The sequence below is a fragment of the Oncorhynchus kisutch genome, linkage group LG7 (assembly GCF_002021735.2).
Source record: "Oncorhynchus kisutch isolate 150728-3 linkage group LG7, Okis_V2, whole genome shotgun sequence".
Lineage (NCBI taxonomy): Eukaryota > Metazoa > Chordata > Actinopteri > Salmoniformes > Salmonidae > Oncorhynchus > Oncorhynchus kisutch.
In genome coordinates this window covers 51,949,950-52,209,949 of record NC_034180.2, presented here as the reverse complement: position 1 = coordinate 52,209,949, position 260,000 = coordinate 51,949,950, and the positions used below count along the sequence as shown (strand labels likewise).

The window sequence follows — 260,000 nt, the reverse complement described above, 5'->3', positions numbered from 1 at the left end:
CGCCTGTTTTAGCACGGGCAGCGCCATTGAAGACTTTCACCCGTTTGAAGTAATCAACTGAGTGGGACTTCCTATGAATCGCATCAGGAGGGATCAGCCAATAACTCCTACGCAAACATTCAGGGGGCAGTATGCACCTTTTCAGTTTGTTTACCGACTCATACATGTAGTAGAAGAAGAAATTCACTACTTTAAAATTGAGAATTCCCCTAATGGCGCTGCCCATCCTGTCACAGAAGCCATTATCACACAGATACAAAACAAATGCCCTCTATCTACCTCTATGAACCAGACTGAATGCTGGGAAACAGAATTATGAGCTTACGCAATAAGGCTGGTTTAACACGGCTAATTGGGGCGGCAGGTAGACGAGTGGTTAGAGCGTTGGGCCAGTAACCGAAAGGCTGCTAGATCGAATCCCTGAGCCGACAAGGTAAAAAACCTGTTGTTCTGCCCCTGAACAAGGCAGCTAACCCACTGTTCCCAGGCTGTCATTCTTAACTGACTTAACTGACTACTTAAACAAAAACAAATTATTAAAAAAATAATTCAGTTTACCAGAGCAGGAACTATTTACAGAGCCTTCAGAATGTATTCATACCCCTTTGACTTATTCCACATTTTGTTGTGTTGCAGCCTGAATTCAAAATAGATTAAAACAATTTTTTTTCTTCTTCTCAGGATAGTGACACAATCTCAATTTAATCTTTTAAAAATATATTTTTAAGTCAAGGGGTGTGAACACATTCTGAAGGAACTGTACATCCTCTCTACTTTGGTAGTGTAACAGTATAACTTTAGACTGTCCCCTCGCCCATACTCGGGCGCGAACCAGGGACCCTCTGCACATATCAACAACAGTCACCCCTCGAAGCATCGTTACCCATCGCTCCACAAAAGTCGCAGCCCTTGCAGAGCAATGGGGAACCGCTACTTCAAGGTCTCAGAGCGAGTGACGTCACCGCTAACTAAGCTAGCAGTTTCACCTCCGTTACAGTAGCATCTTGCTGTCACAAACTTGCCTTGTTTATTTTGATACACTTTACTCTATGTTAGTCAGCGCACCTCTACATACATTTTTTGAGGTACTGTACATCAGCTTATGCTGTTTACTTCCTACTGCGTGGTAACTTAGTGAACCTGTGTGTCGTTTCAGTCCATGATATTCCTCGTCCGGGATTGGAGTTTCCCTTACGAGTTTGGCTATGGACAGGAAGGAGGCATGAAGTTCCTGGAGAAGAGGCTCAAGGTCAGAGGTCACAGATGATTTTTCGTGGTTCATCTAAAGAGAAAAACAACAACAAAAACAACAGTTATATTAACAGTTTGTCATTCATTGAAACTGAAAGGGATGCTATTTTATTCTACATAATTATGTAATCTGTAATAATAATAATAATAATAACAATAATAATAATAATAATAATATAAGCAGATGTTTTCATCCGAAGAAACATACAGATCCCTGTGATCCCCTGCAGGAATGGATCTCACAGCCTCGGTATCAGTAGTAACAACACTGTTACCAACTGTGGTTGTGTCTGTGTCTGTGGTTGTGTCTGTGTCTGTGGTTGTGTCTGTGTCTGCGGTTGTGTCTCTGTCTGTGGTTGTGTCTGTGTCTGTGGTTGTGTCTGTGTCTGCGGTTGTGTCTACGTCTGTGGTTGTGTCTGTGTCTGTGGTTGTGTCTGTGTCTGTGGTTGTGTCTGTGTCTGTGGTTGTGTCTCTGTCTGTGGTTGTGTCTCTGTCTGTGGTTGTATCTGTGTCTTTCTGTGGTTGTGTCTCTGTCTGTGTTTGTCTGTGTCTGCCTGTGTCTGTGGTTGTATCTGTGTCTTTCTGGGGTTGGTCTGTGGTTGATGTGTCTGTGCATGTCTGTGGTCACACGTGTCTATGGTTGTACGCGTCTGTGGTTGTCTATGTGCCCATGGGTGTCTGTCTGTGGTTGGTCGGTGGTTGTACGTGTCTGTGGTCGTCTGCGCGTGTCTGTGGTTGTTTGTCTGTGGTTGGTCTGTGGCCGTACGTGTCTGTGGTTGTCTGTCTGTGGTTGGTCTGTCTGTGTCTGTGGTCGTCTGCGCGTGTCTGTGGTTGTCTGTCTGTGTTTGGTCTGTCTGTGGCCGTACGTGTCTGTGGTTGTGTGTGTCTGTGTTCTAGATCTCAGAGAACCAACATGAGGAGCTGCAGAACGTTCGTAAACACATCCACTCCTGCTTCACCAACATCTCCTGCTTCCTGATGCCCCACCCCGGACTCAAAGTGGCCACCAACCCCAACTTCGACGGCAGACTCAAAGGTCAACTATGTCACGATCACCCGGTCTTAATACACACACAGCAGTTTGTTTCCTACAAAATATACAGTAACATGTCTGATCAAAATCCATATAATAGAGAAGGTTCAAGGAATTAGGAAATTGTCACACCATGACAAGAAGGACACTAGTAGTTTTTTTTCTTCTATAGGCCGACTATTCCTCTCCCTAACCTGTGTGCAGAGGGTCGTTGGTTATCGCCCAGCTCAGGGTCATCAGCACTACTGTTATACATAACGACCCTTTCCAATCTTTTCCCTAACCCGTGTGCAGAGATCGACCGTGAGTTCATCAACAACCTGCAGGTGCTGGTCCCGTGGCTGCTGAGTCCCAGGAACCTGGATGTCAAGGAGATCAACGGCAGCAACATCACCTGCAGAGGCCTGCTGGAGTACTTCAAGGTTAGAGACAGAGATTTTGATTGAAGAGATGATACTGTATGTATCTATATGATACCGTATGTATCTATATGATACTGTATGTATCTATATGTACTACATGATTCCATATGTGTTATTTCGTAGTTTTGATGTCTTCACTATTACTCTACAATGTAGAAAATAGTAGAAATATAGAAAAACCCTGGAATGAGTAGGCGTGTCCAAACTTTTAACTGGTACTCTAGGTGTTTGGTGACATTATCTTTTTTCTTTCAGGCATACATCAAAATATACCAGGGTGAGGAGCTGCCACACCCTAAGTCCATGCTGCAGGTACACAATTACCTCCTTGTCTTATAGCTTATAGTGTTATGCCAATCAGTGGCCTTGTGGCTAGAATGTCTGCCCTGAGTTTGGAAAGTTCGGAGTACAGTTCCCGGCCGAGTCATACTAAATACTGAGTCATATTAAAGACAAAAAATGGGGCACAATGCGTCTCTGCTTGGCACTCGTAGTTGTGCAGTTATGGTCAGTAGTTTTGACCAGTAGTGGTGGTCGGTAGTTGTGTGGTTGTGGTCAGTAGTTGTGTGGTTGTGGTCAGAAGTTGTGTGGTTGTGGTCAGTAGTTGTATGGTTGTGGTCAGTAGTTGTGTGGTTGTGATCAGTAGTTGTGGTCAGTAGTTGTGTAGTTGTGGTCAGTAGGTGTGTGGTTGTGGTCAGTAGTTGTGTGGTTGTGGTCAGTAGTTGTGTGGTTGTGGTCAGTAATTGTGGTCAGTAGTTGTATGGTTGTGGTCAGTAGTTGTGTGGTTGTGGTCAGTAGTTGTATGGTTGTGGCAAGTAGTTATGGTCAGCGGTTGTGTGGTTGTGGTCAGTATTTTATTTGATTGTGGTCAGTAATTGTGGTCACTAGTTGTGTGGTTGTGGTCAGTATTTGTGGTTGTGGTCAGTAGCTGTGGTAGTTGTAGTTGTGTGATTGTGGTCAGTAGTTGTGGACAGTAGTTGTGTGGTTATGGTCAGTAGTGTGTGGTTGTGGTCAGTAGCTGTGGTCAGAAGTTGTGTGGTTGTGGTCAGTAGTTGTATGGTTGTGGTCAGTAGTTGTGTGGTTGTGGTCAGTAGTTGTATGGTTGTGCCCAGTAGTTGTGGTCAGGATTTGTGTGGTTGTGGTCAGTAGTCGTGTGGTTGTGGGCAGAAGTTGTGGTCAGACGTTGTGTGGTTGTGGTCAGTAGTTGTGGTCAGTAGTTGTGTGGTTGTGGTCAGTAGTTGTATGGTTGTGGTCTTGTTGTGGTCAGTAGTTATGTGGTTGTGGTCAGTAGTTGTGTGGTTGTGGCCAGTAGTTGTGGTCAGTAGTTGTGTGGTTGTGGTCAGTAGTTGTGTGGTTGTGGTCAGTAGTTGTGGTCAGTAGTTGGGTCAGTAGTTGTGTGGTTGTGGTCAGTAGTTGTGTGTTTGTGGTCAGTAGTTGTGTGGTTGTGGTCGGTAGTTGTGTGGTTGTGGTCAGTAGTTGTGTGTTTGTGGTCAGTAGTTGTGTGGTTGTGGTCAGTAGTTGTGTGTTTGTGGTCAGTAGTTGTGTGGTTGTGGTCAGTAATTGTGTGTTTGTGGTCAGTAGTTGTGTGTTTGTGGTCAGTAGTTATGTGGTTCAGTAGTTATGTGTTTGTGGTCAGTAGTTGTGTGGTTGTGGTCAGTAGTTGTGTGTTTGTGGTCAGTAGTTGTGTGGTTGTGGTCAGTAGTTGTGTGGTTGTGGTCAGTAGTTGTGTGTTTGTGGTCAGTAGTTGTGTGGTTGTGGTCAGTAGTTGTGTGTTTGTGGTCAGTAGTTGTGTGGTTGTGGTCAGTAATTGTGTGTTTGTGGTCAGTAGTTGTGTGTTTGTGGTCAGTAGTTATGTGGTTCAGTAGTTGTGTGTTTGTGGTCAGTAGTTGTGTGGTTGTGGTCAGTAGTTGTGTGGTTGTGGTCAGTAGTTGTGTGGTTGTGGTCAGTAGTTGTGTGGTTGTGGTCAGTAGTTGTGTGGTTGTGGTCAGTAGTTGTGTGGTTGTGGTCAGTAGTTGTGTGTTTGTGGTCAGTAGTTGTGTGTTTGTGGTCAGTAGTTGTGTGGTTGTGGTCAGTAATTGTGTGTTTGTGGTCAGTAGTTGTGTGGTTGTGGTCAGTAATTGTGTGGTTGTGGTCAGTAATTGTGTGGTTTTTTATTTATTTATTTATTTTACCTTTATTTAACCAGGTAGGCAAGTTGAGAACAAGTTCTCATTTACAATTGCGACCTGGCCAAGATAAAGCAAAGCAGTTCGACAGATAAAACGACACAGAGTTACACATGGAGTAAAAACAAACATACAGTCTATAATGCAGTATAAACAAGTCTATATACAATGTGAGCAAATGAGGTGAGAAGGGAGGTAAAGGCAAAAAAGGCCATGATGGCAAAGTAAATACAATATAGCAAGTAAAATACTGGAATGGTAGTTTTGCAATGGAAGAATGTGCAAAGTAGAAATAAAAAATAATGGGGTGCAAAGGAGCAAAATAAATAAATAAATAAAAATTAAATACAGTTGGGAAAGAGGTAGTTGTTTGGGCTAAATTATAGGTGGGCTATGTACAGGTGCAGTAATCTGTGAGCTGCTCTGACAGTTGGTGCTTAAAGCTAGTGAGGGAGATAAGTGTTTCCAGTTTCAGAGATTTTTGTAGTTCGTTCCAGTCATTGGCAGCAGAGAACTGGAAGGAGAGGCGGCCAAAGAAAGAATTGGTTTTGGGGGTGACTAGAGAGATATACCTGCTGGAGCGTGTGCTACAGGTGGGAGATGCTATGGTGACCAGCGAGCAGAGATAAGGGGGGACTTTACCTAGCAGGGTCTTGTAGATGACATGGAGCCAGTGGGTTTGGCGACGAGTATGAAGCGAGGGCCAGCCAACGAGAGCGTACAGGTCGCAATGGTGGGTAGTATATGGGGCTTTGGTGATAAAACGGATTGCACTGTGATAGACTGCATCCAATTTGTTGAGTAGGGTATTGGAGGCTATTTTGTAAATGACATCGCCAAAGTCGAGGATTGGTAGGATGGTCAGTTTTACAAGGGTATGTTTGGCAGCATGAGTGAAGGATGCTTTGTTGCGAAATAGGAAGCCAATTCTAGATTTAACTTTGGATTGGAGATGTTTGATATGGGTCTGGAAGGAGAGTTTACAGTCTAACCAGACACCTAAGTATTTGTAGTTGTCCACGTATTCTAAGTCAGAGCCGTCCAGAGTAGTGATGTTGGACAGGCGGGTAGGTGCAGGTAGCGATCGGTTGAAGAGCATGCATTTAGTTTTACTTGTATTTAAGAGCAATTGGAGGCCACGGAAGGAGAGTTGTATGGCATTGAAGCTTGCCTGGAGGGTTGTTAACACAGTGTCCAAAGAAGGGCCGGAAGTATACAGAATGGTGTCGTCTGCGTAGAGGTGGATCAGAGACTCACCAGCAGGTTGTGGTCAGTAGTTGTGTGTTTGTGGTCAGTAGTTATGTGGTTCAGTAGTTGTGTGTTTGTGGTCAGTAGTTGTGTGTTTGTGGTCAGTAGTTGTGTGGTTGTGGTCAGTAGTTGTGTGGTTGTGGTCAGTAGTTGTGTGTTTGTGGTCAGTAGTTGTGTGGTTGTGGTCAGTAGTTGTGTGTTTGTGGTCAGTAGTTGTGTGGTTGTGGTCAGTAATTGTGTGTTTGTGGTCAGTAGTTGTGTGTTTGTGGTCAGTAGTTATGTGGTTCAGTAGTTGTGTGTTTGTGGTCAGTAGTTGTGTGGTTGTGGTCAGTAGTTGTGTGGTTGTGGTCAGTAGTTGTGTGGTTGTGGTCAGTAGTTGTGTGGTTGTGGTCAGTAGTTGTGTGGTTGTGGTCAGTAGTTGTGTGGTTGTGGTCAGTAGTTGTGTGGTTGTGGTCAGTAGTTGTGTGTTTGTGGTCAGTAGTTGTGTGTTTGTGGTCAGTAGTTGTGTGGTTGTGGTCAGTAATTGTGTGGTTGTGGTCAGTAATTGTGTGGTTTTTTATTTATTTATTTATTTTACCTTTATTTAACCAGGTAGGCAAGTTGAGAACAAGTTCTCATTTACAATTGCGACCTGGCCAAGATAAAGCAAAGCAGTTCGACAGATAAAACGACACAGAGTTACACATGGAGTAAAAACAAACATACAGTCAATAATGCAGTATAAACAAGTCTATATACAATGTGAGCAAATGAGGTGAGAAGGGAGGTAAAGGCAAAAAAGGCCATGATGGCAAAGTAAATACAATATAGCAAGTAAAATACTGGAATGGTAGTTTTGCAATGGAAGAATGTGCAAAGTAGAAATAAAAAATAATGGGGTGCAAAGGAGCAAAATAAATAAATAAATAAAAATTAAATACAGTTGGGAAAGAGGTAGTTGTTTGGGCTAAATTATAGGTGGGCTATGTACAGGTGCAGTAATCTGTGAGCTGCTCTGACAGTTGGTGCTTAAAGCTAGTGAGGGAGATAAGTGTTTCCAGTTTCAGAGATTTTTGTAGTTCGTTCCAGTCATTGGCAGCAGAGAACTGGAAGGAGAGGCGGCCAAAGAAAGAATTGGTTTTGGGGGTGACTAGAGAGATATACCTGCTGGAGCGTGTGCTACAGGTGGGAGATGCTATGGTGACCAGCGAGCAGAGATAAGGGGGGACTTTACCTAGCAGGGTCTTGTAGATGACATGGAGCCAGTGGGTTTGGCGACGAGTATGAAGCGAGGGCCAGCCAACGAGAGCGTACAGGTCGCAATGGTGGGTAGTATATGGGGCTTTGGGGATAAAACGGATTGCACTGTGATAGACTGCATCCAATTTGTTGAGTAGGGTATTGGAGGCTATTTTGTAAATGACATCGCCAAAGTCGAGGATTGGTAGGATGGTCAGTTTTACAAGGGTATGTTTGGCAGCATGAGTGAAGGATGCTTTGTTGCGAAATAGGAAGCCAATTCTAGATTTAACTTTGGATTGGAGATGTTTGATATGGGTCTGGAAGGAGAGTTTACAGTCTAACCAGACACCTAAGTATTTGTAGTTGTCCACGTATTCTAAGTCAGAGCCGTCCAGAGTAGTGATGTTGGACAGGCGGGTAGGTGCAGGTAGCGATCGGTTGAAGAGCATGCATTTAGTTTTACTTGTATTTAAGAGCAATTGGAGGCCACGGAAGGAGAGTTGTATGGCATTGAAGCTTGCCTGGAGGGTTGTTAACACAGTGTCCAAAGAAGGGCCGGAAGTATACAGAATGGTGTCGTCTGCGTAGAGGTGGATCAGGGACTCACCAGCAGGTTGTGGTCAGTAGTTGTGTGTTTGTGGTCAGTAGTTATGTGGTTCAGTAGTTGTGTGTTTGTGGTCAGTAGTTGTGTGGTTGTGGTCAGTAGTTGTGTGGTTGTGGTCAGTAGTTGTGTGGTTGTGGTCAGTAGTTGTGTGTTTGTGGTCAGTAGTTGTGTGTTTGTGGTCAGTAGTTGTGTGGTTGTGGTCAGTAATTGTGTGGTTGTGGTCAGTAGTTGTGTGTTTGTGGTCAGTAGTTATGTGGTTCAGTAGTTGTGTGGTTGTGGTCAGTAGTTGTGTGGTTGTGGTCAGTAGTTGTGTGTTTGTGGTCAGTAGTTGTGTGGTTGTGGTCAGTAGTTGTGTGGTTGTGGTCAGTAGTTGTGGTCAGTGGTTTGTTCAATAGTTATGGATAGTAGTTGTGTGGTTCAGTAGTTGTGTGGTTGTGGTCAGTAGTTGTATGGTTGTGGCCAGTAGTTGTGTGGTTCAGTAGTTGTGGTCAGGGATTGTGGTCAGTGGTTTGTTCAATAGTTATGGATAGTAGTTGTGTGGTTCAGTAGTTGTGTGGTTGTGGTCAGTAGTTGTAGTTGTGGTTTAGTAGTGGTCAGTAGTTGTGTGGTTGTGGTCAGTAGTTGTATGGTTGTTGCCAGTAGTTGTGTGGTTCAGTAGTTGTGGTCAGGGATTGTGGTCAGTGGTTTGTTCAATAGTTATGGATAGTAGTTGTGTGGTTCAGTAGTTGTGTGGTTGTGGTCAGTAGTTGTAGTTGTGGTTTAGTAGTGGTCAGTAGTTGTGTGGTTGTGGTCAGTAGTTGTAGTTGTGGTTTAGTAGTGGTCAGTAGTTGTGTAGTAGTGGTCAGTAGTTGTGTGGACACAAGGCAAAATATACACTGGAGTTGCTTACCAAGACGACATTGAATGTTCATGAGTGTCCTAGTTATAGTTGACTTAAATCGGCTTGAAACTTTATGGCATGTCTTGAAAATGGCTGTCTAGCAATGATCAACAACCAACTTGACAGAGCTTGATGAATTACAATAATTATAATGTGCAAATATTGTACAATCCAGGTCTGCAAAACTCTTAGAGACTCACCCAGAAAGACTCACAGCTGTAATCACTCTTAGTGACTTACCCAGAAAGACTCCCAGCTGTAATCACTCTTAGTGACTCACCCAGAAAGACTCACAGCTGTAATCACTCTTAGAGACTCACCCAGAAAGACTCACAGCTGTAATCACTCTTAGAGACTCACCCAGAAAGACTCACAGCTCTTAGAGACTCACCCAGAAAGACTCCCAGCTGTAATCACTCTTAGAGACTCACCCAGAAAGACTCACAGCTGGCTTGTAGCAAATCCAAATCAAATCAAATTCTATTGGTCACACACATATTTAGCAGATGTTATTGCGGGTGTAGCGAAATGCTTGTGTTCCTAGCTCCAACAGTGCAGTAATATCTAACTAAATGCTTGTGTTCCTAGCTCCAACAGTGCAGTAATATCTAACTAAATGCTTGTGTTCCTAGCTCCAACAGTGCAGTAATATCTAACTAAATGCTTGTGTTCCTAGCTCCAACAGTGCAGTAGTATCTAACTAAATGCTTGTGTTCCTAGCTCCAACAGTGCAGTAATATCTAACTAAATGCTTGTGTTCCTAGCTCCAACAGTGCAGTAATATCTAACTAAATGCTTGTGTTCCTAGCTCCAACAGTGCAGTAATATCTAACTAAATGCTTGTGTTCCTAGCTCCAACAGTGCAGTAATATCTAACTAAATGCTTGTGTTCCTAGCTCCAACAGTACAGTAATATCTAACTAAATGCTTGTGTTCCTAGCTCCAACAGTGCAGTAATATCTAACTAAATGCTTGTGTTCCTAGCTCCAACAGTGCAGTAATATCTAACTAAATGCTTGTGTTCCTAGCTCCAACAGTGCAGTAGTATCAAACAATTAACAACAATACACACAATTCTAAAAGTAAAATAATTGGAATTAAGAAATATATAAATATTAGATTGAGCAATGTCGGAGTGGCATTGACTAAAATAGAATAGACTAGAATACAGTTATTAATGTGACGAGTGTTCCATTATTAATGTGACGAGTGTTCCATTATTAAAGTGACCAGTGTTCCATTATTAAAGTGACTAGTGTTCCATTATTAAAGTGACTAGTGTTCCATTATTAAAGTGACTAGTGTTCCATTATTAAAGTGACTAGTGTTCCATTATTAAAGTGACTAGTGTTCCATTATTAAAGTGACTAGTGTTCCATTATTAAAGTGACCAGTGTTCCATTAATAAAGTGACTAGTGTTCCATTATTAAAGTGACTAGTGTTCCATTATTAAAGTGACCAGTGTTCCATTAATAAAGTGACTAGTGTTCCATTATTAAAGTGACTAGTGTTCCATTAATAAAGTGACTAGTGTCCCATTATTAGTGACTAGTGTTCCATTATTAAAGTGACCAGTGTTCCATTAATAAAGTGACTAGTGTTCCATTATTAAAGTGACCAGTATTCCATTATTAAAGTGACCAGTGTTCCATTAATAAAGTGACTAGTGTTCCATTATTAAAGTGACTAGTGTTCCATTATTAAAGTGACCAGTGTTCCATTAATAAAGTGACTAGTGTTCCATTATTAAAGTGACTAGTGTTCCATTAATAAAGTGACTAGTGTCCCATTATTAGTGACTAGTGTTCCATTATTAAAGTGACCAGTGTTCCATTAATAAAGTGACTAGTGTTCCATTATTAAAGTGACTAGTGTTCCATTAATAAAGTGACTAGTGTCCCATTATTAGTGACTAGTGTTCCATTATTAAAGTGACCAGTGTTCCATTAATAAAGTGACTAGTGTTCCATTATTAAAGTGACCAGTGTTCCATTATTAAAGTGACCAGTGTTCCATTATTAAAGTGACTAGTGTTCCATTATTAAAGTGACTAGTGTTCCATTATTAAAGTGACTAGTGTTCCATTATTAAAGGAACTGGAACTGACCAGGACCAACCCTGCTTAGCTTCAGAGGCAAACCAACAGTGGGATGCAGGGTGGTATGCTGCTGGTACTTGAACATCAAGCTGCCTCACTACAGAAACAGGAGATAGACCCCTGCTCCTATGAGCCCTTCTCATCAAGCTGCCTCACACTACAGAAACAGGAGATAGACCCCTGCCTCACACTACAGAAACAGGAGATAGACCCCTGCCTCACACTACAGAAACAGGAGATAGACCCCTGCTCCTATGAGCCGTTCCGTCTCAGACAAGCCAAGGCTTACCGCATTACAATGCATTATGCCACATATATACTGTATATTCCCGACGAAGATATAACATGTGTTTTGTTGTCTTTCCTCAGGCCACAGCGGAGGCCAACAACCTGGCAGCAGTGGCAGCAGCCAGGGACCTGTACAACAAGAAGATGGAGCAGGTACTGTAAGAAGGTTGTTTCTATACTTACCTCCAATTCTAATGCTGTTGCCTTCCTGAGACCTATTGAGAGCTTCTGTTGTCCCTCCCGGATCCAGAAACGTTGTTTCCCCCCGGCCGATAGTCATTACCCACCCCGGCCAATAGTCATCCCCCCCAGCCAATAGTCATTCCCCCCCCGGCCAATAGTCATCCACCCTCGGCCAATAGTCACCCCCCCCCGGCCAATAGTCATTCCCCCCCGGCCAATAGTCATCCCCCCGGCCAATAGTCATCCCCCCCGGCCAATAGTCATCCCCCCCGGCCAATAGTCATCCCCCCCGGCCAATAGTCATCCCCCCCGGCCAATAGTCATCCCCCCCGGCCAAGTCATACCCCCCCCGGCCAATAGTCATCCCCCCCGGCCAAGTCACCCCCCCCCCCCCCCCCCCCGGCCAATAGTCATCCCCCCCGGCCAATAATAGTCATCCCCCGGCCAATAGTCATCCCCCCCCGGCCAAGTCATCCCCCCCGGCCAATAGTCATCCCCCCCCTGCCAATAGTCATCCCCCCCGGCCAATAGTCATCCCCCCCGGCCAATAGTCATCCCCCCCGGCCAATAGTCATCCCCCCGGCCAATAGTCGTTCTCCTGGAGAGTTAATACTCTTTTTCAGGCGTTTTTCAAACCTCTCCTCGGGGGACACCCAGCCGTTCCATGTATTTGATCTATTCCAGAGCTAGCACACCTGATTCAACTGGTCAACTAATCATTAAGCCCTTGACCAGGTTAACCAGGTGAGCTAGTTCAGGGCTACAACAATGTTGTGAAACGTCTGGGTGTCCCCCAAGGAGATGTTTCAGAACCACTGCTCTATTATCACACTATGGTGAAGGTATCTAATAACCCTCCCTCCCTCCCTCTCCAGGTGTGTGGTGGGGACCGGCCCTTCCTGGCCCCGGCAGAGCTCCAGGCCAGACAGAGTGACATCAGAGAGGAAGCCCTGCAGGTGTTTCGGGGGGTGAAGAAGATGGGAGGGGAGGAGTTCAGCCGGCGGTACCTGCTACAGCTGGAGGGAGAAGTACGTCACCGCGGTCTCCCCACTCGGGAAACCAATATCTTTCATAACCGTTAGCCCGATTACGGAAATTCCCTCTTGGGTCGAGGGTCAGGCGACACCGATTTTAAGTCTCAAAGAAGTAAGGCTACCTCACTTACTGACTTTATTGTCCCCATGGGGACATTTTGTTGCAGTGTAATTTAAAAGTGGTGGTTAAATACAAAACAACATGGACAATACAACTTTCATAATAGTTACGCACCAATAATAATAATAATAGTAAGAAAAAATAAGAAAAGACTAGCCTGCCGGCCTTACGGAGTCAATGGGAGCATTCGCACCTCATCACGAGAGTGGATGTCTTGTGTCACCTCTGCTTCATTCGCCATTTCAAACAATCAACCTGAATACATAAACATTGAGGGGCGGTTTCCCGGACACAGATTAGACTAAGGACTTAATCTGTGCCCTGAACCCGTCCGTTAAATACATATTTGGCAAGTGGCAACCCAGCTAGCACATAACGTTCTGAGAACCATATTTTTTTTTTTTGAGTTTGGTGAAAGCCTATGGATATTTGTTGCAAGATACCCAGTTATATTCTGTTCTCAGCAGCAACAAAACTCTCTCTATCCTCTATCTTTTTTTAAAGCGTGTTCAAGTGCGTTGGCCACACCTCATCTTAAGGAGTGCTTGATTTCCTTTGAAATGGGGTCTGTTTGAATAGACTCAAATTTGTATGAATAAAAAAAACATTGCAAGCTAGCTTCATCCTGGCGGCACAGATGACTCATTCCACGGATAGAGAACAGAAGATCATAGTCTTGAATCTCACTGATGCCATGCCACAATAAAAAAGAAATGCGTTTTAATGTTTTATCTGTGCTTGGAGTTTAAATCAGATAACCTACGCTAGCAGTGTTATTAAAAGTTCTCCGAACATTATTTACCTATCTTCTCAGAACGTTAATAAGACCTCCCAGGAAAACGTTCAGGGAACCATAGTAAAACGTTCTCGGAACCTCCCTGGAACCATAGTAAAACGTTCTCAGAACCTCCCTGGAACCATAGTAAAACGTTCTCAGAACCTCCCTGGAACCATAGTAAAACGTTCTCAGAACCTCCCTGGAACCATAGTAAAACGTTCTCAGAACCTCCCTGGAACCATAGTAAAACATTCTCAGAACCTCCCTGGAACCATAGTTAAACATTCTCAGAACCTCCCTGGAACCATAGTAAAACGTTCTCAGAACCTCCCTGGAACCATAGTAAAACATTCTCAGAACCTCCCTGGAACCATAGTTAAACATTCTCAGAACCTCCCAGCAACCTAAAAATGTATGTTCCCAGAACAGGCGAAGTTTTCACTACCGTTCTCAGAATATATTAAAAAAAGTTCAGTTTTACCCGTCAGGCAATGTCTTTCGTTCTCAGAACCAATGAGAAACCAAAAACATACATTCCCACAACTTCCAAGGAACCAAATGTGCTAGTTGGGAAGTGGAACCAATCACCTTAACTAGTGTTGCTTTGCTAGAATTCCGGTTTTCCAGAAATCCTGGTTGAAGGATTGCAGATTTTCCCTCCTGATTCCTGGATTTCTGAAAAAACCCGGACATTTACTCGACTTTTACAAACCTAAACATAACCAACCTTGTTTCAGGTGGATGAGGTGTTTGTTCAATACATCAAACACAACGACTCCAAGAACATCTTCCACGCCGCCCGCACCCCGGCCACGCTGTTCGTGGTCATCTTCAGCATGTACGTGGTGGCGGGCATCACAGGCTTCGTGGGGGTGGACATCATCGCCAGCGTGTGTAATATGATTCTGGGCCTGGCGTTGATCACCCTGTGTACCTGGGCTTACATACGCTACTCTGGGGAGTACCGAGAGCTGGGTCAGGTCATTGACCAGGTGGCTGGAGCCCTCTGGGACCAGGTAAGTCCCAGAACTTGCTTTATATATGGCCTTATATATGGCCAGGAGGAGTAGCGTGAAGTTGCGCCTAGACCCTGATCTTGGTTCAAATCAAATCACATTTATTTATATAGCCCTTCGTACATCAGCTGATATCTCAAAGTGCTGTACAGAAACCCAGCCTAAAACACCAAACAGCAAGCAATGCAGGTGTAGAAGCACGGTGGCTAGGAAAAACTCCCTAGAAAGGCCAAAACCTAGGAAGAAACCTAGAGAGGAACCAGGCTATGTGGGGTGGCCAGTCCTCTTCTGGTTGTGCTGGGTTCAGTTTATAGTTTCCCCCACTAATGGATAAAGTTAGAATTGGGAGAAAGGAAGCTGATTGTAGAACTCTACCAAGAGGAAAGTTCAGTGTGTCAAAATGGATAAGGTGTCCATTTTAGGACATTGTCACCTTACTCCACCTCTAATTGAGTCGATCCGGTATTTTATTTCTGACCATGTACTTGTAACAGTGTAGCTTCCGTCCCTCTCCTCGCACCTACCTGGGCTCGAACCAGGGACCCTCTGCACACAACAACAGCCACCCTTGAAGCATCGTTACCCATCGCGCCACAAAAGGGGAGGCCCTTGCAGGGCAAGGGGAACAACTACTTCAAGGTCTCAGAGTGAGTGACGTCACCGATTGAAACGCTATTAGCGCGCACCACCGCTAACTAGCTAGCCATTTCACATCGGTTACATACTCTACGGTGTTATCTTTTAAATGTGTACCTTAACCCAATGAGTCTCACCATAACGGCGGGCACATGTTGGACTCCTAACCAATTTTTAAACATTGTGTGATTGGTTTATACCGTTGGGTTTGTCTATTTCTTCTGCATCCGTAGATACCAACAATTAGTCTGTGTGATTAATGGTGGCTGAGCAAGAGAGGGTTGTGTGACAAGGGCGTAGCCGGAAAGGGCTCGGGGGGGGGGGGGGGGGGGGGTGCGGGTCTTTTTGCAGGAAAGTCCGATTGGTTAGAGCTACAAATTATTATAACATTTCTATGATACTCACAAGCTACACAAGAGTGATTAGGGGCGGCAGGGTAGCCTAGTGGATAGAGCGGAAGGTTGCGGAAGGGTAGCCTAGTAACCGGAAGATTGCAAGTTCAAACCCCCAAGCTGACAAAGTACAACTCTGTAGTTCTGCCCCTGAACAAGGCAGTTAACCCACTGTTCCTAGGTCGTCATTGAAAATAAGAATTTGTTCTTAACTGACTTGCCTAGTTAAATAAAAAAATAAAAAATTTTGAAGGTAAGGGCTTCTTCTACATAGAAGACCATAGTAAATCCCAGGACATAGTGTCTATAATACTGTAAGGGCTTCTTATACCTAGAAGACCATAGTAAATCCCAGGACATAGTGTCTATAATACTGTAAGGGCTTCTTCTACATAGAAGACCATAGTAAATCCCAGGACATAGTGTCTATAATACTGTAAGGGCTTCTTCTACATAGTAGACCATAGTAAATCCCAGGTCATAGTGTCTATAATACTGTAAGGGCTTCTTCTACATAGTAGACCATAGTAAATCCCAGGACATAGTGTCTATAATACTGTAAGGGGTTATTCTACATAGACCATAGTAAATCCCAGGACATAGTGTCTATAATACTGTAAGGGCTTCTTCTACATAGAAGTTCATAGGAAATCCCAGGTCATAGTGTCTATAATACTGTAAGGGCTTCTTCTACATAGAAGTTCATAGGAAATCCCAGGTCATAGTGTCTATAATACTGTAAGGGGTTCTTCTACATAGAAGTTTATAGGAAATCCCAGGTCATAGTGTCTATAATACTGTAAGGGCTTCTTCTACATAGAAGTTCATAGGAAATCCCAGGTCATAGTGTCTATAATACTGTAAGGGCTTCTTCTACATAGTAGACCATAGTAAATCCCAGGTCATAGTGTCTATAATACTGTAAGGGCTTCTTCTACATAGAAGTTCATAGGAAATCCCAGGTCATAGTGTCTATAATACTGTAAGGGCTTCTTCTACATAGTAGACCATAGTAAATCACAGGACATAGTGTCTATAATACTGTAAGGGGTTATTCTACATAGACCATAGGAAATCCCAGGTCATAGTGTCTATAATACTGTAAGGGCTTCTTCTACATAGTAGACCATAGGAAATCCCAGGTCATAGTGTCTATAATACTGTAAGGGTTCTACCTAGAAGACCATAGTAAATCCCAGGACATAGTGTCTATAATACTGTAAGGGGTTATTCTACATAGACCATAGGAAATCCCAGGTCATAGTGTCTATAATACTGTAAGGGGTTCTTCTACATAGATCATAGTAAATCCCAGGACATAGTGTCTATAATACTGTAAGGGGTGCTTCTACATAGAAGATCATAGGACACCCCAGGACATAGTGTCTATAATACTGTAATAAGCTCACATTGTTGCTGTCACAAACTCCGAACTCCACACAGTTGTCACTGACTAGTTGGATATTAATTTCTCACTGAGCAAATCATTTCTGTACTTACAGCGTTCATGTAAATTCATTTTTATCAGGTTGTTGCTTTGGCAGACCTTATGTTATTGACATTTGTCAGTAAAACTCATGAAATTAACGGTTTATGTCACTTCATTGTGAGGGTAAATATAAGGGCTGGACTTGCAGATAAATGAAAGGCAGATAAATGAAAAGACGATTTTTGCTGGGGTATCGGGACAGATACAGGTAAAGTGGTTCAAGATTTGGAGAGTCCTAGACCACAGGGTAACCCAGAAATGTCTCAGGGCAATGGAATACCCCAGTTTTACCTAGACCAGGGGTCTCCAACAGGTTGATTGCTACCAGTAGCACGCAGACTACCTATGAGTAACTCGCCAAACAGTTCTGTGTCACGATCGTCGTCCTCCTCGTCTGAGGAGGAGTAGTTGGAAGGATCGGAGGACCAAAATGCAGCGTGGTATGTGTTGATGACGATATTTTAATTAAAGAAAGCACTGAATACTGAATATAAAACAATAAACTAATAACGACCGTGACGATTTAATAAGAACTGTGCTGACACAAGCAACTAACATAGACAATCACCCACGACCCAATGACAAAACAGGCTACCTAAATATGGTTCCCAATCAGAGACAACGACATATTGAGAACCATATCAGGCCAAACACAGAAACAGACAAACTAGACATCCAACATAGAATGCCCACTCAGATCATTCTGAAAGTACATTAGATTTTCACTTGTTCCACCTATGAGTAGCTCGCTGCCCACCTATGAGTAGCTCGCTGCCCACCTATGAGTAGCTCGCTGCCCACCTATGAGTAGCTCGCTGCCCACCTATGAGTAGCTCGCTGCCCACCTATGAGTAGCTCGCTGCCCACCTATGAGTAGCTCGCTGCCCACCTATGAGTAGCTCGCTGCCCACCTATGAGTAGCACGCTGCCCACCTATGAGTAGCTCGCTGCCCACCTATGAGTAGCACGCTGCCCACCTATGAGTAGCTCGCTGCCCACCTATGAGTAGCTCGCTGCCCACCTATGAGTAGCTCGCTGCCCACCTATGAGTAGCTCGCTGCCCACCTATGAGTAGCTCGCTGCCCACCTATGAGTAGCTCGCTGCCCACCTATGAGTAGCTCGCTGCCCACCTATGAGTAGCTCGCTGCCCACCTATGAGTAGCTCGCTGCCCACCTATGAGTAGCTCGCTGCCCACCTATGAGTAGCCAAACAGTTCTGAAAGTACATTAGATTTTCACTTGTTCCAATGCAAACTGTCAACAACAAGTTTAAGACTCTGCGAGCTCCCAGCTATTATCTAATCAACATTATCCCACCCCTGGTTAAAAGGGGTGGGATAATTAATTGGCAAAATCATTTCCAGGAATATTGCCTGTCTGTCTGTGTGGTGTGTGCGTTTGTCGATCTCTCCGTGTGTAGTCAGTTGATGTGATAACTGTCTTGTGGGTTGACAGAAATACTTTTCCCCCCAACACTTTCTCTAGTCAATGTTAACTATAAAGTAGGCTTACCTTACCTGTTTGCAAGCTTTGCCACGGAATGAGCAGCAGCATTACAGAACCATTGTTAGACTGGCACATTAGACAGAACATTCCTCACCTGCTAGATGTGCAATTAAGGGGCTAGATGCACAATTAAGGGGAATTATACATTTTGTTCCAGACCAAAATGGTATTCTGTTGTGATTTAAACATTGACATGGACTCAGAACATCCAATTTAGTTGTTTCTCTATGAATTATGGTAATTTTAAATCTGAGAAAATATAATTTGGGAAAATATAAAACATAATTTGGCGTTTTTTTTTTTTAATAGAGCCCCCCCCCCTTAGAGTTGTTTATGAACCATTATTTGACCAGGTACAGTGCCTTGCGAAAGTATTTGGCCCCCTTGAACTTTGCGAACTTTTGCCACATTTCAGGCTTCAAACATAAAGATATAAAACTGTCTTTTTTTGTGAAGAATCAACAACAAGTGTGACACAATCATGAAGTGGAACGACATTTATTGGATATTTCAAACTTTTTGAACAAATCAAAAAATTATTCAGCCCCTTAAGTTAATACTTTGTAGCGCCACCTTTTGCTGCGATTACAGCTGTAAGTCGCTTGGGGTATGTCTCTATCAGTTTTGCACATCGAGAGACTGAAATTTTTTCCCATTCCTCCTTGCAAAACAGCTCGAGCTCAATGAGGTTGGATGGAGAGCATTTGTGAACAGCAGTTTTCAGTTCTTTCCACAGATTCTCGATTGGATTCAGGTCTTGGCCATTCTAACACCTGGATATGTTTATTTTTGAACCATTCCATTGTAGATTTTGCTTTATGTTTTGGATCATTGTCTTGTTGGAAGACAAATCTCCGTCCCAGTCTCAGGTCTTTTGCAGACTCCATCAGGTTTTCTTCCAGAATGGTCCTGTATTTGGCTCCATCCATCTTCCCATCAATTTTAACCATCTTCCCTGTCCCTGCTGAAGAAAAGCAGGCCCAAACCATGATGCTGCCACCACCATGTTTGACAGTGGGGATGGTGTGTTCAGGGTGATGAGCTGTGTTGCTTTTACGCCAAACATAACGTTTTGCATTGTTGCCAAAAAGTTCAATTTTGGTTTCATCTGACCAGAGCACCTTCTTCCACATGTTTGGTGTGTCTCCCAGGTGGCTTGTGGCAAACTTTAAACGACACTTTTTATGGATATCTTTAAGAAATGGCTTTCTTCTTGCCACTCTTCCATAAAGGCCAGATTTGTGCAATATACGACTGATTGTTGTCCTATGGACAGAGTCTCCCACCTCAGCTGTAGATCTCTGCAGTTCATCCAGAGTGATCATGGGCCTCTTGGCTGCATCTCTGATCAGTCTTCTCCTTGTATGAGCTGAAAGTTTAGAGGGACGGCCAGGTCTTGGTAGATTTGCAGTGGTCTGATACTCCTTCCATTTCAATATTATCGCTTGCACAGTGCTCCTTGGGATGTTTAAAGCCTGGGAAATCTTTTTGTATCCAAATCCGGCTTTAAACTTCTTCACAACAGTATCTCGGACCTGCCTAGTGTGTTCCTTGTTCTTCATGATGCTCTCTGCGCTTTTAACGGACCTCTGAGACTATCACAGTGCAGGTGCATTTATACGGAGACTTGATTACACACAGGTGGATTGTATTTATCATCATTAGTCATTTAGGTCAACATTGGGTCATTCAGAGATCCTCACTGAACTTCTGGAGAGAGTTTGCTGCACTGAAAGTAAAGGGGCTGAATAATTTTAATTTTTTTCAGTTTTTGATTTGTTCAAAAAGTTTGAAATATCCAATAAATGTCGTTCCACTTCATGATTGTGTCCCACTTGTTGTTGATTCTTCACAAAAAAAATACAGTTTTATATCTTTATGTTTGAAGCCTGAAATGTGGCATAAGGTCGCAAAGTTCAAGGGGGCCGAATACTTTCGCAAGGCACTGTATATTGACAGAAAACATAGTGAACTACTTCCTCTTGTACACTAAGGACCAGGGGAAGAGTTGCAGGGAGAAGAGAATGTTCCTATTTGAAAGCTATAAAAAAAATATCAGCAGTTCATTTCTTTAAAGTAGCTCTCATGGTAGAAAAGACCCCTGACCAAGAGACATGTATTTATAGGGCCTCCAAACCACTAGGTGGCGACATACACCCAGATGACCGCGTTGAACAATAAAACATCTGGAAATGATCAACGCCTTTTTTATTTAGAGTTTAAGTTTCTGAAGAGTTTCTGAAGGAAACAAATATTGATTAACACATTCATATTTATTTTACACTTGATATTTTTATTATTTGTCTAAGACTGTGTTTTTGTTGTTGTTGTTGTTGTTGTTGTTGTTGTTGTTGTTGTTGTTGTTTTGCAACAGGGAAGCACAAATGAGGTAAGTACACTGGGGGAGGAGTTGGGTCAGTGTAGGACTATTGTATGTTTTCCTATCTATCTTTAGCATTCCAATAATGGTTAAAGTCCCAAATGCAACCTCTTGCTCTGCTGTTGTTCAGGCTCTGTATAAGTCTATATTTGACCTAGGATGTACCCTTTCTGTATTTCGCCATATTGCACATTTGAAACAAATTATCTTTAGCATTCTGACAGTGGTTAATATGTAGAATTCCACCCCTCTTTTTTTTTGCAAGATAGTGACGACCTCTCTCTCTCTCTCCTCTTTGCCTTTCCAGGCTCTATATAAGCTGTATACTGCTGCAGCCAGTCACAGGCACCTGTACCACCATGCGTTCCCTGGCCCCCAGGCCCCTGGAGAGACGAGCGATACCCACCAGGAACCCACCAGGAAGAGGAACTGACCTGGTGACCTGATTGGCCAGAGCACAGCAGGGACTGCTGGGTATCTTTTCAGTAGCATGATGGATAGAGGAGGGGGAGGAGAAGCAGGAAGGAGGAGGGAGGCATCCTCACCCATTGGACACTCTTTTACTACGGTATTGGCTGGAACAGTCCAGCGACGCGTTCACTATTTTAAATCTAAACGTGGACAAATGTAATGTCCCAGAGGTAGTGGCATAATCTCCCTTTGAACTGGGTTGCTTGGCCTGTTGCCTTCAAATAATGGGTATTTCACATATCATTGTCTTTCACAAACCTCATTCAACCTTTTCTATCTGTTTGTAAGAAAAGACATCTGTAAATACACGCAGAACAGCAGGAAAGGAGGAGTACAGATCACACTCCACATGCAAATTCCTATCAGCAGTTTGTCTGGACAGCGGTGCAGTAAGTTACAGTTAACCGCTGATTTCATTGTGTTACGTGAGAGAGCATGACGGCCGTCAGCACCGACAGGTCATCATCATCACCATCGATTTAGAATGTCATCTGTCCAGAAGACAATGCTTCGGATTTCACGAATGGAAGATTTCCTGAGTATGCCATTGAGGAGAAGTTTAAATCAAATTGACCTCTGACCTATAAACAGAATGGCGGTCCATGTATATTGATTATCAGGTTAAGTGCTGCTTCTCTAAAGGAAATTATTCCATGTTTGAAAGCCAATGTTTTTGCCCCAAACGGCTCCCTCTTCCTTATATAGTTCACTACTGTTTATTTTACCAGGGCCCATAGTGCTCTGGTTAAAAGTCATTGTATTTTACTAGGCAAGTCAGTTAAGAACAAATTATTTTCAACAATGACGGTCTACCCCCCCGGCCAAACCCTAACGACACTGGGCCAATTGTGCGCCGCCCCCATGGGACTCACGGCCGGTTGTGATACAGTCTGGAATCGAACCAGGGACTGTAGTGACGCCTCTAGCACTGAGATGCAGTGCCTTAGACCACTGTGCTACTCAGGAGCCCAATGTGCTCTATAGGGAATAGGATGTCATTGGGGACACGTGCAAAGTCTTTGTTTAAATATACCTATTTTTGTCAGCATGGAGAATCATGTGTCTACCATTTTAGATCCTCCAAGCTTATCTTCAGTGCACTATATTTCTTGACATTTCACATGTTTAGGGCTTGACCTTTGACCTGGCACTTTGCTTGTTTTTTTTGTAATATAGGTACTGCGTGCCCATGTCATGTGACTACAGTTTCATATAGCTACGACAGCACTCACACGTCTTGCTGCATAATGATGCCACGTGTTGAGCAGAACGCAATCATCCACTGTCTATGGTCTATAAAACATACCCCCTCATTCATGTTTTGGTTTGGGGAGGTGGGGGTCAGCGGTCTGTGCTCCCTTAGTCTGCGTCCATGATGTCAGAGTGTCATACACACAGATTCAATTAGGACCCTATATTCAGACTTGAGATAAGTTGACTTTTTTTAAAAACACACACAAAAAAAAATCTGATTTAAGTCCATGTTCTCTGAATCGGGCCGATATAGCCTATGGTGTCTCTATGGTCACACATTTAGCCTGGAACAGAATTTACTACCGGGGATGAGATTAAGAGTAAGTCACTGGATAGTTTAGTAGACATGGACCAGTGAGTAGGTTGTGACGGGCTTTGCTAGGTGAGTAGGTTGTGACGGGCTTTGCTAGGTGAGTAGGTTGTGACGGGCTTTGCTAGGTGAGTAGGTTGTGACGGGCTTTGCTAGGTGAGTAGGTTGTGACGGGCTTTGCTAGGTGAGTAGGTTGTGACGGGCTTTGCTAGGTGAGTAGGTTGTGACGGGCTTTGCTAGGTGAGTAGGTTGTGACGGGCTGGCTAGGTGAGTAGGGTGTGACGGGCTGGCTAGGTGAGTAGGGTGTGACGGGCTGGCTAGGTGAGTAGGGTGTGACGGGCTGGCTAGGTGAGTAGGGTGTGACGGGCTGGCTTAGAGGTAGACAGAGAAATGTAAAACAAACAGTTTCACTGCAGTTGACTATATTATAATGTCTCTATCACTTCATACTAGTCTGCTTCTTGAACAGTTTGGTAAATAAATGATATTTTAAACTGGATAATGAGGGCTGGGGGAATAGATGTTAGTAGATAGTGAGGTAATTGATGTTAGCAGATAGTGAGGTTATAGATGTTAGTAGATAATGAGGGCTGCGGGAATAGATGTTAGTAGATAGTGAGGGCTGTGGGGAATAGATGTTAGTAGATAGTGAGGTAATAGATGTTAGTAGATAGTGAGGTAATAGATGTTAGTAGATAGTGAGGTTATAGATGTTAGTAGATAGTGAGGGAATAGATGTTAGTAGATAGTGAGGGAATAGATGTTAGTAGATAGTGAGGGAATAGATGTTAGTAGATAGTGAGGGAATAGATGTTAGTAGATAGTGAGGGCTGGGGGAATAGATGTTAGTCCATTGTACAGAAAGAAGAGTGAGACCATTCCCAGCTAGCACATAACGGTCTGAGAACCATATGTTTCTTAGATCTTGGTGAGAGTGTTGTCTTGTCCTAGGTATTTCGCATAAAACCTTCCCACAGTGTTCTGGGAATGGTGCAGGCTATCCAGCTAGCACATAACCAGAACCTTATTTTCCTATGTGGGAATGTCATTAAATCAGCATAACATTATTTTTGATACCCCTTTTTCGTGGTATCCAAATTGTTAGTCTTGTCCCATCGCTGCAACTCCTGTACGGACTCAGGAGAGGCGAAGGTCGAGAGCCGTGTGTCCTCCGAAACACAACCCAGCCAAGCCTCACTGCTTCTTGACACACTGCTTGCTTAACCCGGAAAGCCAGCCGCACCAATGCGTCGGAGGAAACATCGTATACCTGGCGACCGTGTCAGCGTGCATTGCGCATCTGCCCGCCACAGGAATCGCTAGTGCGCGATGGGACAAGAACATCCCTGCCGGCCAAACCTCCCCTAACCCGGACGACAATTGTGCGCCGCCAGAGCCTGGACTCGAACCACTGAGCCAGTTAGGAGGCCCAACATAACATTTTTTTCTACGGGGTTCCTCGTGGTTCTATTTAAAGTTGTTCTCAATACATTCAGAGAACGTTAAGAAACAACGTTCTTCTGTGGGAATTTCAGTACTTCATTATTACTTCCCATTACTTCCCATTACTTCCCATTACTTCCCATTACTTCATTATTACTTCCCATTACTTCCCATTACTTCCCATTACTTCATTATTACTTCCCATTACTTCCCATTACTTCATTATTACTTCCCATTACTTCCCATTACTTCCCATTACTTCATTATTACTTCCCATTACTTCCCATTACTTCCCATTACTTCATTATTACTTCCCATTACTTCCCATTACTTCCCATTTAAAATGATGTTCTCAGAACGTTTCCATAAAAAAACCACAATAAAACATTAAAAACGAATGTTATTTAAAAACCTATACATTCTGTTCTCTGCGTCAACAAAACTCTCTCTATCCTCTATCTTGTTAAGTATGTTCAGGTGTGTTGGCCGCGCCCACTAATTGGCCACACCTGATCTTAACGAGTGCTTGTTTGTTTTGAAATGGGGTCTGTTTGAATAGACAAAACGGAACAGATTTGTAGGAGTTAAAAAAAAACATGGCATTCTAGCGCCATCCTTGTGGCGCAGTGGACTAATTCCATGGATAGACAATAGAAAATCATAGGTTAAAATCTCACTGATGCCGTGCCACAACAAAAACAGTTAACCTAAGCTAGCAGTATTATTAAAAGGCTTCTAGAAACATGTTTTCAGAACGTTATTTAATTACCTTCAAATAACCAATCATTTCCGTTCTCATAAGGTTAATAAAACCTCCCAGGAAAACTTTCAGGGAACCATGGTAAAACATTCTCAGAACCTCCCTGGAACCATGGTAAAACATTCTCAGAACCTCCCTGGAACCATGGTAAAACATTCTCAGAACCTCCTTGGAACCATGGTAAAACATTCTCAGAACCTCCCCGCCCAATAAAAATGTACGTTCCCAGAACAGGCAAAAATGTCACTTCCGTTCTCAGAACGTTTAAAAAAAACCTTCAGTTTTACAGGTCATGAAACTTACGGACACGTTCCCAGAACCAATGGGAAATCAAAAACGTAGGTTCCCACAACTTCCAAGGAACCAAATGTGCTAGCTGGGATGTTGTTGGTTCACATTGAATGGTATAGCAGTGGAACATTCATGGTATAGCAGTGGAACACACATCAGATTGAGTTCTAGAAGTACTGTACTGGTCATTAATCTAGGAAACCTGGTTGAGAAATATCTCCCCCCCCCCCCCTTCTTACTAGGCTGGTCCCAGATCCATTTGTACTGTCTTACTAACTCCCATGGTCAATGTCATGCCACTGTGACAACGACCATAGGCGTCTATCTGTACTACTGCATGGTAAAGAACCAGAGGGGTGTACTATAACACAGGATCAATGAGTTAGCCAGGGACTTCGATTAACAAAACAGAAATAACTGTGGATTTTCTGATTCAAAAGAAAAGCTAATACAGTATGTGTTTTTTGGTCGTTGAGTCAGTTAGACTATAACCATTTCAAGGTTATCTTCCTAAGACAGAAGTATATTTTAGAGTATTCAGGCAAGTTATCTGGTTAACTCCTTGATTCTGCTGTGCGGTATACCCTTCTGAAAAGCCACAGTTTCCCAAACAGCTTGTTAACCAGTAGAGGTTGTGTGATTGTTGGGAACGCTTTTTTTCGTGTTCGCAAACAATATATCAGTGGGCTTGGTGGACTGTTAAAATGTGTAGATTGTGTTAAATTTGATGAGAAAAACAACGATCCATGTGTAATATTACTACATTTGAATGATAATCTATCAAAGTTATTGTATACGCAAAAATATAAATATTTTTCCGGCGGGGTAATTTTAGTTGTTTCCATGTTTTAGGTAACCTGTAAGGTCGTTGTTATGGTTACGTGTCAAGCAGGATGTCTATAAAAGGTCTGACCAAAAGAGGTTTGTCCTGTAACAATCTCCCAGAGAGCCATGAACACGCTAGCCCAGGTCTGAGTCCAAAATGGCCCCCTATTCCCTTTACAGTGCACTACTTTTGACCAGGGTCCATAGGGAGTAGGGATGCCATTTGGGACGGACACAGACACAAAACACACAGCAGCATCAAAGTGGTTTCTTCCTCGTGGTCTTCCACACTACAGTATAATGTAACGTCACCATTCACAACAAGTCATAGTCATCATTTTCTATAAAAAAAAAAAAATGGGAGAAAAAAAACCCAGTCTCTGTTGTCTGAGCTTCAATATACACAGTGAATAATGAAAGGAGAACGTCAAAATGTTCCTGCTGTACATCTGGGCCGTGCCTGAAACAGGAAGGGGCGGAACTGCAACCTGCAGGCTGCAATTGTCTAATAAGAAAATGTTCATTGTTGTTTTCCATTACGGAGCACGACCCAGGTATTGACTTGCGAAGAAAATAAAAATGAATAGATATTGGTCTGTTTTAGTACATGTATATCTGCCAGTATGGGTGTTACAAACAACTATGAAACCAGGATCATCTCCAAACTAGGATTAAATTATTTATTGATAGTTGCTTTTCCAAAAGCCAATGATTACAAGAACAGAATAGTAAATGACAACAGCCAATAAGTGGTTTGTGTGAATCGTTTGAGGAGTAGCTACATAGCTGTGGGTTTGAAACGTATATTATAATTTTTTCACAGCAGATTTTGTGTTTGTCCTGGATCTGCACTCCACAAAAGGGTTAAATACCAGCCGTATGGTGACGTCATTGGTTGGAGCTAGCCCTACGGTAACATCATTCTGAACCGATGGGTTGGAGCTAGCCCTACGGTAACATTCAGAACTGATGGGTTGGTGCTAGCCCTACGGTAACATTCAGAACCGATGGGTTGGAGCTAGCCCTACGGTAACATTCTGAACCGATGGGTTGGAACTAGCCCTACGGTGACATCTTTCTGAACCGATGGGTTGGAGCTAGCCCTACGGTGACATCATTCGGAACCGATGGGTTGGAGCTAGCCCTACGGTGACGTCATTCTGAACCGATGGGTTGGTGCTAGCCCTACGGTGACGTCATTCTGAACCGATGGGTTGGTGCTAGCCCTACGGTAACATTCAGAACCGATGGGTTGGTGCTATCCCTACGGTGACATCATTCTGAACCGATGGGTTGGTGCTAGCCCTACGGTGACGTCATTCTGAACCGAATGGTTGGCGCTAGCCCTACGGTGACATCATTCTGAACCAATGGGTTGGAGCTAGCCCTACGGTGACATCTTTCTGATCCGATGGGTTGGAGCTAGCCCTACGGTGACATCTTTCTGATCCGATGGGTTGGAGCTAGCCCTACGGTGACATCTTTCGGAACCGATGGGTTGGAGCTAGCCCTACGGTGACGTCATTCTGAACCGATGGGTTGGTGCTAGCCCTACGGTGACGTCATTCTGAACCGATGGGTTGGAGCTAGCCGTACGGTAACATTCTGAACCGATGGGTTGGTGCTAGCCCTACGGTAACATCATTCAGAACCGATGGGTTGGTGCTAGCCCTACGGTAACATCATTCAGAACCGATGGGTTGGTGCTAGCCCTACGGTAACATCATTCAGAACCGATGGGTTGGAGCTAGCCCTACGGTGACGTCATTCTGAACCGATGGGTTGGAACTAGCCGTACGGTAACATTCAGAACCGATGGGTTGGAGCTAGCCGTACGGTAATATTCAGAACCGATGGCTTGGTGCTAGCCCTACGGTGACATCATTCAGAACCGATGGCTTGGAGCTAGCCCTACGGTGACATCATTCTGAACCGATGGCTTGGAGCTAGCCGTTCTTACGTCGCCTAGTAGCGACGGTCACACCAGGAACAGAGCGGAGACAATATCAATATCAGTCCATTAAACATAAGGCATTACAAAATCCACAACAAGAAAATAACCAGTTATCGGAGGGTTCATCCCAAAAGGCACCCTATTCCCTACATAGTGCACTACTTTATACTAACTCTATGGGACTAGTGCACTATGGGATAGGGTGTCATGTGGGACGTAGCCAGAGTACATCTACATCCAGAGGAAAATGCACTTCAGTTGTTTGGAAAAGATAGGGCATCTGAATCATTAGTGATGTACAGTGCATTCAGAGTCCTGGACTTTTTCCACATTTGGTTAAGTTACAGCCTTATTCTAAAATGGATTAAATACATTCGTTTCCTCAACCTACAAACAATACCACATATTGACAAACCCAAAAACATCATTATTTGCAAGTTTTAAAAAAAGAACTTATTTACATAAGTATTCAGACCCTTCGCTTTGACACTCGAGATCTTGAGCTCAGGTGCATCCTTTTTCTATTGATCATCCTTGAGATGTTTCTACAACTTGGAGTCCACCTGTGGTAAATTCAATTGATTGGACATGATTTGGAAAGGCACACACACTCGTCTATGTAAGGTCCCACAACACAGGAGGGGCTTCGGGACAAGTCTCTGAATGTACTTGAGCGTCCAACAAAGTCCTGGAGTAAAAGGGTCTGAATACTTACGTAAATATGATATTTCAGTTAAATAAATAAAAACTGTTTTTGCCTTGTCATTATTTGATAGTGTGTAGATTGAGGGGAAAAAAAACCCATCCATTTTAGAATAAGGCTGTAACGTCACAAAATGTGGAGAAAGTCAATGGGTCTGAATACTTTCCACTGTATATAAACTATGCCAAATGACACCCTATTCTCTTTATAGTGCACTTCTTTGGACCAGGGTCCTATTCCCTATATAGTGCACTACTTTAGACCAGGGCCCTATATAGTGCACTTCTTTGGACCTGGGCCCAGAGTGTCTTTTAAAATAAACAAATCCTATTATAATAAGGATATTCCTGATGTATAGTGATGCAGACAACCATGAGTCACACCAATGACTGCATCAAATGTGATGATTTTTCCTACAGTTTCAAGTCTTCAAAATAAAAGAAAGTACACATCAAAAATGTACATTTCTTGTACAGGAAGTACACATTTTAGAGGATTGTCTTATTAAAAATAATAATGAAGTTGGGAAAAAAAACAATGGATCACATTTTTATTGTTAAAGAAATCTTCAGTTTTAGGGGCTACAAATGCTTACAAAGAAATACAAATTACGTACAATGATAAATTCTGCTCCATAAATGTTTTTATCTAGAAACATTAATTTATTTAAAAAAAAAGGTGAAGCTGCCAGTCCTTCTCTCCCCAAAAAAGTGACATTATAGCAATCATTTTACAAAGCGCAGTATAAAACAGGTGCTGTTTCTGTGAGGGAAAAGACAGTCTGTAAATCTTATAGTCACTTATGGACATTCAAACAATAAACAGGTCTTTAAGACCCTGTGATCGTCTTCAGTCTTTATAAAAATAAAAAAAAGAACAGATTCCATACAACAACCCAGGGATGTGTTCAGTGGGGCACACTGTAGCAAAACCTTTTGGAAAAACGAGTCCCGGTAGTCCCTCCCCATGTTGCAGTCTGTTCTTCCATTTGTTGCCTAATGAACACGACCCAGTTCTCAGATGACATTTTCTGTAAGCAACTTTAGTGTAAACATCTCTCTCTCTCCAGCTGGAGAATCATTTTCTTTCTTCATTGGAGCGTTCACATAGTCGCTCGTCCTTGGTCCCGAATCATCACGAAGGGAGGGGGACCTGCGTAACCACATGATGTGAGCAGCATCTGGAAATTTGGCTGATATAAAACGGGAAGACGACCGCATACGTTTGGGTGAGAGGAGGAGACGGCAATAAGGAGGTCAATCATAAAAATAAATGAACCCTGACCTACTGGGGCAGGGCGGAAACCTCTAAAGGGGCGGACTTCCTTGTTGTAGAAACCTCAGACGGGTGGAGCTCTGTACTGTAGCAGCTTCAGGGGGAGAACTTCATAGGAGCAATGTAGAAAGAGAACGGTTGAAGTCTCAGGTCCAGCTATCCACAGGCTCCATTCCTCTGTCCGGCTGCTCCTGGGCCAGAGTGGGCCCCCCCCCCACCACCACCATCATTTTGTCTTGTTTGCTTCCAAGTGAATAGGGCCTACTTCCCTGTGAAGTTCTTGTCCCGTTGCTCCTGGGCCCCCCCAGAGTGCTCCTGGGACCCCTGAGTGTACCACTGTTACCTCGGTTTCCTTTGGTCCACCTCAGACAGCAGGGCCTGACGGTAGGCCTCGTAGGACTTGACGATGCGCTCCAGTTCCTTCATGAAGAGCAGCTTCAACATGCCCTGGTACGTGTCCAGATCCACCAGCTGGAACAGCTCCCACTTCAGGATGTGGTCATACCTGGAGCAGAAAGGGAAGACAGATTTTTTATTTATTTGACAACAAAACATGGCTGCGTGTCACAATGTTAAAATATAAAAAACAAAAACTCCAAAACCACAGTGTCTCCAATACCGTTCATTTAAAAAAAAAGATTACAATATTTTTCAAATCAATCCAACCTCTGAAGTTATTTTTTTTTAAATTATTTTTTTTATTTCACCTTTATTTAACCAGGTAGGCTAGTTGAGAACACCTTTATTTAACCAGGTAGGCTAGTTGAGAACACCTTTATTTAACCAGGTAGGCTAGTTGAGAACACCTTTATTTAACCAGGTAGGCTAGTTGAGAACACCTTTATTTAACCAGGTAGGCTAGTTGAGAACACCTTTATTTAACCAGGTAGGCTAGTTGAGAACACCTTTATTTAACCAGGTAGGCTAGTTGAGAACACCTTTATTTAACCAGGTAGGCAAGTTGAGAACAAGTTCTCATTTACAATTGCGACCTGGCCAAGATAAAGCAAAGCAGTTCGACACATTCAACAACAGAGTTACACATGGAGTAAAACAAACATACAGTCAATAATGCAGTATAAACAAGTCTATATACGATGTGAGCAAATGAGGTGAGAAGGGAGGTAAAGGCAAAAAAGGCCATGGTGGCAAAGTAAATACAATATAGCAAGTAAAACACTGGAATGGTAGTTTGCAATGGAAGAATTTGCAAAGTAGAAATAAAAATAATGGGGTGCAAAGGAGCAAAATAAATAAATAAATAAAAATTAAATACAGTTGGGAAAGAGGTAGTTGTTTGGGCTAAATTATAGGTGGGCTATGTACAGGTGCAGTAATCTGTGAGCTGCTCTGACAGTTGGTGCTTAAAGCTAGTGAGGGAGATAAGTGTTTCCAGTTTCAGAGATTTTTGTATGAGCCAGTATATGTGAGAAATGCCAGGTACGGTCTACTCACTTGAGTGGGGCTCGGGCATACACCTGTAGCCAGTCAGGGATCTCTGCCGTGTGGTACGGATTGGCTGGTACCAGTACCGGATGGTTCCGCTCGGCTGGGCGAGGCCGGTATACAACGGGAGGAGGCTGGTCATATTGGAGCACACTGGAAATGGAAAAATACAAAATAATAGAAATATATATATATATATTTTAAAATGAGACTCTTTAAAACAAAAAAAAGGGAATACAAATTCCTGGTCATAGTGAGGAACACTGGAATAGAAGGAGGGTTACAATGAAGAAAAATAATGGGGGAAAAAAATAACACAACGTGCAGTTGTTGAGATACAGTACATATAATGACAGTCAATTTAAATAAATGAGGCCCTAATCTAAGGATTAAACACGACTGGGAACACAGATATGCATCTGATTAAACCTTTTTAAAGGTAAAGTAGGGGAGTTGATCAGAAAACTAGTCAGTATCTGGTGTGACCACCATTTGCCTCATGCAGCGTGACATCTCCTTCACATAGAGTTGATCAGGCTGTTGGTTGTGGCCTGTGGAATGTTGTCTCACTCTTAAATGGCTGTGCGAAGTTGCTGGAACACGCTGTCGTACACGTTGATCCAGAGCATCCCAAACATGCTCAGTGGGTGACATGTCTGGTGAGTATGCAGGTCATGGAAGAACTTGGACATTTTCAGCTTCCAGAAATTGTGAAACATGAGGTGATGGCGGCGGATGAATGGCACGACAATGGGCCTCAGGATCTCGTCATGGAATCTGTGAATTCAAATTGCCATCGATAAAATGCAATGGAGTTTGTGATCTGTAGTTTATGCCTGCCACATACCATAACCTCACCATGGGGCACTCTGTTCACAATGTTATCAGCAAACCGCTCACCCACACAACACCATACACTCTGTCTGCCATCTGCCCGGTGCTGTTGAAACGTGGATTCATCCATAAAGAGAACACTTCTCCAGCGTGCCAATGGCCATCAAATGTGAGCATTTTCTCACTGAACTCAGTTACAATGCAGGACTACAGTCGGGTCAAGACCCTGGTGAGGACGAGCACTCAGAGGAGCTTCCCTGAGACGGTTTCTGACAGTTTGTGCAGAAATTATTCGGTTGTGCAAAACCCACAGTTTAATTAGCTGTCCGGGTGGCTGGTCTCAGACGACCCCGCAGATGAAGAAGCCGGATGTAGAGGTCCTGGGTTGGCGTGGTTACACGTGGTCTGCGGATGTGAAGCCAGTTGGACGTACTGCAAAATGCTCTAATGGGGCTTAACAGCTCTGGTGGACATTCCTGCAGTCAGGATGCTAATTGCGCTCTCCCTCAAAACTTCAGACATCTTTGGCATGGTGTTGTGTGACAAAACAGCACATTTTAGAGTGGCCTTTTGTCCCCTTTTGTAAATGATCATACTGTTTAATCAGCTTCTTGATATGCCACACCTGTCAAGTATAGATGGATTATCTTGGCAAAGGAGAAATGCTCACTAACAGGGATGTAAACAAATTTGTTTGTTTATGTTTGTTTTGTGCTTATTGAACATTTCTGGAATGTTTTATTCCATCTCATGAAACCAAAATGTTCCGTTTATATTTTGGTTCAGCGTAGTATTGGCAGAGGCTAGGAGTCAAGTTACTATATCAGAATAAAGTTATTTGACTGAACAAAATTCTCACTTTTTAAAAAGACTGAATACCAAAATGTGTGTGAGTTTCCCTTAGGTACAGATCTAGGATAGGTGTCCCCTGCTCCAATCCTAACCATTAGTGACTAACTGACCCAAGATCAGAGTTAAAGGGCAACTTCATCTTACACCGTGTGTGTGTGTGTGTGTGTGTGTGTGTGTGTGTGTGTGTGTGTGTGTGTGTGTGTCTCTACAGTTTACCTAGGAGCACAGGGGTGGAGTATCTCTGTCTCTACAGTTTACCTAGGAGCACAGGGGTGTCTATACTGAGCCCTCTTGTTGACGTGGTCCACGTAGTAGGGTCCAAACTCAGCAGACTCCACCTTCTCCCAGCCAGGGGGCAGACCCTCTCTCTCCAGGGGGTGGGACCAGTGGGTGGTGTTGGTGTTGTGGTCGATGTAGTACTTCCTGCCTCGGATGGTCCAGTCTACCGTCCAACCACGGGGCAGGGAGAGGTCCTCATAGCTCAGACTGGACAGGTTCCCCAGAGACTTGGACTGCATTCGACCGATACCTGAGGGGAGGAGTTAGATACCTTAAACCTTCAGAGGATGGCTGGCTGGTCAAACAAATGGTTGAGTCCCAAATTACACCCTATTCCCTATGTAGTGCACTACTTTTGACAAGAGCCCTATGGGGAAATAGGGTGCCACTTGGGACATACCCTTAAAAACCCTAAACCTGGCATCCCGGGTGGCACAGTGGTCTAGGGCACTGCATCGCAGCACTAGCTTTGCCACCAGAGACTCTGGGTTTACGCCCAGGCTCTGTCGCAGCCGGCCGCGACCAGGAGGTCCGTGGGACAACACACAATTGGCCTAGCATCGTCCGGGTTAGGGAGGGTTTGGCCGGTAGGCATATCCTTGTCTCATCGCGCACCAGTGACTCCTGTGGCGGGCCGGGCGCAGTGCGCGCTAACCAAGGTTGCCAGGTGCACGGTGTTTCCTCCGACACATTGGTGCGGCTGGCTTCCGGGTTGGATGCGCGCTGTGGGGAGAAAAGGGGGTAACATGTATTTTAAAAAATCTAAACCTTCAAGTACCCTGCTGCCGGTCCCCGGTACCGTCCTGTAGTAAAACCCTGCTCCCGGTCCCCGGTACCGTCCTGTAGTAAAACCCTGCTCCCGGTCCCCGGTACCGTCCTGTAGTAAAACCCTGCTGCCGGGCCCCGGTACCGTCCTGTAGTAAAACCCTGCTGCCGGGCCCCGGTACCGTCCTGTAGTAAAACCCTGCTGCCGGGCCCTGGTACGGCTATAGCCAACTCTCATTGCCTGACCCATACCTGACCCTGTGCTGCTGTCAGCCTCATCTAGGGTGTCTGCATGTCTGTTCTAGCCTATTCTTTGCTATTATATACACTATGCCTCTATGAGGAAAGAGTAGGGGACAGCGTCCATTTACAGAGGAGGAATCACGTCCTCTGGGGACAGCGTCCATTTACAGAGGAGGAATCACGTCCTCTGGGGACAGCGTCCATTTACAGAGGAGGAATCACGTCCTCTGGGGACAGCGTCCATTTACAGAGGAGGAATCACGTCCTCTGGGGACAGCGTCCATTTATAGAGGAGGAATCACGTCCTCTGGGGACAGCGTCCATTTATAGAGGAGGAATCATGTCCACTGGGGACAGCGTCCATTTCCAGAGGAGGAATCATGTCCTCTGGGGACAGCGTCCATTTATAGAGGAGGAATCATGTCCTCTGGGGACAGCGTCCATTTACAGAGGAAACGTGTCTCTTTTTAAATAGGAGTGGACATTCTGACACACCAACTGTACAAACACTGAAACACAGCATTGCTGCCGATCCCTTTTTAACAACACTGTTTCTAGATATACTACTCCCCCTCTGACACACAGTGATTTGTGACCCACCTCTCTTGATGAATGGCAGGAAATGGGAGAGTAAATGTATTGAAAATGGACAGGAAAGCGGGGGCAGAAATCTGAGCTCAAATTCAAACAGAGCACATGTCCCTTCTCCTGAAGTGTGCACGCCTTCCCACACAATAAAAACACATTGGATGGTTGGAAGCATTGGCCCACCATAGTACTTATACATTACCAAAAGTATGTGGACACTTGGCTTGCAGTCGGCGTTCCAATTCATCCCAAAAGGTGCTCGATAGAGGTTGAGGTCAGGGCTCTGTGCAGGCCAGTCAAGTTTTTCCCACACCGATCTCGACAAACCATTTCTGTACGGACCTCGCTTTGTGCATGGGAGGTCTTGTCATGTTGAAACAGGAAAGGGCCTTTCCCAAACGGTTGCCACAAAGTTGTAAGCACAAAATAGTCTAGAATGTCATTTTATGCTGTAGTGTTAAGATTTCACTTCTCTGGAACTAAGGGGCCTGAACCATGAAAAACAGCCCCAGACAATTATTCCTCCTCCACCAAACGTTACAGTTGGCACTATTCATTGGGGCAAGCAGCATTCTCCTGGCATCCGCCAAACCCAGATTCATCCGTCGGACTGCCAGATGGTGAAGTGGGATTCATCACTCTAGAGAACGTGTTTCCACTGCTCCAGAGTCCAATGGGGACGAGCTTTACACCCCTCCAGCCGACGCTTGGCATTGGTGATCTGAGGCTTGTGTGAGGCTGCTCGGCCATGGAAACCCATTTCATGAAGCTCCTGACGAACAGTTATTGTGCTGAAGTTGCTTCCAGAGGCAGTTTGGAACTCGGTAGTGAGTGTTGCAACCGAGGACAGATGATTTTCACACTCTTTAGCGCTCAGCAGTCTCGTTCTGTGAGCATGTGTTACCTACCACTTTGAGGCCGAGTCATTAATCCTAGATGTTTCCACTTCACAATAACAGCACTTACAGTTGACCAGAGCAGCTTTAACAGGACCACTAGCAGGACAGCTCTAGCTAGGGCCAGGGCAGCTCTAGCTAGGACCAGGGCAGCTCTAGCTAGGACCAGGGCAGCTCTAGCTAGGGCCAGGGCAGCTCTAGCTAGGGCCAGGGCAGCTCTAGCTAGGGCCAGGGCAGCTCTAGCAGGGCCAGGGCAGCTCTAGCTAGGGCCAGGGCAGCTCTAGCTAGGGCCAGGGCAGCTCTAGCTAGGGCCAGGGCAGCTCTAGCTAGGGCCAGGGCAGCTCTAGCTAGGACCAGGGCAGCTCTAGCTAGGACCAGGGCAGCTCTAGCTAGGACCAGGGCAGCTCTACCTAGGACCAGGGCAGCTCTACCTAGGACCAGGGCAGCTCTAGCAGGACCAGGGCAGCTCTAGCAGGACCAGGGCAGCTCTAGCTAGGACCAGGGCAGCTCTAGCAGGGCAGCTCTAGCTAGGACCAGGGCAGCTCTAGCTAGGACCAGGGCAGCTCTAGCTAGGACCAGGGCAGCTCTAGCTAGGACCAGGGCAGCTCTAGCTAGGGCCAGGGCAGCTCTAGCAGGGCCAGGGCAGCTCTAGCTAGGACCAGGGCAGCTCCAGCAGGGCCAGGGCAGCTCTAGCTAGGACAAGGGCAGCTCTAGCAGGGCAGCTCTAGCTAGGGCCAGGGCAGCTCTAGCTAGGACCAGGGCAGCTCCAGCAGGAATGTGTCCATTTTCTCAACACTGAAAACACCACCAACATCCCTCCTGATGCACCAGTGGGAATTCACATCAAGACTCACATTCTAGAGTCCATTGAAGTAGCGTGCGTTTAATGTCATGTGTTTAACACAGACGACAGGTAAAAGGCAACAGATGACATGCACCAGTCTGGGGATTTAGTCATGTGACTTGAGGCAGTCCCCACTCCCATCTGCCAATAACTAATTTGTAGCGAGACTGTTTTTGAAGATACAAACAGTGAGGTGGATTGAACCGGCACCACCCCTTTTCCTTAAGGCTCTATCCAAACTAAAAACAAGGATCTGTTAGTCGAGCAGCCGGAAACACAGTAGCAACAAACACCTTTTAACTCCGGTTCCGAAGAGGAGCTCAACTGGTTAAACTATGGCCAACGCATTTCATACTCATACCGAGGATCCACATCCAATAATAAGCAAGGGTACCTCCCTATTGGCACCATGTTTTACCTATAAAAGCCCCAACTCTACCTATATGTACATATTACCTCAACTAACCAGTGTCCCTCCACACTGACTCTGTACCGGTACCCCCTGTATATAGCCTCCACATAGACTCTGTACCGGTACCCCCTGTATATAGCCTCCACATAGACTCTGTACCGGTACCCCCTGTATATAGCCTCCACATTGACTCTGTACCGGTACCCCCTGTATATAGCCTCCACATTGACTCTGTACCGGTACCCCCTGTATATAGCCTCCACACTGACTCTGTACCGGTACCCCCTGTATATAGCCTCCACACTGACTCTGTACCGGTACCCCCTGTATATAGCCTCCACACTGACTCTGTACCGGTACCCCCTGTATATAGCCTCCACACTGACTCTGTACCGGTACCCCCTGTATATAGCCTCCACATTGACTCTGTACCGGTACCCCCTGTATATAGCCTCCACATTGACTCTGTACCGGTACCCCCTGTATATAGCCTCCACATTGACTCTGTACCGGTACCCCCTGTATATAGCCTCCACACTGACTCTGTACCGGTACCCCCTGGTATAAAATCTCACTCTTATTATGTTACTGCTGCTCTTTAATAACTTGTTACTTCTAATTTTCTATTCGTACTGCATTGTTGTTTAGGGGCTCATAAGCATTTCACATTCGGTGCATGTGACTAATAAAATTTAGTATTTTGATCTTTTGACTAAGGCTCATAGTGCACAAGTGTAGAGCTCTACCAGCACCACCTTCATGGCATTAACAACTCACATTCTAAAGACAATTCCAAGCCTTTTGCCATTATTTTGTTTTTGTTCACTAAACTTCCATGCTATCTAATTAACGAGTCCTTATAAGACACTTAGTCAATATTAAAAATGGTTCCACTGATTTGACTATTATGACTACGGATATTGACTTGAGTAAGACTGGTTTATGTTTTACCTGTTGCCAGTCCGTTGGGGGCCGGGGGAGTGTGTTGTCGTGGTGGTAGGCTTTGATGTTCACTCTGTTCATAGTATCTATAGTCCTCATGTAAGTGGTCAGGAGCTCTGGGGTGCTGATGTGGCTGAGGCCGTCTCTGCTGCTGCTGGCTGTCGGAGTAAGGCTCCGGAGTCAGAGGGTGGTAGTAGAGCCCAACATCCTCCTTCTCAGCCATGGCGCTCACGTCTGTGAGGAAGGACTGTGAGGAGCCTCCGTACTCGTGGGTTATATCGCCCAGGCTTCCAGGTAGGTACGGAGGGGCTGACATCCGGTGGCGTTCCCGCAGAGCCGCCTCGTGGGGTGACCTCTGCACAGGGGGGAAGCGTAGGAAGCTCTTGTTGCCGGCCAACACAGGCCCCACGGGATAGGCTGAGCCAGGCTCCGGCAGAGGGACCTCGGGGCGTCTGGGGATAGTGGGTCCATGTCGGATGAACGAGGGCATGAGATCTGAAACAGGACCAACAGGTGTAGGTCAAGACAAAAGGATGCTACTAACTATCGTCCAAAAGATGACTGACTATTCTACAATATATTGTAATTACTTCGCCACCATGGCCCATTTATTATGTCACCTCATTTGCACTCACTGTATATAGATTTTTCTCTACTGTATTATTGACTGCATGTTTTGTTTACTCCATGTGTAACTCTGTTGTTGTATGTGTTGAACTGCTTTGCTTTATCTTGGCCAGGTCGCAATAGTAAATGGGAACTTGTTCTCAACTTGCCTACCTGGTTAAATAAAAGGTTAAATTAAAAAAATAATAACTGACCAATACACCAAATCAGATTATTGATTTAAAAAATATTGCAATATTGTAACCTTCTAGAAATATGTCCATGTTCTCTACACTGACTCAGAATACATCTATTCTACAGGTAACTTAGCATGTAGCACAACAAACCATATTTTGACGTTTAGACGGCTAGCTAACTACCTGTTCTCCATGAGTATGCTATGAACATTTAGCACATAGAGAAACAACAAGGTTAGTCAACACTCCAGCAACATCTTTACATTGGTGGGTAACGAAAGTACATTGAAACCTGTCACATAACAAAGTCAGGGGGGAATCCACAATGGATGGATGTAGAGCTACAGGGGGGGATCCACAATGGATGGATGTAGAGCTACAGGGGGGGATCCACAATGGATGGATGTAGAGCTACAGGGGGGGATCCACAATGGATGGATGTAGAGCTACAGGGGGGGATCCACAATGGATGGATGTAGAGCTACAGGGGGGGATCCACCATGGATGGATGTAGAGCTACGGGGGGGGGGGGGGGGGGAGAATCCACAATGGATGGATGTAGAGCTACAGGGGGGGATCCACAATGGATGGATGTAGAGCTACAGGGGGGAATCCACAATGGATGGATGTAGAGCTACAGGGGGGAATCCACAATGGATGGATGTAGAGCTACAGGGGGGAATCCACAATGGATGGATGTAGAGCTACAGGGGGGAATCCACAAAATGGATGGATGTAGAGCTACAGGGGGGGATCCACAATGGATGGATGTAGAGCTACAGGGGGGGATCCACAATGGATGGATGTAGAGCTACAGGGGGGGATCCACAATGGATGGATGTAGAGCTACAGGGGGGAATCCACAATGGATGGATGTAGAGCTACAGGGGGGGATCCACAATGGATGGATGTAGAGCTACAGGGGGGGATCCACAATGGATGGATGTAGAGCTACAGGGGGGGATCCACAATGGATGGATGTAGAGCTACAGGGGGGGATCCACAATGGATGGATGTAGAGCTACAGGGGGGAATCCACAATGGATGGATGTAGAGCTACAGGGGGGAATCCACAATGGATGGATGTAGAGCTACAGGGGGGGATCCACAATGGATGGATGTAGAGCTACAGGGGGGGATCCACAATGGATGGATGTAGAGCTACAGGGGGGGATCCACAATGGATGGATGTAGAGCTACAGGGGGGATCCACAAAATGGATGGATGTAGAGCTACGGGGGGGGGGGAATCCACAATGGATGGATGTAGAGCTACAGGGGGGATCCACAATGGATGGATGTAGAGCTACAGGGGGGGATCCACAAAATGGATGGATGAATGTAGAGCTACAGGGGGGAATCCACAATGGATGAATGTAGAGCTACAGGGGGGGATCCACAAAATGGATGGATGTAGAGCTACAGGGGGGAATCCACAATGGATGGATGAATGTAGAGCTACAGGGGGGATCCACAATGGATGGATGAATGTAGAGCTACAGGGGGGAATCCACAATGGATGGATGTAGAGCTACAGGGGGGGATCCACAAAATGGATGGATGAATGTAGAGCTACAGGGGGGAATCCACAATGGATGAATGTAGAGCTACAGGGGGGATCCACAAAATGGATGGATGAATGTAGAGCTACAGGGGGGAATCCACAATGGATGGATGTAGAGCTACAGGGGGGGATCCACAATGGATGGATGTAGAGCTACAGGGGGGGATACACAATGGATGGATGTAGAGCTACAGGGGGGGATCCACAATGGATGGATGTAGAGCTACAGGGGGGGGATCCACAATGGATGGATGTAGAGCTACAGGGGGGGATCCACAATGGATGGATGTAGAGCTACAGGGGGGGATCCACAATGGATGGATGTAGAGCTACAGGGGGGGATCCACAATGGATGGATGTAGAGCTACAGGGGGGGATCCACAATGGATGGATGTAGAGCTACAGGGGGGGATCCACAATGGATGGATGTAGAGCTACAGGGGGGGATCCACAATGGATGGATGTAGAGCTACAGGGGGGGATCCACAAAATGGATGGATGTAGAGCTACGGGGGGGGGGGGAATCCACAATGGATGGATGTAGAGCTACAGGGGGGGATCCACAATGGATGGATGTAGAGCTACAGGGGGGGATCCACAAAATGGATGGATGAATGTAGAGCTACAGGGGGGAATCCACAATGGATGAATGTAGAGCTACAGGGGGGGATCCACAAAATGGATGGATGTAGAGCTACAGGGGGGAATCCACAATGGATGGATGAATGTAGAGCTACAGGGGGGGATCCACAATGGATGGATGAATGTAGAGCTACAGGGGGGAATCCACAATGGATGGATGTAGAGCTACAGGGGGGGATCCACAAAATGGATGGATGAATGTAGAGCTACAGGGGGGAATCCACAATGGATGAATGTAGAGCTACAGGGGGGGATCCACAAAATGGATGGATGAATGTAGAGCTACAGGGGGGAATCCACAATGGATGGATGTAGAGCTACAGGGGGGAATCCACAATGGATGGATGTAGAGCTACAGGGGGGGATCCACAAAATGGATGGATGAATGTAGAGCTACAGGGGGGAATCCACAATGGATGAATGTAGAGCTACAGGGGGGGATCCACAAAATGGATGGATGTAGAGCTACAGGGGGGAATCCACAATGGATGGATGAATGTAGAGCTACAGGGGGGGGATCCACAATGGATGGATGAATGTAGAGCTACAGGGGGGAATCCACAATGGATGGATGTAGAGCTACAGGGGGGGATCCACAAAATGGATGGATGAATGTAGAGCTACAGGGGGGAATCCACAATGGATGAATGTAGAGCTACAGGGGGGGATCCACAAAATGGATGGATGAATGTAGAGCTACAGGGGGGAATCCACAATGGATGGATGTAGAGCTACAGGGGGGGATCCACAAAATGGATGGATGAATGTAGAGCTACAGGGGGGAATCCACAATGGATGGATGTAGAGCTACGGGGGGGGGGGGAATCCACAATGGATGGATGGATGAATGTAGCTACAGGGGGAGAATCCACAATGGATGGATGGATGAATGTAGAGCTACAGGGGGGAATCCACAATGGATGGATGTAGAGCTAATGGGGGGGGGGGGGGGAATCCACAATGGATGGATGGATGAATGTAGCTACAGGGGGAGAATCCACAATGGATGGATGGATGAATGTAGAGCTACAGGGGGAGAATCCACAATGTATGGATGGATGAATGTAGAGCTACAGGGGAAGAATCCACAATGTATGGATGGATGAATGTAGAGCTACAGGGGGAGAATCCACAATGGATGGATGTAGAGCTACAGGGGGAGAATCCACAATGGATGGATGTAGAGCTACAGGGGGAGAATCCACAATGGATGGATGGATGAATGTAGAGCTACAGGGGGAGAATCCACAATGGATGGATGGATGAATGTAGAGCTACAGGGGGAGAATCCACAATGGATGGATGTAGAGCTACAGGGGAAGAATCCACAATGGATGGATGGATGTAGAGCTACAGGGGGAGAATCCACAATGGATGGATGGATGTAGAGCTACAGGGGGAGAATCCACAATGGATGGATGTAGAGCTACAGGGGAAGAATCCACAATGGATGGATGGATGGATGGATGAATGTAGAGCTACAGGGGGAGAATCCACAATGGATGGATGAATGTAGAGCTACAGGGGAAGAATCCACAATGGATGGATGAATGTAGAGCTACAGGGGGAAGAATCCACAATGGATGGATGAATGTAGAGCTACAGGGGAGAATCCACAATGGATGGATGAATGTAGAGCTACAGGGGGAGAATCCACAATGGATGGATGAATGTAGAGCTACAGGGGGGAGAATCCACAATGGATGGATGAATGTAGAGCTACAGGGGGGAGAATCCACAATGGATGGATGGATGAATGTAGAGCTACAGGGGAAGAATCCACAATGGATGGATGAATGTAGAGCTACAGGGGAAGAATCCACAATGGATGGATGTAGAGCTACAGGGGGAGAATCCACAATGGATGGATGAATGTAGAGCTACAGGGGGAGAATCCACAATGGATGGATGAATGTAGAGCTACAGGGGGGAGAATCCACAATGGATGGATGAATGTAGAGCTACAGGGGGGAGAATCCACAATGGATGGATGGATGAATGTAGAGCTACAGGGGGAGAATCCACAATGGATGGATGAATGTAGAGCTACAGGGGAAGAATCCACAATGGATGGATGAATGTAGAGCTACAGGGGAAGAATCCACAATGGATGGATGAATGTAGAGCTACAGGGGGAGAATCTACAATGGATGGATGAATGTAGAGCTACAGGGGGAGAATCCACAATGGATGGATGAATGTAGAGCTACAGGGGGGAGAATCCACAATGGATGGATGAATGTAGAGCTACAGGGGGGAGAATCCACAATGGATGGATGAATGTAGAGCTACAGGGGGGAGAATCCACAATGGATGGATGAATATAGAGCTACAGGGGGGAGAATCCACAATGGATGGATGGATGAATGTAGAGCTACAGGGGGAGAATCCACAATGGATGGATGAATGTAGAGCTACGGGGGGAGAATCCACAATGGATGAATGTAGAGCTACAGGGGGGGGGGAATCCACAATGGATGGATGGATGAATGTAGAGCTACAGGGCTTTGGGAAGGCTCAATAGACACATGTAACAGTCCGGACCAGAACTAGCTACATCTCAACTTTGGCTAACGCTAGCAAGCTAGATACTAGTCAGTCATAATAACTATTAGATAGTAGAATACAGTTTACCAAACATGTTATGCTTGGGTATCATCATAGGACCTAAAACGTGTGAATTGTATAAAGTGTTTTTATGAAGAGACATTGCTAGCAGCAGCCGGCTACTCAACCCTGCACCTTAGAGGCTGCTGCCCTATACTATCTACATAGACATGGAATCACTGTCACATTAATAATGTTTACATAGTGCTTTACACATTTCATATGTATAACGTTAGTGTATTTTAGTCTATGCCATTCCGACATTGCTCATCCTAATATTTATACATTTATATATTTAATATTTCTGCACTGCTGAGAATAGGAACACAGTCATTTCGCTGGTGGGTATAATGTGTGTTACTTTCCAACAGGAATCAGTTCCAACAAAGAACTTGGTCAATAACAAGGTTTCCAACAAATAACGCATATAGAAAATTGTATAGCGGCAGAATAAGATACCGGGTAATGAACTACGTTTCTCACTCGCCATGTTTACTCTGGTAGCCTATGGAAAAACATTAAGAATTAACTACGTGATGAGTTGATGTCGTTATTTAGCTCATGTTAGGTGAATTAATCATGACACTTTTCTATGCGTTGTTTGTTGGCAACCTTGTACTTTACGAACGTTTTTGGAACGGATTCCTGTTGAAATGTTCCACAAATTATACCCACCCGCAATGGCATCTGCTAAATATGTGTATGTGACCAATACAATTTCAATTTGGCTAGATAACCAACTATCTAGCGAATTTAGCTAGTTAACCAACGTACTTTTCAGGAGTGGTGATGTCTCCTTCACAGATCTTCTATGTGCCTCGGCTGGTGTCGACGCTTCGTTGTTACTTTTCTTTCTTGGAAGCATAGCTCAAACAAAAAGGAGAGAGACATCAATGCAAAATGTGAGAAACTCGTACAAAGTACCCCCAAAACTACCAGAGTCCCTTCCAATCTGCAGCCTGTACATTTTAGCTGGTTAGGGACTTGATTAGTTAATTTCACACTTGTTATTTTTCCTGGTAATTTAGACAAAAAGCCCGAAACAGAACGATTGCTTGTATATCAAGTAACGTTAGCCAGTTACTCTGAAGTAAACTGTTTTCGCCCAGTTAAAAAAAAAAAAAAAAAAAAAATCACAAATTGTCTCCAAGGCACTTGAAGTCAGCTGTTTTTCCTTTTCAGTGCGTTTATTCAGCACCCAGTCTATGTCATCACATCACAAACTGCTCAACGCCTCTACGAGTCATTCTAAACAAGCCCGCCGAGGGTTGTGGGATGGGAATGGTGAAGGGTAGAGTTTCACATTTTGAACAAACATTTCTATAAACATATAAAACTACTTACTAACTTCGTCCCCTTCTTCTGTGATTTGAAGCATTTCCAAATTAACCAGTGGTCCAAAGCAAGCCCAACAACCCCTTCTCAAAGTTAGTTTTAAAGATATTTCCCCTTCTGAAAACAAACCTAAAAATATCCAACCGTATGGGACTGGGCTGTCATTCAAAACTGGGACAAACAGTCACAAGGTCAAGACCCATTGGATTAGCATGGGAAGGTTGTGTTGTTTTATTTCTGCTTCCTATCATTGCTGAGGGATGTGTCAACTGATACCCTACTCCTTTTATACTACACAACATTTGACCAGGATTTATAGGGTGCCATTTTGGACACACACTGAGATGCATTGAACATAAGAAAGTGCACAATTAATCCATACAGCTTTGATTCTTAGTGTGTAACCTGAGTGAGAAGTGTGCTCTTGGTAACTAGAGGTTATAATATAAATGCAGTGTGATTCCAAAATGGCACCCTATTCCCTATATAGTGCACTACTGACACCCTATTCCCTATATAGTGCTCTACTGGCACCCTATTCCCTATATAGTGCTCTACTGGCACCCTATTCCCTATATAGTGCACTACTGGCACCCTATTCCCTATATAGTGCACTACTGGCACCCTATTCCCTATATAGTGCACTACTGGCACCCTATTCCCTATATAGTGCACTACTGGCACCCTATTCCCTATATAGTGCTCTACTGGAACCCTATTCCCTATTGTGACGCCCCTCCCACTCTGTCTGCCGTATTCTTTCTCTTTGCTCTTGTTTTCCTTATTAGGATGTCGGTGGGCGGAGCTGTGAGGGTCGTCAGCGACAGGGGACACACCTGGGCCCGGGTGTGTCACAGGATAAATACACCACTTCCCCATTCATTGAGGAGATTCTCGTCATACAGACACACTGATAGATTTTGGTTGTGGCATTTCTTCTTTTTTTTTGTGGCCGTTTGTTTGCGTTGGCACCGTTCAACACCCCTCATTATCACATTTCATTTATGCACGCAAACACTCACTTACACTACTGATTACTGACTACACACACCATTGTTAATTGCATTTAGTTTACTTCAGTAAATAAATATATTTTGTTTTTCCTTATCTCCACGTTGTCTCCCTTTATGTTACAAACTTCGAGCTGGTTTGTGATACTGTACACCACTGGCACCCTATTCCCTATATAGTGCTCTACTGGCACCCTATTCCCTATATAGTGCACTATTGGCACCCTATTCCTTATATAGTGCATTATTGGCACCCTATTCCCTATATAGTGCACTACTGGCACCCTATTCCATATATTTTTATTTTTATTTTATTTCACCTTTATTTAACCAGGTAGGCTAGTTGAGAACAAGTTCTCATTTGCAACTGCGACCTGGCCAAGATAAAGCATAGCAGTGTGAACAGACAACACAGAGTTACACATGGAGTAAACAATTAACAAGTCAATAACACAGTAGAAAAAAAGAGAGTCTATATACATTGTGTGCAAAAGGCATGAGGAGGTAGGCGAATAATTACAATTTTGCAGATTAATACTGGAGTGTTAAATGATCAGATGGTCATGTACAGGTAGAGATATTGGTGTGCAAAAGAGCAGAAAAGTAAATAAATAAAAACAGTATGGGGATGAGGTAGGTAAAAATGGGTGGGCTATTTACCGATAGACTATGTACAGCTGCAGCGATCGGTTAGCTGCTCAGATAGCAGATGTTTGAAGTTGGTGAGGGAGATGAAAGTCTCCAACTTCAGCGATTTTTGCAATTCGTTCCCGCCACAGGCAGCAGAGAACTGGAACGAAAGGCGGCCAAATGAGGTGTTGGCTTTAGGGATGATCAGTGAGATACACCTGCTGGAGCGCGTGCTACGGGTGGGTGTTGCCATCGTGACCAGTGAACTGAGATAAGGCGGAGCTTTACCTAGCATGGACTTGTAGATGACCTGGAGCCAGTGGGTCTGGCGACGAATATGTAGCGAGGGCCAGCCGACTAGAGCATACAGGTCGCAGTGATGGGTGGTATAAGGTGCTTTAGTGACAAAACGGATGGCACTGTGATAAACTGCATCCAGTTTGCTGAGTAGAGTGTTGGAGGCTATTTTATAGATGACATCACCGAAGTCGAGGATCGGTAGGATGGTCAGTTTTACGAGGGTATGTTTGGCAGCATGAGTGAAGGATGCTTTGTTGCGATATAGGAAGCCGATTCTAGATTTAATTTTGAATTGGAGATGCTTAATGTTTAGTCAAGAAGGAGAGTTTACAGTCTAACCAGACGCCCAGGTATTTGTAATTGTCCACGTATTCTAAGTCAGAGCCGTCCAGTGTAGTGATGCTGGAAAGGCGAGCAGGTGCGGTTTTACTTGCGTTTAAGAGCAGTTGGAGGCCACGGAAGGAGAGTTGTATGGCATTGAAGCTCGTCTGGAGGGTTGTTAACGCAGTGTGCAAAGAAGGGCCAGAAGTATACAGAATAGTGTCGTCTGCGTAGAGGTGGATCAGAGACTCACCAGCAACAAGAGCGACATCATTGGTGTATACAGAGAAGAGAGTCGGTCCAAGAATTGAACCCTGTGGCACCCCCATAGAGACTGCCAGAGGCCCGGACAACAGGCCCTCCGATTTGACACACTGAACTCTATCAGAGAAATAGTTGGTGAACCAGGCGAGGCAATCATTTGAGAAACCAAGTCTGTTGAGTCTGCTGATGAGGATGTGGTGATTGACAGAGTCGAAAGCCTTGGCCAGATCAATGAATACGGCTGCACACTACCGATGGCGGTTAAGATATCGTTTAGGACCTTGAGCGTGGCTGAGGTGCACCCATGACCAGCTCTGAAACCAAATTGCATAGCGGAGAAGTTACGGTAGGATTCGAAATGGTCGGTGATCTGTTTGTTAACTTGGCTTTCGAAGACCTTAGAAAGACAGGGTAGGATAGATATAGATCTGTAGCAGTTTTGAGTTTGTGTTGCAGGAAGCAAATTTCAGCTTGAAAAAGCTAGCCTTGGCTTTTCTAACTGCCTGTGTATGGTTTCTAACTTCCCTGAAAAGTTGCATATGACGGGGGCTGTTCGATGCTAATGCAGAATGCCACAGGATGTTTTTGTGTTGGTTAAGGGCCTCCAGGTCTGGAGAGAACCAAGGGCTATATCTGTTCCTGGTTCTACATTTCTTGAATGGGGCTTTAAGATGGTGAGGAAGGCATTTAAAAAAACATAACCAGGCATCCTCTACTGACGGGATGAGATCAATATCCTTCCAGGATACCTCGGCCAGGTCGATTAGAAAGGCCTGCTCGCTGAAGTGTTTCAGGGAGTGTTTGATAGTGATGAGTGGAGGTAGTTTGACCGCTGACCCATTACGGATGCAGGCAATGAGGCAGTGATCGCTGAGATCTTGGTTGAAAACAGCAGAGGTGTATTTAGAGGGCAGGTTGGTTAGGATGATATCTATGAGGGTGCCCGTGTTTACGGCTTTGGGGTTTTTGTACCTGGTAGGCTCGTTGATCATTTGTGTGAGATTGAGGGCATCAAGCTTTGATTGTAGGATGGCCGGGGTGTTAAGCATGTCACAGTTTAGGTCGCCTAGCAGCATGAGCTCTGAAGATAGATGGGGGGCAATCAGTTCACATATGGTGTCCAGAGCACAGCTGGGGGCAGAGGGTGGTCTATAGCAGGTGGCAATGGTGAGAGACTTGTTTTTAGAGAGGTGGATTTTTAAAAGTAGAAGTTCAAATTGTTTGGGTACTGACCTGGATAGTAGGACAGAACTCTGCAGGCTATCTCTGCAGTAGATTGCAACACCGCCCCCTTTGGCCGTTCTATCTTGTCTGAAAATGTTGTCGTTTGAGATGGAGATTTCAGAGTTATTGGAGGTCTTCCTAAGCCAGGATTCAGACATGGCTAAGACATTCGGGTTGGCAGAGTGTGCTAAAGCAGTGAATAAAACCACCTTAGAGAGGAGGCTTCTAATGTTAATATGCATGAGACCAAGGCTATTACGGTTACAGAAGTCATCAAAAGAGAGCGCCTGGGGAATAGGAGTAGAGCTAGGCACTGCAGGGCCTGGATTCACCTCTACATCACCAGAGGAACAGAGGAGGAGTAGGATAAGGGTACGGCTAAAAGCAATAGGAATTGGTCGTCTAGAACGTCTGGAGCAGAGAGTAAAAGGAGGTTTCTGGGGGACGATAAAATAGATTCAAGGTATAATTTACAGACAAAGTTCCAAATCAAATCAAATCAAATCAAATTTTATTTGTCACATACACATGGTTAGCAGATGTTAATGCGAGTGTAGCGAAATGCTTGTGCTTCTGGTTCCGACAATGCAGTAATAACCAACAAGTAATCTAACTAACAATTCCCCCCAAAAAACTACTGTCTTATACACAGTGTAAGGGGATAAGGAATATGTACATAAGGATATATGAATGAGTGATGGTACAGAGCAGCATAGGCAAGATACAGTAGATGATATCGAGTACAGTATAACATATGAGATGAGTATGTAAACAAAGTGGCATAGTTAAAGTGGCTAGTGATACATGTATTACATAAGGATGCAGTCGATGATATAGAGTCCAGTATATACGTATGCATATGAGATGAATAATGTAGGGTAAGTAACATTATATAAGGTAGCATTGTTTAAAGTGGCTAGTGATATATTTACATCATTTCCCATCAATTCCCATTATTAAAGTGGCTGGAGTTGAGTCAGTGTCATTGACAGTGTGTTGGCAGCAGCCACTCAATGTTAGTGGTGGCTGTTTAACAGTCTGATGGCCTTGAGATAGAAGCTGTTTTTCAGTCTCTCGGTCCCAGCTTTGATGCACCTGTACTGACCTCGCCTTCTGGATGACAGCGGGGTGAACAGGCAGTGGCTCGGGTGGTTGATGTCCTTGATGATCTTTATGGCCTTCCTGTAGCATCGGGTGGTGTAGGTGTCCTGGAGGGCAGGTAGTTTGCCCCCGGTGATGCGTTGTGCAGACCTCACTACCCTCTGGAGAGCCTTACGGTTGAGGGCGGTGCAGTTGCCATACCAGGCGGTGATACAGCCCGCCAGGATGCTCTCGATTGTGCATCTGTAGAAGTTTGTGAGTGCTTTTGGTGACAAGCCGAATTTCTTCAGCCTCCTGAGGTTGAAGAGGCGCTGCTGCGCCTTCTTCACGATGCTGTCTGTGTGAGTGGACCAATTCAGTTTGTCTGTGATGTGTATGCCAAGGAACTTAAAACTTGCTACCCTCTCCACTACTGTTCCATCGATGTGGATAGGGGGGTGTTCCCTCTGCTGTTTCCTGAAGTCCACAATCATCTCCTTAGTTTTGTTGACGTTGAGTGTGAGGTTATTTTCCTGACACCACACTCCGAGGGCCCTCACCTCCTCCCTGTAGGCCGTCTCGTCGTTGTTGGTAATCAAGCCTACCACTGTTGTGTCGTCCGCAAACTTGATGATTGAGTTGGAGGCGTGCGTGGCCACGCAGTCGTGGGTAAACAGGGAGTACAGGAGAGGGCTCAGAACGCACCCTTGTGGGGCCCCAGTGTTGAGGATCAGCGGGGAGGAGCTTGAGCTTGATGACGAGCTTGGAGGGTACTATGGTGTTGAATGCCGAGCTGTAGTCGATGAACAGCATTCTCACATAGGTATTCCTCTTGTCCAGATGGGTTAGGGCAGTGTTCAGTGTGGTTGAGATTGCATCGTCTGTGGACCTATTTGGGCGGTAAGCAAATTGGAGTGGGTCTAGGGTGTCAGGTAGGGTGGAGGTGATATGGTCCTTGACTAGTCTCTCAAAGCACTTCATGATGACGGATGTGAGTGCTACGGGGCGGTAGTCGTTTAGCTCAGTTACCTTAGCTTTCTTGGGAACAGGAACAATGGTGGCCCTCTTGAAGCATGTGGGAACTGCAGACTGGTATAGGGATTGATTGAATATGTCCGTAAACACACCGGCCAGCTGGTCTGCGCATGCTCTGAGGGCGCGGCTGGGGATGCCGTCTGGGCCTGCAGCCTTGCGAGGGTTAACACGTTTAAATGTCTTACTCACCTCGGCTGCAGTGAAGGAGAGACCGCATGTTTTCGTTGCAGGCCGTGTCAGTGGCACAGTATTGTCCTCAAAGCGGGCAAAAAAGTTATTTAGTCTGCCTGGGAGTAAGACATCCTGGTCCGTGACTGGGCTGGATTTCTTCCTGTAGTCCGTGATTGACTGTAGACCCTGCCACATACCTCTTGTGTCTGAGCCGTTGAATTGAGATTCTACTTTGTCTCTGTACTGGCGCTTAGCTTGTTTGACACACGAATGCTGCCATCAATCCACGGTTTCTGGTTAGGGAATGTTTTAATCGTTGCTATGGGAACGACATCTTCAACGCACGTTCTAATGAACTCGCACACCGAATCAGCGTATTCGTCAATGTTGTTATCTGACGCAATACGAAACATCTCCCAGTCCACGTGATGGAAGCAGTCTTGGAGTGTGGAGTCAGCTTGGTCGGACCAGCGTTGGACAGACCTCAGCGTGGGAGCTTCTTGTTTTAGTTTCTGTCTGTAGGCAGGGATCAACAAAATGGAGTCGTGGTCAGCTTTTCCGAAAGGGGGGCGGGGCAGGGCCTTATATGCGTCGCGGAAGTTAGAGTAACAATGATCCAAGGTCTTTCCACCCCTGGTTGTGCAATCGATATGCTGATAAAATTTAGGGAGTCTTGTTTTCAGATTAGCCTTGTTAAAATCCCCAGCTACAATGAATACTGCATCCGGATAAATTGTTTCCAGTTTGCAGAGAGTTAAATAAAGTTCGTTCAGAGCCATCGATGTGTCTGCTTGGGGGGGGATATATACGGCTGTGATTATAATCGAAGAGAATTCTCTTGGCAGATAATGCGGTCTACATTTGATTGTGAGGAATTCTAAATCAGGTGAACAGAAGGATTTGAGTTCCTGTATGTTTCTTTCATCACACCATGTCACGTTGGCCATAAGGCATACGCCCCCACCCCTCTTCTTACCAGAAAGATGTTTGTTTCTGTCGGCGCGATGCGTGGAGAAACCCGTTGGCTGCACCACTTCGGATAGCGTCTCTCCGGTGAGCCATGTTTCCGTGAAGCAGAGAACGTTACAGTCTCTGATGTCCCTCTGGAATGCTACCCTTGCTCGGATTTCATCAACCTTGTTGTCAAGAGACTGGACATTGGCAAGAAGAATGCTAGGGAGTGGTGCACGGTGTGCCCGTCTCCGGAGTCTGACCAGAAGACCGCCTCGTTTCCCTCTCTTTCGGAGTAGTTTTTTTGGGTCGCTGCATAGGATCTGCTCCGTTGTACTGTTTGTAAGGCAGAACACAGGATCCGCGTCGCGAAAAACATATTCTTGGTCGTACTGATGGTGAGTTGACGCTGATCTTATATTCAGTAGTTCTTCTCGACTGTATGTAATGAAACCTAAGATGACCTGGGGTACTAATGTAAGAAATAACACGTAAAAAAACAAAAAAAACTGCATAGTTTCCTAGGAACGCGAAGCGAGGCGGCCATCTCTGTCGGCGCCGGAAGTTATGGTAGGATGTGAATATAGTGGAGGTAAACCTAGGTATTGAGTGATGATGAGATAGATATTGTCTCTAGAAACATCATTGAAACCAGGTGATGTCATCGCATGTGTGGGTGGTGGAACTGAAAGGTTGGATAAGGTATAATGAGCAGGGCTAGAGGCTCTACAGTGAAATAAGCCAATAAACACTAACCAGAACAGCAATGGACAAGGCATATTGACATTAAGGAGAGGCATGCTTAGCCGAGTGATCATAAGGGTCCAGTGAGTAGTGAGGTTGGTTGGGGTCACAGCGTTTCAGACAGCTAGCCAGGCAAGCTAGTAGAAGATGGAGGTCTGTTATTAGCCACCCACCCCGTGCGTTTCCGTCGGCAGATTATTGGGGTTCCGTGTGGTAGAGGGGACCAATTCTATTGTCAAAATAGTTCTAGTTTTAGTGGCCCAAGAAGATTGTTCGATAGACCTGTTCAGATAGCAGCCGATATGCGATTTGATTCCCAAGCTCTCACACATTTTACTGAGCATGATCTATGATGAAATAGACTAGAAGCATTTATATAACATGGCTTGCATGTCCAAATAATGTCTCCATAGTAATCTGTCTCCATAGTAATCTGTCTCCATAGTAATATGTCTCCATAGTAATCTGTCTCCATAGTAATCTGTCTCCATAGTAATCTGTCTCCATAGTAATATGTCCCCATAGTAATCTGTCTCCATAGTAATCTGTCTCCATAGTAATATGTCCCCATAGTAATCTGTCCCCATAGTAATCTGTCCCCATAGTAATCTGTCTCCATAGTAATCTGTCTCCATAGTAATATGTCTCCATAGTAATCTGTCTCCATAGTAATCTGTCTCCATAGTAATCTGTCTCCATAGTAATCTGTCTCCATAGTAATCTGTCTCCATAGTAATCTGTCTCCATAGTAATCTGTCTCCATAGTAATCTGTCTCCATAGTAATCTGTCCCCATAGTAATATGTCTCCATAGTAATCTGTCTCCATAGTCATATGTCCCCATAGTAATCTGTCTCCATAGTAATATGTCCCCATTGTAATCTGTCCCCATAGTAATCTGTCTCCATAGTAATCTGTCTCCATAGTAATCTGTCTCCATTGTAATCTGTCCCCATAGTAATGTCTCCATAATAATCTGTCTCCATAGTAATCTGTCTCCATAGTAATTTGTCTCCATAGTAATCTGCCTCCATAGTAATCTGTCTCCATAGTAATCTGTCTCCATAGTAATCTGCCTCCATAGTAATCTGTCTCCATAGTAATCAGTAATCTGACATGAGGGCCAATTTGATATAGAAAAAAAACAAGAGTGTTTCTGTAGTGTGAGGCAGGGGTCTATCTCCTGTTTCTGTAGTGTGAGGCAGCTTGATGAGAAGGGCTCATAGGAGCAGGGGTCTATCTCCTGTTTCTGTAGTGTGAGGCAGCTTGATGAGAAGGGCTCATAGGAGCAGGGGTCTATCTCCTGTTTCTGTAGTGTGAGGCAGCTTGATGAGCAGGGCTCATAGATAGGGGTCTATCTCCTGTTTCTGTAGTGTGAGGCAGCTTGATGAGAAGGGCTCATAGGAGCAGGGGTCTATCTCCTGTTTCTGTAGTGTGAGGCAGCTTGATGAGAAGGGCTCATAGGAGCAGGGGTCTATCTCCTGTTTCTGTAGTGTGAGGCAGCTTGATGAGAAGGGCTCATAGGAGCAGGGGTCTATCTCCTGTTTCTGTAGTGTGAGGCAGCTTGATGAGAACAGCTCATAGGAGCAGGGGTCTATATCCTGTTTCCGTAGTGTGAGGCAGGGGTCTATCTCCTGTTTCTGTAGTGTGAGGCAGCTTGATGAGAACGGCTCATAGGAGCAGGGGTCTATCTCCTGTTTCTGTAGTGTGAGGCAGCTTGATGAGCAGGGCTCATAGATAGGGGTCTATCTCCTGTTTCTGTAGTGTGAGGCAGCTTGATGAGAAGGGCTCATAGGAGCAGGGGTCTATCTCCTGTTTCTGTAGTGTGAGGCAGCTTGATGAGAAGGGCTCATAGGAGCAGGGGTCTATCTCCTGTTTCTGTAGTGTGAGGCAGCTTGATGAGAAGGGCTCATAGGAGCAGGGGTCTATCTCCTGTTTATGTAGTGTGAGGCAGCTTGATGAGAACAGCTCATAGGAGCAGGGGTCTATCTCCTGTTTCCGTAGTGTGAGGCAGGGGTCTATCTCCTGTTTCTGTAGTGTGAGGCAGGGGTCTATCTCCTGTTTCCGTAGTGTGAGGCAGGGGTCTATCTCCTGTTTCCGTAGTGTGAGGCAGGGGTCTATCTCCTGTTTCTGTAGTGTGAGGCAGGGGTCTATCTCCTGTTTCCGTAGTGTGAGGCAGGGGTCTATCTCCTGTTTCCGTAGTGTGAGGCAGGGGTCTATCTCCTGTTTCTGTAGTGTGAGGCAGGGGTCTATCTCCTGTTTCTGTAGTGTGAGGCAGGGGTCTATCTCCTGTTTCCGTAGTGTGAGGCAGGGGTCTATCTCCTGTTTCCGTAGTGTGAGGCAGGGGTCTATCTCCTGTTTCCGTAGTGTGAGGCAGGGGTCTATCTCCTGTTTCTGTAGTGTGAGGCAGGGGTCTATCTCCTGTTTCCGTAGTGTGAGGCAGGGGTCTATCTCCTGTTTCCGTAGTGTGAGGCAGGGGTCTATCTCCTGTTTCCGTAGTGTGAGGCAGGGGTCTATCTCCTGTTTCCGTAGTGTGAGGCAGGGGTCTATCTCCTGTTTCTGTAGTGTGAGGCAGGGGTCTATCTCCTGTTTCTGTAGTGTGAGGCAGGGGTCTATCTCCTGTTTCCGTAGTGTGAGGCAGGGGTCTATCTCCTGTTTCCGTAGTGTGAGGCAGGGGTCTATCTCCTGTTTCTGTAGTGTGAGGCAGGGGTCTATCTCCTGTTTCCGTAGTGTGAGGCAGGGGTCTATCTCCTGTTTCCGTAGTGTGAGGCAGGGGTCTATCTCCTGTTTCTGTAGTGTGAGGCAGCTTGATGAGAACAGCTCATAGGAGCAGGGGTCTATCTCCTGTTTCTGTAGTGTGAGGCAGGGGTCTATCTCCTGTTTCTGTAGTGTGAGGCAGGGGTCTATCTCCTGTTTCTGTAGTGTGAGGCAGGGGTCTATCTCCTGTTTCCGTAGTGTGAGGCAGGGGTCTATCTCCTGTTTCTGTAGTGTGAGGCAGGGGTCTATCTCCTGTTTCCGTAGTGTGAGGCAGGGGTCTATCTCCTGTTTCCGTAGTGTGAGGCAGGGGTCTATCTCCTGTTTCCGTAGTGTGAGGCAGGGGTCTATCTCCTGTTTCCGTAGTGTGAGGCAGGGGTCTATCTCCTGTTTCTGTAGTGTGAGGCAGGGGTCTATCTCCTGTTTCTGTAGTGTGAGGCAGCTTGATGAGAACAGCTCATAGGAGCAGGGGTCTATCTCCTGTTTCTGTAGTGTGAGGCAGGGGTCTATCTCCTGTTTCTGTAGTGTGAGGCAGGGGTCTATCTCCTGTTTCCGTAGTGTGAGGCAGGGGTCTATCTCCTGTTTCTGTAGTGCGAGGCAGCTTGATGAGAACAGCTCATAGGAGCAGGGGTCTATCTCCTGTTTCCGTAGTGTGAGGCAGGAGTCTATCTCCTGTTTCTGTAGTGTGAGGCAGGGGTCTATCTCCTGTTTCTGTAGTGTGAGGCAGGGGTCTATCTCCTGTTTCCGTAGTGTGAGGCAGGGGTCTATCTCCTGTTTCCGTAGTGTGAGGCAGGGGTCTATCTCCTGTTTCCGTAGTGTGAGGCAGGGGTCTATCTCCTGTTTCCGTAGTGTGAGGCAGGGGTCTATCTCCTGTTTCTGTAGTGTGAGGCAGGGGTCTATCTCCTGTTTCTGTAGTGTGAGGCAGCTTGATGAGAACAGCTCATAGGAGCAGGGGTCTATCTCCTGTTTCTGTAGTGTGAGGCAGGGGTCTATCTCCTGTTTCTGTAGTGTGAGGCAGGGGTCTATCTCCTGTTTCCGTAGTGTGAGGCAGGGGTCTATCTCCTGTTTCTGTAGTGCGAGGCAGCTTGATGAGAACAGCTCATAGGAGCAGGGGTCTATCTCCTGTTTCCGTAGTGTGAGGCAGGAGTCTATCTCCTGTTTCCGTAGTGTGAGGCAGCTTGATGAGAACAGCTCATAGGAGCAGGGGTCTATCTCCTGTTTCCGTAGTGTGAGGCAGGGGTCTATCTCCTGTTTCCGTAGTGTGAGGCAGCTTGATGAGAACAGCTCATAGGAGCAGGGGTCTATCTCCTGTTTCCGTAGTGTGAGGCAGCTTGATGAAAACAGCTCATAGGAGCAGGGGTCTATCTCCTGTTTCTGTAGTGTGAGGCAGCTTGATGAGAACAGCTCATAGGAGCAGGGGTCTATCTCCTGTTTCCGTAGTGCGAGGCAGCATGACGTACAAGTACACCCCCTGGACATGACGCTCGTCCATCGCAGGGCCTTTGCCCACAGTCTACCGTACCTCTGTACAAGAACAATACAACATCGACCGAACACTGAATATGAAAAAGAGATTCACTCAAACCAAATAGCTTCCCTGTATTCACAAAAGGCCTTTATTTCCTGTCCCCAAAAAATCTCAGTCATTCCCCTTTTAGTAATGCATCACTGTGTGTAGTGTTTAGTTTACAACATCCCGTTGTGGTCTAATAGCAGCTGTTGTAGGAGCCACATTCCTCCTCACAAAATGTCAGGACTTCAATAGGAACTTGGGATGTTGTCAATATGGACAACGGCAGTAGGGGACACAATAGTCTGTGGGACAATGGCAGTAGGGGACACAATAGTCTGTGGGACAACGGCAGTAGGGGACACAATAGTCTGTGGGACAACGGCAGTAGGGGACACAATAGTCTGTGGGACAATGGCAGGGGGACACAATAGTCTGTGGGACAACGGCAGTAGGGGACACAATAGTCTGTGGGACAATGGCAGTAGGGGACACAATAGTCTGTGGGACAACGGCAGTAGGGAACACAATAGTCTGTGGGACAACGGCAGTAGGGGACACAATAGTCTGTGGGACAACGGCAGTAGGGGACACAATAGTCTGTGGGACAACGCCAGTAGGGGACACAATAGCCTGTGGGACAACGGCAGTAGGGGACACAATAGTCTGTGGGACAACGGCAGTAGGGAACACAATAGTCTGTGGGACAACGGCAGTAGGGGACACAATAGTCTGTGGGACAACGGCAGTAGGGGACACAATAGTCTGTGGGACAACGGCAGTAGGTGACACAATAGTCTGTGGGACAACGGCAGTAGGGGACACAATAGTCTGTGGGACAACGGCAGTAGGGGACACAATAGTCTGTGGGACAACGGCAGTAGGGGACACAATCGCCTGTGGGACAACGGCAGTAGGGGACACAATAGTCTGTGGGACAACGGCAGTAGGGGACACAATAGTCTGTGGGACAACGGCAGTAGGGGACACAATAGTCTGTGGGACAATGGCAGTAGGGAACACAATAGTCTGTGGGACAACGGCAGTAGGGAACACAATAGTCTGTGGGACAATGGCAGTAGGGGACACAATAGTCTGTGGGACAACGGCAGTAGGGGACACAATAGTCTGTGGGACAACGGCAGTAGGGGACACAATCGCCTGTGGGACAACGGCAGTAGGGGACACAATAGTCTGTGGGACAATGGCAGTAGGGGACACAATAGTCTGTGGGACAATGGCAGTAGGGGACACAATAGTCTCTGGGACAATGGCAGTAGGGAACATAATAGTCTCTGGGACAATGGCAGTAGGGAACACAATAGTCTGTGGGACAATGGCAGTAGGGGCCACAATAGTCTGTGGGACAATGGCAGTAGGGAACACAATAGTCTGTGGGACAACGGCAGTAGGGGCCACAATAGTCTCTGGGACAATGGCAGTAGGGAACATAATAGTCTCTGGGACAATGGCAGTAGGGAACACAACAGTCTCTGGGACAATGGCAGTAGGGAACACAACAGTCTCTGGGACAATGGCAGTAGGGGACACAAATGTCTCTGGGACATTGGCAGTAGGGACACAATCGTCTCTGGGACAATGGCAGTAGGGAACACAATAGTCTGTGGGACAATGACAGTAGGGGACACAATAGTCTCTGGGACAATGGCAGTAGGGACACAATAGTCTCTGGGACAATGGCAGTAGGGGACACAATAGTCTCTGGTCCTTTCCTTTGAACCACTAATATTGCACAGTTACAAATTAAACACACTGTAGCTCAGTTTCCCAAACTGCGCCCCTATTCCTGTGTAGTGCAGGACTTTTTACCAGGGCCCATGGGGTTCTGCACTATATAGGAAATACAACATTTAATTTAACCTTTATTTAGACAGGGAGTCAATGCTGAGATCAAGGTCTCTTTATTTAGACAGAGTCAATGCAGAGACCAATGTGTCTTTATTTAGACAGGGAGTCAATGCTGAGACCAAGGTGTCTTTTCCAGATGAGCCCTTTATAGCACCACAATACACATACAAATGCAATAAACACATTCAACTACACATTAAATGTGTGCGGTTTTAGAATACACAAAATGTTGTCTTTTTTAAAGCTAGTTTTAATTCTACAAATTTTTTGTCATGTGCTGAGAAAACATTTGCAGTTTCAAAGCTGGGGCTGGGGGTAGTTTGTCAGTTTTAAAGCTAATTTATTTCAATTATATACCTTTTGACATGGCTTATGCCTTGTTCTTATGCTATCAGAGTGACTCAAACATTATAACAAAATCAATGGGGGCCCCATGGCATTACACATTTAGATTCTCCCTGACTGTCTAGTTTTAATGTTGTTGGTTGTTAGTTCTCAAAGATGATCTTATTTAAATATATATATATAGGTCCATTATCTTGTTTACCGACTTTATATCTGGTTTTCGTCATTTAAGTTTAAACTGAAAACATTTGACTATCTTCTATAGGACTTGCTCCTTAACTAACTTTTAATTCTTCATGTCTTAACTAACTTATCAATATGCTTTTTAAAAGATAGCTTTTCGTCAATCCAGACACCCAAATATTTATAGGCGAGGACATAATCAATGAGGGCACCATACAAAACACGAATGCATTAAATCCTCATATACATTTTTTTATGCAATTTGGAAAATAATTTGGTTTTACCCACTTTAAGTTCCAATTTCAGTTCAACAAAGGCTTTCAGTAGGGCAATTAAAGGCAGATTGAAGCTCTGGCACAGCCTGGTCAGCTGTGGGGGCAATAGCATACACCACAGTGTCATCTGCATACAGGTGAAACCTTTAGTTGATTAACAATATTGTTCAAGTAAATAGTGAAAAGAACTGGACCAATAATTGATCCCTGTGGGACACCCTTTGTAACACTATATACAGTTCCAGTCAAAAGTTTGGACACACCTACTCATTCAAGGTTTTTTCTTTATGTGTACTATGTTCTACATAGTAGAATAATAGTGAAGACATCAAAACTATGAAATAACACATATGGAATCATGTAGTAACCAAAAAAGTATTAAACAAATCAAAATATATTTTATATTTTTCAAAGTAGCCACCCTTTGCCTTGATGACAGCTTTGCACACCTTTGGCATTCTCTCAACCAGCCTCATGAGGTAGTCACCTGGAATGCATTTCAATTAACAGGTGTGCCTTGATAAAAGTTAATTTGTGGATTTTCTTTCCTTCTTAATGCATTTGAACCAATCAGATGTGTTGTGAGAATGTAGGGGTGGTATACAGAAGACAGCCCTATTTGGTAAAAGACCAAGTCCATATTATGGCAAGAACAGCTCAAATAAGCAAAGAGAAACAGTCCATCAATATAATAATACATGAAGGTCAGTCAATCCAGAAAATGTCAAATGTCAAGAAAGTGCGTCCAAACTTTTTGACTGCTTTGTATATATATACAGCTGAAGTCAGAAGTTTACATAAACCTTAGCCAAATACAATTAAACTCAATTGTTCACAATTCCTGACATTTAATCCTAGTAAAATTCCCTGTTTTAGGTCAGTTAGGATCACCACTTTATTTTAAGAATGTGAAATGTCAGAATAATTGTAGAGATAATGATTTATTTCAGTTTTTATTTATTTCATCACATTCCCAGTGGGTCAGAAGTTTAAATACACTCAATTAGTATTTGGTAGCATTCCCTTTAAATTGTTTAACTTGGGTCAAACGTTTCAGGTAGCCTTCCACAAGCTTCCCACAATAAGTTGGGTGAATTTAGGCCCATTCCTTCTGATAGAGCTGATGTAACTCAATCAAATCAATCAAATTGATTTATGAAGCCCTTCTTACATCAGCTGATGTCACAAAGTGCTGTACAGAAACCCAGCCTAAAACCCCAAACTGCAAGCAATGCAGGTGTAGAAGCATGGAGGAAAATCTCCCTTGAAAGGCCAGAACCTAGGAAGAAACCTAGAGAGGAACCAGGCTATGAGGGGTGGCCAGTCCTCTTCTGGCTGTGCCGGGTGGAGATTATAACAGAACATGGCCAAGATGTTCAAATGTTCATAGATGACCAGCAGGGTCAAATAATAATAATCACAGTGGTTGTAGAGGGTGCAACAGGTCAGCACCTCAGGAGTAAATGTCAGTTGGCCTTTCATAGCCGGTCATTAAGAGTATCTCAACCGCTCCTGCTGTCTCTAGAGAGTTGAAACAGCAGGTCTGGGACAGGTAGCACATCCGGTGAACAGGTCAGGGTTCCATAGCAGCAGGCAGAACAGTTGCTGAGTCAGGTTTGTGGGCATCCTTGCTTGGACACGCTTTTTAAGTTTTGCCCACACATTTTCTATAGGATTATGGTCAGGGCTTTGTGATGGCCACTCAAATACCTTGACTTTGTTGTTCTTAAGCTATTTTGCCACAACTTTGGAAGTATGCTTGGGGTCATTGTCCATTTGGAAGACCCATTTGCGACCAAGCTTTAACTTCCTGACTGATGTCTTGAGATGTTGCTTCAATATATCCACCAATTTTCCCATTCCTCATGATGCCATCTATTTTGGGAAGTGCACCAGTCCCTCCTACAGCAAAGCACCCCACAACATGATACTGCCACCCCCGTGCTTCACGGTTGGGATGGTGTTCTTCGGCTTACAAGCTCCCCCCTTTTCCTCCAAACATAACAATGGTCATTATGGCCAAACAGTTCTATTTTTGTTTCATCAGACAAGAGGACATTTCTCCAAAAAGTACAATCTTTGTCCTCATGTGCAGTTGCAAACTGTAGTCTGGCTTTTTTATGGCGGTTTGGAGCAGTGGCTTCTTCCTTGCTGAGCAGCCTTTCAAGTTATGCTGACATAGGACTAGTTTTACTGTTTATGTAGATCCTATTGTCCCTGTTTCCTCCAGCATCTTCACAAAGTCCTTTTCTGTTGTTCTGGGATTGATCTCTAGGAGACAGAATGCTTTTTGATGGTAGGCCTTGAAATACATCCACAGGTACATCTCCAATTGACTCAAATGATGTCAATTAGCTCGTCAGAAGCTTCTAAAGCCATGACATAATTTTCTGGAAATTTCCAACCCACTGGAATTGTGATACAGTGAATTATAAGTGAAATAATTTGTCTGTAAACAATTGTTGGACAGATTACTTGTGTCATACACAAAGTAGATGTCCTAACCGACTTGCCAAAACTATAGTTTGTTAACAAGACATTTGGGGAGTGGTTGAAAAACGAGTTGCAAAGGAAAAGCCATATCTCAGACTGGCCAATAACAATAAAATATTAAGATGGGCAAATGAACACAGACACTGGACAGAGGAACTCTGCCTAGAAGGCCAGCATCCCAGAGTCGCCACTTCACTGTTGATGTTGAGACTGGACAGAGGAACTCTGCCTAGAAGGCCAGCATCCCAGAGTCGCCTCTTCACTGTTGACGTTGAGACTGGACAGAGGAACTCTGCCTAGAAGGCCAGCATCCCAGAGTCGCCTCTTCACTGTTGACGTTGAGACTGGACAGAGGAACTCTGCCTAGAAGGCCAGCATCCCAGAGTCGCCTCTTCACTGTTGACGTTGAGACTGGACAGAGGAACTCTGCCTAGAAGGCCAGCATCCCAGAGTCGCCTCTTCACTGTTGACGTTGAGACTGGACAGAGGAACTCTGCCTAGAAGGCCAGCATCCCGGAGTCGCCTCTTCACTGTTGACGTTGAGACTGGACAGAGGAACTCTGCCTAGAAGGCCAGCATCCCGGAGTCGCCTCTTCACTGTTGACGTTGAGACTGGTGTTTTGCGGGTACTATTTAATGAAGCTGCCTGTTGAGGAATTGTGAGGCGTCTGTTTCTCAAACTAGACACTCTAATGTACTTGTCCTCTTGCTCAGTTGTGCACCGGGGCCTCCCACTCCTCTTTCTATTCTGGTGAGAGACCGTTTGCACTGTTCTGTGAAAGGAGTAGTACACAAGGTTTTACGAGATCTTAATTTTCTTGGCAATTTCTCGCATGGAATAGCCTAGACTGATGAGTTTCAGAAGAAAGGCCTTTGTTTCTGGCCATTTTGAGCCTGTAATCGAACCCACAAATGCTGATGCTCCAGATACTCAACGAGTCTAAAGGCCAGTTTTATTGCTTCTTTAATCAGAAAACAGTTTTCAGCTGTGCTAACATCATTGCAAAAGAGTTCCTAATGATCAATTAGCCTTTTAAAATGATCAACTTGGATTAGCTAACACAACATGCCATTGGAACACAGGAGTGACGGTTGCTGATAATGGGCCTCTGTACGCCTATGTAGATATTCCATAAAAAATCAGCCGTTTCCAGCTACAATAGTCATTTAACAACATTAACAATGTCTACACTGTATTTCTGATCAATTTGATGTTATTTAAATGGACACAAAATGTGCTTTTCTTTAAAAAACAAGGACATTTCTAAGTGACTCAACTTTTGAACGGTAGTGTATATATGTATATGTGTATGTATGTGTATATATATGTCTATGTATATGTGTGTATATATATGTGTATGTATATATATATGTGTATATATATGTGTATATATATATGTGTGTATATATGTGTATACATATGTGTATGTATATGTGTATATATATGTGTATATATATGTGTATATATATATGTGTGTATATATGTGTATACATATGTGTATGTATATGTGTATATATATATATATGTGTGTATATATATATGTGTATATATATGTGTGTATATAAAAGTATGTGGAAACCCCCCTCAAATTAGTGGATTCGGCTACAGGTGTATAATTGCTGACAGGTGTATAAATCAAGCACACAGCCATGCAATCTGCTTAGACAAACATTAGCAGTAGAATGGCTTTACTGAAGAGTTCAGTGACATTCAACATGCCACCTTTCCAACAAGTCAGTTCGTCAAATTACTGCCCTGCCAGAGCTGCCCCTGTCAACTGTAAGTGTTGTAATTGTGAAGTGGAAATGTCTAGGAGCAACAACGGCTCAGCCACGAAGTGGTAGGCCACACAAGCTCTCAGAACAGGACCACTGAGTGCTGAAGCGCATAAAAATCATCTTTCCTCGGTTGCAACACTCACTACAGAGTTCCAAACTGCCTCTGGAAGCAACGTCAGCACAATAACTGTTCATCGGGAGCTTCATGAAATGGGTTTCCATGGCCGAGCAGCCACACACAAGCCTAAGATCACCATGCGCAATGCCAAGCGTCGGCTGGAGTGGTGTAAAGGTTGCCGCCATTGGACTATGGAACAGTTGTCTGGAGTGATAAATTACAATTTTCCATCTGGCAGTCTGACAGACGCATCTGGATTTGGCAGATGCCAGGAGAACGCTACCTGTCATAATGCATAGTGTCAACTGTAAAGTTTGGTGGAGGAGGAATAATAATGGTCTGGGGCTGTTTTTCATGGTTCGGGCTAGGCCCCTTAATTCCAGTAAAGGGAAATCGTAACGCTACAGCATACCCTGACGTTCTAGATGATTCTGTGCTTCTTACTTTGTCGCAACAGTTTGGGAAAGGCCCTTTCTTGTATCAGCATGACAATGCCCCCGTGTATAAAGCGAGGTCCATACAGAAATGGCTTGTCGAGATTGGTGTGGAAAAACTTGACTGGCCTGGACAGAGTCCTGACCTCACCCGCATCGAACACCTTAGGGATGAATTGGATTGTCGATTGCGAGCCAGGCTCAATCGCCCAACATCAGTGCCCGACCTCACTAATGCTCGTGGCTGAATGGAAGCAAGTCCCCGCAGCAATGTTCCAACATCTAGTGGAAAGCCTTCCCAGAAGAGTGGAGGCTGTTATAGCAGCAAAGGGGGGTGACCAACTCCATATTAATGCCCATGATGGTACCAAAACTAATTTTAAGGTTAAAAATACATGTTAATGATTCCACAATCAGGGCAGGCAATCGACTGGCTGTGACCAGGGTCAGTTAAACCACCATTTCTTTCAAATAAAACACCTGGCGAGATAAAATGCTGATTAAAAGCGTCACTTCTCATTTTTTCTCAGTGATGATGCCAGAGTTTGGCACAACTTGCTTTGGCAGGGAAAGCAGAGGATTTTCCACACTTCAGTGCATTAACGTTTTTCCAAAATACTGAGCAATCACCAGCAATCTGAGATAGAACTTATAAAGTAGCTAGATTTCTTGATTTAGATTTCTAGATTTAGATTTCTAGATTGATCTTTCTAGATTGATCATTCTAGATTTAGATTTCTAGATTTAGATTCTATATTTCAATTTCTAGATTTAGATTTCTAGATTGATCTTTCTAGATTTAGATTTCTAAATTTATTTTTCTAGATTCAGATTTTTTTATTTAGATTTCTAGATGTAGATTTCTAGATTCAGATTTTTAGATGTAGATTTCTAGATTCAGATTTCTAGATTTGGATTTCTAAATTTATCGGTCTAGATTCAGATTTCTAGATGTAGATTTCTAGATTCAGATTCTAGATTTATATTTCTAGATTTCAATTTCTAGATTCAGATTTTGTTTTGTTTTCTTGAGGGGGTAGGGATAAGGCCCAAAAATTGTATTTTGGCTTAGGGCCACATCTATATCCAAAATCGGACATTTTTGGGAGGATGCCACAAGAGTTGATTTCACATATGTTGTAATGATGATGTTGTAATCAGCAATGTCAATATCCTTATCCGGGAATGAGCCGTTTAGCCAAGTATCTGTTATTGCAGCAGTTGAAATACCCTTTATTCCATTCACATAAGTAGTATGTGGGGCGGCAGGGTAGCCTAGCGGTTAGAGTGTAGAGGCGGCAGGGTAGCCTAGCGGTTAGAGTGTAGGGGCGGCAGGGTAGCCTAGCGGTTAGAGCGTTGGACTAGTAACCGAAAGGTTGCAAGTTCAAATCTCCGAGCTGACAAGGTACAAATCTGTCGTTCTACCACCTGAACATGCAGTGAAACCCACTGTTTCCTAGGCCGTCATTGAAAATAAGAATTTGTTCTTAACTGACTTGCCTTGTTAAATGAAGGTAAAATAAAAAATGTCTTGTCCTTCATATACAATTAAGTACATAACTTTGGACACAATACTTCCCTTTCTGTCTGTTACATAAAACTGGTGACACTAACAACCATATGTAACAAAACAGACACAGTTTATTCAATTTACAAAGTGGTTTGTGTACATGATTATACCATTTATTGTGCATTTAAATACACATATTAAACCCTCTTTATCCGGCTATAATAACTGAAAAGTGACAGTATTGATTCCCATAGTGTTGAACAGGGAGCTTAAAATCTCTCAGACAACCAATTGTATCAGGGTTGGGATCAATTCCATTTCAATTCCAATCAATTCAGGAAGTACACTGACATTCCAAATCTCTTCAATGCTTTTCAATTAGGAAAATGTGGAATTGGAATTTGGTTTACTTCCTGAATTGATTGTAACTGAAATGGAATTGACCCCCAACCCTGAAGTGCACTTCAGTATCAGGAATGTTCTCTGGTACAGTGGTTTATTCCATCAGTGACAACTTTTGTGATCAACTTAGTGCTCCGGTACTTTGGCGACTACTTTGGTGGTTGGGTATGGCAGTAGGGTAGAGGTCACCATAGACAGTAGTCTTGGTGGTTGGGTATGGCAGTAGGGTAGAGGTCACCATAGACAGTAGTCTTGGTGGTTGGGTATGGCAGTAGGGTACAGGTCACCATAGACAGTAGTCTTGGTGGTTGGGTATGGCAGTAGGGTAGAGGTCACCAGAGACAGTAGTCTTGGTGTTTGGGTATGACAGTAGGGTAGAGGTCACCATAGACAGTAGTCTTGGTGGTTGGGTATGGCAGTAGGGTACAGGTCACCATAGCCAGTAGTCTTGGTGGTTGGGTATGGCAGTAGGGTAGAGGTCACCATAGACAGTAGTCTTGGTGGTTGGGTATGGCAGTAGGGTACAGGTCACCATAGACAGTAGTCTTGGTGGTTGGGTATGGCAGTAGGGTAGAGGTCACCAGAGACAGTAGTCTTGGTGTTTGGGTATGACAGTAGGGTAGAGGTCACCATAGACAGTAGTCTTGGTGGTTGGGTATGGCAGTAGGGTAGAGGTCACCAGAGACAGTAGTCTTGGTGTTTGGGTATGACAGTAGGGTAGAGGTCACCATAGACAGTAGTCTTGGTGGTTGGGTATGGCAGTAGGGTAGAGGTCACCATAGACAGTAGTCTTGGTGTTTGGGTATGGCAGTAGGGTAGAGGTCACCATAGACAGTAGTCTTGGTGGTTGGGTATGGCAGTAGGGTAGAGGTCACCATAGACAGTAGTCTTGGTGGTTGGGTATGACAGTAGGGTAGAGGAGGTCACCATAGACAGTAGTCTTGGTGTTTGGGTATGACAGTAGGGTAGAGGTCTCCATAGACAGTAGTCTTGGTGGTTGAGTATGACAGTAGGGTAGAGGTCACCATAGACAGTAGTCTTGGTGGTTGGGTATGGCAGTAGGGTAGAGGTCACCATAGACAGTAGTCTTGGTGGTTGAGTATGACAGTAGGGTAGAGGTCACCATAGACAGTAGTCTTGGTGGTTGGGTATGACAGTAGTCTTGGTGGTTGGGTATGACAGTAGGGTAGAGGTCACCATAGACCGTAGTCTTGGTGGTTGGGTATGACAGTAGGGTAGAGGTCACCATAGACAGTAGTCTTGGTGGTTGGGTATGACAGTAGGGTAGAGGTCACCATAGACAGTAGTCTTGGTGGTTGGGTATGACAGTAGGATAGAGGTCACCATAGACAGTAGTCTTGGTGGTTGGGTATGGCAGTAGGGTAGAGGTCACCATAGACAGTAGTCTTGGTGGTTGGGTATGACAGTAAGGTAGAGGTCTGGACCGAAGGACTGAGGGTTAAGGGGCTCAGCTGTTAGTAGTAGGGAGGACTGAGGGTTAAGGGGCTCAGCTGTTAGTAGTAGGGAGGACTGAGGGTTAAGGGGCTCAGCTGTTAGTAGTAGGGAGGACTGAGGGTTTAGGGGCTCAGCTGTTAGTAGTAGGGAGGACTGAGGGTTTAGGGGCTCAGCTGTTAGTAGTAGGGAGGACTGAGGGTTAAGGGGCTCAGCTGTTAGTAGTAGGGAGGACTGAGGGTTAAGGGGCTCAGCTGTTAGTAGTAGGGAGGACTGAGAGTTAAGGGGCTCAGCTGTTAGTAGTAGTGCAAAGGGGGAAGAGGACTGAGAGTTAAGGGGCTCAACTAAAAGTGGTAGGGATGACTGAGGGTTTAGGGGATCAGCTGTTAGTGGTAGGGCAAGTGGGGAAGAGGACCGAGGGTTACGGGGCTCAGGTGGAATTTGAATGTAACACTCGAGTTCCATGTTCCGTCCAGCTACAGGGGTCAGGGGTCAGAGTGTAGTATTAGATCCATGTTCCGTCCAGCTACTGGGGTCAGAGTGTAGTATTAGATCCATGTTCCGTCCAGCTACTGGGGTCAGGGGTCAGAGTGTAGTATTAGATCCATATTCCATCCAGCTACTGGGGTCAGGGGTCAAAGTGTATTATTAGATCCATGTTCCGTCCAGCTACTGGGGTGAGGGGTCAAAGTGTAGTATTAGATCCATGTTCCTTCCAGCTACTGGAGTGAGGGGTCAAAGTGTAGTATTAGATCCATGTTCCGTCCAGTTACTGGGGTCAGGGGTCAAAGTGTAGTATTAGATCCATGTTCCGTCCAGCTACTGGGGTCAGGGGTCAAAGTGTAGTATTAGGAACAGGTGAAATGGTAGGGCATGGTGGCTAGGGGTGAGGGACTCAGGTCTCTGACTATCTTGTTGAGGCTGGAGATCTTCTCTTCCAGTAGGTAGTTCTTCTTCTCTGATACTTTCTGTCTCCGCTCGGTCATCTCCAAGGCCTTCAGCAGCTGGGCGTTCTCCACGTACAGGTCCTTGATCAACGAATCAGCTTTACCGTTCTTGTGGAGCTAGAGACAGAACGGAGAGGGAACCTGAACAACCTCACCTTGGTACTGTGTATATATACAGTGCCTTGCGAAAGTATTCGGCCCCCTTGAACTTTGCGACCTTTTGCCACATTTCAGGCTTCAAACATAAAGATATACAACTGTATTTTTTTGTGAAGAATCAACAACAAGTGGGACACAATCATGAAGTGGAACGACATTTATTGGATATTTAAAACTTTTTAAACAAATCAAAAACGGAAAAATTGGGCGTGCAAAATTATTCAGCCCCCTTAAGTTAATACTTTGTAGCGCCACCTTTAGCTGCGATTACAGCTGTAAGTCGCTTGGGGTATGTCTCTATCAGTTTTGCACATCGAGAGACTGAAATGTTTTCCCATTCCTCCTTGCAAAACAGCTCGAGCTCAGTGAGGTTGGATGGAGAGCATTTGTGAACAGCAGTTTTCAGTTCTTTCCACAGATTCTCGATTGGATTCAGGTCTGGACTTTGACTTGGCCATTCTAACACCTGGATATGTTTATTTTTGAACCATTCCATTGTAGATTTTGCTTTATGTTTTGGATCATTGTCTTGTTGGAAGACAAATCTCCGTCCCAGTCTCAGGTCTTTTGCAGACTCCATCAAGTTTTCTTCCATAATGGTCCTGTATTTGGCTCCATCCATTTTCCCATCAATTTGAACCATCTTCCCTGTCCCTGCTGAAGAAAAGCAGGCCCAAACCATGATGCTGCCACCACCATGTTTGACAGTGGGGATGGTGTGTTCAGGGTGATGAGCTGTGTTGCTTTCACGCCAAACATAACATTTTGCATTGTTGCCAAAAAGTTCAATTTTGGTTTCATCTGACCAGAGCACCTTCTTCCACATGTTTGGTGTGTCTCCCAGGTGGCTTGTGGCAAACTTTAAACAACACTTTTTATGGATATCTTTAAGAAATGGCTTTCTTCTTGCCACTCTTCCATAAAGGCCAGATTTGTGCAATATACGACTGATTGTTGTCTTATGGACAGAGTCTCCCACCTCAGCTGTAGATCTCTGCAGTTCATTCAGAGTGAACTAAAGTTTAGAGGGACGGCCAGGTCTTGGTAGATTTGCAGTGGTCTGATACTCCTTCCATTTCAATATTATCGCTTGCACAGTGCTCCTTGGGATGTTTAAAGCTTGGGAAATCTTTTTGTATCCAAATCCGGCTTTAAACTTCTTCACAACAGTATCTCGGACCTGCCTGGTGTGTTCCTTGTTCTTCATGATGCTCTCTGCGCTTTTAACGGACCTCTGAGACTATCACAGTGCAGGTGCATTTATATGGAGACTTGATTACACACAGGTGGATTGTATTTATCATCATTAGTCATTTAGGTCAACATTGGATCATTCAGAGATCCTCACTGAACTTCTGGAGAGAGTTTGCTGCACCGAAAGTAAAGGGGCTGAATAATTTTGCACGCCCAATTTTTCAGTTTTTGATTTGTTAAAAAAGTTTGAAATATCCAATAAATGTCGTTCCACTTCATGATTGTGTCCCACTTGTTGTTGATTCTTCACAAAAAGAATACAGTTTTATATCTTTATGTTTGAAGCCTGAAATGTGGCAAAAGGTCGCAAAGTTCAAGGGGGCCGAATACTTTCGCAAGGCACTGTATAGTCTATACCTTTCAATACAATTATTTCCTTTGTCATTGTCCAAGAGACGTGTGTTTGCTGTTAACAAACTTCACCAGTAAAACTAATACTTACAGCAAACTGATTAACATAGAAATAAGACTGTTGAGATTACAGGAAACCTTTTCTTGATATTACAGCATGAAGGTCGACATCAAAAGGAAGAAACAAATCAAATCAAATCAAATGTATTTATATAGCCCTTCGTACATCAGCTGATATCTCAAAGTGCTGTACAGAAACCCAGCCTAAAACCCCAAACAGCAAGCAATGCAGGTGTAGAAGCACGGTGGCTAGGAAAAACTCCCTAGAAAGGCCAAAACCTAGGAAGAAACCTAGAGAGGAACCAGGCTATGTGGGGTGGCCAGTCCTCTTCTGGCTGTGCCGGGTGGAGATTATAACAGAACATGGCCAAGATGTTCAAATGTTCATAAATGACCAGCAGGGTCAAATAATAATAAGGCAGAACAGTTGAAACTGGAGCAGCAGCACAGTCAGGTGGAAGTTGAAACTGGTTGAAACACATCGATAACAAGTGTACCTGATCTTTGAGTTGGCAGACCTTCTCTTTGAGCAGCAGCTTGACATTATGCAGAGACAGCTCTATCTCCCTCATACGTTCCTCCATCTTCATCATCATCATCATCATCGTCGCCCTCTCGTTCTGGTGACGGAGAAGAGGTACACAGATGAGACGGGCGTATTAGGCTCCGATGTAGAGAATGTAGGAAATGATCTGTGGCCTTAAATCACTTGTGTCATTTACAGCAACTTGCTTGATATCCTTTAGTTCTGTGTACAAACCATCTTATAATAACCATCTTTATAACCATCTTTTACGTATCATCTGCCATGTTAAAAAAGGAAAGAAAAATAAATAAATACACGGTTTAATTAATTAGGAAATCATTTTTAAAACACTATATGTCTGGCTGTATGTACTGCAAAATACTCATAGCTGAGTGATATGCTGTAAATACTCATAGCTGAGTAACATGCTATCTATAAATACTAATAGCTGAGTAATATGCTGTAAATACTCATAGCTGAGTAACATGCTATCTATAAATACTAATAGCTGAGTAACATGCTATCTATAAATACTCATAGCTGAGTAACATGCTATCTATAAATACTAATAGCTGAGTAATATGCTGTAAATACTCATAGCTGAGTAACATGCTATCTATAAATACTAATAGCTGAGTAATATGCTGTAAATACTCATAGCTGAGTAATATGCTATAAATACTCAAAATGATTGTGATCTATGTGGTAATCTATTCTTACAATAGCAAAGATGTGTCAAGATAACATCTGAGAGAGGATACCATCAGATCATGTGGTATATAACACCAAGGAAGAAGTCCGTTGAACACAAAAACCCATGAAACTAGATGCTTTATTAGGTCTTGATTCTCCTCCGGTGAAATACATTGTACTGCATTTATTACAAAGTGACATCACAGCTAAATAAATAGATTTAAAATAAAATAAAAAAAACTAATATATAAATATAAAATGATTTGATCCAGAAACGTTCAAATACAATCTACAGAACAATAGTAAACATAAAAAGTCAAACACACACACAGTGCAATAGAGAATAGAATCTTGACTTCTGAAGACCCTGAGACTTCTTATCTGAGCTTCTACAGCAAACAGGAAATGCTACAGGAATATAATAAAACTGATGGACGAACAGGAATCAAAAAACATTTGCATAATTACAATGAAAATGTTTCCCATTGGTTTACTATCAAACTATTGTTGAGTTCAATACTGTTGGTAACTAACTGGTACCGCAAGAACGTTGGACTAGTAACCGGAAGGTTGCAAGATCGAATCCCCGAGCTGACAAGGTAAACATCTGTTGTTCTGCCCTTTGAACAAGGCAGTTAAACCCCACTGTTCCCCGGTAGGCCGTCATTGAAAATAAGAATTTGTTCTTAACTGACTTGCCTGGTTAAATAAAGGTAAAATAAATAGAAATAAATAAATAAAAAGATAAAAACAAAAAACTAACTAATACATCCAATAATACATTCTGTTGAAACTAAATTAAGAATGAGTTCTTAACTGAATTGCCTGGTTAAATAAAGGAATCTACTGCAAATCGGAGTATATTTCATGGATCTAGGTCGTTTTAGTTCACCTACTGTTACGGAGCTCAAGTTGTTTCAGAAAGCCCTTTGATCTGAGGAAAATAACAAAGGACTACCCTGTTTTACGCTGGTACACTGCCACCTAGTGGCGGCATACCATCGTTACACATTCATGCCCTTACGATGAAGTAGTTCTAACATCCCATTCCAATCACTGTCCACTGTACCGTAACACTCTGATTTTTTCTTCCAGTGCTTCAAGCATAAGTGGGGCAGGGGGACGAGGTCAGGGGACAGGAAATGTAGACTTGGAGGATTGGGTGGGGCCGGGGTTAGTTGATGTGAGAAGGACAGACAGAGAGAAAGGTTTGGAGGACTGGGGGGACATGTGAAGAGGACTGGACAATAATTTGGGGAGTCTTGAAGGATAGAGGCAGGATTTGGGGGTTAGGTGAGTCAGGCAGGGGAAAAGGTTTGGAGGACTGGGGGAACGTGATGTTAGAAGCTGCCAAGTTGCTTGCTGTCTGTCAGAGTCCACCAATCCTCCGGTAGCTGTCTGCATGAGCGGCCCTCGGTTCTGGCATTGCAGCACCCTGGAGAGAGAAGGCAGGTACACTTCACCAGGGCTCACCCCTCCATCCAGTCCTCTAATACATGAAGCTTCTAAAGGCAGGGCTATGCAAATAGCACAGCTTTAAATAGTCCCCTCTGTCTGGGACAACTGAAGGACTCAGTGCAATCTGAGAACAGGGCTAAACAGTTAGATGACTAGACTATAGCAAAACTAACTAAAATTGGTAGATGGCATACAATTATGCCAGGCTATTTCTTTACCACCTCAAAATGTTAGAGAGGACATGACAGAGACAAGGACTACTGCTATTCAGAGGGAGAAGGATGGTTCTGCTTCATTAAACAGGAGACACATGAACAGTCCAGTATCACCAGTCCAGACTATAATCACCCCACACCATGATCACCCCACCCAAGCAATGATCACCCCACACTACGATCATCCCACACTATGATCACCCAACACCATCCCAGACTACGACCACCATATCAGAGCTCTACATCAAAGAACACTGCACCCAAAAACAACACACTAAAACACCAAACCCCAGAAGGTGAGCGCACACACACACACACACACACACACACACACACACACACACACACACACACACACACACACACACACACACACACACACACACACACACACACACACACACACACACGTGTGAGAACATGAAGCTGGTGTAGTGATGAAGGTGGTGTAGTGATGAAGGTGGTGTAGTGATGAAGGTGGTGTAGTGATGAAGCCGGTGTAGTGATGAAAGTGGTGTAGTGATGAAGGTGGTGTAGTGATGAAGTTGGTGTAGTGATGAAGGTGGTGTAGTGATGAAGGTGGTGTAGTGATGAAGGTGGTGTAGTGATGAAGGTGGTGTAGTGATGAAGGTGGTGTAGTGATGAAGGTAGTGTAGTGATGAAGTTGGTGTAGTGATGAAGGTGGTGTAGTGATGAAGCCGGTGTAGTGATGAAGGTGGTGTAGTGATGAAGGTGGTGTAGTGATGAAGGTGGTGTAGTGATGAAGGTGGTGTAGTGATGAAGGTGGTGTAGTGATGAAGCCGGTGTAGTGATGAAGGTGGTGTAGTGATGAAGGTGGCGTGGTGATGAAGGTGGTGTAGTGATGAAGGTGGTGTAGTGATGAAGGTGGTGTAGTGATGAAGGTGGTGTAGTGATGAAGGTGGTGTAGTGATGAAGCCGGTGTAGTGATGAAGGTGGTGTAGTGATGAAGGTGGTGTAGTGATGAAGGTGGTGTAGTGATGAAGCCGGTGTAGTGATGAAGGTGGTGTAGTGATGAAGGTGGTGTAGTGATGAAGCCGGTGTAGTGATGAAGGTGGTGTAGTGATGAAGGTGGTGTAGTGATGAAGGTGGTGTAGTGATGAAGGTGGTGTAGTGATGAAGGTAGTGTAGTGATGAAGGTGGTGTAGTGATGAAGGTGGTGTAGTGATGAAGGTGGTGTAGTGATGAAGGTGGTGTAGTGATGAAGCCGGTGTAGTGATGAAGCCGGTGTAGTGATGAAGGTGGTGTAGTGATGAAGGTGGTGTAGTGATGAAGGTGGTGTAGTGATGAAGGTGGTGTAGTGATGAAGCCGGTGTAGTGATGAAGCCGGTGTAGTGATGAAGGTGGTGTAGTGATGAAGCCGGTGTAGTGATGAAGCCGGTGTAGTGATGAAGGTGGTGTAGTGATGAAGCCGGTGTAGTGATGAAGGTGGTGTAGTGATGAAGGTGGTGTAGTGATGAAGGTGGTGTAGTGATGAAGGTGGTGTAGTGATGAAGCCGGTGTAGTGATGAAGGTGGTGTAGTGATGAAGGTGGTGTAGTGATGAAGGTGGTGTAGTGATGAAGCCGGTGTAGTGATGAAGGTGGTGTAGTGATGAAGGTGGTGTAGTGATGAAGGTGGTGTAGTGATGAAGCCGGTGTAGTAATGAAGGTGGTGTAGTGATGAAGGTGGTGTAGTGATGAAGGTGGTGTAGTGATGAAGCCTGTGTAGTGATGAAGGTGGTGTAGTGATGAAGGTGGTGTAGTGATGAAGGTGGTGTAGTGATGAAGGTGGTGTAGTGATGAAGGTGTTGTAGTGATGAAGGTGGTGTAGTGATGAAGGTGGTGTAGTGATGAAGCCGGTGTAGTGATGAAGGTGGTGTAGTGATGAAGGTGTTGTAGTGATGAAGGTGGTGTAGTGATGAAGGTTGTGTAGTGATGAGGGTGGTGTAGTGATGAAGCCGGTGTAGTGATGAAGGTGGTGTAGTGATGAAGGTGGTGTAGTGATGAAGGTGGTGTAGTGATGAAGGTGGTGTAGTGATGAAGCCGGTGTAGTGATGAAGGAGGTGTAGCGATGAAGGTGGTGTAGTGATGAAGGTGGTGTAGTGATGAAGGTGGTGTAGTGATGAAGGTGGTGTAGTGATGAAGGTGGTGTAGTGATGAAGGTTGTGTAGTGATGAAGGTGGTGTAGTGATGAAGGTGGTGTAGTGATGAAGGTGGTGTAGTGATGAAGGTGGTGTAGTGATGAAGGTTGTGTAGTGATGAGGGTGGTGTAGTGATGAAGGTGGTGTAGTGATGAGGGTGGTGTAGTGATGAAGGAGGTGTAGCGATGAAGGTGGTGTAGTGATGAAGGTGGTGTAGTGATGAAGGTGTTGTAGTGATGAAGGTGGTGTAGTGATGAAGGTGGTGTAGTGATGAAGGTGGTGTAGTGATGAAGCCGGGACAAAATGTTCCAGCTACAGAAATAAAATAATAACATATTGAATGAAAATATATTTATATTCCCCAACTGTTATAGAGGTAGAATAGAAAATATATTTATATTCCCCAACTGTTATAGAGGTAGAATATAAAATATATTTATATTCCCAACTGTTATAGAGGTAGAATATAAAATATATTTATATTCCCCAACTGTTATAGAGGTAGAATAGAAAATATATTTATATTCCCCAACTGTTATAGAGGTAGAATATAAAATATATTTATATTCCCAACTGTTATAGAGGTAGAATAGAAAATATATTTATATTCCCCAACTGTTATAGAGGTAGAATAGAAAATATATTTATATTCCCAACTGTTATAGAGGTAGAATATAAAATATATTTATATTCCTCAATTGTTATAGAGGTAGAATATAAAATATATTTATATTCCCAACTGTTATTGAGGTAGAATATAAAATATATTTATAGTAGTGTAGTGATGAAGGTGGTGTAGTGGTGTAGTGATGAAGCCTGTGTAGTGATGAAGCCTGTGTAGTGATGAAGGTGGTGTAGTGATGAAGGTGGTGTAGTGATGAAGGTGGTGTAGTGATGAAGGTGGTGTAGTGATGAAGGTGGTGTAGTGATGAAGCCGGTGTAGTGATGAAGCCGGTGTAGTGATGAAGGTGATGTAGTGATGAAGGTGGTGTAGTGATGAAGGTGGTGTAGTGATGAAGGTGGTGTAGTGATGAAGGTAGTGTAGTGATGAAGGTGGTGTAGTGATGAAGCCGGTGTAGTAATGAAGGTGGTGTAGTGATGAAGGTGGTGTAGTGATGAAGGTGGTGTAGTGATGAAGCCTGTGTAGTGATGAAGGTGGTGTAGTGATGAAGGTGTTGTAGTGATGAAGGTGGTGTAGTGATGAAGGTGGTGTAGTGATGAAGGTGGTGTAGTGATGAAGCCGGGACAAAATGTTCCAGCTACAGAAATAAAATAATAACATATTGAATGAAAATATATTTATATTCCCAACTGTTATAGAGGTAGAATAGAAAATATATTTATATTCCCCAACTGTTATAGAGGTAGAATATAAAATATATTTATATTCCCAACTGTTATAGTGGTAGAATATAAAATATATTTATATTCCCCAACTGTTATAGAGGTAGAATATAAAATATATTTATATTCCCAACTGTTATTGAGGTAGAATATAAAATATATTTATATTCCCAACTGTTATAGAGGTAGAATAGAAAAGCCACATCATTTGTCACTTCTCTTATCAAATATTTATATTCCCCAAAGTAAAAATGGAGAGATATTTTGTCAGGTGTTTGTGGTTCAGGTCCCATCAGAGTGTAATCAAGGCAGATCAGAAGGGCCAGGTCCCATCAGAGTGTAATCAAGGCAGATCAGAAGGTCCAGGTCCCATCAGAGTGTAATCAAGGCAGATCAGAAGGGCCAGGTCCCATCAGAGTGTAATCAAGGCAGATCAGAAGGGCCAGGTCCCATCAGAGTGTAATCAAGGCAGATCAGAAGGTCCAGGTCCCATCAGAGTGTAATCAAGGCAGATCAGAAGGGCCAGGTCCCATCAGAGTGTAATCAAGGCAGATCAGAAGGGCCAGGTATTCCCATAATCAATGGTAAAGTGTGAATGTGTCAGTAATGAGCTGCTGAACACAGTGAGAGTGATGATACTGTATACTAAGTGCCAGATTGTAGATCACCAGATATGCCAACTGCATATTGATTCAAAGAGCACGAATGGCATATAGAATTAGGATTCAGTTCTAGTTAGAGGCATGATTAGCCTGCTACGGGATGTGATGGGTAGCCCTGATCTCTCTCTCTCTCTCACCTGTATGTTCTCTGGGTTGAGGTCGTCCCTGCGGTGTTGCTCTCTCCGCTCACCAGGCATCCTGCGAGGGGATGTGGGCAGCAGACCAACCAGCTGGACTTGGAGGGCCTGGAGACACCAGACAGACAGACAGTCAGGAGAGAGATGAGAGAGACAAGGAGAGACACAGAGAAAAGAAGAGAGACCGAAAGAGAGAAGTAAACACAGAGAGAAGAGAGAGAGACAGAGAGAAAGGACGTAATGTAGGGTGGGAGGGAGAGAGATTAGATAGATGAATGTTATGTCAAAGGGACATGAGTGTGAGGACAAGGGACATGAGTGTGAGGACAGGAGGAGCCAGGCAAACTGCTGCCAGCCCAACTGTTGCCAGGCCAACTGTTGCCAGCTCAACTGTTGCCAGCCCAACTGTTGCCAGCCCAACTGTTGCCAGGCCAACTGTTGCCAGCCCAACTGTCGCCAGGCCAACTGTTGCACGGCCAACTGTGTTTCTGGAAAACTGCTGGAGTTACATGGTAGTTTTAAAACTAGTTTTATAGAAAACGCCAGAAGAAGAAAAGGAGACATTAAAAGGGAGTCCGGGTGTTTGACAGGGAAAGGCAGATGCAGTGAGATTAGATGAGAGGAGCGTATGTGTCGGGGAATTATGGTCGGTAGAGAACTGACCTCCAGAAGTCGTGCCTGTAGCTGGGCCTGTTGGGTCTTCAGACCTTCGTTCTCCTGACGAAGACTCTCCAGCTCTCTCTGGACCTCACACACCTGACAACCACCACACAAGGCCATGAGAAAAGGAAAGCCACAAACATAACAAACCCATTGTCAAAATTTTTTGAACTGCTTCAGAAATACATGTTACTTATGAATGGTAGGTGGGAAGTAAGCATTGTTGTGAGTTTTGTTTTCCATCTTTTCGACATTTTATCCAATTAATAATCAAGGAACATTTGTTATCAATAAAAAATAAATAATGTACTGTATGAAATGTCTGAATTTCAAATAAACCGTGAAAAAAACGATCAAGAAATCATAACAGTATACATAAATATAATAACAGATCCTCCTGTATGAATGACCTTGTTCTGAGCAGAGAGTAGCTCCTGATGCATCACGTTCAGCTCTCTCTTCAGAGCAGTCTTCTCCTGTTCCACAGTCTTCACCACACTGGACTGGCCCTGCTGTTTCTGCTGCTTCGCGGATAAGATGGCTGCCTCCAGCTGACGCGTCTGTGGAAAGGCAATACAGGGTTTCAAAAAGGTATTCATATGCAGGGTGTATGGTTCTAGAAAATCTCTAGAACGTAAAGGGGAGGTTTCCTGGACACACATTAAAGCCTAGACCTTGACTGAAATCCACGCTCAGCTCAGAATCTCCATTAAAAGCTCTGTGTCTGGAGAAAATACTGGCCTCTAGACCTTGAGACATCAAAACCAATTTGATTATGTCTGCATTTTATTTGCCTCTGTTATCTCACCTTGTCCCTGCTGTGGTGAAGGTCGTCCTTGGTGTTGTGGAGTTCCATGGTTAGCCTCTCGTTCTCCTGCCTCAGCAGCTGCTGCTCCTGTTCCACCAACCTGGCCAGCTCGTCCCGGTACAACTTCTTGTGCTGGCTCTGGTATCCGCTGGAATGCAGGGCCATCTCCAGAACCTGGTTCTGATTTAAGGAAACAACCAGGCTGAGCATTCTCTGCCCCTTAGAAATAACAACATTTTTATTTAACCAATCAATCTCATTGAGGTCAGGACACCTGGACTGAATACTTACCGGAAAGGACAAAGCCCCTCAGACCACAGCAATTTCACTAGATCTAGTAATTGTATTTTTTATGCCCTAGTCATTTTATTTGGTGATACTAATTGACATAAAAGGTCACTAGATGATAAATATAGGTGCCAATGTGGATAGTTGAATCACCACAGGTCTATCCGGCTTGTCTAATCAACCAATCAGAAATGTAGCTGAGCTGGCCTCCTGGTTTGGGTGTTTTGCTACAGGGTGTCTGGTTAAAGACGAGGTGTATATAACTTCAAAGAAATAACTTTAATGAATGTCACCACACCAACCAATCAACCACCCACCCAGCCAATTAACCAATTACCCACCTAAACAACCAACCAATCAACCACCCACCCAGCCAATTAACCAATTACCCACCTAAACAACCAACCAATCAACCACCCACCCAGCCAATTAACCAATTACCCACCTAAACAACCAACCAATCAACCACCCACCCAGCCAATTAACCAATTACCCACCTAAACAACCAACCAATTAACCACCCACCCAGCCAATTAACCAATTACCCACCTAAACAACCAACCAATCAACCACCCACCCAGCCAATTACCCACCTAAACAACCAACCAATCAACCACCCACCCAGCCAACGAACCAATTACCCACCTAAACAACCAACCAATCAACAACCCACCCAGCCAACGGACCAATTACCCACCTAAACAACCAACCAATCAACCACCCACCCAGCCAACGAACCAATTACCCACCTAAACAACCAACCAATCAACCACCCACACAGCCAACGAACCAATTAACCACCTAAACAACCACCCAGCCAACGAACCAATTATCCACCTAAACAACCAACCAATCAACCACCCACCCAGCCAACGAACCAATTAACCACCTAAACAACCACCCAGCCAACGAACAAATTACCCACCTAAACAACCAACCAATCAACCACCCACCCAGCCAACGAACCAATTACCCACCTAAACAACCAACCAGCGAACCAACCACCCACCCACCCAGCCAACCAAACGATCAGCGTGTCGTCAAAAGAAGGCCTTACCTTATCGTTGGCATTCTGTAGCTGTTTGTGCAGTGACATCACTTCCTGTTTGAGGGCGTCCTTCTCCTGCTGTGACACGCGGAGGTCTGACTTGAGACGGGCGTTCTGGAGGTTAACAGACTGGAGACTTTCATCCAACACATGAGTCTGAAAGAGGAGGAGAATACTTTTACATAATTCTAACAAATCAGAATGAATTCGAAAAAACGTTATTGTCCACGTGACAAATTTGTCTTTGGCTTGACACACATAGAAAAGACATTCTAAATGATGGACAACTTAGAATGAAAGTAGCGACACGTTGAATAATAGACTATAGCAGTGTCATAAGTGGTTGACAGGAAACAAGGCAAGAGTCAAAGGTTGCCAGACTGAACAGAGCATCCTTACCCTCTCCTGAGACTTGGCAAGCTGATTGCGTAATCCCTGGGTTAGTTTCTCCAAAGCCTTGTGTTCCTGCAGGAGGAGGGGGAGCTGGCACTCCACAGCCCCCATCTTAGCCACCTACAGATGGACACAGGGAAGAGGAGTGTGGTAAAGTAAGTACCACACCTAAAATACTACACGCACGTCTCACATTGCATTCAAACCACATCCATGCCTTCATATTTCCCTCCTTATCCATTTCAGCTTTCTAATTGTAACTTTCTATCTTAATAAAATACTAAATCTTTCCAGCTGAGGACAGGCATTACCTATAACACACACACACACACACACACACACACACACACACACACACACACACACACACACACACACACACACACACACACCTACCTAGTAAGTTCTATAGATATTCAAACACCCATGATGTTTGTCTGCTCATGTCTCACCTTATCGCGGAGGGTGGTGATTTGTAGCACCAGCTGGGCCTTGCCCTCCTCTAGTAGTACAGTCCCTTCCACAGCGTTGGTTAGCTCCGCCTCCAGGGCAGACGCACACACTGCCATCTGACACGGGAGAACAAGTCGTTAGCCAATAGGAATCCAATACTTTTCCCTCAATATGTCTTTGCTCTATTTCTACTATCCGCATTCCTCGCTTTCTACTCAAAACGCATCGGAGAAGACCAGAGAGCAGGGTACCTTTCCTCGCTTCCTACTCAAAACGCATCGGAGAAGGCCAGAGAGCAGGGTACCTTTCCTCGCTTCCTACTCAAAACGCATCGGAGAAGGCCAGAGAGCAGGGACCTTTCCTCGCTTCCTACTCAAAACGCATCGGAGAAGGCCAGAGAGCAGGGTACCTTTCCTCGCTTCCTACTCAAAACGCATCGGAGAAGAAGGCCAGAGAGCAGGGACCTTTCCTCGCTTCCTACTCAAAACGCATCGGAGAAGAAGGCCAGAGAGCAGGGTACCTTTCCTCGCTTCCTACTCAAAACGCATCGGAGAAGAAGGCCAGAGAGCAGGGACCTTTCCTCGCTTCCTACTCAAAACGCATCGGAGAAGGCCAGAGAGCAGGGTACCTTTCCTCGCTTCCTACTCAAAACGCATCGGAGAAGAAGGCCAGAGAGCAGGGTACCTTTCCTCGCTTCCTACTCAAAACGCATCGGAGAAGAAGGCCAGAGAGCAGGGTACCTTTCCTCGCTTCCTACTCAAAACGCATCGGAGAAGAAGGCCAGAGAGCAGGGTACCTTTCCTCGCTTCCTACTCAAAACGCATTGGAGAAGAAGGCCAGAGAGCAGGGTACCTTTCCTCGCTTCCTACTCAAAACGCATCCGAGAAGAAGGCAGGGACCTTGAATCTTCTTGTACAATGCCTTTTGAGGAAGAGGCGAGGAGCGAAGAGCAAGGAATCGAACAAATACTAATTATGAAAAAGCCTGAAAATGGACTCTGACAGTTTTACCTTGGTCCTGTTGTCCTCTGGTTCATTGTGCTGCTGGTCTCTGACAGCCTCCTGTCTCTCACTCTGTCTGAGCAGTTCCCCCAGCTGTTGGCTCAACCCCTCCACTCCTGCTGCATTCTGGGCGTTCTTCTCCGACAGCACCCCGTTCTCATCCTCCAGCTGCTGACTGCGGAGACGCAGCTCAGAGATCTACAATGGTGGGGGGAATGCAGATTTAGGTTAGCTTATTACAGTATAAAATACACCTTACCGAGGTGAAAGGTCAGGACTTGTTTTCTCATGTGGGTGCCTCTACTGGATGTCGTTGTGCATCAGAAACGGTACCCTATATTACCTACATAGTGCACTACTTTTGACCAGGCCCGGTGCCAAAAGTAGTGCACTATATAGGGAATAGGGTGCCATGTCTGACACAGACAGAGGTATTAGATTAGCTCTTTATTGCTGATGGCTCTACTACAGGTCTTTCTTGAAATCAAGCTACATAGGCTTTAGAAACAGCCACATATGGAGGAGAACCATGTTATAGGGTCAAATGTTGAGTTGGTTTACTTTAGTCTTACCTGTCTCTTGAAACTCTCTGCTTTCTTTTGTGCAGATATCTTCTCCTTCCTGAAACACTCCAGTTTCAAGCTAAGGTAGGGGAGAGGGAAGTGTCAATTCATATGACCCAATGACATGAAACCTACACCATACAGTAATACCACGGGAAATCCCAGGGGAAATGTTTGTGGGGTGAGGGCAGACTAACATTTCTGGGACCGGGGGCTTAATATGTTTTAATATCGTATGTTGGCATGATGTTTCTTACAGCGTCTCCTCCCGGGTCTCTCTCAGGTCCTCTTCTTTCAGAACGGAGATCTTGTGTCTTAGTAAGAGGTTCTCCTCTGCTAAACGACCCGCCTCATTCCTACAGCCAACAAGAAGAAACCACATCAGCCAACAGAAGACCTCAAGTCTCTATGCTAGCTGATTTGATAAAACACAACCATCATCACATTATTCCTGTTTTGTAGTCAGACTATTTAAGAGTTAAAATGTTGTTAACGCAGAGTGAATTAAGTATGTAAAGTAAACTGAACCATTAATTGAGGTGTTTAAAAGCAGAACCCCATATCTCAGGGGGTAGATGTGCTCTAGTAGTCCACAAACAACATGCACCAATGACAGGACAGTTTCACAAAGGGTGTTGCATAGCAACAGGGTGGGATTGTACAGTGGCAAGGCCACAACATGGCCTGTTATTATAGCTGTTGCTTCACATGCAACTTTCTGAACTAGAAATATGAATTACAAGAGAATTGACGTCACAGATCTACTTCAAAACACAGACGTCACAGCAATGCTACAGGAAGTTACATTAATAAGCCAATGACAGCACTTACATCTAGTGCCACAGGAAGTTGCGTTAGCCAATGACAGCACTACATCTAGTGCCACAGGAAGTTGCGTTAGCCAATGACAGCACTACATCTAGTGCCACAGGAAGTTGCGTTAGCCAATGACAGCACTACTTCTGGTGCCACAAGAAGTTGCATTAGCCAATGACAGCACTACATCTAGTGCCACAGGAAGTTGCGTTAGCCAATGACAGCACTACATCTAGTGCCACAGGAAGTTGCGTTAGCCAATGACAGCACTACTTCTGGTGCTACAGGAAGTTGCGTTAGCCAATGACAGCACTACATCTAGTGCCACAGGAAGTTGCGTTAGCCAATGACAGCACTACTTCTGGTGCCACAGGAAGTTGCGTTAGCCAATGACAGCACTACTTCTGGTGCCACAGGAAGTTGCGTTAGCCAGTGACAGCATTAATAAGCCAAGCACAATATTGCAGCATTGATGGGATTCAGAAAGCAGCAGGTGCAAAGGGTCGGTAACTGGGATCATACATCTCCAAGTGCCACAGGAAGTTGCGTTAGCCAATGACAGCACTACTTCTGGTGGCACAGGATGTTGCGTTAGCCAATGACAGCACTACTTCTGGTGCCACAGGAAGTTGCGTTAGCCAATGACAGTTACCTATGGGTCTGCATCTTTTCATGCATCTTCAGCGACTTGTCCTGCAGGTCTGTTAGGGCTCTGCGGAGCTTGGCGTTCTGCTTCTCGAACTCCGTGCAGCAGTCCTCCAGCTCCGACACCACTTGTATCTTAGCCTCCAGTTGGGAGTTCAGGTCCAGGAAGGACTCTTGTTCTTGTTCTGTGGTGGCGTCTTCCTCGGACTCGGCCTCCAGCTGCAGAGCCATGAGAATCTCATCCTGCCTCTCTAACTCGCTGACTAGCTCAGTCAGCTTACAATTCTCCTCTCTCATCCTGGTGATCTCGTCCACCAACGCTACTTGCTGATCTTGGAAGTCTTGGATGATGTGCATCTTGCTCTCGAGGCCCACAACTCTCTTCTCCAGCCGACAGTTTTGTTCCTCCAGCTTGGCGTTTTCACAGATGCACTCCTCGTATCGGATCTGAAGCGAGGTCATATCTGAAGAAGTCACCTTGATCTCGTTGGCCTGAGCTTTGAGGGTGCCGTTTTTCTCTAAAGCTTGCTGATCGTTTTCTGCTGAAAGACTCTCTAGTGCATCCGTCTTCTGCTGAAGCTCGGAGATCTTCTGCTGTAGCGCCAGATTCTCCTCAGTGGCAGTGTCATACTGGCTCTGTAGCTGAGCCAGAAGACTGGCCTCGCTCTCCAACTGACTGACTTGCTCATGGAGCTCCAGGATCTCACGGATATAGTCATCTCGCTCATTCACTGCTTCTTCGCACCTCTGCTGCAGCTGAGGAATCAGTTCCACAGGCTTTTTCTCTAGATCTTGAGTTTCCTCGAAAAGACAAGCCACTTTGGTATCGTCAGTGTCATGACCTATCTCCTCTAGGGCTGAAGAGACAACCAGAGACACATAACTCTTCACTTCTTCATTAATCAGATCATCTTGAAGTTCCTCCTCTTCAGGCTTATCATCGAAAACAGTTTCTTGTACACTAGCATCATTCTGTCCAATCTTATCAGGGGAGGAGTCTTCACACTTAATCTCAGAGGGACAGACATCTCCATCAATGCCATCACTTTGAGGTTTCTCCTCTGGAATGGACATTGCTACAATGTCATCGTTAATGTCTTCGTCCATGTTGTCCTCAGCCTGACATTGGCATTCAGACGATTGGGATTCCTCAACAAGGTCTTGGCATTCTTCTGGAATAGCAGCGACTTCACCATTGCATGCCTCAACACTGATAATGCTTTCAGGACATACCTCAATGTCTTCAGAGGTTTCAGCATTCATCCTTCCCTCACTAGCGTTGTCATCTTGTGCTTGCTCCTCAACGGCAACAGATTCGACCACTGGGTCTGGGCCATCGTCCACAGTAGTTTCATCACATGTCCCATCAAAATGAAGAGTTATGGTGTCTTCAGGACATTCCTCTAACCTATTTGGAGTTTCAGGTATCATCTCCACATCATCATCTTGTCCTTGTTCACCACAGGTTTCAGATGCCTCTACTAAGACATTCAGGCTGTCTGAGGTAACAGTTATTTCTTGATCACAAACTTCTGCAATGATGTTCTCAGAAATCTCCATCTCGTGAGGTGATACAGTAATAATCTCAACTTTGTCATTTGGTCCCTGCTCCATAGGGAATACATATTCTACGTCAAGGCCTTCACAGTCCTCTGGAACAACATTGTCACATGTCTCATCACTAACGGTAATGTTTTCTGAACCTACTTGTTCTTCAAGAGCTGCAGCCTCTATATGTTCCTCTCCTAGTGGTGCTACATTTACTTCATTTGATTCTCCCAATTCTTTGCCCCCTGTTATGTCTGCAGAGTCTAGAAGTTGGTTGAGCTCATTCTCGATTTCCTGAATTCTAATACTAAGCTGGTCTCTCTCAACCAGAAGCTCTCCTTTCTCATTGTCCTGCAGGTCGGAGGAAGGACGGCTCTCCTTCAGCTTTAGTTCCAGGTCTGAGATGTTCTCTTGTAGCTCCAGCCTCTCAAACTGAAAGTCCACAGCTGCCTGTCTCAGGAGATTCTCCAGTTCTTTGATCTTCAACTTCTGGTTATCATGTTCTGAGAGCAGCTCACTCATCTCCTCAAGCTGCTTCTCAGCCAAGGAGTGCCTCACCTCTAATTCAGAAAGGTTTCCCTGAAGTTCTGCCCTCTCCTGCTTGAAGTCCTCCACGGCCTGGTTAAGCAGAAGCTCGATCTCCTGGGCTTTCTTCTCAGACTTGGCCAGAAGCTCGTCTTTAGTGTCCAGGTTCTCCTGCAGCCTATTGTGAAGATCATTCAGCTGCCTACTCAGCTCAATCTCTTTGGTCTGGGCTAAACTGATGAAACTCTCCAGCTCCTTTTGGAGTTCATGGTTCTTCGCAACCAATGCGCCCATCTCTTCCTTATGGACACTCTCTAGCAGCTCCCTCTCTTTCACCAGGTCCTGGGTGTTGGTCTCTCGCTCTTGTTCTCTGGTTTCCTGCAGAACTCTCCTCTGCTCTTCAGCTTTCTGAAGGGCTTCCTCCGTTTCCGCATCCCATTTGGTTTTCTGCTCAGCGTGGTTGTCAGTGAGTGCCTTCAGCTCGCTCTGATAGTGCTTCTCCAGGTTGGAAACGTCGGTTTGGAAGCGCTCTGCGACAGCGTCTTGGTCGCCTGAGAACCGGGCCTCCACCTCCCTGATTTTCTGGGAAAAGTGGCTCTCTAGTTCTTTCCTGTACATGGTTAATCAGCAAGAGTTATGGACCACAGTTCCCACACCCTCAGAAATACTCACCTAAATCTACTTCCATAGCATAGCTGTAGTTACAATTGTCAAGTGGTTCACTACATTAAGTAAATATGATTAAGGTTTTCATGGACAATGCTGGGACCATTTAAGAACAGAAATCTTACACTGATTTCATAACAGTTAAGCTGTCTTACCTTTCCTCCGCGATATCCTCTCGCAGTTTGTCCAGCAGACCGCTGAGCTGTTCCCTCTCCTCGCTGTGTTTGGCACTCAGTTCCTGCACGGCCTGTCTGTGGGCCTCCTCCAGGCGCTCCTTCTCCTCCTCCATCATCTGCTCCAGCCTCTTCTCCACCTCCTCCTTCTCTCCCGCAAGCCTCTCCCTGTCCTCCTGCAGCTGCTCCTGGAGCATCCCCTCATAGTCCTCCTCCAGCTGGAGTCTCTCCCTGTCCCAGTCCTCCCTGAGCCTCGTCTCCACCTCCTCCTGCTCCTCCTGCTGCTTCAGCTTCTCCTCCGCCAACCGGGTGAGGAGAGTCTCCTCCAGACACTCCTTGAGCTGAACTTGTTCCAGCTCCCACTGCTCAGTGAGCCGTATCTCCCTACTGTCCTGCTCCTTGACTAGACGTAACATCTCCTCCTCTAACACGGTCTGGAGCGACTCGTTACTCTGCTCATCAAGCTGAGCCTTCTCCCTCTCCCACTCCTCTGTGAGTCGCATCTCTAACTCCTCTCGCTCTGCCTGGAACTTCAAACTCACCTCCTCTATCCTAGCCTTCATCGCCTCCTCGTGGCTCTGCTGTAACTCCATCTTCTCCCTCTCCCACTCCTCTAACAGTTTCCTCTCCACCTTCTCCCGCTCCTCCTGTAGATTCCCCTTCTCTTCTTCCAGCCTGACCTGAAGGATGTTGTCGTGCTGCACGTCCAGCTTGTTGAGTTCCAAGGCGTGAAGTTTCCTCAGCTCCTGTATCTCTGTGTCCAGGCCCAGCTCAGCCTTCGCTTGTTGGGCCTCCAGGACTTTCAGCTGCTCCTCCAGGTCAGAAATCTGGATGCGGGACTCCAGGAGCTCCTGTCTCAGGCTGCTCACCTAATAGAATAATACATATTTGTATATTTACACTTATTTTTTTTACCAGGTACGTTGACTGAGAACACGTTCTCATTTACAGCAACAACCTGAAGAATAGTTACAGTTGAAGTTGGAAGTTTCATAAATTAGGTGCATTACTGCCACCGACCTCGTTGTTCTTTCAGTCACCTACGTGGGTATAACCAATGAGGAGATGGCATGTGGGTACCTGCTTCTATACACGAATGAGGAGATGGGAGAGGCAGGACTTGCAGCGCAATCTGAGTCAGAAATAGAACTGACTTTTAGCCCTTGGCAACGTAGACGGTCCTTACCGCGCTCGAGCCTGTGGGTGCAATAATTGAATAATATAGATACATTTATTTTGCACAAGCGACGCGAGCGGTGTGGTCAGCCTGTTTGCCAAATACATTTAAACTCAGTTGTTCACAATTCCTGACATTTAATCAATCATTGTAAAAAATTCCCTGTCTTAGGTCAGTTAGGATCACCACTTTATTTTAAGAATGTGAAATGTCAGAATAATAGTAGAGAGAATTATTATTATTTCTTTCTGTCATCACATTCCCAGTGGGTCAGAAGTTTACATACCTTCAATTAGTATTTGGTAGCATTGCCTTGAAATTGTTTAACTTGGGTCAAAAGCTTTGGGTAGCCTTCCACAAGCTTCCCACAATACGTTGTGGTGTAAATGAGTCAGGTTTGTAGGCCTCCTTGCTCGCACACACTTTTTCAGTTCTGCCCACAAATTGTCTATGGGATTGAGGTCAAGGCTTTGTGATGGCCACTACAATACCTTGACTTGGTTGTCCTTAAGCCATTTTGCCACAACTTTGTAAGTATGCTTGGGGTCATTGTCCATTTGGAAGACCCATTTGCGACCAAGCTTTAACTTCCTAACTGATGTCTTGAGATGTTGCTTCAATATATCCACCTACTTTTCCACCCTCATGATGCCATCTATTTTGTGAAGTGCACCAGACCCTCCTGCAGCAAAGCACCCACACAACATGATGCTGCCACCCCGGTGCTTCACGGTTAGGATGGTGTTCTTTGGCTTGCAAGCCTCCAAACATAACGATGGTCATTATGGCCAAACAGTTCTATTTCTGTTACATCAGACCAAAGGTCATTTCTCCACAAAGTACGATATTTGTCCCCATGTGCAGTTGCAAACCGTAGTATGGCTTTTTTATGGCGGTTTTGGAGCAGTGGCTTCTTCCTTGCTGAGCGGCCTTTCAGGTTATGTCGATATGGGACTCGTTTTACTGTGGATATAAATACTTTTGTACCTGTTTCTTCACAATGTCCTTTGCTGTTGTTCTGGGATTTATTTGCACTTTTCGCACCAAAGTAAGTTCATCTCTAGGAGACAGAACGATTCTCCTTCCTGAGCGGTATGACAGCTGCATGGTCCCATGGTGTTTATACTTGCGTACTATTGTTTGTACAGATGAATGTGGTACCTTCAGGCGTTTGAAAATTGCTCCCAAGGATGAACCAGACTTGTGGAGGTCTACAATGTTTTTTCTAAGGTCTTGGCTGATTTCTTTTGATTTTCCCATGATGTCAAGCAAAGAGGCACTGAGTTTGAAAGTAGGCCTTGAAATTCAGCCACAGGTACACCTCCAATCGACTCAAATTATGTCAATTAGCCTATCAGAAGCTTCTAAAGCAATTACATCATTTTCTAGAATTTTCTAAGCTGTTTAAAGGCACAGTCAACTTAGTGTATGTAAACTTCTGACCCACTGGAATTGTGATAAACTGAATTATAAGTAAAATAATCTGTCTGTCAACAAAAATCTTGGAAAAATTACTTGTGTCATGCACAAAGTAGATATCCTAACCGACTTGCCAAAACTATAGTTATTAACAAGACATTTGTGGAGTGGTTGAAAAATGAGTTTTAATGACTCCAACCTAAGCGTATGTAAACTTCCGACTTCAACTGTATCTATATGCCATTTGGCAGACGCTTTAAAAAAAAGCAGACTTACTTCAGTGAGTGCTTACATTTTCATACGGTTGGCCGAGTAGGAATCGAACCCACAACCCTAGCATTGTTAGCTCCATGCCTTTATCAACTAAGCCACTCACCTCCTCCTCCTGGTGCTCCTGCTTCTCCTTCACCCCAGCCTGTCTCTGCTCTAGACCGGCCCGCTCCTCCTCAGCATTGTCTAGTTGGGCCTGAAGCTCCAGGGCTCGGTTCTGGATGATGGACATCTCCCCTCGTAGTGCCTGGAATGATTGATTTTGTTATTAAAGTGTATTGTATCTTCAGGATGCCCAGTTCACAAGAACTTATAAAAACAGTGTATTCATGACTCAAAGATTTCATTTACAGTGTGTTATAAACTGCAGTAGCAAAATAAATGATCATACATGTACACACACCTGGATCTCCTCCAGGTACTGCAGGGACAAGGCTACCTTCTGGGCCTCCAGATCTGCTTTCTGCTCATCCACCTTCTGGTCAAACTCACTCACCTGCAATGACACGGGGGAAAATCCAATGTAGTTAAATCAGATCCGTCTCTGGGACAAAAAAACCTGTGTGGTCCAACGGCACCCATCTAGTCAGCATGGGTTTGACTCCGACCCACAGCCCTATGACTCTACCCCCCCCCCCCCCTATCATCCTTGTATAGTCAGCATGGGTTTGACTCCGACCCACAGCCCTATGACTCTACCCCCCCTATCATCATTGTGTGTAATTGTTTATTGTTATGCGAGTATGTTCACGCGCTAGACTTTAGTATCATGTTCCGTGTTTTTTGGGGGCACTTTGATGTCATTTTGTGCCTATTTCTTGACCGGAATAAAAGTGCGCCTGTTAACTCTACTCTGCTCTCCTGCACCTGACTTCGCCTCCCTTACACAGCCGTAACAACGGTCCAATCTAAAATCACAAAAAAATACAAAAGGAGTGAGACTGCCCCATCTAGCTACATCAAATCTCTGAGACGGTAAACATGGCATGGTTTAAGAATACGGTTGAAACACTGCTAGATATGAATCGGTCACCTTGCTCTCCAGCTGAGCCTGTAGCTCCTCCATCTCTCGGAGGTGCTTCTCTTTCAGCCGCTCCAGCATCATCTCTGCCTCCAGGCTCATGTTGAACAACGGCTGGCCCTCCTCTGAGCCTAGACCTGGAGACACTCAAATCAATCAAATTTATTTTATAAAGCCCCTTTTTAAAAATCCGCAGCTGTCACAAAGTGGTTTACAGATTACCAGCCTAAAAAACCCACAAAAGACTAGCCAATGCAGAAGCAGAATCCTAGCACCACCAGAGGTCTCGTCACAGTCCCCAAGTCGAGAACAGACTATGGGAGGCGCATTGCATTTGACTGGCCAGAATCACTGATCTACATATCACCTTGCATCCCAAATAACTACTCATTAGGTGATCAAGATTTTCCATCTTGCATTGCTCAAATAGATTCCCCCCTAAACACTATATTGGATGAGGATGAGATATGGGCATGAATATATTACAATGCTACTTACCACCAGGGTCCAAGGGGCTAACATTTGGGATGGAACCTATGTGGTGCTATATTTCTGCCTCCGCATTGCTCGTTGGCGTTTTAGGCAGGGGTGTCTGTAAAGCTCGTTGGAGTTTTAGGCAGGGGTGTCTGTAAAGCTCGTTGGAGTTTTAGGCAGGGGTGTCTGTAAAGCCCGTTAGAGTTTTAGGCCGGGTGTCTGTAAAGCTCGTTGGAGTTTTAGGCAGGGGTGTCTGTAAAGCTCGTTGGAGTTTTAGGCAGGGGTGTCTGTAAAGCTCGTTGGAGTTTTAGGCAGGGGTATCTGTAAAGCTCGTTGGAGTTTTAACGGGGGTGTCTGTAAAGCCCGTTGTGAAATCTGATGTTACAAAAAGGACTTTATAAAATACATTTGATTAAATGATTTGTACGTACCAACGGGTCCAAGGGCCTAACATTTGGGATGGAACCTATGTTGTGCTATATTTCTGCCTCCGCATTGCTCATTGGAGTTTTAGGCAGGGGTGTCTGTAAAGCTCGTTGGAGTTTTAGGCAGGGGTGTCTGTAAAGCTCGTTGGAGTTTTAGGCCGGGTGTCTGTAAAGCTTGTTGGAGTTTTAGGCAGGGGTGTCTGTAAAGCCCGTTAGAGTTTTAGGCCGGGTGTCTGTAAAGCTCGTTGGAGTTTTAGGCAGGGGTGTCTGTAAAGCTCGTTGGAGTTTTAGGCAGGGGTGTCTGTAAAGCTCGTTGGAGTTTTAGGCAGGGGTATCTGTAAAGCTCGTTGGAGTTTTAACGGGGGTGTCTGTAAAGCCCGTTGTGAAATCTGATGTTACAAAAAGGGCTTTATAAAATACATTTGATTAAATGATTTGTACGTACCAAGGGGTCCAAGGGGCTAACATTTGGGATGGAACCTATGTTGTGCTATATTTCTGCCTCCGCATTGCTCATTGGAGTTTTAGGCAGGGGTGTCTGTAAAGCTCGTTGGAGTTTTAGGCAGGGGTGTCTGTAAAGCTTGTTGGAGTTTTAGGCCGGGTGTCTGTAAAGCTTGTTGGAGTTTTAGGCAGGGGTGTCTGTAAAGCCCGTTAGAGTTTTAGGCCGGGTGTCTGTAAAGCTCGTTGGAGTTTTAGGCAGGGGTGTCTGTAAAGCTCGTTGGAGTTTTAGGCAGGGGTGTCTGTAAAGCTCGTTGGAGTTTTAGGCAGGGGTATCTGTAAAGCTCGTTGGAGTTTTAACGGGGGTGTCTGTAAAGCCCGTTGTGAAATCTGATGTTACAAAAAGGACTTTATAAAATACATTTGATTAAATGATTTGTACGTACCTGGGTCTGACTCCATGCCAGGACTCTTACTCTCCAGGTCCTCAGAGAGAGAGGGTTTGAGACAGAGCTGAGAGGTGCGGCCCAGGTTGTGGTACTCCTGCAGCTCTGCTTGAAGCTCATCGATGCGATCCTGCAGCTCCTGTCACATTCACCACAAATCAAAACAGAAAGATTAGTATCTAAAAACAGGTAATTTATCTTTGGAAGTGCACTCTGTCTGAAACAGTTAACACGTTGATTTGATTTGTTCCAGTGAGAGCTATTACCTGACACTGCACCGTGTGTGTGTGTGTGTGTGTGTGTGTAGAGTCCAGTGTGTGTGTGTGTGTGTGTGTGTGTGTTGTTTTTGCACTAACTCTTGCACTGACTCTATGCACACACACACACACACACACACACACACACACACACACACACACACACACACACACACACACACACACACACACACACACACACACACACACACACACACACACACACACACACACACACACACACACACACTGTTGATACTGCATCTATCCTGTTTCCTAGTTACTTTAACCCTACCTATGTGTACATAGCTACCTCAATTACCTCGTACTCCTGCACATTGACACGGTACAGGTACTCCATGTATATAGTCATATTATTACCTGGTACCCCTGCACATTGACTCTGTACCGATATTCCCTGATAGACATGTTATTACCTGGTACCCCTGCACATTGACTCGGTACAGGTACTCCATGTATAGTCATGTTATTACCTGGTACCCCTGCACATTGACTCAGTACTGGTACCCAGTGTATATAGACATGTTACTACCTGGTACCCCTGCACATTGACTCTGTACCGATATTCCCTGATAGACATGTTATTACCTGGTACCCCTGCACATTGACCCTAATAGACATGTTACTACCTGGTACCCCCTGGTACCCCTGCACATTGACTCAGTACTGGTACTCCTTGTATATAGACATGTTACTACCTGGTACTCCTGCACATTGACTCGGTACAGGTACTCCCTGTATATAGACATGTTATTACCTGGTACCCCTGCACATTGACCCTAATAGACATGTTACTACCTGGTACCCCCTGGTACCCCTGCACATTGACTTGGTACAGGTACTCCCTGTATATAGACATGTTACCCCCTGGTACCCCTGCACATTGACTCAGTTCTGGTACTCCTTGTATATAGACATGTTACTACCTGGTACCCCCTGGCCCCTGGTACCCCCTGGTACAGGTACTCCATGTATAGTCATGGTACCCCCTGGTACCCCTGCACATTTCACTGTTAGTCTATACCTGTTGTTTACCAAGCATTTCCCTGTTAAGTCTACACCTGTTGTTTACCAAGCATGTGACGAATTCAATTTGATGTGTGTGTTTCCAGTAAGCGTTCTCACCCGACACTGTTCCTCATAGCTACTGCGTAGCCGTCTGAGACTCTCCTCCTGTAGGAAGAACTCAGCACTGCCCAGGTCCAGATCCCCAAACTGAGCAAACAGAACCAACACCAAGGGAGTTTGTTAGGGACAGATACTTATACTTTAGATAGATTCTCATTCATATATCAAATCAAATGTATTTATAAAGCCCTTCTTACATCAGCTGATATCTCAAAGTGGTGTACAGAAACCCAGACTAAAACCCCCAAAACTGCATGCAATGCAGGTGTAGAAGCACCTGTATAGCAATTAGCCAGTACTGAATCTCTCCAGATTATTGCTGATGAACAGCAGTGTTAAGCATCTAAATATGAAATTAGATTAATGTGGATTATTACGTATTGCTGGTCAGAAGACGCTAGCCTGGAAAACATGTTATTTTACACTTTTGTTTTGTCTGAACGTTAATATATTGATACTGTGGAAGAGAATGGTCTTTCACCTTTTCCTTCAGGATGTTGTCCAGGTTCCTCTGCAGTTTGCTGACCTGGTTTTCTGCCTCTACCAGTTTCTCAGTGCTGTCCAGCAGCTCCATCTCCAGACGCCTACTCTCCTGAGGGTTAAAGTTAGAGTTGGGGGTTTAGAGTTACGGTTAGGGTTAGGGTTAGTTAGGGTTTGAGGTTAGAGTTGGGGTTAGGGTTTAAAGTTGGGGTTAGGGTTAGGGTTTAAAGTTGGGGTTTAGAGTTGGAGGTTAAAGTTGGAGGTAGGGTTGGGGGTTAGAGTTGGAGGTTAAAGTTGGAGGTAGGGTTGGGGGTTAGAGTTGGAGGTTAAAGTTGGAGGTAGGGTTGGGGGTTAGAGTTAGAGTTGGGTTTGGAGGTTAAAGTTGGAGTTTAGGGTTTGAGGTTAAAGTTGGAGGTAGGGTTTAAAGTTGGGGTTAGGGTTTAAAGTTGGGGTTTAGAGTTGGAGGTTAGGGTTGGGGTTAGAGATGGAGGTTAGAGCTGGAGGTAGGGTTGGAGGTTAGAGATAGAGGATAGAGATGGGGTTAAGGAGACAGATCACCAGTTTCTCAGTGCTGTTCAGCAGCTCTACACTGAGTATACCAAACAGGAACACCTTCCTAATATTGAGTTGCACCCCCCCCCCCCCCTTTGCCCTGAGAACAGCCTCAATTCATCGGGTCATGGACTATAAGGCGTCGAAAGCGTTCCACAGGGGTGGTCTGTGTTAGTTACCTTGACAGTGAGTGAGAAGTGGTCTGTGTTAGTTACCTTGACAGTGAGTGAGAAGTGGTCTGTGTTAGTTACCTTGACAGTGAGTGAGAGGTGGTCTCTGAGGAAGGTCTCGTCGTCTCTGAGCTTCTCCATCTCTGCCTCTAGTTTCTCTCTCTGCTGACCAGTCTGCTGCTGAATCTGGTCCATCTCTTTAATGAGCTCTGACCGGACAGACACCAGCTTCTCCCTGTGTTCCTGCTCCAGCTTCCTACAATACACACACACACACACGCACGCGCGCACGCACACGTGCACACACACACACACACACGCACACACACACACAACCGACTCAATTAAATTTGATTCAATGCAATTTATCCCCTCTGTTTTTCCCAGAGGCAATTGTTAGTTTACAAGTAACATCCTACAGACATCAATGACTGGAGAGACAAGGTCACAAGCCCATAGAACAGAGGAAGGTCACAGGCCCATAGAAGGGGAAGGTCACAGGCCTAAAGAACAGAGGAAGGTCACGGGCCTAAAGAACAGGGGAAGGTCACAGGCCCATAGAACAAAGGGTAGGTCACAGGCCCATAGAACAGAGGAAGGTCACAGGCCCATAGAACAGAGGGTAGGTCACGGGCCTATAGAACAGGGGAAGGTTATAGGCCCATAGAAGGGGAAGGTCACAGGCCCATATAACAGAGGAAGGTCACAGGCCCATAGAAGGGGAAGGTCACAGGCCTAAAGAAGGGGAAGGTCACAGGCCCATAGAACAGAGGAAGGTCACAGGCCCATAGAAGGGGAAGGTCACAGGCCTAAAGAAGGGGAAGGTCACAGGCCCATAGAACAGAGGAAGGTCACAGGCCCATAGAAGGGGAAGATCACAGGCCTATAGAAGGGGAAAGTCACAGGCCCATAGAAGGGGAAAATCACAGGCCTATAGAAGGGGAAAGTCACAGGCCCATAGAAGGGGAAGGTCACAGGCCTATAGAAGGGGGAAGGTCACAGGCCCATAGAAGGGGAAGGTCACAGGCCTATAGGGGCGGCAGGGTAGCCTAGTGGTTAGAGTGTTGGACTAGTAACAGAAAGGTTGCAAGTTCGAATCCCCGAGCTGACAAGGTACAAATCTGTCGTTCTGCCCCTGAACAGGCAGTTAACCCACTGTTCCTAGGCCGTCATTGAAAATAAGAATTTGTTCTTAACTGACTTGCCTAGTAAAATAAAGGTAAAAAAAAATAAAAAAATAAAAATAATATATAGAACAGAGGAAGGTCACGGGCCTATAGAAGGGGAAAGTCACAGGCCCATAGAAGGGGAAGGTCACAGGCCTATAGAAGGGGGAAGGTCACATGCCCATAGAATGGGAAGGTCACAGGCCTATAGAACAGAGGAAGGTCACGGGCCTATAGAAGGGGAAGGTCACAGGCCTATAGAACAGAGGAAGGTCACGGGCCTATAGAGGGGGGAAGGTCACATGCCCATAGAAGGGGGAAGGTCACAGGCAGAAAAGTGAGGGAATAGAAGGGGGAAAAGGAGGGAAAGATGAGGTGATGAGGTCTATATGTTCGATGGCAGAGTGATGCTGTGAGTGTGTTACCTCAGGTTGAGGTCATTCAGGCGTTTGATGGCAGAGTGATGCTGTGTGTGTGTGTGTGTGTGTGTTACCTCAAGTTGAGGTCATTCATATGTTCAATGGCAGAACTATGCTGTGTGTGTGTTACCTCAGGTTGAGGTCATTCATGCGCTCGATGGCAGAGTGATGCTCGTCCACCTCAGAAGCCAGCTGGGTTTTTAACTTCTCTGCTTTGTCCAGGTCAGAACGAGTCTTCTCTTTCTCTCGGAGCTCCCGATCTACACGTTCACTGAAGAACAATCAGCCAGTTAATAAAATATTTACATGACTGAAATACTATTATGAATGATACGCACAGACCAGACAGGCTGTAGCAACACTACGAAAAGAGAAGGTGCGTGTTATGGTCACTCTACTACCGCTCCTGCCCCTCCGGCCGGTTTACCGACCACCGGTCCTAATATCCATCATTCCATCATTACGCACACCTGGCATCAATCATTACGCGTATCGTGAGGCACACCTGGACTCCCATTACCTCACTTATTACCTCCCCTCTTACCCAGTCAGTATTGTTTATGTGTTTCATGTCTATACGATACTCATGTTTGTTATATTGTTTCGATGTTTCCGTTGATGATTAAACTCTCTGACTCCCAGCGTATACGTCACGCGACAGAGAAACCACTAACACCCTGGCTTTAATTGAAGTAACTCTTGCACTATTCTTGTCCTACTAGCTTGTGACCATTGATGGAGACTTTGAGAGAAGCTAAGTAAGAAGAGTAAGAAGTAAGTAAGTACTTTGTACTGAGATATGTGGTTATACCACCTAGCTGTCTGTAAGTCGCTCTGGATAAGAGCTAAATGACTGAAATGCTGTAAATGTGTGAGTGTGTAAATGCATTTCACCCAGACTGTCAGCATCAGTGTAGGTTTCTACTCATACTTCCAGTTGGTACTGATATCAGCCTTAAAGCTGGCCAGTAGGTATCTGATCTCAGCCTTAAAGCTGGCCAGTAGGTACTGATATCAGCCTTAAAGCTGGCCAGTAGGTATCTGATCTCAGCCTTAAAGCTGGCCAGTAGGTACTGATATCAGCCTTAAAGCTGGCCAGTAGGTATCTGATCTCAGCCTTAAAGCTGGCCAGTAGGTACTGATATCAGCCTTAAAGCTGGCCAGTAGGTATCTGATCTCAGCCTTAAAGCTGGCCAGTAGGTACTGATATCAGCCTTAAAGCTGGCCAGTAGGTATCTGATCTCAGCCTTAAAGCTGGCCAGTAGGTACTGATATCAGCCTTAAAGCTGGCCAGTAGGTATCTGATCTAAGCCTTAAAGCTGGCCAGTAGGTACTGATATCAGCCTTAAAGCTGGCCAGTAGGTATCTGATCTCAGCCTTAAAGCTGGCCAGTAGGTACTGATATCAGCCTTAAAGCTGGCCAGTAGGTGTCTGATCTCAGCCTTAAAGCTGGTCAGTAGGTATCTGATCTCAGCCTTAAAGCTGGTCAGTAGGTATCTGATCTCAGCCTTAAAGCTGGTCAGTAGGTATCTGATCTCAGCCTTAAAGCTGGCCAGTAGGTACTGATATCAGCCTTAAAGCTGGCCAGTAGGTATCTGATCTCAGCCTTAAAGCTGGCCAGCAGGTACTGATATCAGCCTTAAAGCTGGCCAGTAGGTATCTGATCTCAGCCTTAAAGCTGGTCAGTAGGTACTGATCTCAGCCTTAAAGCTGGCCAGTAGGTACTGATATCAGCCTTAAAGCTGGCCAGTAGGTATCTGATCTCAGCCTTAAAGCTGGTCAGTAGGTATCTGATCACAGCCTTAAAGCTGGTCAGTAGGTATCTGATCTCAGCCTTAAAGCTGGCCAATAGGTACTGATATCAGCCGTAAATCTGGCCAGTAGGTATCTGATCTCAGCCTTAAAGCTGGCCAGTAGGTTTCTGATCTCAGCCTTAAAGCTGGCCAATAGGTTTCTGATCTCAGCCTTAAAGCTGGTCAGTAGGTTTCTGATCTCAGCCCTAAAGCTGGCCAGTAGGTTTCTGATCTCAGCCTTAAAGCTGGCCAGTAGGTATCTCCTCATACTCACAGTAGGTATCTGATATCAGCCTTAAAGCTGGCCAGTAGGTATCTCCTCATACTCACAGTAGGTATCTGATATCAGCCTTAAAGCTGGCCAGTAGGTATCTCCTCATACTCACAGTAGGTATCTGATCTCAGCCCTGAAGCTGGCCAGTGCAGCCTGATGGATCCCATTCTTAGTGACGAGGAGCTCGTTCTCCAGAGCCACAGTCAGCTCCCTGAGGTTCACTTTTCCCTCCAGGTCAAAATCCAAGGCCTACAACACAAACATAGACAGAGACACATACACAGTGTCAACATCTCAAGCCTCCCTCCCTCTCTACCTCTCTCTCTACCTCCCTCCCTCCCTCCCTCTCTCTCTACCTCCCTCCCTCTCTCTACCTCCCTCCCTCCCCCCTCTCTACCTCCCTCCCTCTCTACCTCCCTCCCTCTCTCTCTACCTCCCTCCCTCCCTCTCTACCTCCCTCCCTCTCTACCTCCCTCGCTACCTTTCTCTCTACCTCCCTCCCTACCTTTCTCTCTACCTCCCTCCCAAACTTTCTCTCTACCTCCCTCCCCCCTCTCTACCTCCCTCCCTCTCTCTCTACCTCCCTCCCTACCGTTCTCTCTACCTCCCTCCCTCTCTACCGTTCTACCTCCCTACCTCCAGAATGAGAGGTAACATGTTATCACCTGTAGAATCTCTGGGCTGTTCTCGATGCCCTCCTCCATCCAGGCATCCAGGATGTCCTCAGCAGGAGCAGATCCTGTCCCATCGTCCAGAGTGGAGAACAGACGCATCCCGATGGTGCTCGTCATAGCGCTGGTTCTACGGCCCGTCTCATCGAATGGCTGCAAGGAGAGATGGGGAACACCTCATAAATATTACCAGATACTATAGCAAGATACTGTATGTGTACTTGTCATTGCATTGGTGTGTGGCAGTATCTATTTTAATTGTCTAATATATGCATTCATTCACTTGTTAGTTCATTCATTCAATAATTGATTCATTAATTTGATAGTTCATTCATTCACTAATTGATTCATACATTTTTTAGTTCATTCATTCAATAATTGATTGATTCATTCACTAATTGATTCATTAATTTGTTAGTACATTCATTCAATAATTGATTCATTAATTTGTTAGTTCATTCATTCAATAATTGATTGATTCATTCACTAATTGATTCATTAATTTGTTAGTACATTCATTCAATAATTGATTCATTAATTTGTTAGTACATTCATTCAATAATTGATTCATTCATTTTTTAGTTCATGCATTCAATAATTGATTCATTCATTTGTTAGTTCATTCATTCAATAATTGATTCATTAATTTGTTAGTACATTCATTCAATAATTGATTCATTAATTTGTTAGTACATTCATTCAATAATTGATTCATTTATTTGTTAGTTCATTCATTTAATAATTGATTCATACATTTTTTAGTTCATTCATTCAATAATTGATTCATTCATTTGTTAGTACATTCATTCAATAATTGATTCATTAATTTGTTCGTACATTCATTCAATAATTGATTCATTAATTTGTTAGTTCATTCATTCAATCCTTCATCCATCCATTTATTAATTCAAGAGTGACTCTAAACAGGAAATATTGTAACACCGTTCCCAGCATGTTTAAAAAAAAAATGTAAATCAGGAGTTTGGAAAAAAATCACTAAAATGTGGTACCGATGTCTAGCTTTGACATGAGAACTAGACCTAAAATGGTGAGCTTCACTGTACCTGTGAGGAGTGTAGTCTTTTGAGCTGTCTGTAAGGTGTGGAGGCAGACGGGGTGGGGGGCTTGGCATGGTTCAGAACCCAGGAAGTAAACGCCTGAACGCTCATGACCTCATCACCACTTAGAACCTGGAGGACATCCTCCGTCACCTGGAGACAAAAAATAAACAACACTCAGAAACATTTCCCAGCATCTACTCAGACTCTCAGACCTCCACTTGGGGTTATGTCCAAAATAGGCCGTCATTGAAAATAAGAATTTATTCTTAACTGACTTGCCTAGTTAAATAAAGGTAAAATAAAATAAAAATTACAGATCGGCAAACATGGAAGGATTAGGGCCAAGAGGATGGGATGAGGAGTAAATTGGGACCAGCTGAGCCCAAAAATGAGCTTTGGTTGAATCCAAAATGGCACCCTATTCCACACTATAACGATAAGGGTACCATTACAGACTCTTTCCTCACCTCCAGGCCCAGGTGGTCACAGAGAGCCAGTAGCTCATGGTGGCTGGCACATCCATCCCAAGGCATAGTCAGCTCCTCGCAGGCCTCCCGAAACCTCTCCTCCTGGTGTTCTGAGAGGGGTGTGATAGAGCCCCGTGGGGTAGAGGGTTCATCAGGGTTCCACAGGTGCAGCTGGCCTACACACACACACACACACACACACACACACACACACACACACAATGATAAGACTTGACTTAAGACCCTGGCTCCGTGAGACTCTTTCCTGAGCATAGGCGTTGAATGTCCTCCATCTCACTCCTATGATCAGGTGTTGAATGTCCTCCATCTCACTCCTATGATCAGGTGTTGAATGTCCTCCATCTCACTCCTATGATCAGGTGTTGAATGTCCTCCATCTCACTCCTATGATCAGGTGTTGAACGTCCTCCATCTCACTCCTATGATCAGGTGTTGAATGTCCTCCATCTCACTCCTATGATCAGGTGTTGAATGTCCTCCATCTCACTCCTATGATCAGGTGTTGAATGTCCTCCATCTCACTCCTATGATCAGGTGTTGAATGTCCTCCATCTCACTCCTATGATCAGGTGTTGAATGTCCTCCATCTCACTCCTATGATCAGGTGTTGAACGTCCTCCATCTCACTCCTATGATCAGGTGTTGAATGTCCTCCATCTCACTCCTATGATCAGGTGTTGAACGTCCTCCATCTCACTCCTATGATCAGGTGTTGAATGTCCTCCATCTCACTCCTATGATCAGGTGTTGAATGTCCTCCATCTCACTCCTATGATCAGGTGTTGAACGTCTTCCATCTCACTCCTATGATCAGGTGTTGAACGTCCTCCATCTCACTCCTATGATCAGGTGTTGAATGTCCTCCATCTCACTCCTATGATCAGGTGTTGAATGTCCTCCATCTCACTCATATGATCAGGTGTTGAATGTCCTCCATCTCACTCCTATGATCAGGTGTTGAACGTCCTCCATCTCACTCCTATGATCAGGTGTTGAATGTCCTCCATCTCACTCCTATGATCAGGTGTTGAACGTCCTCCATCTCACTCCTATGATCAGGTGTTGAATGTCCTCCATCTCACTCCTATGATCAGGTGTTGAATGTCCTCCATCTCACTCCTATGATCAGGTGTTGAATGTCCTCCATCTCACTCCTATGATCAGGTGTTGAATGTCCTCCATCTCACTCCTATGATCAGGTGTTGAACGTCCTCCATCTCACTCCTATGATCAGGTGTTGAACGTCCTCCATCTCACTCCTATGATCAGGTGTTGAACGTCCTCCATCTCACTCCTATGATCAGGTGTTGAATGTCCTCCATCTCACTCCTATGATCAGGTGTTGAACGTCCTCCATCTCACTCCTATGATCAGGTGTTGAATGTCCTCCATCTCACTCCTATGATCAGGTGTTGAATGTCCTCCATCTCACTCCTATGATCAGGTGTTGAACGTCCTCCATCTCACTCCTATGATCAGGTGTTGAATGTCCTCCATCTCACTCCTATGATCAGGTGTTGAACGTCCTCCATCTCACTCCTATGATCAGGTGTTGAATGTCCTCCATCTCACTCCTATGATCAGGTGTTGAATGTCCTCCATCTCACTCCTATGATCAGGTGTTGAATGTCCTCCATCTCACTCCTATGATCAGGTGTTGAACGTCCTCCATCTCACTCCTATGATCAGGTGTTGAATGTCCTCCATCTCACTCCTATGATCAGGTGTTGAATGTCCTCCATCTCACTCCTTTGATCAGGTGTTGAATGTCCTCCATCTCACTCCTATGATCAGGTGTTGAACGTCCTCCATCTCACTCCTATGATCAGGTGTTGAACGTCCTCCATCTCACTCCTATGATCAGGTGTTGAACGTCCTCCATCTCACTCCTATGATCAGGTGTTGAATGTCCTCCATCTCACTCATATGATCAGGTGTTGAATGTCCTCCATCTCACTCCTATGATCAGGTGTTGAACGTCCTCCATCTCACTCCTATGATCAGGTGTTGAATGTCCTCCATCTCACTCCTATGATCAGGTGTTGAACGTCCTCCATCTCACTCCTATGATCAGGTGTTGAATGTCCTCCATCTCACTCCTATGATCAGGTGTTGAATGTCCTCCATCTCACTCCTATGATCAGGTGTTGAATGTCCTCCATCTCACTCCTATGATCAGGTGTTGAATGTCCTCCATCTCACTCCTATGATCAGGTGTTGAACGTCCTCCATCTCACTCCTATGATCAGGTGTTGAACGTCCTCCATCTCACTCCTATGATCAGGTGTTGAACGTCCTCCATCTCACTCCTATGATCAGGTGTTGAATGTCCTCCATCTCACTCCTATGATCAGGTGTTGAACGTCCTCCATCTCACTCCTATGATCAGGTGTTGAATGTCCTCCATCTCACTCCTATGATCAGGTGTTGAATGTCCTCCATCTCACTCCTATGATCAGGTGTTGAACGTCCTCCATCTCACTCCTATGATCAGGTGTTGAATGTCCTCCATCTCACTCCTATGATCAGGTGTTGAACGTCCTCCATCTCACTCCTATGATCAGGTGTTGAATGTCCTCCATCTCACTCCTATGATCAGGTGTTGAATGTCCTCCATCTCACTCCTATGATCAGGTGTTGAATGTCCTCCATCTCACTCCTATGATCAGGTGTTGAACGTCCTCCATCTCACTCCTATGATCAGGTGTTGAATGTCCTCCATCTCACTCCTATGATCAGGTGTTGAATGTCCTCCATCTCACTCCTATGATCAGGTGTTGAATGTCCTCCATCTCACTCCTATGATCAGGTGTTGAACGTCCTCCATCTCACTCCTATGATCAGGTGTTGAACGTCCTCCATCTCACTCCTATGATCAGGTGTTGAATGTCCTCCATCTCACTCCTATGATCAGGTGTTGAATGTCCTCCATCTCACTCCTATGATCAGGTGTTGAACGTCCTCCATCTCACTCCTATGATCAGGTGTTGAACGTCCTCCATCTCACTCCTATGATCAGGTGTTGAACGTCCTCCATCTCACTCCTATGATCAGGTGTTGAATGTCCTCCATCTCACTCCTATGATCAGGTGTTGAACGTCCTCCATCTCACTCCTATGATCAGGTGTTGAATGTCCTCCATCTCACTCCTATGATCAGGTGTTGAATGTCCTCCATCTCACTCCTATGATCAGGTGTTGAATGTCCTCCATCTCACTCCTATGATCAGGTGTTGAATGTCCTCCATCTCACTCCTATGATCAGGTGTTGAATGTCCTCCATCTCACTCCTATGATCAGGTGTTGAATGTCCTCCATCTCACTCCTATGATCAGGTGTTGAATGTCCTCCATCTCACTCCTATGATCAGGTGTTGAACGTCCTCCATCTCACTCCTATGATCAGGTGTTGAATGTCCTCCATCTCACTCCTATGATCAGGTGTTGAATGTCCTCCATCTCACTCCTATGATCAGGTGTTGAACGTCCTCCATCTCACTCCTATGATCAGGTGTTGAATGTCCTCCATCTCACTCCTATGATCAGGTGTTGAATGTCCTCCATCTCACTCCTATGATCAGGTGTTGAACGTCCTCCATCTCACTCCTATGATCAGGTGTTGAACGTCCTCCATCTCACTCCTATGATCAGGTGTTGAACGTCCTCCATCTCACTCCTATGATCAGGTGTTGAACGTCCTCCATCTCACTCCTATGATCAGGTGTTGAATGTCCTCCATCTCACTCCTATGATCAGGTGTTGAACGTCCTCCATCTCACTCCTATGATCAGGTGTTGAATGTCCTCCATCTCACTCCTATGATCAGGTGTTGAACGTCCTCCATCTCACTCCTATGATCAGGTGTTGAATGTCCTCCATCTCACTCCTATGATCAGGTGTTGAATGTCCATCTCACTCCTATGATCAGGTGTTGAATGTCCTCCATCTCACTCCTATGATCAGGTGTTGAATGTCCTCCATCTCACTCCTATGATCAGGTGTTGAACGCCCTCCATCTCACTCCTATGATCAGGTGTTGAATGTCCTCCATCTCACTCCTATGATCAGGTGTTGAACGTCCTCCATCTCACTCCTATGATCAGGTGTTGAACGTCCTCCATCTCACTCCTATGATCAGGTGTTGAATGTCCTCCATCTCACTCCTATGATCAGGTGTTGAACGTCCTCCATCTCACTCCTATGATCAGGTGTTGAACGTCCTCCATCTCACTCCTATGATCAGGTGTTGAACGTCCTCCATCTCACTCCTATGATCAGGTGTTGAACGTCCTCCATCTCACTCCTATGATCAGGTGTTGAACGTCCTCCATCTCACTCCTATGATCAGGTGTTGAACGTCCTCCATCTCACTCCTATGATCAGGTGTTGAATGTCCTCCATCTCACTCATATGATCAGGTGTTGAATGTCCTCCATCTCACTCCTATGATCAGGTGTTGAACGTCCTCCATCTCACTCCTATGATCAGGTGTTGAATGTCCTCCATCTCACTCCTATGATCAGGTGTTGAACGTCCTCCATCTCACTCCTATGATCAGGTGTTGAATGTCCTCCATCTCACTCCTATGATCAGGTGTTGAATGTCCTCCATCTCACTCCTATGATCAGGTGTTGAATGTCCTCCATCTCACTCCTATGATCAGGTGTTGAATGTCCTCCATCTCACTCCTATGATCAGGTGTTGAACGTCCTCCATCTCACTCCTATGATCAGGTGTTGAACGTCCTCCATCTCACTCCTATGATCAGGTGTTGAACGTCCTCCATCTCACTCCTATGATCAGGTGTTGAATGTCCTCCATCTCACTCCTATGATCAGGTGTTGAACGTCCTCCATCTCACTCCTATGATCAGGTGTTGAATGTCCTCCATCTCACTCCTATGATCAGGTGTTGAATGTCCTCCATCTCACTCCTATGATCAGGTGTTGAACGTCCTCCATCTCACTCCTATGATCAGGTGTTGAATGTCCTCCATCTCACTCCTATGATCAGGTGTTGAACGTCCTCCATCTCACTCCTATGATCAGGTGTTGAATGTCCTCCATCTCACTCCTATGATCAGGTGTTGAATGTCCTCCATCTCACTCCTATGATCAGGTGTTGAATGTCCTCCATCTCACTCCTATGATCAGGTGTTGAACGTCCTCCATCTCACTCCTATGATCAGGTGTTGAATGTCCTCCATCTCACTCCTATGATCAGGTGTTGAATGTCCTCCATCTCACTCCTATGATCAGGTGTTGAATGTCCTCCATCTCACTCCTATGATCAGGTGTTGAACGTCCTCCATCTCACTCCTATGATCAGGTGTTGAACGTCCTCCATCTCACTCCTATGATCAGGTGTTGAATGTCCTCCATCTCACTCCTATGATCAGGTGTTGAATGTCCTCCATCTCACTCCTATGATCAGGTGTTGAACGTCCTCCATCTCACTCCTATGATCAGGTGTTGAACGTCCTCCATCTCACTCCTATGATCAGGTGTTGAACGTCCTCCATCTCACTCCTATGATCAGGTGTTGAATGTCCTCCATCTCACTCCTATGATCAGGTGTTGAACGTCCTCCATCTCACTCCTATGATCAGGTGTTGAATGTCCTCCATCTCACTCCTATGATCAGGTGTTGAATGTCCTCCATCTCACTCCTATGATCAGGTGTTGAATGTCCTCCATCTCACTCCTATGATCAGGTGTTGAATGTCCTCCATCTCACTCCTATGATCAGGTGTTGAATGTCCTCCATCTCACTCCTATGATCAGGTGTTGAATGTCCTCCATCTCACTCCTATGATCAGGTGTTGAATGTCCTCCATCTCACTCCTATGATCAGGTGTTGAACGTCCTCCATCTCACTCCTATGATCAGGTGTTGAATGTCCTCCATCTCACTCCTATGATCAGGTGTTGAATGTCCTCCATCTCACTCCTATGATCAGGTGTTGAACGTCCTCCATCTCACTCCTATGATCAGGTGTTGAATGTCCTCCATCTCACTCCTATGATCAGGTGTTGAATGTCCTCCATCTCACTCCTATGATCAGGTGTTGAACGTCCTCCATCTCACTCCTATGATCAGGTGTTGAACGTCCTCCATCTCACTCCTATGATCAGGTGTTGAACGTCCTCCATCTCACTCCTATGATCAGGTGTTGAACGTCCTCCATCTCACTCCTATGATCAGGTGTTGAATGTCCTCCATCTCACTCCTATGATCAGGTGTTGAACGTCCTCCATCTCACTCCTATGATCAGGTGTTGAATGTCCTCCATCTCACTCCTATGATCAGGTGTTGAACGTCCTCCATCTCACTCCTATGATCAGGTGTTGAATGTCCTCCATCTCACTCCTATGATCAGGTGTTGAATGTCCATCTCACTCCTATGATCAGGTGTTGAATGTCCTCCATCTCACTCCTATGATCAGGTGTTGAATGTCCTCCATCTCATTCCTATGATCAGGTGTTGAACGTCCTCCATCTCACTCCTATGATCAGGTGTTGAATGTCCTCCATCTCACTCCTATGATCAGGTGTTGAACGTCCTCCATCTCACTCCTATGATCAGGTGTTGAACGTCCTCCATCTCACTCCTATGATCAGGTGTTGAATGTCCTCCATCTCACTCCTATGATCAGGTGTTGAACGTCCTCCATCTCACTCCTATGATCAGGTGTTGAACGTCCTCCATCTCACTCCTATGATCAGGTGTTGAATGTCCTCCATCTCACTCCTATGATCAGGTGTTGAACGTCCTCCATCTCACTCCTATGATCAGGTGTTGAACGTCCTCCATCTCACTCCTATGATCAGGTGTTGAACGTCCTCCATCTCACTCCTATGATCAGGTGTTGAACGTCCTCCATCTCACTCCTATGATCAGGTGTTGAATGTCCTCCATCTCACTCCTATGATCAGGTGTTGAACGTCCTCCATCTCACTCCTATGATCAGGTGTTGAACGTCCTCCATCTCACTCCTATGATCAGGTGTTGAATGTCCTCCATCTCACTCCTATGATCAGGTGTTGAATGTCCTCCATCTCACTCCTATGATCAGGTGTTGAATGTCCTCCATCTCACTCCTATGATCAGGATCAGTTCTACTCTGTTTTTATTTATGTTCTCCCTAATTTCAGGATATCCAAATGGTAGTTACAGTCTTGTCTCATCGCTGCAACTGCCCTACGGACTGGGGAGAGGCGAATGTCGAGAGCCGTGTGTCCTCCGAAACACAGCCCTGCCAAGCCGCACTGCTTCTTGACACACTGCTCGCTTAACCCGGAAGCCAGCCGCACCAATGTGTCGGAGGAAACAGCATCTAGCTGGCGACCGAAGTCAGGTTTCCCGGTCGTGGCTGGCTGTGTTACAGCCTGGGATCGAACCTGGGTCCGTAGTGACGCCTCAAGTACTGCGGGAGGCCTGGGGTCAGGAGGCCTGGGGTCAGGAGGCCTGGGGTCGGGAGGCCTGGGGTCAGGAGGCCTGGGGTCAGGAGGCCTGGGGTCGGGAGGAGTCGGGAGACCTGGGGTCGGGGGGCCTGGGGTCAGGAGGCCTGGAGTCAGGAGGCCTGGGGTCGGGGGGCCTGGAGTCGGGGGGCCTGGGGTCAGGAGGCCTGGGGTCAGGAGGCCTGGGGTCGGGGGGCCTGGGGTCAGGAGGCCTGGGGTCAGGAGGCCTGGGGTCGGGGGGCCTGGGGTCGGGGGTCCTGGGGTCAGGAGGCCTGGGGTCGGGGGGCCTGGGGTCAGGAGGCCTGGGGTCGGGGGGCCTGGGGTCAGGAGGCCTGGGGTCAGGAAGCCTGGGGTCGGGGGGCCTGGGGTCAGGAGGCCTGGGGTCAGGAGGAGTCGGGAGGCCTGGGGTCAGGAGGCCTGGGGTCGGGGGGCCTGGGGTCAGGAGGCCTGGGGTCAGTACTACTTAATAGTGGAGTTTTAGTTGACTTTTCTAAATTCAAATGGAAATGACCCCAACGCTGACTATGATGAATGGCTATCTAGTGACAGCGGGGAGTATCAAAGAAACAATAAATGTTTTGTCACATGTACAGGATACAGCGGGTGTCAACAGTAGAGTGAAACGCTGACTTTAAGCTTTTCCTGAAATGCAGTAACTTTACAATAAATGTAGTAACTTTACAATAATTGCAGTAACTTTACAATAAATGTAGTAACTTTACAATAAATGTAGTAACTTTACAATAATTGCAGTAACTTTACAATAAATGTAGTAACTTTACAATAAATGTAGTAACTTTACAATAATTGCAGTAACTTTACAATAAATGTAGTAACTTTACAATAAATGTAGTAACTTTACAATAATTGCAGTAACTTTACAATAAATGCAGTAACTTTACAATAAATGCAACAACTTTATAGTATCTTTACACCCACCTTCTGCCTCGTACTCTTCCGTTACGCTTTCATGAGCATTCCAGCGCTGTTGAAGGAGGTAACAACAGCGTTAGTAAACCATCGCATTAAAACACCCAGACAAGACAACCTACTTTGTCGTGTGCTAGTCAGCAGTCTTCAAAACACTGCTCTCTCTCTCTGTGGGGTGGATAGGAGCAGGCAGGGTGTCCAACCAATAGGACAACAGAGCTATTGTGACGGCAGAGGCCCCTCTGATGGTCAAAGGTGAAGCTAGAGATGGTAAACCATAACAGAGAATTAAAGAGAGAGACCGATCCCAAGTTGATTAAAAACCCTCACAGTTGTCTTACTATGTTTCTCTCTCTCTCTCTCTCTCTCTCTGTCTCTCTCTCTTTCTCTCTCTCTCTCTCTGTTTCTCTCTCTCTGTTTCTCTCTCTCTCTTTCTCTCTCTCTCTCTCTGTTTCTCTCTCTCTGTTTCTCTCTCTCTGTTTCTCTCTCTGTCTTTCTCTCTCTCTCTTTCTCTCTCTCTCTCTCAACCCTCTTTTATTCAGTCTTTTTCGTAATCTATTTTAAGAACAATTCTCCAAGAGAGCCTATATTGACAAAAAAAAAACGCTACTTTTTGACTTGCACAATCTATATCCCTTGATGTATGTCTCCTGCATCACAAAAAATACGTCACTTTTTTTTTACAAACTAAAAGAGTCAAATTGTTTGTGATAATAAATATGGGAAATAGCAGAATAATAATCCTCAAGTTCCCATATTTTGTGTTTGTCTGAAGGGTGAGACCAGGAAAGGGGGTTACTGGAGCGTAGTGATCTATCGCGCTCAATCCCAGAGACAGTAATCAGGCGTCCAAGACATCTCCCTTGCCTGGGAGGGAAACACAGTGAAGGAATGAAGAACAGATGGCTCTCTCTTCAACTCTCTATTCTATCACTGGGTATATAGGCATCTGTGAGGGAGGGGTGAAGCTCATTGTTCCTATGCCAGACCCCTAAAAAAAAGCCCCTCCCAGATCAGGAAGAGCCCCCCGACCCTTCACCATCTGCTGGTGCACCAGGCTGGAGAGGCTGGGCATTGTTCATCCCAAATGGCACCCAGGGCTCTGGTGAAAGGTAGTGCACTATGTAGGATGAAAGGTAGTGCACTATGTAGGATGAAAGGTAGTGCACTATGTAGGATGAAAAGTAGTGCACTATGTAGGATGAAAAGTAGTGCACTATGTAGGATGAAAAGTAGTGCACTATGTAGGATGAAAACTAGTGCACTATGTAGAATGAAAGGTAGTGCACTATGTAGGATGAAAGGCAGTGCACCCTGTAGGATGAAAGGTAGTGCACTATGGTAGGATGAAAGGTAGTGCACTATGTAGGATGAAAAGTAGTGCACTATGTAGGGTGAAAGGTAGTGCACTATGTAGGATGAAAGGTAGTGCACTATGTAGGATGAAAGGTAGTGCACTATGTAGGATGAAAAGTAGTGCACTATGTAGGATGAAAAGTAGTGCACTATGTAGGATGAAAACTAGTGCACTATGTAGGATGAAAACTAGTGCACTATGTAGAATGAAAGGTAGTGCACTATGTAGGATGAAAGGCAGTGCACCCTGTAGGATGAAAGGTAGTGCACTATGGTAGGATGAAAGGTAGTGCACTATGTAGGATGAAAAGTAGTGCACTATGTAGGATGAAAAGTAGTGCACTATGTAGGATGAAAACTAGTGCACTATGTAGGATGAAAGGTAGTGCACTATGTAGGATGAAAGGTAGTGCACTATGTAGGATGAAAAGTAGTGCACTATGTAGGATGAAAACTAGTGCACTATGTAGGATGAAAACTAGTGCACTATGTAGGATGAAAGGTAGTGCACTATGTAGGATGAAAGGTAGTGCACTATGTAGGATGAAAGGTAGTGCACTATGTAGGATGAAAACTAGTGCACTATGTAGGATGAAAGGTAGTGCACTATGTAGGATGAAAGGTAGTGCACTATGTAGGATGAAAACTAGTGCACTATGTAGGATGAAAGGTAGTGCACTATGTAGGATGAAAGGTAGTGCACTATGTAGGATGAAAGGTAGTGCACTATGTAGGATGAAAGGTAGTGCACTATGTAGGATGAAAGGTAGTGCACTATGTAGGATGAAAACTAGTGCACTATGTAGGATGAAAGGTAGTGCACTATGTAGGATGAAAGGTAGTGCACTATGTAGGATGAAAAGTAGTGCACTATGTAGGATGAAAGGTAGTGCACTATGTAGGATGAAAACTAGTGCACTATGTAGGATGAAAGGTAGTGCACTATGTAGGATGAAAACTAGTGCACTATGTAGGATGAAAAGTAGTGCACTATGTAGGATGAAAGGTAGTGCACTATGTAGGATGAAAAGTAGTGCACTATGTAGGATGAAAAGTAGTGCACTATGTAGGATGAAAAGTAGTGCACTATGTAGGATGAAAGGTAGTGCACTATGTAGGATGAAAGGTAGTGCACTATGTAGGATGAAAACTAGTGCACTATGTAGGATGAAAGGTAGTGCACTATGTAGGATGAAAAGTAGTGCACTATGTAGGATGAAAGGTAGTGCACTATGTAGGATGAAAGTAGTGCACTATGTAGGAAGAAAGGTAGTGCACTATGTAGGATGAAAAGTAGTGCACTATGTAGGATGAAAAGTAGTGCACTATGTAGGGGGTTGGGTCCCACTACATTGACATTACAGTCATTTTAGCAGACTCTCTTATCCGGAGCGACTTACAGAAGCAATTAGGGTTGAGTGCCTTGTTCAAGGGCACAGACAGATTTTTATCACCTAGTCGGCTAAGGATTCAAACCTTTTGGTTACCGGGCCAACGCTCTTAACCACTAGGCTGCCTGCAGTCCTGTGGTGAAACAATCCCAGATTAGTCAGTATCCCGGTACGCTGTGTTCCTCGTCAGTGTCTCACAATGTTTGACACGGGTGGAGAAAGGTGAAATAATGACACAAAGCAAAATACTAACCTCCAGCTACAGAGAGCAGTATGATAATACTAACCTCCAGCTACAGAGAGCAGTATGATAATACTAACCTCCAGCTACAGAGAGCAGTATGATAATACTAACCTCCAGAGAGCAGTATGATAATACTAACCTCCAGAGAGCAGTATGATAATACTAACCTCCAGCTACAGAGAGCAGTATGATAATACTAACCTCCAGAGAGCAGTATGATAATACTAACCTCCAGCTACAGAGAACAGTATGATAATACTAACCTCCAGAGAGCAGTATGATAATACTAACCTCCAGCTACAGAGAGCAGTATGATAATACTTACCTCCAGAGAGCAGTATGATAATACTAACCTCCAGCTACAGAGAGCAGTATGATAATACTAACCTCCAGAGAGCAGTATGATAATACTAACCTCCAGAGAGCAGTATGATAATACTAACCTCCAGAGAGCAGTATGATAATACTAACCTCCAGCTACAGAGAGCAGTATGATAATACTAACCTCCAGAGAGCAGTATGATAATACTAACCTACAGCTACAGAGAGCAGTATGATAATACTAACCTCCAGAGAGCAGTATGATAATACTAACCTCCAGAGAGCAGTATGATAATACTAACCTCCAGCTACAGAGAGCAGTATGATATTACTAACCTACAGAGAGCAGTATGATAATACTAACCTCCAGCTACAGAGAGCAGTATGACAATACTAACCTCCAGAGAGCAGTATGATAATACTAACCTCCAGCTACAGAGAGCAGTATGATAATACTAACCTCCAGCTACAGAGAGCAGTATGATAATACTAACCTCCAGAGAGCAGTATGATAATACTAACCTCCAGAGAGCAGTATGATAATACTAACCTACAGAGAGCAGTATGATAATACTAACCTCCAGAGAGCAGTATGATAATACTAACCTACAGAGAGCAGTATGATAATACTAACCTCCAGAGAGCAGTATGATAATACTAACCTCCAGCTACAGAGAGCAGTATGACAATACTAACCTCCAGAGAGCAGTATGATAATACTAACCTCCAGCTACAGAGAGCAGTATGATAATACTAACCTACAGAGAGCAGTATGATAATACTAACCTCCAGCTACAGAGAGCAGTATGACAATACTAACCTCCAGAGAGCAGTATGATAATACTAACCTCCAGCTACAGAGAGCAGTATGATAATACTAACCTCCAGAGAGCAGTATGATAATACTAACCTCCAGAGAGCAGTATGATAATACTAACCTCCAGCTACAGAGAGCAGTATGACAATACTAACCTCCTACTCTCTCTCTTAGTGAGGTCGGTACTGATGTTGGGCGATTAGGCCTGGCTTGCAGTCGGTGTTCCAATTCATCCCAAAGGTGTCCGATTTGACTTGAGGTCAAGGCCAGTCAAGTTCTTCCACACCAATCTTGACAAACCGAGGTATGGACCTCACTTTGTGCACTGGAGCATTGTCATGCTGAAACAGGAAAGGGCCTTCCCCAAACTGTTGCCACAAAGTTGGAAGCACAGAATCATCTAGAATGTCATTTTATGCTGTAGTGTTAAGATTTCCCTTCTCTGGAACTAAAGGGCCCGAACCATGAAGCACAGACCCAGACCATTATTCCTCCTCCACCAAACTTTACAGTTGGCACAATGCATTGGGGGCAGGTAACGTTCTCCTGACATCCGCCAAACCCAGATTCGTCCATCGGACTGCCAGGTGGTGAAGTGTGATTCATGACTCCAGAGAACGTATTTCCACGCTTGGCATTGGCGCGTGGTGATCTTAGGCTGCCCATCCATTCAAACAGATTTCATGAAGATCCAGACGAACAGTTCTTGAGGCAGTTTGGAACTCGGTAGCAACCCGAGGACAGACGATTTTTACACGCTACGCGCTTCAGCACTCAGCTTGACATTTCCACTTCAAAATAACAGCACTAAGAGTTGACCGGGAAGGCAGCTCTGGCAGGGCAGAAATTTGACGAAACTGACTTGTTGGGTAAAGTGCCACGTTGAAAGTCACTGAGCTCTTCAGTAAGGCCATTCTACTGACAATGTTTGTCTATGGAGATTGCATGGCCATGTGCTCGATTTTATACACCTGTCAGCAATGGGTTGGTCTGAAATAGACGAACCCACTAGTTTGAAGGGCTGTCCACATACGGCTGTATATCTAGTGTTCGATCAAGATCAACCTTGCCATCGAGCAGCTTAAACCAGCACCTGCTACCAAGAGATAAGATTATCCCTAACCCCCTGGTCCCAGATCAGTTTGCGCCTTCTAACCAACTCCTACATTTATTGTCACGAGCCACTGGCAAAACAACACAAACAGATCTGGAACCAGGTAGATTATCTGAAACTAGAAGATCAAGCAGCTGACCAGGGTTACAGCAGCACATATTCTAACCATGCCTTATAACAGGGGGATTTAACCTTACAGGTTCATCATTGTGGGTTGAATCACTGACGTGATCTTCCTGTCCGGGGTTGGCGCTCGCCCCTTGGGTTCGTGCCGTGGGGGAGATCTTCGTGGGCTATACTCGGATTTGTCTCAGGATAGTAAGTTGGTGGTTGAAGATATCCCTCTAGTGGTGTGGGGGCTGTGCTTTGGCAAAGTGGGTGAGGTTATATCCTTCCTGTTCGGCCCTGTCCCGGGGTATCGTCGGACGGGGCCACAGTGTCTCCTGACCCCTCCTGTCTCAGTCTCCAGTATATATGCTGCAGTAGTTTATGTGTTGGGGGGCTAGGGTCAGTTTGTTATATCTGGAGTATTTCTCCTGTCTTATCCGGTGTCCTGTGGGAATTTAAGTATGCTCTCTCTAATTCTATCTCTTCTATTCTCTCTCTGTTTTTCTCTCTCCCTCTCTTTCTGTCTCTATCTCTTTCTGTCTCTCTCTATCTCTCTCTCTCTCTTGGAAGACCTGAGTCCTAGGACCATGCCTCAGGACTACCTGATGACTCCTTGTTGTCCCCAGTCCACCTGGTCGTGCTGATGCTCCAGTTTCAACTGTTCTGCCTGCGGCTATGGAACCCTGACCTGTTCACTGGATGAACTACCTGTCCAAGACCTGCTGTTTTCAACTCTCTAGAGACAGCAGGAGTGGTAGAGATACTCTCAATGATTGGCTATGAAAGCCAACTGACATTTACTCCTGATGTGCTGACGTGCTGCACCCTCGACATCCACTGTGATTATTATTATTTGACCCTGCAGGTCATCTATGAACATTTGAACATCTTGGCCATGTTCTGTTATAATCTCCACCCGGCACATTCAGAAGAGGACTGGCCACCCCAAGGAGCCTGGTTCCTCTCTAGGACTCTTCCTAGGTTTTGGCCTTTCTAGGGAGTTTTTCCTAGCCACCGTGCTTCTACACCTGCATTGCTGGCTGTGTGGTGTTTTAGTCTGGGTTTCTGTACAGTACTTTGATATATCAGCTGATGTAAGAAGGGCTTTATAAATACATTTGATTGATTGATGGCCGAAAGCATGTCCCAGACTAGATTTAATATGGCTGTAGTAATCTAGGAAAATACTTTTCTTCTTGTGAGAGACATTGAAGGTGGTATTGTTGACAACCATGGAGAGAGTTATCGGAGAGCTGACAAAAATCTCTGAAGCTGGAGACTCTTAACTCCCTCACTAGCTTTAAGCACCAGCTGTCAGAGCAGCTCACAGATTACTGCACCTGTACATAGCCCATCTATAATTTAGCCCAAACAACTACCTCTTTCCCTACTGTATTTATTAATTTATTTTGCTCCTTTGCACCCCATTATTTCTATCTCTACTTTGCACATTCTTCCATTGCAAATCTACCATTCCAGTGTTTTACTTGCTATATTGTATTTACTTTGCCATCAAGGCCTTTTTTGCCTTTACCTCTTTTATCTCACCTCATTTGCTCACATTGTATATAGACGTATTTTTCTACTGTATTATTGACTGTATGTTTGTTTTATTCCATGTGTAACTCTGTGTCGTTGTATGTGTCGAACTGCTGTGCTTTATCTTGGTCAGGTCGCAGTTGTAAATGAGAACTTGTTCTCAACTAGCCTACCTGGTTAAATAAAGGTGATCTCAACTAGCCTACCTGGTTAAATAAAGGTGTTCTCAACTAGCCTACCTGGTTAAATAAAGGTGTTCTCAACTAGCCTACCTGGTTAAATAAAGGTGTTCTCAACTGGCCTACCTGGTTAAATAAAGGTGTTCTCAACTAGCCTACCTGGTTAAATAAAGGTGTTCTCAACTAGCCTACCTGGTTAAATAAAGGTGTTCTCAACTAGCCTACCTGGTTAAATAAAGGTGTTCTCAACTAGCCTACCTGGTTAAATAAAGGTGTTCTCAACTAGCCTACCTGGTTAAATAAAGGTGTTCTCAACTAGCCTACCTGGTTAAATAAAGGTGTTCTCAACTAGCCTACCTGGTTAAATAAAGGTGTTCTCAACTAGCCTACCTGGTTAAATAAAGGTGTTCTCAACTAGCCTACCTGGTTAAATAAAGGTGTTCTCAACTAGCCTACCTGGTTAAATAAAGGTGTTCTCAACTAGCCTACCTGGTTAAATAAAGGTGTTCTCAACTAGCCTACCTGGTTAAATAAAGGTGTTCTCAACTAGCCTACCTGGTTAAATAAAGGTGTTCTCAACTAGCCTACCTGGTTAAATAAAGGTGTTCTCAACTAGCCTACCTGGTTAAATAAAGGTGTTCTCAACTAGCCTACCTGGTTAAATAAAGGTGTTCTCAACTAGCCTACCTGGTTAAATAAAGGTGTTCTCAACTAGCCTACCTGGTTAAATAAAGGTGTTCTCAACTAGCCTACCTGGTTAAATAAAGGTGTTCTCAACTAGCCTACCCGGTTAAATAAAGGTGTTCTCAACTAGCCTACCTGGTTAAATAAAGGTGTTCTCAACTAGCCTACCTGGTTAAATAAAGGTGTTCTCAACTAGCCTACCTGGTTAAATAAAGGTGTTCTCAACTAGCCTACCTGGTTAAATAAAGGTGTTCTCAACTAGCCTACCTGGTTAAATAAAGGTGTTCTCAACTAGCCTACCTGGTTAAATAAAGGTGTTCTCAACTAGCCTACCTGGTTAAATAAAGGTGTTCTCAACTAGCCTACCTGGTTAAATAAAGGTGTTCTCAACTAGCCTACCTGGTTAAATAAAGGTGTTCTCAACTAGCCTACCTGGTTAAATAAAGGTGTTCTCAACTAGCCTACCTGGTTAAATAAAGGTGTTCTCAACTAGCCTACCTGGTTAAATAAAGGTGTTCTCAACTAGCCTACCTGGTTAAATAAAGGTGTTCTCAACTAGCCTACCTGGTTAAATAAAGGTGTTCTCAACTAGCCTACCTGGTTAAATAAAGGTGTTCTCAACTAGCCTACCTGGTTAAATAAAGGTGTTCTCAACTAGCCTACCTGGTTAAATAAAGGTGTTCTCAACTAGCCTACCTGGTTAAATAAAGGTGTTCTCAACTAGCCTACCTGGTTAAATAAAGGTGTTCTCAACTGGCCTACCTGGTTAAATAAAGGTGTTCTCAACTGGCCTACCTGGTTAAATAAAGGTGATCTCAACTAGCCTACCTGGTTAAATAAAGGTGTTCTCAACTAGCCTACCTGGTTAAATAAAGGTGTTCTCAACTAGCCTACCTGGTTAAATAAAGGTGTTCTCAACTAGCCTAGCTGGTTAAATAAAGGTTAAATAAATCAATAAAATCAACTGCTTACTCTCCCATGACTCTCTCTCTCTCCTCTCCCATGACTCTCTCTCTCTCCTCTCCCATGACTCTCTCTCTCCTCTCCCATGACTCTCTCTCTCTCCTCTCCCATGACTCTCTCTCTCTCCTCTCCCATGACTCTCTCTCTCTCCTCTCCCATGACTCTCTCTCTCCTCTCCCATGACTCTCTCTCTCTCCTCTCCCATGACTCTCTCTCTCTCCTCTCCCATGACTCTCTCTCTCTCCTCTCCCATGACTCTCTCTCTCCTCTCCCATGACTCTCTCTCTCTCCTCTCCATGACTCTCTCTCTCTCCTCTCCCATGACTCTCTCTCTCCTCTCCCATGACTCTCTCTCTCTCCTCTCCCATGACTCTCTCTCTCTCCTCTCCCATGACCTCTCCTCTCTCCTCTCCCATGACTCTCTCTCTCTCTCCTCTCCCATGACTCTCTCTCTCTCCTCTCCCATGACTCTCTCTCTCCTCTCCCATGACTCTCTCTCTCTCCTCTCCCATGACTCTCTCTCTCCTCCTCCCATGACTCTCTCTCTCCTCTCCCATGACTCTCTCTCTCTCTCTCCTCTCCCATGACTCTCTCTCTCCTCTCCCATGACTCTCTTCTCTCCTCTCCCATGACTCTCTCTCTCTCTCCTCTCCCATGACTCTCTCTCTCCTCTCCCATGACTCTCTCTCTCTCCTCTCCCATGACTCTCTCTCTCCTCTCCCATGACTCTCTCTCTCCTCTCTCCCATGACTCTCTCTCTCTCCTCTTCCCATGACTCTCTCTCTCCTCTCCCATGACTCTCTCTCTCTCCTCTCCATGACTCTCTCTCTCCTCTCCATGACTCTCTCTCTCCTCTCCCATGACTCTCTCTCTCTCCTCTCCCATGACTCTCTCTCTCTCCTCTCCCAGGACTCTCTCTCTCTCTCCTCTCCCATGACTCTCTCTCTCTCCTCTCCCATGACTCTCTCTCTCTCCTCTCCCATGACTCTCTCTCTCCTCTCCCATGACTCTCTCTCTCTCCTCTCCCATGACTCTCTCTCTCTCCTCTCCCATGACTCTCTCTCTCCTCCTCTCCCATGACTCTCTCTCTCTCCTCTCCCATGACTCTCTCTCTCTCCTCTCCCATGACTCTCTCTCTCTCCTCTCCCATGACTCTCTCTCTCTCCTCTCCCATGACTCTCTCTCTCTCCTCTCCCATGACTCTCTCTCTCCTCTCCCATGACTCTCTCTCTCTCTCCCTCTCCCATGACTCTCTCTCGTCCTCTCCCATGACTCTCTCTCTCCTCTCCCATGACTCTCTCTCTCCTCTCCCATGACTCTCTCTCTCTCCTCTCCCATGACTCTCTCTCTCTCCTCTCCCATGACTCTCTCTCTCTCTCTCCTCTCCCATGACTCCTCTCTCTCCTCCCATGACTCTCGCCTCGCCTCTCTCTCCTCCCATGACTCTCTCTCTCCTCTCCCATGACTCTCTCTTCTCTCCTCTCCCATGACTCTCTCTCTCTCCTCTCCCATGACTCTCTCTCTCTCCTCTCCCATGACTCTCTCTCTCCTCTCCCATGACTCTCTCTCTCCTCTCCCATGACTCTCTCTCTCTCCTCTCCCATGACTCTCTCTCTCTCCTCTCCCATGACTCTCTCTCCTCTCCCATGACTCTCTCTCTCCTCTCCCATGACTCTCTCTCTCTCCTCTCCCATGACTCTCTCTCTCTCCTCTCCCATGACTCTCTCTCTCCTCTCCCATGACTCTCTCTCTCTTCTCTCCCATGACTCTCTCTCTCCTCTCCCATGACTCTCTCTCTCTTCTCTCCCATGACTCTCTCTCTCCTCTCCCATGACTATCTCCCCCATCTCAGTCTCTCCTCCTCTCCCATGACTCTCTCTCTCTTCTCCCTCTCTACTCTCCTCCATGACTCTCTCTCCCTCTCTACTCTCCTCCATGACTCTCTCTCCCTCTCTACTCTCCTCCATGACTCTCTCTCCCTCTCTACTCTCCTCCATGACTCTCTCTCCCTCTCTACTCTCCTCCATGACTCACTCTCCCTCTCTACTCTCCTCCATGACTCTCTCTCCCTCTCTACTCTCCTCCATGACTCTCTCTCCTCCTCCTCCATGACTCTCTCTCCCTCTCTACCATCCTCCATGACTCTCTCTTCTCCTCCTCCATGATTCTCTCTCTCCCTCTCTCCTCCTCCTCCATGATTCTCTCTCTCCCTCTCGTCGTCTCCTCCTCCCCACCCCTTAATTATTTGTCAGCTGAAATCCCTGGCCTGTCTCAACATGAAGATGTGGAGGGGGATAAAACACAGTCGTTGCCTTGACCACCAAAACACTGGCAGCATAGTGAGCACACACACGCACACGCATGCACACACACACACGCACGCACACAGAGCAAGGTTCAAAGTACCCTGGTTCCTAATCAGTGTACATACAGTATTATATTAAGAGTCAATCATGTCCTGATGCTATTGCTAACATACATTTTTTAAATGTAACCTTAATTTAACTAGGTAAGTCAGTTAAGAACAAATTCTTATGTTACAATGACGGCCTACCAGAAGACAAAAGGCCTCCTGCGGGGAGGGGGGACGGGGGACGGGGGACGGGGCTGGGATTAAAAACAAAAATATAGGACAAAACATCACGACAAGAGAGACACCACAACACTACATAAAGAGAGACAACACTACATAAAGAGAGACAACACTACATAAAGAGAGACAACACTACATAAAGAGAGACAACACTACATAAAGAGAGACAACACTACATAAAGAGAGACAACACTACATAAAGGGAGACCTAACACAGCATAACATGGCTACAACACAACACTACATAAAGAGAGACCTAACACAGCATAACATGGCTGCAACACAACACTACATAAAGGGAGACCTAACACAGCATAACATGGCTGCAACACAACACTACATAAAGAGAGACCTAACACAGCATAACATGGCTGCAACACAACACTACATAAAGAGAGACCTAACACAGCATAACATGGCTGCAACACAACACTACATAAAGGGAGACCTAACACAGCATAACATGGCTGCAACACAACACTACATAAAGAGAGACCTAACACAGCATAACATGGCTACAACACAACACTACATAAAGAGAGACCTAACACAGCATAACATGGCTGCAACACAACACAACATAAAGAGAGACCTAACACAGCATAACATGGCTGCAACACAACACTACATAAAGGGAGACCTAACACAGCATAACATGGCTGCAACACAACACTACATAAAGAGAGACCTAACACAGCATAACATGGCTGCACCACAACACTACATAAAGAGAGACCTAAGACAACAACACAGCATGGTAGCAACACAACATGACAACAACATGGTAGCAACACAACACGACAACAACATGGTAGCAACACAACATGACAACAACATGGTAGCAACATGACAACAACATTGTAGCAACACAACATGACAACAGCATGGTAGCAACACAACATGACAACAACATGGTAGCAACACAACATGGCAGCAACACAACATGACAACAACATGGTAGCAACACAACATGACAACAACATGGTAGCAACACAACATGACAACAACATGGCAGCAACACAACATAACAACAACACAACATGACAACAACATGGTAGCAACACAACATGACAACAACATGGTAGCAACACAATATGACAACAACATGGTAGCAACACAACATGACAACAACATGGTAGCAACACAACATGACAACAACATGGTAGCAACACATAACAACATGGTAGCAGCACAAAACATGGTACAAACATTATTGGTCACAGACAACAGCACAAAGGGCAAGAAGGTAGAGACAACAATACATCACGCAAATCAGCCACCACTGTCAGTAAGAGTGTCCATGATTGAGTCTTTGAATGAAGAGATGGAGATAAAACTGTCCAGTTTGAGTGGTTTGTTTTTGCAACTTGTTCTAGTCGCTAGCTGCATAGCTGAATCAATCTGTATAACAACAAAGACCAACGAATGTCCAGTTACTGTAGACAGGTGTTGACCTACAAGTATCAGCAATGACAAAACAAGAGGTGCTCTTCGTCTGAAGAGGAGTAAGGATCGGACCAAGATGCAGTGTGGTAAGTGTACATAATGTTTTTAATAACGACAAATGAACACTCGAACAAAAACAATAAACGATAACGTGAAATCTCCAACAACCGAAACAGTCCCGTGTGGCGACAAACACACACACGGAAACAAACACCCACAAACCAACAGTGAAACCCAGGCTACCTAGTATGATTCTCAATCAGAGACAACTAACGACACCTGCCTCTGATTGAGAACTATACTAGGCCCGAAACAGAAACCTAAACATAGAAACACAAAACATAGACTGCCCACCCCAACTCACGCCCTGACCATACTAAAACAAACAGACTACCCCCCCCAACTCACGCCCTGACCATACTAAAACAAACAGACTGCCCCCCCCAACTCACGCCCTGACCATACTAAAACAAACAGACTGCCCCCCCCCCAACTCACACCCTGACCATACTAAAACAAACAGACTGCCCCCCCCAACTCACACCCTGACCATACTAAAACAAACAGACTGCCCCCCCCCCAACTCACGCCCTGACCATACTAAAACAAACAGACTGCCCCCCCCCAACTCACGCCCTGACCATACTAAAACAAACAGACTGCCCCCCCCCAACTCACGCCCTGACCATACTAAAACAAACAGACTGCCCCCCCCAACTCACGCCCTGACCATACTAAAACAAACAGACTGCCCCCCCCCAACTCACGCCCTGACCATACTAAAACAAACAGACTGCTCCCCCCAACTCACGCCCTGACCATACTAAAACAAACAGACTGCCCCCCCCCAACTCACGCCCTGACCATACTAAAACAAACAGACTGCCCCCCCCCAACTCACGCCCTGACCATACTAAATAAAGACAAAACAAAGGAAACAAAGGTCAGAACGTGACAATAGACAATTAATAGATAGACATAGTTGAGAATAGCCAGAGAGGAACCTTGTGAAGGCTTTGTGTTAGAGGAGTGTGTGTGTGTGTGTGTGTGCGTGCGTGCGTGCCTACATTTCATTTAAAGATCTGGCACTAAGCTGATTATCTAACAATAACACCAACATGCTCCTATCAGCCTTCAACCTTCAGCCTTACTCCAGGCTACTGAGAAAACACACAACATGCAAGGATAGAGAGAGACGAGGACAGAGAGAGAATGAGGACACAGAGAGAGACGAGGACAGAGAGAAAATGAGGACACAGAGAGAGGAGGACACAGAGAGAGAGGAGGACAGAGAGAGAGACGAGGACACAGAGAGATACGAGGACAGGGAGAGAGAGAGACGAGGACAGAGAGAGAGACGAGGACAGAGACATGGAAAGAGAGAGATGAGGACAGAAAGAGAGAGACAAGGACAGACTGAGAGGAGGACACAGAGAGAGACGAGTACAGAGTGAGAGGAGGACACAGAGAGAGACGAGGACAGAGAGACGAGGACAGAGAGACGAGGACAGAGATGAGGACAGAGAGAGAGACGAGGACAGAGAGACAAGGAAAGAGAGAGATGAGGACAGAGAAAGATGAGTACAGAGAGAGAGAGACGAGGACAGAGTGAGAGGAGGACACAGAGAGAGACGAGGACAGAGAGACGAGAACAGAGAGATGAGGACAGAGAGAGAGATGAGGACAGAGAGATGAGGACAGAGAGAGAGACGAGGACAGAGAGAGACAAGGAAAGAGAGAGATGAGGACAGAGAGAGATGAGGACAGAGAGAGACGAGGACAGAGTGAGAGGAGGACACAGAGAGAGACGAGGACAGAGAGACGGGAACAGAGAGACGAGGACAGAGAGAGAGAGATGAGGACAGAGAGACGAGGACAGAGAGAGAGACGAGGACAGAGAGAGACAAGGACCGAGAAAGGCAAGGACAGCAGGTAGCCCTGAGTCTAGGCCCGTCTCCACAAAGCAGCCTTGTGGTACAGGCAGTTCCTGGTACAGCTCCTGAGGTTGTCTGATGTATCTATAATGCAGGGTCAAAGTGCTCGACACGTAGAAAGCAGAGAGGAGATCATGGAACAGAACAATATTGCATCGACTGTTGATTTAGTTAATAGGGTCTGTGTCTTTATCATTGTGTGTTGGCAGTAGAAGGAGAACCGAAGCCCAATACCGATGGTACTGGTAGAAAGTGGTGACACCGTATGTGAAGAATAACAGCAAGAGTTGAAACTGAGGTGATGAATTTTAGTATATCCCTCCCTCCCTCCCTCCATCCATCCATCCATTCACCCCTCCCTCCCTCCCTCCCTCCCTCCCTCCCTCCCTCCCTCCATCCATTCATCCATCCATCCATCCATTCACCCCTCCCTCCCTCCCTCCCTCCATCCATTCACCCCTCCCTCCCTCTCTCCCTCCATTCACCCATCCATCCATCCATTCACCCCTCCCTCCCTCCCTCCCTCCATTTATCCCTCCCTCCCTCCCTCCCTCCATTCACCCATCCATCCATCCATCCATTCACCCCTCCCTCCCTCCCTCTCTCCCTCCATCCATTCATTCTCAGTAGGTAGGTGTTTACCTCACGTTTCCTGGGCACAGTAGAGTCTTCATGATCTTCTGGGTCTGTAGCGTTTGAGCTGAGCACCTCTGAGAAGTCTGTGACGGTGTCTATGAACTCTGGTGTAGAGTGTCGACCATAGCGTTTACTACCCCGCATAAACTTAGCTTGGACTGTTGAGTCTGTGGAGAAGGAGAAGTTGATGAGAATGGTCCATACAAAAAACATAATTAAATCACGTCTAAACCTGTCACTACTTCTACCAAAGGTTCATCATTTAAAAACCTACATTTTGTTCTGTCAGGAGGAACAATGTTTCAATGTTTTCACTTCCATTCAGACACAGACTGTGACTCAGGACACATTAGCTCAACTGACAGGGATTTGAAGTCATATTTAAGGTAGAGTGATTACCTGGTCCTAAAAGTTAACACGGATTGACCGCTCTCTAACTCTACGACACCGATTTAGTAATCCTTCTTAAATAAGTCTTACCTGCCTCCTCTCTCTCTACCCTGTCTTCTGACAACGTAACGCCACGTCACTCCAAAGCCCAAGTTCATTCACAGCCTCACCAGTCTCTCCTCCCTCCTGGAGTCTCCCTCCTCCCCTCTCCTCCCTCCTGGAGTCACCCTCCTCCCCTCTCCTCCCCCTGGAGTCACCCTACTCCCCTCTCCTCCCCCTGGAGTCACCCTGCTCCCCTCTCCTCCCTCCTGGAGTCACCGTCCTCCCCTCTCCTCCCTCCTGGAGTCTCCCTCCTCCCCTCTCCTCCTCCTGGAGTCACCCTCCTCCCCTCTCCTCCCTCCTGGAGTCACCCTCCTCCCCTCTCCTCCCTCCTGGAGTCACCCTCCTCCCCTCTCCTCCCCCTGGAGTCTCCCTCCTCCCCTCTCCTCCCCCTGGAGTCACCCTCCTCCCCTCTCCTCCCTCCTGGAGTCACCCTTCTCCCCCTGGAGTCTCCCTCCTCCTGGAGTCACCCTCCTCCCCTCTCCTCCCCCTGGAGTCTCCCTCCTCCCCTCTCCTCCCTCCTGGAGTCACCCTCCTCTCTCCTGGAGTCACCATCCTCCCCTCTCCTCCCTCCTGGAGTCTCCCTCCTTCCCTCTCCTCCCTCCTGGAGTCACCCTCCTCCCCTCTCCTCCCTCCTGGTCTCTCCCTCCCCCTTCCTCCCTCCCTGTCACACTGCCTGGCCCCTCCCCCCCTCCTCCTCCTCCCTGTCACACTGCCTGGTCTCTCCCTCCCCCTCCTCCTCCCTGTCACACTGCCTGGTCTCTCCCTCCCCCTCCTCCTCCTCCTCCCTGTCACACTGCCTGGTCTCTCCCTCCCTCCCCCCCCTCCTCCTCCCCCCCTGTCACACTGCCTGGCCTCTCCCTCCCCCTCCTCCTCCCCCCTGTCACACTGCCTGGTCTCTCCCTCCCCCCTCCTCCTCCCCCGTCACACTGCCTGGTCTCTCCCTCCCCCTCCTCCCCCCTCCCCCCTGTCGCACTGCCTGGAGGGCACCACGGAAGAAGACACTGCTGTCCAAAAAAAACATTGCTGCACGTCTGAAGTTCACAAAGAGCACCTGGATGTTCCACAGCGCTACTGGCAAAATATTCTGTGGACAGATGAAACTACAGTTGAGTTGTTTGGGAGGAAAACACAACACTATGTGTGGAGAAAAAAGGCACAACACACCAACATCAAAACCTCATCCCAACTATAAAGTATGGTGGAGGGAGCATCCTGGTTTGGGGTTGCTTTGCTGCCTCAGGGCCTGGACAGTTTGCTATCACTGATGGAAAAATGCATTCCAAGGTTTATCAAGACATTTTGCAGGAGAATGTAAGGCTATATGCGGCGCCAATTGAAGCTCAACAGAAGTTAGGTGATGCAACAGGACAACTACCCAAAACACCGAAGTAAATCAACAACAGAATGGCTTCAACAGAAGAAAATGCGCCTTCTGGAGTGGCCCAGTCAGAGTCCTGACCTCAACCTGAGTGGCCCAGTCAGAGTCCTGACCTTCTGGAGTGGCCCAGTCAGAGTCCTGACCTCAACCTGAGTGGCCCAGTCAGAGTCCTGACCTCAACCTGAGTGGCCCAGTCAGAGTCCTGACCTCAACCTTAGTGACCCAGTCAGAGTCCTGACCTCAACCTGAGTGACCCAGTCAGAGTCCTGACCTCAACCTGAGTGACCCAGTCAGAGTCCTGACCTGGAGAGGCCCAGTCAGAGTCCCGACCTTCTGGAGTGGCTCAGTCAGAGTCCTGACCTCAACCTGAGTGGCCCAGTCAGAGTCCTGACCTTCTGGAGTGGCCCAGTCAGAGTCCTGACCTTCTGGAGTGGCCCAGTCAGTCCTGACCTTCTGGAGTGGCCCAGTCAGAGTCCTGACCTCAACCTGAGTGGCCCAGTCAGAGTCCTGACCTCAACCTGAGTGGCCCAGTCAGAGTCCTGACCTCAACCTGAGTGGCCCAGTCAGAGTCCTGACCTTCTGGAGTGGCCCAGTCAGAGTCCTGACCTCAACCTGAGTGGCCCAGTCAGAGTCCTGACCTTCTGGAGTGGCCCAGTCAGAGTCCTGACCTTCTGGAGTAGCCCAGTCAGAGTCCTGACCTTCTGGAGTGGCCCAGTCAGAGTCCTGACCTCAACCTGAGTGGCCCAGTCAGAGTCCTGACCTCAACCTGAGTGGCCCAGTCAGAGTCCTGACCTCAACCTGAGTGGCCCAGTCAGTTCTGACCTCAACCTGAGTGGCCCAGTCAGTCCTGACCTCAACCTGAGTGGCCCAGTCAGAGTCCTGACCTTCTGGAGTGGCCCAGTCAGAGTCCTGACCTCAACCTGAGTGGCCCAGTCAGAGTCCTGACCTCAACCTGAGTGGCCCAGTCAGAGTCCTGACCTCAACCTTAGTGACCCAGTCAGAGTCCTGACCTCAACCTGAGTGACCCAGTCAGAGTCCTGACCTCAACCTGAGTGACCCAGTCAGAGTCCTGACCTGGAGAGGCCCAGTCAGAGTCCCGACCTTCTGGAGTGGCTCAGTCAGAGTCCTGACCTCAACCTGAGTGGCCCAGTCAGAGTCCTGACCTTCTGGAGTGGCCCAGTCAGAGTCCTGACCTTCTGGAGTGGCCCAGTCAGTCCTGACCTTCTGGAGTGGCCCAGTCAGAGTCCTGACCTCAACCTGAGTGGCCCAGTCAGAGTCCTGACCTCAACCTGAGTGGCCCAGTCAGAGTCCTGACCTCAACCTGAGTGGCCCAGTCAGAGTCCTGACCTTCTGGAGTGGCCCAGTCAGAGTCCTGACCTCAACCTGAGTGGCCCAGTCAGAGTCCTGACCTTCTGGAGTGGCCCAGTCAGAGTCCTGACCTTCTGGAGTAGCCCAGTCAGAGTCCTGACCTTCTGGAGTGGCCCAGTCAGAGTCCTGACCTCAACCTGAGTGGCCCAGTCAGAGTCCTGACCTCAACCTGAGTGGCCCAGTCAGAGTCCTGACCTCAACCTGAGTGGCCCAGTCAGTTCTGACCTCAACCTGAGTGGCCCAGTCAGTTCTGACCTCAACCTGAGTGGCCCAGTCAGAGTCCTGACCTCAACCTGAGTGGCCCAGTCAGTTCTGACCTCAACCTGAGTGGCCCAGTCAGAGTCCTGACCTCAACCTGAGTGGCCCAGTCAGAGTCCTGACCTCAACCTGAGTGGCCCAGTCAGAGTCCTGACCTCAACCTGAGTGGCCCAGTCAGAGTCCTGACCTCAACCTGAGTGGCCCAGTCAGAGTCCTGACCTCAACCTGAGTGGCCCAGTCAGTTCTGACCTCAACCTGATTGAGATGCTGTGGCACGATCTCAAGAGCGCAGTTCACACCAGACATCCCAAGAATATTGCTGAACTGAAAAGAGGAATGGTCCAAATCTCCTCCAGACTGTTGTTACAGGTCTGACCTGCAACTACAGAAAACGTTTGGTTGAGGTTATTGCTGCCAAAGGAGGGTCAACCAGTTATTTAACCAGGGGTTCACATACTTTTCCCACCCTGCACTGTGAATGTTTACACGGTGTGTTCAATAAACACATGGAAACGTATAATTGTTCTTGTGTTATTAGTTTAAGCAGACCAGGCAGTGCGACAGGGGGGTCTATTGTTGGGACCTAGATGAAGACCAGATAACATATTATGACCAATTTATGCAGAAATCCAGGTTACTCTAAAGGGTTCACATAACTATTTTATTGCCACTGTACATTCAATGATAAGCAACGAGCTCTGTTGACAAGAGCGATGCAGGTTTCTCCTAAAAGCTAAGGCCTTGTCAAGAGAGAGAGAGAGAGAGGTCACATGCTTGGGAGACAGAGGACGTGAGGATCAAGGACCAATGAGGGTTTGTGAGTCGAGGAAGCTATACTGTTGAACAGTGACGTGTTTCACAATTCCACTCCTTCCTTACCTGGTGATAGAGAAGCAGGTGCTGTCTCCTGACTGGGCGCAGGTGTTGCTACTATGCTCGTTGATAACACCACAATCAGGGCATTCTTGAACTGGTCAAAACCAACCTGCAACACAAAATACAACATTTTGCAATGAGACACAACAGTTTTTCTGAATGTTCTCCCACAATAACATGAACAGGGAAAGACAAAATATTACTGAGATGATAAAATATTGGTCATGAAATTCCTAACATTGAATTGCATTGAATCCTGTGAATGCAGGATGGGGGACGGGAGGTGTCCCTGGACGATATGTCTAGGGAGATGGAGGACGGGAGGTGTCCCTGGACGATATGTCTAGGGAGGTGGAGGAGAGGGGGGTGTCCCTGGACGATATGTCTAGGGAGATGGAGGAGAGGGGGGTGCTCCTGGACGATATGTCTAGGGAGATGGAGGAGAGGGAGCTGTCCCTGGACGATATGTCTAGGGAGATGGAGGACGGGAGGTGTCCCTGGACGATATGTCTAGGGAGATGGAGGACGGGAGGTGTCCCTGGACGATATGTCTAGGGAGATGGAGGACGGGAGGTGTCCCTGGACTATATGTCTAGGGAGATGGAGGACGGGAGGTGTCCCTGGACGATATGTCTAGGGAGATGGAGGACGGGAGGTGTCCCTGGACGATATGTCTAGGGAGATGGAGGACGGGAGGTGTCCCTGGACGATATGTCTAGGGAGATGGAGGACGGGAGGTGTCCCTGGACGATATGTCTAGGGAGATGGAGGACGGGAGGTGTCCCTGGACGATATGTCTAGGGAGATGGAGGACGGGAGGTGTCCATGGACGATATGTCTAGGGAGATGGAGGACGGGAGGTGTCCCTGGACGATATGTCTAGGGAGGTGGAGGAGAGGGGGGTGTCCCTGGACGATATGTCTAGGGAGATGGAGGACGGGAGGTGTCCCTGGACGATATGTCTAGGGAGGTGGAGGAGAGGGGGGTGTCCCTGGATGATATGTCTAGGGAGGTGGAGGAGAGGGGGGTGTCCCTGGACGATATGTCTAGGGAGATGGAGGAGAGGGGGGTGTCCCTGGACGATATGTCTAGGGAGGTGGAGGAGAGGGGGGTGTCCCTGGACGATATGTCTAGGGAGATGGAGGACGGGAGGTGTCCCTGGACGATATGTCTAGGGAGGTGGAGGAGAGGGGGCTGTCCCTGGACGATATGTCTAGGGAGTTGGAGGAGAGGGGGGTGTCCCTGGACGATATGTCTAGGGAGGTGGAGGACGGGAGGTGTCCCTGGACGATATGTCTAGGGAGATGGAGGACGGGAGGTGTCCCTGGACGATATGTCTAGGGAGATGGAGGACGGGAGGTGTCCCTGGACGATATGTCTAGGGAGATGGAGGACGGGAGGTTTCCCTGGACGGTATGTCTAGGGAGATGGAGGACGGGAGGTGTCCCTGGACGATATGTCTAGGGAGATGGAGGACGGGAGGTGTCCCTGGACGATATGTCTAGGGAGGTGGAGGAGAGGGGGGTGTCCCTGGATGATATGTCTAGGGAGATGGAGGAGGAGGTGGGTGTCCCTGGATGACATGTCTAGGGAGGTGGAGGAGGGGGGGGTGTCCCCTGATGACATGTCTAGGGAGGTGAGGGAGGGGTGTCTCTGGATGACATATCTAGGGAGGTGAGGGAGGGGGATGTCCCTGGATGACATATCTAGGGAGGTGGAGGAGGGGGGTGTCCCTAGATGACATGTTTATTGTTGAGGGGTAGGTCGTTGAACATCTCATTCCAAAATCATGGGCATTAATATGGAATTGGTCCCCTCTTTGCTGCTATAACAGCCTCCACTCTTCTGGGAAGGCTTTCTACTAGATTTTGGAACATTGCTGCGGGGACTTGTTTCCATTCAGCCACAAGAACATTAGTGAGGTTGGGTACTGATGTTGGGCGATAAGGCCTGGCTTGCAGTCCGCGTTCTAATTCATCCCAAAGGTGGTCGATGGGGTTGAGGTCAGGGCTCTGTGCAGGCCAGTTAAGTTCTTCCACACCGATCTCGACAAATAATTTCTGTATTGACCTCACTTTGTGCATGGGGGCATTGTCATGCTGAAACAGGAAAGGGCCTTCCCCAAACCGTTGCCACAAAGTTGGACGCACAGAATAATCTAGAATGTCATTGTATGCTGTAGCATTAAGATTTCCCTTGACTGGAACTAAGGAGCCTGAACCATGAAAAACAGCCCCAGACCATTATTCATCATCCACCAAACTTTACAGTTGGCACTATGCATTGGGGCAGGTAGCGTTCTCCTGGCGTTCTCCCGCCAAACCCAGATTAGTCCATCAGACTGCCAGATGGTGAAGCGTGATGCATCACTCCAGAGAAAGCGTTTCCACTGCTCCGGAGTCCAATGGCGGCGATTTACACCACTCCAGCCGACGCTCAGCATTGCGCGTGGTGATCTTAGGCTTGTGTGCGGCTGCTCGCCCATGGAAACCCATTTCATGAAGCTCCCTGATGAACAGTTATTGTGCTGACGTTGCTTCCAGAGGCCGTTTGAAACTTGGTAGTGAGTGTTGCAACCCGAGGACAGATGATTTTTACGCGCTACGCGCTTCAGCATTTGGTGGTCCCATTCTGTGAGCTTGTGTGGCCTACCACTTCGCGACTGAGCCATTGTTGCTCCTAGACATTTCCACTGAACAATAACATCACTTACAGTTGACCGGGGGGCAGCTCTAGCAGGGCAGAAATTTGACGAACTTGTTTGTAAGGTGGCATGACTGTGCCGCTCTGAAGGTCACTGAGCTCTTCAGTAAGGCCCTTCTACTGCCCATATTAATGTTACTGCACCAAACATCTTAGTCAGATGTAAAATCTTAGTCAGATGTAAAATCTTAGTCAGATGTAAAATCTTAGTCAGATGTAATATCTTAGTCAGATGTAATATCTTAGGTGTAAAATCTTAGTCAGATGTAAAATATTAGGTGTAAAATCTTAGTCAGATGTAAAATCTTAGTCAGATGTAATATCTTAGTCAGATGTAATATCTTAGGTGTAAAATCTTAGTCAGATGTAAAATCTTAGGTGTAAAATCTTAGTCAGATGTAAAATCTTAGTCAGATGTAATATCTTAGTCAGTTGTAAAATCTTAGTCAGATGTAAAATCTTAGGTGTAAAATCTTAGTCAGATGTAAAATCTTAGTCAGATGTAATATCTTAGTCAGTTGTAAAATCTTAGTCAGATGTAAAATCTTAGTCAGATGTAAAATCTTAGGTGTAAAATCTTAGTCAGATGTAAAATCTTAGTCAGATGTAAAATCTTAGGTGTAAAATCTTAGTCAGATGTAATATCTTAGTCAGATGTAATATCTTAGTCAGGTGTAAAATCTTAGTCAGATGTAAAATCTTAGTCAGATGTAAAATTGTGTGACTAAGATCTTCTCGGCTAAAACCTCTAAATTAATGACAGATTTCTTGAGTTATCTAAGACTATTTTGAGGAAGTTTATACTGGCTACGGCGTCTCAAGATGGACAAACAGTACTATTGCCGTTTTTTTCTCATTTTTCAAGCGGAGTTCTTTTAAGGGAGTTTGCGAGTGAATTCGTTCGGTTCGCCTAGCCGAGTTAGTCTACTAGCACGAGTCGGCTTGGTATGGTTCGTTCCTGTCTCTCCCTCCAGGCTTGCTCCCCATCAGGGTTGCCAGGTTTAGCTACATTTTGTTATCATAATCGCCACTCAAAACCCGCCAACAAGGTCTGAAAACTAGACCAAAAAGAGAGGACTAGTCACATTTATCCAATAGGTGTCTCCATAATGACAATCTAAATACAACTGGTAACATTGCTTCACCTTGTTCTTTGTGATTGGTTCATCACACCAAATGATTTAATCTGAACTATAGAAGTCATTAGATAGTGAATGGTTAAGACATGTTTTTCTTTCTTCAGAAAACATTATTGTGAAATGGTATTAATACAAGTCACATTGATGATAATCGTATTTTCAACTGGAGTATAAATATCGAAAAGGCCCAATAGTTTGGCTTATTTTTTTTCTCCACATTTATGTCCCAGTTACCCTTCTAGAGATTGGAGATGAAAGAGAGAGAGAGAGAGGATATCAATCATGAGTTTTTCTACTATTATTTAATCAATTACTATTATAATTTGATAGTCTAATGGAGTTGCCTCTAAAAGAGGCCAACATTAGAATAATATTGAAATCTATTTTGCATCTAGATGGGGTTTTTTCATAGTGGAGATCAAGTTTATAACTTTCCTGGCTGGGCTGATGAGACTGTGGATAGCACAGTCAGATGGAACAGAGTAAATAGGCATTTTAACCTCATAGATTTAGCCGGTGGTAACTTTTGGAATAGATACTGGCTGGAATGTGGTGTTAACCAATCAGCATTCAGGATTAGACCCAGCCATTGTATAAACGCAAATAACAGTAGCCAACTACTGGAATAGATAAATGGGGAGGTCAACTGAGTCAGAAATTCACTTAAATATAGCCTATATGCGTAATGAGCCTCATGTCCACACCGATGCTGAAACGGCACCAGAAAATGTAGTCAAACTTTCATGAGACTTTAATTACAGAAATATAGGCTCATGTTTGACAATAATATTGTAGGATAATTAACATTAACGTCTAAAGTCTTGATTCTGTTGACAAACAATCTGAGCAGAGGCAGTCAGCATTCGCAACGCAGGTCATATTAGCAAACCATGTTGCTTGTTGCATCTGTAGATCTCCCCTCTTTCAAAATTTCGGACAGATATTTTCATCTAGGTCACGTGTTTCCACCTCATTTGCACAGACTGTATATAGACCTTTTTTCTACTGTATTATTGACGGTATGTTTTGTTTATTCCATGTGTAACACTGTGTTGTTGTTTGTGTCGCACTGCTTTGCTTTATCTTGGCCAGGTTGCAGTTGTAAACGAGAACTTGTTCTCAACTGGCCTACCTGGTTAAATAAAGGTGTTCTCAACTGGCCTACCTGGTTAAATAAAGGTGTTCTCAACTAGCCTACCTGGTTAAATAAAGGTGTTCTCAACTAGCCTACCTGGTTAAATAAAGGTGTTCTCAACTAGCCTACCTGGTTAAATAAAGGTGTTCTCAACTAGCCTACCTGGTTAAATAAAGGTGTTCTCAACTAGCCTAGCTGGTTAAATAAAGGTGTTCTCAACTAGCCTACCTGGTTAAATAAAGGTGTTCTCAACTAGCCTACCTGGTTAAATAAAGGTGTTCTCAACTAGCCTAGCTGGTTAAATAAAGGTGTTCTCAACTAGCCTACCTGGTTAAATAAAGGTGTTCTCAACTAGCCTAGCTGGTTAAATAAAGGTGTTCTCAACTAGCCTACCTGGTTAAATAAAGGTGTTCTCAACTAGCCTACCTGGTTAAATAAAGGTGTTCTCAACTAGCCTACCTGGTTAAATAAAGGTGTTCTCAACTAGCCTACCTGGTTAAATAAAGGTGTTCTCAACTAGCCTACCTGGTTAAATAAAGGTGTTCTCAACTAGCCTACCTGGTTAAATAAAGGTGTTCTCAACTGGCCTACCTGGTTAAATAAAGGTGACATTAAAACAATAATAATAATAATTGCATTTTGGAACATTAGTGCATAGCTTACTGCTATGATCGCATTTCTGCGCTTATAATGTGAATAAATAATAGGTCATCAACATTTTAAGCTAAATTGTTCTGATCTGTTGCATCTGTGGTAGCAGAATCAGAATTATTGAGGTAACATTGATAAATAAGATGTTTTATCAATTTTCATAAGTATGCTTATGTGGGGAAAGTTGCTTGGGCCCCAGAGAGGGGAGAGGTCAGGCTTGTCTTCATATGTGAACGTATCTTTTAAACCATGTGAAGGGATGATTGAGGGGGAACCAATTATCTCTTGGCTCCACAATGTCTGTTTGCCAGTCGCACCCTACTTTTCCCATTGGGGAGAGGAGGATGGCAGTGTCTGGAACCATTGTATGTTCCCTCTGAGGTTGCCCTTATCTTGACCTAGAGGCTCACTCTTCTTTCCGTGAGCTTGTCCAGGAGGGGTTGTATTTTTGATGGGAGTGTCGAGAATTAACAATTGATATATGCCATTGGATGAGGTAATGTTTTGGTTCTAAGTGGTACCAAGAACGGGACAAGAATTCGGTTTAGGAGACCAAACTGAAGGATAATTTATAGCTAATGCTGTCTGGCTATAGGATACTCCTTTTTTCAAGTAAAAGGTTATTTGTGTAATGTTCCTAAGATCTGTTATTTGTCATGAGACTGTCACATGGCTGACCAGTCTGTTTGATGGGTGTGTCTTGGACACTGAATTGATCTGAGAGTCACAGGGCTATGGCGAAGCTCATATAATTAAAGATGGGACTTTATGATAACTCTGACTTGTGTGTGGTTTGCTCTCTCATGATTTGGTAATACAGGACATTTCCACGACACATCAGCCTCATTTTTTAAAAGGTTTGATTTTGATGTACGGTAGTTGCATGAATTTTGGATCCATCGTCCCAGAACTGTCCCAGAGTCAGTTAGAACTGTCCCAGAGTCAGTTAGAACTGTCCCAGAGTCTGTTAGAACTGTCCCAGAGTCAGTTAGAACTGTCCCAGAGTCAGTTAGAACTGTCCCAGAGTCAGTTAGAACTGTCCCAGAGTCAGTTAGAACTGTCCCAGAGTCTGTTAGAACTGTCCCAGAGTCAGTTAGAACTGTCCCAGAGTCAGTTAGAACTGTCCCAGAGTCTGTTAGAACTGTCCCAGAGTCAGTTAGAACTGTCCCAGTCTGTTAGAACTGTCCCAGAGTCTGTGCGAACTGTCCCAGAGTCTGTGAGAACTGTCCCAGTCTGTTAGAACTGTTCCAGAGTCTGTGAGAACTGTCCCAGTCTGTTAGAACTGTTCCAGACTCTGTGCGAACTGTCCCAGAGTCTGTTATAACTGTCCCAGTCTGTTAGAACTGTCCCAGAGTCTGTGCGAACTGTCCCAGAGTCTGTGAGAACTGTCCCAGTCTGTTAGAACTGTTCCAGAGTCTGTGAGAACTGTCCCAGTCTGTTAGAACTGTTCCAGACTCTGTGCGAACTGTCCCAGAGTCTGTTATAACTGTCCCAGAGTATGTGAGAACTGTCCCAAAGTCTGTTAGAACTGTCCCAGTCTGTTATAACTGTCCCAGAGTCTGTTAGAACTGTTCCAGACTCTGTGCGAACTGTCCCAGAGTCTGTGAGAACTGTCCCAGAGTCTGTGAGAACTGTCCCAGAGTCTGTTAGAATTGTCCCAGTCTGTTAGAACTGTCCCAGAGTCTGTTAGAACTGTCCCAGTCTGTTAGAACTGTCCCAGTCTGTTAGAACTGTCGCAGAGTCTGTTAGAACTGTCACAGAGTCTGTTAGAACTGTCCCAGTCTGTTAGAATTGTCCCAGTCTGTGCGAACTGTCCCAGAGTCTGTTAGAACTGTCCCAGAGTCTGTTAGAACTGTCCCAGTCTGTTAGAACTGTCCCAGAGTCTGTTAGAACTGTCACAGAGTCTGTTAGAACTGTCCCAGAGTCTGTTAGAACTGTCCCAGAGTCTGTTAGAACTGTCCCGATTATTTCTCAGTTGTTCTCCCTTGCTGTGTTGGTTCTAATAATGATTGGTAAGACTGGGGGGGGGGGTCAGGATACAACTCTCAACACCAATGACTGTGGTCAACACACACACGCACACACACACACACACAGACCTGCTGCCCTCCCCCTCCCTATCACTCACTCAGCAACAGCCTGCCTCACGCTCTGATAGTCAGCAGCAGGTCACAATAAAATTACAGGTGCAATTTAGAAACACTGTGAATGCTGTCACAACAGACAATGGGAACACTGTGAATGCTGTCACAACAGACAATGCCAGGAACACTGTGAATGCTGTCACAACAGACAATGGGAACACTGTGAATGCTGTCACAACAGACAATGCCAGGAACACTGTGAATGCTGTCACAACAGACAATGGGAACACTGTGAATGCTGTCACAACAGACAATGCCAGGAACACTGTGAATGCTGTCACAACAGACAATGGGAACACTGTGAATGCTGTCACAACAGACAATGGGAACACTGTGAATGCTGTCACAACAGACAATGGGAACACTGTGAATGCTGTCACAACAGACAATGGGAACACTGTGAATGCTGTCACAACAAACAATGGGAACACTGTGAATGCTGTCACAACAGACAATGGGAACACTGTGAATGCTGTCACAGAAGCTGAACTTGGGACACAAATAGGGTGCTTTTTAGTTTTGCGTCTTTTACCAAATAAATCTAAAATTAACTCCAGTAACTGTTGGCATTTCATTTCCCCGCTGTACCGTAACCGATCTGTGACCTCAAAACCGCAATACGTAGCTGGGTTTGGTGAACTGTCACACCTCTAGTTATGAGTAATGTGGGCATATTTTAGGGGAATCCATCCACCCAACCATACAAAGCAACCCAGAGGCTACCTGCCAGATTTTGGTGGTGGGCAGCTGTGAATGAGTGAATTTTACCATTAATAAAATTGAAGCAATATTTTAATTGGACCAGACATGGAGGATACACGATAACAAAAGATTTAACCAATGTCATTCCTATTCCAGGCCCGAACAAAGCAAGGGGGGATTTTTACTCATCAAGCACCCTCTCAAACAGACCCACTTCACTTGTGAATGTTGATTAGCCTGGTTGTTATGACAACAGACACCTGGGATGAGAAGGCCAATGAAAGGATCTAATTTCTCTCAAAAACAAGACGGCTAACAAAGCACCAGAAGACTGGCCCTGGTTCCCTGGCTGACTGGCTCCCTGGCTGACTGGCTCCCTGGTTGACTGGCTCCCTGGCTGACTGGCTCCCTGGTTGACTGGCTCCCTGGCTGACTGGCTCCCTGGCTGACTGGCTGGCCACAAGTACCTGAGACACCCACCCTATAGAGTCAGACCAGAGCTGCTCTCTGAGGATAGGAGTAGATCCCAGAACGGTAAACCTGTATCCCACTAAACACAGAGTCTGTATCCCACTAAACACACAGCCTGTATCCCACTAAACACACAGCCGGTATCCCACTAAACACACAGTCTGTATCCCACTAAACACACAGCCTGTATCCCACTAAACACACAGCCTGTATCCCACTAAACACACAGCCTGTATCCCACTAAACACACAGTCACACAGGACTCATCAGACCAAAGGACAGATTTCCACCAGTCTCGTGTCCATTCCTCGTGTTTCTTGGCCCAAGCAAGTATTCTTCCACAGAATCCAGCCAACGGGCGAGTGAGCCTGTCAGGTAGCCTGTATTCTTCCACAGAATCCAGCCAACGGGCGAGTGAGCCTGTCAGGTAGCCTGTATTCTCCCACAGAATCCAGCCAACGGGCGAGTGAGCCTGTCAGGTAGCCTGTATTCTCCCACAGAATCCAGCCAACGGGCGAGTGAGCCTGTCAGGTAGCCTGTATTCTCCCACAGAATCCAGCCAACGGGCGAGTGAGCCTGTCAGGTAGCCTGTATTCTCCCACAGAATCCAGCCAACGGGCGAGTGAGCCTGTCAGGTAGCCTGTATTCTCCCACAGAATCCAGCCAACGGGCGAGTGAGCCTATCAGGTAGCCTGTATTCTCCCACAGAATCCAGCCAACAGGCGAGTGAGCCTGTCAGGTAGCCTGTATTCTCCCACAGAATCCAGCCAACGGGCGAGTGAGCCTATCAGGTAGCCTGTATTCTTCCACAGAATCCAGCCAACGGGCGAGTGAGCCTATCAGGTAGCCTGTATTCTTCCACAGAATCCAGCCAACGGGCGAGTGAGCCTGTCAGGTAGCCTGTATTCTTCCACAGAATCCAGCCAACGGGCGAGTGAGCCTATCAGGTAGCCTGTATTCTTCCACAGAATCCAGCCAACGGGCGAGTGAGCCTATCAGGTAGCCTGTATTCTTCCACAGAATCCAGCCTAGCTGATGCAATTTTCCTGATTTTTGTCCACTTTCTTTCCTATGGCCTCCATTGATTTAATCACCCTAATTCTGGCCCTCCTACAAGGGTAGAAACTGTTGGATTAACGGATTATGATGAAGACATGAGGTTTGGACCATTGGTTTTCTTAAAAGAGGATTATTTTTTGTGTGTGTGTTTTTGATTGGACGCCGTAAACACTATCACTACCTCACTCTCCAACCCTGGTTCATTCAACCACAGCGTTACGCTAAAAGATGAAGACAGAGTATCCTATATCCTGAGCTGTGGCCGGGGGAGGGGGATTTACACTGCCAGTGAACTAACAACACCAGTGAGTTAACATTAGTTAACATTAACACTAACTTAAAGCTGACCATATAGTTGTAGCAGGGTCGTATTCATTAGTGCACACGTTGCAAAACCATTGCAAAACGTAGCAATTTTTTTTTTATATAAAAAAACCCCCCAGGTGTTTCTTATTAGACAAGTTCTGGTAGTCTCTCCCTGTTTCAGTCCGTTCTCTTCCAATCTTAATGAACAGGCCCAGGTGTAGGGGCTTACCCTGCCAGTGAGTGGGTCCTGGTTCTGTAGCAGGGCATGGAGCAGTGTGGGGGTGGAATCCTCCAGGTGCAGGGCCTGGCACAAGTCAGATAGCTCCTCGGGGCACAGCGACCCGGCGCCGGTGGCGTCGAAACTCTCAAAGACCTCCTTCAGACGCTCCTCGTACTGATCCTGCTGGCCGTCATCCATCCCATAGGACAGCACCCTGCCCTGAACAGACAGAGTTAGCATAGTTATAGGACAGCACACTGCCCTGGACAGACAGAGTTAGCATAGTTATAGGACAGCACACTGCCCTGGACAGACAGAGTTAGCACAGTTATAGGACAGCACCCTGCCATGGAGACAGTTAGCACAGTTATAGGACAGCACCCTGCCATGGAGACAGTTAGCACAGTTATAGGACAGCACACTGCCCTGGAGACAGTTAGCACAGTTATAGGACAGCACCCTGCCATGGAGACAGTTAGCACAGTTATAGGACAGCACACTGCCCTGGAGACAGTTAGCACAGTTATAGGACAGCACCCTGCCCTGGAGACAGTTAGCACAGTTATAGGACAGCACCCTGCCCTGGAGACAGTTAGCACAGTTATAGGACAGCACACTGCCCTGGAGACAGTTAGCACAGTTATAGGACAGCACACTGCCCTGAACAGACAGAGTTAGCACAGTTATAGGACAGCACCCTGCCCTGGAGACAGTTAGCACAGTTATAGGACAGCACCCTGCCCTGGAGACAGTTAGCACAGTTATAGGACAGCACCCTGCCCTGGAGACAGTTAGCACAGTTATAGGACAGCACACTGCCCTGGAGACAGTTAGCACAGTTATAGGACAGCACACTGCCCTGGAGACAGTTAGCACAGTTATAGGACAGCACACTGCCCTGGAGACAGTTAGCACAGTTATAGGACAGCACACTGCCCTGGAGACAGTTAGCACAGTTATAGGACAGCACACTGCCCTGAACAGACAGAGTTAGCACAGTTATAGGACAGCACCCTGCCCTGGAGACAGTTAGCACAGTTATAGGACAGCACCCTGCCCTGGAGACAGTTAGCACAGTTATAGGACAGCACCCTGCCCTGGAGACAGTTAGCACAGTTATAGGACAGCACACTGCCCTGGAGACAGTTAGCACAGTTATAGGACAGCACACTGCCCTGGAGACAGTTAGCACAGTTATAGGACAGCACACTGCCCTGGAGACAGTTAGCACAGTTATAGGACAGCACACTGCCCTGAACAGACAGAGTTAGCACAGTTATAGGACAGCACCCTGCCCTGAACAGACAGAGTTAGCACAGTTATAGGACAGCACCCTGCCCTTGACAGACAGAGTTAGCACAGTTATAGGACAGCACCCTGCCCTGGACAGACAGAGTTAGCACAGTTATAGGACAGCACCCTGCCCTGGAGACAGTTAGCACAGTTATAGGACAGCACCCTGCCCTGGAGACAGTTAGCACAGTTATAGGACAGCACCCTGCCCTGGAGACACACAGAGAGTGAGATAAAGATCTCTCGCTCTCCTACCCCTCTCCCTCCCTCATATATAGGACATATATAATATATATATATATATATATATATATATATATATATATATATATATATATATATATAGAGAGAGAAATAATAAAATACTCCATAGCATAGCACCCTGCCTTAGGAACACACAGGCAGAGACAGGGTTAGGACAGACAGCACCCTGCCTTAGGAACACACAGGCAGAGACAGGATTAGGACAGACAGCACCCTGCCTTAGGGACACAAAGGCAGAGACAGGGTTAGGACAGACAGCACCCTGCCTTAGGAACACACAGGCAGAGACAGGGTTAGGACAGACAGCACCCTGCCTTAGGAACACACAGGCAGAGACAGGGTTAGGACAGACAGCACCCTGCCTTAGGAACACACAGGCAGAGACAGGATTAGGACAGACAGCACCCTGCCTTAGGAACACACAGGCAGAGACAGGGTTAGGACAGACAGCACCCTGCCTTAGGAACACACAGGCAGAGACAGGATTAGGACAGACAGCACCCTGCCTTAGGAACACACAGGCAGAGACAGGATTAGGACAGACAGCACCCTGCCTTAGGGACACAAAGGCAGAGACAGGGTTAGGACAGACAGCACCCTGCCTTAGGAACACACAGGCAGAGACAGGGTTAGGACAGACAGCACCCTGCCTTAGGAACACACAGGCAGAGACAGGGTTAGGACAGACAGCACCCTGCCTTAGGAACACACAGGCAGAGACAGGGTTAGGACAGACAGCACCCTGCCTTAGGAACACACAGGCAGAGACAGGGTTAGGACAGACAGCACCCTGCCTTAGGGACACACAGGCAGCGACAGGGTTAGGACAGACAGCACCATGCCTTAGGAACACACAGGCAGAGACAGGATTAGGACAGACAGCACCCTGCCTTAGGGACACACAGGCAGAGACAGGGTTAGGACAGACAGCACCCTGCCTTAGGGACACACAGGCAGCGACAGGGTTAGGACAGACAGCACCCTGCCTTAGGAACACACAGGCAGAGACAGGATTAGGACAGACAGCACCCTGCCTTAGGGACACACAGGCAGAGACAGGGTTAGGACAGACAGCACCCTGCCTTAGGAACACACAGGCAGAGACAGGGTTAGGACAGACAGCACCCTGCCTTAGGAACACACAGGCAGAGACAGGATTAGGACAGACAGCACCCTGCCTTAGGGACACACAGGCAGAGACAGGGTTAGGACAGACAGCACCCTGCCTTAGGGACACACAGGCAGCGACAGGGTTAGGACAGACAGCACCCTGCCTTAGGAACACACAGGCAGAGACAGGATTAGGACAGACAGCACCCTGCCTTAGGGACACACAGGCAGAGACAGGGTTAGGACAGACAGCACCCTGCCTTAGGAACACACAGGCAGAGACAGGATTAGGACAGACAGCACCCTGCCTTAGGGACACACAGGCAGAGACAGGGTTAGGACAGACAGCACCCTGCCTTAGGGACACACAGGCAGAGACAGGGTTAGGACAGACAGCACCCTGCCTTAGGGACACAGGCAGAGACAGGGTTAGGACAGACAGCACCCTGCCTTAGGGACACACAGGCAGAGACAGGATTAGGACAGACAGCACCCTGCCTTAGGGACACACAGGCAGAGACAGGGTTAGGACAGACAGCACCCTGCCTTAGGGACACACAGGCAGAGACAGGGTTAGGACAGACAGCACCCTGCCTTAGGAACACACAGGCAGAGACAGGATTAGGACAGACAGCACCCTGCCTTAGGGACACACAGGCAGAGACAGGATTAGGACAGACAGCACCCTGCCTTAGGGACACACAGGCAGAGACAGGATTAGGACAGACAGCACCCTGCCTTAGGGACACACAGGCAGAGACAGGATTAGGACAGACAGCACCCTGCCTTAGGGACACACAGGCAGAGACATGATTAGGACAGACAGCACCCTGCCTTAGGGACACACAGGCAGAGACAGGATTAGGACAGACAGCACCCTGCCTTAGGGACACACAGGCAGAGACAGGATTAGGACAGACAGCACCCTGCCTTAGGGACACACAGGCAGAGACAGGATTAGGACAGACAGCACCCTGCCTTAGAGACACACAGGCAGAGACAGGGTTAGTGTAGTTATTTCATAGAACAGCACCCTGCCCTGTAGACAGAGATAGGGACAATCAGCACAGCACCCTGCCCTGGAGACACAGGTAGCTACTATGATTGTCCAGAGCACCTGTGGAATATATATATATATACACACAGAGTACCAAAAAAACAAACATGATAGAATGATAGTGAAGACATCAAAACTATGAAATAACAGATATGGAATCAAGGCAAAGGGTGGCTACTTTGAAGAATCTCAAATATTAATATATTTAGATTTGTTTACCACTTTATTTCATAGTTTTGATGTCTTCACTATTATTCTACAATGTAGAAAATAGTAAAAAATAAAGAAAAACACCCTTGAATGAGTAGGTGTCTAAACTTTTGACAGGTACTGTATATATATATATATATATATATATATTCACCCTAAAGCCAAGAGAATAACGAGTTCACATTCCAATACCAGTTTACAGCGAGACACTTACGATGAGGGTGGAAACATCCATTGTATGAACAGCCCCATCAGCCTCCACCCAGCACTGGGAGGTTGATCAACTGGCGCTACACACCAGAGTCATTACGTGGTCGAGTGGCAAGGCTTTACCTAATCCAATCAGCCTTACCGGATGATGAGACAACCAGGCGTGCCACCCCAAATGACACCCTAATCCCTATTTAGCTCACTATCTTTCAGGGCTCTGGTCAAAAGTAGTGCACAATATATTGGGAATAGGGTGCCTTTTGGGATACAACCGATATATGGATACAGCCCAGGTGGATACAGCCCATAGACTTATACAGCCATAGCAGGGGCCTGGTTGGGCTGTGACACAGTGACTTCCAGCTGGTTGGGCCGTGACACAGTGACTTCTAGCTGGTTGGGCTGTGACACAGTGACTTCCAGCAGGCTGGGCCGTGACACAGTGACTTCCTGCAGGCTTGGCTGTGACACAGTGACTTCCAGCTGGTTGGGCCGTGACACAGTGACTTCCAGCTGGTTGGGCCGTGACACAGTGACTTCCAGCTGGGCTACGACACTGGGATGCTTCATGACACAATGAGATGCCATAAGAATGAAGTATTACCTTTGACACATTATGGGATGCAGTTTGATGCAGAGGAACAAACTTAGTTTACAGAATACATTAGATGTGTATCTGCACAGAACTAAAAGTTGATATGGAAGATAAACCTCACAACAGATAATATCATTGCTATTGTGCTCTGAGGTGGAACCAAGAATATTGAGTAAGTATACAAAAAATAGAAGCTTCAAGAGGAATACCCAAACCATACTAACTAATCAACCAGTGATTTAGTCAGTGCATATAAATGGGTTAGCTGACAACATCATGAAAACGATGCGACCGCTTCAATGGAGCAGAAATGTGCGCGCTGTTGTGATTCTGGATGGCCAGATACAATGTAGACCATCCAATCATTACCAACATTAAATGAGCTCCAAGTTACTTAGTTACGCCTTGTTGTGATTCTGGATGGCCTTGTTGTGATTCTGGATGGCCTTGTTGTGAATCTGGATGGCCTTGTTGTGATTCTGGATGGCCTTGTTGTGATTCTGGATGGCCTTGTTGTGATTCTGGATGGCCTTGTTGTGAATCTGAATGACCTTGTTGTGAATCTGGATGGCCTTGTTGTGAATCTGAATGGCCTTGTTGTGAATCTGGATGGCCTTGTTGTGATTCTGGATGGCCTTGTTGTGAATCTGAATGGCCTTGTTGTGATTCTGGGTGGCCTTGTTGTGATTCTGGATGGCCTTGTTGTGAATCTGGATGGCCTTGTTGTGAATCTGGATGGCCTTGTTGTGATTCTGGATGGCCTTGTTGTGATTCTGGATGGCCTTGTTGTGATTCTGGATGGCCTTGTTGTGATTCTGGATGTTGTTGTGATTCTGGATGGCCTTGTTGTGATTCTGGATGGCCTTGTTGTGATTCTGGATGGCCTTGTTGTGAGAGAAGCTGCCGCGTGGGGAATCTTAGGCGGCTCGTTTCAGCTAGTTTTATCTTGTTCTTGCCACCATGTATTGTTTTGACTGATATCATGTCTATGCTAATATTGCAACAACAAAAAATCGCTAGCTAGCTAACCAACAACTGCAACGATGTATTTGAGTGATCATTGTGCACATTTATTGTTAAACACGTATTAAATAAACATTGTTTGATGAAATATAGGTAACATGTCAACTATCTAAGCCAACCCTGTCTGTTTTTCCCTTATAGTTGGGAGCGCTTCGGTTTTGTTACTAAACAACCAAGCCGTCTATGGCAGAGGAGAGGAGAGGGGGAAGGGGGGGAGAATGGTAGAGCACCTTGTAGAGCTTGTAAATTGTTAAGTTATACAACCAAGATGATGCATATACTGACAAGATACATGTCTCTCGGCCTTAACAATGGGAGTCTTTGTCCACAAAGCGGCACTGCGGGCAGTCTAGTCTCCCGCCTATCCTTTATTTAAATTGGTGAATACATCTCATTATTGTAATCCTGTTATGAATATTCGATGAGGGTTGTTGATGTCAACCAGCGTGTATTCACTAGAGAGAGATGCTATGCTACAAGCCTCGTGTCATGAATATGGATAGCCATCTTAGAGATAGTGTTTATTTATCTATATTGCCGGAATGTCACGTGTCCTACTTATATCAGAGCACTCGTAACAACTTAAGCGTTTACAAAACGTCTACTCGATCAAATAAACCTCACGGAACAAATAAGCCATACATTTTTGTTGTTGTTGACCAAATTCGACCCCCTTTCATTGACCTCCGTATAAAAACTCATTGCTTGGTGTGTGAAATAAAGGAAAAATCTCCACCGGCTGGAGGTAGACATATTTTCTGCTGAGTTGGGTCTCTTCCTCTTCCTCTCTGATTACAACAAAGACTTCTGGTAGCAACAGGCTTGCCCCGACCACTTGAGGATCGGTCTTTTTCAGATCCCCATTTCCTGTGTTTGAGGTGTGCAAAATCCACGTGTCACTTAAATCTCGCTGATCTGATTGATTTCATTTTACTCCTGCGACTCTTTCATTCCCCTGTATTCCCCCCCCCCCCGTTAACAGGAAATGGCCTGTCAAACACACCCCGGTAATGGCTGAATGGAATACGTTGGCTTTCTATAAGAACGGATAAGAACGCAGATGAGTGCAGGTAGGGTTGACAGAGCAGGTAGGGTAGACAGAGCAGGTGAGTTCAGGTAGGGTAGACAGAGCAGGTGAGTTCAGGTAGGGTAGACAGAGCAGGCGAGTGCAGGTAGGGTAGACAGAGCAGGTGAGTTCAGGTAGGGTAGACAGAGCAGGTGAGTTCAGGTAGGGTAGACAGAGCAGGTGAGTTCAGGTAGGGTAGACAGAGTAGGTGAGTGCAGGTAGGGTAGACAGAGCAGGTGAGTGCAGGTAGGGTAGACAGAGCAGGTGAGTTCAGGTAGGGTAGACAGAGCAGGTGAGTTCAGGTAGAGTAGACAGAGCAGGTGAGTTCAGGTAGGGTAGACAGAGCAGGTGAGTTCAGGTAGGGTAGACAGAGCAGGTGAGTTCAGGTAGGGTAGACAGAGCAGGTGAGTTCAGGTAGGGTAGACAGAGCAGGTGAGTTCAGGTAGGGTAGACAGAGCAGGTGAGTTCAGGTAGGGTAGACAGAGCAGGTGAGTGCAGGTAGGGTAGACAGAGCAGGTGAGTTCAGGTAGGGTAGACAGAGCAGGTGAGTGCAGGTAGGGTAGACAGAGCAGGTGAGTTCAGGTAGGGTAGACAGAGCAGGTGAGTTCAGGTAGGGTAGACAGAGCAGGTGAGTTCAGGTAGGGTAGACAGAGCAGGTGAGTTCAGGTAGGGTAGACAGAGCAGGTGAGTTCAGGTAGGGTAGACAGAGCAGGTGAGTGCAGGTAGGGTAGACAGAGCAGGTGAGTGCAGGTAGGGTTGACAGAGCAGGTGAGTGCAGGTAGGGTAGACAGAGCAGGTGAGTACATTGTAAGATTTTTAAAAACATTAAAACTATATTTAAAAAATAAATAAAAATGAAAGATTTATTTCAGTCAACATCTGATGGACAAATCCATCCATTGTTGCATATACAGTTGAAGTCGGAAGCTTACATACAGTTTAGCCAACTACATTTAAACTCAGTTTTTCATAATTCCTGACATTTAATCCTAGTAAAGATTCCCTGTTTTAGGTCAGTTAGGATCACCACTTTATTTTAAGAAAGTGAAATGCGGCCTCCCGGGTGGCACAGTGGTTAAGGGTGCTGTACTGCAGCGCCAGCTGTGCCATCAGAGACTCTGGGTTCGTGCCCAGGCTCTGTCATAACCGGCCATGACCGGGAGGTCCGTGGAGCGACACACAATTGGCCTAGCGTCGTCCAGGTTAGGGAGGGGTTAGCCGGTAGGGATATCCTTGTCTCTCCCGAGGCCATACGGGAGTTGTAGTGATGAGACAAGATATTAGCTACTAAAAAGAATTGGATACCATGAAATTGGGGGTAAAAATTCAACAAAAAAATTACCGAAAAAAGAATGTGAAATGCCGTAATAATAGGAAACAATTGTTGTAAAAATTTATTATTTCAGCTTTTATTTCTTTCATCACATTCCCAGTGGGTCAGAAGTTTACATACACTCGATTAGTATTTGGCAAAATTAACTTGGGTCAAATGTTTCGGGTAGCTTCTGGGTGAATTTTGGCCCATTCCTCCTGACAGAGCTGGTGTAACTGAGTCAGGTTTGTAGGCCTCCTTGCTCACACACACATTTTCTATAGGATTGAGGTCAGGGCTTTGTGATGAAAAATACCTTGACTTGGTTGTCCTTAAGCCATTTTGCCACAGCTTTGGAAATATGCTTGGGGTCATTGTCCATTTGGAAGACCCATTTGCGACCAAGCTTTAACTTCCTGACTGATGTCTTGAGATGTTGCTTCAATATATTCACATACTTTTCCTACCTCATGATGACAGCGATTTTGTGAAGTGCACCAGTCTCTCCTGCAGCAAAGCACCCCCACAACATGATGCTGCCACCCCGTGCTTCACGGTTGGGATGGTGTTCTTCGGCTTGCAAGCCTCCCCCTTTTTCCTCCAAACATGACAATGGTCATTATGGCCAAACAGTTCTATTTTTGTTTCATCAGACCAGAGGACATTCCTCCAAAAAGTACGATCTTTCTCCCCATGTGTAGCTGCAAACCGTAGTCTGGCTTTTTATGGTAGTTTTGGAGCAGTGGCTTCTTCCTTGCTGAGTGGCCTTTCAGGTTATGTCGATATAGGACTCGTTTTACTGTGGATATAGACACTTTTGTACCTGTTTCCTCCAGCATCTTCACTAGGTCCTTTGCTGTTGTTCTGGGAATGATTTGCACTTTTCTCACCAAAGTACATTCATCTCCAGGAGACAGAACGCATCTCCTTCCTGAGCGGTATGATGGCTGCGTGGTCCCATGGTGTTTATACTTGCGTACTATTGTTTGGACAGATGAACGTGGTACCTTCAGGCATTTGGAAATTGCTCCCAAGGATGAACCAGACTTGTGGAGGTCTACAATTTATTTTTTGAGGTCTTGGCTGATTTCTTTTGATTTTCCCATGATGTCAAGCAAAGAGGCACTGAGTTTGACGGTAGGCCTTGAAATACATCCACAGGTACACCTCCAATGGACTCAAATGATGTCAATTAGCCTATCAGAAGCTTCTAAAGTCATGACATAATTTTCTGGAATTTTTCAAGCTGTTTAAAGGCACAGTCAATTTAGTGTATGTAAACTTCTGACCCACTGGAATTGTGATACAGGAAAATATAAGTGAAATAATCTCTGTAAACAATTGTTGGAAAGATGACTTGTGTCATGCACAAAGTAGATTTCCTAACCGATTTGCCAAAACTATAGTTTGTTAACTAGACATTTGTGGAGTGGTTGAAAAACAAGTTTTAATGACTCCAACCTAAGTGTGTGTAAAATTCTGACTTCAACTGTATTAGAATTGTTTTAACAATTTCAATAACTTTTGCTACTTGTGCTAATGGCTAGTGACAAGATCAACAACAGAGACTCGTTGGGGATTTGAGAGAGACATGGTTAGACTGTTCCTGGCTCGTTGGGGATTCGAGAGAGACATGGTTAGACTGTCCCTGGCTCGTTGGGGGATTCGAGAGAGACATGGTCAAACTGTCCCTGGCTTGTTGGGGGATTCGAGAGAGACATGGTTAGACTGTCCCTGGCTCGTTGGGGATTCGAGAGAGACATGGTTAGACTGTCCCTTGCTCGTTGGGGGATTCGAGAGAGACATGGTTAGACTGTCCCTGGCTCGTTGGGGGATTCGAGAGAGACATGGTCGGACTGTCCCTGGTTCGTTGGGGGATTCGAGAGAGACATGGTTAGACTGTCCCTGGTTCGTCGGAGGATTCGAGAGAGACATGGTCAGACTGTCCCTGGCTCGTTGGGATATTCGAGAGAGACATGGTCAGACTGTCCCTGGCTCGTTGGGGGATTCGAGAGAGACATGGTCAGACTGTCCCAGGTTCGTTGGGGGATTCGAGAGAGACATGGTTAGACTGTCCCTTGCTCGTTGGGGGATTCGAGAGAGACATGGTTAGACTGTCCCTGGCTCGTTGGGGGATTCGAGAGAGACATGGTCGGACTGTCCCTGGTTCGTTGGGGGATTCGAGAGAGACATGGTTAGACTGTCCCTGGTTCGTCGGAGGATTCGAGAGAGACATGGTCAGACTGTCCCTGGCTCGTTGGGGTATTCGAGAGAGACATGGTCAGACTGTCCCTGGCTCGTTGGGGGATTCGAGAGAGACATGGTCAGACTGTCCCAGGTTCGTTGGGGGATTCGAGAGAGACATGGTCAGACTGTCCCTGGTTCGTTTGGGGATTCGAGAGAGACATGGTCAGACTGTCCCTGGCTCGTTGGGGGATTCAAGAGAGACATGGTCAGACTGTCCCTGGCTCGTTGGGGGATTCGAGAGAGATGGTCAGACTGTCCCTGGCTCGTTGGGGGATTCGAGAGAGACATGGTCAGACTGTCCCTGGCTAATTGGGGGATTCGAGAGAGACATGGTCAGACTGTCCCTTGCTCGTTGGGGGATTCGAGAGAGACATGGTCAGACTGTCCCTGGCTCGTTGGGGGATTCGAGAGAGATGGTCAGACTGTCCCTGGCTCGTTGGGGGATTCGAGAGTGACATGGTCAGACTGTCCCTGGCTCGTTGGGGGATTCGAGAGAGACATGGTCAGACTGTCCCTGGCTCGTTGGGGGATTCGAGAGAGATGGTCAGACTGTCCCTGGCTCGTTGGGGGATTCGAGAGAGACATGGTCAGACTGTCCCTGGCTAATTGGGGGATTCGAGAGAGACATGGTCAGACTGTCCCTGGCTCGTTGGGGGATTCGAGAGAGACATGGTCAGACTGTCCCTGGCTCGTTGGGGGATTCGAGAGTGACATGGTCAGACTGTCCCTGGCTCGTTGGGGGATTCGAGAGAGACATGGTCAGACTGTCCCTGGCTCGTTGGGGGATTCGAGAGAGACATGGTCAGACTGTCCCTGGCTCGTTGGGGGATTCGAGAGAGACATGGTTAGACTGTCCCTGGTTCGTTGGAGGATTCGAGAGAGACATGGTCAGACTGTCCCTGGCTCGTTGGGGGATTCGAGAGAGACATGGTCAGACTGTCCCTGGCTCGTTGGGGGATTCGAGAGAGATGGTCAGACTGTCCCTGGCTCGTTGGGGGATTCGAGAGAGACATGGTCAGACTGTCCCTGGCTAATTGGGGGATTCGAGAGAGACATGGTCGGACTGTCCCTGGCTCGTTGGGGGATTCGAGAGAGACATGGTCAGACTGTCCCTGGCTCGTTGGGGTATTCGAGAGAGACATGGTCAGACTGTCCCTGGCTCGTTGGGGGATTCGAGAGAGACATGGTCAGACTGTCCCTGGCTCGTTGGGGGATTCGAGAGAGACATGGTTAGACTGTCCCTGGTTCGTTGGAGGATTCGAGAGAGACATGGTCAGACTGTCCCTGGCTCGTTGGGGGATTCGAGAGAGACATGGTCAGACTGTCCCTGGCTCATTGGGGGATTCGAGAGAGATGGTCAGACTGTCCCTGGCTCGTTGGGGGATTCGAGAGAGACATGGTCAGACTGTCCCTGGCTAATTGGGGGATTCGAGAGAGACATGGTCGGACTGTCCCTGGCTCGTTGGGGGATTCGAGAGAGACATGGTCAGACTGTCCCTGGCTCGTTGGGGGATTCGAGAGTGACATGGTCAGACTGTCCCTGGCTCGTTGGGGGATTCGAGAGAGACATGGTCAGACTGTCCCTGGCTCGTTGGGGGATTCGAGAGAGACATGGTCAGACTGTCCCTGGCTCGTTGGGGGATTCGAGAGAGACATGGTTAGACTGTCCCTGGTTCGTTGGAGGATTCGAGAGAGACATGGTCAGACTGTCCCTGGCTCGTTGGGGGATTCGAGAGAGACATGGTCAGACTGTCCCTGGCTCGTTGGGGGATTCGAGAGAGATGGTCAGACTGTCCCTGGCTCGTTGGGGGATTCGAGAGAGACATGGTCAGACTGTCCCTGGCTAATTGGGGGATTCGAGAGAGACATGGTCGGACTGTCCCTGGCTCGTTGGGGGATTCGAGAGAGACATGGTCAGACTGTCCCTGGCTCGTTGGGGTATTCGAGAGAGACATGGTCAGACTGTCCCTGGCTCGTTGGGGGATTCGAGAGAGACATGGTCAGACTGTCCCTGGCTCGTTGGGGGATTCGAGAGAGACATGGTTAGACTGTCCCTGGTTCGTTGGAGGATTCGAGAGAGACATGGTCAGACTGTCCCTGGCTCGTTGGGGGATTCGAGAGAGACATGGTCAGACTGTCCCTGGCTCATTGGGGGATTCGAGAGAGATGGTCAGACTGTCCCTGGCTCGTTGGGGGATTCGAGAGAGACATGGTCAGACTGTCCCTGGCTAATTGGGGGATTCGAGAGAGACATGGTCGGACTGTCCCTGGCTCGTTGGGGGATTCGAGAGAGACATGGTCAGACTGTCCCTGGCTCGTTGGGGGATTCGAGAGAGACATGGTCAGACTGTCCCTGGATCGTTGGGGGATTCGAGAGAGACATGGTCAGACTGTCCCTGGCTCGTTGGGGGATTCGAGAGAGACATGGTCAAACTGTCCCTGGCTTGTTGGGGGATTCGAGAGAGACATGGTCAAACTGTCCCTGGCTTGTTGGGGGATTCGAGAGAGACATGGTCAAACTGTCCCTGGCTTGTTGGGGGATTCGAGAGAGACATGGTCGGACTGTCCCTGGCTCGTTGGGGGATTCGAGAGAGACATGGTCGGACTGTCCCTGGCTCGTTGGGGGATTCGAGAGAGACATGGTCAAACTGTCCCTGGCTTGTTGGGGGATTCGAGAGAGACATGGTCGGACTGTCCCTGGCTCGTTGGGGGATTCGAGAGAGACATGGTCGGACTGTCCCTGGCTCGTTGGGGGATTCGAGAGAGACATGGTCGGACTGTCCCTGGCTCGTTGGGGGATTCGAGAGAGACATGGTTAGACTGTCCCTGGCTCGTTGGGGGATTCGAGAGAGACATGGTCAAACTGTCCCTGGCTTGTTGGGGGATTCGAGAGAGACATGGTCGGACTGTCCCTGGCTCGTTGGGGGATTCGAGAGAGACATGGTCGGACTGTCCCTGGCTCGTTGGGGGATTCGAGAGAGACATGGTCAGACTGTCCCTGGCTCGTTGGGGGATTCGAGAGTGACATGGTCAGACTGTCCCTGGCTCGTTGGGGGATTCGAGAGAGACATGGGCAGACTGTCCCTGGCTCGTTGGGGGATTCGAGAGAGACATGGTCAGACTGTCACTGGCTCGTTGGGGGATTCGAGAGAGATGGTCAGACTGTCCCTGGCTCGTTGGGGGATTCGAGAGAGACATGGTCAGACTGTCCCTGGCTCGTTGGGGGATTCGAGAGTGACATGGTCAGACTGTCCCTGGCTCGTTGGGGGATTCGAGAGTGACATGGTCGGACTGTCCCTGGCTCGTTGGGGGATTCGAGAGAGAGATGGTCAGACTGTCCCTGGCTCGTTGGGGGATTCGAGAGTGACATGGTCAGACTGTCCCTGGCTCGTTGGGGGATTCGAGAGAGACATGGTCAGACTGTCCCTGGCTCGTTGGGGGATTCGAGAGAGATGGTCAGACTGTCCCTGGCTCGTTGGGGGATTCGAGAGAGACATGGTCAGACTGTCCCTGGCTCGTTGGGGATTCGAGAGAGACATGGTCAGACTGTCCCTGGCTCGTTGGGGGATTCGAGAGTGACATGGTCAGACTGTCCCTGGCTCGTTGGGGGATTCGAGAGTGACATGGTCAGACTGTCCCTGGCTCGTTGGGGGATTCGAGAGTGACATGGTCGGACTGTCCCTGGCTCGTTGGGGGATTCGAGAGAGACATGGTCAGACTGTCCCTGGCTCGTTGGGGGATTCGAGAGAGACATGGTTAGACTGTCCCTGGTTCGTTGGAGGATTCGAGAGAGACATGGTCAGACTGTCCCTGGCTCGTTGGGGGATTCGAGAGAGACATGGTCAGACTGTCCCTGGCTCGTTGGGGGATTCGAGAGAGATGGTCAGACTGTCCCTGGCTCGTTGGGGGATTCGAGAGAGACATGGTCAGACTGTCCCTGGCTAATTGGGGGATTCGAGAGAGACATGGTCGGACTGTCCCTGGCTCGTTGGGGGATTCGAGAGAGACATGGTCAGACTGTCCCTGGCTCGTTGGGGTATTCGAGAGAGACATGGTCAGACTGTCCCTGGCTCGTTGGGGGATTCGAGACAGACATGGTCAGACTGTCCCTGGCTCGTTGGGGGATTCGAGAGAGACATGGTTAGACTGTCCCTGGTTCGTTGGAGGATTCGAGAGAGACATGGTCAGACTGTCCCTGGCTCGTTGGGGGATTCGAGAGAGACATGGTCAGACTGTCCCTGGCTCATTGGGGGATTCGAGAGAGATGGTCAGACTGTCCCTGGCTCGTTGGGGGATTCGAGAGAGACATGGTCAGACTGTCCCTGGCTAATTGGGGGATTCGAGAGAGACATGGTCGGACTGTCCCTGGCTCGTTGGGGGATTCGAGAGAGACATGGTCAGACTGTCCCTGGCTCGTTGGGGGATTCGAGAGTGACATGGTCAGACTGTCCCTGGCTCGTTGGGGGATTCGAGAGAGACATGGTCAGACTGTCCCTGGCTCGTTGGGGGATTCGAGAGAGACATGGTCAGACTGTCCCTGGCTCGTTGGGGGATTCGAGAGAGACATGGTTAGACTGTCCCTGGTTCGTTGGAGGATTCGAGAGAGACATGGTCAGACTGTCCCTGGCTCGTTGGGGGATTCGAGAGAGACATGGTCAGACTGTCCCTGGCTCGTTGGGGGATTCGAGAGAGATGGTCAGACTGTCCCTGGCTCGTTGGGGGATTCGAGAGAGACATGGTCAGACTGTCCCTGGCTAATTGGGGGATTCGAGAGAGACATGGTCGGACTGTCCCTGGCTCGTTGGGGGATTCGAGAGAGACATGGTCAGACTGTCCCTGGCTCGTTGGGGTATTCGAGAGAGACATGGTCAGACTGTCCCTGGCTCGTTGGGGGATTCGAGAGAGACATGGTCAGACTGTCCCTGGCTCGTTGGGGGATTCGAGAGAGACATGGTTAGACTGTCCCTGGTTCGTTGGAGGATTCGAGAGAGACATGGTCAGACTGTCCCTGGCTCGTTGGGGGATTCGAGAGAGACATGGTCAGACTGTCCCTGGCTCATTGGGGGATTCGAGAGAGATGGTCAGACTGTCCCTGGCTCGTTGGGGGATTCGAGAGAGACATGGTCAGACTGTCCCTGGCTAATTGGGGGATTCGAGAGAGACATGGTCGGACTGTCCCTGGCTCGTTGGGGGATTCGAGAGAGACATGGTCAGACTGTCCCTGGCTCGTTGGGGGATTCGAGAGAGACATGGTCAGACTGTCCCTGGATCGTTGGGGGATTCGAGAGAGACATGGTCAGACTGTCCCTGGCTCGTTGGGGGATTCGAGAGAGACATGGTCAAACTGTCCCTGGCTTGTTGGGGGATTCGAAAGAGACATGGTCAAACTGTCCCTGGCTTGTTGGGGGATTCGAGAGAGACATGGTCAAACTGTCCCTGGCTTGTTGGGGGATTCGAGAGAGACATGGTCGGACTGTCCCTGGCTCGTTGGGGGATTCGAGAGAGACATGGTCGGACTGTCCCTGGCTCGTTGGGGGATTCGAGAGAGACATGGTCAAACTGTCCCTGGCTTGTTGGGGGATTCGAGAGAGACATGGTCGGACTGTCCCTGGCTCGTTGGGGGATTCGAGAGAGACATGGTCGGACTGTCCCTGGCTCGTTGGGGGATTCGAGAGAGACATGGTCGGACTGTCCCTGGCTCGTTGGGGGATTCGAGAGAGACATGGTCAGACTGTCCCTGGCTAATTGGGGGATTCGAGAGAGACATGGTCGGACTGTCCCTGGCTCGTTGGGGGATTCGAGAGAGACATGGTCAGACTGTCCCTGGCTCGTTGGGGGATTCGAGAGAGACATGGTCAGACTGTCCCTGGATCGTTGGGGGATTCGAGAGAGACATGGTCAGACTGTCCCTGGCTCGTTGGGGGATTCGAGAGAGACATGGTCAAACTGTCCCTGGCTTGTTGGGGGATTCGAAAGAGACATGGTCAAACTGTCCCTGGCTTGTTGGGGGATTCGAGAGAGACATGGTCAAACTGTCCCTGGCTTGTTGGGGGATTCGAGAGAGACATGGTCGGACTGTCCCTGGCTCGTTGGGGGATTCGAGAGAGACATGGTCGGACTGTCCCTGGCTCGTTGGGGGATTCGAGAGAGACATGGTCAAACTGTCCCTGGCTTGTTGGGGGATTCGAGAGAGACATGGTCGGACTGTCCCTGGCTCGTTGGGGGATTCGAGAGAGACATGGTCGGACTGTCCCTGGCTCGTTGGGGGATTCGAGAGAGACATGGTCGGACTGTCCCTGGCTCGTTGGGGGATTCGAGAGAGACATGGTTAGACTGTCCCTGGCTCGTTGGGGGATTCGAGAGAGACATGGTCAAACTGTCCCTGGCTTGTTGGGGGATTCGAGAGAGACATGGTCGGACTGTCCCTGGCTCGTTGGGGGATTCGAGAGAGACATGGTCGGACTGTCCCTGGCTCGTTGGGGGATTCGAGAGAGACATGGTCAGACTGTCCCTGGCTCGTTGGGGGATTCGAGAGTGACATGGTCAGACTGTCACTGGCTCGTTGGGGGATTCGAGAGAGATGGTCAGACTGTCCCTGGCTCGTTGGGGGATTCGAGAGAGACATGGTCAGACTGTCCCTGGCTCGTTGGGGGATTCGAGAGTGACATGGTCAGACTGTCCCTGGCTCGTTGGCGGATTCGAGAGTGACATGGTCGGACTGTCCCTGGCTCGTTGGGGGATTCGAGAGAGAGATGGTCAGACTGTCCCTGGCTCGTTGGGGGATTCGAGAGTGACATGGTCAGACTGTCCCTGGCTCGTTGGGGGATTCGAGAGAGACATGGTCAGACTGTCCCTGGCTCGTTGGGGGATTCGAGAGAGATGGTCAGACTGTCCCTGGCTCGTTGGGGGATTCGAGAGAGACATGGTCAGACTGTCCCTGGCCCGTTGGGGATTCGAGACAGACATGGTCAGACTGTCCCTGGCTCGTTGGGGGATTCGAGAGTGACATGGTCAGACTGTCCCTGGCTCGTTGGGGGATTCGAGAGTGACATGGTCAGACTGTCCCTGGCTCGTTGGGGGATTCGAGAGTGACATGGTCGGACTGTCCCTGGCTCGTTGGGGGATTCGAGAGAGACATGGTCAGACTGTCCCTGGCTCGTTGGGGGATTCGAGAGAGACATGGTCAGACTGTCCCTGGCTCGTTGGGGGATTCGAGAGAGACATGGTCGGACTGTCCCTGGCTCGTTGGGGGATTCGAGAGAGACATGGTCAGACTGTCCCTGGCTCGTTGGGGGATTCGAGAGAGACATGGTCAGACTGTCCCTGGCTCGTTGGGGGATTCGAGAGTGACATGGTCAGACTGTCCCTGGCTCGTTGGGGGATTCGAGAGAGACATGGTCAGACTGTCCCTGGCTCGTTGGGGGATTCGAGAGAGATGGTCAGACTGTCCCTGGCTCGTTGGGGGATTCGAGAGAGACATGGTTAGACTGTCCCTGGCTCGTTGGGGGATTCGAGAGAGATGGTCAGACTGTCCCTGGCTCATTGGGGGATTCGAGAGAGACATGGTCAGACTGTCCCTGGCTCGTTGGGGGATTCGAGAGAGACATGGTCAGACTGTCCCTGGCTCATTGGGGGATTCGAGAGAGACATGGTCAGACTGTCCCTGGCTCGTTGGGGGATTCGAGAGAGACATGGTTAGACTGTCCCTGGCTCGTTGGGGGAGTCGAGAGAGACATGGTCAGACTGTCCCTGGCTCGTTGGGGGATTCGAGAGAGACATGGTTAGACTGTCCCTGGCTCGTTGGGGGATTCGAGAGAGACATGGTTAGACTGTCCCTGGCTCGTTGGGGGATTCGAGAGAGACATGGTCAGACTGTCCCTGGCTCGTTGGGGGATTCGAGAGAGACATGGTCAGACTGTCCCTGGCTCGTTGGGGGATTCGAGAGAGACATGGTCAGACTGTCCCTGGCTCGTTGGGGGATTCGAGAGAGACATGGTCAGACTGTCCCTGGCTCATTGGGGGATTCGAGAGAGACATGGTCAGACTGTCCCTGGCTCGTTGGGGGATTCGAGAGAGACATGGTTAGACTGTCCCTGGCTCGTTGGGGGAGTCGAGAGAGACATGGTCAGACTGTCCCTGGCTCGTTGGGGGATTCGAGAGAGACATGGTCAGACTGTCCCTGGCTCGTTGGGGGATTCGAGAGAGACATGGTTAGACTGTCCCTGGTTCGTTGGAGGATTCGAGAGAGACATGGTCAGACTGTCCCTGGCTCGTTGGGGGATTCGAGAGAGACATGGTCAGACTGTCCCTGGCTCATTGGGGGATTCGAGAGAGATGGTCAGACTGTCCCTGGCTCGTTGGGGGATTCGAGAGAGACATGGTCAGACTGTCCCTGGCTAATTGGGGGATTCGAGAGAGACATGGTCGGACTGTCCCTGGCTCGTTGGGGGATTCGAGAGAGACATGGTCAGACTGTCCCTGGCTCGTTGGGGGATTCGAGAGAGACATGGTCAGACTGTCCCTGGATCGTTGGGGGATTCGAGAGAGACATGGTCAGACTGTCCCTGGCTCGTTGGGGGATTCGAGAGAGACATGGTCAAACTGTCCCTGGCTTGTTGGGGGATTCGAGAGAGACATGGTCAAACTGTCCCTGGCTTGTTGGGGGATTCGAGAGAGACATGGTCAAACTGTCCCTGGCTTGTTGGGGGATTCGAGAGAGACATGGTCGGACTGTCCCTGGCTCGTTGGGGGATTCGAGAGAGACATGGTCGGACTGTCCCTGGCTCGTTGGGGGATTCGAGAGAGACATGGTCAAACTGTCCCTGGCTTGTTGGGGGATTCGAGAGAGACATGGTCGGACTGTCCCTGGCTCGTTGGGGGATTCGAGAGAGACATGGTCGGACTGTCCCTGGCTCGTTGGGGGATTCGAGAGAGACATGGTCGGACTGTCCCTGGCTCGTTGGGGGATTCGAGAGAGACATGGTTAGACTGTCCCTGGCTCGTTGGGGGATTCGAGAGAGACATGGTCAAACTGTCCCTGGCTTGTTGGGGGATTCGAGAGAGACATGGTCGGACTGTCCCTGGCTCGTTGGGGGATTCGAGAGAGACATGGTCGGACTGTCCCTGGCTCGTTGGGGGATTCGAGAGAGACATGGTCAGACTGTCCCTGGCTCGTTGGGGGATTCGAGAGTGACATGGTCAGACTGTCCCTGGCTCGTTGGGGGATTCGAGAGAGACATGGGCAGACTGTCCCTGGCTCGTTGGGGGATTCGAGAGAGACATGGTCAGACTGTCACTGGCTCGTTGGGGGATTCGAGAGAGATGGTCAGACTGTCCCTGGCTCGTTGGGGGATTCGAGAGAGACATGGTCAGACTGTCCCTGGCTCGTTGGGGGATTCGAGAGTGACATGGTCAGACTGTCCCTGGCTCGTTGGGGGATTCGAGAGTGACATGGTCGGACTGTCCCTGGCTCGTTGGGGGATTCGAGAGAGAGATGGTCAGACTGTCCCTGGCTCGTTGGGGGATTCGAGAGTGACATGGTCAGACTGTCCCTGGCTCGTTGGGGGATTCGAGAGAGACATGGTCAGACTGTCCCTGGCTCGTTGGGGGATTCGAGAGAGATGGTCAGACTGTCCCTGGCTCGTTGGGGGATTCGAGAGAGACATGGTCAGACTGTCCCTGGCTCGTTGGGGATTCGAGAGAGACATGGTCAGACTGTCCCTGGCTCGTTGGGGGATTCGAGAGTGACATGGTCAGACTGTCCCTGGCTCGTTGGGGGATTCGAGAGTGACATGGTCAGACTGTCCCTGGCTCGTTGGGGGATTCGAGAGTGACATGGTCGGACTGTCCCTGGCTCGTTGGGGGATTCGAGAGAGACATGGTCAGACTGTCCCTGGCTCGTTGGGGGATTCGAGAGAGACATGGTTAGACTGTCCCTGGTTCGTTGGAGGATTCGAGAGAGACATGGTCAGACTGTCCCTGGCTCGTTGGGGGATTCGAGAGAGACATGGTCAGACTGTCCCTGGCTCGTTGGGGGATTCGAGAGAGATGGTCAGACTGTCCCTGGCTCGTTGGGGGATTCGAGAGAGACATGGTCAGACTGTCCCTGGCTAATTGGGGGATTCGAGAGAGACATGGTCGGACTGTCCCTGGCTCGTTGGGGGATTCGAGAGAGACATGGTCAGACTGTCCCTGGCTCGTTGGGGTATTCGAGAGAGACATGGTCAGACTGTCCCTGGCTCGTTGGGGGATTCGAGAGAGACATGGTCAGACTGTCCCTGGCTCGTTGGGGGATTCGAGAGAGACATGGTTAGACTGTCCCTGGTTCGTTGGAGGATTCGAGAGAGACATGGTCAGACTGTCCCTGGCTCGTTGGGGGATTCGAGAGAGACATGGTCAGACTGTCCCTGGCTCATTGGGGGATTCGAGAGAGATGGTCAGACTGTCCCTGGCTCGTTGGGGGATTCGAGAGAGACATGGTCAGACTGTCCCTGGCTCGTTGGGGGATTCGAGAGTGACATGGTCAGACTGTCCCTGGCTCGTTGGGGGATTCGAGAGAGACATGGTCGGACTGTCCCTGGCTCGTTGGGGGATTCGAGAGAGACATGGTCAGACTGTCCCTGGCTCGTTGGGGTATTCGAGAGAGACATGGTCAGACTGTCCCTGGCTCGTTGGGGGATTCGAGAGAGACATGGTCAGACTGTCCCTGGCTCGTTGGGGGATTCGAGAGAGACATGGTTAGACTGTCCCTGGTTCGTTGGAGGATTCGAGAGAGACATGGTCAGACTGTCCCTGGCTCGTTGGGGGATTCGAGAGAGACATGGTCAGACTGTCCCTGGCTCATTGGGGGATTCGAGAGAGATGGTCAGACTGTCCCTGGCTCGTTGGGGGATTCGAGAGAGACATGGTCAGACTGTCCCTGGCTAATTGGGGGATTCGAGAGAGACATGGTCGGACTGTCCCTGGCTCGTTGGGGGATTCGAGAGAGACATGGTCAGACTGTCCCTGGCTCGTTGGGGGATTCGAGAGAGACATGGTCAGACTGTCCCTGGATCGTTGGGGGATTCGAGAGAGACATGGTCAGACTGTCCCTGGCTCGTTGGGGGATTCGAGAGAGACATGGTCAAACTGTCCCTGGCTTGTTGGGGGATTCGAAAGAGACATGGTCAAACTGTCCCTGGCTTGTTGGGGGATTCGAGAGAGACATGGTCAAACTGTCCCTGGCTTGTTGGGGGATTCGAGAGAGACATGGACGGACTGTCCCTGGCTCGTTGGGGGATTCGAGAGAGACATGGTCGGACTGTCCCTGGCTCGTTGGGGGATTCGAGAGAGACATGGTCAAACTGTCCCTGGCTTGTTGGGGGATTCGAGAGAGACATGGTCGGACTGTCCCTGGCTCGTTGGGGGATTCGAGAGAGACATGGTCGGACTGTCCCTGGCTCGTTGGGGGATTCGAGAGAGACATGGTCGGACTGTCCCTGGCTCGTTGGGGGATTCGAGAGAGACATGGTTAGACTGTCCCTGGCTCGTTGGGGGATTCGAGAGAGACATGGTCAAACTGTCCCTGGCTTGTTGGGGGATTCGAGAGAGACATGGTCGGACTGTCCCTGGCTCGTTGGGGGATTCGAGAGAGACATGGTCGGACTGTCCCTGGCTCGTTGGGGGATTCGAGAGAGACATGGTCAGACTGTCCCTGGCTCGTTGGGGGATTCGAGAGTGACATGGTCAGACTGTCCCTGGCTCGTTGGGGGATTCGAGAGAGACATGGGCAGACTGTCCCTGGCTCGTTGGGGGATTCGAGAGAGACATGGTCAGACTGTCACTGGCTCGTTGGGGGATTCGAGAGAGATGGTCAGACTGTCCCTGGCTCGTTGGGGGATTCGAGAGAGACATGGTCAGACTGTCCCTGGCTCGTTGGGGGATTCGAGAGTGACATGGTCAGACTGTCCCTGGCTCGTTGGGGGATTCGAGAGTGACATGGTCGGACTGTCCCTGGCTCGTTGGGGGATTCGAGAGAGAGATGGTCAGACTGTCCCTGGCTCGTTGGGGGATTCGAGAGTGACATGGTCAGACTGTCCCTGGCTCGTTGGGGGATTCGAGAGAGACATGGTCAGACTGTCCCTGGCTCGTTGGGGGATTCGAGAGAGATGGTCAGACTGTCCCTGGCTCGTTGGGGGATTCGAGAGAGACATGGTCAGACTGTCCCTGGCTCGTTGGGGATTCGAGAGAGACATGGTCAGACTGTCCCTGGCTCGTTGGGGGATTCGAGAGTGACATGGTCAGACTGTCCCTGGCTCGTTGGGGGATTCGAGAGTGACATGGTCAGACTGTCCCTGGCTCGTTGGGGGATTCGAGAGTGACATGGTCGGACTGTCCCTGGCTCGTTGGGGGATTCGAGAGAGACATGGTCAGACTGTCCCTGGCTCGTTGGGGGATTCGAGAGAGACATGGTCAGACTGTCCCTGGCTCGTTGGGGGATTCGAGAGAGACATGGTCGGACTGTCCCTGGCTCGTTGGGGGATTCGAGAGAGACATGGTCAGACTGTCCCTGGCTCGTTGGGGGATTCGAGAGAGACATGGTCAGACTGTCCCTGGCTCGTTGGGGGATTCGAGAGTGACATGGTCAGACTGTCCCTGGCTCGTTGGGGGATTCGAGAGAGACATGGTCAGACTGTCCCTGGCTCGTTGGGGGATTCGAGAGAGATGGTCAGACTGTCCCTGGCTCGTTGGGGGATTCGAGAGAGACATGGTTAGACTGTCCCTGGCTCGTTGGGGGATTCGAGAGAGATGGTCAGACTGTCCCTGGCTCATTGGGGGATTCGAGAGAGACATGGTCAGACTGTCCCTGGCTCGTTGGGGGATTCGAGAGAGACATGGTCAGACTGTCCCTGGCTCATTGGGGGATTCGAGAGAGACATGGTCAGACTGTCCCTGGCTCGTTGGGGGATTCGAGAGAGACATGGTTAGACTGTCCCTGGCTCGTTGGGGGAGTCGAGAGAGACATGGTCAGACTGTCCCTGGCTCGTTGGGGGATTCGAGAGAGACATGGTTAGACTGTCCCTGGCTCGTTGGGGGATTCGAGAGAGACATGGTTAGACTGTCCCTGGCTCGTTGGGGGATTCGAGAGAGACATGGTCAGACTGTCCCTGGCTCGTTGGGGGATTCGAGAGAGACATGGTCAGACTGTCCCTGGCTCGTTGGGGGATTCGAGAGAGACATGGTCAGACTGTCCCTGGCTCGTTGGGGGATAAGTCACATTGGATATAAGCATCTGCTACATAGAACGATTGTATATTATCTAAAATAATACAATGCATAAAACTTTATGAGTCTTTCAAGCGAGACAGAAACACTTCTAGAGTACCTCAAAGGGATCCTGGTGTAGACTGGAGAGGGCTAAAGACTCAACTGTCTTTACGTAGCCAGGTACACACAGAGGAGTTGAGAGAGTGCAGGTAAGGTTCACGCAGGGCCATGTTCGGGGAAGGATAGACAGAGAAAAAAAACAACTCTTTATGACATAACTGACCGCAGCAGCTACGGCTCCACTCTGAGGTCAGTCGCCATGGGATACTTCCCAAATGGCTCCCTATTCCCTATATCGTGCACTACTTTATACTACAGCCCTATTCCCTATATCGTGCACTACTTTATACTACAGCCCTATTCCCTATATCGTGCACTACTTTATACTACAGCCCTATTCCCTATATCGTGCACTACTTTATACTATAGCCCTATTCCCTATATCGTGCACTACTTTATACTACAGCCCTATTCCCTATATCGTGCACTACTTTATACTATAGCCCTATTCCCTATATCGTGCACTACTTTATACTACAGCCCTATTCCCTATATCGTGCACTACTTTATACTACAGCCCTATTCCCTATATCGTGCACTACTTTATACAACAGCCCTATTCCCTATATCGTGCACTACTTTATACTACAGCCCTATTCCCTATATCGTGCACTACTTTATACTACAGCCCTATTCCCTATATCGTGCACTACTTTATACTACAGCCCTATTCCCTATATCGTGCACTACTTTATACTACAGCCCTATTCCCTATATCGTGCACTACTTTATACTATAGCCCTATTCCCTATATCGTGCACTACTTTATACTACAGCCCTATTCCCTATATCATGCACTACTTTATACTACAGCCCTATTCCTTATATCGTGCACTACTTTATACTACAGCCCTATTCCCTATATCGTGCACTACTTTATACTACAGCCCTATTCCCTATATCGTGCACTACTTTATACTATAGCCCTATTCCCTATATCGTGCACTACTTTATACTACAGCCATATTCCCTATATCGTGCACTACTTTATACTACAGCCTATTCCCTATATCGTGCACTACTTTATACTACAGCCCTATTCCCTATATCGTGCACTACTTTATACTACACCCATTATTAACCTAACCATAGTGTACCCATTATTAACCTAACCATAGTATACCCATTATTAACCTAACCATAGTATACCCATTATTAACCTAACCATAGTATACCCATTATTAACCTAACCATAGTATACCCATTATTAACCTAACCATAGTATACCCATTATTAACCTTATAGTATACCCATTATTAACCTAACCATAGTATACCCATTATTAACCTAACCATAGTGTACCCATTATTAACCTAACCATAGTATACCCATTATTAACCTAACCATAGTATACCCATTATTAACCTTATAGTATACCCATTATTAACCTTATAGTATACCCATTATTAACCTAACCATAGTATACCCATTATTAACCTTATAGTATACCCATTATTAACCTAACCATAGTATACCCATTAGTAACCTTATAGTATACCCATTATTAACCTAACCATAGTATACCCATTATTAACCTTATAGTATACCCATTATTAACCTAACCATAGTGTACCCATTATTAACCTTATAGTATACCCATTATTAACCTAACCATAGTATACCCATTATTAACCTAACCATAGTATACCCATTATTAACCTAACCATAGTATACCCATTATTAACCTAACCATAGTACACCCATTATTAACCTAACCATAGTATACCCATTATTAACCTAACCATAGTATACCCATTATTAACCTAACCATAGTATACCCATTATTAACCTAACCATAGTATACCCATTATTAACCTAACCATAGTATACCCATTATTAACCTAACCATAGTATACCCATTATTAACCTAACCATAGTATACCCATTATTAACCTAACCATAGTATACCCATTATTAACCTTATAGTATACCCATTATTAACCTTATAGTATACCCATTATTAACCTTATAGTATACCCATTATTAACCTAACCATAGTGTACCCATTATTAACCTAACCATAGTATACCCATTATTAACCTAACCATAGTATACCCATTATTAACCTAACCATAGTGTACCCATTATTAACCTTTAGTATACCCATTATTAACCTAATAGTATACCCATTATTAACCTTATAGTATACCCATTATTAACCTAACCATAGTATACCCATTATTAACCTAACCATAGCATACCCATTATTAACCTAACCATAGTATACCCATTATTAACCTAACATAGTGTACCCATTATTAACCTTATAGTATACCCATTATTAACCTAATAGTATACCCATTATTAACCTAACATAGTGTACCCATTATTAACCTTATAGTATACCCATTATTAACCTAATAGTGTACCCATTATTAACCTAACATAGTGTACCCATTATTAACCTTATAGTATACCCATTATTAGTATACCCATTATTAACCTTATAGTATACCCATTATTAACCTTATAGTATACCCATTATTAACCTTATAGTATACCCATTATTAACCTTATAGCATACCCATTATTAACCTAACCATAGTATACCCATTATTAACCTAACATAGTGTACCCATTATTAACCTTATAGTATACCCATTATTAACCTGGGGCGAACAAATTATTTATTTAATACATTAGCCTAAAACAGCTAGCTTCTCTAGTCTACGCCAGTCAACACAGGCACTGTTATGTGGGATAATAAATAAGATAGTGGCTGCTACAAGTTAGCTAGTCTTGGCTGTAGCTGAGTAGCGTCTCTCTCTGTCTGCCTCCCCCGGCTCGCATCCATCTCACCGGCACCTCCGCAGCTGTCGAGCGCCAGCCTCTCAGGGAATTATTATTGTTATTGTTTTAATGATACTATTCAAATAGTGAACTTATTTCAAACCCCCCATCCCTACACCACACACACACATACGTAAACATACTGATACCTCAGATAGAGATAAGTAGCTTTGGTACCACCCACCACTTCCAGCTGCCCGTTGTCATAGTAACATCACGGTCCTTCATAGACGCCAGCATTAGCCAGGTGTCCCCTCCTCCTCCAAGCTCCTCCAATCAGACTGAGAGTCCCTATTCAACTCAAGACAACGGGCTGTCCAAACGGCATCCTATTCCCTATATAGCGTACTACTTCTGACCAGGGGTCCCTAGGATGCAATTTGGGACGTATCCACAGTCAAGTGTTCTTTACCTTTCTGCATCTGCTAATCTCATTCAAGTGAACCATGACCAGCTGATCACACATGAATCCCTTACCCAGCTAGTCAGCTACCATCATAAGATCACGGTAAAAAAAACAAGACAAAGACCAGGACCCGTATCCCACAAACAAACTACCTCTTTCTCTACTGTATTTAATTAATTAATTTATTTTTCTCCTTTGCACCCCATTATTTTTATTTCTACTTTGCACATTCTTCCATTGCAAATCTACCATTCCAGTGTTTTACTTGCTATATTGTATTTACTTTGCCATCATGGCCTTTTTTGCCTTTACCTCCCTTCTCACCTCATTTGCTCACATCGTATATAGACTTGTTTATACTGTATTATTGACTGTATGTTTGTTTTACTCCATGTGTAACTCTGTGTCGTTGTATCTGTCGAACTGCTATGCTTTAACTTGTTCTCAACTTGCCTACCTGGTTAAATAAAGGCGTTCTCAACTGGCCTACCTGGTTAAATAAAGGTGTTCTCAACTTGCCTACCTGGTTAAATAAAGGTGAAAGGGGTCACTGTGACTGTAGATTGACGGCTGTCGTTACAGAATCGGGACCGAGGCAGAGCAGACTGGCGCAGGGGAATCAGAAGACGAGGTTAATCTGGACACCTGCTGCGTCATGTGTTTGGTCGTCCCACTCCCTGTAGACCTACTGACTGAGCTACTGATTGAGCTACTGACTGAGCTACTGACTGAGCTACTGACTGATCTGCTGACTACCAGAGATCCCTGTGATGATTCAGAATCATCATGCCAGACAATAAAAACAGTGTCCAAAATGGCACCACATTCCCTATATAGTGCACTACTAAGTGCACTACTAAGGGTCCATTTGGTTCTGGTCAAAAGTAGTGCACTACATACATAGTGAAAAGGGTGCCATTTGTGACCGTCTATAAAATGTCCACATAAACGTATTTTAACCATGTGCTATTGTTTTCGATGTAACCAAGTAGAAATGTGTCCATATATCTCATAAAAAAAAAAAGGGTCTACGAGTATTATTTAAATGTCATTGATTTTACAGTCCACCAAGGCAGTCTTGATTAAACAACATCTGTCTATTGAGTGAAAAGGTACATCATCGCAACAGGTGCAACAAGCCATCAATCAGTACAATGCAGTAAGAAATTACATTTTGCTTAATACATGTACAACACTTTCACGTGAATGTTCAACTGTGCTGGGAATGTTTACAAAACAAAACGTATTTATTGGCAATGACCATGCACCGATATAAGATTGTCAAAATAAAGACGAAATTACAGGATGAAACTAAATACTATTTATCAAACACTATTTTGACTAATCTGACAAACCTAAAGAATACTTTACTCTTCCCTGGGCAGCTAGCTAGGGACAAAGGACTCCTAGTCTATTAACCCCTGCACCGATCCCGTTTCATCGACATGTTGCGACCAAGTAAGCTGCCTATTCTGCTTGTTACGTTGTAGCAACGTGTTTGTAAAACGGAATGCATTATTGTAACGTGGCACTTTATTGAAGGCTCTGTCAAATGTGTTAATATGGAAGGGTCTCAAAAGCATCCTCGTCACAAAACAACGGCCTAGTGTGTCAATGTCCAGCCAAGGCAAAGAACAGTGTTTGAAGAAAGAAAAAGTGAATCGGGGCGCTGCATGAAGAACAAGTTGAATTGTCGTGGAGGCGGAGGTGGGTTCGACGGGGCTACAAAAGCTCAACTACACTGTTTCTCTTTATCAACCTTTTGTGATAATTATAGCCTACATGCAATACAGGTAAGTTGACATACTATTATTTATTTTATTTTTTGTTTTGCAATTGCTATCAACTTACCCACAGAAACTCCACTGAGTCGAAGGTTGCCTATCCACTCTTCTCTGGTTGAATTATAGAGAGACCGTTACGGAAGTTTCAGAACCTTCCGTCCTTCCATAAAAAAAACAAGGTTTTGATTTCCTCTCAAATAAACCCTTCCGGAACTTAATGATTAAACTCCTTATTTGGGGCTAGCGTAACCCAGGTAACATACTATATTTTATACTTCTATTGTCAAAAGGTTTTGTTCTCGTTCAGCCGGCTAAAATACCTTCTGAGTCAGCTGCATCTCTCCTTCAGGATTTTGAAAAGCTCCTCGGAGAGGAAGGGGTGGTGACGCATTGAAAAGCTCTGGAGTCGCACGGATGCAGTCACTGGCGCGCCGCGTCCACGGGAGTTGAAATTCCTCTTCAAGGCCCCCGACACTTTTCACAGGCAAGGAAGGCAACAATTTATCTGTTTAGAAGTATGTGTTTAATATGAAACGAGGGCATGACATATTTCTTTATGGTTAAAAAAATATATAGATACATACCAAACTTAGAAAATAATTGAATAGCCTAAATAGGCCTACATTTGAAATAAAACATGCCTTTATAACATTGAACACTTAATCAGTACATTGCTTTAGTTTTTGGCATGAGTGTAATCTAAACAGTGTAATATAAGTTAAAGACAGTGAATAGCTGTAATTCTCTTTATTTGACCTATAATTATTAGGCCTCTTGATTTCCCTCTCCTCTGTGGCCTGCTGTTGTCAAACAGAACTCATATCCCAATGTGTGTATGTGTGTGTGTGTGTGTGTGTGTGTGTGTGTGTGTGTGTGTGTGTGTGTGTGTGTATGTGTGTGTGTGTATGTGTATGTGTGTGTGTGTATGTGTGTGTGTGTGTATGTGTGTATGTGTGTGTGTGTATGTGTGTGTGTGTGTGTATGTGTGTGTGTATGTGTGTGTGTGTATGTGTGTGTGTGTGTGTGTGTGTGTGTGTGTGTGTGTGTGTGTGTGTGTGTGTGTGTGTGTGTGTGTGTGTGTGTGTGAAGCATAATCAACATGGTGACGTTTATTAGCCTTTTGAGCCAATCAGCTTCCTATTACCCTTCACCTCATATGTCCCAATCCTTCCTGTCACCAGGAAGTAAACCTACATGCTCTCTCGACAATTTCAGTCAGTAAAGGTCTCTGCAGTTTAGTTTACACTTCAAAATGAGTCAAACATTTGATACAGAAAACGAAACTAAGACCAAGGACAGCAAGGAAACCCCTGGGTGTGAAAATAAGGAGTCTTACTGCAAACTGGAAACTGTTACACGTGAACGGTCACAGTAGTAAGTACTGTAGCCTTCATGCTCCGAAGCCAGCTTCTACGACTGTATTTTCACACGTTTTAGTGTTGTCATCGCTAACCTTGTCCCCAGGATCAATAACATGTCATAGCCTACCAGTGTATAATCTACGAGTATATAGATGTGTAATGTACTGTAAAGTTGTTATAATGCACGGCACTAAAAGCTACTATTGTTTTGTCCCGTTATGAGGCCTCTCTTGCGTGTTCACACCATTTTCAACGGCATCATTCTTAGCTCAAAAGTCTCAGTGAATGAAAGCCAGAGAGCGCCAAAGATACATTTCCATTGTTAGATAGGCAAAATGGCACCCTATTCCCTACATAGTGCACTACTTTTGACCCCAAAATGGCAACCTATTCCCTACATAGTGCACTACTTTTGACCCCAAAATGGCACCCTATTCCCTACATAGTGCACTACTTTTGACCCCAAAATGGCACCCTATTCCCTACATAGTGCACTACTTTTGACCCCAAAATGGTAACCTATTCCCTACATAGTGCACTACTTTTGACCAGGAACCATAGGGGCTCCCATTGTTGTTTTCACCAGTAAAGTGTTTTTCAATCATTGTAGACGGGTATAATACAAAACCAAAGATACATTTCCATTGTTGGACGATGACGTTTTCTTATCTTATCTAACAGTTCTCCGGGGTTATCCATTCTGAAGAAGGCGATCTTACTGCAGTGTATCGTCTACATCTCTCTGCCTGTCATTCTCTGCCTGTTTCCATGGATACTAGGCCATGTTGTCTTTTCTCACTGGTGTACGTAGTTCAGTCTGACCCTTTTGAAAATTGACACGGTGTAAAAAAATAAATAAATGAAATGACATCATTGAATATTGCCTCTGCCTATGCTGCACACCATATTGATTGTGTATATATATATAGCAAACTACTGTGTGTTCTGTAGTATTATTGCACGGGAGGATCAGACAGGTAGGAACTGAATAAAGACCATTTTGTTTTGAAATCTGTTATCAGTAAGGATTCCGTACCTCGTGGACCTGGCCAGTCCAGCAGAGCTCTCCCTGAACCACACTCTAAACTTCTACCTCAGTCCAGAGGAGGGGATCTCACTGGGTGTATGGTAAGTCAGTGGATACGTCTCAAATAGGCACCCTATTCCCTACATAGTGCACTACTTTTGACCCCAAAATGGCACCCTATTCCCTACATAGTGCACTACTTTTGACCCCAAAATGGCACCCTATTCCCTACATAGTGCACTACTTTTGACCCCAAAATGGCACCCTATTCCCTACATAGTGCACTACTTTTGACACCAAAATGGCACCCTATTCCCTACATAGTGCACTACTTTTGACCCCAAAATGGCACCCTATTCCCTACATAGTGCACTACTTTTGACCCCAAAATGGCAACCTATTCCCTACATAGTGCACTACTTTTGACCCCAAAATGGTAACCTATTCCCTACATAGTGCACTACTTTTGACCCCAAAATGGCACCCTATTCCCTACATCTAGCACTACTTTTGACCCCAAAATGGCAACCTATTCCCTACATAGTGCACTACTTTTGACCCCAAAATGGTAACCTATTCCCTACATAGTGCACTACTTTTGACACCAAAATGGCACCCTATTCCCTACATAGTGCACTACTTTTGACCCCAAAATGGCACCCTATTCCCTACATAGTGCACTACTTTTGACCCCAAAATGGCAACCTATTCCCTACATAGTGCACTACTTTTGACCCCAAAATGGTAACCTATTCCCTACATAGTGCACTACTTTTGACCCCAAAATGGCACCCTATTCCCTACATAGTGCACTACTTTTGACCCCAAAATGGCAACCTATTCCCTACATAGTGCACTACTTTTGACCCCAAAATGGTAACCTATTCCCTACATAGTGCACTACTTTTGACCAGGAACCATAGGGGCTCCCATTGTTGTTTTCACCAGTAAAGTGTTTTTCAATCATTGTAGACGGGTATAATACAAAACTTTATCAAGAAGTCAGCCCGTTCATTTTGATAAACAATCCAAAATATGGACTGATTTTCAGGTTCATTTAAGAAAACTAAACTTCAAAATGTGTTTTTGGTTGTTGAGTCAATTAGACCATGTCCATTTGAAGTTTTCTTTCTTTCTTCCTTCCTTCCTTCCTTCCTTCCTTCCTTCCTTCCTTCCTTCCTTCCTTCCTTCCTTCCTTCCTTCCTTCCTTCCTTCCTTCCTTCCTTCCTTCCTTCCTTCCTTCCTTCCTTCCTTCCTTCCTTTCTTTCTTTCTTTCTTTCTTCCTTCCTTCCTTCCTTCCTTCCTTTCTTTCTTTCTTTCTTTAAAAAAAAGAAGTTATTTCAGAATATTTAGGCAAGTTAACTCATTGTTTCTACTTTCCAGAGGCAGTTTGGAACTCAGTAGTGAGTGTTGCAACCGAGGACAGGTGATTTTTACTCATTACGTGCTTTCAGCACCCGGCGGGCCCATTCTGTGAGCTTGTGTGGCCTACCACTTCCCGGCTGAGCCGTTGTTGCTCCTAAACATTTCCACTTTACAATAACAGCACTTAGTTGACCGAGGCAGCTCTAGCAGGGCAGAAATTTGATGAACTGACACGTTGGAAAGGTGGCATCCTATGACAGTGCCACATCGAAAGTCACCAAGCTCTTCAGTAAGGCCAATGTTTGTCTATGGAGATTGCATGGCTGTTTGCTCGATTTTATACAGCTGTCAGCAATGGATGTGGCTGAAATAGCCAAATGGTTAGGGGTGTCCACATACTTTTGTATATATTGTGTATGTGATCATGTCTCAGTGCAATCAAGCTATGAAATTAATGTTATTTTCAAATACAATCTGTTTTTGGGCTCAAGTTGTGGTTACTGTTTGTTTGCACTGTCTGTGTCTCTTAGGCATACGGTTCCCGACAGCCAATGGGAGAAGGCCCAGGGGGCCGGCCCTGAGTGGTACAGTGAGACTCTGGGAGATGGTTCTCCTGTTATCATCTATCTCCACGGCAACGTGGGCTCCAGGTGGGTCTAGTGTTGAGGGATAGAGACCCTGTGTGTATCCTCAATGGATCCCTATTCCCTATATAGTGCACTACATTTGACCAGAGCCCTATGGGTGAGGGAGGTATGAGCCCTGGTCAAAAGTAATGCACTATATAGGGAATAGGGGGCCATTTGGGATGCACATCCTGGTACACTCTCCTAATGAAGTCCAGTGGGTATTATTACATCATCAGGGCCATGTTCATTAGGGAACACCGTGGTAAAATGTTTTGGAAATAGAACATTAGTGTTCCTTTTGGAAAATAAGAACAGGTTCCCTGTTTCAGTAGGTTTTCTTCCATGTTGTGCCTGATGAATACATCCCAGTAGTCACTTGTTTGGTTCTTAGTTCCCGAGATTAAGGAAATCAGTGACATCCGTTGATTTGTTCCACATATATACCATAGTCATCCTAGTGTTGTTTCAATGAATGAGAAGGAGCCTTTTTTTCCCCATGTTTCTAAACTCTCAAACTGTCCTGTCATGTCCAAAGGGCCATAAACCACAGAGTGGAACTTGTGAAGGTACTGTATGTTGTTCTAGTCTGAAAAAAAAATGGAATTTTGGAGTATTGGGTTAAAATAAGGATGTCCTAACCAAGCCTGTCTATTTTTTTAGATCCTAAGTGCAGCAGGGTATCATGTACTGTCACTGGACTACAGAGGTAAGCACAAATAACAATTAATGTACACATATATGGCCGTTACGAAAATTCAGATGTGTCAAATAATCATGTAAGGTATGGCGATTTGACATGTAAATAAAAATTCATTAATTTACGAATTCATTAATTCATTCGAAAATAGAATTTCATGTAGTTAACGTAGTGTTGCTCTCAGAGGTAAATATATTTCATATTTTGCAGTTCATTTACATATATATTTTTTTGCATCAGATTTGTTGTCATGGTAGCAGAGTGGAAATATCGTCTAGCCAGGGTGAAAGCAGCCACAGTGACATCATGAATCAAAGGGCTTATTTGTCACCTTGTCCCCCCCCCCCCCCCCCCCCCCCTCCAGGTTATGGAGATTCCAGTGGGGAGCCCAGTGAGGTTGGGTTGACCTCTGACGCCCTCTATCTGTACCAGTGGGTAAAGACACGCAGCAGGACCGGCCAGATCTGTCTGTGGGGACATTCCCTGGGTACTGGGTGAGTGAGTATCTTTCAGCCATTTTGCCTTTTTTTGTTTGTTTTGTTGTTGAAACATTTGGGCCCAATCCTCAATCAATCAAATGTATTTATAAAGCCCTTCTGACATCAGCTGATGTCACAAAGTGCTGTAAAGAAAGCCAACCTTAAACACCAAACAGCAAGCAATGCAGGTGTAGAAGCATCTCAAATGGACCCCTAAGACACATTTGTGAAGCTCTGTCCTCTGATAGGCTAGGTGGAAGTTTTCACCATTGGTTATACTGATCGAAATTCTCTTAAGATCCCCACAAGTGCAGAGGGTTTAAGGCTTATAGCGGTCAACTTGGGATTCACCCTGGGTTTCATTCTAGATTCTTTCCCCCAAAATGGAGATGTGTGAACTCTCTCCGCAGGGTGGCCACCAACGCTGCTGTAAAGATACAGGAACAGGGTGAGTTACTGCCTCCGACTCCAGACAGTTCCTACACCAATCAAATATGTTTTTAAATCCATGACAGGGAAAAGTGTGGAGAATCGGACATATAGTTTGTCAGTGGTGAAGAACAAAGTCAGAAGTCTTCAGATCCCTCAATAGTGTTCAAAGTGAGCGGACTCTGATATAGGTTTAGTTAGTTCAGTCATACGTCAATAGGTGGACCGTGGGCCGGACCCAGAATGAGGTCAATACCGTCAACAAAAAAAACAGCAGAAAATTAGGTTTAAAACCACTAATTTTTCTCTCTGCCAACAGGAGGGGTTGTGAGCTGGGGGGGGGGGGTTGTTACTACGCCGATAAATGACAATATCGAACCGGACCTTTGCCATCTAGGACATTTGAGCACTTCTGACCTAGTTCGTTTATCTACCTTCACAGCTACCATTGATTTTCGATTTCCCAATTTATTCATCTGATTTGGAAGTACACTCAATTGTTAAGTTTCCTGTTGTTTTCAACATCAGTGACTGGTCTCGATGGCCTGCGTGCCAGTCTGTTTGCGCTGCCAACGTCAGTGACTGGTCTCGATAGCCTGCGCGCCAGTCTGTTTGCGCTGCCAACGTCAGTGACTGGTCTCGATAGCCTGCGTGCCAGTCTGTTTGCACTGCCAACGTCAGTGACTGGTCTCGATAGCCTGCGTGCCAGTCTGTTTGCGCTGCCAACGTCAGTGACTGGTCTCGATAGCCTGCGTGCCAGTCTGTTTGCGCTGCCAACGTCAGTGACTGGTCTCGATAGCCTGCGTGCCAGTCTGTTTGCGCTGCCAACGTCAGTGACTGGTCTCGATAGCCTGCGTGCCAGTCTGTTTGCGCTGCCAATGTCAGTGACTGGTCTCGATAGCCTGCGTGCCAGTCTGTTTGCGCTGCCAACGTCAGTGACCGACCTCAACGTAATCTCAACATTCAGTATGCAGCCCGAGTTTATGCACGCGGCCACTGATAGAACCTCTATTAAAAACCATGACAACCCCTGTGTAGAGGTGCTGACTGAATTATAGTGAAGACATCAAAACTATGAAATAACACATAAGGAATCATGTAGTAACCAAAAAATATTTTTGATTTTAGATTATTCAAAGATGCCACCTTTTGCCTTGATGACAGCTTTGTAACACAAATCTGTGTTACAAATTTGTCGTGCTTTAAGATCCCGGACTGTATCTTTAAACATAACCTTTCGGCACGCAGCTCAAGCATTCTTTATGTAACTCTAAAGAAGTCACTGATCGAACATAACATTAATAATGGATCTATGACAAAATGTTTATCTAGACATGTTTCCATGTTTGTCATGACATGTTTCCATGGTTGTCATGACATGTTTGTCTTGACATGTTTCCATGTTTGTCATGACATGTTTCCATGGTTGTCATGACATGTTTCCATGGTTGTCATGACATGTTTCCATGGTTGTCATGACATGTTTGTCTTGACATGTTTCCATGTTTGTCATGACATGTTTCCATGGTTGTCATGACATGTTTCCATGGTTGTCATGACATGTTTGTCTTGACATGTTTCCATGTTTGTCATGACATGTTTCCATGGTTGTCATGAAATGTTTCCATGTTTGTCATGACATGTTTCCATGGTTGTCATGACATGTTTCCATGGTTGTCATGACATGTTTCCATGGTTGTCATGACATGTTTCCATGGTTGTCATGACATGTTTCCATGTTTGTCATGACATGTTTCCATGGTTGTCATGACATGTTTCCATGGTTGTCATGACATGTTTGTCTTGACATGTTTCCATGTTTGTCATGACATGTTTCCATGTTTGTCATGACATGTTTCCATGTTTGTCTTGACATGTTTGTCTTGACATGTTTAAATGTTTGTCTTGACATGTTTCCATGTTTGTCTTGACATGTTTCCATGTTTGTCATGACATGTTTCCATGTTTGTCATGACATGTTTCCATGGTTGTCATGACATGTTTCCATGGTTGTCATGACATGTTTCCATGGTTGTCATGACATGTTTGTCTTGACATGTTTCCATGTTTGTCATGACATGTTTCCATGTTTGTAATGACATGTTTCCATGTTTGTAATGACATGTTTCCATGTTCGTCATGACAGCAATGGAGTTGGCAAGAGAAAGAGCACGCGATCTGAGGGCCGTGACACAAGCCGATCTGGAGCCAAGCTATGCTGCCGATGGTGTGATCCTGGAGGCTCCGTACACCAATATGGAGGAGGAAGTAGCCAGCCATCCCCTCAGCATGGTGAGGTGTCTCTCTCTCTCTCTCTATGTCTCTGTCTCCCTCTCTCTCTCTCTCCCTCTCTCTCCCTCTCTCTCCCTCTCGCTCTCTCTCCCTCTCGCTCTCTCTCTCTCTCTCTCTCTCTCTCTGTCTCTCTCTCTCTTCTCTCTTTGTCTCTCTTCTCTCTCTCTCTCCCTCTCTCCCTTCTCTCTCTTCTCTCTCTCTCTCCCTCTCTCCCTCTCTCCCTCTCTCTCCCTCTCTCCCTCTCTTCTCTCTCTGTCTCTCTCTCTCTGTCTCTCTTCTCTCTCTCTTCTCTCTCTCTCTCTGTCTCTCTCTCTCTCTGTCTCTCTTCTCTCTCTCTTCTCTCTCTCTCTCTTCTATCTCTCTCTCTCTCTCCCTCTCTCTCTCTCTCTCTCTTGTCCTTCTGCGGCCTTGTGTAACAGTGTGTTATTGCACTATGAAACCAAGAGATGGCTTAATAAATTCCCCCCGTTTCACAAGAATGATTCAGCAATCCATCCATCTCCTTCCTTTTATTTTTGACCCGTATCGCTCTACTCTAGGACTAGTTACGTTCAAAAGATTTCTGAACTGATATCGTTGTTCCCTTCTCTATTCAGATGTATCAGTGTCTTCCGGGTTTTCAGAGCGTTCTTCATCACGTCATGCGAAGCAACAACATGGTGTTCGCTAACGATGAAAAGTAAGTGCTGCCTGTGTTACCATAACAACACAGGTAGAGGACGGCTGTGTCCCATAGTGCACTGCTGTATAGTGCCACACATTTTGACCTATATAACGAGGCTATAAACAAGGAGTAACAGTACTGAGTCAATGTCTACCAGTACTGAGTCAATGTGCAGGGGTACCAGGTAATATCATGGCTATATACAGGGAGTACTAGTACTGAGTCAATGTCTACCAGTATTGAGTCAATGTGCAGGGGTACCAGGTAGTAACATGGCTATAAACAATGAGTACCAGTACTGAGTCAATGTGCAAGGGTACCAGGTAATATCATGGCTATATACAGGGAGTACTAGTACTGAGTCAATGTCTACCAGTATTGAGTCAATGTGCAGGGGTACTAGGTAGTAACATGGCTATAAACAAGGAGTACCAGTACTGAGTCAATGTGCAGGGGTTCCAGGTAGTAACATGGCTATATACAGGGAGTACCAGTACTGAGTCAATGTGCAGTGGGTAGAGACCAGTGAGTAGAGACCAGTGAGTAGAGACCAGTGAGTAGAGACCAGTGAGTAGAGACCAGTAAATAGAGACCAGTGGGTGTGTGGGTAGAGACCAGTGGGTAGAGACCAGTGGGTGTGTGGGTAGAGACCAGTGGGTAGAGACCAGTGAGTAGAGACCAGTGAGTAGAGACCAGTGGGTGTGTGGGTAGAGACCAGTGGGTGTGTGGGTAGAGACCAGTGGGTAGAGACCAGTGAGTAGAGACCAGTGAGTAGAGACCAGTGGGTGTGTGGGTAGAGACCAGTGGGTAGAGACCAGTGAGTAGAGACCAGTAAATAGAGACCAGTGAGTAGAGACCAGTGGGTGTGTGGGTAGAGACCAGTGGGTAGAGACCAGTGGGTAGAGACCAGTGAGTAGAGACCAGTGAGTAGAGACCAGTAAATAGAGACCAGTGAGTAGAGACCAGTGAGTAGAGACCAGTGAGTAGAGATCAGTGAGTAGAGACCAGTGAGTAGAGACCAGTAAATAGAGACCAGTGAGTAGAGACCAGTAAATAGAGACCAGTGAGTAGAGACCAGTGGGTGTGTGGGTAGAGACCAGTGGGTAGAGACCAGTGAGTAGAGACCAGTGAGTAGAGACCAGTGAGTAGAGACCAGTAAATAGAGACCAGTGAGTAGAGACCAGTGGGTGTGTGGGTAGAGACCAGTGGGTAGAGACCAGTGAGTAGAGACCAGTGAGTAGAGACCAGTGAGTAGAGACCAGTGAGTAGAGACCAGTGGGTAGAGACCAGTGAGTAGAGATCAGTGGGTAGAGACCAGTGGGTAGAGACCAGTGGGTAGAGACCAGTGGGTAGAGACCAGTGGGTAGAGACCAGTGGGTAGAGACCAGTGGGTAGAGACCAGTGGGTAGAGACCAGTAAATAGAGACCAGTGAGTAGAGACCAGTGGGTGTGTGGGTAGAGACCAGTGGGTAGAGACCAGTGAGTAGAGACCAGTGAGTAGAGACCAGTGAGTAGAGACCAGTGAGTAGAGACCAGTGGGTAGAGACCAGTGGGTAGAGACCAGTGAGTAGAGACCAGTGAGTAGAGACCAGTAAATAGAGACCAGTGAGTAGAGACCAGTGGGTGTGTGGGTAGAGACCAGTGGGTAGAGACCAGTGAGTAGAGACCAGTGAGTAGAGACCAGTGAGTAGAGACCAGTGAGTAGAGACCAGTGAGTAGAGACCAGTGAGTAGAGACCAGTGGGTGTGTGGGTAGAGACCAGTGGGTAGAGACCAGTGAGTAGAGACCAGTGAGTAGAGACCAGTGAGTAGAGACCAGTGAGTAGAGACCAGTGAGTAGAGACCAGTGAGTAGAGACCAGTGGGTAGAGACCAGTGAGTAGAGACCAGTGAGTAGAGACCAGTGAGTAGAGACCAGTGAGTAGAGACCAGTGAGTAGAGACCAGTGAGTAGAGACCAGTGGGTGTGTGGGTAGAGACCAGTGAGTAGAGACCAGTAAATAGAGACCAGTGAGTAGAGACCAGTGGGTGTGTGGGTAGAGACCAGTGGGTAGAGACCAGTGAGTAGAGACCAGTGAGTAGAGACCAGTGAGTAGAGACCAGTGAGTAGAGACCAGTGAGTAGAGACCAGTGGGTAGAGACCAGTGAGTAGAGACCAGTGAGTAGAGACCAGTGGGTGTGTGGGTAGAGACCAGTGAGTAGAGACCAGTGAGTAGAGACCAGTGAGTAGAGACCAGTGAGTAGAGACCAGTGGGTAGAGACCAGTGAGTAGAGACCAGTGAGTAGAGACCAGTGAGTAGAGACCAGTGAGTAGAGACCAGTGAGTAGAGACCAGTGGGTGTGTGGGTAGAGACCAGTGAGTAGAGACCAGTGAGTAGAGACCAGTGAGTAGAGACCAGTGGGTAGAGACCAGTGAGTAGAGACCAGTGAGTAGAGACCAGTGGGTAGAGACCAGTGAGTAGAGACCAGTGAGTAGAGACCAGTGAGTAGAGACCAGTGAGTAGAGACCAGTGAGTAGAGACCAGTGAGTAGAGACCAGTGGGTAGAGACCAGTGAGTAGAGACCAGTGAGTAGAGACCAGTGGGTGTGTGGGTAGAGACCAGTGAGTAGAGACCAGTGAGTAGAGACCAGTGAGTAGAGACCAGTGGGTAGAGACCAGTGAGTAGAGACCAGTGAGTAGAGACCAGTGAGTAGAGACCAGTGAGTAGAGACCAGTGAGTAGAGACCAGTGGGTGTGTGGGTAGAGACCAGTGAGTAGAGACCAGTGAGTAGAGACCAGTGAGTAGAGACCAGTGAGTAGAGACCAGTGAGTAGAGACCAGTGAGTAGAGACCAGTGGGTGTGTGGGTAGAGACCAGTGGGTAGAGACCAGTGAGTAGAGACCAGTGAGTAGAGACCAGTGAGTAGATAAATAATAAAAGGGGAGTGAATATAAATAGTCCAGGTAGCCATTTGAGGCTCCAGAGTTGCGCTGCGGTCTAAAGCGCTGCATCTCAGTGTTAGAGGCATCACTACAGGCCCTGGTTCGATCCCGGGCTGTATCACAACCGGCCGTACTGTAGCTAGAATCCTCTAATCTCGTACTGTAGCTAGAATCCTCTAATCTCGTACTGTAGCTAGACTCCTCTAATCTCGTACTGTAGCTAGAATCCTCTAATCTCGTACTGTAGCTAGACTCCTCTAATCTCGTACTGTAGCTAGAAACTGACATTGGGTTATTGTGTTTGCTTCATGCAGTTTAAAGACCTTGACCACTCGTATCCTTTTCCTACACGCTGAGGATGACAATGTGGTTCCTTTTTACATGGGCCAGAAGGTATGTAACATACTGATCTTGTAGAAATTAAAGACATTTAGTGATTTTAGGGAAAGTTGTGAGGTTGTTAAATCCAACCCATACATTGATCTGTGCACTGTTACTATACTATAGTAGAATGAGCTAGAATGTATGTATGTGTGTGTGTGTGTGTATATATGTATGTGTGTGTGTGTGTGTGTGTATATGTATGTGTGTGTGTGTATATGTATGTGTGTGTGTCTTCTCAGCTGTACCAGATTGCACTTCAAGCCGGCAGACAACGGTATGCAGAGGACCAGGTTCACATGGTATCCTACAGTGGATCCTTAGGATACTCACACAACTACATCTATTTGGATCCCAACCTGGCCAGTGTGGTTGGGTAAGTTATATAGCCATCATTCCAACCTGGCCAGTGTGGTTGGGTAAGTTAGTCATCACTCCAACCTGGCCAGTGTGGTTGGGTAAGTTAGTCATCACTCCAACCTGGCCAGTGTGGTTGGGTAAGTTATATAGTCATCACTCCAACGTGGCCAGTGTGGTTGGGTAAGTTATATAGTCATCACTTCAACCTGGCCAGTGTGGTTGGGTAAGTTATATAGTCATCACTCCAACCTGGCCAGTGTGGTTGGGTAAGTTATATAGTCATCACTTCAACCTGGCCAGTGTGGTTGGGTAAGTTATATAGTCATCACTCCAACCTGGCCAGTGTGGTTGGGTAAGTTATATAGTCATCACTCCAACCTGGCCAGTGTGGTTGGGTAAGTTATATAGTCATCACTCCAACCTGGCCAGTGTGGTTGGGTAAGTTATATAGTCATCACTCCAACCTGGCCAGTGTGGTTGGGTAAGTTATATAGTCATCACTCCAACCTGGCCAGTGTGGTTGGGTAAGTTATATAGTCATCACTCCAACCTGGCCAGTGTGGTTGGGTAAGTTATATAGTCATCACTCCAACCTGGCCAGTGTGGTTGGGTAAGTTATATAGTCATCACTCCAACCTGGCCAGTGTGGTTGGGTAAGTTATATAGTCATCACTCCAACCTGGCCAGTGTGGTTGGGTAAGTTACATAGTCATCACTCCAACCTGGCCAGTGTGGTTGGGTAAGTTACATAGTCATCACTCCAACCTGGCCAGTGTGGTTGGGTAAGTTACATAGTCATCACTCCAACCTGGCCAGTGTGGTTGGGTAAGTTAGTCATCACTCCAACCTGGCCAGTGTTGTTGGGTAAGTTAGTCATCACTCCAACCTGGCCAGTGTTGTTGGGTAAGTTATATAGTCATCACTCCAACCTGGCCAGTTTGGTTGGGTAAGTTATATAGTCATCACTTCAACCTGGCCAGTGTGGTTGGGTAAGTTATATAGTCATCACTCCAACCTGGCCAGTGTGGTTGGGTAAGTTATATAGTCATCACTCCAACCTGGCCAGTGTGGTTGGGTAAGTTATATAGTCATCACTCCAAACTGGCCAGTGTGGTTGGGTAAGTTATATAGTCATCACTCCAACCTGGCCAGTGTGGTTGGGTAAGTTATATAGTCATCACTCCAACCTGGCCAGTGTGGTTGGGTAAGTTATATAGTCATCACTCCAACCTGGCCAGTGTGGTTGGGTAAGTTATATAGTCATCACTCCAACCTGGCCAGTGTGGTTGGGTAAGTTATATAGTCATCACTCCAACCTGGCCAGTGTGGTTGGGTAAGTTATATAGTCATCACTCCAACCTGGCCAGTGTGGTTGGGTAAGTTACATAGTCATCACTCCAACCTGGCCAGTGTGGTTGGGTAAGTTACATAGTCATCACTCCAACCTGGCCAGTGTGGTTGGGTAAGTTACATAGTCATCACTCCAACCTGGCCAGTGTGGTTGGGTAAGTTAGTCATCACTCCAACCTGGCCAGTGTTGTTGGGTAAGTTAGTCATCACTCCAACCTGGCCAGTGTTGTTGGGTAAGTTATATAGTCATCACTCCAACCTGGCCAGTGTGGTTGGGTAAGTTAGTCATCACTCCAACCTGGCCAGTGTGGTTGGGTAAGTTATATAGTCATCACTCCAACCTGGCCAGTGTGGTTGGGTAAGTTATATAGTCATCACTTCAACCTGGCCAGTGTGGTTGGGTAAGTTACATAGTCATCACTCTAACCTGGCCAGTGTGGTTGGGTAAGTTACATAGTCATCACTCCAACCTGGCCAGTGTGGTTGGGTAAGTTATATAGTCATCACTCCAACCTGGCCAGTGTGGTTGGGTAAGTTATATAGTCATCACTCCAACGTGGCCAGTGTGGTTGGGTAAGTTATATAGTCATCACTACAACCTGGCCAGTGTGGTTGGGTAAGTTATATAGTCATCACTTCAACCTGGCCAGTGTGGTTGGGTAAGTTATATAGTCATCACTCCAACCTGGCCAGTGTTGTTGGGTAAGTTATATAGTCATCACTCCAACCTGGCCAGTGTGGTTGGGTAAGTTATATAGTCATCACTTCAACCTGGCCAGTGTTGTTGGGTAAGTTATATAGTCATCACTCCAACCTGGCCAGTGTGGTTGGGTAAGTTATATAGTCATCACTTCAACCTGTCCAGTGTTGTTGGGTAAGTTATATAGTCATCAATCCAACCTGGCCAGTGTGGTTGGGTAAGTTATATAGTCATCACTCCAACCTGGCCAGTGTGGTTGGGTAAGTTATATAGTCATCACTCCAACCTGGCCAGTGTGGTTGGGTAAGTTATATAGTCATCACTCCAACCTGGCCAGTGTGGTTGGGTAAGTTATATAGTCATCACTCCAACCTGGCCAGTGTGGTTGGGTAAGTTATATAGTCATCACTCCAACCTGGCCAGTGTGGTTGGGTAAGTTATATAGTCATCACTCCAACCTGGCCAGTGTGGTTGGGTAAGTTACATAGTCATCACTCCAACCTGGCCAGTGTGGTTGGGTAAGTTACATAGTCATCACTCCAACCTGGCCAGTGTGGTTGGGTAAGTTACATAGTCATCACTCCAACCTGGCCAGTGTGGTTGGGTAAGTTACATAGTCATCACTCCAACCTGGCCAGTGTGGTTGGGTAAGTTAGTCATCACTCCAACCTGGCCAGTGTTGTTGGGTAAGTTAGTCATCACTCCAACCTGGCCAGTGTTGTTGGGTAAGTTATATAGTCATCACTCCAACCTGGCCAGTTTGGTTGGGTAAGTTATATAGTCATCACTTCAACCTGGCCAGTGTGGTTGGGTAAGTTATATAGTCATCACTCCAACCTGGCCAGTGTGGTTGGGTAAGTTATATAGTCATCACTCCAACCTGGCCAGTGTGGTTGGGTAAGTTATATAGTCATCACTCCAACCTGGCCAGTGTGGTTGGGTAAGTTATATAGTCATCACTCCAACCTGGCCAGTGTGGTTGGGTAAGTTATATAGTCATCACTCCAACCTGGCCAGTGTGGTTGGGTAAGTTATATAGTCATCACTCCAACCTGGCCAGTGTGGTTGGGTAAGTTATATAGTCATCACTCCAACCTGGCCAGTGTGGTTGGGTAAGTTATATAGTCATCACTCCAACCTGGCCAGTGTGGTTGGGTAAGTTATATAGTCATCACTCCAACCTGGCCAGTGTGGTTGGGTAAGTTACATAGTCATCACTCCAACCTGGCCAGTGTGGTTGGGTAAGTTACATAGTCATCACTCCAACCTGGCCAGTGTGGTTGGGTAAGTTACATAGTCATCACTCCAACCTGGCCAGTGTGGTTGGGTAAGTTAGTCATCACTCCAACCTGGCCAGTGTTGTTGGGTAAGTTAGTCATCACTCCAACCTGGCCAGTGTTGTTGGGTAAGTTATATAGTCATCACTCCAACCTGGCCAGTGTGGTTGGGTAAGTTAGTCATCACTCCAACCTGGCCAGTGTGGTTGGGTAAGTTATATAGTCATCACTCCAACCTGGCCAGTGTGGTTGGGTAAGTTATATAGTCATCACTTCAACCTGGCCAGTGTGGTTGGGTAAGTTACATAGTCATCACTCTAACCTGGCCAGTGTGGTTGGGTAAGTTACATAGTCATCACTCCAACCTGGCCAGTGTGGTTGGGTAAGTTACATAGTCATCACTCCAACCTGGCCAGTGTGGTTGGGTAAATTATATAGTCATCACTCCAACCTGGCCAGTGTGGTTGGGTAAGTTATATAGTCATCACTCCAACCTGGCCAGTATGGTTGGGTAAGTTATATAGTCATCACTCCAACCTGGCCAGTGTGGTTGGGTAAGTTATATAGTCATCACTCCAACCTGGCCAGTGTGGTTGGGTAAGTTATATAGCCATCATTCCAACCTGGCCAGTGTGGTTGGGTAGGTTATATAGTCATCACTCCAACCTGGCCAGTGTGGTTGGGTAAGTTATATAGTCATCACTCCAACCTGGCCAGTGTTGTTAAGTTATATAGTCATCACTCCAACCTGGCCAGTGTGGTTGGGTAAGTTATATAGTCATCACTCCAACGTGGCCAGTGTGGTTGGGTAAGTTATATAGTCATCACTACAACCTGGCCAGTGTGGTTGGGTAAGTTATATAGTCATCACTTCAACCTGGCCAGTGTGGTTGGGTAAGTTATATAGTCATCACTCCAACCTGGCCAGTGTTGTTGGGTAAGTTATATAGTCATCACTCCAACCTGGCCAGTGTGGTTGGGTAAGTTATATAGTCATCACTTCAACCTGGCCAGTGTTGTTGGGTAAGTTATATAGTCATCACTCCAACCTGGCCAGTGTGGTTGGGTAAGTTATATAGTCATCACTTCAACCTGGCCAGTGTTGTTGGGTAAGTTATATAGTCATCACTCCAACCTGGCCAGTGTGGTTGGGTAAGTTATATAGTCATCACTCCAACCTGGCCAGTGTGGTTGGGTAAGTTATATAGTCATCACTTCAACCTGGCCAGTGTTGTTGGGTAAGTTATATAGTCATCACTCCAACCTGGCCAGTGTGGTTGGGTAAGTTATATAGTGATCTTTGCCGATAATGGACACTACTTGTGTTGTTCTAATTTTAAAGTACAAAATACAAGGGCTGGGCTGCGTCCCAAATGGCGCCCTAGTCACTGAGTGGACAAAACATTAGGAACACCTGCTCTTTCCATGACATAGACTGACCAGGTCAATCCAGGTGAAAGCTATGATCCCTTATTGATGTCACTTGTAAAATAAACTTCAAATCAGTGTAGAATGAAGGGGAGGAGACGGGTTGAAGAAGGATTTTTAAGCCTCGAGACAATTGAGACATGGATTGTTGTTGTGTGCCATTCCGAGGGTGTGATGACTAAGTGCATTTGAACAGGGTATGTTAGTAGGTGTCAGCCGCACTGGTTTGAGTTTGTCAAGCACTGCAACACTGCTGGGTTCCCCGTGTGTATCAAGAATGGTCCATCACCCAAAGGGCATCCAGCCAACTGGACACAACTGTAGGAAGCATTGGAGTCAACATGGGGCCAGCATCCCTGTGGAACGCTATCGACACCTTGTAGTGTCCATGACCTGACGAACTGAGGTCATTCTGAGGACAAAAGAGGATGCAACTCAATATTAGGAAGGTGTTCCTAATGTTTTGTACACTCAGTGTAATAGTGCACTACTTTTAAAAAGATCCCTATTGACCCAGGTCCAAAGTAGTGCACAATACAAGGCACCATTTGGATTCTCAACACAAGTTGTTTATATGAGATTAACAAGGATGGGGTCAAGTTCAGAATAAGGGATAGTCACTGTCTTGAAAATGATTTGGGTTTCCATGTGCTTTTCTCCGCAGGCGGTTTCTACAAAGCAAGAATAACAACATTGCTCAACAGATAGTCCGGTGAGTCGGCGACATTCTAGGGGAAGAGCTACCCACTAAACCCCCCCCCCCCTCTCTTTGTGAGATCCTTGTTCCTCACTCAAAAACTTTCACATGTTTCTGTGTCATTTTGTGTATTGCACTCGTCTCTCATAGTTGTCAGTGACTGTATGAATTATATTACAATGGAAAACTTTCAACAACATTAAAAAGACATCCGATCAGACACGAATATATTTATTTTGATGCAACACAGAACATTGGAAAAAAAACAAGGGTAATTAATAATGGAAAATATTCAACCCTCGCTATATAGTATGAGACAGTTTTGCTAAGAATGGACCACTCACTGGTAGCTGGCTAACGGGCAAGTTTCCCCAAATGGCACCCCTGTTCACTTTAAGGTGCACTACTTTCGACCAAGGCCAATAGCAGTCCGGTCAACAGTAGTGCACTATATAGTGGACAGGCTGCCATTTGACCTTGTATTTAGAAGGTGGATTCAGAAATGCTGGGGAAAATTTGATAATTTGGTTTGTTTATTCTGAAGGTATGTAGCAGACTGTTGTTTATTCTGAAGGTATGTAGCAGACTGTTGTTTATTCTGAAGGTATGTAGCAGACTGTTTATTCTGAAGGTATGTAGCAGACTGTTGTTTATTCTGAAGGTATGTAGCAGACTGTTGTTTATTCTGAAGGTATGCAGCAGACTGTTGTTTATTCTGAAGGTATGTAGCAGACTGTTTATTCTGAAGGTATGTAGCAGACTGTTGTTTGTTTATTCTGAAGGTATGTAGCAGACTGTTTATTCTGAAGGTATGTAGCAGACTGTTGTTTGTTTATTCTGAAGGTATGTAGCAGACTGTTTATTCTGAAGGTATGCAGCAGACTGTTGTTTGTTTATTCTGAAGGTATGTAGCAGACTGTTTGTTTATTCTGAGGGTATGTAGCAGACTGTTGTTTATTCTGAAGGTATGTAGCAGACTGTTTGTTTATTCTGAAGGTATGTAGCAGACTGTTTGTTTATTCTGAAGGTATGTAGCAGACTGTTTGTTTATTCTGAGGGTATGCAGCAGACTGTTTGTTTATTCTGAGGGTATGCAGCAGACTGTTTGTTTATTCTGAAGGTATGTAGCAGACTGTTTGTTTATTCTGAAGGTATGTAGCAGACTGTTTGTTTATTCTGAAGGTATGTAGCAGACTGTTTGTTTATTCTGAGGGTATGCAGCAGACTGTTTGTTTATTCTGAAGGTATGCAGCAGACTGTTTGTTTATTCTGAAGGTATGTAGCAGACTGTTTGTTTATTCTGAGGGTATGTAGCAGACTGTTATTTTGCATCAGTTAAGGTGTTTTACAAACAAAACTCAGTTTATTGAGCTAAAGGGGCAATCTGGGATTTGACTCATTTCAAAACATGATTAAAACATTTCAATCTCACAGATGGACTTGCCTCCATAGCTGCGTTTATACATTTGGGAGTGGCTATCCCTCAGCTGTTTACCAAAAGTAGCGTGGTGACTACTTTGTTGTTGTCTGAATCCCAGATTGTCCCTTTAAAAAGAACACGAGGCGCTTCTGGGTGACGTTTCCCTAGATGTCAATGTCACCCTACACCACACCAGGCAGCCTCACTTCTCCGTCAGCACCCTGGCGGTCTCCTCCAAGGCCTTGCGGGGCTCGTTGGGGGGTGGGATCTTCAGATCAGTAGGCTCCACCCCCCACACCTCCGTGGCGTAGTCGGTGATGGTGCGGTCGCTAGAGAACTTTCCGGAAGCAGCGATATTCTTGATCGCCATCTGCGTCCACTCCTTAGGATTCTATAAGAAACAACATGAATAATATATCATACTGTATGTCATCATATAATACAAAAGTATAATTTATAATATATATTATCATAGTAATATATAAGTAAAATGTACTTAGACTTTGGTCACTTAAAGTAAGTGCATTCAGTTAAGGTAGCTAAGACAACCACATATCCAAGGTAGCTAAGACAACCACGTATCCAAGGTAGCTAAGACAACCACATCTCCAAGGTAGCTAAGACAACCACATCTCCAAGGTAGCTAAGACAACGACGTATCCAAGGTAGCTAAGACAACCACATCTCCAAGGTAGCTAAGACAACCACATCTCCAAGGTAGCTAAGACAACCACATCTCCAAGGTAGCTAAGACAACCACATCTCCAAGGTAGCTAAGACAACCACATCTCCAAGGTAGCTAAGACAACCACATATCCAAGGTAGCTAAGACAAACACATCACCAAAGTAGCTAAGACAACGACGTATCCAAGGTAGCTAAGACAACGACGTATCCAAGGTAGCTAAGACAACCACATCTCCAAGGTAGCTAAGACAACCACATCTCCAAGGTAGCTAAGACAAACACATCACCAAAGTAGCTAAGACAACCACATCTCCAAGGTAGCTAAGACAACCACATCTCCAAGGTAGCTAAGACAACCACGTATCCAAGGTAGCCACGTATCCAAGGTAGCCAAGACAACCACGTATCCAAGGTAGGCAAGACATCGACGTATCCAAGGTAGCCTAGACAATGACGTATCCAAGGTAGCTAAGACAACCACGTATCCAAGGTAGCTAAGACAACCACATCTCCAAGGTAGCTAAGACAACCACATCTCCAAGGTAGCTAAGACAACCACATCTCCAAGGTAGCTAAGACAACCACATCTCCAAGGTAGCTAAGACAACCACATCTCCAAGGTAGCTAAGACAACCACGTATCCAAGGTAGCTAAGACAACCACATCTCCAAGGTAGCTAAGACAACCACGTATCCAAGGTAGCTAAGACAACCACATCTCCAAGGTAGCTAAGACAACCACATATCCAAGGTAGCTAAGACAACCACATCTCCAAGGTAGCTAAGACAACCACGTATCCAAGGTAGCTAAGACAACCACGTATCCAAGGTAGCTAAGACAACCACGTATCCAAGGTAGATAAGACAACCACGTATCCAAGGTAGCTAAGACAACCACATCTCCAAGGTAGCTAAGACAACCACGTATGCAAGGTAGCTAAGACAACCACATCTCCAAGGTAGCTAAGACAACCACGTATCCAAGGTAGCTAAGACAACCATGTATCCAAGGTAGCTAAGACAACCACGTATCCAAGGTAGCTAAGACAACCACGTATCCAAGGTAGCCAAGACAACCACGTATCCAAGGTAGCCAAGACAACCACGTATCCAAGGTAGCCAAGACAACGACGTATCCAAGGTAGCCAAGACAACGACGTATCCAAGGTAGCCTAGACAACGACGTATCCAAGGGAGCTAAGACAACGACGTATCCAAGGTAGCTAAGACAACCACATCTCCAAGGTAGCTAAGACAACCACATCTCCAAGGTAGCTAAGACAACCACATATCCAAGGTAGCTAAGACAACCACGTATCCAAGGTAGCTAAGACAACCACGTATCCAAGGTAGCCAAGAAAACGACATTCACTACACAGTGCATACGTTATTTACATAAGTATTCAGACCCCTTTGCTATGAGACTCAAAATTGAGCAAAGTTGCATCCTGTTTCCATTGATCATCCTTGAGATGTTTCTACAACTTGATTGGAGTCCACCTGTGGTAAATTCAATTGATTGGACATGAATTGGAAAGACACACACCTGTCTATATAAGGTCCCACAGTTGACAGTGTATGTCAGAGTAAAAAACCAAGGCATGAGGTGGAAGGAATTGTCCATAGAGGTCAGAGACAGGATTGTGTCGAAGACACAGATCTGGAGAAGGGTAGCAAAACATTTCTGCAGCATTAAAGGTCCCCAAGAACACAGTGGCCTCCATCATTCTTAAATGGAAGACGTTTGGAACCACCAAGACTCTTCCTAGAGCTGGCCGCCCGGCCAAGCTGAGCTCAACAATGTACTGAGTGAAGGGTCTGAATACTTATGTAAATGTGATATTTTAGTATAAATATTTTTGGAGAAACCAGTTTTTGCCTTGTCATTATGGGTTATTGTGTGTAGATTGATGAAGAAAAATGTCATCAATTTTAGAATAAGGCTGTAACGTAACAAAATGTGGATAAAGGGAAGGGGTCTGAGTACTTTCCGAATGCAATGTATATACACAGAAGTATGTGGACACCCCTTCAAATTAGTTATTTGACTATTTCAGCCACACCCGTTGCTGATAGGTGTATAACATCAAGCACACAGCCATGCAATCTCCATAGACAAACACTGGCAGTAGAATTACCCCTACTGAAGAGCTCAGTGACTTTCAACGTGGCACCATCATAGGATGCCACCTTTCCAACAAGTCAGTTCTGCCCTGCTAGAGCTGCCTCGGACAACTAAGTGCAGTTACTGTGAAGTGAAAATGTCTAGGAGCAACAACGGTTCAGCCGCGAAGTGGTAGGCCACACAAGCTCATGGAATGGAACCGGGAAGTGCTGAAAGCGCGTAAAAATAATCTGTCCACACAACCGAGTTCCAAACTGCCTCGAAGTCATAATGATGATTACCTGATATAGTCATTATTAACTAGAGGTACATGGGGGATAATGATGATTACCTGATATAGTCATTATTAACTAGAGGTACACGGAGGATAATGATGATTACCTGATATAGTTATTAACTAGAGGTACATGGGGGATAATGATGAAACTTGATATAGTTATTATTAATTAGAGGTACATGGAGGATAATGATGATTACCTGATATAGTTATTAACTAGAGGTACATGGGGGATAATGATGATTACCTGATATAGTTATTAACTAGAGGTACATGGGGGATAATGATGATTACCTGATACAGTGATTATTAACTAGAGGTACATGAGGGATAATGATGATTACCTGATATAGTTATTAACTAGAGGTACATGGGGGATAATGATTATTACCTGATATAGTTATTAACTAGAGGTACATGGGGGATAATGATGATTACCTGATACAGTCATTATTAACTAGAGGTACATGAGGGATAATGATGATTACCTGATATAGTTATTAACTAGAGGTACATGGGGGATAATGATTATTACCTGATATAGTTATTAACTAGAGGTACATGGGGATAATGATGATTACCTGATACAGTCATTATTAACTAGAGGTACATGAGGGATAATGATGATTACCTGATATAGTTATTAACTAGAGGTACATGGGGAATAATGATGATTACCTGATATAGTTATTAACTAGAGGTACATGGGGGATAATGATGATTACCTGATATAGTCATTATTAACTAGAGGTACATGAGGAATAATGATGATTACCTGATATAGTTATTAACTAGAGGTACATGGGGGATAATGATGATTACCTGATATAGTCATTATTAACTAGAGGTACATGGGGGATAATGATGATTACCTGATATAGTCATTATTAACTAGAGGTACATGAGGAATAATGATGATTACCTGATATAGTTATTAACTAGAGGTACATGGGGGATAATGATGATTACCTGATATAGTCATTATTAACTAGAGGAACATGGGGGATAATGATGATTACCTGATATAGTTATTAACTAGAGGTACATGGGGGATAATGATGATTACCTGATATAGTTATTAACTAGAGGTACATGGGGAATAATGATGATTACCTGATGTAGTTATTAACTAGAGGTACATGGGGGATAATGATGATTACCTGATATCGTCATTATTAACTAGAGGTACATGGGGGATAATGATGATTACCTGATATAGTCATTATTAACTAGAGGTACATGAGGAATAATGATGATTACCTGATATAGTTATTAACTAGAGGTACATGGGGGATAATGATGATTACCTGATATAGTTGGCTGACTTTCTCCTGGCACTTTATGTAACCCTCATAGTCTGCAAACACCTTGAAGCTGAAGAGAGAGAGTCAGTCAATGCCAAGACCACACACACACACACACACACACACACACAGTGAAGTAACTGTACCTACCGGTCGTGGTTGAAGAGCATGTTGGTGATGTCTTTGAAGAGCTCTGGTTGTTTAGGGCTGAAGAATCCTCCCTGAATCTGGTCAACGGCCTGCTTCAGTTCTGGGATGTTGTTGTAATACGTCACGGCATCGTAGCTTTAGAGGAGAGGACCAAGTAGAAACCGGTATTAATACGTCACACACACACACACACACACACACTACAACAGGAAATTCATTTTTTTTATGAAGTAAACAATGATAAAATGAACTATAAAGTCAGTGAAGTTTGGCGTCACCCAATTTTCCGGTATTGTTGATCATCATGTAACGTTGCATAACGTGGAACCCAGCGACACTGTGTTAGATTGTGGAAAACCAAAGTGTGTGTGTTCCCCCTCTACGTCCATCTGTGTGTGTATGTGTGTTCCCTCTGTACGTCCATCTGTGTGTGTGTGTGTGTGTGTGTGTGTGTGAGAGAGTCAGAGTTACCCCTGTACCTCCATCTGTGTGTGTGTGTTACCCCTGTACGTCCATCTGTGTGTGTGTGTGTGTGTGTGTCAGTCGGTATGCATCCGTCTGTGTGAGTTACCCCTCTACGTCCATCTGTGTGTGTGTGTGTGTGTGTGTGTGTGTGTGTGTGTGTGTGTGTGTGAGAGTTACCCCTGTACGTCCATCTGTGTGTGTGTGTGTGTGTGTGTGTGTGTGTGTGTGTGTGTGTGACTGAGAGTTACCCCTGTACGTCCATCTCTGCCACGTCCTCCACCCTCATGCCGAAGATGAACATGTTCTCCTCTCCAACCTCCTCGGCCATCTCTACGTTGGCTCCGTCCATAGTGCCGATGGTGAGTGCTCCGTTCAGCATGAACTTCATGTTGCCAGTGCCGGACGCCTCCGTGCCAGCTGTGGAGATCTGCTCAGACAGGTCCGTGGCTGGGATTACTGTAGGGGGGGATAGATTACAACAGGGGGGATAGATTACAACAGGGGGGGATAGATTACTGTAAACGGGGGGGAAATAGATTACTGTAGGGGGGATAGATTACTGTAGGGGGATATAGATTACTGTAGGGGGGATAGATTACTGTAGGGGGGTTAGATTACTGTAGGGGGGTTAGATTACTGTAGGGGGGATAGATTACTGTAGGGGGATATAGATTACTGTAGGGGGGGATAGATTACTGTAGGGGGGATAGATTACTGTAGGGGGATATAGATTACTGTAGGGGGATATAGATTACTGTAGGGGGGATATAGATTACTGTAGGGGGGGATATATTACTGTAGGGGGGGTAGATTACTGTAGGGGGACTAGATTACTGTAGGGGGGTAGATTACTGTAGGGGGGGGGTAGATTACAACAGGGGGGGATAGATTACTGTAGGGGGGGTAGATTACTGTAGGGGGACTAGATTACTGTAGGGGGGTAGATTACTGTAGGGGGGGTAGATTACTGTAGGGGGGATATATTACTGTAGGGGGGATATATTACTGTAGGGGGGGTAGATTACTGTAGGGGGGGTAGATTACTGTAGGGGGGACTAGATTACTGTAGGGGGGATAGATTACTGTAGGGGGGGTAGATTACTGTAGGGGGGATAGATTCCTGTAGGGGGGATAGATTACTGTAGGGGGGGTAGATTACTGTAGGGGGGATAGATTACTGTAGGGGGGATAGATTACTGTAGGGGGGATAGATTACAACAGGGGGGGATAGATTACTGTAGGGGGGGTAGATTACTGTAGGGGGGGGTAGATTACAACAGGGGGGATAGATTACTGTAGGGGGATATAGATTACTGTAGGGGGATATAGATTACTGTAGGGGGGATATAGATTACTGTAGGGGGGATATATTACTGTAGGGGGGGTAGATTACTGTAGGGGGACTAGATTACTGTAGGGGGGTAGATTACTGTAGGGGGGATAGATTACTGTAGGGGGGGTAGATTACTGTAGGGGGGGATAGATTACAACAGGGGGGATAGATTACTGTAGGGGGATATAGATTACTGTAGGGGGATATAGATTACTGTAGGGGGGATATAGATTACTGTAGGGGGGATATATTACTGTAGGGGGGGGTAGATTACTGTAGGGGGACTAGATTACTGTAGGGGGGTAGATTACTGTAGGGGGGATAGATTACTGTAGGGGGGATAGATTACTGTAGGGGGGTAGATTACTGTAGGGGGGTAGATTACTGTAGGGGGATAGATTACTGTAGGGGGGGTAGATTACTGTAGGGGGGTAGATTACTGTAGGGGGGGTAGATGACTGTAGGGGGGTAGATTACTGTAGGGGGGATAGATTACTGTAGGGGGATATAGATTACTGTAGGGGGGGATAGATTACTGTAGGGGGATATAGATTACTGTATGGGGGGTAGATTACTGTAGGGGGGAAATAGATGACTGTAAGGGGGAAATAGATTACTGTAGGGGGAAATAGATTACTGTAGGGGGGGGTAGATTACTGTAGGGGGGGATAGATTACTGTAGGGGGGGATAGATTACTGTAGGGGGGAAATAGATGACTGTAGGGGGGGAAATAGATGACTGTAAGGGGGAAATAGATGACTGTAGGGGGGGACATAAATGACTGTAGGGGGGGAAATAGATGACTGTAGGGGGGGAAATAGATGACTGTAGGGGGGAAATAGATGAGAGGAGGGAGAACTTGCACAATTGGTAGCTCACTAAATACTTTTTTGCCCCACTGTATATAGTAGATAGTACCTTTCTCAGCCAGGGAGACTCTGTAGTTCTCCAGGTAGATATATATATATATAGTAGATCGTACCTTTCTCAGCCAGGGAGACTCTGTAGTTCTCCAGGTAGATGACCTTCAGTTTGCTTCCCACCACTGGGTCTTTGTTGACCACATGTCCGACGGCCGTGATCAGCTTGATGATCTTCTTGGCCATGTGATACCCTGGGGCAGCCTGTAGAGGGAGACAGCGCTCTTAATGGTGAACGTGGCTAAAGATGGAAGACTTCAGAAATATATATGTTTTTATATATTTTTCATTTAATTTGTAATTCTTATTTAAATGACGGCCTATCCCGGCCAAACCCGGACGACGCTGGGCCAATAGCGCGCCGCCCCTATGTGACTCCCAATCACGGCCCGGATGTGATACAGCCTGGATATGATGTCATTGTTTCAGCATTATCGGCTTGAGTTTTTAAAAACAACAGGTGTGCGATATGGATAAATGTGCCAATAAATCAACACAATCTACTTTTTCGGTTTTACAAATTGCAGGCGTATTGAAGTTCAAATTGGGTTCACGTATACTCTGCTAATGACCATGTACGATACGGAGAACTAAACCAGGAGAATGTGTGGTAAGTAAGATGGGGGCCGCCATCTTTATACATCTCAGCTGTTCTCCTTGTGAGTCCCAAATGGCACCCTAAACTTTTTCCCTTTTATAGGGCACTACTTCAGGCCGAGGGTTTATGGGGCTCTACTTCAGACCGGGGGTCCTTGGGGCTCTACTTCAGACAGGGGAGGGGGTCCATGGGGCTCTACTTCAGACAGGGGGTCCATGGGGCTCTACTTCAGACAGGGGGTCCATGGAGCTCTACTTCAGACAGGGGGTCCATGGGGCTCTACTTCAGACCGGGGGTCCATGGGGCTCTACTTCAGACAGGGGGTCCATGGGGCTCTACTTCAGACAGGGGGTCCATGGGGCTCTACTTCAGACAGGGGGTCCATGGTGCTCTACTTCAGACAGGGGGTCCATGGGGCTCTACTTCAGACAGGGGGTCCATGGGGCTCTACTTCAGACAGGGGGTCCATGGGGCTCTACTTCAGACCGGGGGTCCATGGGGCTCTACTTCAGACCGGGGGTCCATGGGGCTCTACTTCAGACCGGGGTTCCATGGGGCTCTACTTCAGACAGGGGTTCCATGGGGCTCTACTTCAGACAGGGGGTCCATGGGGCTCTACTTCAGACAGGGGGTCCATGGAGCTCTACTTCAGACAGGGGTCCATGGGGCTCTACTTCAGACAGGGGGTCCATGGAGCTCTACTTCAGACAGGGGGTCCATGGGGCTCTACTTCAGACAGGGGGTCCATGGGGCTCTACTTCAGACAGGGGGTCCATGGAGCTCTACTTCAGACAGGGGGTCCATGGAGCTCTACTTCAGACAGGGGTCCATGGGGCTCTACTTCAGACAGGGGGTCCATGGGGCTCTACTTCAGACAGGGGGTCCATGGGGCTCCACTTCAGACCGGGGGTCCATGGGGCTCTACTTCAGACCGGGGTTCCATGGGGCTCTACTTCAGACAGGGGTTCCATGGGGCTCTACTTCAGACAGGGGGTCCATGGGGCTCTACTTCAGACAGGGGGTCCATGGAGCTCTACTTCAGACAGGGGTCCATGGGGCTCTACTTCAGACAGGGGGTCCATGGGGCTCTACTTCAGACAGGGGGTCCATGGGGCTCTACTTCAGACCGGGGGTCCATGGGGCTCTACTTCAGACCGGGGTTCCATGGGGCTCTACTTCAGACAGGGGGTCCATGGGGCTCTACTTCAGACAGGGGGTCCATGGAGCTCTACTTCAGACAGGGGTCCATGGGGCTCTACTTCAGACAGGGGGTCCATGGGGCTCTACTTCAGACAGGGGGTCCATGGGGCTCTACTTCAGACCGGGGGTCCATGGGGCTCTACTTCAGACCGGGGTTCCATGGGGCTCTACTTCAGACAGGGGTTCCATGGGGCTCTACTTCAGACAGGGGGTCCATGGGGCTCTACTTCAGACAGGGGGTCCATGGAGCTCTACTTCAGACAGGGGTCCATGGGGCTCTACTTCAGACAGGGGGTTTATAGGGCTCTGGTAAAACTCTGGTGCACAATTTCAGACACAGCATCTCTCTCTCTCTCTCTCAAAACCAATCTGAGGAGAAGATCCACAGTTCCTTCCTTAGAGCCTTCTCCTCCAATTCATTTGAAAAGGACGAGAGGGGAGAGTAGGTGGGGAATCATGGGAAGACTCATTGAGAAAGAGTCCTAGGCTATTCATGTAATGGGTTTTGAGTTGAGTGACTCACATACATACCTTGCCACCAATGATCACAGTCCGGGGAACAAAAGGTGCTTTTGGGTTCTTCTTGATGCCTTCAAAAAAAAAGAAAAAAAAAAGATGACTTGTTCACACTTTAAACGACTTCATTAAGCCTTCATAACCCTTCATAACCCTTTATAAGGCCTACATAGAAGCTTCACAAATCATTTATAAGCAGATGTCATTCTAAAATCAAGGTGAAAACTATGATCCCTTATTGAAAACTATGATCCCTTATTGAAAGCTATGATCCCGTATTGAAAGCTATGATCCCTTATTGAAAGCTATGATCCCGTATTGAAAGCTATGATCCCGTATTGAAAGCTATGATCCCGTATTGAAAGCTATGATCCCTTATTGAAAGCTATGATCCCGTATTGAAAGCTATGATCCCTTATTGAAAGCTATGATCCCGTATTGAAAGCTATGATCCCGTATTGAAAGCTATGATCCCGTATTGAAAGCTATGATCCCTTATTGAAAGCTATGATCCCGTATTGAAAGCTATGATCCCGTATTGAAAGCTATGATCCCTTATTGAAAGCTATGATCCCGTATTGAAAGCTATGATCCCGTATTGAAAGCTATGATCCCGTATTGAAAGCTATGATCCCGTATTGAAAGCTATGATCCCGTATTGAAAGCTATGATCCCTTATTGAAAGCTATGATCCCGTATTGAAAGCTATGATCCCGTATTGAAAGCTATGATCCCTTATTGAAAGCTATGATCCCGTATTGAAAGCTATGATCCCTTATTGAAAGCTATGATCCCGTATTGAAAGCTATGATCCCTTATTGAAAGCTATGATCCCGTATTGAAAGCTATGATCCCTTGTTAAATCCACTTCTATCAGTGTAGATGAAGGGGAGGAGACAACTGAGACATGGATTGTGTGTGTGCCATTCAGACATAGGGTGAACGGGAAAGACAACACATGTAAGTGTCATTGAACGGGGTTTGGTAGTAGGTGTCAGACGCACCGGTTTGTGTCAAGAACTGCATCGCAGTGCTAGAGGCGTCGCTACAGGCCCGGGTTCGATCCCGGGCTGTATCACAACCGGCCATGATCGGGAGTCCCATAGGGCGTCAGTTGAACGGTGTTTCCTCCGACACATTGGTGCGGCTGGTTTCCGGGGTAAGCGGGCGGGTGTTAAGGAGCGCGGTTTGGTGGGTCATGTTTCGGAGGAGCCCGTTGGGGAGTTGCAGCGACGAGACAAGATCGAAATTGGGGAGAGAAAAAATTATCATAAAAAATGATATATATATAAAAAGAACTGCGATGCTGCTGGGTTTTTCAGCTCAACAGTTTTCCTGTGTACATCAACAATTGTCCACCTCCCAAAGGACATCCAGCCAACTAGATGCAACTGTGGAAAGCATTGAAAGCAATGTGGAACGCTTTCCACACCTTGCAGAGTCCATGCCCCGAAGTATTGAGGCTGTTCTGAGGGCGCAAGGGGGGGATGCAACACAATATTATGAAGGTGTTCCTAATGTTTTGTACACTCAGTGTAGGGTACTGTGGTCTAGATAGGGGGTAGGGTGCCGTGGTCTAGATAGGGGGTAGGGTGCTGTGGTCTAGATAGGGGGTAGGGTGCTGTGGTCTAGATAGGGGGTAGGGTGCTGTGGTCTAGATAGGGGGTAGGGTGCCGTGGTCTGTATAGGGGGTAGGGTGCTGTGGTCTAGATAGGGGGTAGGGTGGTCTGTATAGGGGGTAGGGTGCTGTGGTCTAGATAGGGGGTAGGGTGCTGTGGTCTAGATAGGGGGTAGGGTGCCGTGGTCTAGATAGGGGGTAGGGTACTGTGGTCTAGATAGGGGGTAGGGTGCCGTGGTCTAGATAGGGGGTAGGGTACTGTGGTCTAGATAGGGGGTAGGGTGCCGTGGTCTAGATAGGGGGTAGGGTGCTGTGGTCTAGATAGGGGGCAGGGTGCTGTGGTCTAGATAGGGGGTAGGGTGCTGTGGTCTAGATAGGGGGTAGGGTGCTGTGGTCTAGATAGGGGGTAGGGTGCTGTGGTCTAGATAGGGGGTAGGGTGGTCTGTATAGGGGGTAGGGTGCTGTGGTCTAGATAGGGGGTAGGGTGCTGTGGTCTAGATAGGGGGTAGGGTGCTGTGGTCTAGATAGGGGGTAGGGTGCTGTGGTCTAGATAGGGGGTAGGGTGCCGTGGTCTAGATAGGGGGTAGGGTGCTGTGGTCTAGATAGGGGGTACGGTGCCGTGGTCTAGATAGGGGGTAGGGTGCCGTGGTCTGTATAGGGGGTAGGGTGCTGTGGTCTAGATAGGGGGTAGGGTGGTCTGTATAGGGGGTAGGGTGCTGTGGTCTAGATAGGGGGTAGGGTGGTATGTATAGGGGTAGGGTGGTCTGTATAGGGGGTAGGGTGGTCTGTATAAGGGGCAGGGGGTAGGGTGTGTATAGGGGGTAGGGTGGTATGTATAGGGGGTAGGGTGGTCTGTATAGTGGGTAGTGTGGTCTGTATAGGGGGTAAGGTGGTCTGTATAGGGGGTAGGGTGGTCTGTATAGGGTGATGTGGTCTGTATAGGGGGTAGGGTGGTCTGTATAGGGGGTATGGTGGTCTGTATAGGGGGTAGGGTGGTATGTATAGGGGGTAGGGTGGTATGTATAGGGGGTAGGGTGGTCTGTATAGGGTGATGTGGTCTGTATAGGGGGTATGGTGGTCTGTATAGGGGGTATGGTGCTGTGACGTACGGTTGTACATGGTGATAATGTGAAGGCAGTTGAGGAGCTGGCGCTTGTACTCGTGAATCCTCTTGACGTGGACGTCGAACATGGAGGACAGGTTGATGTTCACCTTGTACTCTTTCTCCAGGTACTGTGAAAACTTCACCTTGTTGTCCTGTGGCACACAAATGCATAGACCACAATGTAAAGGATTTGTAAAAGCTTTCTTGGTGTTATTCTTGAGTACTTTATATGCAGTATAACTACCTATTGAATTGTGTCTGTAAAATGTGAACAAAAAAAATGTCCCCACATGCCTCGTGTACCAAGGAACAAAATGGAATGTTGCAAACAATATTTAAATAGATATAGATATATATAGATATAGATATAGATATATAGATATAGAGGGGTCATTTTATGCCAATAGTATTGTAAATATGATCTGCTTCATGTTATGATCTGTTGCTAATTAATGAAGTATGTTTCATGTTATGATCTGTTGCTAATTAATGAAGTATGTTTCATGTTATGATCTGTTGCTAATTAATGAAGTATGTTTCATGTTATGATCTGTTGCTAATTAATGAAGTATGTTTCATGTTCTGATCTGTTGCTAATTAATGAAGTATGTTTCATGTTCTGATCTGTTGCTAATTAATGAAGTATGTTTCATGTTATGATCTGTTGCTAATTAATGAAGTATGTTTCATGTTATGATCTGTTGCTAATTAATGAAGTATGTTTCATGTTATGATCTGTTGCTAATTAATGAAGTATGTTTCATGTTATGATCTGTTGCTAATTAATGAAGTATGTTTCATGTTATGATCTGTTGCTAATTAATGAAGTATGTTTCATGTTCTGATCTGTTGCTAATTAATGAAGTATGTTTCATGTTATGACCTGTTGCTAATTAATGAAGTATGTTTCATGTTATGATCTGTTGCTAATTAATGAAGTATGTTTCATGTTATGATCTGTTGCTAATTAATGAAGTATGTTTCATGTTATGATCTGTTGCTAATTAATGAAGTATGTTTCATGTTATGATCTGTTGCTAATTAATGAAGTATGTTTCATGTTATGATCTGTTGCTAATTAATGAAGTATGTTTCATGTTATGATCTGTTGCTAATTAATGAAGTATGTTTCATGTTATGATCTGTTGCTAATTAATGAAGTATGTTTCATGTTATGATCTGTTGCTAATTAATGAAGTATGTTTCATGTTATGATCTGTTGCTAATTAATGAAGTATGTTTCATGTTATGATCTGTTGCTAATTAATGAAGTATGTTTCATGTTATGATCTGTTGCTAATTAAGCGGGAGGTTGATGTGGTTGAAGTCTGACCTGCTTGACATTAGACACATCTCTAATGAAGGCATCATCCTTGACCAGCTCATTGAGCTTCTGTAACTGACTGAGGTCTTTCACATATTCCTCCCCAATGGCCTAGAAACAAGGACAAAGTGTATGAACACGACATGGCAAAATTAGAAAGAAAACAGAATAAGATAAAGCAAATGGTCAAAGAGAGACAATGGTCAATAAAGACGCTCATTAAACCTCAGCGATTAGCTCAGCCAATCCCGGGTTACAGAGGAGGAGCCAGCGCCTAGGAGTGATGCCATTGGTCTTGTTCTGGAATTTATCCGGTTCTAATTCGCTGAAGTCTCGGAACCTTTCAAAACAAAAAGGAAACATTTTATATATATATATTTTATATTTTATATATTTTATATTTTATATATTTTATATATATATATTTTATATTTTATTATTATATATTTTCTAGAATCTAAAAAGAGTTATTGGAGAGAGAGAGAGAGAGTGAAGACAGGACCGTGTTCAATCGGGCACACCGTAGAAAAACAGTTCAAAGCAGTTTTACAATGTAAAACAAAAAAAAACAAGCGTTTCTGATTGGATAATTACAGACAGAACTTCAAAGTCAGTTTCAGTGTTTTCTTCCGTTTTGTGCCTACTGAACACGACCTAGACAAGACCCCATCTTACACGTCATTCTTGATGATGTTGGAGTGTATCTCTGCGACTCCGTTGACAGCGTGAGATCCCACGATGCACAGATGGGCCATGTTGACCCTCTTGCCCCCGTCTTCCTCGATCAGAGACATCCTGCGTATCCTATCCAGGTCTCCTGGAAAGAGAGCTCTAATCCCCTGGAGCAACAGCAGAAACATACAACCAGTCAGCTGGTCCCAATCTGCTCCACATCCCCCCTGAACCCTATATAGTAAACCGGAATAGGCTGGACAGGTACAGTAGAAGCAGGGTACCGCTGTGGTTTCCACCACAACTTCCATATTATTTGTCCACGTTTGTAGATGTGTTAGGGCCAAGAGAAGGAGTAGGGAGCTAATTGAGACGTACGGTCGCCTACCCCCAGTGTCTACGGTAGCTCAACGCTACGGTAACCTACCCCCAGTGTCTACGGTAACCTACCCCTTGTGTCTACGGTAACCTACCCCCAGTGTCTACGCTACGGTAACCTACCCCCAGTGTCTACGGTAACCTACCCCCAGTGCCTACGGTAACCTACCCCCAGTGCCTACGGTAACCTACCCCCAGTGTCTACGGTAACCTACCCCCAGTGTCTACGGTAACCTACCCCCAGTGTCTACGGTAACCTACCCCCAGTGTCTACGGTAACCTACCCCCAGTGTCTACGGTAACCTAACCCAGTGTCTATGAGTCTTGTAAGGGGGAACACATTTTAAAATAAGTCATTTAACTATCAAGGTATTGACACAGAGAGCAGTGATCTCAGCTAAATATGTACGTCCAGGTGTCCCTGATTGATCCTGTAGATGATCTGAAGGTGTCTGGGTAGCAGGGTCTCCAGCAGGCCAACGGGCCAGCGCTCCAGAGCCTCGGGAAGAACTGTGTGATTGGTGTACGCAAAGGTCCGCTTGGTGATGGCCCACGCCTGAGGAGAGACAGGTTCCACTAATACAGTAAACATTTCCTGAACATTCACATTAGGACTTATGACAGTTAGCCAAGGTTAGTTGGATTTTCATATAATATCATAATAACAATGTACAATATAATAATCTCTCTCTAAACGCACCGTGTCCCAGTCTAGTTTCTCAACGTCCACAAAGACCCTCATGAGCTCTGGGATGGCCATCGCAGGATGAGTGTCATTCAACTGGATGGCCACCTGTCAACACAATCAAGCAAACAGATTTTTTGTTACGATTCAGACATCATAGAAAATCGATAAAACATCACAGGTAATCAATAAGTAACCTTCTCTGGGAAGCTGTCGAAAGACACTGGACCGCTTGAGCCCTTCTTGGATATCTTGAAGCGTCGGATGATGTCCTGAAGTGTGGCCGCCACCACAAAGTACTCCTGCTTCAGGCGTAGCTCCTTCCCCTCAAAGAACTACAACAATGAAGAAGGAGAGGAATCAAGAACTACAACCCCTCAACAAGAGGTGAGGAATCAAGAACTACAACCCCTCAACAAGAGGAGAGGAATCAAGTCGTTAGGAGTTAGAAACACACTAGCCCAGTGTTTCCCAAACTCAGTCCTCGGGATCACAAGTGGTGCCCATTTTGTTTTTTGCCCCTAGCACTACACAGCTGATTGTGAAATGATCGAAGCTCGATGATTAGTTGAATCAGCTGTTTAGCACTAGGGGCAAAACCCAAAATGTGGACCCGAGTTTAGGAAACCCTGAAACCCTGCACTAGCCGGTCCCCAGATGTGTTTATGCTGTCTGTTAAACCCCTGTGGTCATTTCTATGCCATTTCTATGTCCATAGGAGTTGACTCTCAGTTCTGTTATACTCACAGACAATATTTTTACAGTTTTGGAAACTTTAGAGTGTTTTCTATCCTAAGCTGTCAATTATATACATATTCTAGCATCTGGTCCTGAGAAATAGGCGGTTTACTTTGGGAACGTTATTTTTCAAAAATTCTAAATAGTGCCCCCTAGTTTCAAGAGGTTAAACCCCTGCGGTCATTTCTATGCCAACGTCCATAGGAGTTGACTCTACAGCCTGATCTGGAATCAGGTTACAGATATACCAGCGTATCAAAATGGACTCACACCTACGTGGCCAATGCGGAACTTACGTTATCGTTGGGGTAGAGGACACGAGAAATATTCTCCGCCAGATTCCTGTCCAGAACAGCTTGGATGTAATCTCCAACATTGACTGAGGAGAGATCATAGAATTACATATAGGGTTGCAAAATACCAGGAACTTCTCCGAAATACTAGGAACTTCTTCAAAATACCAGGAACTTCTCCAAAATACCAGGAACTTCTCCAAAATACCAGGAACTTCTCCAAAATACCAGGAACTTCTCCAAAATACCAGGAACTTCTCCAAAATACCAGGAACTTCCCTGGTTTTTCAGAAATCCTGGTTGGAGGATTCCAGATATCCAACTTTTTCCCCTTCTGATTTAGGGACTCTTTCAACAGGGATTTCTGGAATACCTGGGAATTTTAGTAAAGTTACCAGAGGAAGTTAAAGTTAGTTCTACTGCTTAAAAAAAATGTTCCCCTCGAATCAGTGACTGATTTATACCTGGGACACCAGGTGGGTGCAGTTAATTATCAGGTAGAACAGGAAACCAGCAGGCTCTGGACCTCATAGGGTAAGAGTTGAATAGAGTACCACAGTAGGAGTCACAATACCCATAATGATGATTTATCAATACGTTCACCTGTATTTACCCCCCGCCAAAATGAAATGCTAATTAGCTGCTAATGTGGCTATCATAAAGAACTACAAATGTAAGAATCTCTTTGTATTAGCTATTTAATACCTCTTAGCAAAAGTGTCAGCTAGGGATGACTTGCAGGAGCTTGCAGGGATTTGTAGTCTTACACGATGTCTAGTTTAATGCTAATTAGCATTTTTAAATCTGAGAGTAAATAGAGCATAATATATTGATAAAAGTCACCTTGTCTGAGAGAAATTTGCATGGTCATCAAAACATCACGCCAGGGTGACCAAACAGGAAACAAAATAAGGGTTGTAAGTGTTTCGAAAATCTCCTATGGGAAAAATGAATGGTGGAAAATGATTGGAACCATTTCCCTGTTTGACCACTAGGTTTTATGGGTATTATGACACCTCCCCAGGAAAAGAAAGGGCTTTTCAAGTTTAATTTGTTACAGATTCACTCGTCCAATACTGTAACTATTAAGGTCTGGATTAAGGTCTGGATTAAGGTCTGGATTCTAACTTGAGATCTGTGTGCTTAACTCAAGTTTTCCACCATAAATCCTACATTGACAGAAAAATGTGTAATTTACATGAAAGTCTGAGTACTCGGATCTGAAGTTAAGTTCCAAGTTAGCTCTGGGCCAGGGCTTTAAAACAGCCTTGTTTGAGCCTTCTTCAAGCATTCTTAACAAGCCGCACTAACACCCTGGACCAGAGCTAGCTCTGATTAGGCAAGGTTAAAAGGTAAAAGGTAATCATCCTGGCCACTAACAGTCCTTCAGGTTGAAATCGTTGGGAGCTCTGGCTGACCACAGCCTCATGGTGTTGACTGTGTTGTTCATATACCCAGGGATGGGCGTGTCATAAGGCATGGCCAGGACCACCTACATAACACATTCAAGACATGGGAAGAATTAGGATTACGAGATTAAAATGAACTAATTCATCTCAACACATCATAGATATGCTGTACCTACAGGGTCATAGGCAAGGGAATGATTGGATATTTATCCTAGTAAATATCAATAACGCTTAACATAAGTCTTCTTATACATGTGTAGTTACAATGTAATGACATGTTACATAGTAATTGCATAGCAATTCTCACCATAGATATGCAGGTACTAAGTACTGCTAGTAGTATTATTAGTGTGTTACTAATTCAAATGTATTATCATCATGATTAAATACCTGTGTATCCACCCATCTGGCCCCTTCCTTAGACTCCTCCACTCTGCCGTAGTAGTGCACAGGTAGCATGTACTCAGGGCGGGCCTTCTCCCAGGGGTTACCATGACGCAACCAATCATCTGCCTCTTCCACCTCAGAAGAAGGAATTTAACAGTGAATTTCAAATCGAAGAGTGACTAAGTAACATTTTTAATATGAGTCAAAATGACCCTGAAAACCATAGCCTGGTCCCAGATCTGTTTGTGCTCTTGCAAACTCTATTGCTCATTGTCAAGACAATGGCATGATGGCACAAATAGAGTGGCACTCAGGCTAATGAAACAATAGATATGAGCATAATTGTTCATAGTACAAAGTAGTAGTATTATATTATAGTAGTGGTATTATAGTATAGTAGTAGTATTATAGTATAGTAGTAGTATTATAGTATAGTAGTAGTATTATAGTATAGCAGTATTACAGTATAGTAGTAGTAGTATAGTAGTAGTATATCATAGCAGTAGTATAGTATAGCAGTAGTATTATGGTATGGTGGTATTATGGTATAGTAGTAATATTATATCATGGTAGCATTATAGTATAGTATTAGTATAGTAGCAGTATTGTAGTATAGTAGTAGTATTATAGTATAGCGGTAGTATTATAGTATAGCGGTAGTATTATAGTATAGCAGTAGTATTGTAGTATAGCAGTAGTATAGCAGTATAGTAGTATTATGGTATAGTAGCAGTATTATAGCATGGTAGTATTATATTATAGTAGCATTATAGTATAGTGGCAGTTTTATGGTATAGTAGTATTATAGTATAGTGGTATTATAGCATAGTGGTATTATAGTATAGTATTAGTATTATATTATAATAGCATTATATTGTAGTAGTATTATATTATAGTAGTATTGTAGCAGTATAGTAGTATTATAGTATAGTAGTAGTATTATAATATGGTAGCATTATAGTATAGTAGTAGTATTATAATATGGTAGCATTATAGTATAGTAGTAGTATTATATTGTGGTAGCATTACAGTATTATAGTATTGTTATACTATAGTAGCATTATAGTATGGTAGTAGTATTATATTATAGTAGTATTATAGTATCGTAGTAGTATTATAGCATAGTAGTATTATAACATAGTAGTATTATAGTATAGTAGTGTTATAGTACACAGCTACTCATTCCAGGGTTTTCCTTCGTGTCTTTAAGTAATGGCCTGTCATTTGTCTTTGCTTATTTGAGCTGTTCCTGCCATAATATGTACTTGGTCTTTCACCGATTAGGGCCATCTTCTGTATACCACCCCTACCTTCTCACAACACAACTGATTGGCTCAAATGCATTATTAAGGAAAGAAATTCCACAAATTAACTTTTAACAAGGCACGCCTGTTAATTGAAATGCATTCCAGGTGACTACGTCATGAAGCTGGTTGAGAGAATGCCAAGAGTATGCAAAGCTGTCATCAAGGCAAAGCGTGGCTACTTTGAAGAATCTCAAATATAAATATGTTTTGATATGTTTAACACATTTTTTGGTTACTACATGATTCCATATGTGTTATTTCATAGTGTTGATGTCTTCACTATTATTCTACAATGTAGAAAATAGTAAAAATAAAGAAAAACCCTTGAATGAGTAGCTGTCTAAACTTTTGGCTGGTACTGTATATTATAGTATAGTAGCATTCTAATATTCAGTTGAAGTCAGCATTATAATATTCAGTTGAAATCAGAAGTTTACATACACTTAGGTTGGAGTCATTAAAACTCATTATTCAACCACTCCACACATTTCTTGTTAACAAACTATAGTTTTGGCAAGTCGATTAGGACATCTACTTTGTGCATGACACAAGTAATTTTTCCAACAATTGTTTACAGACAGATTATTTAATTTATAATTCACTGTACCACAATTCCAGTGGGTCAGAAGTTTACATACACTAAGTTGACTGTGCCTTTAAACAGCTTGGAAAATTCCAGAAAATGATGTCATGGCTTTAGAAGCTTCTGTTAGGCTAATTAACATAATTTGAGTCAATTGGAGGTGTATCTGTGGATGTATTTCAAGGCTTACCTTCAATCTCAGTTGAAGGTAGGCCTTGTGTGCGAGCAAGGAGGCCTACAAACCTGACTCAGTTACACCAGCTCTGTCAGGAGGAATGGGCCAAAATTCACCCAACTTATTGTGGGAAGCTTGTGGAAGGCTACCCGAAACGTTTGACCCAAGTTAAACATTTTAAAGGCAATGCTATCAAATCCTAATTGAGTGTATGTAAACTTCTGACCCACTGGGAATGTGATGAAAGAAGTAAAATCTGAAATAAATCATTTTCTACAATTATTCTGACATTTCACATTCTTAAAATAAAGTGGTGATCCTAGCTGACCTATGACAGGGAATTTTTACTAGGATTAAATGTCAGGAATTGTGAAAAATGTAGTTTAAATGTATTTGGCTAAGGTGTATGTAAACTCCTGACTTCAACCGTAGTAGTATAGTATGTATAATAGTAGTATAGTGTGTATAATAGTATTATACTATAGTAGTATTATAGTATATATAGTAGTAGGTACAGAAGGCAGTTCATATTGAGAGTATGTTAAGCCTCTGCAGACTAAACTCTTTGAAGAGGCCAGTGTTACTGAGTGGATTATCCTGGCTGAATAAAATAATTAAATTAAGAAAGATTTAGACAGCCCTCTAGGGCAGGGTTTTTGTTGCCTTAGCACTAAACAGCTAATTCAAAGACCCAACTCATCATCAAGCTTTGCTTATTTGAATCCAGACTGGATGGTGAGAGAGAGGAAGTGGGCCACCACAATGTTGCGGAACTGGGTCTAAATAGTATTTGAAATCTTTCAAATACTTTGAGCGTTTGCTCTAGTCTGCCTGGAGTGCCAGATGGGTGGGGTTTTGCACTTTGGCAACTATTCTATTGATTCCATTGCACCAGACAGGCTCAATCAAACAAACACATATGAAGTATTTTTAATGATTTTAGAATAGTTGTTGAACCCAGGTATGCAGTGTTGGCCAATCATTAACAGGAATGGAAGTTGCTGCCAACTGCCTCATTTTCTCTGTTGCCATAGTGTAACAATGTCTGTGTCCCAAACAGCACCTTATTCCCATATAGTGCACTACTTTTGACCACAGTCACCCCCCCCCCACATGGTCCCTAGTCAAAAGTAGTGCACTATGTAGGGAATAGGGTGCCATTTGGGACGCAGATGGGCTTGTTGCCGGTGGTTGGCTCAGAGGTTGAGAAAGCTATTGTGTTGTTGCCCTTTTGTTAAGACTCTGATAATGACCTACAGTACCTTCTATACACGGCTGGAGGGGTTTTGCCCTTTTGTTAAGACTCTGCTAATGACCTACAGTACCTTCTATACACGGCTGAGGGGTGTTGCCCTTTTGTTAAGACTCTGATAATGACCTACAGTACCTTCTATACACGGCTGAGGGGTTTTGCCCTTTTGTTAAGACTCTGATAATGACCTACAGTACCTTCTATACACGGCTGAGGGGTGTTGCCCTTTTGTTAAGACTCTGATAATGACCTACAGTACCTTCTATACACAGCTGAGGGGTGTTGCCCTTTTGTTAAGACTCTGATAATGACCTACAGTACCTTCTATACACGGCTGAGGGGTGTTGCCCTTTTGTTAAGACTCTGATAATGACCTACAGTACTTTCTATACACGGCTGAGGGGTGTTGCCCTTTTGTTAAGACTCTGATAATGACCTACAGTACCTTCTATACACGGCTGAGGGGTGTTGCCCTTTTGTTAAGACTCTGATAATGACCTACAGTACCTTCTATACACGGCTGAGGGGTGTTGCCCTTTTGTTAAGACTCTGATAATGACCTACAGTACCTTCTATACACGGCTGAGGGGTGTTGCCCTTTTGTTAAGACTCTGATAATGACCTACAGTACCTTCTATACACGGCTGAGGGGTGTTGCCCTTTTGTTAAGACTCTGATAATGACCTACAGTACCTTCTATACACGGCTGAGGGGTGTTGCCCTTTTGTTAAGACTCTGATAATGACCTACAGTACCTTCTATACACGGCTGAGGGGTGTTGCCCTTTTGTTAAGACTCTGATAATGACCTACAGTACCTTCTATACACGGCTGAGGGGTGTTGCCCTTTTGTTAAGACTCTGATAATGACCTACAGTACCTTCTATACACAGCTGAGGGGTGTTGCCCTTTTGTTAAGACTCTGATAATGACCTACAGTACCTTCTATACACGGCTGAGGGGTGTTGCCCTTTTGTTAAGACTCTGATAATGACCTACAGTACCTTCTATACACAGCTGAGGGGTGTTGCCCTTTTGTTAAGACTCTGATAATGACCTACAGTACCTTCTATACACGGCTGAGGGGTGTTGCCCTTTTGTTAAGACTCTGATAATGACCTACAGTACCTTCTATACACGGCTGAGGGGTGTTGCCCTTTTGTTAAGACTCTGATAATGACCTACAGTACCTTCTATACACGGCTGAGGGGTGTTGCCCTTTTGAATTTGGCCTGTGTGTTTGCAGTGCAGTGTGGTTTAGAACACTGAAACCTGATTGTACTGATTATTCATTGACTGAAGTGACGAGGCACAAAGTGGTTTTAGAAATGAGAGTGTACTGCAAATAATGAAATCTTATCATACACACACCCCGATATTGAAAAGGTGACAGATTGAAATGTTTTAGGGTATGATAGTTGTGCGTCTAACTTTCTCACTCATCATTATTTCATGATTCATTCAGGATGATCTGCATCCACATTCATGTAGACGAGTTTAGAAAACATATTCTATTCTTATTTACAATAAAAAGGGCCTCTATACATTATTTACCATTCGTTTTGTATTGGGCACAAAATCATCTGAAACACAACAGAGTTACAAGCTTGATGTAGTCATTGCATGCTAGGAATATAAGACTATACTTTATACTACTTTAATGACCGAATAGTGCTGTCAGTTATAAATTGACCAGATATGGATGAAAATAACCTCAAATTAAAGCTGTCAGTCTGCACTTTATTATAAACAATGGAGGATGTAGCAATCCCAGATTGTCCCTTTAAATGCAGTAGATTTATGCAGTGAAAAGTGTTGCGGATATTACCTGCCAACCTTCCTTGATCTTCTGGTTGAAGATTCCATATTCATAACGGATGCCGTAACCGTACGCTGCCAGACCCAGGGTGGCCATCGAGTCCAGGAAACAAGCTATATAATATATATACACACACACATATATATCAAGGACAAAATCATGTAAATGTTCAATAGAAACACTATGTTTATTGGATGAAGGATACAGATACAGTGGATGTCAAGACAAACTGTATGGATGAAGTATGGTGTAGTACAGGGATAAGTGGTGGTGGTGGTGGTGGGGCGGGAGAGCCTCCTGGTGGTCGTGGTGGGGCGGGACAGCCTCCTGGTGGTGGTGGGGCGGGACAGCCTCCTGTTGGTGGTGGGGCGGGACAGCCTCCTAGTGGTGGTGGGGCGGGACAGCCTCCTAGTGGTGGTGGGGCGGGACAGCCTCCTGGTGGTGGTGGTGGTGGGGCGGAACAGCCTCCTAGTGGTGGTGGTGGTGGTGGGGCGGAACAGCCTCCAAGTGGTGGTGGTGGTGGGGACAGCCTCCTGGTGGTGGTGGTGGTGGTGGTGGGGCGGGACAGCCTCCTAGTGGTGGTGGTGGTGGGGCGGAACAGCCTCCTAGTGGTGGTGGTGGTGGTGGTGGTGGGGCGGAACAGCCTCCTAGTGGTGGTGGTGGTGGGGACAGCCTCCAGGTGGTGGTGGTGGTGGTGGTGGTGGTGGGGCGGGACAGCCTCCTAGTGGTGGTGGTGGTGGGGCGGAACAGCCTCCTAGTGGTGGTGGTGGTGGGGACAGCCTCCTGGTGGTGGTGGTGGTGGTGGTGGTGGGGCGGGACAGCCTCCTAGTGGTGGTGGTGGTGGGGCGGGACAGCCTCCTAGTGGTGGTGGTGGTGGGGACAGCCTCCTAGTGGTGGTGGTGGTGGGGTGGGACAGCCTCCTAGTGGTGGTGGTGGTGGTGGTGGGGACAGCCTCCTAGTGGTGGTGGTGGTGGTGGGGACAGCCTCCTAGTGGTGGTGGTGGTGGGGTGGGACAGCCTCCTAGTGGTGGTGGTGGTGGTGGGGACAGCCTCCTGGTGGTGGTGGTGGGGCGGGACAGCCTCCTAGTGGTGGTGGTGGTGGGGACAGCCTCCTGGTGGTGGTGGTGGTGGTGGTGGTGGTGGTGGTGGTGGGGCGGGACAGCCTCCTAGTGGTGGTGGTGGTGCGGGACAGCCTCCTAGTGGTGGTGGTGGTGGGGCGGGACAGCCTCCTAGTGGTGGTGGTGGGGCGGGACAGCCTCCTAGTGGTGGTGGTGGGGACAGCCTCCTAGTGGTGGTGGTGGGGACAGCCTCCTGGTGGTGGTGGTGGGGCGGGACAGCCTCCTAGTGGTGGTGGTGGTGGGGCGGGACAGCCTCCTAGTGGTGGTGGTGGTGGGGCGGGACAGCCTCCTAGTGGTGGTGGTGGTGGGGACAGCCTCCTGGTGGTGGTGGTGGGGCGGGACAGCCTCCTAGTGGTGGTGGTGGTGGGGCGGGACAGCCTCCTAGTGGTGGTGGTGGTGGTGGGGCGGGACAGCCTCCTAGTGGTGGTGGGGCGGACAACTTCCTAGTGGTGGTGGTGATGGTGGGGCGGACAGCTTCCTAGTGGTGGTGGTGGTGGTGGGGCGGCACAGCCTCCTAGTGGTGGTGGTGGTGGGGCGGGACAGCCTCCTAGTGGTGGTGGTGGGGCGGGACAGCCTCCTAGTGGTGGTGGTGGGGCGAACAGCCTCCTAGTGGTGGTGGTGGGGCGGGACAGCCTCCTAGTGGTGGTGGTGGTGGGGCGTACAGCCTCCTAGTGGTGGTGGTGGGGCGGACAGCCTCCTAGTGGTGGTGGTGGTGGGGCGTACAGCCTCCTAGTGGTGGTGGTGGTGGGGCGGACAGCCTCCTAGTGGTGGTGGTGGTGGAGGACGGTGGTGGTGGGGCGGACAGCCTCTTAGTGGTGGTGGTGGTGGGGCGGACAGCCTCCTAGTGGTGGTGGTGGTGGTGGTGGTGGTGGTGGTGGTGGTGGTGGGGCGGACAGCCTCCTAGTGGTGGTGGTGGTGGTGGTGGGGCGGACAGCCTCCTAGTGGTGGTGGTGGTGGTGGTGGTGGTGGGGCGGACAGCCTCCTAGTGGTGGTGGTGGGGCGGAACAGCCTCTTAGTGGTGGTGGTGGGGCGGAACAGCCTCCTGGTGGTGGTGGTGGGCGGAACAGCCTCCTAGTGGTGGTGGTGGGGTGTACAGCCTCCTAGTGGTGGACAGCCTCCTCGCGTTGATGCGGACAGCCAGCCGACAGCAGCCTCCTAGGGTTGAGTAAACTTCCTGTTCTGGTGAGCCAACAGCAGCCTCCTAGGGTTGAGTAAAACTTCCTGTTCTGGTGAGCCAACAGCAGCCTAACACACACTGACAGACAGACAGACAGACAGACAGACAGACAGACAGACAGACAGACAGACAGACAGACAGACAGACAGACAGACAGACAGACAGACAGACAGACAGACAGACAGACAGACAGACAGACAGACAGACAGACAGACAGACAGACAGACAGACAGACAGACAGACACATGGATCTTGGTACTGTACCTGCCAGCCTGCCCAGGCCTCCGTTCCCCAGCCCTGCATCCTCCTCCATCTCCTCCAGATCCTCCATGTCCAAACCCAGCTACATGACGGACATAAAAAACAACTCAAATCAGTTCGCTCAACTCACAGTCCCATATTAAAGGCTAGTTTATACCCCACAAGTAGCTACCCTAAATAGCGTTGCGTAGCTTAGCAAAGCTACGCAGACATGTTCAGTCCTGCAATTCATAACTCTGTGCAGGATCGCCATCTTGCGAAGCGTTCTTGCGTTGTGTACGCAAGGTGTAAACTAGGCTTTTATAGTGTCTAATAATGTGTTTGAGCTCATACATTACTTGACACTCAAAGTTGATCAAAGTAATGACTAAGGTTGTGTGTTAGTCATGCTGTCACGGTTCTTGAGAAAGTCTGTCTCTTATAAGAAAGCTTGTTTGCCTGTGGCACTAGTCGTTTCTGCATGCAGCCATGCCGGTGTGTCCCTGACTTATACAAGGTTCCATCTCACCTGGCTGGTAGACTGTCTACAAGGTTCCATCTCACCTGGCTGGTAGACTGTCTACAAGGTTCCATCCCACCTGGCTGGTAGACTGTCTACAAGGTTCCATCTCACGTGGTAGACTGTCTACAAGGTTCCATCTCACCTGGCTGGTAGACTGTCTACAAGGTTCCATCTCACCTGGCTGGTAGACTGTCTACAAGGTTCCATCTCACCTGGCTGGTAGACTGTCTACAAGGTTCCATCCCACCTGGCTGGTAGACTGTCTACAAGGTTCCATCCCACCTGGCTGGTAGACTGTCTACAAGGTTCCATCTCACCTGGCTGGTAGACTGTCTACAAGGTTCCATCTCACCTGGCTGGTAGACTGTCTACAAGGTTCCATCTCACCTGGCTGGTAGACTGTCTACAAGGTTCCATCTCACCTGGCTGGTAGACTGTCTACAAGGTTCCATCTCACCTGGCTGGTAGACTGTCTAACAAGGTTCCATCTCACCTGGTAGACTGTCTAACAAGGTTCCATCTCACGTGGTAGACTGTCTAACAAGGTTCCATCTCACCTGGTAGACTGTCTAACAAGGTTCCATCTCACCTGGTAGACTGTCTACCAAGGTTCCATCTCATGTGGTAGACTGTCTAACAAGGTTCCATCTCACGTGGTAGACTGTCTAACAAGGTTCCATCTCACGTGGTAGACTGTCTAACAAGGTTCCATCTCACCTGGTAGACTGTCTAACAAGGTTCCATCTCACCTGGTAGACTGTCTACCAAGGTTCCATCTCACGTGGTAGACTGTCTAACAAGGTTCCATCTCACCTGGTAGACTGTCTAACAAGGTTCCATCTCACGTGGTAGACTGTCTAACAAGGTTCCATCTCACCTGGTAGACTGTCTAACAAGGTTCCATCTCACCTGGTAGACTGTCTACCAAGGTTCCATCTCACGTGGTAGACTGTCTAACAAGGTTCCATCTCACCTGGTAGACTGTCTACAAGGTTCCATCTCACCTGTATAAGGTTCAAGCTCACCTGGTAGATGGCCTCGTCACAGGCGTTCTGCAGCCCCAGGTTAATCATGGTGTTCTGGAGGGTTCTGCCCATGTAGAACTCCAGGGAGAGGTAGTACACCCGCTGGACAGGAGAACAGGAACATTTAGCAGTGGTTCCGTTTCGACACTCAGTTTCTGCACTGTATCCCTCTTTTATATATATTTTTTTTATTTACCTTTATTTAACCAGGCAAGTCAGTTAAAGAACAAATTCTTATTTTCAATGACGGCCTAGGAACAGTGTGTTGACTGCCTGTTCAGGGGCAGAATGACAGATTTGTACCTTGTCAGCTCAGGGGTTTGAACTTGCAACCTTCTGGTTACTAGTCCAACGCTCTAACCACTAGGCTACCTGCCGCCACCGCCCTCATCTAGTTCATATTCTACTCTGTACAGTTCACATTCTAATCTGTACATTTCACATTCTAATCTGTACATTTCACATTCTAATCTGTACATTTCATATTCTAATCTGTACATTTCACATTCTAATCTGTACATTTCACATTCTAATCTGTACATTTCACATTCTAATCTGTACATTTCATATTCTAATCTGTACATTTCATAATCTAATCTGTACATTTCACATTCTAATATAATCTGTACATTTCACATTCTAATCTGTACATTTCACATTCTAATCTGTACAGTTCACATTCTAATCTGTACTGTTCATATTCTAATCTGTACAGTTCACATTCTAATCTGTACTGTTCATATTCTAATCTGTACAGTTCACATTCTAATCTGTACATTTCACATTCTAATCTGTACATTTCACATTCTAATCTGTACATTTCACATTCTAATCTGTACATTTCACATTCTAATCTGTACATTTCATATTCTAATCTGTACATTTCACATTCTAATCTGTACATTTCACATTCTAATCTGTACATTTCGTATTCTAATGTTTACTGGTCAATAACATTTCTAAATAGACACAAACAAGTAGGTGGGCCTATGCCAAACTATGCTGCACCCCTACCCAGTCATGTGAAATCCATAGATTAGGGCCCGATTAATTACTTTTAATTGAATGATTTCCTTCATTTATTTATTTTTAACTAGGAAAGTCAGTTAATAACAAATTCTTATTTACAATGACAGCCTAGGAACAGTGGGTTAACTGCCTTGTTCAGGAGCAGAATAACAGATTTGTACCTTATCAGCTCAGGGATTCGATCTAGCAACCCTTCGGTTACTGGCCAAACTCTAACCACTAGGCTACCTGCTATATGTTGCATTTATACTTTTACTCAGTATGTTAAACATACAATATGTTGCTAATAGGCTATGGGTTAAGGTTAAAGGTTTAAGGTATGTTACGAATATGCAAAACGTAGAATACGTTGAATAGCAAAATGTACAATATGTTACGAATTTGAAAACGTATAATATGTTACGAATTCTAGCTAGCTCGCTAACTTTAGCTAGGCTATGGGTTAAGGTTAAAGGTTTAAGGTTAGGGGAAAGGTAAGCTAAAAGGGTTAAGGTTAGGGTTACCTAACATGCCAAGAGGTTGAAAAGTTGCTAATTAGCATGCACTCCAACCAACCATCCTACATTCGTTTTTTACCTTAAGTTACCATACCAAACTAACATAATAATAAATTGAGTATCTCGGGTTTACATACAGAATAATACAAAATGCTGGAAGACCAGGTTGCCTGTTCACCCCGCTATCATCCAGAAGGCGAGGTCAGTACAGGTGCATCAAAGCTGGGACCGAGAGACTGAAAAACAGCTTCTATCTCAAGGCCATCAGACTGTTAAACAGCCACCACTAACATTGAGTGGCTGCTGCCAACACACTGACTCAAATCTCTGGCCACTTTAATAGTCTACATACCCTACATTACTCATCTCATATGTATATACTGTACTCTATACCATCTACTGCATCCTGTCTATGCCGCACGGCCATCGCTCATCCATATATACATGTATTAGGTAATTGTTATGGAATTGTTATATAACTTGTTAGATATTATTGCATGGTCGGAACTAGACGCACAAGCATTTCACTACACTCGCAATAACATCTGCTAGCCATGTGTATGTGACCAAAATAAATGTTGATTTGATGATGGGGAAAATAAATAAGAGGGGCGACTGACCAGCGGACCAAATGAGGGACAAGACACACAGGTAGCCAGGATAATTCTCCACGTAAACTGGTGCATGATATTTGGTCAAGGAAATCACTTTTGAAACAAACAACTTTACCTTGGGGTCGGTCTCATAGTAAAACTGTTGCGTTCTGATCCATCTTCCCACCAGGTGATCTCGAACCGTGTGCGCGAGGGCGAAGTAATAATCCCGCGGCGTCGCTATGTTCCTGTCTTTGACCAAAGTGAAGTGGAGGTGTCGGTTAAAACCTTTCTTCAACTCGGCGACGTTCTCGACACCGACTATTCCCCTGATACTGATCTGTTTACGCTTCTCCAGGTCAGTTAAAGGCGCCGCCATGCTGCTGAACAAAACTGCTGCTGTCCGCCTTCAACTTTAATAACCATAAAGTGGCAAAGTGAAGTATAGGGCCTAGCATTTCTGTGGCATCGGTCTCCTCCTCTCTATCCTCTCTAATGTCCATTGGTGCATGCAGGCGGATGTGTGTCGCTACCCAGCCTCTCAACCTCTTGCGGATCATGCCATAGCAAAGCAGAGAGAACATATTTGAAGAAGGCTAAATGTTTTTGGACACATACAATTTATTGAATATTCATTAATACAGAAAACACCAAGAGATCAGTAATAGTAACACTTCCAATAATAACAATAATATCATAATGTGTCTTTATCGACAACAACACTGAGTGTACAAAACATTATGGACACCTTCCTAATATTGAGTTACACCCCCCCATGTTGACTCCAATGCTTCCCACAGTTATGTCAAATTGGCTGGATGTCCTTTGGGTGATGGACCATTCTTGATACACTTGGGAAACTGCCGAGTGTGAAAAACCCAAGCAGCGTTTTACGTTTTGTACACTCGGTGTACTGTACGTATAAGTAAGTAGGCTAGTATATGTAAATTAGAACAATGCTTAAGGACATTCCAACATTTATATAATCTGCCAAACAGACCATCACTTTGGATGTTAAATGACCATTGTCTGACGCACGCTCTGCATGCGCAGCATAGGGTAGGCTATAACTCTATACTGTATATTGAAATAAACTGCCAATGTCGCCCAGCGACTGTATGCACATTTCTAGAATTATAAATTAGGACAGTCAAATAAAGATGTGTTGAGGGGCTAAGGGATAGACTTACTTTTTTTTTTGTTGATTCACCACAAATACTTTTTATTTTATTTTAAACTCACCGACTCGAGGGTAGGCACCATCTGACTCAAATGATTAGACACCTTCGTCTACAGCTGGTTTAGACATCAATTAAAATGAGTATGGATAAATAACACCAATGGTTCAACATCGACCTTCATTAAAATATATATCTAATTCAAGTTGATGCTTACAGACAGTATCTACAAACTGTATTTCCTCGAATCAAATATCAATATTTCAGTCTCAAAATTGTATAACAACAAGCTTTCAGAAAGAGGGCTGAATGAACATCTACTGTGTATGCTGGAAGAGTTATGAATCACTGCCATATGTCTTTATTTGGCCTACATCCTAGGATAATTACCATCTTTGTCTTTACTTGGCCTACATCCTAGGATAATTACCATCTTTGTCTTTACTTGGCCTACATCCTAGGATAATTACCATATTGGTCTTTATTTGGCCTGGATCCTAGGATAATTACCATCTTTGTCTTTACTTGGCCTACATCCTAGGATAATTACCATCTTTGTCTTTACTTGGCCCACATCCTAGGATAATTACCATCTTTGTCTTTACTTGGCCTACATCCTAGGATAATTACCACCTTTGTCTTTACTTGGCCTACATCCTAGGATAATTACCATCTTTGTCTTTACTTGGCCTACATCCTAGGATAATTACCATCTTTGTCTTTACTTGGCCTACATCCTAGGATAATTACCATATTTGTCTTTACTTGGCCTACATCCTAGGATAATTACCATCTTTGTCTTTACTTGGCCTACATCCTAGGATAATTACCATCTTTGTCTTTACTTGGCCTACATCCTAGGATAATTACCATCTTTATCTTTACTTGTCCTACATCCTAGGATAATTACCATCTGTGTCTTTACTTGGCCTACATCCTTGGATAATTATCAGCTTTGTCTTTACTTGGCCCGGATCCTAGGATAATTACCATCTTTGTCTTTACTTGGCCTACATCCTAGGATAATTACCATCTTTGTCTTTACTTGGCCTACATCCTAGGATAATTACCATCTTTGTCTTTACTTGGCCTACATCCTAGGATAATTACCGTCTTTGTCTTTACTTGGCCTACATCCTAGGATAATTACCATCTTTGTCTTTACTTGGCCTGGATCCTAGGATAATTACCATCTTTGTCTTTACTTGGCCTACATCCTAGGATAATTACCATCTTTGTCTTTACTTGTCTACATCCTAGGATAATTACCATCTTTGTCTTTACTTGGCCTACATCCTAGGATAATTACCATATTTGTCTTTACTTGGCCTACATCCTAGGATAATTACCATCTTTGTCTTTACTTGGCCTACTTCCTAGGATAATTACCATCTTTGTCTTTACTTGGTCTACATCCTAGGATAATTACCATCTTTGTCTTTACTTGGCCTACATCCTAGGATAATTACCATCTTTATCTTTACTTGTCCTACATCCTAGGATAATTACCATCTGTGTCTTTACTTGGCCTACATCCTAGGATAATTACCATCTTTGTCTTTACTTGGCCTACATCCTAGGATAATTACCATCTTTGTCTTTACTTGTCTACATCCTAGGATAATTACCATCTTTGTCTTTACTTGGCCTACATCCTAGGATAATTACCATATTTGTCTTTACTTGGCCTACATCCTAGGATAATTACCATCTTTGTCTTTACTTGGCCTACATCCTAGGATAATTACCATCTTTGTCTTTACTTGGTCTACATCCTAGGATAATTACCATCTTTGTCTTTACTTGGCCTACATCCTAGGATAATTACCATCTTTATCTTTACTTGGCCTACATCCTAGGATAATTACCATCTTTGTCTTTACTTGGCCTACATCCTAGGATAATTACCATCTTTACCTTTACTTGTCCTACATCCTAGGATAATTACCATCTGTGTCTTTACTTGGCCCGGATCCTAGGATAATTACCATCTTTGTCTTTACTTGGCCTACATCCTAGGATAATTACCATCTTTGTCTTTACTTGGCCTACATCCTAGGATAATGACCATCTTTGTCTTTACTTGGCCTACATCCTAGGATAATTACCGTCTTTGTCTTTACTTGGCCTACATCCTAGGATAATTACCATCTTTGTCTTTACTTGGCCTGGATCCTAGGATAATTACCATCTTTGTCTTTACTTGGCCTACATCCTAGGATAATTACCATCTTTGTCTTTACTTGGCCTACATCCTAGGATAATTACCATATTTGTCTTTATTTGGCCTACATCCTAGGATAATTACCATCTTTGTCTTTATTTGGCCTACATCCTAGGATAATTACCATCTTTGACTTTATTTGGCCTACATCCTAGGATAATTACCATCTTTGTCTTTATTTGGCCTACATCCTAGGATAATTACCATCTTTGTCTTTATTTGGCCTACATCCTAGGATAATTACCATCTTTGTCTTTATTTGGCCTACATCCTAGGATAATTACCATCTTTGTCTTTATTTGGCCTACATCCTAGGATAATTACCATCTTTGTCTTTACTTGGCCTACATCCTAGGATAATTACCATCTTTGTCTTTACTTGGCCTACATCCTAGGATAATTACCATCTTTATCTTTACTTGTCCTACATCCTAGGATAATTACCATCTTTGTCTTTACTTGGCCTACATCCTAGGATAATTACCATATTTGTCTTTACTTGGCCTGTATCCTAGATGACCCCCCCCCCCCACTCTGTCTCTCTCTCTGACCCACTCTCTTTCTCTCTCTCCATAGGTCTGTGAGGATATTTTAAGCAGAGTGCACCTGCGGTAAAGACCAAAGTGAATTCTGTCTAGTAGCCTCCATAATGACTCAACAAAAGAGGCAGACAGAAAAACAACTGAGTGTTTAGAGAGTTGGCAGTGGTATTAATGAAGATTTAACTCAGTCAAGCAGCAAGACCAGGCAGCCCATGTTACCCCTCTATAGGTCTGGAGTTGCATTGTGCTACCCCTTTATAGCCTAACCCTAGGTCTACTGCTCCGGTAGTCATGGTTACACTAGGTCTACTGCTCCGGTAGTCATGGTTACACTAGGTCTACTGCTCAAGTAGTCATGGTTACACTAGGCCTACTGCTCCAGTTGTCATGGTTACACTAGGGCTACTGCTCCAGTAGTCATGGTTACACTAGGTCTACTGCTCCGGTAGTCATGGTTACACTAGGTCTACTGCTCAAGTAGTCATGGTTACACTAGGCCTACTGCTCCAGTTGTCTCCAAGGTGGCATAGCAGTTCAGACGTCTTTTGTCCTCGTCTTGTCGTGTCCTGTATATATATATATATTTACAACTTTTTCACATACATTTTATTTTTATTTTCCATCAACTCATCTTCAAAACACTCTCCTGCAACCCGCCTCACCAATGTATATTTATAAAAAAGTATTATTTACCTCAGATCTGTAATCCTCCAAGAAGCTAGCCAGAAACTCCAAGAAGCTAGCCTGAAACTAGCCAGAAGCTAATCCAGAAGCTAGTTCAGAAGCTAGTTAGCTCCTTTACTGGCAAATCGTTAATATTCAGCTAACCACGGTTTGTGGTCATCAGCTATCCTTTGGCTCGAGAATCTATCGCCAGTTCTGTGCGGCGCAGCGCGGCTCGGAGCGGAACATACCGGACCAATTTTTCTCTCCATGTCCCTGGACATTCATGCCCGGATCTCACAGCTGGCTAGCTGCTATCCGTGTGACCATCGGAGCTAGCAAGCTCCGTCAATCACTCCTGAGTTCCATCAATCACACCTGGGCTGCAGTCACCTATCCGGACCCGTTTTGCTGCCTTCGCGGAGCCCCACCGGGCCTTCACAACTGGACTGCCGACGTTGTCTACCCGAAGGAGTTATTCGGCCGGCTCCTCCGTCGCGACGTTACCTGAACGCCCATCTGCGGCCTGCTAACCGTTAGCTGTCTTACCGGCTGCTATCTGAATAGACAATCGGACAATTTTTTTATTATTATTTTTTTAAAATTATTTTTTTAATTATTATTATTATATTTTCTTCTTGGGCCTCTATAACTATATCTATTGTTTTTATTTTTGTTGTTGTTGTGTGATTTGGATTAATCCCCTCTACCACACGGAACCCCACTAATCTACTGACGGAACGTAAGGGGTGGCTAACAGACCTCCATCCTATGCTAGCTTGCTACCGATGCCCTGGCTAGCTGTCTAAATCACCAACCAACCTCTCCACTCACCGGACCCTTTTGATCACTCGACTAAGCATGCCTATCCTTAATGTCAATATGTCTTGTCCATTTCTGTTCTGGTTAGTGTTTATTGGCTTATTTCACTGTAGAGCCTCTAGTCCTGCTCACTATACCTTATCCAACCTATTAGTTCCACCACCCACACATGCAATGACATCTCCTGGTTTCAACGATGTTTCTAGAGACAATATCTCTCTCTTCATCACTCAATACCTAGGTTTACCTCCACTGTATTCACATCCTGCCATACATTTGTCTGTACATTATACCTTGATGCTATTTTATCGCCCCCAGAAACCTCCTTTTACTCTATGTTCCAGACGTTCTAGACGACCAATTCTCATAGCTTTTAGCCGTACCCTTATTCTACTCCTCCTATGTTCCTCTGGCGATGTAGAGGTGAATCCAGGCCCTGCAGTGCCTAGCTCCACTCCTATTCCCCAGGCGCTCTCTTTTGACGACTTCTGTAACCGTAATAGCCTTGGTTTCATGCATGTTAACATTAGAAGCCTCCTCCCTAAGTTTGTTCTATTCACTGCTTTAGCACACTCTGCCAACCCGGATGTTCTAGCTGTGTCTGAATCCTGGCTTAGGAAGACCACCAAAAATTCTGAAGTTTTAATTCCAAACTACAACATTTTCAGACAAGATAGAACTGCCAAAGGGGGCGGTGTTGCAATCTACTGCAAAGATAGCCTGCAGAGTTCTGTCCTACTATCCAGGTCTGTACCCAAACAATTTGAACTTCTACTTTTAAAAATCCACCTCTCTAAAAACAAGTCTCTCACCGTTGCCGCCTGCTATAGACCACCCTCTGCCCCCAGCTGTGCTCTGGACACCATATGTGAACTGATTGCCCCCCATCTATCTTCAGAGTTCGTGCTGCTAGGCGACCTAAACTGGAACATGCTTAACACCCCAGCCATCCTACAATCTAAACTTGATGCCCTCAATCTCACACAAATAATCAATGAACCTACCAGGTACCTCCCCAAAACCTTAAACACGGGCACCCTCATAGATATCATCCTAACCAACTTCCCCTCTAAATACACCTCTGCTGTCTTCAACCAAGATCTCAGCGATCACTGCCTCATTGCCTGCATCCGTAATGGGTCAGCGGTCAAACGACCTCCACTCATCACTGTAAAACGCTCCCTGAAACACTTCTGCGAGCAGGCCTTTCTAATCGACCTGGCCGGGGTATCCTGGAAGGATATTGATCTCATCCCGTCAGTAGAGGATGCCTGGATATTTTTTAAAAATGCCTTCCTAACCATCTTAAATAAACATGCCCCATTCAAGAAATTTAGAACCAGGAACAGATATAGCCCTTGGTTCTCCCCAGACCTGACTGCCCTTAACCAACACAAAAACATCCTATGGCGTTCTGCATTAGCATCGAACAGCCCCCGTGATATGCAGCTGTTCAGGGAAGCTAGAAATCATTATACACAGGCAGTTAGAAAAGCCAAGGCTAGCTTTTTCAAGCAGAAATTTGCTTCCTGCAACACTAACTCAAAAAAGTTCTGGGACACTGTAAAGTCCATGGAGAATAAGAACACCTCCTCCCAGCTGCCCACTGCACTGAAGATAGGAAACACTGTCACCACTGATAAATCCACCATAATTGAGAATTTCAATAAGCATTTTTCTACGGCTGGCCATGCTTTCCACCTGGCTACTCCTACCCCGGACAACAGCACTGCACCCCCAACAGCAACTCGCCCAAGCCTTCCCCATTTCTCCTTCTCCCAAATCCATTCAGCTGATGTTCTGAAAGAGCTGCAAAATCTGGACCCCTACAAATCAGCCGGGCTAGACAATCTGGACCCTTTCTTTCTAAAATTATCTGCCGAAATTGTTGCCACCCCTATTACTAGCCTGTTCAACCTCTCTTTCGTGTCGTCTGAGATTCCCAAAGATTGGAAAGCAGCTGCGGTCATCCCCCTCTTCAAAGGGGGGGACACTCTTGACCCAAACTGCTACAGACCTATATCTATCCTACCGTGCCTTTCTAAGGTCTTCGAAAGCCAAGTCAACAAACAGATTACCGACCATTTCGAATCTCACCATACCTTCTCTGCTATGCAATCTGGTTTCAGAGCTGGTCATGGGTGCACCTCAGCCACGCTCAAGGTCCTAAACGATATCTTAACCGCCATCGATAAGAAACATTACTGTGCAGCCGTATTCATTGATCTGGCCAAGGCTTTCGACTCTGTCAATCACCATATCCTCATCGGCAGACTCGACAGCCTTGGTTTCTCAAATGATTGCCTCGCCTGGTTCACCAACTACTTCTCTGATAGAGTTCAGTGTGTCAAGTCGGAGGGTCTGCTGTCCGGACCTCTGGCAGTCTCTATGGGGGTGCCACAGGGTTCAATTCTTGGACCGACTCTCTTCTCTGTATACATCAATGAGGTCGCTCTTGCTGCTGGTGAGTCCCTGATCCACCTCTACGCAGACGACACCATTCTGTATACTTCCGGCCCTTCTTTGGACACTGTGTTAACAACCCTCCAGGCAAGCTTCAATGCCATACAACTCTCCTTCCGTGGCCTCCAATTGCTCTTAAATACAAGTAAAACTAAATGCATGCTCTTCAACCGATCGCTACCTGCACCTACCCGCCTGTCCAACATCACTACTCTGGACGGCTCTGACTTAGAATACGTGGACAACTACAAATACTTAGGTGTCTGGTTAGACTGTAAACTCTCCTTCCAGACCCATATCAAACATCTCCAATCCAAAGTTAAATCTAGAATTGGCTTCCTATTTCGCAACAAAGCATCCTTCACTCATGCTGCCAAACATACCCTTGTAAAACTGACCATCCTACCAATCCTCGACTTTGGCGATGTCATTTACAAAATAGCCTCCAATACCCTACTCAACAAATTGGATGCAGTCTATCACAGTGCAATCCGTTTTATCACCAAAGCCCCATATACTACCCACCATTGCGACCTGTACGCTCTCGTTGGCTGGCCCTCGCTTCATACTCGTCGCCAAACCCACTGGCTCCATGTCATCTACAAGACCCTGCTAGGTAAAGTCCCCCCTTATCTCAGCTCGCTGGTCACCATAGCATCTCCCACCTGTAGCACACGCTCCAGCAGGTATATCTCTCTAGTCACCCCCAAGACCAATTCTTTCTTTGGCCGCCTCTCCTTCCAGTTCTCTGCTGCCAATGACTGGAACGAACTACAAAAATCTCTGAAACTGGAAACACTTATCTCCCTCACTAGCTTTAAGCACCAACTGTCAGAGCAGCTCACAGATTACTGCACCTGTACATAGCCCACCTAAAATTTAGCCCAAACAACTACCTCTTTCCCAACTGTATTTAATTTTTATTTATTTATTTATTTTGCTCCTTTGCACCCCATTATTTTTTTATTTCTACTTTGCACATTCTTCCATTGCAAAACTACCATTCCAGTATTTTACTTGCTATATTGTATTTACTTTGCCATCATGGCCTTTTTTTGCCTTTACCTCCCTTCTCACCTCATTTGCTCACATTGTATATAGACTTGTTTATACTGCATTATTGACTGTATGTTTGTTTTTACTCCATGTGTAACTCTGTGTCGTTTTATCTGTCGAACTGCTTTGCTTTATCTTGGCCAGGTCGCAATTGTAAATGAGAACTTGTTCTCAACTTGCCTACCTGGTTAAATAAAGGTAAAATAAATAAATAAAATAAAATGGTTACACTAGGTCTACTGCTCCGGTAGTCATGGTTACACTAGGTCTACTGCTCAAGTAGTCATGGTTACACTAGGCCTACTGCTCCAGTTGTCATGGTTACACTAGGGCTACTGCTCCAGTAGTCATGGTTACACTAGGTCTACTGCTCCGGTAGTCATGGTTACACTAGGCCTACTGCCACAGTAGTCATGGTTACACTAGGTCTACTGCTCCAGTAGTCATGGTTACACCAGGCCTACTGCCACAGTAGTCATGGTTACACTAGGTCTACTGCTCCAGTAGTCATGGTTACACTAGTCCTACTGCTCCAGTAGTCATGGTTACACTAGGCCTACTGCTCCGGTAGTCATGGTTACCCATGTCTACTGCTCCGGTAGTCATGGTTACACTAGGTCTACTGCTCAAGTAGTCATGGTTACACTAGGCCTACTGCTCCAGTTGTCATGGTTACACTAGGGCTACTGCTCAAGTAGTCATGGTTACACTAGGTCTAATGCTCCAGTAGTCATGGTTACACTAGTCCTGCTGCTCCAGTAGTCATGGTTACACTAGGCATACTGCTCCGGTAGTCATGGTTACACTAGGTCCACTGCTCCAGTAGTCATGGTTACACTAGGCTTACTGCTCCAGTAGTCATGGTTACACTAGGCCAACTGCTCTGGTAGTCATGGTTACACTAGGTCTACTGCTCCGGTAGTTATGGTTACACTAGGTCCACTGCTCCAGTAGTCATGGTTACACTAGGCTTACTGCTCCAGTAGTCATGGTTACACTAGGCCAACTGCGCTGGTAGTCATGGTTACACTAGGCCAACTGTTCCTGTAGTCATGGTTACACCAGGCATACTGCTCCAGTAGTCATGGTTACACTAGGCTTACTGCTCTGGTAGTTATGGTTACACTAGGCCAACTGTTCCTGTAGTCGTGGTTACACTACGCCTACTGCTCCGGTAGTCATGGTTACACTTGGTCTACTGCTCCTGTAGTCATAGTTACACTAGGCCAACTTTTCCTGTAGTCATGGTTACACCAGGCATACTGCTCCTGTAGTCATGGTTACACCAGGTCTACTGCTCCTGTAGTCATGGTTACACTTGGCCTACTGCTTCTGTAGTCATAGTTACACTAGGCCAACTGTTCCTGTAGTCATAGTTACACTAGGCCAACTGTTCCTGTAGTCGTGGTTACACTACGCCTACTGCTCCGGTAGTCATGGTTACACTTGGTCTACTGCTCCTGTAGTCATAGTTACACTAGGCCAACTTTTCCTGTAGTCATGGTTACACCAGGCATACTGCTCCCGTAGTCATGGTTACACCAGGTCTACTGCTCCTGTAGTCATGGTTACACTTGGCCTACTGCTTCTGTAGTCATAGTTACACTAGGCCAACTGTTCCTGTAGTCATAGTTACACTAGGCCAACTGTTCCTGTAGTCGTAGTTACACTACGCCTACTGCTCCGGTAGTCATGGTTACACCAGGTCTACTGCTCCTGTAGTCATGGTTACACCAGGTCTACTGCTCCTGTAGTCATAGTTACACTAGGCCAACTGTTCCTGTAGTCATGGTTACACTAGGCCTACTGCTCCGGTAGTCATGGTTACACTTGGCCAACTGTTTCTGTAGTCATGGTTACACCAGGCCTACTGCTCCAGTAGTCCTGGTTAAATGTAGGCCTTCCTCTCAGTCAACACCCAAAATAAAAAGCAGTTGGAAGATGGATGATGACTGTATCTAAACCACCCTGCAATACAGTAGGCTTTGTATGATTCCCAAATCACCCTGCAATACAGTAGGCTTTGTATGATTCCCAAATCACCCTGCAATACAGTAGGCTTTGTATGATTCCCAAATCACCCTGCAATACAGTAGGCGTTGTATGATTCCTAAATCACCCTGCAATACAGTAGACTTTGTATGATTCCTAAATCACCCTGCAATACAGTAGACTTTGTATGATTCCTAAATCACCCTGCAATACAGTAGACTTTGTATGATTCCTAAATCACCCTGCAATACAGTAGGCTTTGTATGATTCCTAAATCACCCTGCGATACAGTAGGCTTTGTATGATTCCTAAATCACCCTGCAATACAGTAGGCTTTGTATGATTCCTAATGGCATCCAATACATGGATATGCTTACAAAGAGGATGCCTCAAGACATCAATGCAGAATCCTCTTACCATGGCCCTGACATTCTCTTGGAAATACTGTAGTTAGCCCCACGGGGATGTTAAAGGGCTCAATATGACAGCCCAGAGAGCTGTACACTAAGTCAGGGCGAATGACAAGTGTCACTAATCTCACTGTATATGTCTCAATTGGTACCCTATTCCCTATAAAGTGCACTACTTTAGACCAGATCCCAATCAAAAGTAGTGCACTAAACAGGGAGCCGTTTGGGATGCAGCGGCCGTGTGCTGAGGTAAAGACTATAATCGGTTTATCAAGTGTTTCTAGGTATAAAAAGGTACAACTATGAAGCTCTAACAAAGGGAGAGGACCTTTAAATCCTGTCTTTGTTTTGCCCATCAACCACTAGCGCTAGCCTGGGTACCAGTTTCCTTTGTGTTCTTCGCCATTACTTGTCAAGCCAAACTTGTTGACAAAGAGTGGAATGATAGCACAAGCAGACTGGTACCCAGGCTATATCTCTATTTACTGTACAGTTTGAGAGCAGCAGCACACATCAGACCACTTTACAGCTTTTAATGACACGAAACAGCACCTCATGGGATATATCCCCTTTCATTATTACATTCAGAATTAAAGTTACAAAATAAGGAACAACAGTGATGTAAACGTGGAAAATCCCCAACGAAAATGCCCTCTGTCCGAATGTAACTAATAACATCAATAACTAATGACGTCAATAACTAATACATCTATATCCATCTCCTCAACATAAGAACATTTTCATGAATGATAGTACAAAAACTATTCAGGACTCATAAGTGACACCCTATTCCTTACCTAGTGCACTACTTTTCACCACAGACCCCCTTTAGTTAAAAAAGTAGTGTACTATAAAGGAAATATGGTTCCATTCGGGAATCATTCTATGATTCACAGGGTTCCATTTCGGAATCATCCTATGATTCATAGGGTTCCATTTAGGAATCATCCTATGATTCATAGGGTTCCATTCAGGAATCATTCTATGATTCATAGGGTTCCATTCAGGAATCATCCTACGATTCATAGGGTTCCATTTAGGAATCATCCTATGATTCATAGGGTTCCATTTAGGAATCATCCTATGATTCATAGGGTTCCATTCAGGAATCATCCTATGATTCAACCACCTACAGTAAGAGTATCAGTATGCTGTGTTGTCGTGACACCTTATTCACAATAACCTGTAATGTAGGAGGGGGAAAACGTCCAAACATTTTCATTGTTGTTGGTCACCAACATCATCATCACCCCAATGACCCCCCCCCCCTCCCCCCTCCCACCATACTACCGGTCCTACTGATAGCAAGAGCAAAATAAAACAGTCTAATAACAATAATACTACTAAATCTGGTGTAATTATAGAGCCTCTTGCCAGCTGCCAGTGGATAGATCCCAAAGGGTACCCTATTCTTTACACAGCCCTCTACTTATAACCAGAACCCTATAGGCCCTATGTAGGCAATAGGGTACCCTATTCTTTACACAGCCCTCTACTTATAACCAGAACCCTATAGGCCCTATGTAGGCAATAGGGTACCCTATTCTTTACACAGCCCTCTACTTATAACCAGAACCCTATAGGCCCTATGTAGGCAATAGGGTACCCTATTCTTTACACGGCCCTCTACTTATAACCAGAACCCTATAGGCCCTATGTAGGCAATAGGGTACCCTATTCTTTACACAGCCCTCTACTTATAACCAGAACCCTATAGGCCCTATGTAGGCAATAGGGTACCCTATTCTTTACACAGCCCTCTACTTATAACCAGAACCCTATAGGCCCTATGTAGGCAATAGGGTACCCTATTCTCTACACAGCCCTCTACTTATAACCAGAACCCTATAGGCCCTATGTAGGCAATAGGGTACCCTATTCTTTACACAGCCCTCTACTTATAACCAGAACCCTATAGGCCCTATGTAGGCAATAGGGTACCCTATTCTTTACACAGCCCTCTACTTATAACCAGAACCCTATAGGCCCTATGTAGGCAATAGGGTACCCTATTCTCTACACAGCCCTCTACTTATAACCAGAACCCTATAGGCCCTATGTAGGCAATAGGGTACCCTATTCTCTACACAGCCCTCTACTTATAACCAGAACCCTATAGGCCCTATGTAGGCAATAGGGTACCCTATTCTTTACACAGCCCTCTACTTATAACCAGAACCCTATAGGCCCTATGTAGGCAATAGGGTACCCTATTCTCTACACAGCCCTCTACTTATAACCAGAACCCTATAGGCCCTATGTAGGCAATAGGGTACCCTATTCTCTACACAGCCATCTACTTATAACCAGAACCCTATAGGCCCTATGTAGGCAATAGGGTACCCTATTCTCTACACAGCCCTCTACTTATAACCAGAACCCTATAGGCCCTATGTAGGCAATAGGGTACCATTTTAGCACGTAGTCATAGGCATACTGTACATATATTCAGCGCTAAGAAACATCATTGACAGCTGCACTGTGGAGAAACAGACGGTGAGACGTTCGAAATGGCATCCTATTCATTATATACTGTAGTTCGTTATATAAGAAATGAGGTCCCATTTGGGACGCCCGATAGGATCAATAAATAACCCATTTGGGATGCCCAATAGGATCAATAAATAACCAATTTGGGACGCCCGATAGGATCATTGAATAACCCATTTGGGACGCCCAATAGGATCAATAAATAACCCATTTGGGATGCCCAATAGGATCAATAAATAACCCATTTGGGACACCCGATAGGATCATTGAATAACCCATTTGGGACGCCCAATAGGGTCAATAAATAACCCATTTGGGACGCCCAATAGGGTCAATAAATAACCCATTTGGGACACCCGATAGGATCATTGAATAACCCATTTGGGACGCCCAATAGGGTCAATAAATAACCCATTTGGGACGCCCAATAGGGTCAATAAATAACCCATTTGGGACACCCAATAGGGTCAATAAATAACCCATTTGGGACGCCCAATAGGGTCAATAAATAACCCATTTGGGACGCCCGATAGGATCAATAAATAACCCATCTGGGACACCCGATAGGATTAATAAATAAAGACCTGCTTACGTCCAGTAGTAGAATAGAATAAGTCGACTCTCTCGTTAGTTGGTTACAAACTATGGATGAGGTTGAAGTTCACACAAGCAAAGCCACTGGTAGCGTCTCATTTACAGAATACAATAGCAATTACAGTCCATGTCTGAGTCACAAATGACAACCTATTCTCTACGTAGTGCACTACTTTTCACCAGAGGGGTGAAATGGGTCAGTTTGAGAACAGCACACATCTATGAGAAAGAATTGCCCTTTTGGGATGCAGCCCATTGTTTTCTGTCAGGGATCAGTGCATCGGTCACCGTCAGCCTTCTACAGGTAGATCTGAGTTACTGGTCTCTTCAGTCCTCTTCTGCTGTCCCTGGCTGTCATAAAAGGGTAAACTCACCAACATGCGTTTCTTTAGTCTCTTGTCGGTGCTGTGTGTATGTTTGGTGGGACAGGAATGCTTCAAGGATTCTAAATGAAATGATGGTGTGGAGAAGTGGTACTGTGTTTACTGTTGCGGGAGGTGTGTGTGTGTGTATGTGTGTGTGTGTGTGTGTGTGTGTGTGTGTGTATGTGTGTGTGTGTGTGTGTGTGTGTGTGTGTATATGTGTGTGTGTGTATATGTGTGTGTGTATGTGTGTGTGTGTGTGTGTATGTGCGTGCGGGTGTGTGTGTGTGTGTGTGTGTGTGTGTGTGTGTGTGTGTGTGTGTGTGGGTGTATAGCAGTAGTATAGCAGTAGAACATCACCATGGCAACATTTAGAGACCACAGAGTTATTACTATGACTCGCAGATACAACACAGGGTGGTTATGGTGGTTATGGTGGATACAACACAGGGTGGTTATGGTGGATACAACACAGGGTTGTTATGGTGGATACAACACAGGGTGGTTATGGTGGTTATGGTGGATACAACACAGGGTTGTTATGGTGGATACAACACATGGTTGTTATGGTGGTTATGGTGGATACAACACAGGGTGGTTATGGTGGTTATGGTGGATACAACACAGGGTTGTTATGGTGGATACAACACAGGGTGGTTATGGTGGATACAACACAGGGTGGTTATGGTGGATACAACATAGGGTTGTTATGGACAGATACAACACAGGGTGGTTATGGTGGATACAACACAGGGTTGTTATGGTGGATACAACACAGGGTTGTTATGGTGGATACAACACAGGGTGGTTATGGTTGTTATGGTGGATACAACACAGGGTTGTTATGGTGGTTATGGTGGATACAACACAGGGTTGTTATGGTGGATACAACACAGGGTTGTTATGCTGGATACAACACAGGGTGGTTATGGTGGATACAACACAGGGTGGTTATGGTGGATACAACACAGGGTGGTTATGGTGGATACAACACAGGGTTGTTATGGTGGATACAACACAGGGTGGTTATGGTGGATACATCACAGGGTTGTTATGGTGGATACAACACAGGGTGGTTATGGTGGATACAACACAGGGTTGTTATTCTGGATACAACACAGGGTGGTTATGGTTGTTATGGTGGATACAACACAGGGTTGTTATGGTGGTTATGGTGGATACAACACAGGGTTGTTATGGTGGATACAACACAGGGTGGTTATGGTGGATACAACACAGGGTTGTTATGGACAGATACAACACAGGGTGGTTATGGTGGATACAACACAGGGTTGTTATGGTGGATACAACACAGGGTGGTTATGGTGGATACAACACAGGGTGGTTATGGTGGATACAACACAGGGTGGTTATGGTGGATACAACACAGGGTTGTTATGGTGGATACAACACAGGGTTGTTATGGTGGATACAACACAGTGTGGTTATGGTGGATACAACACAGGGTGGTTATGGTGGATACAACACAGGGTTGTTATGGTGGTTATGGTGGATACAACACAGGGTGGTTATGGTGGATACAACACAGGGTTGTTATGGTGGATACAACACAGGGTTGTTATGGTGGATACAACACAGGGTTGTTATGGTGGATACAACACAGGGTGGTTATGGTGGATACAACACAGGGTGGTTATGGTGGTTATGGTGGATACAACACAGGGTGGTTATGGTGGATACAACACAGGGTGGTTATGGTGGATACAACACAGGGTTGTTATGGTGGATACAACACATGGTTGTTATGGTGGATACAACACAGGGTTGTTATGGTGGATACAACACAGGGTTGTTATGGTGGATACAACACAGGGTGGTTATGGTGGATACAACACAGGGTTGTTATGGTGGATACAACACAGGGTGGTTATGGTGGATACAACACAGGGTTGTTATGGTGGATACAACACAGGGTGGTTATGGTGGATACAACACAGGGTGGTTATGGTGGATACAACACAGGGTGGTTATGGTGGATACAACACAGGGTTGTTATGGTGGATACAACACAGGGTGGTTATGGTGGATACAACACAGGGTTGTTATGGTGGATACAACACAGGGTGGTTATGGTGGATACAACACAGGGTGGTTATGGTGGATACAACACAGGGTGGTTATGGGGTTAATTCAATTTCAAATCCAGTCAACTCTCTTCAATGAGGAAAATTTGGAATTTAATTTGGGTTTATTTTCTGAATGAACTGGAATTGATATGAAATGAACCAAAACCCTAATTGTCCCTGTAAGTCTATGATAACATTGTTGTCCTCTACAGAGTTCTAGAACCAGAACTAACAGGGGAGGGTTCTGGAGTCTGGTGATGAGTAATAGTCTTCTTTGATTGGTTAGATGGATGAAGCTGGTAGACTTTAACCCAATCATAATAATTTACATGTTAAGACAGGACAGTAAGCTCAGAGTTCCATTTCCAGCTAAGAGTTCCAGGTATCCATGGTTATGGAGCAGGATGTTTGTACATGTATGGCAGAGTATCCATGGTTACAGAGCATGGTTATGGAGCAGTCTGTATGTACATGTATGGCTGAGTATCCATGGTTACAGAGCAGTATATACATGTATGGCTGAGTATCCACGGTTACGGAGCAGCCTCCATGTACATGTATGGCTGAATAGCCATGGTTACAGAGCAGTATGTATGTATGTACATGTATGGCTGAGTATCCATGGTTACGGAGCAGTATATACATGTATGGCTGAGTATCCACGGTTACGGAGCAGCCTCCATGTACATGTATGGCTGAATAGCCATGGTTACAGAGCAGTATGTATGTATGTACATGTATGGCTGAGTATCCATGGTTACGGAGCAGTATGTATGTATGTACATGTATGGCTGAGTATCCATGGTTACAGAGCAGTATGTATGTATGTACATGTATGGCTGAGTATCCATGGTTACGGAGCAGTATGTATGTACACGTATGGCTGAGTGTCCTTGGTTATGGAGCAGTATATCCATGTATGGCTCAGTATTGACAGTCAAGGCTATGGGTCTGGACCGTCTGGTGATCTGTAGAGTTCAGGGGTCAGGAGCGTTGTCAGTCGACGTCACTCCAACCCAACACTAGTCCCGCGATCGACAGGCAAAGATTGCTCTATCTGATGTAGGACGATGCGGCTGGTTGGTCTATAGAGGAAAGGGAAAGGAGGGCGTGGTGTTGTGTTGTGTACACGGCTGTGAGTTAAATTAACCCTCCTGGGAACATCTAAAATCCCACCTTATTCCTATGTAATGCAATACTAGTGCCAAATATAGGGAATAGGGTGCAATTTGGGACATAACACTAGAGAGCCCAGAAATTGAGCAGCCTGGTGCCTTTCTGAGTACCAAATGGCTCCGTATTCCTTATGTAGTGCACTATATAGGGAATAGGGTTCTATAAGGCTCTGGTCTAATGTAGTGCACTATATAGGGAATAGGGTTCTATAGGGCCCTGGTTAAAAGTAGTGCACTATATAGGGAATAGGGTTCTATAGGGCTCTGGTTAAAACACTATGTAGGGAATAGGGTTCTATAGGGCTCTGGTCTAATGTAGTGCACTATATAGGGAATAGGGTTCTATAGGGCTCTGGTCTAATGTAGTGCACTATATAGGGAATAGGGGTCTATAGGGCCCTGGTCTAAAGTAGTGCACTATGTAGGGAATAGGGTTCTATAGGGCCCTGGTCTAATGTAGTGCACTATATAGGGAATAGGGTTCTATAGGGCTCTGGTTAAAAGTAGTGTACTATATAGGGAATAGGGTTCTATAAGGCTCTGGTCTAATGTAGTGCACTATATAGGGAATAGGGTTCTATAAGGCTCTGGTCTAATGTAGTGCACTATATAGGGAATAGGGTGCCATTGTCTTGCTTCACTGCAGTGCTGAGTCAACTCCTTAACACACTGAGCCAGACAGGTCTGCTTCCCCTGGAGTGTAGAAGTCAGGAATGGGCAGGCCGGTGTGCAGGGTCACCTATAGAACACAGGACAAACATCGCCATCATCATCATCATCATCATCATCATCCTCCTCCTCTTCCTCCTCATCATCATCATCATCCTCCTCCTCATCATCTTCATCACCCTCCTCTTCCTCATCATCATCACCATCCTCCTCCTCATCATCATCATCATCACTATCCTCCTCCTCCTCTTCCTCCTCCTCATCATCATCATCATATCCTTGCAGCAAAAAAATTGTATATATTCCCCAAGTAGATAGAATGAGCTGAAGAAAACATGTAATTTAAAGTATTGACCACCAGGTGGAGCTGTTGAGCTGAATGAGAAACTAGACAGCTATCAACATTACTGCTGCTGGTGTCAGCAAACACATCATTGCTGTCACCAATACAGATAAATATAGATAAGGACGCTGTCTGTCTACAGGCAGGGATAATTCCATACATATTCGTAGACTCTATTGTGTAGCTTCTTCAGACTTTTCTCTGCTACGCAGGTTGGAGTAATGGTTTCCACGTTGGGGCTACCTGGCTGGTAAAACATTGTTTCTACGTTGGGGCTACTCTGGTTGGGAAAACGTTGTTTCTACGTTGGGGCTACTCTGGTTGGGAAAACGTTGTTTCTACGTTGGGGCTACCTGGTTGGGAAAACATTGTTTCTACGTTGGGGCTACCTGGCTGGTAAAACATTGTTTCTACGTTGGGGCTACTCTGGTTGGGAAAACATTGTTTCTACGTTGGGGCTACCTGGTTGGGAAAACATTGTTTCTACGTTGGGGCTACTCTGGTTGGGAAAACATTGTTTCTACGTTGGGGCTACTCTGGTTGGGAAAACGTTGTTTCTACGTTGGGGCTACTCTGGTTGGGAAAACGTTGTTTCTACGTTGAGGCTACCTGGTTGGGAAAACATTGTTTCCACGTTGGGGCTACCTGGCTGGTAAAACATTGTTTCTACGTTGGGGCTACTCTGGTTGGGAAAACGTTGTTTCTACGTTGGGGCTACCTATCTGGTAAAACATTGTTTCTACGTTGGGGCTACTCTGGTTGGGAAAACGTTGTTTCTACGTTGGGGCTACCTATCTGGTAAAACATTGTTTCCACGTTGGGGCTACCTGGCTGGTAAAACATTGTTTCTACGTTGGGGCTACTCTGGTTGGGAAAACATTGTTTCTACGTTGGGGCTACCTATCTGGTAAAACATTGTTTCTACGTTGGGGCTACCAGGTTGGGAAAACATTGTTTCTACGTTGGGGCTACTCTGGTTGGGAAAACGTTGTTTCTACGTTGGGGCTACCTATCTGGTAAAACATTGTTTCTACGTTGGGGCTACCTATCTGGTAAAACATTGTTTCTACGTTGGGGCTACCTATCTGGTAAAACATTGTTTCTACGTTGGGGCTACCTGGTTGGGAAAACATTGTTTCTACGTTGGGGCTACTCTGGTTGGGAAAACGTTGTTTCTACGTTGGGGCTACCTATCTGGTAAAACATTGTTTCCACGTTGGGGCTACTCTGGTTGGGAAAACATTGTTTCTACGTTGGGGCTACCTGGCTGGTAAAACATTGTTTCCACGTTGGGGCTACCTGGCTGGTAAAACATTGTTTCCACGTTGGGGCTACCTGGCTGGTAAAACATTGTTTCCACGTTGGGGCTACTCTGGTTGGGAAAACATTGTTTCCACGTTGGGGCTACCTGGCTGGTAAAACATTGTTTCTACGTTGGGGCTACTCTGGTTGGGAAAACATTGTTTCTACGTTGGGGCTACCTATCTGGTAAAACATTGTTTCCACATTGGGGCTACCAGGTTGGTATTAACAGTATTTCTATGTTGTGGTGACATTACCTCAACATTAGTACACTGTTTCTACTTTTGGGATACCTGGTGGGTAATGTTTCTACGTTGGGGCTACTCTGGTTGGGAAAACATTGTTTCTACGTTGGGGCTACTCTGGTTGGTAAAACATTGTTTCCACATTGGGGCTACCAGGTTGGTATTAACAGTATTTCTATGTTGTGGTGACATTACCTCAACATTAGTACACTGTTTCTACTTTTGGGATACCTGGGTAATGTTTCTACATTGGGGCTGTAACATTGTTTCTATGTTGGGGACTGTAACGTTTCTACGTTGTTTCTAGGTTACCTGTACGTTGCGGTTGAGGCTGACAGCAGGGTAGTAGATCCCCTCGATGCCTTCGAAGGCCACAGGACCCTGCTGTTCGTCGTTGATGAGGAAGATGAGCACCCCTCTGGTGAAGTCTAACAACACTCCTACTGTAGCCTCTTCACTGACGCCCCCGTCCGTCCTGAGGAGACACACAAACACAGGGGTAAGGTCCAACACACACACTATGGACTGAGTAACAATACACACAAAGTACAGGGGGTTGGTGGCACCTTAATTGGGGAGGACGGGTTTGTGGTAATAACTGGAGCGGAATCTGTGGAAATTTATCATTTTTTAAAAACATTTTATTTCACCTTTATTTAACCAGGTAGGCTAGTTGAGAACAAGTTCTCATTTACAACTGCGACCTGACCAAGATAAAGCAAAGCAGTGCGACAATAAACAACAACACAGAGTTACACATGGAGTAAAACAAACATACAGTCAATAACACAATAGAAAAAGTTAATATACAGTGTGTACAAATGAAGTAAGGAGGTATAATAAGGCAATAAGTAGGCCAATAGTGGAGAAGTAATTACAGTTTAATAAATTAACACCGGAGTGATAGATGAGCAGATGATGATGTGCAAGTAGAAATACTGGTGTGCAAAAGAGCAGGAAAAGTAAATAAAAACAAATATGGGGATGAGGTCGGTAGATTGGATGGGCTATTTACAGATGGACTATGAACAACTGCAGTGATCGGTAAGCTGCTCTGACAGCTGATGCTTAAAGTTATAGTGAGGGAGATATAAGTCTCCAACTTCAGCGATTTTTTTTTTGCAATTAGTTTCAGTCATTGGAACGGTATCAATTCCATCAAACACGTGGTTTCCATGGTTTCCATGGTTTCCAGGTGTTTGATACCATTCCGTTCGCTCCGTTCCCGCCCATCATTATGAGCCGTCCTCCCCTCAACAGCCTCCTCTGGTGCACACATAAACCTAAACATAGTGTTGCCGGATCTGTATGTTGTACAGATCCGGCAACACATGTCCCGTTTGGGCATCTACTATCTTATTTTATATTTCACACGCTAAAGTATGTCGAAGCAAGACACTGATTCACTGATTTAGAGAGCCAGTGGCTAAGTTATCCCTCCATTTATATTACCTGTTAGTGTGTGTGTGTACCAGGTGACATACCTGTTGGTGTGTGAGTTGTTGTGTGTGTACCAGGTGACATACCTGTTGGTGTGTGAGTTGTTGTGTGTGTACCAGGTGACATACCTGTTAGTGTGGGAGTTGTGTGAGTTGTGTGTGTGTGTGTACCAGGTGACATATCTGTTAGTTTGTGAGTTGTGTGTGTGTGTACCAGGTGACATGCCTGTTAGTGTGTGAGCTGTGTGCGTGTGTACCAGGTGAAATACCTGTTAGTGTGTGTGTGTACCAGGTGACATACCTGTTAGTGTGTGAGTTGTGTGTGTGTGTACCAGGTGACCTACCTGTTGGTGTGTGAGTTGTTATGCATGAACCAGGAGCGGTTGTTGTCCACGTACATGGCCCAGGCCTTGTCGTCTTTCCCCAGCATCACGTCCTTCAGCACGTCGCCGCGGGCAACCCCGAACGCAGGGTCTGGGTGGTTGTCATAGCGATCCACCGTGATCTCCCAGTAGTGCACACCGCGGGAGAAGCCGGAATTACCCATGACCACCCTGTCGTCGTAGCTGTTGCACGTCACCGTCAGGTTGTCGTTGGAGAGGATGATGTCAGGATGGGCCGACGCGGGGTCAAAGGTGAACCAGGCAACTGTAGAATGTACGCACACACACACACACGCACACACACGCAAGCACACACACACACACACACACACACACATACACACACACACACACACACACGTTCTTCCATCATAAGGTATGGTCAGTGTGATCAGAGTGAAAACATGTAACAGAGGACAAGAGGCTAGCTAGGTGGTGGTCTAGTCTGAGGTAAGTGAGTCTATGTTACTGGTGACTGTGATGTAGCCAGAGAGGTAAACTACAAAGTAGGATCAATGAGCTAGCCAGCTATCTGGTTCATTAAGAAGGCTGATCACACACAGTAGAATATAATGTTTGTTGAAGTCAATTAGTGCATGACCATTTCAAGGTTATCTTTCTAAAAAAAAACTAAAACGTTTCAGAATATTCAAACAAGTTAACTGGCTAAGTCCTTGATTGTGTTTTGTAGTGATAGTCTTTTGGTCCCAAATCTGGCACGACAACAGTTGGCCAAACAGCAAAATGAGATCTGGGACCAGGCAACAGAACCAGGCAACAGAACCAGGCAACAGGACCAGGCAACAGAACCAGGCAACAGAACCAGGCAACAGAACCAGGCAACAGAAGTATGACGTATCATCAATGACCAACATGAAGACACACATTTAATACTTGAGTGTTACCATAATATATGACTTCTATCCTGACTGATACTCTATAGCAGAGTTTCCCAAACTCAGTCCTGGGCCCCCCCTGGGTACACGTTTAGATTTTTGCCCCAGCAATACACAGCTGATTCAAAGTATCAAAGCGTGATGATGAGTTGGTTCCTGGAGAGCTACCCTCCCCTAGGTTTTCACTCCAACCCTGTTCCTGGAGAACAAACCCTCCAATAGGTTTTCACTCCAGCCCTGTTCCTGGAGAACAAAGCCTCCAATAGGTTTTCACTCCAACCCTGTTCCTGGAGAACAAAGCCTCCAATAGGTTTTCACTCCAACCCTGTTCCTGGAGAACAAACCCTTCAATAGGTTTTCACTCCAACCCTGTTCCTGGAGAACCCCCCTCCAATAGGTTTTCACTCCAACACTGTTCCTGGAGAACAAACCATCCAATAGGTTTTCACTCCAACCCTGTTCATGGAGAACCCCCCCTCCCCTAGGTTTTCACTCCAACCCTGTTCCTGGAGAACAAGCCCTCCAATAGGTTTTCACTCCAACCCTGTTCCTGGAGAACCCTCCTCCCCTAGATTTTCACTCCAACCCTGTTCCTGGAGAACCCTCCTTCCCTAGGTTTTCACTCCAACCCTGTTCCTGGAGAACCCCCCCCCCCCCCCCCTAGGTTTTCACTCCAACCCTGTTCCCGGGGAACCCCCCTCCCCTAGATTTTCACTCCAACCCTGTTCCTGGAGAACCCCCCTCCCCTAGGTTTTCACTCCAACCCTGTTCCTGGAGAACCCTCCTTCCCTAGGTTTTCACTCCAACCCTGTTCCTGGAGAACCCTCCTCCCCTAGGTTTTCACTCCAACCCTGTTCCTGGAGAACCCCCCTCCCCTAGGTTTTCATGCCAACCCTGTTCCTGGAGAACAAACCCTCCCCTAGGTTTTCACTCCAACCCTGTTCCTGGAGAACCCCCCTCCCCTAGGTTTTCACTCCAACCCTGTTCCTGGAGAACCCCCCTCCCCTAGGTTTTCACTCTAACCCTGTTCCTAGAGAACCCCCCTCCCCTAGGTTTTCACTCCAACCCTGTTCCTGGAGAACCCCCCTCCCCTAGGTTTTCACTCCAACCCTGTTCCTGGAGAACCCTCCTCCAATAGGTTTTCACTCCAACCCTGTTCCTGGGGAACCCCCCTCCCCTAGGTTTTCACTCCAACCCTGTTCCTAGGGAACAAACCATCCAATAGGTTTTCACTCCAACCCTGTTCCTGGGGAACAAACCCTCCAATAGGTTTTCACTCCAACCCTGTTCCTGGGGAACAAACCCTCCAATAGGTTTTTACTCCATCCCTGTTCCTGGAGAACCCCCCTCCCCTAGGTTTTCACTATAAAACCTGTTCCTGGAGAACAAACCCTCCCCTAGGTTTTCACTCCAACCCTGTTCATGGTGAACCCTCCTCCAATAGGTTTTTACTCCATCCCTGTTCCTAGAGAACCCCCCTCCACTAGGTTTTCACTCCAACCCTGTTCCTGGGGAATCTCCCTCCCCTAGGTTTTCACTCCAACCCTGTTCCTGGAGAACAAACCATCCAATAGGTTTTCACTCCAACCATGTTCCTGGAGAACCCCCCTCCAATAGGAGAGCTCCAACCCTGTTCCTGGAGAACCCCCCTCCAATAGGAGAGCTCCAGGAACTGAAGAGACCTGCTGTAGATAGTATACAGAGCTGGGTTCAAATCACACATCTCTGACACATACTGTCAAATACACTGTTATGACACACACTTTACAAATACAATACTACATTAGACACTCAAGGAGAGGGCAGATGCTATCTCTGTGGGCACACGTGTAATGGGATTTGATACAGTTACCATGGCAATTGGAACATTAACGTCAGTTCCCATAGGAATATCACTTGAGTAAAAAAAACACGTTGATTGGAGGTTCACAGTGGAACCTGAAATAACTAAAGCCCCAATTGGACAGCAAACTGCCCACCCCTTGGTTATCAAGTCAATGATTGGTTGCTGTGATGACATTTGCAATGATCAGGTTAGGAGTGGAGCTGAGTGGAGTACATTCAGCAATGAGAGGGTTAAAGGGTGTGTGACCCATCCATACCTGTGGCTAGCGTTTGCATATCACATGGGGATTGTCCAGCTGCAATGTGAAATGCATAGAGAGAGGGAGAAGAAGGGGGATGGGAGAGAGAGAAAGAAAGAGAAATAGTGAGAGAAAGGGGGGTGGGAGAGAGAGAGAGAAAGAGAAATAGAGAGAGAAAGAGTGTGAGAGAAAGGGGGGTGGGAGAGAGAGAGAGAGGTGGGAAGTGGCAGAGTGTGTAGGAGGTGTGGGTGGAGGGTGGAGGAGAGAAAGTGGTGAGAGGGAGAGAGAGAGAGGTAGCGAGAGAGAGAGAGAGAGGTAGAGAGAGAGAGGGAGGTAGAGAGAGAGAGGGAGGGAGGGAGGGAGGGAGGGAGGGAGGGAGGGAGGGAGGGAGGGAGGGAGGGAGGGAGGGAGGGAGGGAGGGAGGGAGAGAGGGAGGGAGGGAGGGAGGGGGAGAGAGAGCAGTGTGTGTGAGTTGAAGATAGAGGGGTGGAAGAGAAGAGAGGATAAAAGCTCTGTTGAGTTGATCAGAGAAGCTGGTTCTTTTCAGTGGCCAGTTTAATATCACAAAAGAAGATCTAAGCATATTCCACCCATTCTAGGGATTATTTTCCAAACCAACCACAAGCTGCTCCCGCTCTTTCCTACCCCTGGCGCTTGAGGGTAGCCTAGTGGTCAGAGCGTTGGACTAGTAACCGAAAGGTTGCAAGTTCAAATCCCCGAGCTGACAAGGTACAAATCTGTCGTTCTGCTCCTGAACTAGGCCGCCATCACCCACACCATCCATCACCCACACCATCCATCACCCACATCACCCATCACCCACACCATCCATCACCCACACCATCCATCACCCACACCTTCATCACCCACACCATCCATCAACCACACCATCCATCACCCACACCATCCATCACCCACACCACCATCACCCACACCATCATCACCCACACCATCCATCACCCACACCATCCATCACCCACACCATCCGTCACTCGCACCATCCATCACCCACACCATCCATCACCAACACCATCCATCACCCACACCTGCCGTCACTCGCACCATCCCATCACCCACACCTGCCGTCACTCGCACCATCCATCACCCACACCATCCATCACCCACACCTGCCGTCACTCACACATCCATCACTCACACCATCCGTCACCCACACCTCCCATCACCCACACCATCCGTCACCCACACCATCCATCACCCACACCATCCATCACCCACACATGCCGTCACTCACACCATCCGTCACCCACACCAACCGTCACCCACACCATCCATCACCCACACCTGCCGTCACTCGCACCATCCTTCACCCACACCATCCATCAACCACACCTGCCATCACTCGCACCATCCATCACCCACACCATCCATCACCCACACCTGCCGTCACTCGCACCATCCATCACCCACACCATCCATCACCCACACCTGCCGTCACTCACACCATCCATCACTCACACCATCCGTCACCCACACCATCCATCACCCACACCTGCCGTCACTCGCACCATCCATCACCCACACCATCCATCACCCACACCATCCATCACCCAGACCATCTATCACCCACACCATCATCACCCACACCATCCGTCACCCACACCATCCATCACCCACACCTGCCGTCACTCACACCATCCGTCACCCACACCAACCGTCACCCACACCATCCATCACCCACACCTGCCGTCACTCGCACCATCCTTCACCCACACCATCCATCAACCACACCATCCATCACCCACACCTGCCGTCACTCGCACCATCCATCACCCACACCATCCATCACCCACACCTGCCGTCACTCGCACCATCCATCACCCACACCATCCATCACCCACACCTGCCGTCACTCACACCATCCATCACTCACACCATCCGTCACCCACACCATCCATCACCCACACCATCCATCACCCACACCTGCCGTCACTCGCACCATCCGTCACCCACACCATCCATCACCCACACCATCCGTCACTCACACCATCCATCACCCAGACCATCCATCACCCACACCATCATCACCCACACCATCCGTCACCCACACCATCCATCACCCACACCTGCCGTTACTCACACCATCCATCACCCACACCATCCATCACCCACACCTGCTGTCACCCACACCATCCATCACTCGCACCATCCATCACCCACACCATACATCACCCACACCATCCATCACCCACACCATCCATCACCCACACCTGCCGTCACTCACACCATCCATCACCCACACCATCCATCACCCACACCATCCATCACCCACACCCACACCATCCATCACCCACACCTGCCTTCCCTCGGCACTCACATCAGGACTCACTCATCACCTGTTATTTTCCTCTCATCAGGACTCACTCATCACCTGTTATTTTCCTCTCATCAGGACTCACTCATCACCTGTTATTTTCCTCACATCAGGACTCCCTCATCACCTGTTATTTTCCTCACATCAGGACTCACTCATCACCTGTTATTTTCCTCTCATCAGGACTCACTCATCACCTGTTATTTTCCTCTCATCAGGACTCCCTCATCACCTGTTATTTTCCTCTCATCAGGACTCACTCATCACCTGTTATTTTCCTCTCATCAGGACTCCCTCATCACCTGTTATTTTCCTCTCATCAGGACTCCCTCATCACCTGTTATTTTCCTCTCCTCAGGACTCCCTCATCACCTGTTATTTTCCTCTCCTCAGGACTCACTCATCACCTGTTATTTTCCTCACATCAGGACTCCCTCATCACCTGTTATTTTCCTCACATCAGGACTCACTCATCACCTGTTATTTTCCTCTCATCAGGACTCACTCATCACCTGTTATTTTCCTCTCCTCAGGACTCACTCATCACCTGTTATTTTCCTCTCATCAGGACTCACTCATCACCTGTTATTTTCCTCTCATCAGGACTCCCTCATCACCTGTTATTTTCCTCACATCAGGACTCACTCATCACCTGTTATTTTCCTCTCATCAGGACTCACTCATCACCTGTTATTTTCCTCTCCTCAGGACTCACTCATCACCTGTTATTTTCCTCTCATCAGGACTCACTCATCACCTGTTATTTTCCTCTCATCAGGACTCCCTCATCACCTGTTATTTTCCTCTCATCAGGACTCACTCATCACCTGTTATTTTCCTCTCATCAGGACTCCCTCATCACCTGTTATTTTCCTCTCCTCAGGACTCACTCATCACCTGTTATTTTCCTCTCATCAGGACTCCCTCATCACCTGTTATTTTCCTCTCATCAGGACTCCCTCATCACCTGTTATTTTCCTCTCATCAGGACTCCCTCATCACCTGTTATTTTCCTCTCCTATATTTGTCAGTTCCCTGCTGCTGCATTGATTGTTGTCTGTCTCTGTTCCCGTTCTTTATTAAATGTTACTCCTGCTTCGTCTCTCCATGTGACAAAGAGCTACATCCTGTAGATAATAGCAGTCTTTCCACCAGATTATTTTCCAAACCAACAACAAAAGCTACATAGATTATAGCAGTCCTTCACCCAAATTATTTTCCAATCCAATGACAAGAGCTACAGATTATAGCATTCTTTCCCCCAGATTATTTTTTCAGATGGGGAGCAAAGGCAACATGAATCCTGGTCGTCAAATGAAACCTGGTCGTCTGGCATTCAAGTGAAACCTGAAACCTAGAATCTGTCCGAACCTGTCTGTTTTTTGGGGGATCAATTATTATCTTTTTCAAACCAATAACAAGATTTACGTCAGCGAACCTTTTAAGAGGCAAGTCAGTAAAATAAACATTTTACAAAGAGAGAGGAAGCTGTGTAGAAAAGGCCACTGTTCTTTTCACTGGCCATATTATCAGGGAGAAGATTACATATTCTATCATCTCGCGGATGTTAGCAAGCACAGCTTTTCCTGAGTATTATGAGGAGGGTAGCGGGAGCAGTCTGGACCCGCATAACCCCTGTTACGCCTGTGTGAGCTTCACTGGTCTGTCTGTCTGCCTGTCTGCCTGTCTGTCGGTCTGTCTGTTGGCCTGTCTATCTGTCTGTCGGCCTGTCTGTCTGCCTGTCTGTCTGTGTGAGCTTCACTGGTCTGTCTGTCTGTCTGTCTGCCTGTCGGCCTGTCTGTCTGTCTGTCTGTCGGCCTGTCTGTCTGTCTGTCTGTCTGTCTGCCTGTCTGTCTGTCTGTGTGAGCTTCACTGGTCTGTCTGTCTGTCTGCCTGTCTGTCTGTGTGAGCTTCACTGGTCTGTCTGCCTGTCTGTCTGTCTGTCTGTCTGTCTGCCTGTCTGTGTGAGCTTCACTGGTCTGTCTGTCTGCCTGTCTCTGTCTGTCTGTCTGTCTGCCTGTCTGTGTGAGCTTCACTGGTCTGCCTGCCTGCCTGTCTGTCTTTCTGTCTGTCTGTCTGTCTGTCTGTCTGTCTGTCTGTCTGTCTGTCTGTCTGTCTGTCTGTCTGTCTGTCTGTCTGCCTGTCTGCCTGTGTGAGCTTCACTGGTCTGCCTGCCTGCCTGCCTGCCTGCCTGTCTGTCTGTCTGTCTGTCTGTCTGTCTGTCTGTCTGTCTGTCTGTCTGTCTGTCTGTCTGTCTGTCTGTCTGTCTGTCTGTCTGTCTGTATATAAAGTACCATCTATCTTATAGCCTGGTGGGTCCAGTCTGTCTGTGCTTTTAGCCAACTCTTCTCTGCGTTGGTTCATTGCCATACTAATATGTATGTCTATGGCCTAACAACGACGGATAGAGGGGTTGGCTACAGTATAGACAGTATGGGACCAGGTTAGTCTATAGAGGGGTTGGCTACAGTACAGACAGTATGGGACCAGGTTAGTCTATAGAGGGGTTGGCTACAGTACAGACAGTATGGGACCAGGTTAGTCTATAGAGGGGTTGGCTACAGTACAGACAGTATGGGACCGGGTTAGTCTATAGAGGGGTTGGCTACAGTACAGACAGTATGGGACCAGGTTAGTCTATAGAGGGGTTGGCAACAGTATGGGACCAGGTTAGTCTATAGAGGGGATGGCTACAGTACAGACAGTATGGGACCAGGTTAGTCTATAGAGGGGTTGGCTACAGTACAGACAGTATGGGACCAGGTTAGTCTATAGAGGGGTTGGCTACAGTACAGACAGTATGGGACCAGGTTAGTCTATGTCTGAATCCCAAATAGCACCCTATTCCCTATACAGTGCACTACTTCTGTCCCCCTCTATGGGCCCTGGTCAAAAGTAGTGCACTACATAAGCTCTATAGATTCCCTGTCAACAGAGTGTGTGGTGGCTGGATTTACTCTCGGAGGTCTGCATGGCCAGCGTCTTGCTGTACTGTCCTACTCCGCTGGCGTTGAAGGCTTTGACCCTGGACATGTAGGTGCTGTTGTAGTGGAGTCCATCCACCGTGCAGATCGTCTCCGTCCCCACGTACACTTCCTGTAAGGAACATGACAACTTCCGGTTAGACCATCGACAACTTCCTATCAATTCCTGTTAGAAAGTCATCACACTGGGATTGTGGTGGCGAGCCTCGTTCGGCCGTCGTGATCTCGCAAGGCGGTGGTGGCCACAACAACAGACAGTAGAACACGTTGTAAACAGGATGTCCTCTTGGTCTAATGGGTTCAAATGTGGGATTGGTCAACAAAACAAACAGACAGATTAAGAGTAAAATTGTTTACTAGCTATATCATCCAAGGCCAAAAGAGGGAGGGGTGTCCTGCGTTCTACCTATCGGTCTAAAATTAGAGAACGGACGATTTAGACTCAGTGCTGATGACAGAAAGAAAGAGGGGGAAAGAGGGGGAAAGAGAGGGAAAGAGAGGGAAAGAGGGGGAAAGAGAGGGAAAGAGGGGGAAAGAGAAAGAGGGGGAAGAGAGAGAGGGGGAAAGAGAGAGAGGGAGAAAGAGAGAGAGGGGAAAGAGAGGGAAGAGAGAGAGGGGGAAAGAGAGAGAGGGGGAAAGAGAGAGAGGGAGAAAGAGAGAGAGGGGAAAAGAGAGAGAGGGAGAAAGAGAGAGAGGGGAAAGAGAGAGAGGGGATAAGAGGGGGAAAGAGAGAGAGGGGGAAAGAGGGAGAAAGAGAGAGAGGGGGAAAGAGAGAGAGGGGGAAAGAGAGAGAGGGGAAAGAGAGAGAGGGGGAAAGAGAGAGAGGGAGAAAGAGAGAGAGGGGGAAAGAGAGAGAGGGGGAAAGAGAGAGAGGGAGAAAGAGAGAGAGGGGGAAAGAGGGGGAAAGAGAAAGAGGGGGAGAGGGGGAAAGAGAGAGAGGGAGAAAGAGAGAGAGGGGGAAAGAGAGAGAGGGGGAAAGAGGGGGAAAGAGAGAGGGGGGAAGAGAAAGAGGGGGAAAGAGAGAGAGGGGGAAAGAGAAAGAGGGGGAAAGAGGGGGAAAGAGAGAGAGGGGGAAAGAGAGAGAGGGGGAAAGAGAGAGAGGGAGAAAGAGAGAGAGGGGGAAAGAGAGAGGGGGAAAGAGAGAGAGGGGGAAAGAGAGAGAGGGGAAAGAGAGAGAGGGGGAAAGAGAGAGAGGGAGAAAGAGAGAGAGGGGGAAAGAGAGAGAGGGGGAAAGAGAGAGAGGGAGAAAGAGAGAGAGGGAGAAAGAGAGAGAGGGGGAAAGAGAGAGAGGGGAAAGAGAGAGAGGGGGAAAGAGAGAGAGGGGGAAAGTGAGAGAGGGGGAAAGAGAGAGAGGGGGAAAGAGAGAGAGGGGGAAAGAGAGAGAGGGGATAAGAGGGGGAAAGAGAAAGAGGGGGAAAGAGAGAGAGGGAGAAAGAGAGAGAGGGGGAAAGAGAGAGAGGGGGAAAGAGAAAGAGGGGGAAAGAGGGGGAAAGAGAGAGAGGGAGAAAGAGAGAGAGGGGGAAAGAGAGAGGGGGGGAAGAGAAAGAGGGGGAAAGAGGGGGAAAGAGAGAGAGGGGGAAAGAGAAAGAGGGGGAAAGAGAGAGAGGGGGAAAGAGAAAGAGGGGGAAAGAGGGGGAAAGAGAGAGAGGGGGAAAGAGGGGGAAAGAGAGAGAAAGAGGGAGTTTGTACACTTGAGCGTGACTGCGTGGGTAAAGCATTATCAGTAGCATCATCAGTAGCAGCCTACACTAGACTGTGTAGTGTATATATAGCAGTAGTAGGAGCCTACACTAGACTGTAGTATAAATAGCAGTAGTAGGAGCCTACACTAGACTGTAGTATAAATAGCAGTAGTAGGTAAGCCTACACTAGACTGTAGTATAAATAGCAGTAGTAGGAGCCTACACTAGACTGTGGTATAAATAGCAGTAGTAGGAGCCTACTATGGGGCCCTGGTCAACAGTAGTGCACTACTACCCTATGGGGCCCTGGTCAACAGTAGTGCACTATAAAGAGAACAAGGGGCCATTTTGGACATAACCTCAGACTCTGAGCAGAGTGAGAAAGCTAACCTATCTCTCTCTCTCTGTGGGTGTCTGTTTTAGTGTTTGAGTTGTCGTGCAGGTTACTGTATGTTTGTCCTGTTGTATGAATCATACAGTCACTGTGTTGCTAGTTGTGTAACCTGTTGTGTAAAGATGTCACGCTGCTTGTTTAGTGACTGTCGCTTCCCCTTGATTCAGCTCATACCGAGGCTTCAACTCAGGACCTCTGCCTCACAAACACACCCTTCTGAAGCGGTCCAACCCTTCGAAACTCAGGACCTCTCTCTCACAAACACACCCTCCTGAAGCAGTCCAACCCTTCGAAACTCAGGACCTCTGCCTCACAAACACACGTGACTGCCCTCCTGAAGCAGTCTAACCCTTCGAAACTCAGGACCTCTGCCTCACAAACACATCCTTCTGAAGCGGTCCAACCCTTCGAAACTCAGGACCTCTGCCTCACAAACACACCCTCCTGAAGCAGTCCAACCCTTCGAAACTCAGGACCTCTGCCTCACAAACACACCCTCCTGAAACAGTCCAACCCTTCGAAACTCAGGACCTCTGCCTCACAAACACACCCTCCTGAAGCAGTCCAACCCTTCGAAACTCAGGACCTCTGCCTCACAAACACACCCTCCTGAAGCAGTCCAACCCTTCGAAACTCAGGACCTCTGCCTCACAAACACACCCTCCTGAAGCAGTCCAACCCTTCGAAACTCAGGACCTCTGCCTCACAAACACACGTGACTGCCCTCCTGAAGCAGTCTAACCCTTCGAAACTCAGGACCTCTGCCTCACAAACACATCCTTCTGAAGCGGTCCAACCCTTCGAAACTCAGGACCTCTGCCTCACAAACACACCCTCCTGAAGCAGTCCAACCCTTCGAAACTCAGGACCTCTGCCTCACAAACACACCCTCCTGAAACAGTCCAACCCTTCGAAACTCAGGACCTCTGCCTCACAAACACACCCTCCTGAAACAGTCCAACCCTTCGAAACTCAGGACCTCTGCCTCACAAACACACCCTCCTGAAGCAGTCCAACCCTTCGAAACTCAGGACCTCTGCCTCACAAACACACCCTCCTGAAGCAGTCCAACCCTTCGAAACTCAGGACCTCTGCCTCACAAACACACCCTCCTGAAGCAGTCCAACCCTTCGAAACTCAGGACCTCTGCCTCACAAACACACCCTCCTGAAGCAGTCCAACCCTTCGAAACTCAGGACCTCTGCCTCACAAACACACCCTCCTGAAGCAGTCCAACCCTTCGAAACTCAGGACCTCTGCCTCACAAACACACCCTCCTGAAGCAGTCCAACCCTTCGAAACTCAGGACCTCTGCCTCACAAACACACCCTCCTGAAGCAGTCCAACCCTTCGAAACTCAGGACCTCTGCCTCACAAACACACCCTCCTGAAGCAGTCCAACCCTTCGAAACTCAGGACCTCTGCCTCACAAACACACCCTCCTGAAGCAGTCCAACCCTTCGAAACTCAGGACCTCTGCCTCACAAACACACCCTCCTGAAGCAGTCCAACCCTTCGAAACTCAGGACCTCTGCCTCACAAACACACCCTCCTGAAGCAGTCCAACCCTTCGAAACTCAGGACCTCTGCCTCACAAACACACCCTCCTGAAGCAGTCCAACCCTTCGAAACTCAGGACCTCTGCCTCACAAACACACCCTCCTGAAGCAGTCCAACCCTTCGAAACTCAGGACCTCTGCCTCACAAACACACCCTCCTGAAGCAGTCCAACCCTTCGAAACTCAGGACCTCTGCCTCACAAACACACCCTCCTGAAGCAGTCCAACCCTTCGAAACTCAGGACCTCTGCCTCACAAACACACCCTCCTGAAGCAGTCCAACCCTTCGAAACTCAGGACCTCTGCCTCACAAACACACCCTCCTGAAGCAGTCCAACCCTTCGAAACTCAGGACCTCTGCCTCACAAACACACCCTCCTGAAGCAGTCCAACCCTTCGAAACTCAGGACCTCTGCCTCACAAACACACCCTCCTGAAGCAGTCCAACCCTTCGAAACTCAGGACCTCTGCCTCACAAACACACCCTCCTGAAGCAGTCCAACCCTTCGAAACTCAGGACCTCTGCCTCACAAACACACCCTCCTGAAGCAGTCCAACCCTTCGAAACTCAGGACCTCTGCCTCACAAACACACCCTCCTGAAGCAGTCCAACCCTTCGAAACTCAGGACCTCTGCCTCACAAACACACCCTCCTGAAGCAGTCCAACCCTTCGAAACTCAGGACCTCTGCCTCACAAACACACCCTCCTGAAGCAGTCCAACCCTTCGAAACTCAGGACCTCTGCCTCACAAACACACCCTCCTGAAGCAGTCCAACCCTTCGAAACTCAGGACCTCTGCCTCACAAACACACCCTCCTGAAGCAGTCCAACCCTTCGAAACTCAGGACCTCTGCCTCACAAACACACCCTCCTGAAGCAGTCCAACCCTTCGAAACTCAGGACCTCTGCCTCACAAACACACCCTCCTGAAGCAGTCCAACCCTTCGAAACTCAGGACCTCTGCCTCACAAACACACCCTCCTGAAGCAGTCCAACCCTTCGAAACTCAGGACCTCTGCCTCACAAACACACCCTCCTGAAGCAGTCCAACCCTTCGAAACTCAGGACCTCTGCCTCACAAACACACCCTCCTGAAGCAGTCCAACCCTTCGAAACTCAGGACCTCTGCCTCACAAACACACCCTCCTGAAGCAGTCCAACCCTTCGAAACTCAGGACCTCTGCCTCACAACACACCCTCCTGAAACAGTCCAACCCTTCGAAACTCAGACCTCTGCCTCACAAACACACCCTCCTGAAGCAGTCCAACCCTTCGAAACTCAGGACCTCTGCCTCACAAACACACCCTCCTGAAGCAGTCCAACCCTTCGAAACTCAGGACCTCTGCCTCACAAACACACCCTCCTGAAGCAGTCCAACCCTTCGAAACTCAGGACCTCTGCCTCACAAACACACCCTCCTGAAGCAGTCCAACCCTTCGAAACTCAGGACCTCTGCCTCACAAACACACCCTCCTGAAGCAGTCCAACCCTTCGAAACTCAGGACCTCTGCCTCACAAACACACCCTCCCTGAAGCAGTCCAACCCTTCGAAACTCAGGACCTCTGCCTCACAAACACACCCTCCTGAAGCAGTCCAACCCTTCGAAACTCAGGACCTCTGCCTCACAAACACACCCTCCTGAAGCAGTCCAACCCTTCGAAACTCAGGACCTCTGCCTCACAAACACACCCTCCTGAAGCAGTCCAACCCTTCGAAACTCAGGACCTCTGCCTCACAAACACACCCTCCTGAAGCAGTCCAACCCTTCGAAACTCAGGACCTCTGCCTCACAAACACACCCTCCTGAAGCAGTCCAACCCTTCGAAACTCAGGACCTCTGCCTCACAAACACACCCTCCTGAAGCAGTCCAACCCTTCGAAACTCAGGACCTCTGCCTCACAAACACACCCTCCTGAAGCAGTCCAACCCTTCGAAACTCAGGACCTCTGCCTCACAAACACACCCTCCTGAAGCAGTCCAACCCTTCGAAACTCAGGACCTCTGCCTCACAAACACACCCTCCTGAAGCAGTCCAACCCTTCGAAACTCAGGACCTCTGCCTCACAAACACACCCTCCTGAAGCAGTCCAACCCTTCGAAACTCAGGACCTCTGCCTCACAAACACACCCTCCTGAAGCAGTCCAACCCTTCGAAACTCAGGACCTCTGCCTCACAAACACACCCTCCTGAAGCAGTCCAACCCTTCGAAACTCAGGACCTCTGCCTCACAAACACACCCTCCTGAAGCAGTCCAACCCTTCGAAACTCAGGACCTCTGCCTCACAAACACACCCTCCTGAAGCAGTCCAACCCTTCGAAACTCAGGACCCTCTGCCTCACAAACACACCCTCCTGAAGCAGTCCAACCCTTCGAAACTCAGGACCTCTGCCTCACAAACACACCCTCCTGAAGCAGTCCAACCCTTCGAAACTCAGACCTCTGCCTCACAAACACACCCTCCTGAAGCAGTCCAACCCTTCGAAACTCAGGACCTCTGCCTCACAAACACACCCTCCTGAAGCAGTCCAACCCTTCGAAACTCAGGACCTCTGCCTCACAAACACACCCTCCTGAAGCAGTCCAACCCTTCGAAACTCAGGACCTCTGCCTCACAAACACACCCTCCTGAAGCAGTCCAACCCTTCGAAACTCAGGACCTCTGCCTCACAAACACACCCTCCTGAAGCAGTCCAACCCTTCGAAACTCAGGACCTCTGCCTCACAAACACACCCTCCTGAAGCAGTCCAACCCTTCGAAACTCAGGACCTCTGCCTCACAAACACACCCTCCTGAAGCAGTCCAACCCTTCGAAACTCAGGACCTCTGCCTCACAAACACACCCTCCTGAAGCAGTCCAACCCTTCGAAACTCAGGACCTCTGCCTCACAAACACACCCTCCTGAAGCAGTCCAACCCTTCGAAACTCAGGACCTCTGCCTCACAAACACACCCTCCTGAAGCAGTCCAACCCTTCGAAACTCAGGACCTCTGCCTCACAAACACACCCTCCTGAAGCAGTCCAACCCTTCGAAACTCAGGACCTCTGCCTCACAAACACACCCTCCTGAAGCAGTCCAACCCTTCGAAACTCAGGACCTCTGCCTCACAAACACACCCTCCTGAAGCAGTCCAACCCTTCGAAACTCAGGACCTCTGCCTCACAAACACACCCTCCTGAAGCAGTCCAACCCTTCGAAACTCAGGACCTCTGCCTCACAAACACACCCTCCTGAAGCAGTCCAACCCTTCGAAACTCAGGACCTCTGCCTCACAAACACACCCTCCTGAAGCAGTCCAACCCTTCGAAACTCAGGACCTCTGCCTCACAAACACACCCTCCTGAAGCAGTCCAACCCTTCGAAACTCAGGACCTCTGCCTCACAAACACACCCTCCTGAAGCAGTCCAACCCTTCGAAACTCAGGACCTCTGCCTCACAAACACACCCTCCTGAAGCAGTCCAACCCTTCGAAACTCAGGACCTCTGCCTCACAAACACACCCTCCTGAAGCAGTCCAACCCTTCGAAACTCAGGACCTCTGCCTCACAAACACACCCTCCTGAAGCAGTCCAACCCTTCGAAACTCAGGACCTCTGCCTCACAAACACACCCTCCTGAAGCAGTCCAACCCTTCGAAACTCAGGACCTCTGCCTCACAAACACACCCTCCTGAAGCAGTCCAACCCTTCGAAACTCAGGACCTCTGCCTCACAAACACACCCTCCTGAAGCAGTCCAACCCTTCGAAACTCAGGACCTCTGCCTCACAAACACACCCTCCTGAAGCAGTCCAACCCTTCGAAACTCAGGACCTCTGCCTCACAAACACACCCTCCTGAAGCAGTCCAACCCTTCGAAACTCAGGACCTCTGCCTCACAAACACACCCTCCTGAAGCAGTCCAACCCTTCGAAACTCAGGACCTCTGCCTCACAAACACACCCTCCTGAAGCAGTCCAACCCTTCGAAACTCAGGACCTCTGCCTCACAAACACACCCTCCTGAAGCAGTCCAACCCTTCGAAACTCAGGACCTCTGCCTCACAAACACACCCTCCTGAAGCAGTCCAACCCTTCGAAACTCAGGACCTCTGCCTCACAAAACACACCCTCCTGAAGCAGTCCAACCCTTCGAAACTCAGGACCTCTGCCTCACAAACACACCCTCCTGAAGCAGTCCAACCCTTCGAAACTCAGGACCTCTGCCTCACAAACACACCCTCCTGAAGCAGTCCAACCCTTCGAAACTCAGGACCTCTGCCTCACAAACACACCCTCCTGAAGCAGTCCAACCCTTCGAAACTCAGGACCTCTGCCTCACAAACACACCCTCCTGAAGCAGTCCAACCCTTCGAAACTCAGGACCTCTGCCTCACAAACACACCCTCCTGAAGCAGTCCAACCCTTCGAAACTCAGGACCTCTGCCTCACAAACACACCCTCCTGAAGCAGTCCAACCCTTCGAAACTCAGGACCTCTGCCTCACAAACACACCCTCCTGAAGCAGTCCAACCCTTCGAAACTCAGGACCTCTGCCTCACAAACACACCCTCCTGAAGCAGTCCAACCCTTCGAAACTCAGGACCTCTGCCTCACAAACACACCCTCCTGAAGCAGTCCAACCCTTCGAACTCAGGACCTCTGCCTCACAAACACACCCTCCTGAAGCAGTCCAACCCTTCGAAACTCAGGACCTCTGCCTCACAAACACACCCTCCTGAAGCAGTCCAACCCTTCGAAACTCAGGACCTCTGCCTCACAAACACACCCTCCTGAAGCAGTCCAACCTTCGAAACTCAGGACCTCTGCCTCACAAACACACCCTCCTGAAGCAGTCCAACCCTTCGAAACTCAGGACCTCTGCCTCACAAACACACCCTCCTGAAGCAGTCCAACCCTTCGAAACTCAGGACCTCTGCCTCACAAACACACCCTCCTGAAGCAGTCCAACCCTTCGAAACTCAGGACCTCTGCCTCACAAACACACCCTCCTGAAGCAGTCCAACCCTTCGAAACTCAGGACCTCTGCCTCACAAACACACCCTCCTGAAGCAGTCCAACCCTTCGAAACTCAGGACCTCTGCCTCACAAACACACCCTCCTGAAGCAGTCCAACCCTTCGAAACTCAGGACCTCTGCCTCACAAACACACCCTCCTGAAGCAGTCCAACCCTTCGAAACTCAGGACCTCTGCCTCACAAACACACCCTCCTGAAGCAGTCCAACCCTTCGAAACTCAGGACCTCTGCCTCACAAACACACCCTCCTGAAGCAGTCCAACCCTTCGAAAACTCAGGACCTCTGCCTCACAAACACACCCTCCTGAAGCAGTCCAACCCTTCGAAACTCAGGACCTCTGCCTCACAAACACACCCTCCTGAAGCAGTCCAACCCTTCGAAACTCAGGACCTCTGCCTCACAAAACACATCCTCCTGAAGCAGTCCAACCCTTCGAAACTCAGGACCTCTGCCTCACAAACACATCCTTCTGAAGCAGTCCAACCCTTCGAAACTCAGGACCTCTGCCTCACAACACATCCTCCTGAAGCAGTCCAACCCTTCGAAACTCAGGACCTCTGCCTCACAAACACACCCTCCTGAAGCAGTCCAACCCTTCGAAACTCAGGACCTCTGCCTCACAAACACACCCTCCTGAAGCAGTCCAACCCTTCGAAACTCAGGACCTCTGCCTCACAAACACACCCTCCTGAAGCGGTCCAACCCTTCGAAACTCAGGACCTCTGCCTCACAAACACACCCTCCTGAAGCGGTCCAACCCTTCGAAACTCAGGACCTCTGCCTCACAAACACACCCTCCTGAAGCGGTCCAACCCTTCGAAACTCAGGACCTCTGCCTCACAAACACACCCTCCTGAAGCAGTCCAACCCTTCGAAACTCAGGACCTCTGCCTCACAAACACACCCTCCTGAAGCAGTCCAACCCTTCGAAACTCAGGACCTCTGCCTCACAAACACACCCTCCTGAAGCAGTCCAACCCTTCGAAACTCAGGACCTCTCTCTCACAAACACACCCTCCTGAAGCGGTCCAACCCTTCGAAACTCAGGACCTCTGCCTCACAAACACACCCTCCTGAAGCAGTCCAACCCTTCGAAACTCAGGACCTCTGCCTCACAAACACACCCTCCTGAAGCAGTCCAACCCTTCGAAACTCAGGACCTCTGCCTCACAAACACACCCTCCTGAAACAGTCCAACCCTTCGTCCAATTATAAAAAATAAAATACCTTATTCAATTACGTAAAGGGGGCGAAACTTCAGGCTGAGGAGTGAGTTTCACAGGTCCCCATCTGCTACACTAACACAAGTCTTCAAGACCCAGCAAGGTTATTCATCAAAAGTCCCCCCCCCCCCCATCTTAAGGCTGAGGAGTGAGTTTCACAGATCCCCATCTGCTACACTGCCTTGCTGTCAGGAGAGACTACTGTTGTACTGTATATTACATTGTGTGAATGTGTTTGTGTCGGTATATTGTAGATGAACCTGGCCACATCCATCCATGGATGTAATGGTTCAGTCTCTCTGTTGGTTGGTCAGTTTGCCCAGATCACAGGCTCACAGTAAACTGACCCCCGGGTTCAATTGACTTTGGTTACACACAGTCAAGAATGAGTGTAACCTCAGCGAAGCCAGCTCCTTGCTTCCAACATCCTTTCTTTTGTCACAAATAGCACCCTAATCCCTATGTAGTGCACTACTTAGTCACAAATATAACCCTAATCCCTATGTAGTACACTACTTAGTCACAAATAGCACCCTATTCCCTATGTAGTACACTACTTAGTAACAAATAGCACCCTATATCCTATGTAGTACACTACTTTGTCACAAATAGCACCCTAACACCCTTGGCTCCTATCCAGTAACCTGCTCCTACACAGTAACCTGCTCATATACAGTAACCTGCTCATATACAGTAACCTGCTCCTATACAGTAACCTGCTCCTACCTGCTCCTATACAGTAACCTGCTCCTATACAGTAACCTGCTCCTATACAGTAACCTGCTCATATACAGTAACCTGCTCTTATACAGTAACCTGCTCCTATACAGTAACCTGCTCCTACCTGCTCCTATACAGTAACCTGCTCCTATACAGTAACCTGCTCCTATACAGTAACCTGCTCATATACAGTAACCTGCTCATATACAGTAACCTGCTCCTATACAGTAACCTGCTCCTATACAGTAACCTGCTCCTACCTGCTCCTATACAGTAACCTGCTCCTATACAGTAACCTGCTCCTATACAGTAACCTGCTCCTATCCAGTAACCTGTTCATATACAGTAACCTGCTCCTATACAGTAACCTGCTCCTATACAGTAACCTGCTCCTACCTGCTCCTATACAGTAACCTGCTCCTATACAGTAACCTGCTCCTATACAGTTTAGCAGCCTGTCAGTGCTACAGATTCCCCTGCTATTATACAGAAGTCATTGTTCGAGGGCAATAAGTAGCTGCTTCAACAAAGCATGGGGTCACAGAGGAGGGGTCTGGGAGGGGCTTTAGACATACAGATTACAGAGCTCTGACCTCCAGGGCAGACTGCAGCTTTGATCTGAGGATAACACTTCCTGTGTGTGTGTGTGTCGTGTGTGTATGTGTGTGTGTGTGTTTCTGTGTGTGTGTATGTGTGTGTGTGT

The 260,000-nt window shown here is 46.2% G+C and overlaps 6 protein-coding genes across 14 annotated transcripts in view; 2 read left to right on the top strand and 4 right to left on the bottom strand.

Moving 5' to 3' along the window:
- The window catches only part of atl1 (atlastin GTPase 1), a 33,358-nt gene extending 11,340 nt beyond the window's left edge, over window positions 1-22,018 (top strand). Inside the window, exons 7-15 of one of the 2 annotated variants that reach the window (XM_031829298.1) lie at window positions 1,157-1,249; window positions 2,149-2,287; window positions 2,579-2,706; window positions 2,962-3,018; window positions 11,293-11,364; window positions 12,270-12,422; window positions 14,065-14,343; window positions 20,742-20,756; window positions 21,055-22,018. In XM_031829298.1, the coding sequence (XP_031685158.1) occupies window positions 1,157-1,249; window positions 2,149-2,287; window positions 2,579-2,706; window positions 2,962-3,018; window positions 11,293-11,364; window positions 12,270-12,422; window positions 14,065-14,343; window positions 20,742-20,756; window positions 21,055-21,180 (1,062 nt within the window). In that variant the 3' untranslated portion in view covers window positions 21,181-22,018. The remainder of the gene's footprint in view (window positions 1-1,156; window positions 1,250-2,148; window positions 2,288-2,578; window positions 2,707-2,961; window positions 3,019-11,292; window positions 11,365-12,269; window positions 12,423-14,064; window positions 14,344-20,741; window positions 20,757-21,054) is intronic. The other variant, XM_031829299.1, reaches the window with a different exon arrangement.
- Window positions 22,019-29,291: 7,273 nt separating this feature from the next.
- On the bottom strand, window positions 29,292-45,360 carry sav1 (salvador family WW domain containing protein 1). 2 transcript variants are annotated; one of them, XM_031829301.1, is made up of 6 exons: window positions 45,094-45,360; window positions 44,524-44,622; window positions 38,144-38,629; window positions 33,424-33,694; window positions 31,489-31,632; window positions 29,292-30,538 (listed from the first exon to the last, which is right to left on the bottom strand). In XM_031829301.1, exons 2-6 carry the CDS (start codon window positions 44,612-44,614, stop codon window positions 30,373-30,375), a joined length of 1,158 nt encoding a protein of 385 aa, XP_031685161.1. In that variant the 5' UTR covers window positions 44,615-44,622; window positions 45,094-45,360; the 3' UTR covers window positions 29,292-30,372. The 2 variants fall into 2 exon arrangements, with proteins under 2 accessions (XP_031685161.1, XP_031685160.1); XM_031829300.1 differs by having other exon boundaries at window positions 44,524-44,616.
- A 20,675-nt stretch (window positions 45,361-66,035) lies between these two features.
- nin (ninein (GSK3B interacting protein)) lies at window positions 66,036-169,340 on the bottom strand. 4 transcript variants are annotated; one of them, XM_031829293.1, is made up of 31 exons: window positions 169,034-169,340; window positions 140,244-140,453; window positions 129,708-129,813; window positions 125,339-125,499; window positions 110,017-110,062; window positions 101,599-101,774; window positions 101,135-101,281; window positions 100,065-100,223; window positions 99,512-99,648; window positions 97,463-97,603; window positions 95,829-96,003; window positions 95,027-95,137; window positions 94,543-94,632; window positions 93,140-93,278; window positions 91,369-91,493; window positions 90,727-90,831; window positions 90,442-90,582; window positions 87,452-88,338; window positions 84,565-87,240; window positions 83,354-83,452; window positions 83,106-83,175; window positions 82,543-82,731; window positions 81,532-81,648; window positions 81,086-81,199; window positions 80,696-80,842; window positions 79,351-79,530; window positions 78,953-79,102; window positions 78,546-78,638; window positions 77,883-77,990; window positions 71,206-71,328; window positions 66,036-69,001 (listed from the first exon to the last, which is right to left on the bottom strand). In XM_031829293.1, the coding sequence occupies exons 2-31, from the start codon at window positions 140,430-140,432 to the stop codon at window positions 68,786-68,788; spliced, it is 7,317 nt and encodes a 2,438-aa protein (XP_031685153.1). In that variant the 5' UTR covers window positions 140,433-140,453; window positions 169,034-169,340; the 3' UTR covers window positions 66,036-68,785. The 4 variants fall into 4 exon arrangements, with proteins under 4 accessions (XP_031685153.1, XP_031685155.1, XP_031685157.1 ...); XM_031829295.1 differs by having other exon boundaries at window positions 90,739-90,831; window positions 169,034-169,339; XM_031829297.1 differs by lacking the exon at window positions 84,565-87,240 and having other exon boundaries at window positions 66,041-69,001; window positions 169,034-169,333.
- Window positions 169,341-170,120: 780 nt separating this feature from the next.
- LOC116374723 (lysophosphatidylserine lipase ABHD12) lies at window positions 170,121-187,241 on the top strand. Its single transcript, XM_031829292.1, has 13 exons — window positions 170,121-170,340; window positions 171,009-171,130; window positions 171,350-171,455; window positions 173,250-173,369; window positions 173,884-173,914; window positions 174,009-174,054; window positions 174,410-174,539; window positions 174,935-174,972; window positions 177,100-177,245; window positions 177,842-177,924; window positions 181,143-181,221; window positions 181,452-181,585; window positions 186,989-187,241. The coding sequence occupies exons 1-13, from the start codon at window positions 170,219-170,221 to the stop codon at window positions 187,038-187,040; spliced, it is 1,209 nt and encodes a 402-aa protein (XP_031685152.1). The 5' UTR covers window positions 170,121-170,218; the 3' UTR covers window positions 187,041-187,241.
- On the bottom strand, window positions 187,237-218,490 carry pygl (phosphorylase, glycogen, liver). 3 transcript variants are annotated; one of them, XM_031829289.1, is made up of 20 exons: window positions 218,097-218,490; window positions 215,842-215,943; window positions 214,318-214,396; window positions 211,769-211,872; window positions 206,628-206,759; window positions 206,209-206,320; window positions 204,832-204,914; window positions 203,995-204,132; window positions 203,813-203,905; window positions 203,522-203,668; window positions 202,738-202,901; window positions 202,288-202,402; window positions 202,072-202,173; window positions 200,743-200,890; window positions 198,031-198,089; window positions 195,764-195,905; window positions 193,696-193,903; window positions 192,983-193,117; window positions 192,836-192,902; window positions 187,237-188,832 (listed from the first exon to the last, which is right to left on the bottom strand). In XM_031829289.1, the coding sequence occupies exons 1-20, from the start codon at window positions 218,337-218,339 to the stop codon at window positions 188,644-188,646; spliced, it is 2,562 nt and encodes an 853-aa protein (XP_031685149.1). In that variant the 5' UTR covers window positions 218,340-218,490; the 3' UTR covers window positions 187,237-188,643. The 3 variants fall into 3 exon arrangements, with proteins under 3 accessions (XP_031685149.1, XP_031685151.1, XP_031685150.1); XM_031829291.1 differs by lacking the exons at window positions 187,237-188,832; window positions 192,836-192,902; window positions 192,983-193,117 and adding an exon at window positions 193,479-193,504 and having other exon boundaries at window positions 193,693-193,903; window positions 218,097-218,443; XM_031829290.1 differs by lacking the exons at window positions 187,237-188,832; window positions 192,836-192,902; window positions 192,983-193,117 and adding an exon at window positions 193,622-193,644 and having other exon boundaries at window positions 193,693-193,903; window positions 218,097-218,442.
- A 14,497-nt stretch (window positions 218,491-232,987) lies between these two features.
- trim9 (tripartite motif containing 9) overlaps window positions 232,988-260,000 on the bottom strand; it is a 66,009-nt gene continuing 38,996 nt past the window's right edge. The window contains exons 6-10 of one of the 2 annotated variants that reach the window (XM_031829287.1): window positions 248,669-248,807; window positions 243,398-243,436; window positions 240,361-240,664; window positions 238,890-239,052; window positions 236,550-236,757 (exon numbers count right to left, since the gene is read on the bottom strand). In XM_031829287.1, the coding sequence (XP_031685147.1) occupies window positions 236,680-236,757; window positions 238,890-239,052; window positions 240,361-240,664; window positions 243,398-243,436; window positions 248,669-248,807 (723 nt within the window). In that variant the 3' untranslated portion in view covers window positions 236,550-236,679. Of the gene's footprint in view, window positions 236,758-238,889; window positions 239,053-240,360; window positions 240,665-243,397; window positions 243,437-248,668; window positions 248,808-260,000 lie in introns of both variants that reach the window. The other variant, XM_031829288.1, reaches the window with a different exon arrangement.

What these genes read in the sequence shown, in the direction of transcription:
- nin (XM_031829293.1), bottom strand. Translation starts at nt 140,432, where the DNA reads ATGGATGACGGCCAGCAGGATCAGTACGAGGAGCGTCTGAAGGAGGTC. An exon ending in GTGACCACCTGGGCCTGGAG is followed by an intron (nt 101,282 to 101,598) that starts GTGAGGAAAGAG and finishes TTTTGTCTCCAG; the next exon opens with GTGACGGAGGATGTCCTCCA. An exon ending in AGGCTCAGCTGGAGAGCAAG is followed by an intron (nt 90,832 to 91,368) that starts GTGACCGATTCA and finishes GTGTCATTGCAG; the next exon opens with GTGAGTGAGTTTGACCAGAA.
- sav1 (XM_031829300.1), bottom strand. Translation starts at nt 45,127, where the DNA reads ATGCTTCAAATCACAGAAGAAGGGGACGAAGTTA. An exon ending in CCCCAACGGACTGGCAACAG is followed by an intron (nt 33,695 to 38,143) that starts GTAAAACATAAA and finishes TCCTCCCCTCAG; the next exon opens with GTATCGGTCGAATGCAGTCC. An exon ending in TATGCCCGAGCCCCACTCAA is followed by an intron (nt 30,539 to 31,488) that starts GTGAGTAGACCG and finishes TTTCTGCTCCAG; the next exon opens with GTATGACCACATCCTGAAGT.
- LOC116374723 (XM_031829292.1), top strand. Translation starts at nt 170,219, where the DNA reads ATGAGTCAAACATTTGATACAGAAAACGAAACTAAGACCAAGGACAGC. An exon ending in ACACGTGAACGGTCACAGTA is followed by an intron (nt 170,341 to 171,008) that starts GTAAGTACTGTA and finishes CTTATCTAACAG; the next exon opens with TTCTCCGGGGTTATCCATTC. An exon ending in GGACATTCCCTGGGTACTGG is followed by an intron (nt 174,540 to 174,934) that starts GTGAGTGAGTAT and finishes CTCTCTCCGCAG; the next exon opens with GGTGGCCACCAACGCTGCTG.
- pygl (XM_031829289.1), bottom strand. Translation starts at nt 218,339, where the DNA reads ATGGCGGCGCCTTTAACTGACCTGGAGAAGCGTAAACAGATCAGTATC. An exon ending in TCAATCAGGGACACCTGGAC is followed by an intron (nt 202,902 to 203,521) that starts GTACATATTTAG and finishes CTGTTGCTCCAG; the next exon opens with GGGATTAGAGCTCTCTTTCC. An exon ending in AGTCTCCCTGGCTGAGAAAG is followed by an intron (nt 193,904 to 195,763) that starts GTACGATCTACT and finishes CCCCCCCTACAG; the next exon opens with TAATCCCAGCCACGGACCTG.